General features: G+C 40.1%; 1 protein-coding gene across 3 annotated transcripts; it reads right to left on the reverse strand.

Moving 5' to 3' along the window:
- Positions 1 to 10,348: 10,348 nt before the first annotated feature.
- Positions 10,349 to 144,123, reverse strand: PCDH19 (protocadherin 19). Of its 3 annotated transcripts, XM_003588123.6 has the most exons (6): positions 140,318 to 143,133; positions 137,394 to 137,534; positions 136,388 to 136,715; positions 82,526 to 82,584; positions 72,177 to 72,349; positions 10,349 to 16,172 (listed from the first exon to the last, which is right to left on the reverse strand). In XM_003588123.6, exons 1-6 carry the CDS (start codon positions 142,462 to 142,464, stop codon positions 15,583 to 15,585), a joined length of 3,438 nt encoding a protein of 1,145 aa, XP_003588171.1. In that variant the 5' UTR covers positions 142,465 to 143,133; the 3' UTR covers positions 10,349 to 15,582. The 3 variants fall into 3 exon arrangements, with proteins under 3 accessions (XP_003588171.1, XP_010819940.1, XP_010819941.1); XM_010821638.4 differs by lacking the exon at positions 137,394 to 137,534 and having other exon boundaries at positions 140,318 to 144,123; XM_010821639.4 differs by lacking the exon at positions 137,394 to 137,534 and having other exon boundaries at positions 72,177 to 72,346.
- Positions 144,124 to 287,713: the final 143,590 nt, after the last annotated feature.

The following is a 287,713-nucleotide window of genomic DNA, read 5'->3' on the forward strand; positions in this document are numbered from 1 at the left end:
GAGCCTGAACTTTAAAAAGTCAATGTACTGTGAAAAGAAAAAACTGGTGAGTGAAAAATAACTATTGGCAAAGTAAATTACTTTTCCCATGGAGTTTTTATGCTGAAATATGACAGTGAGGTAATGTTTCATTGAAAGAAAAAGAGGAAACACCCTAAATATAATGAGTAAACTGAACTGCAAACTTTGAGGAGAAAAAAGTCAGTCATCAGATACCCACTTCATAACCTCTATACAGTTGCACTCCACCAGCAGCTCAGGGATTTCTACTTTTCCTTAGTAGACTTTTCTAAATTCTAGAAGTTAACATTTCCCTTCTCTCTACCTCTGGATGTTATTCAGTACACAAAACCAGAAGATGTCTCCTATTTCTGTACCAGACTATCCTTTGAGTCTTCTGACTGCAAGGGAATAGAATGTCACAATTCCAAAAGACAGGGTCTACCCACAGTTCCATTCCCCTTTATTCTCTAGGAAATATAAAGCCCAAGTGTATTAACAATTATTAAATTATTAAATACTATCCCCTCAACTACTATGTATTGATATATTGGAAATTTTTCATAATAAAATTCAAGGCCCCCAAAATTTCCAGGTACTTGTTACTCTGCTTCCAGCCTTCTACCAACAGGAAGGAATTCTAAGTTGTCTAGATGGTCCTGAACCTCAGGAGTGGCATCATACATTTGATGATTGTAGAGCAGACCAGAGGGGATTTTGCCTGTAGCCCATTCATACAGGGAATACTGCTCAAGTAAAAAAAGAAAAAAAAGGATCGTGTTATTCTGATCCATTAATTACTTTTCCCAGGGCCTATTAGGGTTTCCTTTTACTCATAGGGCTTCCCTGGTGGCTCAGACGGTAAAGAACCTGCCTGCAATTTTGGAAACCTGGATTTGATCCCTGCGTTGGAAAGATCCTCTGGGGGAGGAAACGGCTACCCACTCCAGTATTCTGGCCTGAAGAATTCTATGGACAGAGGAGCCTGGCAGGCTACAGTCCATGGGGTCGCAAAGAGTTGGACACAACTGAGCGACTTTCACTTCACTTCACTTCACTTTACTTCACTTTTACTCATTTAACTTAGAGAAGAACAAGTATATATAAGAACTTGTATATATATATGCAGGATACTTGCATATATACATATATGTGTGTATATATATATACACACATATATGTGTGTGTGTGTGTGTGTGTGTGTGTGCATGCACAGGTGTGTTCGTGTGCTTAGTTGCTCAGTCATGTCTGACTCTGCGACCCCATGGACTCCTCTGTCCATGGGATTCTCCAGGCCAGAATACTGGAGTGGGTTGCCATATCCTCCTCCAGGGGATATTCCCAACCCAGGGATGGAACTCAGGTGTCTGTCCCATGTTGCAGGTGGATTCCTTACCATCTGAGCCACTAGGGAAGCCTATCTTTCAAAATGCTGCAAATCACACTTCTTTGCAAGGTGATAGACACTGCTAAAGGGATGGTTACTGTGCACTGTATATAATCAGAAACACCTGATATTGAAAAAATGATTTCAAACACATTCTAGTTGCCTGCTTTTTTTTCTCCCACATGGCCCTATCTTTTATTTCTCACAATTATTTCCTCCCCTCCCCATTACCTATTCTGTTGCACCTAACAGAACCTTATACCTCCCCAGCATCTTGCAACTATTCTTGCCTGTCTCCAGTCTTTATTATTTATTGATACTGATATCATAATTTTGGGCTTCAAAGAGACAATGGAGAATGTATCCAGATTGGATCACTTCTCACCTTCTCAATGGCCATCACCCTGATTCAGGCTACCATTTTCTCTGGCCTGAATTATTGTAATAGCCTTCTAATTGGTCCCTCTGCCTCTGCCTTTGACCCTCTGCAGGCCATCAGTCAGAGTGATACTATTAAATTCTGAGTCAGATTACCACTCTGCTCAAACCTGAAGATGTCTCATATCTCTGGACCAGATACAAATGTGGCTACTAATTCACTTTTCTTAGGTCTTTATTCAAAAATTACCTTCTCCGTGAGATCTTCTCTGGCTGTCCTAACAAAGTTTCAGAAACACCTAAGGCTATCTTATTTCCCTGAATGAGTATTTTCCTCTCCTTGGCATTTATCACAATCTGACATAACATATTGTACTATCTATCTTATTTATTGTCTGTATTTTTCACAGAATGTAAACTTCATGAGGGTACAGATTTTTGTGTATGTTGTTCATTAGTATATTCCTAGCACCTAACCAGGAGATGGTGAGGGACAGGGAAGCCTGGCATGCTGCAGTCCATGGGGTCACAAAGAGTCTGATACGACTGGGTGACTGAACAACAGCAACCAGCACCTAACAGACTACCTATCATGTAGTAAGTGCTCAATTAGTATTTGTTGGATAAATGAATGAATCAGAAACCACAATAGCTACATGTGTATGTCTTTGTGGGTGTGTGTTGGTGGTGGTAGAGCTGTTGGTTGAAGAATAAGGTAGGAAATAGTATTATATGATCATATTCCCCTAATCAGACCATTATAAATTCTCCCATTTGCCAATTCTTTTTGCTCATTTTTGCCCTTTAACCCTCAATCAAATAATAAAATTTGTCAAGTTTTCTTTTTAGTATCACTGCCACTGTCCTAATTCAAGTCCTGAAACCTCATGCCTAAATTATAGCAAATCTTCCACTTATTTCCTCAATGTTCCTGGCACTGTCAAGCCATTCTTCAGAGGAATCTGGAACTCAGCAAGCACTCAGAAGTGATACTTTCTGAAACTGCTCAAAGCTTAGGCTATGTGCAATGGGCCAGGGTCATAAAGGTAGAAATATCGTATATGAGGCTCAGAAAGAAGGAGGGTAGACACAGCTAGATTTCATGTCATGTTCAGAGATGGGCTACTCCTTGAAGAAGGAAGAAAGACAGAAACAGGCTGAAGAGGAAAGTAACTAGCTCAATTTCTCAGACACAATAGTAAGCACAAAAATGAGAAGAATTGAGAAAAAGAAAGTAGAAAAAAAAAAAAAAAGAACTGTACAGCTAACTCTAAGATTTAAGCTTCAGCATTCTCCTCAAAATGTGCAAGGTGTATAGGTGACATCATCTAGCAATTCGAGCTAAAGTGCTATGAAACAAGGGTACCTCTTTCTTCCTCTGAGTTGTGTTCTTTGAAAAGATTCATTTTGTAAAGTTGGGTTGGAGATTGAATTTATGTAAAATTGTGCTTTACTTGTCACATACAGGTATGTACTTATTTGTACACATACATGTGACATACACATTGATAAAGGAAAGAGAGAAAGAATTTGTTCTGTGACTTTTTTTCTCTCTCTGGTGATTGTGAAAAGTATTTTCTAGCTCATTGCATGCTAATCAAGGTTAGATAAATATTTCAGTTGTATTAATACTTCAAGGGGAAGAAATATAGAAAATAAGGAGTATGACATATAAAGGGGACACTGATGTGGAGCTTCTCAAGATCTGGGCCTATGAGTAAGACACTGTATGATGCTGAAATGTCTCTAGTTACAGTGCTTACTACTCAGGATTGGGGGTGAGTTGCTCTGCATGTGAAAACTGGGGGAGTCTTTGTGTGGGGAATGTACAAACTCCTGGGAATTGTAAACAAAAGTATCTGTATACACACTGCAACAGTACAGTTAAGGAGTGGCAACAGAGATCATCCAGCCTATGCATGCATGCTGAGTCCACTTCAGTCATGCCCGACTCTGTGCAACTCCATGGACTGTAGCCCGCCAGGTTCCTCTGTCCATGGGATTCTCTAGGCAAGAAGATGGGAGTGGGTTGCTATGCCCTTCTCCAGGTAATCTTCCTGAAACAGGGATCAAACCCACATCTCTTACATTTCCTACATTGGAAGGTGGGTTCTTTACCACTCATGCCACCTGGGAAGCCCATCATCCAACCTACAAAGCCTAAAATACATACTATGTGTTCCTATACAGAAAAAGTTTGCTGATCATTGGCACGCAGAGTTGAATGGAAAATCTCAGAGTACATTGCAGGTAACAAAGATTAAGTGTTTGTGAAATGTTTGTTTCAGTTATGTGTGTGTGTGTGTGTGTGTGTGTGTGTGTGTGTGATACTAAGTTATCATGCAAAATGCATTTCTTACTTTGGGGAGCAATCCCCCAAAATTGAAAAGTACTCTTGTAGTCCATGGTAAGGAGTTTGAACTTCACCTTAAGAGAAACCATTGAGAGATTTTAAGCAGAGTTGTGATTTAACCAGCATTGTGTTTTAACAAGATCTTTCTGGCTACAATGTGAAAAATGTTAAAAATAGAGGCAAGGTGGATGAGAGGAGGAAAATTAGGGGACTATTTCAGTCATACAAATGAGGGATGCTGTGGCCTGGATCACAGTGGTGGCAGAGTAAAGCTTATCAGATATTTGCGGGAAAGCCCTTCTCTATTAATTTGGGAATATAAAATGCCTCTGTCTTGGTCTATGACATGCCATATTTTTCTGCTAAAAGAAAAAAAAAAATGCTAGAATAGAGTTGGCAAAACACCTCAGTGCTTACTTAGCATTGCCTGTAACTCAATTCTGACATCCAAAACCCTAAAGAATTGTATCCCAGACTGAGAAAGTTCTGGACCACTGAGGCAAACTGGACAATATCTTTTCAATAAAAGGAATTTTAAAATGGGTTGGTCTGTAAATTCTTTACCTCAAGGCTTCCTTTAGGGGAACCTGGTATATTTATCACCAAAAACTTCATGCATGTAATTGGGAACATTCCTCTCCAAACTTACAATTCTTCTTTGAACACACTTCCTAGTTTAGCTCTGTGATAGGGCCTTTGCTGACTTTGAAGGGCCAGATAAAGGGCCTTTGAGGGCCTATCAACACCTCTTTGTGACCCCACTTGAACAATGAAGCAGGCATGGTAAGCAATTCCTAGGCCTCTGGTGGCGAAGTCCTCACAACTGACTCAGCCACTTTTCTCAGCTAGTTTTTTTGACTCCTTGATATCTTTCCTTGCAATAATCTAGGTTTCAATTTCTCTTTCACGTACGTCTCCCCTCCGCACCCCCACAACCACCCTGCTTTAGCCTTCAACCTCTCACCCTCAACCAACTTTTTGGATCTAAAAATCTCACCAAGGCCTGTTGTGGACATATTTTGGTATTAATTCCAGCTGTGCTGACCTGTAACACACATGAACACATCCTTGACAGATTGTTTGAAACCTAGAGGGACAGATGAATATAGGGTTCAGTTCAGTTCAGTTCAGTTCACTCGCTCAGTCGTGTCCGACTCTTTGAGACCCCATGAATCACAGCACACCAGGCCTCCCTGTCCATCACCAACTCCCGGAGTTCACTCAAACTCATGTCCATCGAGTTGGTGATGCCATCCAGCCATCTCATCCTCTGTCATCCCCTTCTCCTCCTGCCCCTAATCCCTCCCAGCATCAGGGTCTTTTCCAATGAGTCAACTCTTCGCATAAGGTGGCCAAAGTATTGGAGTTTCAGCTTCAGCATCAGTCCCTCCAATGAACACCCAGGACTGATCTCCTTTAGGATGGACTGGTTGGATTTCCTTGCAGTTCCAAGGGACTCTCAAGAGTCTTCTCCAACACCACAGTTCAAAAGCATCAATTCTTCAGCACTCAGCTTTCTTCACAGTCCAACTCTCACATCCATACATGACCAATGGAAAAACCATAGCCTTGACTAGACAGATCTTTGTTGGTAAAGTAATATCTCTGCTTTTCAATATTCTATCTAAGTTGATCATAACTTTCCTTCCAAGGAATAAGCGTCTTTTAATTTCATGGCTGCAGTCACCATCTGCAGTGATTTTGGAGCCCAAAAAAATAAAGTCTGACACTGTTTCCACTGTTTCCCCATATATTTCCCATGAAGTGATGGGACCAGATGCCATGATCTTAGTTTTCTGAATGTTGAGCTTTAAGCCAACTTTTTCACTCTCCTCTTTCACTTTCATCAAGAGGCTTTTTAGTTCCTCTTTACTTTCTGCCATAAGGCTGGTGTCATCTGCATATCTGAAGTTATTGATATTTCTCCTGGAAAACTTGATTCCAGCTTGTGCTTCTTCCAGCCCAGTGTTTCTCATGATATACTCTGCATATAAGTTAAATAAGTAGGGTGACAATATACAGCCTTGACGTATTCCTTTTCCTATTTGGAACCAGTCTGTTTTCCATTTACCAGACTTTTATTTCAAGGACTGTTGACTAGCTAGAGTGCACAGACTCTAAAAGGAGCCATAGTTCTGTTGTGTATGAGTGATGCAACTTGAAAGGCAGGCCCTGGGTATAGAAGGAGTAGGGGGTTGCCTGTGAGGCTAATCAAAAGCCCCCTGGCTTGAAAATCCCACTGCTGCTATCACTTCTTTGGACCATGACACTGAGCTCACAAAGACCTCAGTTTAAATGTATGTTTTTTAGATGGATAAATGCCTTAAGACATTAGCATCAATTGTTAATATTCTAGTAAGGAAGAACTTGCCAGGTTAATTTCATGTTCCTTAAGAGTAGTTGAGAAGAATAATAATGTCTAAGTAGATAGATGTGGTTTTGAATCGCAGCTCTGCTACTTAATAGGACCTGGGGCAAGTCTCCTAACCCTCTAAGCCTCAATTTACTTATGTATAAAATGGAGATAGCATCATCTACCACACAAAGCTAATGTGAGGATAAAATGAGGTAATGTTTTCAAAAATGCCTGGCACATGGTAGGTTTCAATAAAAGTGTGACTCCCTTAAACCCTAGCAGAGAAAAACCCTAGAAGAGATGAGATTCAGATAAGTTTTAGAGATAAAGTGGAATGGGAAGTAGGAAGGCCCTTACAAGAGAAAAACGAGTTCTGGCTGGGAATAGGGGACAACTGGAAAGCCCAGACAGCTAAAAGAAATTAAGGCTCTGGGCATCTGTGCAAAGTCAAGACACAAAATTACAAGGAAAAGGAGAGTAGAGAAGTATTGGCATCCTACTAGCCAACAGCTTCCTTCCTAGCCCAGCTCCCTCCTCACTTCCAGGCAGAAACAGCAGGGTTTCCTAATAGGGCCCAGTAGACTTCCTGAAGTGCACTGATTCTTGAGAGTAGGGTGGGGTTACAGCCAGTGATCCAGGAATTGCATGTAATGGAGGGAACCTTGTGTCAAGTCCTGCCTATCCTCCTTCTCCACATAAAAAAGGTACATAGAGCAGTGTCAGACATGTGCAACTAGGTCATTTGTCAACATGAAGGAAGGTTAAGGACCGAAAACTCTAAGAGAACACCTCTCTGCTCCCATCCTGGAGAATTTTGTTTTGGGGGTTAAGGGTCCAATCCCTTTACAAGCATTGGCAATGTATCCAAGATGCTCCTCTCTCAGGCATATCTCTACCCCAAAACCAAAATAATCAAAATGGTTAGTCCTATATTTGTTCCTGGAGCAGCTGTCACCTCCTATCAGAAACTGTCCTCTTAGGCATCAATTCCCAACATGGTTTCTTGACAGCCATACACAGCAAATCAGTGACATATTTGATGTAAGTCACGAGCACTTTGTTAACCAAAATGAAGGGGATTATTTTAATAATTTGTTTTGTTGTGCTGTATAAATTTCAATAGCCTTGAGGTTATGCCTCTAACTTGGTCACTCTCCAACATTAGGTAGTGATCCATGACTTTGGATATACGTATGTTGCATATGTGAATGCCCTTCATCACATGAGCATTTATTTTCTCTTGCTCACTCTTCTTTTATTTATTTTTTTAATTTTATTTTATTTTTAAACTTTACATAATTGTATTAGTTTTGCCAAATATCAAAATGAATCCGCCACAGGTATACATGTGTTCCCCATCCTGAACCCTCCTCCCTCCTCCCTCCCCATACCATCCCTCTGGGTCGTCCCAGTGCACTAGCCCCAAGCATCCAGTATCGTGCATCGAACCTGGACTGGCATCTCGTTTCATACATGATATTTTACATGTTTCAATGCCATTGTCCCAAATCTTCCCACCCTCTCCCTCTCCCATAGAGTCCATAAGACTGTTCTATACATCAGTGTCTCTTTTGCTGTCTCGTACACAGGGTTATTGTTACCATCTTTCTAAATTCCATATATATGCATTATTATACTGTATTGGTGTTTTTCTTTCTGGCTTACTTCACTCTGTATAATAGGCTCCAGTTTCATCCACCTCATTAGAACTGATTCAAATGTTTTCTTTTTAATGGCTGAGTAATACTCCATTGTGTATATGTACCACAGCTTTCTTATCCATTCATCTACTGATGGACATCTAGGTTGCTTCCATGTCCTGGCTATTATAAACCATGCTGCGATGAACATTGGGGTACATGTGTCTCTTTCCCTTCTGGTTTCCTCAGTGTGTATGCCCAGCAGTGGGATTGCTGGATCATAAGGCAGTTCTATTTCCAGTTTTTTAAGGAATCTCCACACTGTTCTCCATAGTGGCTGTACTAGTTTGCATTCCCACCAACAGTGTAAGAGGGTTCCCTTTTCTGCACACCCTCTCCAGCATTTCTTCTTTTAAAGCAAGGAGCTTCCATTTCTTGTTCAGTGTTAGTCACTCAGTCATGGACTGGAGTAGATAGCCATTCCATTCTGTTCTCCAGGGGATCTTCCTGACCCAGGGATTGAACCCTGGTCTTCTGCATTGTAGGTAGATTCTTTACCATCTGAGCCACCAGGGAAACCCCCCCAAAACAAAAGGTAGGTGGAAGAGGTTTGAAAAACTTTTCTTTGCTCTCTTGCTATGGACCAACCCAGAAGCACTCACGCGTGCATACATCCCAAGCCGTTTCACTCATATATGACTCTTTGCATCCCCATGGACTGTAACCCACTAGGCTTCTCTGTCCATGGGGTTCTCCAAGCAAGAATACTGGAGTGGGTTGTCATGCCCTCCTCCAGGGGATCTTCCGGACCCAGGGATCAAGCTCACGTCTCTGGCATCTCCTGCATTTGCAGATGGGTTCTTTACCACTAGCACCACCTGGGAAACACTCATAATGGCCTGAAAGTGAAAGAAGGTGAAAGTGAAAGTCACTCAGTCGTGTCTGATTCTTTGCGACCCCAGGACTATACAGTCCATGGAATTCTCCAGGCCAGAATACTGGAGTGGGTAGCCTTTCCCATCTCCAGGGGATCTTCCCAACCCAGGGATCAAACCCAGGTCTCTCACATTACAGGCGGATTCTTTACCAGCTAAGCCACCAAGGAAGCCCAAGAATACTGGAGTGGGTAGCCTATCCCTTCTCCAGTGGATCTTCCCGACCCAGGAATTGAACCAGGGTCTCCTGCATTGCAGGCGGATTCTTTACCAACTGAGCTACTAGGGAAGGCCTACTAAGACTTAATGGACTCCGAGCAAGTGACAATACACTTTTGTGAGCATCTGTGAGTCTGTGTGAACATCTGCACATTTATCAATCAATCCATGTGACTTGTGTGTCCCCGCACGTCCGTATTTGCATTCTGAGGTAACATCTGCTAAACTACAGCACCAAATATCTGGCTATTGCTGCAGCTTTAGGGCTAACGTGGTGGGGAATAAGATGCAATCTCCATTTAATACAGGTTAGTAGAGATAACAGGAAGATGGAGATCCAAGGAATCAGTGGATTTCCTGGAGGTCAATTTTTTTAATTGTCAAGATGGTAGGTCATGCTAAAGCAATTTAGCCTTTAACCACTAAAGGCACTACTTGGAAATTGGTCTGCCATGCTCCTTTTTTTCCCTCTTGCTCTTGATTTTTTTTTTTTTTCCTGCCAGTTGCAGCTAGAATGAATACTTACAGCCCAAATGCTGATTCTCAGAGAATAATAGTTTGGATAAAGAAAGCTTGTTAGGGCTTTCACTGCAGCCTTGTTATGTGCAAAGTCAGAGTCTCTCCTGTTTCTTTGCTTTCAAACCGGAAGGCATCAAAGGGGCAGCTAGATCATCTTTGTTTTAAACTCTCTTTTCCCCTGCTGTCAGCCTCTACTATTTCTCACCTTTTTTAAAATTAATTCTTCAGAGAAGTCCCACTGTGAAGTTGGCCTGAAATGGTTTATTCTAAAGAATGGTTTTAGTGCTCTTGTATAAGGTACCACCCAGGAAAGTTCCTCTCTGGATGTGAGTGGGTCTCCTTCCTCAGAAAAAGGTATTGACTAGGATGGGAAGGACAGGAGGTACTGAGGAAATGAGTGGAGCCTGACTGATGGCAGAATCCCCTCTTAGTTGGAGAGCTGGTGATTGTGTGGAATGAAAAAGGCAAGAGAAATCCTTTGGGTCCTCATGGACCCACAGTCACTCCCAACACCACCCCCACCCCGAGCCAACCAACACCCTCCGAGACACAATTCACCAATCATTTTTCCATAATAGCCTTTAATACTAAAATGCATTATATTTTTGAAGCAGAGAAAACACATTTAAGGGGAAAACAGAGAACCACCAGATAAAAGGAAACAATGTGGCAGATAACACCATTTAAAACATAACTGTAATAATTTAATAAAGCTGCTTTATCATCTTCATAAAATAGAGTGGTGATTCTTTTTTGTCTTTTTTCTTTTTACAATGATTCAATCACTGTGAAAATGTACATAACATACAGATCAGCATATACAACAATTTCACCTTCATATAGTCAGCAACAGAGACTGCTTAATGAGACATACTGTACTTGCATCCCTCTAAATTTCCACCCTGGTTTGACAGGTAAACAGTAATAGTGTCATCAGGCTCATTCCCCTCACTAGAGGAGCGAAGGCGTAAGCCTTTTGCAACTAATACCTTAGCATTCAAATAGCACAAGAAGGTATTTGTTGCTGAATTTCTAGCTCAAGCTAGTCTGGCTCTTGGTCATTAAAGTCTGCGTTCTAGCCTTCCTCAGCTGAACGCCAGCCAGTGCCAGTAAAAATCTACTTAACCAGTGCTGTAATGGTGTTAGCTGGTTTGTTTGCTAAGGTTGACAGCAACTTTCAGTTAGTAACAAGGTCATTTTTAATTGCCAATACAGCTGGAGCAACAATCAGCATCATCAGTTTTCCCTAATGACCTACAATGCTTTCCAATCAAGATCAGGTTTTCGTGGGTTGTTCTTTACCAAGAGCACCTTACAATATATATTTCAGACAAGGTGGTTGATTTTCTTTGTTTTTACAAAAAGCAATATGAGTTCTATTGGAAATTAATTCACTTTTACACAACATGTGACCCACAGGCCAATTCCAGCTTCACAAGAAAATAAAGAGAGCTGCAACAACTTCATTAGGACAATGTGTTTTGCTCTGGAATATTTCATTATCAATATAAAGCCACCCAGTCCCAGCCCCACCCCCACACATCCCCTTTGAATATTACTTTGTTACATACTTAAACTAAAGAACAACATCTCAATACACTTTAGTGTCAGCAGATACAATTTGACTCATGAAATGACATCCTTAAATGTAATTTTACTGAGAAGGCAAACACTAGGACTGTATACAATGGACTTCTTAAGCTCATTTATGCCAGTTTTTCAAAGTCAGTTAGGGTCTTATTACCCTGGATAAAGAGCCAAGTGGACCAGACTTGTCAGGATGCTCTGGGGACCATTCAACATCAAAATGATCCTCATAGAGTGAATTGGAATTCCAGCCAGAACTTCTATTATGTACAGTAATGATCCTTTTCCCACACTGGATGCCCAGTCAAGCTATTCTTACATACTTGTGTCTCCCAAAACTGCCCTTTGTCCTTGATGCTTCAAGTGGACCACTTTCGTTTTGCTTGTTAATATAATAGAGCAATATGAAAAGTTCAACTGAATTCCCTTCAATCCGGTGTATGTTGAAGTAACACTATTGGGATGACACTGGATGGCTCCAGTTTTCAGAGTTCTAAGTTGTATTCCTCTAATATTTTTGAGTAGTGATCAATGGGTCACCAACTTATCAGTCTAAATGGACACCTTAGGTGCAATTAGCTCTACTAGGCAAGTTTACACTGGAGCAGTGATACTCAAAATGTGATCCCTGGACCAGATGCATCAGCATCACTTGGGAATTTTTAAATCAGCAAAGACTCAGGCCTCACTCCAGACCTACTGAGCCAGAGACTCTAAGTGCAGGGCCCATCAACCTGTGCTTTACCAAGTCCTCAATCTTTAGTGGGCATTTGATCCACATAAATTGCTAGGTCTCACCCCCAGAGGTTCTGCTTCAGTTGGTCTTTGTGAGGACAGAGAATTACCATTCCTAACAAGTTCCCAAGTGATGTTAGTACTGCTGGTCCAAGGACTACACCTTGAAACCACTGCCTTTCAGGAAGTGCAGGGTCCCTTGGCCCATTACCTATTTGGGCAATAAAGTGGGCCATAATTTACTCTACTGGCTTTAAGAGAATCCAAGGGATGGTAAGTTTCCTTCTGAACGGGTTCATAGATTAGTCAGTATAGAGAAAAGAAAAAAGAGACTCCACACAGCACGGCTCCCTTCTTCCTATTTCTTATATGTATATAGCATGTTCCCATATTTGGGGAGAAGCAATCAATCAATGCAAACTAACCTGTTTATATTGCATGAAACCATTCACAGGCTCAGGGACATGCCCAAAGCAGTTAGTAGTAAAGCATGTCATACCTCAATATGCCACACCTAAACACACCTAAAACGTCAATTCCTCCCCAAAAGGGACATCAGAATAAGTGGAATAGAACTCCTTAAGATTTAGGAACTGAAATTGATCCCTCATATTTAAGTGTGTAACATATTTAGAGAGGAAAAAAAGGGAGAATGTTTGGCCCTCTGGCCTTTGTGGCTTTTCATCAGACATATTGGAAAGGAGAGAAAAACATGAACCAAAAGGGAAAGTTAGGATCCTTGCACAAAATTTCTTTTTGCAGGCACAGCCTGACTATAAAACCAGCATACAAAGCCCTCCTAGGATGCACTTGTGCTTCTGGGAGGATGTATACATCAGACAACTGTAGAGGGGGAAAAAAGATATTTTCTTAATGAGGGAAATTCTCTGAACATACTCAGTAAAGGATTTGGAAGCCAAAAAATATCTGACTGCCCATTGCGAACAAAGTATTTTAAGAAGGAAAAAGGATTGGTCTATTGCTTGAAACTGAATTCTGGAAAGAAAAAAAAAAAAAAAAAAACAGGGTGGGGGGCGGGGGTGAACACAAGAGAGAAGCAGAATCAATGTCACTTCTACATTAACCATTTTAAATTTGGCTGGTAAGAGACATGGCAGCCAGTGGCCACATAACATTGAATGCTCCCACTTGCCACAATCTTTTCAGCTCCCTCATCCCCACTGAGCACATAAGAAATACACCTGTACAAAAGCTGTCAAATCTGACTTGAAAGTGAGGTGGTAGCTAACAGTATAGCTAATATCTGGATGGATCAGCAGAGGAACAGTCTAAATTCTATGGGCAGCCATCATAAATTAAATGGAAAAAAAAGTTAATTTTAACATGCTAAATAAACTATTCACTTGCAAACAGAAATAAATACTTAATTCAAAATCTACTACTAAAATAAAATGAGTTAAAGGGGAAAAAGCGAGAGAATTAAATGAGCCAAAATGAAGATGCTATGATAATTGATTTCTAATTGTGTCAGTTTCAGGGGGAAATTTGCAGTCACACCAATATTCTGCATGAGGTAGTATTCAGCACTGAATAAGAAATAAGAATGAATTTGTAGCTTCATTTATAACTTCTTTTTCAGAAATATTCTCCCCTACTAACCCCATTCCCACTTCCTTACCCAGCCCCCTCCCTCAAACCCTCCTTCCCACAAAAGAAAATGTCCCCAGTTAATGTATAAAGCAGGAACTCAGGCAAAAATAACTAAAACATTTAAAAGAGTGGACTTATCTACCTAACTTAAGAAAATAAATCATCTTTTGCATTCTTAATGCTCTAAGCCTTTTTCTCTGCATATTCTTGAATTTCAAAAAATGAAACAAATGAGAACATAACCACAAAACTTGTTTCTCTAGAAACAACTCTTTTAAGACCAAGACAGAGCAAAGGTGACATATTTGTTTTTAAATTATGAACTCTTAGGCTGCAAGAATACTATGTTGGCTAGTGAATATTAATAGACAGTTAATAAACAGGGGAGTTTGAGGAATGTTAAACAAACAGAAAAAGAATGTGTGTAACAAACTTGTTAATAAAAATGGTGTATTCCTAGCCTACAGCAAAGAGTTGGCTAAATCTAAAGGATTTTTATTTTAATAGTTTCCTGTTCACATTTTTAATTTAAAAAATGTATCACTCATAAATACGAGTTCAAATGTCCAAGTGTCTCCATTCAGAAGGCACGATAATTGGATTAGGGATGCTGTTACCTGTTACCTGTCTTTTCCTAAACATACACTTTGTACTGCTTACTCTGTTCCTATTTATACTCCTATGATACAGAGCCACATGGAGTTCTCAATTCCAGTCCATGACGTGCTTTGCAGTCTAATTTCTAATCATGTTTGGGAAGCACTGAATCAGGAAGTATGTGTCTGAAAAAATGCTAATTTAAAATTCAAAATAGATTCAGTCTTTTTGAGTTTTAGATGATTGGAGATAGGGAATTTCTAAGCCTGGAAACTGATAACTTCAGGAGCAACTTTCCTGTTCAGGGCCTGAAAGTCAGAAAAATTGATCTCATAAAATTTTCAGCACAATATTTCTGACAACTGCAAATTAGATAGCAGAATATCCAAAAATGACTTTCTGTAATGATCTATCATGGATCTAGGCAAAAGCCTGAAAGTCAGGAAAAATACTCTGCAACGTGGTGAGCAACCATTCTGTGGGTATCCTATGTGAATGAGTACCCTCCAAGTACTCAGCCTATACATATGGCATTACTCATTCACTTGCCATCTCAGTTGTTTGCACTTTGTTTTTGTCTGTAGTTTTTTTTTTTTTTTTAAGAAAAAAACACCAATTTCTATAAGCCTTTTGCCACCACCACACATGTAGCAATTTGCAATATCAAATACGACAATAGCACAGCTAGCAAAAGTGTTCTTTAAAGCAGGGGTGTCCACAGCAAAGTAGCGGCATTGGAAAGTACTCGAGCTTCAGAAACAACCATTTGAGGACTCAATTTCACATCACTGAATCAATGAATAGCACACAATAAATGACCGTTAACTTGTCTATACTACAAACAGTGGCAAACTTATTCAAGGTGTCCAGAGCCTTTTTTTTTTTTTTTTTTTTTTTTGCTTTTTTTAAGTGTAATCCTCCACAAACAATGGTAATTTTTATTATAATTTTGACATAGAAAAATATATAAATTCAAACACTTAATACATAATACTTTTCCCAACTGAATTTGTCTCTGTTTCCCCAACATCAAGGCCCCATGAACGACTCAAGCCAAAGCTAATTTGCTCCAATGGAACACCCCTGCTGCCTGTTGAAACGAGAGGGATTGTCACAGATTGATAGTCATTTATAAACAATACATTTAGGGAAAGCTCTGAAATACAGCCACTCAAGAACCAACCATTGGTGAACAATTAAATGATCAGCTACTGCTTCTTAGCTAGCCAGCATGGTTTCTCTCTTTCTTCTTCCCCAAGACTGATTTAGAGAATGATATCCTTCAGACGCTTCACGCCAGGAGACTCTTTGTCTCGACCTTCCTTCAGAATGGGGTTGACCTCATGCACGACTTTCTCACCATCAGCTCCACGGGGTTCAGCTTCAGAGGGACGAGAAGGACCATTGTTGACATACTGCTCCAGATCACGGGCAGGGGGTGCCAGGGCAACAGTGTAAGACACAGAAGGCTTGGTAGGCAGAGGGCTCTTGAGGTGCAGAGGGGAAGTGACAGGGCTAATAGCCTCACAGCCATTGCCCGCCTCCCGGATAGCGCTGTTGACCTTGGGGCTGCAGGTGGTCACATCAACAGTCCTTCTCCCTTTCAGGGTGGGCCTCTCCTCAGCTGGGTGGTCGCTGACATCCTTTCCAAAGGTTGCAAAAGTCCGCTTGGTGGGGCCGCAGTCATCATAAGCTTCAACATCAGCAGCAGTAGCTTCAATGGACAGTGTGATGATGTTCCTCACATGCTCAGGGGACTTGGAGCAGGTGGGCATGGGGTTCCGGGGCATCCAGCACCTGTCAGAGTGGCCAAGAATACGGCATTCTTCCCTGCAATGAAATCCTTCATTCTGATCTGTTTGGAGAAAATTAAAAATATCAATTTCATCAGCTTTTCCCAGGAATCATCATTACTTCCCAGTGCTCAAGTTTCTTAGGTACCCAGAGGGGAATGACACTTTTAGATAGTCTTTTATTGCCTTTTGGGACAAGTGTGAAGAATTGGATTTTTAAAAAGCTGTAGATCTCCCCGCTAAACACTCTCCTCTCCCTTTTTATGATTATTTTTGTTGCTGCTTCCACTGCTGACAAAACTGAAAACCTAAAGGGAAACACACTATGATGAAAAATTTTATTTTTTAAAAAGTTTATCTGATGGTAAAGGTGCTGAGACTCAGCATTTTATCAACAATTCCTGCTAAAAATCAACTGTGTTTGAAACAGGTTCTAGCAGATATACTGAGAAGTCTTAGCCATGTTTTTGAGTAATAGCACTGTCAACCATGTTTCTACCCTGCTGCTGCTGCTGCTAAATCGCTTAAGTAGTGTCCAACTCTGTGCGACCCTATAGACAGCAGCCCACCAGGCTCCCCCGTCCCTGGGATTCTCCAGGCAAGAACACTGGAGTGGGTTGCCATTTCCTTCTCCAGTGCATGAAAGTGAAAAGTGAAAGTGAAGTCGCTCAATCGTGTCCGACTCTTCATGACCCCATGGACTGCAGCCCACCAGGCCTCTCCATCCATGGGATTTTCCAGGCAAGAGTACTGGAGTGGGGTGCCATTGCTTTCTCTGGTTTCTACCCTAGTCAATGATATTCAATGCTTAATTTTAGATTAGTAACATACTCTTTGAAAACCCAATCACATCACTTCTTTTTGGCCACCAATCTCACCAGCCAATCTCCTTACTAAACCCTTTACATGACTTCTCATGATTTCCCATGAGGAGGAATATACTGAGATCTCTTCCTTCCATCTGATCCAGAAGCTATACCTGGCCTTGTGCACACATCCCTCATGGGTTGAACATCATTTAATTATACTCAGCTAGCCATTCCTTATCTTTCTTATCTGCAATTTCATTTGAGTCATAGTTCTTAACATAATTTCTTCATGGATTACTTTAACCCTATCATAGATGATCTCAGCAGACAGAATTCATAATTATTGGCAAGACATGTTTTTCTCATTTTATCCCAGGTTCATTTGGAGTTAAGGTTTTAATTTGGCTCTCAGAAAAGCTTTCTATATGGGCTTCACTAAAGTATGGACTCAGGGTTAACTTCTACCTGTCCATTGGAAAACTGTTAATGTCTGGTTTAGACCTCTAGTTTTCCAGATCAATTTATATTTATGTTACATTCTTGCATGAGGATGACCTAGTGAAATTTTTCATATCACATTGCACAATGCATCAAAATATGAGCAGCTTAACATTTATAGATGTCCTTGGGGTAGGACTGGAGGAGGTAGGGAGACAAGAAGAGATTGCAAAGACAAAAAAAAAGTTGGAAATATGTGCTATGAGTGCTTTTTTTGCAGGAAGAAGTCTGCAATTCAGGGACTTGCCTGATATTAGTCTACATATAACACACCTTCCTTATACAATTGTATTTCTATTTTTTAGTATTTTTCTTGAGTTTTTAGAGTAAATGATACAGCAAAGAGATAATTCTCTGCCTCATTTACCAAAAGTTATTTTGGTAAAGGGGTACTTGGGAGGACGTTCAAGAAATAATGATTGAAATGAGTGCATATTTCATCATTTGGAGAAAAAGTGTTAGAAGCAGCTAAATGTCAAGGCTTAATCCAGGCTGAGTTCACATTTCAACATGACTCTGGAAATGGCTTTTGACCTAAATTACAGAAAAAAACAGCCAAAGATAAGACCTCCTTCAATATACCTGGACACAATTTACTGACTTATCTTTAAGATGGCCAGTTTAAGCCCCCTTTCAATGATGGAGAATGAAACTCTCAGAATTTTGCAGTTGGAACCAAATAACAAATGAGCATCATCACGAAGAAGATAAGTGCCTTCTTCATACATAGGACAAAGCTCCCGCAAACTGCAGGACACTTCTACATCAGGAATGCCTGGCCACCTCTGAGAAACGAGGGTTTGTCAAAGCCCTTTCTCTGCCTCTTCCCTGTAAACTTTCATTGCTGCCACCTGATGACTTGTGCGCACCAGGACCCAGAGACCCCACAGAGACTGAGACAGAACTGTGTCTGAGTGTCTCCTGTGGAGGTATGGGTCAGCAGTGGACTCCTGCAGGGGCAGGGGGTCTGGGTGCAGCAGACCTGGGTATGGCATAAGCCCTCTTGGAGGACGTCACCATTAACCCCACCACCTAGCTACCAGAACTCTCCATCAGAGGGCAGACAGACTGAAAACAACAATCACAGAAAACTAACCAATCTGATCACACAGACCACAGCCATGTCTAACTCAATGAAACTATGAGCCATGCCGTGCAGGGCCACCCAAGATGGGTGGGTCATAGAGGAGAGTTCTGACAAAACATGATCCACTGGAGAAGGGAATGGCAAACCACTTCAGTATTCTTGCCTTGAGAACCCCATGAACAGTATGAAAAGGCAAAATGATAGGATACTGAAAGAGGAACTCCCCAGGTCAGTAGGTGCCCAATATGCTACTGGAGATCAGTGGAGAAATAACTCCAGAAAGAATGAAGAGACGGAGCCAAAGCAAAAACAACACAGAGTTGTGGATGTGACTGGCGATGGAAGTAAAGTCTGATGCTGTAAAGAGCAATACTGGATAGGAACCTGGAATGTTAGGTCCATGAATCAAGGCAAATTGGAGGTGTCAAACAGGAGATGGCAAGAGTGAACACTGACATTTTAGGAATCAGGAAACTGAAATGGACTGGAATGGGTGAATTTAACTCAGATGATGAATATGTCTACTACTGTGGGCAAGAAGCCCTTAGAAGAAATGGCATAGCCATCATAGTCAACAAAAGTTGGAAATGTAGTACTTGGATACAATCTCAAAAGTGAAAGAATGAACTCTGTCTATTTCCAAGGCATACCATTCAATATCATGCTCATCGAAGTCTATGCCCCAACCAGTAATGCTGAAGAAGCTGAAATTGAACAGTTCTATGAAGACTTACAAGACCTTCTAGAACTAACACCCCAAAAGATGTCCTTTTCATTATAGGAGACTGGAATGCAAAAGTAGGAAGTTAAGAAATACCTAGAGTAACAGGCAAATTTGGCCTTGGAGTACAGAATGAAGCAGGGCAAAGGTTAACAGAGTTTTGCCAAGAGAATGCACTGATCATAGCAAATACCTTCTTCCAATAACACAAGAGAAGATTCTACACATCGACATCACCAGATGGTCAATACCAAAATCAGATTGATTATATTCTCTGCAGCCAAAGATGGAGAAATTCTATACAGTCAGCAAAAACAAGACCGGGAGCTGACTATGGCACAGACCATGAACTCCTTATTGCCAAATTCATACTTACATTGAAGAAAGTACAGAAACCCACTAGAACATTCAGGCATGCCCAAAATCAAATCCCTTATGATCACAGAGTGGAAGTGAGAAAGAGATTCAAGGGATTAGATCTTATAGACAGAGTGCCTGAAGAACTATGGATGGAGGTTCCTGACATTGTACAGGAGGCAAGGATCAAGATCATACCCAAGGAACAGAAATGCAAAAAGGCAAAATGGTTGTCTGATGAGGCCTTACAAATAGCTGTGAGTAGAAGAGAACTGAAAGGCAAAGGAAAAAAAGGAAAGATACATTCATTTGAATGCAGAGTTCCAAAGAATAGCAAGGAGAGATAAGAAAGCCTTCCTCAGTGATCAATGCAAAGAAATAGAGGAAAACAATAGAATGGGAAAGACTAGAGATCTCTTCAAGAGAATTAGAGATACCAAGGGAATATTTCATGCAAAGATTGGCACAATAAAGGACAGAAATGGTATGGACCTAAGAGAAGCAGAAGATATTAAGAGGTGGCAAGGATACACAGAAGAACTGTACAAAAAAGATCTTCACCCTCCAGATAATCACAATGGTGTGATCACTCACCTAGAGTCAGACATCCTGGAATGTGAAGTCAAGTGGGCCTTAGGAAGTATCACTATGAACAAAGCTAGTGGAGGTGATGGATTCCAGTTGAGCTATTTTGAATCCTAAAAGATGATGCTGTCAAAGTGCTGCACTCAATATGCCAGCAAATGTGGAAAACTCAGCAGTGGCCACTGGACTGGAAAAGGTCAGTTTTCATTCCAATCACAAAGATAGACCATGCCAAAGAATGCTCAAACTACCACACAATTGGACTCATTCACACGCTAGTAAAGTAATGCTCAAAATTCTCCAAGCCAGGCTTCAACAGTACATGAACCATGAACTCCCAGATGTTGAAGCTGGATTTAGAAAAGGCAGAGGAACCAGACATCAAACTGCCAACATCTGTTGGATCACAGAAAAAGCAAGAGAGTTCCAGAAAAACATTTCTGCTTTATTGACTATGCCAAAGCCTTTGACTATGTGGACCACAACAAACTCTGGAAAATTCTTAAATAGGTGGGAAAACCAGACCACCTGACCTGCCTCTTGAGAAATCTGTATGCAGGTCAGGAAGCAACAGTTAGAACTGGACATGGAACAACAGACTGGTTCCAAATAGGAAAAGGAGTACGTCAAGGATGTATACTGCCACCCTGATTATTTAACTTATATGCAGAGTACACCATGAGAAACACTGGGCTGAATGAAGCACAACCTGGAAATACCAATTACCTCAGATACACATATGACACCACCCTTATGGCAGAAAGCAAAGAAGAACTAAAGAACCTCTTGAGGAAAGTGAAAGAGGAGAGTGAAAAAGTTGGCTTAAAGTTCAACATTCAGAAAACTAAGATCATGGCATCTGGTTCCATCACTTCATGGCAAATAGATGGAGAAACTGTAGAAACAGTGACAAACTTTATTTTGGGGGGCTCCAAAATAACTGCAGATGGTGACTACAGCCATGAAATTAAAAGATGCTTACTCCTGGGAAGAAAAGTTATGATCAACCTAGACAGCATATTAAAAATCAGGGACATTACTTTGCCAACAAAGGTCCATATAGTCAAAACTATGGTTTTTCCAGTAGTCATGTATGGATGTGAGAGTTGGACCATAAAGAAAGCTGAGCACTAAAGAACTGATGCTTTTGACCTGTGGTGTTGGAGAAGACTCTTGAGAGTCCCTTGGACTGCAAGGAGATCCAACCAGTCAATCCTAAAGGAAATCAACCCTGAATATTCATTGGAAGGACTGATGCTGAAGCTGATACTCCAGTACTTAGGCCACCTGATGAAAAGAACTGACTCATTGGAAAAGACCCTGATGCTCGGAAAGATTGAACGCAGGAGGAGAAGGGGACCACAGAGGACGGGATGGTTGGATGGCATCACTGACTCAAAGGACATGAGTTTGAGTAAACTCTGGGAGTTGGTGATGGACAGGGAGTCCTGGCATGCTTTATTCCAAGGTGCTGCAAAGAGTCAGACCCAACTGAGTGACTGAACTGAACTGAACTGAACTGATCACTTATCATCATTCAAAACACATATGTTCCTGGGAGGCTGAAAATATGGGAAACATGTTGGGATATACATGGGAAACACTTAGTGTAGACCCAAACATTATGAGTGAAAGAGTCTATAGCTGATCCACCCACATTTTTTCATTCAAATCTAGTGCTTTCTCCAGAAGACCCCAGGATCACTACAGTAGGACAGAATTCACACCTCAGAGTTTTCCCAAATATGTTTCTTCTTCAACATTTCCTCTGAGGCCTATTTTATAACTCTTCAAGTAATAGCTGTAAAGAATTAGTGTGACTATTTGTTTGGAGGTGGAGAATAAAGAGGTGCAACTGGGGGACCAGTCCAATAACTAACTTCCCCATCTACAAATCTGAGTAAGAGTTCCCTAGAAGTCTGGAGAGGCAGGTAGGGAGGAAGGGAGAGAGAGAGAAGAAGGAAGAAAAGAAAAAAAAAATGTTCAGAAGGTTATGGGATCCCTGGCCATTTTGTCCACAATTAAGGCAAGGAGGCATAGAGCTCTTAGCCTTTGAACCCTGAAACTGCAGCCATATGACCAGCTATGAAGAGGAAATCCCAGGTGAACTTCAGACTAATATTGCTCATACTCCCAGGGCAGAGCAGTGATGAACTACAATCTAGTAGAATATTCCCAATAGGTTCAAAATAAAGCTCTTTTAAGTCTCAAGTTTTGAGTTTCAAGTGGTTGTCTTAAAATGTGAAGATGCAGCTCTTTTTTCAACACAGTTCAGTAAGAGAACGCCATCCATGTGTCATCCCCAATCCATGTACAGTTCTCTTTCCCTATGCTGAGTGAGTGATAGTCACTCAGTCATGTCCGACTCTTTGTGACCCCACAGACTGTAGCCTGAAAGGCTCCTCTGTCCTGTCCTCTGGAATTTTTCAGACAAGAATCTTGGAATGGGTTGCCATTTCCTTCTCCATTCCCTATGGTAGGCTGCTTCAAATGAATGTGAGGAGAACTTGATCGCCAGCATACACAGAGGGCAAAGACTCCAGAGTCAGACATCTGTGAGATCTTATGAACTGAGGAAGACCAGAGCAGGGAACTTAGTCATGTGAGAAGTTTCTCTGCAAAGACAGTACTTGCTTTCAGCTGACCCACTGCCTAAGTGAATAGATCACTCTCAGGGAAGAGGAAAAGGTAAACTTACTCAGGGACCCCAGGAATGCAATTAGTTTAAGCCTACATACCAATTTCACTAAGCCCACTTCAGTCCTATAGAGTGAGAATAATATGCAATTTTCTTGGATTAATTACATGTACATATTAGGTATACTGCTCTTACCCCATGCAAGTGAAGACTTGAATCTAAAAGATTTATTTACTCACAGTGTCTCACTCTTAGCTTAGATCTAATCTCTTTATTTCCTTAAATCCTTACCAAGGGCAGAGACAAGACTTGCTATTTATCATTTTAGTATCAAACAACACTCAGTGACATTTGTGTCAATACTATTGAAACAAAATCTAACCTAGCTTTAGTGTTTATGGACATACGAAATATGAAAGAAAACATAGAGAATATAAGTGGACAGAAAGAAAGTGTCTTCCCAACCCAAAGCAACCTACATTCACAAATGTAATGTAGATGAATTGTTGTGTGTTTAGTTGCTGAGTCATGTCCGACTGATTTGTGACCCTATGGACTGTAGCCTCTGAGGCTCCTCTGTCCATGCAATTCTTGAGGTAAGAATGCTGGAGTGGGTTGCCATTTCCTTCTCCAGGGGATCCTCCCAACTCAGGGATCGAACCCAGATCTCCTGCATTGGCAGGTGGATTATTTACCACTGAGCCACCAAGGAAGCCCCTAATGCAGATGAATTACCTTTTGAAAATAAAAACTTCAGTTTAGTAAGGAAATTAAGTGTGTATTAAAAGTGAGAAAGTCATGGCACAAAGTCCCTTTAAGAATAGCAGTGATGACAAACCAGATGAAAAAGGCAAAGAGGCTACTTCTGGAATTGCCTAGGCCTGATACAGATCATATGCCTGCCATCATGTAACACTGTGGCTAGGGATGGAGCTATGAGACTAGAGAGAAACCATTTTGTATCATCACAAGTTAATTGTCAAGATGCTGGCTCCAGGTGAAATAGAGGTAAGCTAACAATTCACCAGTTCCTGGCTAAGATTTCTCACATGAGCCTATTTGTGACTCTATACCTTGTTATAGATTGCCGGGAGAAATATCAATAACCTCAGATATGCAGATGACACCACCCTCATGGCAGAAAGTGAAGAAGAACTAAAGAGCCTCTTGAGGAAAGTGAAAGAGGAGAGTGAAAAAGTTGGCTTAAAGCTCAACATTCAAAAAACAAAGATCATGGCATCCGGTCCCATCACTTCATGGCAAATAGATGGAGAAACAGTGGAAACAGTGAAAGACTTTATTTTGGGGGGCTCCAAAATCACTGCAGATGGTGACTGCAGCCATGAAATTAAAAGACGCTTACTCCTTGGAAGAAAAGTTATGACCAACCTAGACAGCATATTAAAAAGCAGAGACACTACGTTGCCAAGAAAGGTCCATCTACTCAAAGCTATGGTTTTTCCATTTGTCATGTATGGATGTGAGAGTTTGACTATAAAGAAAGCTGAGTCCCAAAGAATTGATGCTTTTGAACTGTGGTGTTGGAGAAGACTCTTGAGAGTCCCTTGGACTGCGAGGAGATCCAACCAGTCAATCCTAAAGGAAATCAACCCTGAATGTTCATTGGAAGGACTGATGTTGAAGCTGAAATTCCAACACTTTGGCCATCTGATGTGAAGAGCTGAGTCATTTGAAAAGACCCTGATGCTGCTGGGAAATATTGAAGGCAGGAGGAGAAAGGGATGACAGAGGATGAGATGGTTGGATGGCATCACCGACTCAGTGGGCATGAGTTTGAGTAAACTCCAGGAGTTGGTGATGGACAGGGAGGCCTAGAATGCTGCAGTCTGTGGGGTTGCAAAGAGGCGGACATGACTGAGTGACTGAACTTACTTACCTTGCTATATCTTTCTGTGAAAGTATTAACCTGTGTGCGTGCTAAGTCGCTTCAGTCATGTCCAACTCTTTGTGACACTATGGAATGTAGCCTACCAGGTTCCTCTGTTCTTAGAGTTCTCAAGGCAACAATACTGTAGTGGGTTTCCATTCCTTTCTCCATGGGATCTTCCCAACCCAGGGATCAAGCCCACATCTCCTCCAGCTCCTGCATTGCTGGCGTATTCCTTACCACTGAGCTACCAGGGGAAGCCCAAAAGTATTAACCTAAGCCCAAAAGTATTAACCTAAGTTTTAACCTAAGCCTAGGCAAAGCAAAATATGACTCTAGAAACCATACATAGTTGTAGAAATTTAAACATATGAACATGTACAGATGAATGAAAGCAGCTGTCTTTATTTCAAATACAGACATGATTAGGGGTGAACCATGAATTTGCACATTGGTCTTCCCTGCTTCTGAATTTGTCCCTAGGATCTGCAAATAAATAAATGAAGAGAATGCATAAGTTTGGAAGAGAACACGAATCTTAAGGCCACAGAACTCCTTTCTAGACAATTTTTTTTTAAATATAGAGAAAAGATAAAGCTTCTTCAATCTAGGTAATAATAAATAAATTTTCGGTCACAACTTTTCATTAGGGAGTTTGGTGAGAGGCTCCCAAAACTTCTGGCCAAAAAAAAAAAAAAAAAAAAATTTAAATCTTAAAACATGAGTCTTATGAGACACAGGAGGCCTAAGAGGCAGCAATGTCTAAGTCACAATGGATAAGGAAGTAATTCAAATAGAAAACGAATAGAATATGTTATTTTGTGTAGATAATAGCAAAACTTTTTGCAGCAATTACTCTCTTCCTCAGGACACGAAACTGCTGTCTCTTCAGATGTGGGCAAACAATATGCTTCCATGCTGTAGAAGGAGCCTACCAAAGGTCCCAACCAAAGTAAAAAAGAAAAAAAAGAAAATGATGAAAACATCACCTCAGGCTTTGTTAAAACTTTCAAAGTCCTAGTGGAATAGAACAGCTGAGAGGCTCGGGTTTGTATAGATGTCCAGTTACAATGGATGTGTTCAATAATGCTGGCACTCTGTATTGTGATTCAGAGTTTGCTGTATTAATTCAAAGGTCCCGATGATCAGAGACAAAACTCCAGCACTAAAATAGCTAAAGGTAAGAGTTACAAGAGCAATGTGTTACCTCCTCAAAAGTGATCTGCAATCAGTGAGGCAGAAAGGGAAAGTTAAAGTGAGTTCCAGTTCCTGAGAGCTCAAGTAGTTAGCTATTTCTGCTGCTGCTAAGTTGCTTCAGTCGTGTCCGACTCTGTGCGACCCCATAGACGGCAGCCCACCAGGCTCCCCCGTCCCTGAGATTCTCCAGGCAAGAACACTGGAGTGGGTTGCCATTTCCTTCTCCAATGCATGAAAGTGAAAAGTGAAAGTGAAGTCGCTCAGTCGTGTCTGACTCTTAGCAACCCCATGGACTGCAGCCCACCAGGCTCCTCCGCCCATGGGATTTTCCAGGCAAGAGTACTGGAGTGGGTTGCAATTGGCTTCTCCATAGCTATTTCTAAGTAACAGCAATAACATAACCTCGAAACAGGTGATGTATAAATCAGAAAAGCTTCCTGCATTGTATTCATATATATTCACTTAGCTTACCCTTCATAACCCCATAAGCAAAATAATCTATGACCAAAGTGGGCCATTTTTGTGAAAAACAATGAAAGGGATTGTGGCAATGATTATGAAGTGGTTAAATGCTATTAAAATTGATCACATGAACCTAATCAAGAAAACATAGCTATTGAGAAGTGTCCCCTCTTGGCCTACCTAATTCCCATACATCTGAAGCAGACATAACAAACTGCCTACCAAACATTCATATCTATTTTTTATACTTAGAAATGGGGCTTCCCTCATAGCTCAGTCAGTAAAGAACCTGTCTGCAATGCAGGAGACCCTGGTTTGATTCCTGGGTTGGAAGATCCCTGGGAGAAGGGAATGGAGTATTCTTGCCTGGAGAATCCCCTGGGCAGAAGAGCCTGGCAGGCTGCAGTCCATGGGGTCACAGAGTCAGACACAACTTAGCAACTAAACCACCACCATACTTGGAAACAGAACCCCTCTCCTGTTAAGACTGGCAATGTGCCAGCTAAAAATCTACATTTTCCAGTATTCTTTGTAGACAGGGGTGGCTATGTAACTAAGAGTGAGTCAATGTTATGCAGGTAGGATATCAAAAAAACTCCTTAAAAGAGGGGAACTGACTTAGCTGGGGGACCTTTCTCCTTATTTCTCCCTGCTTTGTCCTCTCTGAAATGGAGACATAATAGGTAGAGCTATAGCATCCATCTTACTACCATGGGGCAACTCTGAGGATGAAGTCACGTGCCTATGAATAGCAGAGTAAAAAGATATAAGGACTATGGGATATTGGAGATACTTTAGACCCATCTCACTAGACCAGAACTTCTTTTAAATAAGAGAAAAAGCCTCTCTCTTATTTAATTCAGGGGCTTCCATGGTGATAAGGAATAGAGATAAGGAATCTGCCTACAGTGCAGGAGATCTGAGTTCAATCCCAGGGTTGAGAAGGTTCCCTGAATAAGGAAATGGCAACCCACTCCAGTTTTTTGCCTGGAGAATCTCCTGGACAGAGGAGCCTGGTGGGCTACAGTCCATGGGGTCACAAAAAAGTCAGATACAACTTAGCAATTGAGCACGCATGCTTATTTAATTCATAATTTATTTTCCTTAGTTGAGAAAAAAGGATCTTTATTACAAGCAATCAAACACTAGTCATATCTGATCCATTATCCCTTAAGTCTCAACTTGAATGTTACTTTCTCAGGGAATCTTTCGCGGATTCCTTAGATTAAGGTAGGCCCCATCAGTTGGGTTCAGTCGCTCAGTCATGTCTGATTTTTTGTGACCCCATGGACTGCAGCATGCCAGACTTCCCTGTCCATCACCAACTCCTGGAGCTTGCTCGAACTCATGTCCATTGAGTCGGTGATGCCATCCAACCATCTCATCCTCTGTCGTCCCCTTCTCCTCCTGCCTTCAACCTTTCCCAGCATTAGGGTCTTTTCCAATGAGTCATTTCTTCGTATCAGGTGGCCAAAGTATTGGAGTTTCAGCTTCAACATCAATCCTTCCAATGAATATTCAGGACTGATTTCTTTTAGGATTGACTGGTTGCATCTCCTTACAGTCCAAGGGACTCTCAAGAGTCTTCTCCAACATCACAGTTCAAAAGCATCAGTTCTTCGGCACTCAGCTTTCTTTATAGTCCAACTCTCACATCCATACATGACAAATGGAAAAGCCATAGTTTTGACTAGATGGACCTTTGTTGGCAAAGTAATGTCTTGCTTTTTAATATGCTGTCTAGGTTGGTCATAGCTTTTCTTCCAAGGAACAAGCATCTTTTAATTTCATGGCTGTAGTCACCATCTGCAGTGATTTTAGAGCCCAAGAAAATAAAGTCTGTCACTGTTTACATTGTTGCACCATCTATTTGCCATGAAGTGATGGGACCAGATGCCATGATCTTAGTTTTCTGAATGTTAAGTTTTAAGCCAGCTTTTTCACTCCCCTCTTTCACTTTCATTTTGCTTTCTGCCATAAGGGTGGTGTCATTTGAATATGTGAGGTTACTGATATTTCTCCAAGCCGGGAGAAAGATAGGTCTCATACCATCTCCTTTTATAGAACTCATCATACTTGTAATTGTTTGTTTAATATATATATATATATATATATATATATATATATATATATATAATGCCAGCTTGTAAACTCTAAATGAGAAAAGATTATATATGTTTTGTTCCCTCTCAGGCCAACATAGCCTTCCAGTGGCACAGCACAAAACAGGTACTCACATAACACTTTAACTGAATGAAAAAAGTAATGAAAAAGTGATAGCAACAAAATGAGAATCTTGGTCAACACACCAGATACTGTACCACTAACACAATGCCTAAAAGTGGAAATAACTAGTATATTCTATCTAGTAGAAATGCTATGAAAACCTACAAAGAAAATTATGTAGCTTTGCTGAAGACTTTAAAGTAAATGAACACTTGAGAAACATAAAAGTCAAGTGTCATCTTGGCCTCTTAGTGGTTTCCTGCACACTACATACAGATCTTAAAGAGATCTGTTATGTTTTGATGTCCCGTTGAAAATAATATTTGTCATGTACCTTGGAGTTTTTAATTCTAACAATAGTTAATTGGGCCTGTACTCTGATAAGTTAACAACACAATAAGCAGAAACATCTATTTTATGAAATTAATCTATTGTTCAAATACCCACCGCAGATGCTGGCTCCTCCTGGCAAAACTAATTTAGATACCCAATGAAGAATTAATGCTTAAGTCAAATATGCTTGGGAATTACCAAATGAAAGAATTATCCTGTAAATAAGTCTTAAAGTATTTTAAGGCCTGCAAAGAGTCAGGAGATAAACATCCATCCTTTATTTCTAACTTAACAAGGTGAACAGAGTAGCAAGGGGCTCAGTGGAAAAGGAAAGGAGGGAAGGGAGAGGGAAAGAAAAGAGAGCAGGAAACACTATCTAGGCTTCAGATATTGCATCTTAGTTTTATCTGACTGACATTTTAAGGACTGAGCTTCTTTGGGTTATTTAGATACCATTTGAGCATCTAGTGAAAATTCAATAAGGGCTTACTTTGAAAAATCACAACTTCCCAAAATCCTACCTTTCCCCAGCTGTAATTCTGGGAGTTTATACTCATTTTCTAATGGACTCAAAGTTTCTTCAAGAAAAGATGGGGCTCCATCTGTAAACTATTCAAGGCTACATCAGAGACTTTTCTAGAGACTCATGAACCAATGACACCAAGCTATCCTGCAGCCGTTCCTGTGTGACAAGAAGTAAATCACAGATTACATACACTACAAACAGCTCCTTGTCTCTTTCTCACTGTCCTCATCTCTTTCTCTCAGCATCTTCTACCATTTTGGTGCCTCTCTAATGCTTTCTCTCTGTTCTCCTGTTCCCTAGCCTCCTGCTAGTCAGCAGCCCTACCTACAGCACTATGGCCTCACAGACAACAGGCAGAAGGGGTAGGATGCCAGAACTGTGATTGGCATTCAAAACACCTAAGTGGTATTATTTGACAGATGCCAAAGAAGTATACAATAAAACAGCACTTAGACCATGAAGAGGGATTCCCACATTTTTTATTTACTATGTACAGGCATTAAAGGTCCTTGTTAAAATAAGAGGATTCACTATCAAATTGAGATCATCAGATTATCTTTGGTCATATAACAAAGCCTTGGGTAAACAGTACCAGGAAAGGAGAGTTTGATAGGGTAAACAGGACTAGAAATGTCTGGAGGCAGAGATACCTCAGGAAAGGCAAGGTGGGGATAGGGTGTGGAACTTTGTTCCAAAGTTCCTGAGACAGACAGGGAGAAAAGTCAGCCCTGATCAGCATAAGTTGGCATTTTCAGGATGGCTAACAAGTTAAACAGCAGGAATTCTGTGAACTTTAATTTTAGTTTACAATAAAGAGGATGCTTGAAAAGACTGATGAACTCCAACTTTGTCCTAGACCATTTGACAGATCAGCATCAGTTAGCAAGTGCCACCCAATATTTGGTCTCTGTGACGCCAAATAGTATGTGGGCCTCTACTCTCATTCACAGTCTATGCACCTGTAATTCACTTACTGGTACAACATTAAAATAGATTAAAAAGATGCCCCTTCCAGAATGCAGAGCAATTGAATTATCTTCAATGGAATATTCAGTGCTGAGCTGGTCAGAGAGACAAAGTTAAAACATATTGAAGTATAAGTGGTTGAGAATTTAATATTTATGATAGATGAGAGTGTGGCATATACAGTCATACAATTGAAGTTGCAATTTTGGCAATCACAATAGTTCCTGGAGTTTTCATTTTTGTACTGGGGCTCAATTCAATTCAATCCATAAAGAAGAGATTTCAAGATGTGTATAAGTATAAATCATTTGTGCTGATGCATGGGGAGCAAGGAAATGAAGCAGAAGGCTGCCTAGAAAATTGAGACAGAGAAATAAGAGGTGCTGACAGTGACTGAGATAAGCAGAGATTGACTAGACTGGAATGTTTGTATTTTGGTTTCTATGGTGGAGCAAATTATTTGACTAAGTGCTGGACTTCATTGAGGTGCTTAGCAACCATTTGAAAAAGCTATACAAGTAAAATACGAGGTGTCACAGAAGACCACTGAACTATTCCCCCAAAGTAGGAACACTGAGATACTGCAACTCTGAGCAAAGAGGGACCATTTTCGAGAGTTTCATTCTACCATATCCACAGAATTAAGTCTCTTAGCCTATATCCATGGGACAGCTATCACACCTCATCACTTCTGCAAGAGTTCAAACCAATTTTGACTTTGTGTAGATAAAAAACACCATTTCACACATTATACAGGTGGTTATGTCACTGTGAAGACAGAACTTTTAGATGATACTTAGTAGCCCTAAATCTAATATTATTGCCAACTTGGTTTCGCTCTTTCATCCAAAATAAGGAAGTCACTGATACATCATTAGCATGAGAAAAAAGCCACTTTTATTCTGGTCTTAAGTTTCTAGGTATAGGTAACAATAGGTTGTGAAGATGGCAGAAATAAGGCTGGTACAGAAAGCAAGAGGGACAGGGCATGTTAGGTAAAAGAAAAATCTTCCCTTTTTGAGTGAAAATTTAATGTTGGTGGGAGAAAATGGAGCCAGCTGCTAGAGTTCTTAACAGGAACTGACACTTCTTTCAATCAAGTCCCAGGACATTTAGTTTTGTGGAACAGGCAATGCTATACATGAGTCAATGAAAAGTTTTGCAATTGTAACTCCTAAATTCTTTAAAGATTCTCAACTGCAAAAATGTCCCTGTTACTGGGTGGAGAAGCTAAGAAACAACATAAGTAATTCTCCAATCACTTCCTTCCTGTTTGAAAAATAAAGTGCTCAATAAACCAATCACTGTTTCTTGCAATGATTCAAAAAGATAGTGTGTGTCATATCATCAGCTAGGTAAGAATCACTAGAAATAGCCACTGGAAGCAAATAAGAGTGTCAGAGGGATTAATATCTATCTATTAACTACCTAGGTTGGATTATTCATTACCAACAAAAGGAAAAGTCTATCATTATCTTGATATTTCAGCATAACTTCAGCAACCATCTGGAATATTGTAATTGCAATGACACTGCTTCTGGGTAGCAAACAGCACAATCATTAATAAAAAAAAAAAAAATCATTTCAAATATCTTCCTGGAAGCTAATAAATTTTACAGCAGTTTCAACCTTTCCTCATTGCAACAAAGAAAAGCTTCATTCCAGACAAATTAAAAGTAAATTGATTGCTTAGGGGAATCGATTCAAATATCACTTTTCCATGTTAGAAATCTCTTTTCTTAAAACATTAGAGAGAGAGAGAGAGAATGAATGAATCTTAGATGGGGGAGAGAGATGGATGATGGAGATAGTGAGCGTGAAAGGGACAGAAGCCAGTATATGGGAAAAAAAAAAATATATATATATATATATAGCTGCAAGGGAGAGTGAGAGATAACCAAAACCATTAAATCCTTGTTTGCACAACCAGGTAGATGTCAACTTAAAATGAATGCAAATATGTCACTCATTGGGGTGCAGGCCTAACATTTGTGCTGGAATTTATTAATAATAACTATGAATAATGAATACCAGAATTGAAGGGATCAAATGCCATTTTCTGTGTTTACCCGTCATTATCCATCTTTCACAGACAATGCTCAATTTTATTCATTTGCTCTTTTCCTTAGAATTAGTTAGAATTATTCTTTTTCCAGTTGTCCACTTAATCATAAAGAAAGCTGAATGCCGAAGAATTGATGCTTTTGAAATGTGGTGTTGGAGAAGACTCTTGAGAGTCCCTTGGACTGCAAGGAGATCCAACCAGTCCATCCTAAAGGAGATCAGTCCTGGGTGTTCATTGGAAGGCCTGATGTTGAAGCTGAAACTCCAATACTTTGGCCACCTGATGCGAAGAGCTGACTCATTTGAAAAGACCCTGATGCTGGGAAAGATTGAGGGCAGGAGGAGAAGGGGATGACGGAGGATGAGATGGTTGGATGGCATCACCCATTCAATGGATATGAGTTTGGGTAAACTCTGGGGATTGGTGATGGACAGGGAGGCCTGGCGTGCTGTGGTTCATGGGGTCGCAAAGAGTCAGACATGACTGAGCAACTGAACTGAACTGAACTGAACTCAGTTATACTAGTAGGAGAAGCCAAGCTATATTTTTCAGGGTGTTGCCTCAAAAGCGATTAGACAAATTCAGAAGCAAGGCCAAGTAATAAAGTTTTTAAGGAAGCTTGATAATTTGAAGGCACCAGACACTAGTCTTGCTGCTCATTTTAGGAAGAAAAAACCCTTTACAATTTTAGCACATAGTGGTTCCAGTATAACCTCCTGACCTTCAACTTGTCCAACTGCACTTGGAAAGAAAGAATGGCTGGTCCATCTGAAGCATCAAGAAAGTCTTGGATTCTCTCTAGAGCACAGATGTGAGGGCTTTTTCTGAGTTGGTTTGAACTCTGAATACAGGAGTAGCAGAAGGTTTTTCGGTTGAGATAACCTGAGTTCAGACATTCTGACATGGCTCTAGAAAAAAATCTATGTAAGAGCTGATGCATAGTAATCCTGAATTATAGCCACAAAAATCTATCACAGATACACATGTGTGTACACACACACATTCACCGGCACCACTATTAGTCCTCATCATCCTGAATACTCATCTCCATTCACAAGTTAAAATAATGGAGCATTACACATCAATCATATCTTAGTAAAGCTGGAAAAAAATTAAATAGAACAAATCAAAAGATTACTAAAAACCAGTCTGGTAAATTTAAATGCTCTGTCTATTTAGTACAGATCATGTATCTTTACACCCTTGGAATAATCTGTTTTTCTAAAACATTGCATCTTCTGAACTCCAGTTTTACTGCATTTGCCCCTTGTTGGTTAAAATGCCGATCTTTCATGACTGGATCTGTGAAACATGAGGCTAATGAAGGAATGCCATGCTCTGGCTAAAGAAGCCCTGAGGAGTCTAGTTCTAGTACAGAAAACAAGAGAGCACTGGGAGTAGAGAATTTGACGCTTCATTCAAACCTACATGATTTCTATCATCTGAGATGCCAATTTGGCAATTACAGAGAGGGAGGGGGCAGACTTGTTTAATATAAGGTGTTGGACTATAGCATAAAAATATTCTAAGAGTAAATGGAAATTATTAATTAAAGAAAAAAGCCTTCTTTGGCCCCAGAGCTTTCTTATCGCCTTAATTCCACTTTGCAATCTCTTTTCCTTTACTTCTATCAGTTAGTGAACAGCAAATAATCTATCTTTTTATTAAAACTTCAGGTAAAATAGTCAGTTTTAGCAAAATGCAAATGGTGACTAGCTGAAGAGCTAAGGGTCATCATCTGCTCACATATTAAGACATGACACAACTCCTTTAACTATCCTAATGGTCCTGGATTGGGGACAGGGGGTAGAAAAGGGTTGGAAAGGAAAAAAGAATGGGGCAGATGCAAAATTATATTTTCAAACCTCCTGCTGGCATTCAACAAGCTTTTGCTGTTCTTAATCACACACATATACACATGCAACACAGAACTGTAATGCTGACATAGCTTCCTGGATGAGATACTTATAGGACAGTAACAAACAAAGACATTGACCCATGGTTTTATTCTCCTGGGGAATCTTTGTGCCCCCACTTCTTCCAGAGTTTATGCAAACTGAAAAGTTTATATGTTTAACACCCTGTTATCCATTCCAATATGGGAGGTCAGCGGTATTTCAACAAAGAAACCACTCATGAGTAATGATTTCATGGAGACAAGAGTTTTTATGGAGACAAGAGTAGGAAAACAAACTGTTTGAAATGAGTTTAATTCCTTGTGTGACGGCTAATAAAAAGAAACATCCGAACACAATGCTTGAGAAGCATTTTTGTACTGTTCAACAGACTGAAAATAATAGCTTTTTTTCTGGTCTGCATTACCATTAATAACAGCCTTCCCTTCTGGTCATCTGTGTTTACAGAGGGAATAAAGATTCATACAAGAGCTCGCCTTTCTTCTGTACCACCCAACTAGACACAGACTGTCCAGATGAATTTTTTAAACACAAACCAACTTCCATTTTCAAAAGTAAAACTAATTAGGGTACCTAAGTGTTTCAGAAATTATTTAGGAAGTGTGAGGAAGCAAGAGAATTGTCAAGATAGCTCTCAGAAAGGTTGTTTGTGGAGAGTACAAAAAAACGTTGACATCTCGCCTTTGTTTAAGAAAGTGCTTGAACGCTCCTGAGAGGAAATTTTTCATCTGTTCTATTTGCTTTCCTCTGACCACACCCCAAAAAATATCTAAGGCAGGGGAACAGTAGACTGATTATGTACCAGATAGAATATTCCACGAACTGCAGGTTTTCAGCTCCCCCAGTGTATTTAAGATGGAATTGTCTTCACAAAATTTCAACATATTCACAGGCATTGCATACCGGAAGGTTCCCCTGGAGTTCAATGGACCTTTTATTCACACCTGTAAATAATAAGTGCTCTCATGAATTAATTCTCATTTCTCTTTTCTCATCTCATTTCCCTTGTCTCCATTCCATAGTATTCAACTCATTTCTGCCCTCCCCAAAACATCCTCTTGTCTTACCATTCTGCTCAGACCTTGTTTCTCTTCATTTAGCTTTGTAGCCTTTCCTCATTGCATCAAATCTTTCTGCCTAGAAATTCACACCTCCAGGGAAGCTACAGGGAGGCAATCAAAAACAATAGCAATGGCCAAGTCTCTGACAGAAAATCCACCAATATGATAAAAGGCCTGTTCCCTTGGACATTTCTCACTTCCCACCAAGGAAACTTCAGAGTAAGCCTGATAGTTCTGTGGGAGCCCCTCTGAATATTCGAAACAGCTGTGTCTGGAATTTCCTTAGCCCAGTATGTCCACCAGCACCCCTTACAAGAAACACTTGAGGACAGGAATATTTGTACAACTACATAGTCTGCACACCGTATAATAGAGCCCACATTTTCCTATTAGGAGAGTTAATAGTTAACATTTATTATAAAATAAAATTTTAAGACTTATGATTTCCTCAAATTCTAAAAAAGTTGCCATGAATTTTATGTCTGCCAAAAAATATCAAAAGGGTATTCAGTAAAACACACAACTATTTGCTCACTGGAAACTCAGTCTAATTTAACACTGGCCCTCTCCTGTCCTTCATGTTAATATCACTGGGCCATCAGCCAAGGCCCAGAAAAGTAGTAAGCTTCATCTTGGTGAATTGGAATCTCTGTGTCAGATACAGTCAGCCTGACTAATGGGAACCACTGCTTGCCAAAATCTATAGCCTCACTGTTCCACCTATCAGATATGCTTAGAAGTCCCATGGCACAAGCCCAGCAGTCTACAGATCCCAATAAACTATCAATAGCTTAAGTGTAAGTGATTGTAGATGAAGTACAAGCCAAATGTGTTTCCTTTTTAGTTGCAGGAATTCCAGTGCTATTATGGCACCCATAATGCTCATACCTAATGATTCAGACAAGCATCCAGGAGCTAAGTGTTATGGGATGCTCTCCACATGCTACAATTACAGCATTCGGCATAGCACTAATAGGGATCCTAGGCTCGAGTTCCAAGGGCACCACACATGCACAGTATTGACAGGATTGCCCTCCCCCCCGGTTAAATATGATGGAAGATGTAAGGGTTCTCATATGCCCTGCTGCTAGTCTGGAGGCCTGTTTCTCCCTCTTCAGACTCCCACAGCTAGTGAACAAAGAAATGCATGTGTATACATTATAGGCTATAACTCTCCAGTGAGTCTAGGTTTCCTGACACCCCAATATTGCATCAAATGGTAATTTATTGAATTTTCCTCCCCTTTCTATTCTTGAACACTTCCCTTATGATTCAAACTCAGTGCTCTATTAAAATAGCTTTTCTTCTCAAACCAAAGGCTCCCATCCTACAAACAAATATTCTACCTCAGAAATATTATTTTGAAGTGAGCTGCTCAGGAAAATCATTTTTCAATAGCCAGTTGTGTCAGGAGTGAATCTGACTGAGTTATCTCTGAATGCAACAGCATCCCAGTGCGTTTCAAAGGTAGTACTTTATTTTCTTTCTTGATCAGGATCATATCCTGATATTCACATCCAGAGGAAAGCCAACTGCCATTGTGCTATCACTGGCCCTCCCCCAAGAATAATCAGGAGAATCCAAGGCATGGAAACCTGCTGTCTCTTCAGAAAGTCCATACATTGGGTTTCAGGAATATGCATGTCCGTGTGCCTCTTCAAAGGGACAGAATAATTACTAGATCCCAGACTCTACTGAACTGAATAGAGTCAACTTTGAACATAACTGTGGGTGGAGGGTGGAGATGGAAAAATTGGATAATCCATAATATTTGTATTTGTATCACTTCCCTTCACTGATCATATATTAAAAGTCTTTAGCATTATTGACCTAGCCATTATTTAAACAAATCTCAGTAATAAAGCAGTCCAGATATCACAACAAATCAGTCCCTTCCAAAGGCAATATTGCTCTGCTCTTGTTTCCAGTGAACATGGAGAGAATCAAACTGAATATAAATGTAGCTACAATTTCATCAGGCATTTTCTTTTCACTGTCATATTTAACCTTTCGGGGGTCCTTATTTTGTCCCCTGATTTCCATTCCTTTGTTTTCTAGCATCATAACTGGAGCATATTTGAGGATGTGGCTTTAGATTTTCCCAACTTTTGCCTAGTTTTCACCCCCTACTGATAAAAAGGCATGACAGTATAATTAACACCAGCTGTCCCATCTTCACTTCTGACTCTGCTGCTGCTGCTAAGTTGCTTCAGTTGTGTACGACTCTGTGCAACTCCAGAGACGGCAGCCCACCAGGCTCCACCGTCCCTGGGATTCTCCAGGCAAGAACACTGGAGTGGGTTGCCATTGTCTTCTCTGCTTCTGACTCTAGGAGTTAAGAAAGCCAATCTCATGGGGTGTGGACTAAAGTGGGTGGAAGAATGTCAGACTCCACCCCAGCCACAGTGGGCCTCTCCCAAATTGCAATCCTCCTCCATTAGACAATACCTAAGTTCTTCCATCATGTTTACACAGCTGGAACTGTGCAGACCCTGAAAATCATGCAAAGCACAGATCACTGAAGACTCTTCCTTGCTTCATTCTGGATTTAATCCTGTTTATCTAAGGAAGAATACATGAATGTATTAAATTCCTAGCACTGGGGTAAAGGCTACCAGGAAAGATAGCTCCCCTTTCCAGAAGCAGCCCACAGGTGTGAGGGTTTATGTCTGCTTGTAAGTAAGCAACAGCCAATACAAGTTTAGTCCAGAAGGAAAAGCAGTAATACAGGAAACACAACCATTAACGTCAGAAGATAATTTATTGTGTGACTGCTTTGAAAACTACCTCTAGTGAAGAGACTGGCACTGCCTTAGTGAGGCAGGGTTTCTAGCCATCAGCCCTTGAGCATATGGTTGAGCCTGCTCTCACCTTCACAGAGCCTCTGCCATGAGTTTGTCATGTTCCTGCTGGTCAACACCGAGGAAAACCCTCCATACAGCTCCATCAGCTCCAAAAGTAGAGAACTGATAGAGTGTATGTTTGGTCCTAGGAACTTGACAGCCATTCCTCCTGAGGACCTAAAGCCATAGGGACTTGTGAAGAAAAATTTTAGCACAGCTAATTTTGGCGATGCAGAAAAGCAAAAGTATACTGTTCTGATGCAGCACTATGTCCAAAGGCAAGCTTCTCTCCAGACAGAATGAGGTGTATGTACACTGCTATATTTAACCAACAAGGATAACCAACAAGGACCTACTGTATAGCACATGGAACTCTGCTCAATGTTATATGCCAGCCTGGATGGGAGGGGGGTTTGGGGTAGAATTGATACATGCATATGTATGATGGAGTCCCTTTGCTGTTCATCCGAAACTATCACAACATTGTTAACTGGCTATACTCCAGTACAAAATAATAAGTTTTTTGTTTTTAAAAGAATGAGGTTTATGTAAATCAGACCTACTGGAGTAATCTGCAATCTGCTCCTTGCCAAAAGGAAGCTTACCACCCTGCAGTGCATCTGAAACCAGCTTCTCTCAGTGAACTGTGTGTTTGAAAAAGGTACCATCTCTCTCTCCCAGAGGCAGTGTAGTATAGAGTGTACACTGTAGGCTCTGGAACAAGACTGCCTGGTTCAAGTCTCAGCTCCACTACTTAATAGCCTTATTGGGAAATTACTTAAAATTATTCTCTGTGTCTTGGCTTTTTCCTTCAATCTATAAGATAGGAATAATACCACTGGCCTCCTGGGCTTGTTGGGCTAGTTAAAAGTATGTATGTGCATGCTAGGTCACTTCAGTCATGTCTGACTCTTTGCAACCTCATGGACTGTAGCCTGCCAGGCTCCTCTGTCCAGGGGATTCTCCAGGCAAGAATACTAGAGTGGGTTGCCATGCCCTCCTCCAGGGAATCTTCCCAACCCAGGGGAACCCAAGTCTCTTAGGTCTCCTGCATTGGCAGGTGGGTTCTTTACTAGGGCTACCTAGGAAGCCCCAGTTAATAGTATAAATGCACGTAAACCAAGCTAAAGAGTACCTGGGACAAAGGAAGAACTCAATACATATTTAGCTAAGGATGCTCTAACTCTTTTGGGATATAAAGGAAGGGATGCTGGGAAAGATCTCATGCTAAAGACTCATCAGGCTACCTGAGTGGCCCAAATGCCACCATTAATTATTCCCTTATATTATCATCCCATCAAGATATCAAATGCTTGGAAAGAGAGATCAATGCGTTTAGCAGATATTTTTGAATAATTAGGACCTTGGGGAAATGGAACATGGAACAGATAAGTTTATATGTGAGAAGCAGGGAACAAAGAAAACCCGAGAATGCAGGACCCTGAGTAGTAGGGCTAACAGTGACAGAAATTAACAAAACCCAAGGGGAGTATTAGATGCCAGTGCTCCCAAATGGAGGGGAAGGGGCAGACAGATAGATATAGTCACAAAATAGACACAATTTTGCCAAAGGCTCACCCTTACACACTCCTTCTGAGAATGTGCGGAATGCTCTTTCCCTCTATGCTTTTTTTCTTTCTTTATTTCTAGGCACAAACTAATTCTGACTCTCTGCTGCAGTAGATTTCATCACTTAAGTGAGGGGGCAGAGGACACATGCAGAATGCATTCAAATTAAAAAAATAGATCTCAGAAAGGAAATATTGACAAGATGCTTAATATGCTAAGTCAATTCAGTTCAGTTCAGTCACTCAGTCGTGTGACTGAGTGACCCAATGGACTGCAGCATGCCAGGCCTCCCTGTCCATCACCAATTCCTGGAGTTTACTCAAACTCATGCCCATTAAGTCAGTGATGCCATCCAACCATCTCATCCTCTGTCATCCCTTGCTCCTCCTGCCTTCAATCTTTCCCAGCATCAGGGTCTTTTCAAATGACTCAGCTCTTCACATCAGGTGGCCAAAGTATTGGAGTTTCAGCTTCAACATCAGTCATTTCAATGAATATTCAGGACTGATGTCTTTAGGACTGACTGGTTGGATCTCCTTGCAGTCCAAGGGGCTCTCAAGAATCTTCTCCAACACCACAGCTCAAAAGCATCAATTCTTCGGCACTCAGCTTTCTTTATAGTCCAACTCTCACATCCATAAGTGACTACTGGAAAAACCATAGCCTTGACTAGATGGAACTTTGTTGACAAAGTAATGTCTCTGCTTTTTAATATGTTGTCTGGGTTGGTCATAACTTTTCTTCCCAGAAGTAAGCGTCTTTTAATTTCATGGCTGCAGGCACTATATGCAGTGATTTTGGATACCCCAAAAATAAAGTCTGTCACTGTTTCCACTGTTTCCCATTATTTGCCATGAAGTGATGGGACCAGATGCCATGATCTTTGTTTTCTGAATGTTGAGCTTTAAGCCAACTTTTTCACTCTCTTTCATTTTCATCAAGAGGCTCTTTAGTTCTTCTTCACTTGCTTCCATGAGGGTGGTGACATCTGCATATCTGAGGTTACTGATATTTCTCTCCACAATCTTGATTCCAGCTTGTGCTTCATCCAGCCCAGTGTTTCTCATGATGTACTCTGTATATAAGCTGAATAAGCACGGTAACAATATACAGCCTTGACATACTCTTTTCCTGATTTGGAACCAGTCTGTTGTTCCATGTCCAGTTCTAACTGTTGCTTCCTGACCTGCATACAGATTTCTCAGGAAGTAGGTCAGGTGGTCTGGTATTCTCATCTCTTGAAGAATTTTCCACAGTTTATTGTGATCCACACAGTCAAAGGCTTTGGCATAGTCAATAAAGCAAAAATAGATGTTTTTCTGGAATTCTCTTGCTTTTTCGATGATCCAGCGGATGTTGGCAATTTGATCTCTGGTTCCTCTGCCTTTTCAAAAACCATCTTGAACATCTGGAAGTTCACAGTTCATGTACTGATGAAACCTGGCTTGGAAAATTTTGAGCATTACTTTACTAGCGTGTGAGATGAGTGCCTTTGTGTGGTAGTCTGAGCATTCTTTGGCATTGCCTTTCTTTAGGATTGGAATGAACACTGACCTTTTCCAGTCCTGTGGCCACTGCTGAGTTTTCCACATTTGTTAGCATATTGAGTGCAGCACTTTCACAGCATCATCTTTTAGGATTTGAAATAGCTCAATTGGAATTCTATCACCTCCACTAGCTTTGTTCATAGCGATGCTTCCTAAGGCCCACTTGATTTTGCATTCCAGGATGTCTGGCTCTAGGTGAGTGATCACACGATCGTGATTATCTGGGTCGTGAAGATCTTTTTTGTACATTTCTTCTATGTATTCTTGCTACCTCTTCTTAGTATCTTCTGCTTCTGTTAGATCCATACCATTTCTGTCATTTATTGAGCTAATTATGAGGAATTAAATTGAAAGAGGCACTTGGGGCAGGGAAGCAAAAACAGGTTGCAGCACACACATTTGGAATGACAGTAATAAACTGATAACACAAAATGCTTTTGGTTGCTTAACAGGGAGCATAATGTGAGAGGGAAGATGGAGTGGAGTGGAGAAGCTGACTTGATATCTTATATATAAGGGCAAACTATGATAAGCGCAAAGCCCACCAATTAACAATGGAAGTCAGTCATCTGTTATAAAATTAGAGGCCGGTGGGGGCGAGGGGGGGCAGATAACATCAAAGCACCCAAAGAAAAAACAGGAATTGCTTTCTAAAATACAGGTACATAAAAGTAAAACAAAAATATCATGGGCAAGAAGATTTCTTAGGAACTGAAGTGGAGAATCTGTGAAACAGACAAAGGAGAGCCACTTAATTCAGTGAAAGTGTAAGTGTTAATCGCTCAATCGTGTCCAACTCTTTGCAATCCCATGTGCTGCAGCTCACCAGGCTCCTCTGTCCATGGAATTCTCCAAGCAAGAATACTGGAGTGGGTTGCTATTCCCTTCTCCACGGGATCTTCCCAACTCAAGGATTAAACCTGCATCTCCTTATTGCAGGCAGATTCTTTACCATCTGAGTGACCAGGTAATTCAGGGGCAAAGTATATTTAGGATCTTTCTTATCCTCTGTTTCTCCATCCAAACCACATCAGAGACATTGGCCTAGGTTCTTCTCACAGACTAATTAGCATCTCAAAAGGCTGAATAACAGAATCACTGGAGATTATTAAAAAATAATCTTAAAAATATTTTCCACATTGTTAAAAATGCCTCTCATAATGAGGCAAATGGAGCTTTGAAAGATTGATAAATCCTCCATTTTATGTGAATTAATTTCCCCCAAAGATTGAAAGGCACCAAAAGGCACAACTTTGGTCATCGGATTTGGGACTTGGATCACCAGGAGATGGGCTAGGAGTCCTGAACAAATGAATACCTAAGAAATTGAAAGAGCTAACCATTCCACTTGGGGAAAAGCAGAGGCAGCTGCTAAAGCAACAGAAAGGGAACATCTGTGTTCTTCACTTAGGGGAAAGACCTAATTAAGTTGAAAATTGCAAACTATTCAGAAATTGATGATTCGGTAAGGGAGAAGGAAGATGAGAACATGAATTGGTTGTAAAAGGAAAGGAGGACCATTTCCACAAAAATACACACACTTGAAAGCAGAGTTAAGCTAAACACATGTAAACAAAAGTCAAAGAGGAGGAAGAAACTCAGAATGTTTAATCCACGCTATCTTCACCAATGTTTCACCCTAATCTCATTTGCCACAACAGGAGGATTTTTACAACCCAAAGCCCCATGGATGAGTCACATTTCCTATCCTGTCTTGGTCTTTAGAAATACAAAGGAAAATCTAACTAACATGCCTTCGACTTCCCCTTCTACATCTACTTCATACTTTCATACTAATGAAAATTGAACATTCATAAAGAATCAGTAATAATAAGTCCCTATAAATCATTCCAGTCTGAACTTTTCATCTACAGATGAGGAAACTGGGGCCCAATATGATAAGGAAGTAAGTCATTTAAGATCACAAATGAAGCCAGTTATGGATCCAGGACTTGAATCCAGACGCCTGAATCAGGGCTTTTCCCCTCAAAAAACAAAAATCCCAATAAAAAGAAAAAACAACAGGAAACATTCCAATAAATATTAGGAAGTGAAGAGTAACATAGGGTGTTTTAACCATGTGGAAAATATTTTTTTAGATCATCTTTGAGAAATGACTATCACCAAAATGCCCATACAGTACCACAAAGAACAAACCAGTCTAGAATGACTGGGGCTCAGCAAACTTGCAGTCCCTTAAGTGAAAAAGAATGAAGCCATCTGATAAAACAAGACATTTATCTTAATGAAAACATTTGACCCCAAATAGTCCAGATCAGAGGAAATGATGAGGGGAACAGAAGCTAAAGATTTTAATTTCATCAGGCATTTTTGAAAGAAAAAGTTCTAAGCCCCAACATGGGCAAGAAATTATCAAGGTTAGAGGGAAGGAAACTTCAAGACTCAAGCTGTGATTCAATTGAAGTGTTGTGGTCAATGGAATTGCCAGTGACACAGATTACACAGCAGGCCAACTCAAAGAGTAAAATGTTAAGAAACAAAATAAAAAGTCAGTATCTATACAGATGCCAACACTGTAGACACACCCACGTACTATCAAACATGCCCCCTGGGCTAGTTAGGCATGCCATTTCTTTCCTTCCATCTTATAGTAATGCTTCTGCCTCCCTGATCTTTCTGGCTCCACTGTTATACTCAGCTGAAGTTTCCCTAAGCAACATGTCTTCTAAATTGGAGGACGTAGTCCTTTTGTAACAGGTATGAAAACTTCCTGCCAGCCCAGTAGCCTTTGAGATTTCAAATGGAAAAAGAACAATGCTCTTGAGTCACATAACAAATCCAGGAAATATAAACTGTCTTCTAATTCTCGCCCTGTCTTAATCATTTTACCTCCGGCATCTCTAGAATGGGGTGGATGAGAACTGTCCAGGAGATCAAACATTGGTGGCTGGCATCTGTTGTTTGGTAGTGTTTAAAGCAATAAACTGATCAACATTTGTCCACTAAGGGTCTTCTCTATTCATAGAAGTGTGTTATGAGCTGTGTGGAAGGAGTGGAAAAGTAATAAAGTCAGCTCTACCAAATGAAAAGAAGCCATAAAAATCTTCCATAAGGGAACACTGTAACCCAAGAAATTCTTATGTGATGTCATTAAAAATATCTCTATTTTTCATAAAAACATAATGATGATTGAGAAGTTACCCCTAGAAGAAAAGAGGACAGAATTAAGCTGAGCTTAAAAGAGGGAGATTTGGAGAAAGAACTAAAAAAACATCAAGGGGAAAAGTGGGGGAGGGGAGGGGGGGAGAGTCTATAGTAAAGTTAGCAGCTAACAACTGACCCCATAGAAGAAATGACAATAGATTTGGCTTAGTGTGTTAGATTTAAGAACAGGTTGACTGTGAGAGGTGTGACATGGTAGCCAAGGAGGACTCCTGAAGGATGTTTAAGGAAAATGGAGTCAGGTACCAACCAGGTATGGTCAACTTGCTTAGGGAAAGAAGACTGAACAGACAATCTAAATCCTCCGTGCCCTTGTTTGACCTCTAACACTAGGGTGAAAAGCCCCTTCTTGGTAGAACTTCACTGATCCTTAGTTTTTAACCATAATTTTTTTCTGAAATAGACAAGTGACCTGCTACTTCAGTTTAATTTTCACCCCATGCTTCATGACATTGCCATTGAGCAGTTTCCAAGAAAGGAACACCAAAGGGAGGACATTAAGATGAAAGAGCAATTAGCCCCCAAAGCAAACACACAATATCACCTGTTAACCTGAGCATGGCACTCATTACAGATCCATTGGCAAATGGCTGTGTGCTCTAAAAAGATGGTGCCCAGAACCCAAACTGTAGAATAAAAAGAGCTTGGAAGTTGAAAGGTCCTAATAATTATCAACCCCCTCATTTTACATTAAAAAAAGACAAAATGCAAATTACTTTGATATAAACTGTGTATATAGTTGTTGAAGAGGTGTCAAGTAAAGGAGATATCAGTCAAGCAAAGCTGTTTATAGTACTTAAACTTTCCCCAACTAAGAAAGAGATATAGATAATTGAAGAGGGAAAATAAGCCAACAAGGAGAATGACTTCATCAGCATCATCTTACCAGCATCATTCTTTGAATGTCTACTGTACAACAGGTTCTTTTCTAAGTGTTTTACATACATTATCTCATTTAATACTTACAATCACCTCATAAGGTAGGTACTACCAATAACCTCTGTTCTACAGATGAGAAACCCAAAGCCTGGACAGGACAAGTAACTTCCATACAGCTGCACAGCTATGAATTTGTGCAACATAATGAGAACCAAAAGCCCCTGACTCTCAGGTCAGTGATTATCTGCTAAACTAGATTGGGCTGAGAGTAAAGTGTTCAGGTCAAAAGGCAAGGAGAAGAATGGCAGAGAAAAAAATAGCTATCTGACTCACAATTATATTGTACCAAGAAAAGGTATTCTACACATATAAAAAGCACTTTGGTTATTGATCCTAGCAACATTATTGCAATATTGCTCATCAGCCCCTCTATAAACATATGAATTAAAATTTTGAGAGGTTAGTGACTTATCCAGGGCTCTGTGATAAATAAATAACAGAGCAAAAACTACACTTCTCTTCACCCTGGGCAAAAAGGCATTAAATCATTTTAGGACTATAATGATCTTTTTAGCATTTTGCATATTGCCTGTGACACAGATTACTGGATTCTGTATGGATTATGTGGATTGCAATTATTAGGAAGGCAAAAACTATGCCCTTCCATTTACATTGATCATCAGATTTTATGTTCAAGCTAAGAAAGTTTGTTTTTGATTTTCAGAATCTGCCTTTAAAAAAAAAACAAAAACACTGTGTGTTCCTGTGTTATAAGTCCTTTTTGCATCTCCCTAATGCCACTCTGAGCTTCCCTGGTGGCTCAGTGGTAAAGAATCTGCCTGCCAATCCAGGAGACGTGAATTCCATCCCTGAGTTGGAAAGATCTCCTGGAGGAGGAAATGGCAATGAACTCCAGTATTCTTGCCTGGGAACCCCATGGACAGAGGAACTTGGTGGGCTACAGTCCATGGGTCACAAAGAGTAAGACATGACTTAGTGATTCAGTTCAGTTCAGTTGCTCAGTCATGTCAGACTCTTTGTGACCCTATGAATTGCAGTATGCCAGGCCTACCTGTCCATCACCAAATCCCAGAGTTCACCCAAACTCATGTCCATCGAGTTGGTGATGCCATCCAGCCATCTCATCCTCTGTCGTCCCCTTCTCCTCCTGCCCCCAATCCCTCCCAGCATCAGGGTCTTTTCCAATGAGTCAACTCTTCCCATGAGGTGGCCAAAGTATTGGAGTTTCAGCTTCAGCATCAGTCCTTCAAATGAACACCCAGGACTGATCTCCTTGAGGATGGACTGGATGGATCTCCTTGCAGTCCAAGGGACTCTCAAGAGTCTTCTCCAACACCACAGTTCAAAAGCATCAATTCTTCAGCGCTCAGCTTTCTTCACAGTCCAACTCTCACATCCATACATGACCACTGGAAAAACCATAGCCTTGACTAGATGGACCTTTGTTGACAAAGTAATATCTCTGCTTTTCAATATGCTATCTAGATTGGTCATAACTTTCCTTCCAAGGAGTAAGCGTCTTTTAATTTCATGGCTGTAGTCACCATCTGAAGTGATTTTAGAGCCCAGAAAAATAAAGTTTGATCCTGTTTCCACTGTTTCCCCATGTATTTCCCATGAAGTGACGGGACCAGATGCCATGATCTTTGTTTTTTGAATGTTGAGCTTTCAGCCAACTTTTTCACTCTCCTCTTTCACTTTCATCAAGAGGCTTTTTAGTTCCTCTTCACTTTCTGCCATAAGGGTGGTGTCATCTGCATATCTGAGGTTATCGATACTTCTCCCGGCAATCTTGATTCCACCTTGTGCTTCTTCCAGCCCAGCGTTTCTCATGATGTACTCTGCACATAAGTTAAATAAGCAGGGTGACAATATACAGCCTTGACGTACTCCTTTACCTATTTAGAACCAGTCCGTTGTTCCATGTCCAGTTCTAACTGTTGCTTCCTGACCTGCATATAGGTTTCTCAAGAGGCAGGTCAGGTGGTCTGGTATTCCCATCTCTTTCAGAATTTTCCACAGTTTATTGTGATCCACACAGTCAGAGGCTTTAGCATAGTCAATAAAGCAAAAATAGATGTTTTTCTGGAACTCTCTTTCTTTTTCGATGATCCAGCAGATGCTGGCAATTTGATCTCTGGTTCCTCTGCCTTTTCTAAAACCAGCTGGAAATCTGGAAGTTCACGGTTCATGTATTGCTGAAGCCTGGCTTGGAGAATTTTAAGCATTACTTTACTAGTGTGTGAGATGAGTGTAATTGTGTGGTAGTTTGAGCATTCTTTGGCATTGCCTTTCTTTGGGATTGGAATGAAAACTGACCTTTTCCAGTCCTATGGCCACTGCTGAGTTTTCCAAATTTGCTGGCATATTGAGTGAAGCACTTTCACAGCATCATCTTTCAGGATTTGAAATAGCTCAACTGGAATTCCATCACCTCCACTAGCTGTATTCATAGTGATGCTTCCTAAGGCCCACTTGATTTTTCATTCCAGGATGTCTGGCTCTAGGCCAGTGATCATACCATTGTGATTATCTTGGTCATGAAGATCTTTTTTGTACAGTTCTTCTGTGTATTCTTGCCATCTCTTCTTAATATCTTCTGCTTCTGTTATGTCCATACCATGTCTGTCCTTTATTGAGCCCATCTTTGCATGAAATATTCCCTTGGTATCTCTACTTTTCTTGAAGAGATCTCTAGTGTTTCCCATTCTGTTGTTTTCCTCTATTTCTTTGCATTGATCGCTGAGGAAGGCTCTCTTTTCTCTCCTTCCTATTCTTTGGAACTCTGCATTCAGATGCTTATATCTTTCCTTTTTTCCTTTGCTTTTCACTGCTCTTTTCACAGCTATTTGTAAGGCCTCCTTGGACAGCCATTTTGCTTTTTTGCATTTCTTTTCCATGGGGATGGTCTTGATCCCTGTCTCCTATAAAATGTCACGAACCTCTGTCCATAGTTCATCAGGCACTCTGTCTATCAGATCTAGTCCCTTAAATCTATTTCTCACTTCCACTGTATAATCATAAGGGACTTGATTTAGGTCATACCTGAATTGTCTAGTGGTTTTCCCCACTTTCTTCAACAATTCCATGCTAGTCTTTATATGTGTCCTCAATCCCTCTCTCATTCTCTGTCCTTCTCTCTCGCCAACTCAATCTATTGGCAAACACAAACATGTCATAAGGTCCGTTATAAGCCAAAGCATTTTATGACACAAAACCACAGCCTGCCAACTAAATTCATTGCACTAAAACCAGTGAAGATGAGTCACCTGACTTACATTAATAAATGACAAACAGCTCTAAACAAGGCAAGAGTAAAAAGAAAGAAAGAAAATTCATTTATCAACTGAGTACCTGAGTGGCTCTCTCTTGGCATTTATATAGAGAGAATTTTATTAAGGGGCTTTGGTTGAGTTTTTTTTCTATCATTAACAAATTCATTTTTTCACTACAAAAGAGGCAGAAATCCAAAGACACATAAATTCCCATCATTGCTCAGATGACATTGTCCCCATGGACCTGCTGTGAGCTCATTCATATGACAAGGAGATATGACCTTTCAGGTACTAGCTGTATATTTTTCAATCCACTGGCAGAAAAAAAAGAATAGAAAGGGTTCTTTGCAGAGTCAGTTTTTAGAGAAAAACTATAAATGAAAAATATATCTCCTCATTTATTTTTTAATGAAAATCTGGGCATGAGGTAGAAATAACAACAAAAAAAGGAATCAAAATGATGTCCCATTAGCCATTTAAGAGCAGTGAGGCACGAGGAGAGCAGGGAAGGATAGAGCCCTTGGGAGTTGGGACATGCACATTTTTGCATAGGGAAAGCAAAGCAGAGTCAATGCCAACAGAAAAGAACTAGAACTTTGCTTGCCTTACCACAGGTGCTCAAGAATATGTGCATTTTGTACTGTAAATGAACATGGACCTCTCTTCCCAGTTCCACAGTGAAACCAAGGAGGATCCTGTGGGGCTCCTGGGCACAGAAGCCTTTCCATGTCTCCCATTTCTTGTTTGTAGGAAATAGACTCTAGCCTCTGTGACCTTCTCTGAGTTCCAAAGGGCAGATTTAAACAGTTGCTAATTAGGGAAGGGAGGGGAAGCAGAGACAGGTAAGGAGAGCAGTCAAGAAACAATAATGTAGCCTTGGAACAGGATCTTGATTTTGCTTAAGGGATACACATAAAAATATCTTTGAGCTCTTCTCCAGAACTAAGTTCAGTTCAGTTCAGTCCCTCAGTCTTGTTCCACTCTGTGCGACCCCATGAACCATAGCACACCAGGCCTCCCTGTCCATCACCAATTCCCAGAGTTTACCCAAATTCATGTCCATTGAATCAGTGATGCCATCCAATCATCTCATCCTCTATTGCCCCCTTCTCCTCCTGTCCTCAATCTTTCCCAGCATCAGGGTCTTTTCAAATGAGTCACCTCTTTGCATCAGGTGGCCAAAGTATTGGAGTTTCAGCTTCAACACCAGTCCTCCCAATGAACACCCAGGACTGATCTCCTTTAGGATGGACTGGTTGGATCTCCTTGCAGTCCAAGGGACTCTCAAAAGTCTTCTGCAACACCACAGTTCAAAAGCATCAATTCTTCTGCATTCAGCTTTCTTTATAGTCCAACTCTCACATCCATACATGACCACTGGAAAAACCATAGCCTTAACTAGACGGACCTTTGTTGGCAAAGTAATGTCTCTGCTTTTTAATATGCTATCCAGGTTGGTCAAAACTTTCCTTCCAAGGAGTAAGTGTATTTTAATTTCATGGCTGCAATCACCATCTGCAGTGATTTTGGAGCTCAGAAAAACAAAGTCAGCCACTGCTTCCATTGTTTCCCCATCTATTTGCCATGAAGTGATGGGACCAGTTGAAACGATCTTAGTTTTCTGAATGTTGAGCTTTAAGCCAACTTTTTCACTCTCCTCTTTCACTTTCATCAAGAGGCTCTTTAGTTCTTCTTCACTTTCTGCCATAAGGGTAGTGTCATCTGCATATCTGAAGTTATTAATATTTCTCCCAGCAATCTTGATTCCAGCTTGTGCTTCCTTCCATGTGCATTTCTCATGATATACTCTGCATATAAGTTAAATAAGTAGGGTGACAATATACAGCCTTGACGTACTCCTTTTCCTATTTGGAACCAGTCTGTTGTTCCATGTCCAGTTCTAACTGTTGCTTCCTGACCTGCATACAAATTTCTCAGAGGCAGGTCAGGTGGTCTGTTACTCTCATCTCTTGAAGAATTTTCACAGTTTATTGTGATCCACACAGTCAAAGGCTTTGGCATAGTCAATAAAGCAAAAATAGATGTTTTTCTGGAACTCTCTTGCTTTTTCAATGATCCAGCGGATTTTGGCAATTTGATCTGTGGTTCCTCTGCCTCTTCTAAAACCAGCTTGAACATCTGGAAGTTCACGGTTCACGTATTGCTGAAGCCTGGCTTGGAGAATTTTAAGCATTACTTTACTAGTGTGTGAGATGAGTACATTTATGTGGTAGTTTGAGCATTCTTTGGCATTGCCTTTCTTTGGAATTGTAATGAAAATTGACCTTTTCCAGTCCTGTGGCCACTGCTGAGTTTTCCAAATTTGCTGGCATATTGAGTGCAGCACTTTCACAGCATCATCTTTCTGGATTTGAAATAGCTCAACTGGAATTCCATCACCCCCACTAGCTTTGTTTGTAGTGATGCTTCCTATGGCCCACTTGACTGGGCATTCCAGGATGTCTGGCTCTAGGTAAGTGATTGAACTATCATGATTATCTGGGTCGTGAAGATCTTTTTTGTACAGTTCTGTGTATTCTTGCTACCTCTTCTTAATATCTTCTGCTTCTGTTAGGTCCCTACCATTTCTGTCCTTTACTGAGCCCATCTTTGCATGAAATGTTCCCTTGTTATCTCTAGTTTTCTTGAAGAGAACTCTAGTTTTTCCCATTCTATTGTTTTCCTCTATTTCTTTGCATTGATCACTGATGAAAGCTTTCTTCTTTTTCCATTTTATTGATTTATTCATTTATTTTTATTTGACTTTTTTTCCCAATTTTTAAGTTACTTTTTTTTTTTTTTTTTTTTACTTTACAATATTGTATTGGTTTTGCCATACATCAACATGAATCCGCCATGGGTGTACACGTGTTCCCCATCCTGAACCCTCCTCCCTCCTCCCTCCCCGTACCATCCCCCTGGGTCATCCCAGTGCACCAGCCCCAAGCATCCTGTATCCTGCATCGAACCTGGACTGGCAATTCATTTCTTATATGATATTACACATGTTTCAATGCCATTCTCCCAAATCATCCCACCCTCTCCCTCTCCCACAGAGTCCAAAAGAGTGTTCTATACATCTGTGTCTCTTTTGCTGTCTCCCATACAGGGTTATCATTACCAACTTTCTAAATTCCATACATATGCATTAGTATACTGTATTGGTGTTTTTCTTTCTGGCTTACTTCACTCTGTATAATAGGCTCCAGTACTCTTGCCTGGAAAATCCCATGGACAGAGGAGCCTTGCAGGCTGCAGTCCATGGGGTCAAGAAGAGTTGGACACGACTGAGCAACTTCACTTTCACTTTTCACTTTCTTGCATTGGAGAAGGAAATGGCAACCCACTCCAGTGTTCTTGCCTGGAGAATCCCAGAGATGGGGGAGCCTGGTGGGCTGCCGTCTACGGGGTCGCACAGAGTCAGACATGACTGAAGTGACTTAGCAGCAGCAGCTTTTATAGGTTGAGGTATGTTCCTTCTATTCCTGCTTTGTGGAGAGTTTTTATCATAAATGGATGTTGAATTTTGTCAAAGGCTTTCTCTGCATCTATTGAGATAATCATATGGCTTTTATTTTTCAGTTTATTAATGTAGTGTATTACATTGATTGATTTGTGGATATTGAAGAATCGTTTAATCCCTGGGATAAAGCCCACTTGTTCATGATGTATGATCTTTTTAATGTGTTGTTGGATTCTGATTGTTAGAATTTTGTTAAGGATTTTTGCATGTATGTTCATCAGTGATATTGGCCTGTAGTTTTCTTTTTTTGTGGCATCTTTGTCAGGTTTTGGTATTAGGGTGATGGTGGCCTCATAGAATGAGGTTGGAAGTTTACCTTCCTCTGCAATTTTCTGGAAGAGTTTGAGTAGGATAGGTGTTCGTTCTTCCCTAAATTTTTGGTAGAATTCAGCTGTGAAGCCATCTGGTCCTGGGCTTTTGTTTGCTGGAAGATTTCTGATTACAGTTTCAATTTCTGTGCTTGTGATGGATCTTCTAAGGTTTCTATTTCTTCCTGGTTTCGTTTTGGAAAGTTGTACTTTTCTAAGAATTTGTCCATTTCTTCCACATTGTCCATTTTATTGGCATATAATTGCTGATAGTAGTCTCTTATGATCCTTTGTATTTCTGTGTTGTCTGTTGTGATCTCTCCATTTTCATTTCTAATTTTATTGATTTGATTTTTCTCCCTTTGTTTCATGATGAGTCTGGCTAATGGTTTGTCGATTTTATTTATCGTTTCAAAGAACCAGCTTTTGGCTTTGTTGATTTTTGCTGTGGTCTCTTTTGTTTCTTTTGCATTTATTTCTGCCCTAATTTTTAAGATTTCTTTCCTTCTACTAACGCTGGGGTTCTTCATTTCTTCTTTTTCTAGTTGTTTTAGGTGTAGAGTTAGGTTATTTATTTGACTTTTTTCTTGTTTCTTGAGGTATGCCTGTATTGTTATGAACTTTCCCCTTAGCACTGCTTTTACAGTGTCCCACAGATTTGGGGTTGTTGTGTTTTCATTTTCATTCGTTTCTATGCATATTTGGATTTCTTTTTTGATTTCTTCTGTGATTTGTTGGTTATTCAGCAGCATGTTGTTCAGCCTCCATATGTTGGAATTTTTAATAGTTTTTCTCCTGTAATTGAGATCTAATCTTACTGCATTGTGGTCAAAAAGATGATTGGAATGATTTCAATTTTTAACAATTTACCAAGGCTAGATTTATGGCCCAGGATGTGATCTATCCTGGAGAAGGTTCTGTGTGCGCTTGAGAAAAAGGTGAAATTCATTGTTTTGGGGGTGAAATGTCCTATAGATATCAATTAGGTCTAACTAGTCTATTGTATCATTTAAAGTTTGTGTTTCCTTGTTAATTTTCTGTTTAGTTGATCTATCCATAGGTGTGAGTGGGGTATTAAAGTCTCCCACTATTATTGTGTTATTGTTAATTTCCCCTTTCATACTTGTTAGCATTTGTCTTACATATTGCGGTGCTCCTATGTTGGGTGCATATATATTCATAATTGTTATATCTTCTTCTTGGATTGATCCTTTGATCATTATGTAGTGACCTTCTTTGTCTCTTTTCACAGCCTTTGTTTTAAAGTCTATTTTATCTGATATGAATATTGCTACTCCTGCTTTCTTTTGGTCTCTATTTGCATGGAATATCTTTTTCTAGCCCTTCACTTTCAGTCTGTATGTGTCCCCTGTTTTGAGGTGGGTCTCTTGTAGACAACATATGTAGGGGTCTTGTTTTTGTATCCATTCAGCCAGTCTTTGTCTTTTGGTTGGGGCATTCAACCCATTTACGTTTAAGGTAATTATTGATAAGTATGATTACGTTGCCATTTACTTTATTGTTTCAGGTTCGAGTTTATACACCTTTTTTGTGTTTCCTGTCTAGAGAAGATCATTCAGCATTTGTTGGAGAGCTGGTTTGGTGATGCTGAATTCTCTCAGCTTTTGCTTGTCTGTAAAGCTTTTCATTTCTCCTTCATATTTGAATGAGATCCTTGCTGGGTACAGTAATCTGGGTTGTAGGTTCTTTTCTTTCATCACTTTAAGTATGTCTTGCCATTCCCTCCTGGCCTGAAGAGTTTCTATTGAAAGGCCAGCTGTTATCCTTATGGGAATTCCCTTGTGTGTTATTTGTTGTTTTTCCCTTGCTGCTTTTAATATTTGTTCTTTGTGTTTGATCTTTGTTAATGTGATTAATATGTGTCTTGGGGTGTTTCTCCTTGGGTTTATCCTGTTTGGGACTCTCTGGGTTTCTTGGACTTGGGTAATTATTTCCTTCCCCATTTTAAGGAAGTTTTCAACTATTATCTCCTCAAGAATTTTCTCATGGCGTTTCTTTTTGTCTTATTCTTCTGGGACTCCTATGATTTGAATGCTGGGGCATTTAATATTATCCTGGAGGTCTCTGAGATTGTTCTCATTTCTTTTAATTTGTTTTTCTTTTTTCCTCTCTAATTCATTTATTTCTACCATTCTACCTTCTACTTCACTAATGCTATCTTCTGCTTCCGTTATTCTACTGTTTGTTGTCTCCAGATTGTTTTTGATCTCATTTTTTGCGTTATTCATTATATATTGACTCTTTTATTTCTCCTAGGTCCTTGTTAAACCTTTCTTGCATCTTCTCAATCCTTGTCTCCAGGCTATTTATCTGTGATTCCATTTTGATTTCAAGATTTTGGATCATTTTCACTATCATTATTCCAAATTCTTTATCAGGTAGATTCCTTATCTCTTCCTCTTTTGTTTGGTTTGGTGGGCATTTATCCTGTTCCTTTACCTGCTGGGTATTCCTCTGTCTTTTCATCTTGTTTATATTGCTGAGTTTGGGGTGTCCTTTCTGTATTCTGGCAGTTTGTGGAGTTCTCTTTATTGTGGAGTTTCCTCACTGTGGGTGGGGTTGTACAGGTGGCTTGTCAAGGTTTCTTTGTTAGGGAAGCTTGTATTGGTGTTCTGGTGGGTGGAGCTGGATTTCTTTTCTCTGGAGTGCAATGAAGTGTCCAGTAATGAGTTATGAGATGTCAGTGGGTTTGGAGTAACTTTGGGCAGCCTGTATATTGAAGCTCAGGGCTGTGTTCCTGTGTTGCTGGAGAATTTGTGTGGTATGTCTTGCTCTGGAACTTGTTGTCCCTTGGGTGGTGCTTGGTTTCAGTGTAAGTATGGAGGCATTTGATGAGCTCCTGTCGATTAATGTTCCCTAGGGTCAGGAGTTCTCTGGTGTTCTCAGGATTTGGACTTAAGCTTCCTGCTTCTGGTTTTCAATCTTATTTTTACAGTAGTCTCAAGACTTCTCCTTCTCTGTGAACTGGTGCGAACCCACATGCCACTGGTTCAGGCCCTCAGCCCCCTGCTCCATTTGAACTTGGGATGGGTTGCACACTGACACTGCACTAGGGTCCACCCACACCCGAGCAGAGCTATGACTTGCAACGTGTTGCAGGTCTGGTACTCTACCACAGCTTTCTTATCCATTCATCTGCTTATGGACATCTAGGTTGCTTCCACGTCCTGGCTATTATAAACAGTGCTCCAATGAATATTGGGGTACATGTGTCTCTTTCGATTCTGGTTTCCTCAGTGTGTATGCCCAGTAGTGGGATTGATGGATCATATGGCAGTTCTAGAAAGCCCAGTGATAAATCCAAGCACCTATTGATACCTTATCTTTGACAAAGGAGGCAAGAATATACAATGGAGAAAAGACAATCTCTTTAACAAATGGTGCTGGGAAAACTGGTCAATCACTTGTAAAAGAATGAAACTAGAACACTTGCTAACACCATACACTAAAATAAACTCAAAATGGATTAAAGATCTAAATGTAAGACTAGAAACTATTAAACTCCTAGAGGAAAACATAGGCAAAACACTCTCTGACATAAACCACAGCAGGATCCTCTATGACCCACCTCCTGGAATATTGGGAAAAAAGCAAAAATAAACAAATGGGACCTAATTAAAATTAAAAGCTTCTGCACAACAAAGTAAACTATAAGCAAAGTGAAAAGACAGCCTTCAGAATGGGAGAAAATAATAGCAAATGAAGCAACAGACAAAGAATTAATCTCAAAAATATACAAGCAACTCCTGCAGTTCAATTCCAGAAAAATAAAAGACCCAATCAAAAAGTGGGCCAAAGAACTAAGCAGACCTTTCTCCAAAGAAGACATACAGATGGCTAACAAACACATGAAAAGATGCTCAACATCACTCATTATTAGAGAAATGCAAATCAAAACCACAATGAGGTACCATTTCACGCCAGTCAGAATGGCTGCTATCCAAAAGTCTACAAGCAATAAGTGCTGGAGAGGGTGTGGAGAAAAGGGAACCCTCTTACACTGTTGGTGGCAATGCAAACTAGTACAGCCACTATGGAGAACAATGTGGAGATTCCTTAAAAAACTGAAAATAGAACTGAGGAAGGCTTTCTTATCTCTCCTTGCTATTCTTTGGAACTTCCCCAACAAATGGAAGATGTTACCGTCCTTCATTCCAGAGAAGATCACAGTTTGATAACATCAAGAGAGAAACTCATCAGGAGACTACCTGAGGCCAGTTTAAAGGAACCAGAGAAGTTCATCAGAAGACCATCTGAGGCCAGATTAAAGAAGTGAAGACCCTACACACACCCTGATCCTTAGTAACCCCACTTTTGAACCCTTGCTATAAAACTCACCAAATCCTCCTGAGTTGGGACAGATTTTGAGGCATTACCCTGCTGTATCCCCTTTGCCTGGCAAAGCAATAAAGCTCTTCTTTATACTTCAGCCAAAACTCTGTCTCCAAAATGCTATTGGTCACTGGTGCACAGAGGCCACATTTTCAGCATCAGTAAGAACCTTTAGCAGACACTCTTTAATATCTCAAATCAAAGACTGGGCTAATTCAGAAACATGATTTGATAGTGAAGGCAGCTTTTCAGCATTCAGATATTTCACAGTGAGTAATTCAAATAATTATTCAGCATTCATTTGGACATTGATTGCTCTGGTCAAACTCATGAGATTGTCATCTTTGACACCCCTTTTCAGTGCTTCTCCCCAACTGCTGAGACTCTTATAGTCTTCAATGTTCTAGAAACTATTCCTCCCCCCCACTCACCCCAAATCCCAAAGTTAGAAACAATCTAATAGCATTCATTTACAATTTAGTGTGAAACAGAATAAATGCATTCCCTCTTCCCAAAGGCTACTTGAAATTTGAACTATAATTATAAAATGAAATGCTTGACCCTCTGTTAAAGGTATTATAGACAGCAGCAAGCAGATGAGAGGCTCTGAAATCATGCAAAGTAGATATTTTGAAAATTGAAATCTCCATAGTAATAATAGCATTTTCTATTTTTGAACACTCACTATGTGTCAGGAAGTAACACTAAGTGCTTTACCTAGATTATCTAACCACCCTGATAAGTAATTTCTGTGTTTACTCCTATTTTATAGATGATAATATTTAGGGCTCAAAAAATAAGTAATTTCAGTAAGGTGAATAGCTATTAAGAAGTAAAGATAAGCACGGCACTTTCTCTTATTCAAAAATCTGTATTCTTAGTCACTATGATGCTATGCTTGTCTTCAGATTTACAGGCACACTAGTGATATTGATCTTATAGAAAAGGAATAGGGTAGAAGCTGTTTTTCTGGCTCATTGGGACTTGCTTATATTAGTTGGAGCCTGAATTGATGGGACAGTGTCTAGAAGATTCTAACGACAATTAGAATTCTCGGGTTTACCTGTGAGGATTAGGTATGACACCAACCTTATGGCAGAAAGCAAAAAACTAAAGAGACTCTTAATGAAAGTCAAAGAGGAGAGTGAAAAAGTTGCCTTAAAGCTCAACATTTAGAAAACAAAAATCATGGCATCCAGTCCCATCACTTCATGGCAAATAGATGGGGAAACAATGGAAACAGTGACAGACTTTATTTTTGGGGGGCTCCATAATCACTGCAGATGGTGACTTCAGCCATGAAATTAAAAGACGCTTGCTTCTTGGAAGAAAAACTATGACCAACCTAGACAGCATGATAAAAAGTAGAGACATTACTTTGCCAACAAAAGTCCATCTAGTGAAAGCTATGGGTTTTCTAGTAGTCATGCATGGATGTGAGAGTTGGACTATAAAGAAAGCTGAGTGCCTAAGAATTGATATGTTCGAACTGTAGTATTGGAGAAGACTCTTGAGAGTCCCTTGGACTACAAAGAAACCAAGCCAGTCAATCCTAAAGGAAATCAGTCCTGAACATTCATTGGAAGGACTGATGCTGAAGCTGAAACTCCAATACTTTGGCCCCCTGATGCAAAGAACTAACTCATTGGAAAAGACCCTGATGCTGGGAAAGATTGAAGGTGGGAGGAGAAGGGGATGACAGAGGATGAGATGGTTGGATAGCATCACAGACTCGACGGACATGAGTTTGAGCAAGCTCCAGGAGTTGGTGATGGACAGGGAAGCCTAGCGTGCTGCAGTCCACGGGGTCACAAAGAGTTCATGAGGGGAAACATCATACTTACGGAAGCCTTAAAGTAGACTGTGTTTCTTGGAAAACTGGATTTTAAACCAAAGATCCAAAGCAGATAGTTTTATGAGCCCCTAATTAGCATCACAAAGGAAATAACAAAAGGTTAATGAGAGATGGTTAGTTTGGAAAGGTGGTTTCCTGGTGCCAGCTCCAGCAGCTCAGTCTGTTTGCAGACTCATTAGATGCTTAGATTGATCATCAGCTGAATTCAGGAAGTGCTCACTTGCTGTGTTAGCAGAAGGCTAGCGTGATTCACGGAGAAGGCGATGGCACCCCACTCCAGTACTCTTGCCTGGAAAATCCCATGGATGGAGGAGCCTGGTGGGCTGCAGTCCATGGGGTCGCTAAGAGTCGGACACGACTCAGAGACTTCACTTTCACTTTTCACTTTCATGCATTGGAGAAGGAAATGGCAACCCACTCCAGTGTTCTTGCCTCGATAATCCCAGGGACAGGGGAGCCTGGTGGGCTGCCGTCTATGGGGTCACACAGAGTCGGACATGACTGAAGTAACTTAGTGGCGGCAGTGTGATTCAAGACATCTACCCTATAGATAACTAACTAGGACCCAACAGTAAGGTAATGTTTTCTGCAGTCAAATAAGGCAGGTTTTCTTTGCCTTCAACTTCAATTGACATCAATTATAAATCTGAAAGTGTTTGGTGAAACTCCGAGATAATGAAACTTTCTAAGTTGACAGTTGGTACAAAGGTCTGGCTCCAGGTCCTTAAGATCCAATTTGTGCATTAAAACCATATTTCTGAATTCACATTTTGCACTAAGCAGAATCATCCAGTGAAAGAAAATCCAAACTTAATAGGGTACTCACAGATAATCACTCAACTTCTAAAATGTACAGCTTGATGGACAGTGAGTCAACAAAAAGAATTTGCACTTTGGGCTTTACTCTGGACTTTGCCACTGATTTGTGTTCTGACATGAATAAAGTCTTCAAATTCTTAGTGTATCAGTTTTTCTTCCAGAAAAAAATATATGGAACAGATAATTATATGAAGCATATCTCTGAAATAAAATGGTTCCTTGAATTAAAAGAACTAAATTTTCTAGCTAGTGATAATAGTTCTCTAAATAATAGTTCCCTAAATTTAAATAATAATAATAAATAAGTATAGTTATCAAATAATAATAGTTATTATATTAAATAATAGTTCCCTAAATTTAATAGGATTCACATTTGCATATGAATGATGGTTCAGCTTCTGCATTGGACTTGCTTCAGTTTATCAACAGTTTACATGACTCTCACAAGCTGGAGGCATTTTTTTTCCCAATAAGCTGATTTTTAAATTAAATTAAAATCAAAACCATTCTTTTAGTTTACTTCCCATATTAAAACAACTGACAATCTCATTAGTGATTTAAAACAGCAGGTGGTGATGTCTTAGAACAGTCTGACCAGTCTATCTTGGAACCTATATCACTCCTCTTCCCCCTTTTTCCATGTATTAAAAAGGGAATATTCTATTGTTCACTCAGGTTGGAAACTCCATGGGATGAAAGAGGAGGGAAGAAAGCAAGTAATCAAATATCTATTATTATCCAAACTAAGAAGAGAAAAGAGAGACTATATGAGCTTACAAGTGGTGAAAGAAGCCATATATTGGAAAAAGTATTTCTGGATTTGAATTTACAAACTCATGGCTGGGAAGCTGCCTTGCTGTAATCAACTAAAATTACAAAGTTTCTCCAGGTGATTACAGTAGTGTTTGTTTACAGATATCTATTAAAAGGGAAGCAAAATAATGAGTTGCACTTTTATTTTAAAGCGGATTACAGTTGCACTCCTGCATGATTTAGCATAGGTATTAAACCACAAATTAGAAAGAACTTAAGATCAAGATTTCCAGAAGAAATATCAATAACCTCAGATATGCAGATGATGCAAGCCTTATGGCAAAAAGTGAAGAAGAACTAAAGAGCCTCTTGAGGAATGTGAAAGAGGAGAGTGAAAAAGTTGGCTTAAAGCTCAACATTCAGAAGACAAAGATCATGGCATCCAGTCCCATCACTTCACGGCAAATAGATGGGGAAACAGTGGAAACAGTGACAGATTTTTTTTTTTGGAGGGGGGGCTCCATAATCATTGCAGATGGTGACTGCAGCCATGAAATTAAAAGACACTTGCTCCTAGGAAGGAAAACTTTGACCAACCTAGACAGCATATTAAAAATCAGAGACATTACTTTGCCAACAAAGGTCCGTCTAGTCAAGGCTATAGTTTTTCCAGTAGTCATGTATGGATGTGAGAGTTGGACTATAAAGAAAGCTGAGTGCTGAAAAATTGATGCTTTTGAACTGTGGTGTTGGAGAAGACTTTTGAGAGTCCCTTGGACTGCAAGGAGATCCAACCAGTTCATCCTAAAGGAAATCAGTCCTGAGTGTTCATTGGAAGGATGAATGTTGAAGCTGAAACCAATACTTTGGCCACCTGATGTGAAGAACTGATTCATTGGAAAAGACCCTGATGCTGGGAAAGGTTGAAGGCAGGAGGAGAAAGAGACAACAGAGGATGAGATGGTTGGATGGCATCACCGACTCAATGGACATGAGTTTGGGTAAACTCCAGAAGTTGGTGATGGACAGGGAGGCCTGGTCCATGCAGTCCATGGGGTCACAAAGAGTCAGACACAACTGAACAACTGAACTGAACTGAACTGAACTGAAGACTTAGCTAACTGGAGCAGGGGGAGATGAAGGTGTTTTTAAGGTTTTAACTTCTGCCAAAAATCTTCCTGTTCAAATAAGACAGAAACCTAAAGAGTCTCATTTGCCATGAAAGTCAAAATTATGAAGATTTGAAAGAACTAAAGATATGATGTTGCCTATTGTTTCATATTTAATAGCTTACAAGTTTGTTGACTATGCTGTTGTGAAGAATAATGGAATACAATGATTGTTTCTGATAGCCAGAAACCCTCAAAAGACAAAATGTCTCTCTCTCATGAGGCCACCTCAATGAAACAGAACTCTGAATGAATTCACCAAGAATTCATTTTCTGATAACCTCCTTTGGCCCCTTCTGAATTTAGTACCTTTCAAATCACCTCTGGTACCTATCTATCTCACCTATTCCTCCAACTACAACAGTAGATCTTTGGGGTGCACATTTTGGGGTGATAACCTGTATTTACCATATCCAGTATTTTACCATAATACCTAAAATGCCACAATATTCTTCTGACTTTTCACCTTCACACAAATGCTTAGTAGTGAAGGATTTGCTCTAAAATGACTCTAGATACTGATAGCCCACTGATAATCTCTTTAGGCCACCATGGATAACTGCCTTATAGTCTCTCTGCATGGCAAAATAACTGGTTTAAGGGCTCCATTCTTCCTAATTGCAAAAGCATCTGTTTTGTCTACCCACTTTAGGCTGTGCATAAGTTTCTAAAAAACAACTCTTCTGATGGCTCTAAAGGTCAGTTCAAACCTTTTCTAATTTGGTCCTTGGTGATTTTTCCATGGCTAAAGTTTTATTGGGGGTAAGCCTTGTAGGAAGAGAAATTGAAAAGACTTCCTTGGCAAGCCACACTTCCAAAGTGATGTGTCAAATTAGCTTTCATTGGCCCAAAATAAACAGATAATGAGCCATCTGGTAAGGACAGAGATCAAATATACCTGGGGCAAAGACCTGATCCTGGATGATAAAAAAGCATCTACAGTAAGAGACGAAAGCCATCTCACAGATATTTTGCCTATACAATAAGGAAGTAATACAGGATTTTGGTATTCTTGAAATTGCTTTTTAAATCAGGACTCAATTCTTCATATTTATTTCATAAGAAGAGGGTTAAAGGGAAGATGAACAGAAAAAAATATTTCATAAATATTTAAATGGAAAGTTCAGTTTGTTTTCCCATCCTGATGGAGTTTATTTATGGTGCTTAACCACCTTAATGATGGAATAGAAATGACGTTAAATAGATTGAAAAACCCAAAGAAGATAATGATCTTGATATTTCAATGGACTGTTTTAGTATGTGAATCAATCATATGATTTATCCCTATAAAACAATTTTATTTGCTTCTCATCTGTTGTCCTATTGCCAGCATCCCTACTTATCATGGCCTACAGAACTTGCTTTATCATAAAGCAATTGGAAAAACTTCACCTAGCAAATCACCCAAATAGAGCTTAATTTTATCTCACATGCTATCTCAGGGCGTGATCCACTTGGAACTTTTAGTTGTCTCAAAGTCATTGTCTATTTTAAGTTTTATTATTAATAATTACCTATAGTAAAGGATTCATTATTCATCAGGAGAATAAATACCAAGGTCTTTCCTGACTGGTTGACACTGAGAATTTCTATATTTCTGAGCACTTGGAAAGAATTGGAGGATGGAGGCTATATAAAGGGAGCACACTGAACAGTTAAGAATTTCATTCTCTAGGAGTTTATGGCCAAATAGCACAAATGGTCCAGTATGGAATAGATTGCATCGGATCAGTGAAGAAATTAATTAAGACAACTTCAGCTGGAAAGCAAAATCCTTTTCAAAAGACACTTCTGTGTAATGGGATTCCTTTGGAGGAATACTGGAAACCACGCCCTGAGAGAGCATGTGAGATAAAATTAAGCTCTATTTGGGTGATTTGCTAGGTGAAGTTTTTCCAATTGCTTCATGATAAAGCAAGTTCTGCAGGCCATGATAAGTAGGGATGCTGGCAATAGGACAACAGATGAGAAGCAAATAAAATTGTTTTATAGGGATAAATCATATGATTGATTCACATACTAAAACAGTCCATTGAAATATCAAGATCATTATCTTCTTTGGGTTTTTCAATCTATTTAACATCATTTCTGTTCCATCATTAAGGTGGCATTGAAACATGTAAAATATCATGTATGAAATGAGTTGCCAGTCCAGGTTTGATGCACGATACTGGATGCTTGGGGCTAGTGCACTGGGACGACCCAGAGGGATGGTATGGGGAGGGAGGAGGGAGGAGGGTTCAGGATGGGGAACACATGTATACCTGTGGCGGATTCATTTTGATATTTGGCAAAACTAATACAATTATGTAAAGTTTAAAAATAAAATAAAATTTAAAAAAAAGAAAACATTATTATATAAAAAAGAGGAAGAATGCTTTTATCTCAAAGTAGATAAACTTGAGCTGTCCTAAAAGAATTCTCTGACCAAAAAGCCCAAGCCAAAATAACGCTAGCAAACAACCACTAAGAGCATGGATGTTTCCATTAGTTCGGCTGTGCTGTGCTTGTCGTTCAGTCATGTACGATTCTTTGTGACCCCATAAACTATAGCCCACCAGGCTCCTCTGTCCATGAAGGTTCTCCAAGCAAGAATACTGGAGTGGATTGCCATGCCCTCCTCCACAGGATCTTCCCAACCCAGGGATTGAACCCAGGTCTCCCACATTGCACGCGGATTCTTTACCATCTGAGCCACCAGGGAAGGCCAAGATTACTGGAGTGGGTAGTCTATCCCTTCTCCAGCAGATCTTCCTGAAGCAGGAATTAAACCGGGGTCTCCTTCCATGCAGGTAGATTCTTTACCAGCTGAGCTACCCAGGAAAAACCTTCCATTAGTTAAGGACAACATTTTATTCTAGTGGCCACCTTATCAATAAAATGTAAATAATGCTTTGGAAGGAATCCATTTATCTGGTGCAACAATGTAGTTGAAATAAACAAAAGCATCCACCTGTTATCTCTCTTCCCACCTACCCAGCCATTGCTGAGACTGAGAATGGATAAAGGTCCTGGACCTCAAAAGGAAAGAGAAACTGGGTATTGAGTATCACTGAGTACTTCCTAACCAGAAAGGTAAACAGGCATGTCAGAGATTAAACCTACCATTTTACAATGACATTAACTAAAATTAAGCAGGAAGTTCAATCTCAGAGCAGAAGAATTTAAAAAGAAAATCCTTAACATTGTGACTGTTCAAATTAGAACATCAAGGAAGACTCTTTCATGATACTCTTATTAAAAATATGACCTTGACTGTAACCATCTTCTTTTATAGTTTCTTCTGCTTTATTGGCACAATATTAATAAGATTCATATTAGTCCCAGGCTCTATTCTTAGAAATATTTCTAAAATAAGAGTTATTCATTTCATCATTGAGCTGACCTTGTTCACCCCAGTAAAACTCAGATAAGCAAATCTAAAAAGGTGATAATTTTCACAGTCAATAACAAAAGTAGCTGACACTTTCCCAGAGCTGGACCTATTGCTGAATGAATGAACAACAATATCTACGTATGGATTGCTCCTACCTGGTATTAGAATGCTGTATACCTGAGGCAAGATGAGAAAACCTGAAAGCCATATATATAGAAACTCTGTATACATATACTTTACTGTGTTCAAGTAATTAAACATTTTACCTGGTATGTTTTCAAGAGGCTAAAGACATCTTTAAACAATTCTATATGAGCAAAACCAGGGGAGAAATAACCACATGAATTGCAAAACAGTATATCTAGCCTCAAAGATGCTAATTTGACTCCAGGGGGAGCTAATCAACCTCTTTGTTGAACTAAAGATAAACCTTTTTGACAGCAAATACTATCTGATAAAATGGAATTTTCAATTACTCTATGAACATCTGGTTCATGCTACCATTTCTGGAGCCCAGCAGCACACTGCCTTGCAATGTCACAAAATATTCTCCGTTGAGAACTCCCTATTTTGCTAAGAGACTAATTGAAATGAATGGCAATTTAGTGAGGTGAGAGGTGAGTCAGGGGATAGGTAAGAGGATAAGGAAGGGACATTCAGTCATGGAATCATAATTTCATTAAAAGGCTATAGGAAATGAAATTACATACTGTTGATAGAGTGTTGAAAGTGTAAACATCCTAATACACCTGTGCTTGAAACTAGAATATGCATAGTGTGCAGCCTCCAGATAATTTTCATGGCTAATTTGCAACAGCGGTTGCATTAGGCACAGCTCAAGTTCTTTAAATCCATGTTTTACACAACAAACATGTTAAATGATATACAGGTGATGAAAATAGCAAATGAATAAGTTTAGGAAAATGCGAAGAACCTACACTTTCAGAAATAAAGCAATTATTATATTGCATTTGGGTGCTTTTGGATGTGAAAATCAGATAGATGTTCTCACAAATTTCTGTACATTGCTTCCATTTGGTATCAATTAGCATGGGAGGGAAACCAATTCAGTGTTGTAGTGAGTTCCAAATTAGGTGCATATTATAGCAATTAAATTCAATTTTTCAGCTGATGAATTTATAATCAATAATTAAATCATAAGGTAAGAGAGACCGAGTGTGATTTGAAACAAATTAGTTGGGCTTGGGACGAGTATGTACAGTTCTAAGACATGAACCCATAAACTCTAATTTCATCAGAACTACACATTTGAGAATTCATAATGGGATATACAAGTCATCACAAATGAGCATGCAAAGAAGCAAGGAGACAAAAGCCTATTAAACCCAGCACTATTCAACCCAGAAATAACCTTGACAGGAAGGGCTTGCAGTCCTATGAGACTCCCAAATGTGCAACAAACCCATGAGCCTCTGGCACCTCTGAGCACTCTACTTTTTGCTTACTCTTCTTAGAGATTGTCTGCAGAAATTGCACAGGGCAAAATTTTTATCCCTGCAAGAAGGTGTAATTTTACCAAATAACTCAAATTCAGGGAGGGAAAACATTGGTTAAAAGATTTGAGTGTGACTCCCCAACTCAGCACCAAATCAGGTGGTAAAATATGCTGAGTGACAATACTGACTTGTTTTCAACGTACTCTGAGAGCTACAGAGACATAGCATTGCAAAAAGTGCCATATGCCAGTAGAAAGTATAGGATAAAGAACGCTCCATCAGCTGCTTTTCTGGGAAGCCATGACAAGAGCTACAGTACTGGGGGAGAGCTGAGACATATTAATTCAAAGGCACTATAGATGATAAATGTAATTCAGACACCTGGCAACTAGGAAATTTGGCTCAGTCAGTTCATCAACCCACTGATCAGGTTTTAGGCATGTTGCAAGTGATACTAGGATTGGTAATAATTCAGAAAGCAGAGATTCTTATTATTTCATCTTATCTCCACCCTGACACAGCTCACAGATATGTCTGGTTGGGGCAATCAAAAAAAACCAAAACCAACACAATTCTGTAAAGTAATTATCCTTCAATTAAAAATAAATAAATTTAAAATTTTTTTAAATTGTAATTATCCTCCAATTAAAAATTTTTAAAAGATAAAAAAAAAAAAAAAACAGCAAGCTGATGGTACAAAGGAATGCTGCTGCTAAGTCACTTCAGTCATGTCTGACTCTGTACGACCCCAGAGACGGCAGTCCACCAGGCTCCCCCATCCCTGGGATTCTCCAGGCAAGAGTACTGGAGCAGGTTGCCATTTCCTTCTCCGATGCATGAAAGTGAAAAGTGAAAATGAAGTCGCTCAGTCGTGTCCAACTCCTAGCGACCGCATGGACTGCAGCCTACCAGGCTCCTCCATCCATGGGATTTTCCAGGCAAGAGTACTGGAGTGGGTTGCCATTGCCTTCTCTGACAAAGGAATGGGGTCTGTGGAAATTCCATCTGGGTGATGGGTAACCCAAGGTATCCAGGTGGCAGTAGCAGGAACACCCAGAGTCCATGGTGTCAATAGTGTAAGCTGGGGATTCTGTATACAGCAACAGCAGTGGTGACCTCACCACACAACTTCTGTTATCATTTGGAGCACTGTTTCTGGCTCTGCATCTCTTGGGCAACTCAATATCATTTGAATGAATTCTTTATCTACTCAAATTAATAAAATGTAGAACATATTGACTGTAACCAGTATGTTTCCAATAAAATTAAAAGTAAAACAAACAAACAAAAAAACCCACAATCTGAAGTCAAGGGTCTAAATCCAGACTCTTGCCCTTTGAGTACAAAATTCTTCCAGCTATTCTCCTTTGGTTAAATATAGTGATCCTGCATTCCCTTGTCTAGGAATGTTCTCAGAGAAAAGTAACTGAAAATTAAGGGATCTGAGAATCTCAAAGCACCCTTGGCATTCACATTGAGCATTCTTTAGCTACAGTAGGGTTAAAAGAATAAACTCCAAAGAAAGTTTTGGCAGTGTGAAGAAGTATAGGGCCCTGGTTAAGAAAATGAGAAGCAAATACTGTTTGTACATTTTCCTCAAACACTAGCAACACAATATGAGTTCATTGAACAACTTGCTCCTGTTCAAGGAAAAAAATTAACAGTTGAATAAAATTATCCTTATTTGGAAAATCCTGAGATTCTTCATCATTCATATGTCTATATATATGCAAAGAAAAATTCTGCACTAATATCCAAATTGGAAACATCACAGAGAGATCTACAGACATGAAATCCAAGGTGAGATAAATTCCCCCAAACAAAGGCATAAGGTGAAATGTATTGGGTATATTTGGTCCAACTTTGGAGTAATTCTGATAGGACTAGAAAAAATAATTATCAGGATCAGAGTTAGTCTGACAGTATCATTATAACCCTTGCTCTTCTCCAGAGACATCCATTCAAATCTCAAAAACTGTTCAGCTCTGGCAACTTTTGGATTTTGGGGTACTTTGGTTTGAGATGCCTAACACAGTATCAGTGAACCAAAGAGAACTGGGACCTTTTTTCCTCAAGATATCTTTGAGACTTTCAGCACTGTCTGAGTCCAGAGGAGATTCCATTTTCCCTTCTCACCTTTCTAGATCAGTAGTCCTCAGGATCAACAATACCATGTTGCCCTGGAATGAATAACTAGAACCACACTAATTATGATTACTATTTATGTAATTATGTAATTAGAATGGTTACCAGATCAGGCAGGCATGCATGATAAATTTGTTCATATTTGTCTTTCAACTACTTGTGTGAAGTCAAGTGGGCCTTAGGAAGCATCACTATGAACAAAGCTAGTGGAGGTGATGGAATCCCAGTTGAGATAGTTCAAATCCTGAAAGATGATGCTGAGAAAGTGCTGCATTCAATATGGCATCAAATGTGGAAAACTCAGCAGTGGCCACAGGACTGGAAAAGGTCAGTTTTCATTCCAATCCCAAAGAAAGGCAATGCCAAAGAATGCTCAAACTACCGCACAATTGCACTCATCTCACACCTAGTAAAAAGTAATGCTTAAAATCCTCCAAGCCAGGCTTCAGCAATACATGAACCGTGAACTTCCAGATGTTCAAGCTGGTTTTAGAAAAGGCAGAGGAACCAGAGATTAAATTGCCAACATCTGCTGGATCATTGAAAAAGCAAGACAGTTCCAGAAAAACATCTATTTTTGCTTTATTGACTATACCAAAGCCTTCGACTGTGTGGATCACAATAAACTGTGGAAAATTTTGAAAGAGATGGGCATACCAGACCACCTGACCTGCCTCTTGAGAAATTTGTATGCAGGTCAGGAAGCAACAGTTACAACTGGACATGGAACAACAGACTGGTTCCAAATAGGAAAAGGAGTACGTCAAGGCTGTATATTGTCAGCCTACTTATTTAACTTATATGCAGAGAAAGCATATAAGAAATGCTGGGCTGGAGGAAGCACGAGCTGGAATCAAGATTGCTGGGAGAAATATCAATAACCAGATATTCAGATGACACCACCCTTATGGCAGAAAGTGAAAAGAATTAAAGAGCCTCTTGATGATAGTGAAAGAGGAGAGTGAAAAAGTTGGCTTAAAGCTCAACATTCAGAAAACTAAGATTATGGCATGTGGTCCCATCACTTCATGGCAAATAGATGGGGAAACAGTGGCTGACTTTAGTTTTCTGGGCTCCAAAATCACTGCAGATGGTGACTGCAGCCATGAAATTAAAAGACACTTACTGCTTGGAAGGAAAGTTATGACCAACCTAAACAGCATATTAAAAAGCAGAGGCATTACTTTGCCAACAAAGGTCCATCTAGTCAAGGCTATGGTTTTGCCAGTGGTCATGTATGGATGTGAGAGTTGGCTATAAAGAAAGCTGAGCACAGAAGAATTGATGCTTTTGAACTGTGGTGTTGTAGAAGACCCTTGAGAGTCCCTTTGTCTGCGAGGAGATCCAACCAGTCCATGCTAAAGGAGATCAGTCCTGGGTGTTCATTGGAAGGACTGATGTTGAAGCTGAAACTCCAATACTTTGGCCACCTGATGCGAAGAGCTGACTCACTTGAAAAGCCCCTGATGCTGGGAAAGATTGAGGGCAAGAGGAGAAGGGGACGATAGAGGATGGGATGGTTGGATGGTATTACCAACTCGATGGACATGGGTTTGGGTGGACTCCAGGAGTTGGTGATGGACAGGGAGGCCTGGCGTGCTGCAGTTCATGGGGTCACAAAGAGTTGGATATATCTGAGAGACTAACATTTTCACTTATAGGAAGCTCAGTTGTACTGGGATATCATAAGGTAGAGCCAGAGATGTAAGCAAGACCTGAATTCCCTTTGTACCTAAACATTAATGACTCAACCAAATTGTAAAGAACAAACACAAGGGATGGTTCAAGGTTTAGGCACTGCTAGAACAATGGAAAAATGAAGATACATGTACGAGAACTGAATATTGAGAAACAAAATGTAGAAGTGTGCCAAAACAGAACAGCAAAAATGTGTGTATGTGATCCCCACCTTAAATGTAGGAGAGTCTTGGGATAATGCCATATATTTGCTTTAGAATCTCATTATTACACTATCTATAGGATATACATACAATACATCCCTTTTGTAAGAAACATCCCCTCAGATAAACTAGCTCCAGTCCACTGGTACTGTTTTCCTAGAGATACGGGACAAAAAAAAAAAAGACACAAAAAAACAGATATTGTTCTAGACAAGCACAAAGTGAGAATCAATTCTGACTATTTCTTTTCCTAGAGTTATTTCATTTTAGAGAACATCTAACTAAAACCCTTTCTGATATAAATGAAAAAGCATTTCTTTGAGACACAAGACTAGAAAATGATACACATCAGTCTGTATTCTGTGACATGCTGCTAATCCTCTGAGAATTAAATAACCTCTGTTTCAGTTATATAAATGTTTAATTTTTTCATCTTTAGTCTTAGGTTGCTTGGAAAGTATATTATCTCTGAGGATGTCACCAGTCACCAATTAGGGAAGGCAGCTCACAGTTGGTAGTGACTTACATATATTATAGACTTTGACACTTGGATCTGCTGGGAAAGGGATGGATTAAACAATCTAATAGAATCTACAGTGAGAAACTTTTTCTCAACAGAAAACATTTTGTTTTGTGGATCATGCATTTTTTTTCCTTTGGTTTCATTTATAAGACCAAAACAAAGCCATTTAATGATGTATACAGTGAAATGAAACAGTTGAAGACCAGCACATAATCACCATATTTTGTTTTCTCATCTTTAAGTCTTTTAGCAGCAGGGCTTCCAGCTGAGCTTGCGTCTAGCTACTCTCAAGACATAGCCAAGCATTCTGAAGCTTCACTGAGCCTAAACACCAAGCTGAATTCATAGTTCTTAATTGAAAAAGACAGGCTGTTTGCCTAGCATGTTTGCATCAGTAAAACATTGAAAATGACATTTGTGCCCAAGTCCATCTGAACATTCTGCCTTAGCTGAACTCTGCTAATGTTTTTATACCCTGGTTTATGCTTGGAACAGTTTTAAATAGCTCCTCTTGCTAAAGCATGTGTGCTAGATTCCCCAAAATAGACTCTTCTTCATACATGAGGATGTCGTTCCTGACACGTGCTTTGAGGCATTTTTGACATGCACAGAATGTTACATTAAGTTTTCTTACTCTGGTGTCTCCTATGACCAGTGGCTTGCATTTGCCTGGTAGCTAGAGGGATTTGGCGGCATCACCATCTCATAGACAAAGTGGGAAGTTTTGCACTCTGTCTCCTCAGTAAAGAGTATGCAATATGTGGTCAGAGAAGAGTCTCCTTCTGGGAAAAGCTAACTAGCCTGATATGGAAATAAAACTCACCCCTTTGGTGTCATAAGTGCTGTGTTCTCTGCAACTCAACTGGTCAGTTGAATTCATGTACTAAATCAAAAAGAGGCATTTTTCCTGGTGAGAAGGCATCTGTTGATTTCCTATGTTTGTGATGCAGTTATGATTGACAAGTGTGTATGCAATATGCATAGGTAGTCAGCTTTTTAAGTGCTTAAACGTTTATATGATCATAGTGAATCCACTCATAGAGGGCAAAGAAGAGTCTGGACAGGCGTCAAGACATCTCGAAACCCTTTAGGTGCTACTGAGGCATGAGCATAATACACACCTTCAACATATACTCATTACAGTAAAGAACAGTACAGGAGTACAGTGAGCCTCTAAACATCCTGAGTTCTTTGGAATCTATGGTTGCAACTTATAGCCAATCAGTCCTTACCATGGTCAGGCATCTGAGATCCCATGGAGGTCACACTGGTGTTCAGCACATCATTGACAGCAGTGTCACAATACAGGCTCCGCTGGATATCATGTTCACTGTCAGTCTGGTCGCTCTCCTCATGGCCGCTATCCTTTAGGCTGTTGCCCTCTAAGTCCTTGAAGGTGGAGCTGCTGGGTTGAAGAAAGAATGATAATTTATAACTGTGACAGATCTGATTTTTAAAAATCTTTCAGAGCCAGGATGATGTCAGCTCTGTGATGAGGCCAACAGTGACTGGATGGTCCATCAGGGCAGGAGAAAGAAAACTTTCTGTTTAAAGATCATGGAACTTAACACTGTAGAGAGGTTCTCACTATTGAATGCTGATGAAGCTAATCACTTTCATTCACTTATCTTCAGGGCATCACTACAGGCAAGGCAGAAGGAACTACAATTCTGAAACAACCACCTGCAAAAAATATCGTTATTTCAGAAGGTTTTTTTCCTCTTATGCAATCAAAGTAAAATAATAACAGCTAAAGTTTACTGAGGGATTACTGTGCATGAGGCACTGTTCTAAGTGCTTGATATGAGTTCACTTTTTAAAATAATCACAACTCTATAAAATAAAGGTGCTATTAATATTCACATTTCATGAAAAAAAGAGGCACACATAAGTTGAATAACTTGTCCAAGGTCACACAGCTGGTTAAAATGTAGCAGATTTAAGACCAAACCCAGGCGGTCTGACTCCAGAGCCTGGCCCCTTAACCCCTATTTATACTGCCTCTCCAAAGATGTCTACTAAGCAACTGTGAAAATGAAAGTGGGAGAAATTGACGTAATGCAATTTAAATAGAAAGGGTTATCAGGATCAGAGAACTTGGGTCAGATTTAACTGAGAGAGGCTGAGGGACAGAGTCAAAGAAAAAAAAGGAGAGGTAGGAGCTGAGAAGAGAGCCTTGGTACATGGAAAGTAAGACGAAAGTGAGAACCAGAGGAAACAGTGCGTGCAGTTATGCTAAGAACATGGCAACCTGCAGCTCAAGACTTTGTGGGTAAATTTTCCTTGCACTTAGTAAATCAATCCACCATTCCATGCACTAACCATATTACCCAAGAACCCCACTGCAGCTGCTGCTGCTAAGTCGCTTCAGTCATGTCCATCTCTGTGCAACCCCATGGACTGCAGCCTACCAGGCTTCTCCGTCCATGAGATTTTCCAGGCAAGAGTACTGGAGTGGGTTGCCATTGCCTTCTCTGCAAGAACCCCACACCATTTCTCAAAAGATAAGAGACTAATACATCAGGTACATCCATAGAGGCCTCATCTTCTCTAATACTTTGTATGGCCTGACAGAATGTGCAGCTGTGATGCACCATGGACTATAAATTAGGCATAAAAAATACCTAGTGAATGGTGAATCCATTCCCTAGTCAGTAAGGAAGCAGCGAAGGCATACTCAAGAAAATGTGTTGTCTCAACAAGGGAGAGCAGCATGCTTGTGAATTAGGACAAGTCCCAACAGACCTACTGTACTTCTGAAAAGGGAGCCCTGTGGAGATGACACTGCAAACTCACTCAATCTGCTCAACCTTGAACATCCACAGGCCTGACTCTCTGAGGCTTTGATAAGAACACTAAGTACATATGATGAAGAGCTATGCCATGGACACAATGCCTACATTGTCATTCTCCACACTGGTCAAAGGGAATGACAGCAGATTTTTAACATATGACCAACCTAGATGTAGAATGTTTGCTGCCCTGAATATGAAAAGGAAAAGATCAAAAGGGCAGTAACGGGAAAGCCATAATTATCAGAAAATGAAGGGCAAAAGGGGGTGAAGCACTGACCTATTTGCTAATTATTTTCAGAAAGAATAAATGAACATCAACTGTATTAAAACTAAAATCACTCAATAGGCCAACTCACTCAGCTCCTTCAAATTTTGTCATGTAGCTACTCAGCCCTGTGGACCCACCAGGATGCAGTTCTATTCAAAAACCAATCATCCTATGAGTTTTTATGGTCATTAACACCAATTGCAAACACATACTTTAAAATGTGTCACTATCTCTAGCTTCATGGCACAGATTTGGAGGCTTCCTATAAGTACTAATTCCACAGAATGAACAGATTCAAAGTTCGTTTTTTAGAAAAAAACTCTGGTCCTGTCCACATGCACCCCTGCACCTCAGGAGAAAGGAAATGACCTGCCTGGATGGTCTTACTGGCTCCTACATTTTTACAACAAATAATTTTTGACCTACATTCATTCCTGCTATCTGAAGAATGTGAAAATTTCTTTAGTTCACAATGCACGATTGTTACCTTAAACCACAGAATTCAACTCTGACTTCACTGCATTTCAGCAGTTGCTAAAACTTGCTTGAGACAGATGATGGTGAGGGGTATAAAATAAGGACAATGTAATTAACCATTCTTTTAGAGCAAGGTTCCCAACCTTGGCACTACTGACACTGTGTAAGTCTGTTGGTGGGGGGAGGCAGGTGTTCTGTCCATTATAAGACGTTTAGCAGCAACTCTGGCCTCTATGTACTAGATGCCAGTCATGCCTCTCCCAGAAGGCACAACCAGAAATGTCTCCAGACATTGCCAAATAACTCCCAGTTGAGAACCACTGCTCTAGGTTCTTTAAACTCTATTCCTGTAACATGTTATATTTCCTGACTGTAGTGCAAAGAGCATTGAACTTGGAGTCATCAGAACAAGTGATAATCCTTAGTCTGCCACTTCATCTATGGGAACCTGGGCCTGATAGCTAATGTCTCTGTGCCTTGATTTCCTTGTCTGTAAAATGCACCTGCTGGGAATTCCTTGGTGGTCCAGTGGTTAGGACTCCTTGCTTTTACTTCCAAGGGCCTGGGTTCAATCCCTTCTCAGGGAACTAAGCACATGATTATTAATCAACTATACTCCAATTTTCAACAAAAAAAAAATAATGAAAAATTAAACCCTAGAAAAATACATTTGCTAAAACCTCCTTTACAAAGCCATTTTGAAGACTTCATCAAATACTTCACATGAAGTACCAGTTATACACAAATGCTCAATAAATGGTTATTGCTTAATATGATCATTACTCCCATATATGATAATGATTTCATTGACTTACAACTAAATATTATGTACATAGTTTTTTTTTAATTGGAGGCTAATTACTTTACAATATTGTAGTGGTTTTGCCATGCATTGACATGAATCAGCCATGGGTGTACATGTGTTCCTCATCCTGAACCCTCTTGCCACCTCCCTCCCCATCCCATCCTTCTGGGTCATCCCAGTGCACCAGCTCCAAGCATCCTGTCTCATGCATCAAACCTGGACTGGCGATGTGTTTCACATATGATAATATACATGTTCCAATGCTATTCTCTCATATCATCCCACCCTCACCTTCTCCCACAGAGTCCAAAAGACTGTTCTATACATCTGTGTCTCTTTTGCTATCTCGCATATAGGGTTATCGTTACCATCTTTCTAAATTCCATATATATGCATTAGTATACTGTATTGGTGTTTTTCTTTCTGACTTACTTCACTCTGTATAATAAGCTCCAGTTTCATCCACCTCATTAGAACTGATTCAAATGCATTGTTTTTCATGGCTGAGTAATATTCCATTGTGTATATGTACCACAGCTTTCTTATCCATTCATCTGCTGAGGGACATCTAGGTTGCTTCTATGTCCTGGCTATTATAAACAGTGCTGCGATGAACAATGGGGTACATGTGTCTCTTTCAATTCTGGTTTCTTCAGTGTGTATGCCCAGCAGTGGGATTGCTGGGTCATATGGCAGTTCTATTTCCAGTTTTTTAAGGAATCTCTACACTGTTCTCCATAGTGGCTGTTCTAATTTGCATTCCCACCAACAGTGTAAGAGGGTTGCCTTTTCTCCACACCCTCTCCAGCATTTATTGTTTGTAGACTTTTGGATAGCAGCCATTCTGACCGGCATGAGATGGTACCTCATTGTGGTTTTGATTTGCATTTCTCTGATAATGAGTGATGTTGAACATCTTTTCATGTGTTTGTTAGCCATCTGTATGTCTTCATTGGAGAAATGTACATAGTCTTTGTATAGGATTGATATAGGAAATGCATACATAAAGAATGCTGCTATATCTTCTATAAACTATAGTCAGACATTGTCCACTACATCAATTTCTTCTAAAATTAAGGGACAGGAAAAGAAATTCTATCCAATTGGTATCCTTCCTTTATTGAAAAATGAGAATGACATGCTCTGGTATACTTACTCTGTCTTGGCTTCTCAAAAGCTTCAAGGAAAATATAATGTTTAATTGCAGTGACTTAGATGCCAGGGATCTCTATTTTGCTTTTCCTAATTGGTTTTGGCTCTATCTTTTAAAATTTTGATAATCATTTAGAGATCTCTTCAAGAAAATTAGAGATACCAAGGGAACATTTCATGCAAAGATGGGCTCGATAAAGGACAGAAATGGTATGGACCTAACAGAACCAGAAGATATGAAGAAGAGGTGGCAAGAATACACAGAAGAACTGTACAAAAAAGATCTTCACAACCCAGATAATCACGATGGTGGGATCACTCATCCAGAGCCAGACATCCTGGAATGTGAAGTCAAGTGGGCCTTAGAAAGCATCACTATGAACAAAGCTAGTGGAGGTGATGGAATTCCAGTTGAGCTATTTCAAATCCTGAAAGATGATGCTGTGAAAGTGCTGCACTCAATATGCCAGCAAATTTGGAAAACTCAGCAGTGGCCACAGGACTGGAAAAGGTCAGTGTTCATTCTAATCCCAACGAAAGGCAATGCCAAAGAATGCTCAAACTACCACACACAATTGCACACATCTCACACACTAGTAAAGTAATGCTCAAAATTCTCCAAGCTAGGCTTCAGCAATACGTGAACCATGAACTTCCTGATGTTCAAGCTGGTTTTAGAAGAGGCAGAGGAACCACAGATCAAATTGCCAACATCCACTGGATCATGGAAAAAGCAAGAGAGTTCCAGAAAAACATCTATTTTTGCTTTATTGACTATGCCAAAGCCTTTGACTGTGTGGATCACAATAAACTGTGGAAAATTCTGAAAGAGATGGGCATACCAGACCACCTGACCTGCCTCTTGAGAAATCTGTATGCAGGTCAGGAAGCAACAGTTACAACTGGACATGGAACAACAGACTGGTTCCAAATAGGAAAAGGAGTACGTCAAGGCTGTATATTGTCACCCTGCTTATTTAACTTATATGCAGAGTACATCATGAGAAACGCTGGACTGGAAGAAACACAAGCTGGAATCAAGATTGCCAGGAGAAATATCAATAAACTCAGATATTCAGATGACACCACCCTTATGGCAGAAAGTGAAGAGGAACTAAAAAGCCTCTTGATGAAAGTGAAAGAGGAGAGTAAAAAAGTTGGCTTAAAGCTCAACATTCAGAAAACAAAGATCATGGCATCTGGTCCCATCACTTCATTGGAAATAGATGGGGAAACAGTGGAAACAATGTCAGACTTTATTTTTGGGGGCTCCAAAATCACTGCAGATGGTGACTGCAGCCATGAAATTAAAAGACTCTTACTCCTTGGAAGGAAAGTTATGACCAAACTAGATAGCATATTCAAAAGCAGAGACATTACTTTGCCAACAAAGGTCCGTCTAGTCAAGGCTATGGTTTTTCCTGTGGTCATGTATGGATGTGAGAGTTGGACTGTGAAGAAGGCTGAGCACTGAAGAATTGATGCTTTTGAACTGTGGTGTTGGAGAAGACTCTTGAGAGTCCCTTGGACTGCAAGGAGATCCAACCAGTCCATTCTGAAGGAGATCAGCCCTGGGATTTCTTTGGAAGGAATGATGCTAAAGCTGAAATTCCAGTACTTTGGCCACCTCATGTGAAGAGTTGACTCACTGGAAAAGACTCTGATGCTGGGAGGGATTTGGGGCAGGAGGAGAAGGGGACAACAGAGGATGAGATGGCTGGATGGCATCACTGACTCGATGGACGTGAGTCTGAGTGAACTCGGAGTTGGTGATGGACAGGGAGGCCTGGCATGCTGCGATTCACGGGGTCGCAATGAGGCGGACACAACTGAGCGACTGAACTGAACTGAACTGAAGTATTATAAACCACATTGGAGCTTTTGGCTTTTTATAGGAAGAAGAGAAATAACAAAATAGTGAAGAATTGGCTGCTTGGACTGGTAATTTGAGAATGAGAAGTCATATGTTCTCTAAAGAAAAAGCAAAGTGTATTAACCCCCTCCCCCAAACCTTAAAATAGTTAACTTGTATAAAGAACAGTTTGTCCATCTGACAAACTAAGTGCCACTTACTCTCATCCTGTAAGGACATTTAGTGGCTTAATGAATGGATTTGTGTAAGGCAGTTTAAGATGCAGTAAGTAAGATGCTGCAAATTGTAAAACAGCCTGGTAAATGGCCACTCACCCAAAACAATTTATGCCAGGCATAAAAAAATACTGATTTCACTTGCTTTACTACCTGTGTACCTCTTGGGAGATGAAAGACTTATAAAGCAACTTTTGTGGGACAATAAATTAGGGTCCTTTTTGCAATGGTATTGTAAATACAGATGTTTCTATTACTTGTTCTGGTGAGTAACAGAGGAACAAGCTTGAAAAAATTTGGAATAAGATTCTGTACATAAGACTCAGAGAATACTTGATGAATGAACATTACTAACATTCTGACCCATATTTACACTTCAAAATATTAGAAATCTTTCCAAAGAACAGAAAAATCTGAAAGGAGAGAATATCTTTCTAGTAGGTAACACCACATACCCAGGAAATAGCTTCTGAGAATAAGAATGGACTAAAAGTCAAAAGAGTAGGGTAACTATATTAAGAAACATAAGATCCTAGAGTGGTTCTTTGGAGAAGGCAATGGCACCCCACTCCAGTACTCTTGCCTGGAAAATCCCATGGATGGAGGAGCCTGGAAGGCTGCAGTCCATGGGGTCGCTAAGAGTCGGAGACGACTGAGCGACTTCACTTTCACTTTTCACTTTCATGCATTGGAGAAGGAAATGGCAACCCACTCCAGTGTTCTTGCCTGGAGAATCCCAGGGATGGGGAAGCCTGGTGGGCTGCCATCTATGGGGTCGCACAGAGTCAGACACGATTGAAGCGACTTAGCAGCAGCAGCAGCAGCAGCATAGTGGTTCTTGGATCACCTGTATCACAATCACCTTGGGAACCTGTGAAAACTGGAGATTCTCTAGGGATGGCACTAGAGCCTGCATTTAACAAGCCTCCCAGGTGATTCTAATGCACAAAAAAGGCCAGAAATTGCCGGTATAAAGGAATGTTTAATGCTAGTTTTCAATGGGAAAATGCTGAGTTTTTTTTAAACTTTTTTCATCCATTCCTTCAATAGACATGTACCAGCATTTGTTATAGACAAGGCACCATACCAGGTGCTGCAAAACCCCAGGACAATTCAGGTGGAAAAGGAAAGCACTCTGTATGGTTTAGGAGCCAATGCTCATTTTCTTTCCCACTCTGCTTCAGAGCCATGTTCATTTCCTGCTTTATTTTCTTTGAGCTACAGCCCCATGCCCTGCTTGATATTGCTCAAAAGCACTGCAGGAATGGGTATCAGACAGCAGTACAGAAAACTGGCATGAGGAAAGACAGTGTTGCAGCAAGGGCAATGTCCCACTGCTGGCTTTCCTTGCTCTGAGATGATAGCAAGACAACAAACATAGCAGGAAGGAAATTCATCCAGAAAAAATTCTGAACTGTCTTGGCTTGTTAATCTGGGACTCTGACATAAACCTTGGGTATACCTACAGGTTACAGATGACGTTCGGGAAAAAAAAAAAATACTACAGAAATAAATCACTAGATTACTCAGTGCAGAAGATTATGGGGCAATATGCTATATATCTTCCGTTACACTTCCTGATCTACTCCTCACCCTTCTGAACCTTAATTTGTGCTAGGAGAAACCCCGTTGCCTTCTGGCTTTCTTTTGGTTTACCTCAGGTAGACAGATGAGAGAGAGAAAAGGAAGCCGGCACGTAAGCCCTGGAGAATGCCAAAAAGCAGGCTCTAAGAAGAATCCCCGGGTGGGTAGAAAGTGAACAGAAGAAGAAAAAAAAAGGATGGGAAAAGAAATTCTCAAAGTTGGCCTGAAATTGGATTGGCATTTAAAGAAACGAGAACTTGATAATAAAATTAAGACTGATAATCAGATTCAGAATTTTCTGGCCAGGATATTTCCCATGCATGTAAGTGGATCCTCAAGAAACCACATACAGTGAAACACCTTTCAAACATCACTGTGAGCTATGTGAACACAGTTTGTGTGGTTTTATCATCTGATGTTAATTACTACTCTCTTAACACTTTCCATACATTTTACATTTAAAATAGTTAGCCCCCCTCAAAAAGCATAGCACACAAGATTCCCTGTGTCTTTCCAGGTATTGTGCTTTGTCTAAATTCAACTGATCCCATAAATTCCAAGACCTTTGTAGTTTTCCAAAGCTCTCAGGATTCCAAAAACAGAACCTGGCAAAAATGCTTGTGTCCCTGAGCTTTCCTCTTTAACCAAGGTGATCCCTGATTGAAAGAAAAAAAAAAAAGCACTATCTTTGATCTCAGGGAACATCAGGAGATTTTTCCACTGAGGGCCTATTAATTCCACATTGTACCTTTTGTGTGTGCATGTGTGTAAATAAAAACATATAATTAATCAAAATCAGAAGTTCTAGTGAGTCCAAAAGCTGCTAAAGAAATACATGTGTCCCAAAAGCTAAATGTTTGAACATAAGTTTTCATCTCATCAGTTTGCCTTGTGCATTGGATATTCACGTCTGACCTAAGATGGTGAGGGTTCCCAAGAGTCTTAGCCTTCCGCCATGCTATGAAAATCAGGTTCATGCTACAAGTTTAACCCGGTCGTAGAATTTCCAGGTACCCAGAGCTAGCCCAAGGGGCCTGTGAGGATAGGTAACTCACTGTTTTTATCAGAAGTCTGAAAAAAGGGGTTTGTAATAACAGTTCTAAAGCAGAAAAGAAAGCAAATTTCTGCTGCAGTTACTCTAATCAGTGTACAAAAAGAGGGCTTTTATCCTTCCTAATAAATCAGTTGAATAATTTTGATTTCCTCACCTTTTGATTTATTCTGTGAGCCAAGAAAATATTCAAAATGGGTCCTTCCCAATCCCTCAAAAAATTCCAAACAATGCTATGACTGTTAATACTGGGCTCTCCATTTTCACATAATTAACAATTATCACTTAAGGTCACAAGTGGTTCCAGACCAATACAGATAAGCCTAGCATGTTAGCAGGCATTACTGCAGCATCGTGAATTAAATTAGATCTGAATTAAAGTTGTTTCTACAACAAACTAGTTTATTCCTCAAATCCTACCCTTCTGGTGATATAAATTTATGGGATTAGAGCCAGCAAAATAATATAATTTTCAGATCTTGTCTACTGCAGCTCTAACATACCCTGCTTGTTTCTCTCTTTCATTTCTATTAACAATCACACACAGAGTTCAATTTTAGCTACAGAATAACCTCTGGACCATTTAAGAGGACAATTGCATCAAACAGTAATAAAGGCATCATCTGAATGGTCAGTACCAGTTTTTCTGCACAAATTCTCTGCTTAGAGGACTCCCTAAACCCCTTATCTTGCCTGCCTGGGGCACCTTGGTGACCACTGCACCAGATGGAATCTTCATTCTTGAAATCTTCCTGCCCTGGAATCTTCCAGGCAGTATTCAGTTCTGTATCCACATACATTGTGTCTCTGTGAATAACTGGTTATGAGCAACCATTCACACAAATCTCAACTTTGAATGCTTCACTTGAAATACCTATTTTAAGATTTATTGTATTAGCAAGTATATTATCTTTCCCTCTCTCATCTATAAAGTTTTTTAAAGATAAGAAATTAGTTTATCTGTCATTAAAATAGCCTTAAAATGATTTCAAAGTTGCCAAAATAACAGCCATCAACCATCTTAAAATTCAATAGAAGATACACAGGAGAAAATTTTAATATTAGATTTCTAAATCATCAAATCAATTTTATTTTAATATGACCACAATTTAAATTTAATTATTTCTGTATACAGTTACATAAACATGATAAAATGCCAACAGTGATTTTGGGTGGCGGAATTACCAGTGATTTTTATTTAGTTTTTTTTTTTAATGCTTTTCTGAATTTTCCTAATTTCCTACAATAAGCAGATAAGCATTTTCACTTTAAAATCTGAAAAGGCATCATTTAAAAATATTTTCATGCTTTTTGTATTAAATTGAGCTCAATTGTAGAAATAGGCAAGCAAACCAACATACCTTTTGATTAAATGGGCTCGGCTGTTCACGTAGTTGGAGTCAAAGGAATAATTTTCAGTCTGCAATGGGGAAAGAAAAGATTAAAAATGTTATGGAGGTGATTCATGGAGAGTCAAACTGTCCTACTTAGGAGGAATTTTTCTACTGAGCAAGAGGCAATGAATGAATCAGAAACTATAGCCATAGTAGGGCAACACCCTGATGAAGACCTGCCTCCTCCCTGGGCCCCTGGGGGCTCTGTGGAGGCAGGCCCATGAACAGAGGAAGATGACACAAACATCCCCTAGAATACACCTGACTACTGACCATGCAACCACTTAGGGAAGATACAGCATGACCCAAAAATCTTTACAGAAACTAATTGCTTCCCATTCCCCAGTGGACACAATTCTGTGCCCATCAAATTGACTGGAAGTTCAAAGGTGTTTTTATTAGTAGGTAATTAACACATTAAAATATTTATTCCACAGATATATAAATGCAGGCAAGGTAATCCTCCACTGTGGATTTAAACTCTGCACTTCCCTTTGTTTTAAGACATTTTGCTCAGCACTGGTTATATAGGGAGGCCTTCATTTTATCACAGATATAGAGGCAAACAAGTATTACACCTAAAACAGGGTGAAAAGCAGTCCAGAGTGGGTGCCAAAGCCTTTCATGTGAAACATGAAGTTTGAAAGTAAACCCTTGTCTCAGCTCCCATCATTAAAACACCACTGTCTAATGTGGTTACAGTAGACTGCCTGAGCAACAGCTTTACAAAAGCAAATGCAGAATACCTGCCAGATAAAAGAGTTGGGAAAACAGCTGATAAGCATCCAGAGGTTGGGGGCAGATTGCAGGGGGGTCAGCCTTAGGAGGGTGAAACACAGGGAAAAGTCAACACTGAAGTAACTGGAGGTCCTAAAAAAGTGGATCTTATGTCCAAAACTAAAGTACTACTCTGAAAAGTGCCCATCTCCTCTGCCCCCCTGCCAGTCTACCAGAAATTCTCACCATTCTCACCATTCCTTAGGGCCTTCCGAAATCACTTCAACTGAAAGTGCCTGTGAAAGGAAACACAATAGCTGTCGAGCTAACAACAGCAGATTCCTTTCAGATGACTACATGTCACACATGAACTATGCTAGGCTCTTAAACACAGCTTTAGGTTTCAGGGAGCTCAGACTCCTTGAAAACAGGAAAACAGGACAGGTGATAGCAGTTCTACCACATGAGTACCAAATAGCCAACAGTCTGGATAGGGACCCTAAGTATCTAGAGTAGGTGGGGATGGGGGTGGCAAGTAGGTGAGAGAAAGAGAATGTAAAGAGAAGAAAACTAAATCCCCATCACTCTCCTGTACTTACTGGTGCATGCCCATGTTCTCCCCATGCCCCTTATTTGAAAATGAGCTGTGTAATTATATCTGGTAAAGAACTTGCCTGCCAATGTAGGAAACAGAAGAGACACAGGTTCAATCCCTGGGTTGGGAAGATTCTCCCAGAGGAGGGCATGGCAACCCACTACAGTATTCTTGCCTGGAGAATCCCATGGGCAGAGGACCCTGGCAGGTTACAGTCCATGGGGTTGGAAGAGTCAGACATGACTGAAGCGACTGAGCATGCACACATGCAAGCACACCAGCTTTTTCTAAAGGATAAAATCCCCTTTAATGAAAATCACAAGTAAGTTTTGGTGTTGTTGGAAGGAATGGATTGGGAGAGTTAAAATCAAAAAGGTTAGTTCATTTCTAATTGTTTCATAAGAAAATGGAGGCTGAAATTGTTGCAAACATAACTACAAGAGGAGGAAGCAAACTTGAAGCTGCATTGGGAATACAGTGCTGGAAGAGCTTATCCATCAGTGAGTCAACCAACAAGCACTTCTTGAATTAATTTCTACACCAATATAAAAGGCAAAAATAGTGTTGGGTAAATGTGTTCTTCTATGATATTCAGTACAATATATAATTTAATAAGTGGAAGTCTGCTAAGTGCTTCCCAGGTAGTGCTGGTGGTAAAGAATCTGACTGCCAATGCAGGTAGACGTAAGAGATGCAAGTTCGATCCCTGGGTTGGGAAGATCCCCTGAAGGCGGGCATGACAACCCATTCCAGTATTCTTGCCTGGAGAACCCCATGGACAGAGGAGCCTGGTGGGCTACAGTCCATAGGGTTGCAGAGTTAGACTCAACTAAAGCGATTTAGTACACGAAGCATGCTAACTGCCCCCGACACACCCACACAAAAGGATTCTGCCCAAATAAAACAGGGAAATGATTAAGCACTGAGTTTAATTATTAGTTTGTGCAACCTAGGGCAAATTACTTAATTTCTCACTTTCCTCCTCCATAAAATAGCCATGAATTCATGTGTGCTAATTTGCTTCAGTCATGTCCAACTCTTTGTGACCCTATGGACTGTAGCCTGCCAGGCTCCTCTGTCCAGGGAATTCTCCAGGTAAGAATACTAGAGTGGGTTGCCATGCCCTCCCCCAGGGGATATTCCCGATCCAGGGATCGAACCCATGTCTTATGTCTCCTGCATCAACAGGCGGGTTCTTTACCACTAGCACCACCTGGGGAGCCCTAAAATAGGCATAACAGAAAACAAATCCTAAGAGGAATTTCAAGTGCATTTGTCATAACTCATGGTAGGAATGGTGGAAATCCTTATCCTCTGCTTTCTACAGAATATGGATTCCCAAGTAGGATCTGGGATTTGCCCCATTTGGGCAATAAAAGAGTACCATGCAGCACACATTCCATCGCAGCCTCCAAACTTCCTAAATCAGTTTTTCCAAGGAAGTTAACAGAGACACAGGTGTAAAAGAAAGGAAGATACTAGCTTTGCACAGAAAGCATGAGCAACATTCCAAGATATTGCCACATTAAGTCAGTTTTCAGGTAGAATAGTTTATACCGCTTTGCATATATGTGTGCACTGTGCATCAAATTCAGAGCCCTGTGGAGATATGACAGAACTCTGGGCAAATAAGCTAAATCATACAAATTTATCCCTCGTGACTGTATTACTTCTTGGTCCTAATGGAGTACTATATCTCACCTTGAGGATTCCCACTCACAGGCACTGAGTTATAGGAGAACACAGGTCTAGAAGATTTACTTATGGAAACTTAGCAATTCTCTTTCCCTTGCTGTGGTATACAAGTGGGTTAACCTGGACAGATATGCCAGGCATGATCTGCCACTGTAGGGTAGGAAAGTGTCATTGAAGCTTATCACCTTGCTCTCTTTCTCTTTTTACTCTAAAAGGGTAAACTCCCCACCCCCGCCACCCATTTTCGTCTGTCCTGACCTTCAAATGTAAATATTGTATTCCCCAAACCAGCACAAACCATAATAGACAGATGGCCCATGCTACATCCTCATGCAATTAGCAGCACTAGTCATGAGACAGGTTCCTAGAACCAATTTTCCCATAGCGGATGGAGCTATGCTGAGTCATCCATTGCCTTTTGCCTCTGTAATCAGTCTCAGGTCTTTTTGTGAGGCAGCTTGGTGAGAACTATGGAAACAACCTATGCAACAGAATTATTCTATTAATAATTGGAGAGGATATACTATTCTGGCCTCATTAGGACTACAGTCCAAACAACTGAGCCAACTGGCCATAGATGGCCTATGATGAGTCAGGGTAAACTAACATCAAGTATTCTTGCTTGTACTGATTCAAAGTGTGTGTTCAAATCCAAATGCACTGAAAGAGTACATTTTTTTTCCACACTTCAGGTAGAGCAAAGAATGAGACTCAGACCACCCTGAAGAAGGAAATAATTTCTCTTAATGAATAGTTTGCAAGTCTTAAGCCAGTGGTTCTTAGCCCTAACTGCACATTAGAGTCAACTAGGGAATTTTTTTTTAATACTGTTGAGAAGATCCCACTCCAAGAGATTCTGAGGTAATTGGTCTGGAGTGGGGCCCAGGCATTAGTACTTTTTTAAAAGCTTCCTAGGTAATTCTAACAGACATCCAGAGTGGAGAACTGTCTTGGGCGAAAGACCAGACACTGGCTTTGACCCGATGTGCTGTGTTTTCTAAGGCAAGCCTAGAAGATGGCATATCTTTTGCCAGATTATCTACCAAGGTCATCTCAACAAAGACTAAAAAATGACAAAAGAAATACACGTTTTAGGAAATAATAAAACAGCTTTTCTTTTTTGCATGAATGTATTGGCTCCCAGTTAGCCTTATTTAATCAAAATTTGCTTGACATTATTCCAATCCCCTCTCTAAGTATTCTAAATGGGAAATAACATGAAACATTTGAGAGGGGAAATTTTATCTAAATGTCACATTAATTTCACTAGGAAATGTCCGCATCTCCAATGAGACAGCCAAGTTAACACAGGAACACAGCAAAGAGAGAAGAACATTTGTTTCTGAAAAATTTAAATTTTGACATCAAAAAAATGGGTCTAGAGCAAACTTTTATTATATAGTATTTTTATGATAATAATTATATTCCCAGTCTCAACAGTAAGTGTCACTTTCCTATCATGTAACATATTCCTCCCAAACCCTTTCTCTAATTAGAATTCTTTATCCTAGGATTCACTGAGAACAGACTTCTCACTTTGTTTAGGTTTAATCAAATCTGAATTTTCTGAAAACAAAGAATTAATACTTGTGGATAGTAGAGTTTTTTGCATAGCTTAGAGCTTTCTTCTCTAAGGACTAAAACTTTGGTTTAAAATCCTACACATCATGCCTTGTTTGTTTTTTTATTGGAGGGTAATTGCTTTATAATATTGTGCTGGTTTCTGGCATACATCAACACGAATCAGCCACAGGTATACATATGTCCCCTGTCTCTTGAACCTCCCTCCCGTCTCCCACCATATCCCACCCCCCACCAGGTTGTCACAGAGCACTAGATTAAGCTCCCTGTGTCACACAGCAAATTCCCACTATCTGTTTTACATATGGTAATGTATATGTTTCCTCACTTCTCTCTCAATTCATCCCACCCTCTCCTTCCTCCACCATGTTCACAAGTCTGATCTCTATGTCTGCATCTCTATTGCTGCCCTGCAAATAGGTTCATCAGTACCGTCTTTCTAGATTCCATACACATGCATTAATATACAATATTTGTCTTTCTCTCTCTGACTTACTTCACTCTGTACAATAGGCTCTAGGTTCATCTATCTCATTAGGACTGACTCAAATGTGTCTCATTAGGACTGACTCAAATGTGTTCTTTTTAACAGCTGAGTAATATTCCATCATATATATGTACCACAATTTCTGTATCAATTCATCTGTCAATGGACATCTAGGCTGCTTCCATGTTCTAGCTATTTAAAAAATGTTGCAACAAATTGCCTTGTTTTTGAACATTATTACAGTTTCTTAATGGTTCCTCTGAAGTGCCTTTCTAAACATAAATCACTGTACCATGCAGGTTTGCCTGTACACTCACTGACTTCAAAAAACACCGTGTCTTTTGAGTTCTTACCTTTAATTTTTAACATATGTCTCCCACCAACTTGCCATAAAACACTCAATATTGTTACTACTCAGTGCTATTAGTACACCAAAGCAGCTCCTCTTCCATTTCAAGTTTGATAATTCTCTCCTGTGTTCTTGGAAACTATATATTTATTAGAATAGTCTAGAAAAAGAGACTTAAGTTCTGGATAGAGAGATGAGATGTTTTTTTAAGAGGGAAATGGCATGATCTTTACTGCAAGGACTTTTCTATGTTTTAGGGTTTGCTGTTGTTTAGGTTTTTTTTTTTTTTTTTTTCCCTGCACAGGAGCCTTCTTTGCTAACTATTTTCAATTCTCATCTTCTTTCTGGATGTGGGAGTTTTCTAGAGAGACTTTGGGGTGGGTGGTATGTTATTATGTTAATGAGTCTGGCATATCACAAGTCAAATACTTCCACTTTGTCAGGCCCCCAAGGTACCAGAATGCCCTACTTTCATTGTCATTTTGCATTACTTTCACAGTTCACTGAGTTGTGCCCTAGTCTCTGGAAAAGTGACTGTGACTCTCAGTCACCAGTCTTTATCATCAGTACAGACTTCAACCCTAAGGAGAAAGAAGCCCAATAAATGCAGATATCCAGGACTAGAATCTTTGCCCAGAGGCACAAATCCTCAGGTCACACTATAACGTTAAAAAAGGTTACAGATGCTGAGATGAAAACCTTAAGGTTTTCATTTGAAAATGAACAGCCATTTTAAATTATACTTTAAAAGTCCCATCAAACTGAAAAACATTATAGCTGCAATTTGCTAACTAATTTCTTTTTAATTTTTCACTCAGTCATTTTATCAATACAAACAGGAAAACTAGAATCCCAAATCAGATGCACAGCAAAATGATTTTTAAATGCTGGTTCTTTTTTTAACTGCTGATGTCTAATAATGATAATTGTACCTATTGATCATATGATAAGACTCATAACCTTTTTCTGAAAGTAACTGCTGCTTTAGATGTTCAAATGGCATCTTTTCACAAAGGCATTTTTTTAAGGAAATGAATTGACAAATGGCCTTTCCCTCCTTACTATCTTCAGCACATAAAAATGAAAATGTAAATTCTATATAAAAATAAAGCTAACATGCCTGCAGCTAAAATGTATATTCAAAGACTCATTCATCCAGACAGCAGAAGCTGAATGAGAAAGTAGTGAAGACAGAATAAAAGGCACCATCCACAGAGCTGCCATCACCAGAATTATCCTGAACTGGAAAACAAGCTAAGTAACCTTCCACTAGCCATGCCTATGTGCACATTAGTGCTAATTCTCATGTACAGACACACACAGTCTGACTACAGTAAGCAATGCGATGTAGGGGAGGGGGTGAACTGAACTCTCTCCTCGTGTCTGTCACTGACTCATTGGTGGCCTTGAATAAAGCACTCAATCCCTCTGGAAGTGTTAATTTATCTATCTAGGAAATAAAGAGAACAACCCAAATGATGCCAATGTTCCCTTCAAGCCCCGGCTCTTGTTCAGTCATTCGTTTTTTCATTCATTCCTACATGCAATAAACATGCACCAAACCCTGAGAACGAAAAAAAAAAAATATATATATACGCTAGACCAGCAAGGAGATAACAAAATGATCAACTCTGTGCTAGGGGTGGTTATACTTGTGCACAGGCTATGGAGTGGACCTTTGAGAACTGTACCACAACTCAGTGTAACTAAAGTCTGTCGCTAAGTGGTGTCCAACTCTTTTGCGACCCCATGGACTGCAGCTCACAAGGTCCATAGGATTTCCCAGGCAAGAATACTGGATTGGGTTGCCATTTCCTTCTCCACTATGGAATTAATTAGCACACTAATGGCTTGATGATAGTAGGTGATACACATAGGAGAATTTGGCCTTTATATTTGCTACACATACAAACCCATGTCACAAATACAGGGAACCTCCCTCTCCTATCAAATGAGTTATAAGACTTATAAAATTCTTACAAATAGCATGCCCCTTTGGCTTCACTTCCACAGCCTTCATCAACTTGTGCCACTACTTCATCTCCATCTGCCTTTTGCCCATTCTGCAAATGCTATGTGCATAACCTTTCTTGCCCACTATTTTCATCACAACATTTCTCTTTTCAAGGCTTCAAAGAAACCTTTCAATGGTTCCCTGTTGCACGTAGCATTGGTGATTTAGTTGCTAAGTCGTGTCCAACTCTCGTGACCCCATGGACTGTAGCCTGCCAGGCTCCTCTGTCCGTGGGATTTTCCATGCAAGAATACTGGAGTGTATTGCCATTTCCCTTCTCCAGGGGATCTTCCCAACCTAGGAATCAAACCCAGGTCTCCTGCATTGCAGGCAGATTCTTTACCAACTGAGCTAACTTGAAATTAAATCTTTAGCTGAGCAGTCATCCAATACCAAGTCCTCTACTTCCCTTATATCTCAACCCTCATTTCTAATATGCCTACATCTCTGATCATCCCACACAGCTTAACATGTTCTCAGCACTTAGTGTACAGACTATGTGATGTACTTATGCTTTTCCTCAGGTTCTATGATTATTTCATGTGTAGTATGTCAGTATATCCTCCAACTAGACTGGAAGCTTTCTTTTGAAGTCTCAGTGCCACAATGCTGGACACTTAGCAAGTGCTCATGTAATGAATCCATCAATGAAAGACCAGAGAAGGGGTGGAAGGGGTTAAGAATAAAGCTTCTTATTACTGTTAAAGCAGATGACCAAATCTGTAAGGCCAAGGTGGTCTGTTTCTTCAGAAAGCATCCCTTCTGCCCACTGTCTTCTGTAGTTACAGTTTGTTCTCTGTCCTTATTCCCAACAATGACCTTATAAATACACAGTAGTCTAGATATAACTGCCAAGGATAAGATGCTACGGTTAGGTGATTCCTGCCCATCATCCATCAGTCCTGCCGTATCTCTGGGAATGGCAGTAATGACACATGATAGTGTTTCCAAAACAGGGTAGATAAAATTTCTGTGAAAAGATAAAGCTTTGCCTTATCTGTAGAACTCTGAGCCACAGACTGACAGTGTGACAGCTACTTTTCATCATGTTAAAGAAGACTCTAGGATTCCAATGGCTTGCAGACAGGGCTATCAGTAGGAAACATAGGCCATTTAGTTAACATCCAAGTCAAGTTGAAAGAGTTCCCCTCTTGGTGGCCTTTTATCATCACTGTTAAAATTTCACTGGCACCATCGATATAGACAGACTACCTAGAGGTGACAAAGGCAGCTTAGAGAAAGCCCTTTTCTCTACCCTCATCTTTTATTGGGTCAAAGTTGTGACTTTAGAAGAGCAACCCAGTACATATTTTACTACAAAGGCCTCCTTGAGAAACCTAGGAACTTTCTGTAGGAATCCATGCAATTCAGAGGCAAAGAGCCTACTGAATGACCAGACTAAACACCATCCCATTATACAGATAAGAACAGTTTTCTGTTCTTCTCCGGGACCCTTTTCTAAGTCCTTTGTGGGGTACAGTGCCCTTGAAAATAATATCTGCTTACAAAAAGCTCTGAGGAACCAGTTAATGCTTATTCTACACAGGAATGCAAAAACAACAAGACTTTGGTGTGGATACAAGTAGTTTAAGACTAAATAAAATGACTAACCCAATCACATGAGTCATATCATCTCATCCCACATAAACAAAATTCAACCTGAGAAGTAAATAGCTATCAACCACATTCACCAGTAGAACAAAACCTGGAGGGTAATCATCAACCCCAAATATGTAAATACCACACATTAAAGCTATTTTGTAGGCTCAGAGTGCCTTTCATCCCCAAATATTACAGTATTTTACAAGCAGGTGCCAACTGTTACTCCCCTACTTAAACAGCCAAGAAAACAAACACACAGGTTAAATGCTACAGCCACGTTAAATACTGACTCAGCTAGCTGCTGCTGCTGCTGGTGCTAAGTCACTTCAGTCGTGTCTGACTCTGTGTGACCCCATAAATGGCAGCCCACCAGGCTCCCTCATCCCTGGGATTCTCCAGGCAAGAACACTGGGGTGGGTTGCATTTCTTTCTCCAATGCATGAAAGTGAAAAGTGAAAGTGAAGTCACTCAGTTGTGTCTGACTCTTCGCGATCCCATGTACTACAGCCTACCAGGCTCCTCCGTCCATGGGATTTTCCAGGCAAGAGTACTGGAGTGGGTTGCCATTTCCTTCTCCAGACTCAGCTAGAACAAGTCACAAAAACAAGAACAACAAGAAAAAACCCCAGGAACACTGTTCTTGGCATGACCTACTACTGAGATGGAAAGCAAACACAAGCTGGTAACAACAGAGAAGTGATTAGCCTGCTTTCTACCTATTTTTCTCTGAATGACTTTCTTTGCTACTTTTTGTGAATGGGTCAGGAGAGTATAGCATAGCAGAGAGACAAAAGAAAAACTTGGCACACACTACTGCAGGTAGTTCTCCAGATGGAGATGGCTCCAGGAACGAGCTACTTTCTTCCCTGCAACCTTGGTGACCATTTCAATTGTCCTTTAGAGATATTGACAACCATCTTTACAAGGTGACATAAGATGACTAGTGATGACTTTATGGGGTAGCTTCAATTTCAGAAGCTATGATTTGATAAAGTTGATCCAACTGACAATAAGAAACCAATTTAAGACCTTCCACAGCAATGGCCCAGGGAGCCACAGTAAGAGCTCTCCTGAATCCAGCCTATCTTTGAGTCCTTCTGGAAACCCACTCCAGTATTCTTGCCAGGATAATTCCATGGACAGTAAAGCCTGGCGGGCTATAGTCCATGCAATTGCAAAGAGTCAGACATGACTGAGCAACTGAGCATGCACAGCTTAGAGAAGGTTCAGCACTCTGGTCCATTTCTGCTGAATTCTATTTAATTGGCCTCAATTCTCTACTACTTAGCAGCTACGGAGTCCTGACTGCCTGCAGAGTGCAATTTCTATTGAGCAAACCTTGTCAGCTGAAAAACTTTCAAAATATTTGGAGGGAGCGCTGCAGGTGACTCTGCCTGTGGGCCCAAACAACACCCCCAAATCCAGTTCCAGACCCAATCTCATTATTTATATTATACATCACTTAAAGCCCGGTTGCCTCCACAAGCTTATTTAAGAGTGAAGGAAAAACAGCCTTTGGCATATCATTCTAAATTCATTTCCCTTGTACCGGCTTGTTGCTCAAGCCTGTAACATGTGATCATGCCGACAAAAAACAACCAAGTTCTACACCATCTTGAAAATAGTGAATGTGTTAGCTTCTGATATTGATGTTTTCTAATTAGATGAAACACAATAGATCATTTGCTTGTTTGTGGTCAATGAAATTTTCCATAGTTCTCTTTTGGTGTAGTTATTCTGATGACCATGGCAAACACAGTATATGGGAGGCATATAGGCAAGAATGTGCACACACGGCATCCATTTATATTTACTGTCACTAAAATGACAACAGATTATTTCCGATCTTTTTAAGTACTAATTTCAAATTTAATGAGGCACAATAAACATTTCTCAAAATCAGACTCCATGGTTGCTTACCATTGGCAACCCTCTAATTATGACCAGAGTTTAAATAAAGGGTGTTCAGTTCTGTTGAAATTATTAGTCACTGAAGGAAATCCATGGTAGCCTCCAGTTTCTAGTGACTTACACAAGCACTGCAGAAAATCTGTGTTGGAAGCAAGACAGAACTTACACTTCAGCATCACTTCATGACACATAAATGAGAAGCAATAGAAAGAGGATTTGGAGAAGGAAATGGCAACCCACTGCAGTATTCTTGCCTGGAGAATCCTGTGGACAGAGGAGCCTGGTGGGCTGCTGTCCATAGGGTCACACAGAGTTGGACACGACTGAAGCAACTTAGCATCCATGCATGCATTGCAGAAGGAAATGGCAACCCACCCCAGTGTTCTTGCCTGGAGAATCCCAGCGACAGAGGAGCCTGGTGGGCTGCCGTCTATGAAGTCGCCCAGGGTCAGACACGACTGAAGCGACTTAGCAGCAGCAGCAGCAGCAGCGAAAGAGGATTGATTCAAGGAAGTAATGGAAATGTTTACCTAGTCTTTCAAAACCCCTACCTATCCACCCAGATCCTAACAGACCTTCTCATTTTATGCTGGGAAGGGGGTGGTGAGGGCAGGCTGGAATTTGACCTGATTTTGTAAACAGATCCGACATAAGAGTGCCAGCAACCATGCACAGTAAAGCCATAACTACACCTTGAAAAGTGGCTAATATCAGCAGCTTGAAATTGTGAGAGTATTAGAATTCTGTAATGCGGTTATGCAGTGTAACAACAGAACAACAATTACTAGTATGCCTTTCATTTATACGAATCTTTCATCAAAAAGATTTCAGAATGTTTAAAAAGGGTTTCAGGAGAGAGCAAAAATGTACTCAACCTTAGAGCAACCATAAGACAGAGGAATATTCTTAGATGGCAAAAAAGACAGCCAAGGTGGAAACTGGGCCTGAAGGTGGTTACATTTTCTACAGAGCTTATGGTACAGAACTGAAGAATTTTGCTTTTCATCCATTCAGCGAAACTTCTAGGAGGTGCTTGATGAGTGCAATGGAGCAGGTGTCTCCTGTCAACATCATCCTGAAACAATTAGCTTTTGGAAATGGACACAATACAGAAGACTTTGCCCCATTTTTCTTTTTTTCCCCTCTTAACCAACATTAATTGGAGAAGGAAATGGCAACCCACTCCAGTGTTCTTGCCTGGAGAATCCCATGGACGGAGAAGCCTGGTAGGCTGCAGTCCATGGGGTTGCACAGAGTCGGACACGACTGAAGCGACTTAGCAGCAGCAGCAGCAACCAATATTAACTACTTAATCCCACTGCTACTATCATAAGCTAAATAGATATTATTAACCACATTAACAGCAGGACAAAACAGGTTAAAAGACTTGCCCTCTGCTAGAGAGGAGCAGTGTCACATCCAGAACTAGAATTCAAGATTTCTCATTGCAAGTCCCACACTCACAGGCCACACCTCATTAGGATTCTAGGAAAGGCAATGAAATAGAAGTAATTAGGACCAGATGACTGGCTGTACTATTTGGGAGAAAATATAAATACCCTAGCCTGCTTAAACATGACAGGTTCAAGGGTGGTGAACACAACTAGAGCAATTTCCTCTTGCAGGAAGATTAAGAAATAATTAGGGGGAACACCTCACCCTCCCTCTCCCATCAGACTCCCAGCAGCAAAAACCAGGAATAATTCCAAACTTAACTGTCAAAAAAAAATAAGAAGAAGAAAGTCAGAAACATAACATTACTGTACCTGGCAGTCCTACTCCTCAACCTATACAAGTAACTTCTACATTCCTTTCCCCATACAGTTTTTAGCATTCTCCCTCCCCAGCTTTATTCTTAGTTCTTTCTCCACTCACTTTTCTGTATACACACACCCTTCTCTCAAACAAACTAGCACCCTCACTCCTCATCCTAATCTGCCCAATACTTGTGTCTACTTGATAACAACAAAGATTTTGTTTGAGATTCAACCAGTACAAACAGGTGTGGGCAGTCATATCTCCATTCATAACATACACAGGGATACACACATATTACATATAATTTTTATGAGGGAAAAGTGTGTTTTTGCATCTCCATATTAAAAAATGCTTGTTCCTAGTAGACACAGATTCAGCTAGGGCCATAAGTCACCCTGATGACTGTTTCTTCAGATTGTTTTAAGCTTAGAAAAGATCACAGACTATTCAAAGAAAAGTCCTAGAAACCCTCCAAATACAGCCTTCAATGTAAATATAAAGTTCCTACTGGCTGTGTGATCTTGTAGAAATCACTGAACCTCTCTGACCATCAATTTCCTAATCTATAAAATAGAAATAGCACCTGTCCTGACTATCTTATAGAGTTGCTATTAAGATGAAATAAAATAATAAATGTGCAGATGCTTTCTAAAAGTGAACTGCTAGACAAAGGACAAGTCATCTGATTATCAGGTTATAAACTTGATTTCTCTTGAATTTTCATTTCTGTTTCCAACAAAATTTCCAATGTGTAGTTTTTTTCACGTATAGTTTTTTTTTATGAGGTTTCTTACAGGGTATTTTATCTCATTCTCCCCCTATCTGTACTATCATAAAAATAAATAATGCAGTGAACAGTCTTGCTTTGTGCATGCTCAGTCACTACAGTCCTGTCTGACTCTTTGCAACCCTATGGACTGTAGCCCTCCAGGCTCCTCTGTCCATGGAATTCTCCAGGCAAGAATACTAGAGTAAGTTGCCATGCCCTCCTCCAGAGGATCTTCCTAATCTAGGGATCGAACACCCATGTCTCTTACATCTCTTGCATTTGCTGGCAGGTTCTTTATCACTAGTGCCACTGGGAAGCCATATATATATAGAGACCCAACTTCTCTAATTGCTGATTCAACACCTTAACTGGAATGTATGTGTACCTCTGTGTGTGTGTGTGTGTGTGTGTGTGTAGGCAGAGAGAGAGAATATTCAGATAAAGAGAGTTGAAATGACCTCACACCATCTGAAATTATGTGAAAGGCAAGATTTGAGACACTTTAAAAGCCTTTATAAACTAGTTTTTCTTCGCCCCATTTGCTTTCTCTGTTATGATTGAACTGTCACAGAATCTCTTTTAAAAAAAAGAATGAAAGAAAACCTCATCTCAGGGTTAAGTAAAGCACATTAGCATGCATAATTCAGAACCTTCAGCTGGAAATGAGCCATTTCTAGTGTAGTGTATGGATAGAAAAACATGGTTAAAGGGCTACAGCAGCTTGACCAGGGCCTTCTAAGATCCAAAGTAATGAGAGAGTTCAACTCAGAAACACCCTGAGCCTGACTGTGGGCTCATTTTACCATTCCTCAGAGCCATGCTGCCCAGTGGCATAGATATTATAACCAATAACACAGACATAGGTAGGTAATTATTTAAATTTAGCAAACATTGAGTTAAATTTTTAGTTCCTCAATCACAATAGCCATCTTTCAAGTGCTCAGGAGGCAAATGTTGCTAGTGGCTAGTATATTAAACAGTACAGATATAGAATATTTCCATCATCCCATAAAATTCTATTGGACAGGGTTGCCTTAGGAAGACTGTTGACCTGTGACTCAGGACTCTCCAGTCCTGAAACGTGATGTCCTTGGTGACCTAAGGAAATACAAAGAGTAGACCTACTTCTATCACATCATTTAGCACATTGTATTACCTATGTGTCAGCCACACAAGGCTGGAAACTTAAGGGCTTCAGTGGCTGTCACCATTTCTGGCACAGAGCAGGTACTCTCCCACCGCTTGTTAGTTAGCATTAGCTAATGTTAGCTGATGGTAGACCCATCCATCAGATAAGAAGAGCTCATTTGCCTCTTTCATAGATGAAATGAAAGGATTCTTGCAAAGCTCTTTTAAGAAAGGCTATTGTGCTTCCTCTACTTGTATTTGTTTCAACATTTCTCAAGAATTTAGATTGTAGGGAGAACTGGCTTAAGTAAAAACTAGTCTTCTGTCTCCCCATCCCTGTAAACACATCTCTTTCATTTATCCAAAGAATCATTTGAGAACCTAAAATATTAGAATGCCATGTCTACTAATATGCCAGTATACACATACATCATATTGAACATGATATCATCTACACCTTTAAAAGGGGTTTTTAACCAGAATTGAAAGAGACACGTGCACCCCAATGTTCATCGCAGCACTGTTTATAACAGCCAGGACATGGAAGCAACCTAGATGTCCATCAGCAGATGAATGGATAAGAAAGCTGTGGTACATATACACAATGGAGTATTACTCAGCCATTAAAAAGAATACATTTGAATCAGTGCTAATGAGGTGGATGAAACTGGAGCCTATTATACAGAGTGAAGTAAGCCAGAAAGAAAAACACCAATACAGTATACTAATGCATATATATGGAATTTAGAAAGTTGGTAACGATAACCCTGTATGCGAGACAGCAAAAGAGGCACAGATGTATAGAACAGTCTTTTGCACTCTGTGGGAGAGGGAGAGGGTGGGATGAATGGCATTGAAACATGTATAATATCATATATGAAACAAATCGCCAGTCCAGGTTCGATGCAGGATACAGGATGCTTGGGGCTGGTGCCCTGGGATGACCCAGAGGAATGGTACAGGGAGGGAGGAGGGAGGGGGGTTCAGGATGGGGAACATGTGTACACCCGTGGCAGATTCATGTTGATGTATGGCAAAACCAATACAATATTGTAAAGTAATTAGCCTCCAATTAAAATAAATAATTTTTTAATTTTAATTTATTTATTTTAATTGGAGGCTAATTACTTTACAATATTGGTTTTGCCATACATCAACATGAATCTGCCACAGGTGTACATTTAAAAAAACAAATAAATAAAAAATAAAAAGGGTTTTTACAATCTAATACAGTGAGAAACATTTGTTGGCTGTATCTCTCAATGGTCCAATTTTTTAAATTATTTTCTTAAATGGCACCTTGTTTCAGTACGGCAACTGTTTTTTCATATAGCCTTGCCCTATGATCTTTTCCAATAACCAAAGCAGTTTTAAGAAGTACATAGGCAAGGTATTATTTTCCCTTTTTAACAGATGTAAAAACTGAGTCCCAGAGTGTTTTTTTAATTCAAGATCAATAGCCAATTATTGGCAGAGTCAGAGCAAAAGCCTAAGGCCCCTGCTTCCCAGACCAGGGTGCCTTCCACTCGGTCTAACTTTCTAGACAGTAGGAAATGGAAACCCAGTCGGCTGACACTGCTTTATTTTCAGTCTATGGTCTCCTCTAAGTTCTTTCATGAATTTAAAAAATCCAACCTTTTATGCAATATTAATTATTTCTTATATCATGACAGAGTCTTTAGTTGCTTTTCTGCCAAATGTGGTCATTTGCAAAGGTTCTTGAAGTCATTAGTGCAGTCTGACCATGCTATGCCCTAGGCTTTGAAAAATTTCCTTTTGGCCTCATGACCATCACAGAATCAATTACCCAGAGAGTATTAAAGCTCAAAAAGATCTTAGAGTATCTAATCTCTCTTTGTGTCCCTGTCTCTCTCTCTCTCTCTCTCTCTCTCTCTCTGTCACACACACACACACACACACACACACTCAATACTTTGAAGACAAGGAAATGGGCCCAGGGAACCTCACCACCACCCTCAAAGTATCACAGTTGGTTTTTAGAAACCCAGACATAAGTTTAGAACTCAGCTCTTCGGCCACCAGGACTCATCCCTCTCTACCTGCCCAACTTCTTCCTGTTATTTCTCCTAAGAAGTCCTCAAAGAGTAAAACCTAATGCTGTAAATTCTGTCAACAGAATTCCTCAAGGGAGGGAAAAGTAAAATTTAGTGCAAATGATGTTTGTAAATCATTTGTCAATATCCTATCATTAAGAAAAGTAATTGTTCCTCAGGATCCTGCAGAAAGAGGATGTATGATCCACCCAAGGAAACAGAGTAATCTGAAAAAGCTGAGTAATCTGGAAAAAAAAAGTGAAATGATAAAGCTCAGTGAAATACAGTCTCATTCTAGCAAATGACTTGTTTTGTTGCCACTTAAATTGCTCATCTGTAATTGCTAGAGATAAACTGCAATCAAAATACAGTATCTTCTATTAGTGCCCACTGGGGATTGTTTGATCATAGTGAAATTATCGAAAAGGTAAATTTGCTCATTTTTACTGCCTCAGTGGAAACTGGCACTAGACTACTGAGGGGGGCTAGACTGATGGCAAATGTTGCTTCCTGGTGAGGGAGCTTTTCTCCTCTCTAAATAAGACAGAGGCCCTGCCTCTGTGACTAAAAACTAAGCAGGAAAGGAGGAGTTTGCTCTGCCCACTTCCTCAAAGCATCATTCTCAGGCTTAGTTTCTTCTCCATGTTGTACTAATACCTTTGTAGTTCAGACGTCACTAATTCATATTTGGTGATCATTCTGATAGAGATAGGCTGCTGTATCTATTTTTAAAAAGGTTTACTGAGCAAATTATGGTGTAAACAAGATTACAAGGGAAGTGTTTAAACTACTTAAGAGAATAAATTGTTTTTAAGCACTGAAGAAGCAATTTACAAACAATAAATATGTTAATTGCACATCATTCTTATTTAGTCATTAAAGCAGATCCAAGGACGTCTACTTGGCAAAACTTCCTGGCAAGGGCTTTGTTAACTTACTTCTTATTACTCTATGAACTTGAAAGTAATAAAATTGCATTTTTTTTCTCTCTGCAATTCCAACTGGCCTTCCCCCAAGTTAGTCTCAATTAATCAAATTTGACTGTACTATATAAAGGCTGAGTAAAATGACAAAGCCATCAGCCCAGGGTTGAAAAACAGAAGTCACAGAAAATCCTATACTACTTTTAAGACCCTTCTTTGCACAAACTAAGAAACGAACAGTTAAATGGTCCATAAGAGTAATGGGGGAGGGGACAGAAGGAAAAGCAAAACGAGATCATTCAGAGCTGTCTTTGCCAGTTTAGAACAAATGGAAGTAATACATAACTCAGGCTCAAAATAATTTAATTTAACAAATACTATTAAAGCTATGTGCCAGGCTCCATAGAAAATTCTAAGAGTATGGAGATGAGACAGATTCTACTCCTGTCCTCGAGAAGTCCATATTTCTAGTATTGGGGACAGATAAGTGAAGAGAGAATTATAATGACATGTTGTTAGTGCTATAACAAGGGTATATAGAAAAGAGAGCAACATAGAAGGTTCTCCTAAGTGGCACTTGCCCTCAGAACTACTTTCAGATACATGTGATCCGAAGCAGGGGACGGAACTAGAGAAATTATTTGTTCGGGGGAAAGAGTTTGCTTCTCTCTAACTCTAATTCTTGATTTTGCAAGCTATGTATGAGTGTCAGGTGTGAGAAAGAACATAAGGCATGCTGAATAAATTCAAACAACTTCCCTACAGCCACAAATCCAACTGAATTTGGGTTGGCTCTTCTGTAAAGTTTGGAAGACAAATCACATTCAGTACATTGCTTAAAAAAATCAGTATCCAAAGGGGTAGCTAATTAAACCACAGAGACATTTTTGAGTTAGGACAAGTTTTCTCCAGTGGTCAGACGCTCATCACTTTAAAATTCTTCATGTAGCCTTTGCATAAAGATGAGTCCTGAGACAAGCTGACCCTAGTTTGGATACTCTCTTAAAAATTACCCTAGTCTACTTGCCAGAAGTAGGAAAGAAGATGGAAGTATTTCCTACAGCAGCCTGTAGGTGGACACCTTCACTTTCTTCACATGGCCAACCCATCTGCTCTCAGCTCTACAAGAGGGGCTTCCTCGGTGGCGCTACTGGTAAAGAACCCTGAAGGGACTGACACACAACACTAAACATACACAATAGAAGAGAGTGCCATAAAATTGCACATTTGATGGGAAACATAGTGAGCACTCTCTTTTCTTCTTTTATGGAATCTAAGGATGTGAATTTTATGCTTGCTCCCTTCCTCTTCTGATTGCCTGACGCTCTGCCTTTTTTCCAGAAGAAGCTGAAAGTGTTTGGGTCACCCTCTTGCCTTCTGGTACTGCTAGATCCCTAGTCCCTCCCAATTACCACCTAACCGACTGCCATCCCTGGAGGCCTGATCCCATCCAGTACTTCAAAATGAGGGAAGATCACAGGAAGAAACAAGGGAAATCTTGGCTTGTTCACAAACACTCTATCTCTGCTCTGAGAATGATGCTTCTGTGTCTTCCCTTCCTGGAAATCAGGGCCAGGATATGCTCTTAAGTCAGACTCTTTCTGTCTACTACTGGCCTTAAGCCAACAATGCACACATAGTATTTCTGTGCAAAAAAATCTCTTCGCTCAAAAATTTTTTCCCCTGTACTTTAAAAAATAAATGAAAAAGGCATGAGAAGGTAGACAATTAGTAAATAAAGGTATGAGCGACCCCTCCCTACATGATCTAAAAATAATGAGGATCCAATGGAGGTCAACCATTTCATAAAATTTGCCTTTTGAATATTTATTTTCACAAGTTAATATTTGTTCTGTCATTTGGGATAGTGGTGATGATGATGATTAGAAATGCCTTTTAGAAAGGCTGTAAACCAGAAAATCTCAAAATTTCCCACTACATGCTCACCTTCTCAATATTTCTAAGAGAAAAACAAGCCACATCTAAGGTTATGCCAAGATATTAACTCTTTCCTAACTCCACTAAAAAGCACACCACTACAAAGCCATAAAGGATGTCAAGAAGATGTAAAGATAGCATACTAGCCATCAGTCCAAACTTTGTAAGACCTTGCCTCTGGCAGTGGTGTTCTTCAATGATGAGAAGAGTAAATAAAGCACTCTAAAATGGGGAGGGAAATCCTCATGATCCCCCAATTATCCATCAGGTTTTGGCCTTATACCTGAGAACCAGTCTTCAGGCTGAATATGTAAAAGCTATTGTTCTGGTCAAACAATTAGCTAGTGCTGGGTTCACACAGTATACATTTTCAAAGCAACTAATTCAAAGTTCAAATGTTAGGAAGAAGAATGTTTTACACTTTTGTGACACTTTGGTTTCAGTACCTTCATTTCAATACATTTTTCCAGTGCAGACCAATGATAATGTTGACTTCACGCAACTGAGTTTTTGCCTCTATTATAATAATGCAATAGAAACGTTGTTCGACAAATGATGTGGTCTCCAGGCCTTTTATCAATTTCTTAACCTTTTCTTGAAACTTACTGTGGCCTGTCAGTGTCCTACTTAAAATAAGGTATGCAGAATTGAACATAATACTACAGATGTAATCTGAGCAGCAAAGAATTCAGAGGGGCTAATTCTTCCCATAATCAGGAAATTATTCTTCATTAATGAGGCCTAAGATCCTATTTGTTTTAGAAATCCACTTACCCTCAACTTGCTTCCCCCATAACATTTCTATCATTCCTGAAGACCCCTTCCGTTTTGGCATTACCAGTCCCACTCCAGATTGACATTGGGTTGGAACTTTCGAAAAAGACCACCAGATAGGCAAGCAGAACCACTGAAAGAAGAGTAGACCAAAAGGGAAAGTAACAGAACATTCAAACAAAATAAATTCTCCTCAGAAGGAAAGAGAACAGGCCAGCAATAGTATTACCAAAGTGCCCAGATAAAAAGGACAGTTGGAGACTTCCAGCGATGGTGGCATGGAGAAGGATATCATAGCTGTGCCTGTTGTACTCTTCACTTGTTAACAGCTAATTCCTCCTGCTCACCAAAGTAACACCATATCAACCTAGAGATTATCATACTAAGTGAAGTAAGCCAGACAGAGAAAGACAAATACCATTTAATATCCATTATATGCAGAATCTAAAATGTGATGCAAATCAATTTAGTTACAAAGCAGAAACGGACTCACAGACATAGAAAACAAACTTATGGTTACCAAAGAGGGAGGGGAGGGATAAATTAGACAGTTGAGATTAACATATACATCAGTTCAGTTCAATTCAGTTCAGTCACTCAGTCGTGTCCGACTCTTTGCAACCCCATGGACTGCAGCACCCCAGGCTTCCCTGTCCATCACCAACTCCTGGAACTTACTCAAACTCATGTCCATCAAGTCAGTGATGCCATCCAACCATCTCATCCTCTGACATCCCCTTCTCCTCCCGCCTTCAATCTTTCCCAGCATCAGGGTCTTTTCCAATGAGTCAGTTCTTCTCATCAGGTAGCCAAAGTACTAGAGTTTCAGCTTCACCATCAGTCCTTCCAATGACTATTCAGAACATATGCATACATGCTTTTGAACTGTGATGTTGGAGAAGACTCTTGAGAGTCCCTTGGACTGCAAGGAGATCCAACTAGTCCATCCTAAAGGAGTTCAGCCCTGGGTGTTCATTGGAAGGACTGATGCTAAAGCTGAAACTCCAATACTTTGGCCACCTCATGCAAAGAGTTGACTCATTGGAAAAGACTCTGATGCTGGGAGGGATTGGGGGCAAGAGGAGAAGGGGACAACAGAGGATGAGATGGCTGGATGACATCACCGACTCAATGGATATGAGTTTGAGTGAACTCCGGGAGTTGATGGACAAGGAGTCCTGGCATGCTGCGATTCATGGGGTCGCAAAGAGTCGGACATGACTGAGCGGCTGAACTGAACTGATATATAAAATAACCAAGGACCTACTGTATAGCACAGGGAACTATACTCACTATTTTGTAATAACTTATAAGGGAAAAGGACCGGGAAAAGTGTATATATATGTGTGTGTGTGTGTGTGTGTGTACACACACACACTGCTGCTGCTGCTGCTGCTGCTGCTGCTAAGTCTCTTCAGTTGTGTCCGACTCTGTGCGACCCCATAGACGGCAGCCCACCAGGCTCCCCCGCCCCTGGGATTCTCCAGGCAAGAACACTGGAGTGGGTTGCCATTTCCTTCTCCAATGCATGAAAGTGAAAAGTGAAAGTGAAGTTGCTCAGTCGTGTCCGACTCTTAGTGACCCCACGAACTGCAGCCCACCAGGCTCCTCCGTCCATGGGATTTTCCAGGCAAGAGTACTGGAGTGGGATGCCACTGCCTTCTCATACACACACACACACACATACATATATAAAAATAAATCAGCTTGCTGTACATGTGAAACTAACACAACACTGTAAATCAACAGTGCTTCAATTTTTAAAAAATTAATTGTGCCACAATGCAGGTAACATAAAAAAAAGTAACACCATAGCACATAAAGGCAGATATCAGCATAAATAATCTAACTGCTGTCTACTTGAAGACTAAATGGAACAAAAAAAAAGTTAGCTAAAGTGTATTCCACAGATGTCAATTCAAAAGTCATAACTTTATAAAAAGTCATGCTCTCCTGGACACACATTCATCTCACCTTTCCTTTTGCTCTTCTATTCCCCACCCACTAGCCTCTCTGCACTACTAAGGATTTGGTAAATATAATCAATTATTCTAAAAGTGCCCAAACTCTCATTTCAACTTGTTTCCTGGTTAGTGTACCATAGCAGAGAATGAATCGCTATTACAAGGAACTAAAAAATATTTCAGAGTCTGTAATTGGCTTGTCTTGCAGGACTTTTTAGGGAGCCAAAGTACTAGTTCTAGGCTATTAGCCTTTGGTCCGTAGGAGAAAAAAAATAATATATTTCCTCATTATGAGGAAATGGTTTAAACATAAAAAGGATGCATTTTATCCTACAATCTTTCATTTTAGGGGATTTTGAATCTTTGCAGGAACAATGAATGGAGAAGAAAATCAAATAGGCACTCTAAAAATCAGCCATCATTTCATTAATGCTTTCCCTCTGTTTAAGACAGTTTTCTAGCAGCCCCACAAATTCACCACATCAAACAGTCATTAATTTGTTTCCAGAAAAATATAGCCATATATATGTACATGAGTATTTAAAATCAAATACCAATAAATAGCTGGATTGGAGGCTGAAGGTATCTATATGCAATTATAGCAATCAGACATTTGAAATCACAAATTCATGGGTCCCTAGACACAATCAAAACCGAGTGAGACTTTCTGTTTTGTAATCATGTCATCATGGTCTTCCCTACTATAATCCAGTTACCAAATGTTCAGTGGTCTGTCTGTGGTCTTTAGCCTCATAGAGTTGGTATCCATGTCCTGGCCTTTATGTGTGGTACATGTTAGTACCCTCTACTGCTTTCCACCACACTTATGATTGTAAGTCATTATCTGTGTAACCATTTTTTACTATCTGTCTCCTGTGCTACATTTTGGGCTCCATAAGGCTAGGAGAAATATGTTTTGTTCTTAAATGCATACCCCATGTAAGGTACAAAGGCAGTTGGTAGAGTAGGTACTAATAAATGAATGAACTATCAGCCTAGCTGGAGAAGTGTGTGTGTGAAGTGAGAAGGAAAAAAAAAAGTAGGTTTCACTGAAGCTTTACCTAACTGCCCTATTTAATTTGCATAATTTCTCCAATATTCACAATCCATTGTTCTCCATAGCACCTATTTTCTAAACTACCATATATTTAGCTTACTTATTTTATTATCTCTTTCCCCCTACTAGAATATTAACCCCATGATGTTAGTAATTTTTGTCTGTTTTGTTCACCATTCTTCCTGGAATCCTGAAAACACTGTCAGGTGTGAAGTAGGTATTCTGTAGCTATTTGTTGAATGAATTAATGTTCTTTAGGGGCTAGGCAAATGCCTATGCATGACAAAACTTTTAATACTAAATGTGTGATACTCATTCTAAATTTTGTAAGGTAACACCAGAGAAATGGGCCTACATTAGCTCCCCTTTGTCAGTTTTCAGCTTCCTAAGATACCAGAATATGGTCCTGTTTTACTAGAGGACCACACCCACCTCCATTTCCCATGTGTCCTGTGTGGTCTCCAAGTATCATCAAGTCACTTCAGGCAACACATTGCCTTTCTTCCATATCAGGGCTGCTGCTGCTGCTGCTAAGTCGCTTCAATCATGTCCGACTCTGTGCGACCCCATAGACGGCAACCTACCAGGCTCCCCTGTCCCTGGGATTCTCCAGGCAAGAATACTGGAGTCGGTTGCCATTTCCTTCTCCAATGCAGGAAAGTGAAAAGTGGAAGTGAAGTCGCTTAGTCGTGTCTGACCCTCAGCCACCCCATGGACTACAGCCTTCCAGGCTCCTCCGTCTATGGGATTTTCCAGGCAAGAGTACTGGAGTGGGGTGCCATTGCCTTCTCTGCCATATCAGGGCAACTATATGTAAAACAGAGAAGGAAACTGCCTTTTTCTGATCATGAGATTCCAGTGTGACATGGGAAGCAAAAGCTGTGATCATTTCTAAAATATTAGCCTAATGCCCTCTACTAAAAGTTTTTCCTAGAATTGTCCCCAAACTCAAATTTTATGGGTCAGCCAGAATTCTGGCCTCTGATCTAGAAATCTCAATTGCCAAGGAGCCAGAGAAGCAAGAAAGTATGGCTATTTTGAGTCAAGGGGAGTTTGAATAGCACATCTGGAATTTGTACTAGAACTACTAAAAGCCTCTCACTTTTCTGGAAAACTCCACTACCTGGTGTGGAAAGGACTCTGGATCAGAGAGACTTGATCATACTTGATTATGTGTGACCTCAGGAAAATTAGTTAACTTTTAAATACTTTACTTTCTTCATCTATAGAAATAAGATAATACTGTTTCCTATCTCATGGGGCTGTTGTGACAAGTGTTACTTAATATAAGAAAGGATCAAGCCCAGGAAATGATACAGATTTGGTATCCAACTAATGTCCTCAGTCCCCTTCCCTCCTCGGATTCCTTTTCCTTGCTTTATGGAAGAAACGGGGAGAAATCAATTTACTATTCAAAAGCACTACAAAAAGTCTTGAATTCATTTTGTGAACAATGGTATCCTCTGAAAGGATAATCTCATTGGGGAAAACCGGTTTCATCTTTAACCTCTCCCTTTGTCTTTTCTTTACACTGTAATAAGGAAAACAACTCAATATGCTGAGATACACAGAGAAGAAACTTGGACTTTTCCTCTCTACTTTCTCAGGGGCGAGAAAGAGAAAGCTCTTCAGAGCTAGTCCCTTTTCCTTTCTTTGAAAAAAGAGCAAAACCACCACCAGGTAATGTTAGATAGTCCCCAAGGTATTAAATTTAAAAAAAGGTCTCCAACAAAATTAAAAGTTGGAAAACCTCTGAGGGGCAGAAACCTGGGTAAGGAAACTCACGACTTCCTTGTGAGGGAAAAATAAGAAAACCAATACAATGAACAGGCTGGAGAGCAAGGCAAGCAAGTCCTAGATGAGAGAAAAAACAAAGTGAGGCTCTGCCAAAAGTGGAAGCCAGAGGGACTGTCCCTTGGGGGCTCTCACGGGTGACTAAAAGGAAAGCAGCAACCTCAGGGAACTGACAACTTAGCTCCTCTTTTCAACTACATTTTCTTCAGGGTGGCTTGTGCTTGCTGGCTCTGAAATCTTCAAAAGCAGGAGAAGATTCCATAAAATAAGGGTTTCTCTAGCCACCTTTGGAAGCTGGGTGGTTTTCACTGACTTTAAAAGTAGTTTTCTTGGAAGAGGGAAACAAACTCTCCTTTTTTATTTAACTTTACCTCTCCCCTTTTGATAATGCATAGGCAATACCTTGGGAAAAGGGGGCCAAATAGCAGTTATTAATTACCCTAATTAACCCAATTCATAAGACATATTTGTAAGGCTGTCATGACAACTGCTTTGACTAACTTGCCAAGAATAGCTTAGCTGTCTATTCAAATAAATCCCTGATAATTACCAGTCTAGTTTACTGGGCTTCTGTGATAATAATAATTAGTGCCACTGTGCAAAAGGTCACACTAAACAGTTTATGAATGATGCGTTTTGCATTGTGATTATGAGTCACAGGCAATGCACAGAATGTGCACCATTATGCTATTAATGTGGAAGGGGGTGGCCAAATTTTGAGAAAGTGACTGACTATGGTCTTTATGGCTAAAAAGGAGCAACAGGGAGAAAGTGGTAACTGTACTATCAGTTAAGGCCTGTCCAAGGAATAGCAGGGTACATTGGAACCGACTGTTGCTCTGAAGCCATAATCCATAAGTGATGGTCACAGTCTTGGATTCAAAAGGGGATGAAATACAAAATAGTTGAGTTATAGAAGTACATACTCAAGTAGGAGTGTTTGAGAGGGTAGGAAGATGCTGTGTTACACACAGTAGAAGCTGAGTAAAGGCTCAAGAACAGAGCTCAGGATAACAGTCTGCGTTCAGATGTGCGTGCTAAGCTCTATGCTGTAAGGACAAACCTCAGAAAAGAAAACATCTTCTGACAAGTGGTGATGACCTTGATCAAGTAAGGGAGTAGGGCATTTCAGTTGAAAGATCAATATTTTATTATTCTAATGAAACACTGTTATGGTCCACATGTTTGAAGAGTAACACATCTTTGAAAAATGAGTTTTGAATGTCACTGTCACCTTTCCATACTAGTAAAACATCTTTACACTACACAATTAGAACAGGAAATACAGATATCATACTCTGGGGTTTAGATGTACTTTAAATTTGACTCGTTAGAAAAGACTGAGTCAATTGCAAAAACATTGGTCCTGCCACCTCTTTTCTACTTTGACTTACTTTTGGTTCCCTCTCTTCCAGGGAGTTTTTTAAATGGCACAATATCTTGGTGTCAAAGAAAAAAATTAGACTAAAGTTTTGGGTTTTATTTCATTCCTACATCAAATAATTGTATTTATTAGCTAAGTCTTTTTCTAAACTACACTTTTGAGATCATAATTTGTCATTTCAAGCTTCAGACTGTGCTATAAGTGCTGTTCACATCAAATTAGAAATTTGGCATTAATGAAGCACGCTGGTTGAGTTGGAAGAAAGAGATACAAAACATATCCTTTTGTTGCCAGTAAACTTGGATTTTTTTATTGACAGCAAATATGGAGAAAGTTCATTTGTTTGGTGAGCAATTACTAAGATGTTACAACGAAGCACCTGGAACTGTGCCTGACATGTGGTGAGTGTTCAAGGAATGAGGATATATACAAAGAAGGAATTAGGTAATACACTGATGTGGGACACAGACTGTGATTTTGCCACCAGGTCGAGACTCTTGAGCATTAAGAACACAATTGCTAACACCTGTCTCCTTGCTGCTCCTTGCAGGAAACCATGACTGACTCCATTTCCCATTACCATTGGTCTCCTCCCTTCCAGGAATGAATAAAATTGTGCATATTTTGGTGTCAAAAGAAAAAGACATAGACCCTAGTCTGTATGTAATGTCAAGGTCTATTAGAGAGTAGAATATATATGAATTTTTATTACTCCATGCCTGATGGCTACCTCTTAGAATCATATGAGTTCTAATATAATGCTAGGTACATACAAAAGCAGGACTGAGTATGTTAAGAGACCCCAGAATTCTTTTTTTGTAATTATGCCAATACCTGCAGTAGAACCCAATAAAATGTGCATTTTCACTCAATTATGCTTCCAAATGTTTTCTTTTTTCATTATAGAACAGAGTGCTGGCAAAAATGGCACTATAAGGAATGAGTTGCCTTCTAAGGTGCTTTAATTATGCCAAATAAAAACTGTTATTAGCAGAGTCGTAAAATCAATGCTTACCCTTCATGCATACACATGTTATGCACTGACCTGTCCTCTCCCTGACCACTAGACTGTAAACTCCTTGAAGGCAAAGATTATTCCCCACTCATGTTTATAAATTCTGCAGGCTCCTGACACACAGATGTTCAATAACCGCATAGCTGAACTGAACAAAACCTGTGAGCAGACAGGGCTGCCTGAGGCACTGATGTGTATGGTCAGAGCTCATGGAGAGCTATGCATTAGAGAATATGCAAGAGAAGTGAATCTGCAAGTGTGTAATTAACAACCCAGAGACTGCTGATGGGAAAGAGAATTCAATACTATGCAGCGCCAAACACAATTTAACAAGCAGCAACCCATGTAAGGGAATCTAATACTCTCCACATTGTGGAGAGGAAAATCCTGCTAGGCAGTGAGGTGTAAGGGAATCTAATCTGCTATCAATGGAAGACAGCCTAATAGGGTTTGATGTGATTGGAAATCCAATGTACTGGAGTAGAAGGAAACCCAATAAGGAATAGTAGGGAAGAGGGAATAAGCATTAGTGATTAACCAAACTGGTCACTGGAAGTTTCCTTTGTTCCAAAGACACAAAACCAAGCCCAATAAATATTCAGCCCAGGACTGCAAGTCTATTGAGAAAGGGCAGGAATGACCCTGACTATACAAATGCTTTTTTAAAGTTGGTTACTTATACCACACAAGCCTGGGCCCGACTCCCAACCTTGCTCCCATCATACAGAAGCCATCCAAGAGAGAGTAAGCTGGCAGCACCACTCACTCCATCAGAAACAGTTACTGTGTTAAATGTCCTTTGTGTTTAGAGTATTAGTGTTTTGCTGGCATAGAAAGAAAGAATACTTCTACTGGGCTCACAAGCTAACATGAAACTTGCCCACGTGGATCTTGTAGACAAGGGGGCAGCCCAGAGCCCCAAAGGGAAAAGCTGAAAGGCATTTTATTGGGAAATCATTCTGCTTTTTAAATAACCTGTTCAACACAGTTCTTTTCCAAACTCGCTCACAGTCAGGAAATTTACATGAAAAATGGCCTTTCGGAGCTATCACTATTATTTATGAGAAAGCTATAACTGTGCCTGATGCTTTAACAATAAGAAGAATATGCTAAACTAAATCTTATTCATTTCTCGTGTGGAGTTATTACAACACTAGTTAGTTATAAAGTGCCCTGCACTAGTATCAATGTGTTAGCCACTATAACTACTCCCCAGCCAAGCAATTCTTTGTGGCACCAGAAACCTTTGAGCAAAGCAGAACAAAAGTCAGGTTAAGACATCAGAAGGAGATTGGCACTAGGGGCGGAAGAATGTGAAGTGTGTGGGCTTTTGTCAGAAACCTGTATTAAGCTGCACACCTCACTCCCTGCAGCTGGACTCTGAATGTCTTCTCCTATTATGTCATTGACACAAACAAGTCTCCACCTTCATCAGCACAGCCACGCCAAGGCATCTTTGGAGGAGCTTAAACTAGCTCTCATCTGCCTCTCACACATCATGCACAGAACTGTCACAGACATATGTGGATCACTTTCTACAGCCAGTGATGTTGGAGGCAGACAGGCTCCAGCTGGATTCTCTGACCTTAGGCAGAGTGAACAGAGCACACAGTTAAGAGGAGACAATCCACTTTGGACTTCAGCAAGGAGCAAATTCAATGAAGAAGTCATATTGGGGAAGAAGATGAATCTCCCCCTGGCCCTATCATCCTCATTATTAGGACCTGTCAGCAAGCAGGGCAGCTGCTCTGAGGACAACAGCCCAGGGAAAGCAGAGCCCAGACTTTCTGCCTTGCTATTGGCAAAATGAGTCCTTTCCAAATGAGTCATACAGGGTACCAGCAACTCTGAGATCTGTCTCACACACACACACACACACACCACACACACACAATTTGTTCCCATATATCAGGGCCTTCCCTTGTAGCTCAGTCAGTAAAGGATCTGCCTGCAGTGCAAGAGACCCAGGTTCGATCCCTGGGTTGAGAAAAACCCCTGGAGAAGGAAATGGCAACCCACTCCAGTATCCTTGCCTAGAAAATCTCACGGACAGAGAAGCCTGGTGGGCTGCAGTCCATGGGGTCGCAAAGAATCGGACACGACTGAGTGACTCACACACACACATCAGGAATACAATCCTGTTCTCTCTTTCTCTTTTTATCTAGACAGTAATTTTTTCCCACCTTTCCAAAATCGGTGGGGAATATTTCCCTTGATGGAAATATTACAAAAAGAAAAGGCCAAGACGCATCCCTGTCTCTAAGGAATATAAAGATGAAGAGATAAAGACAATGAAATTACTGTGGCCAGAGGAAGAAAGACTGCATTTTAGTGCATTTGTGCGCCCTCTGCTGACTATCAAGCAGAACTTCAAAGGAAAAAAAAAAAAAGGAGCAGAAAGAAGAAAGAAGCCAAGACATAGGGAAAGAAAGAGTTCTTTCTTCTTTGGGGCCTGCTGTCTATTTATCCAGAGGGGAGATAAAAAGGAGAAATTCCTTGCCTTCTTCTCTATTAATAATGCCTTGACACTATCGATTCCACATCATAAATGTAGCTAAGCCTGGTGTGTGCCACAAACACCATGTCACAGAGTCCACTGGAACACTACTCACTAATATGTTTGGATGCAACAGGAATACAAAAGGTCATCAAGCAGAATGGGCTTGAACCACAAACCATCCATCTGAAGCTGCCTGCAGGCTGCTTCTTTCTTTACTTTAAAATCGATCCTTTCCATGACTGCTTTTCTGAGATGAATTTGTTTTCTGCAGAATTCACAGTAGTCTCTGTGTACTACTCTCCTGCCTCAGCCTGTTTCCACTGCTTGAACCAAAGGCTGTGTGTGGGATCCAAGACATCAACAAATTCAAACCACCTGGGGTAGAAGAACAGTCCACTGAAATTAAGCGGAGGGTTTCATTCCAGATCCACACCTCACCAGCCACAGCCTGTGATGTTTTCCCACTCACCCACCTGTTTAGTTTCTCCTGGCCCTCTCACTCTGGCTCCATCAAGCTCTTTCCCACCTCAGGGTCTTCACACATGCTACTCCTTTTTTCTGCTTTCAGCCATCACACCATCTCCACACCTTTTTGCATCACCAACTCTTGTTCACCTTTTAAGTGTCAACTCAAATATGACTTTACTAATCCCCCAGACTAGCTCAGGTTCTCTCATTTTCCTTCATGATGACATGATCTTTCTTTCATAGCACTATAATTTTATCTTGGGGTTTTTGTCTCCTCACTCCACAAAAGCAGAGACCATGTCAGTTTTGCTCACCACACTTTAACCAGTATCTACAATACTAAGAAAACACTGGAGGCAAAGTTTATGTATACACTTATTTTATAAAAGTATAAAATGAATATATCCATAGTAAAGCAAGCTAAACTATTCAAGAAAAGGATTTTCTAATATTGACATAAGGCTTGAAAAACATTTTGGAACATCTCTGTTCTTTGGTTCTTATTCCTCCCAAACACCCAGATATACTTAGTTACATCAAGAAATGCTGGCAGAAATCTTATGCCACAGACTGCTTTCTGCTTCAGTCACCTTTACTTCTGTTTTCAAATTTCAAATGAAAATCTTGTTCTCTGCTACAACTTACCACTCCAAGTGCTTATGCTATGTTTATTTAATTTTCAAACCAAGGAATCAATAAAACATTATATTGATAACATAATTTCATTGTATCCTGCAAACAGGCCATCAGCTGATGCTCACCCAATTAATATTGAACTCTATGTACTCTCATTTGATCTAATAGTCACATATGGTATTTACAAAGTCCATTATTCAGCAATAAAAAGGCCTAGAATCATTTGATTTCTGACCTTTAGGTTCTAAGAAATCTTTTTTTCCATTTTGAAATATTATCTATAAGGCCTTTTACCAAACTATACTGTCTACGTGGTACAAAAAGTTCATGGCCAAAAATAAATGTTATTATTTTAACCCCCCCAATAATAGATGAATAAACATAAACTATTACCTAACCTGCAAATGTTTAACATTGGTAAGAAAATACCAGAAGGTCTTAGCTTAGTGGAATGTCACCTACTTGACTTAAAAATGGGTTAATGCATCCACCAACAGAGACATTTTAAAGTTTTCTGTATTGGCATATATTTACTATCACAAAAGACAGCATAATCTGACAAACTGAAACCCTTAAACCAGTGAATGATTTGTATCCAAGCTTCTTGTGATCATTAAAAGTAGATTTTTTTTCCCTCCGCCACTCAGCAATAGGGAAATTAAATTTCATTTGGGATTAATTCTTACTTGATTTGATGTGGAGGGGATTTTTCTCCCCTTGGTTCTTTATTTGCACCAAGAGAAACTACATCTGATAGAATGTTTTAGATAGGCTGTCAAGGTTATGGTGCACAATGTATATGATACGCTTTGCTCTGCTACATTGTTATCAATCACTAAATTACCACTGGCCTGAACAAGAAAGCAAGAGCAAAGGGGGGAATCTGTTTTGTTCAGGGAACTACTTCTAAAATGACATTAAAAAGAACTATCCACCTGAAATGAATCGTTAGATAAGCTTTGTATTTTGCACATTTCACAATAGTTAGGATGATGTAATATGGGCAATTACACACAAGCAACTAGAAACTTGTCGTCCAAAATAGCTACAGCACAGCTGAGGTTTACTCTGGGTCTGTGGTTTACAGCAAAGCAACAACCTTCCTTATGCACAAAAGCCAGTAACAATTCGAAGGAAACCCTGAGCTGTATGTGGATATCATTTTAATTGTACACACATGGATTACAACTTTATAAGCTAGATAGGAAATTTTTAAAAAAGAAAAATCTATCAGCCTGTCTTAAATAAACAGAAAGTGTTTGTTATTCAACTGCTGACTCTAATAGGACAATATCTAGTCATTTCAAAAAGCAAACTAGTGTATCAGGGCTACGTACAACCTGATTAGGAAATCATGGCACCCAGCTATCTACTGTTTTGTTGGTGCCAATGGGTAAGTGAGATCATGTTTGCCAGGGTTCACAATTTCTATTCAGGTTAAATATATTCACTCGGAGTAAAGTCACACTTGCCAGGGTTCACACTTTTCATTCACATTAACTATTAAAATGGAGAATCAAATTTTGTTCTCCCTTCCCACCCCCTACCAACTGCCTGGCATTTCTCTAAAGCTCCCAAAAGTGTAAAATGGTCCCTGAGTGGCCAAAGTGGAACTGAAGCCCCTGTCCTGGACCTTATAGTCCTTCCTTAAAATTGAGAAAAGAGTATAAAATATCCCTCAATAAGAGATACAGGAACTGGTTTCCTGGGTGGAAGACAGGCATGTCTGACACAGAGCACAGTCCTGGGAACATGAACTCAAAAGTTCCTCACCATAAACTGGCTATTTAAAATTCATTTGTAAGTCACTTGTATGAAAGAGAGAAGAAAAAGCAGTGGCCCTGAAACAGAGCCCAGGTCTGGGAAAGCAGCAGGTCACAGGAGAAGAAAGGCTTGAGGCAGTATTTATTGAAGTGCAGGTTACAACCCCAAGCCAGTGGTCCATGAAACTGCCATCTCCAGAGCTTCCTAGCTAATGGAGATGCCCAGCACAGAGTCACACAGGAGAAAGGTTGAAAAATGCCAGAGTAAGGCCTAAATTGATATTTACTGACTCTGGAAAGAAAATACAAGGAGATAACATCAGAGAAGGGCTTTTTGCTCTCCTGCCAGCACATCTAGCTAACTCTGATTCATGTAGGACCTCCTCCAACTTTGCAGTTGAACTAGATATGAATATCATAGTAAAGAACAATGAGAAACCTTGAAGGAGCCGCTAATGAAAAAACTAAATATTGTCATGTAAAAGGGACTTTGTGTAACTAAAAGCAAAAACATATGATAGGGTGGAATTTATTTGTAATAATTAAACAGAGGCAAAGGGAAAATTTCCTTCATTTCAAAATTGGGTTGTGTTGCCCTCTACAGTACATGGTTAGGGGACATGAGAATCTTATTGCCTCCTCCCAGATGCTATGCTATGCTATGCTATGCTAAGTCACTTCAGTCGTGTCCGACTCTGTGCGACCCCATAGATGGCAGCCCACCAGGCTTCCCGGTCCCCGGGATTCTCCAGGCAAGAACACTGGAGTGGGTTGCCATTTCCTTCTCCAATGCATGAAAGTGAAAGTGAAGCCGCTCAGTCGTGTCCAACCCTCAGCGACCCCACGGACTACAGCCTTCCAGGCTCCTCCATCCATGGGATTTTCCAGGCAAGAGTACTGGAGTGGGGTGCCATTGCCTTCTCCCAGATGGAGAAGTACAAATTAGATGTCTTCTTAGGCATAAAGAGATGATAATAACAGCTAACTTAGTATTTGTGGAAGGCTTACTATGTGCCAGGTACTTGAATACTCACATTAAATGTTCATAAGAATCTATGAAGTAGGTTGTATTATTTTCATTTTCAAATAAGAAAGTTGAGGCTCAGAGAATATTAATAATTTCACTTAAAGTCACCTGCTAAAGACTAGCCTCAGAGAAGGCAATGGCAACCCACTCCAGTACTCTTGCATGGAAAATCCCATGGACGGAGGAGCCTGGTGGGCTGCAGTCCATGGGGTCGCTAAGAGTCAGACAGGACTGAGCGACTTCACTTTCACTTTTCATTTTCATGCATTGGAGAAGGAAATGGCAACCCACTCCAGTGTTCTTCCCTGGAGAATCCCAGGGACGGGGGAGCCTGGTGGGATGCCGTCTATGGGGTCGCACAGAGTCGGACATGACTGAAGCAACTTAGCAGCAGCAAAGACTAGCCTCATTAGAATTCTAGTAGTCTGCATCCAGAATCCAAGCACTTACCACTATCTTGACTATTCTATGCCTAGATGTGTAAGTCCAAGTCCTGTCTTTTTGTTTCTCAACCACCCAAGTGAAAACCATGTCTAAGAAAAAAAAATTGCTACATACAAAATATAGCTGCAAATGTCAAGACCTCTCTTACACACTCTACCAGAAAATGTAATGGGGTAAAAAAGCCCACTCAAAATAACAGCAAAATGATAAAATAGTTGAAAATAAGGTTAACAAGGAGAATTATATACATTTAATGATGATAACAGAATGAAAGAAGCATGACTAAATGGAAATATATTCTGTTCATTAAAAAGATACTAAAAAATATATGCATGTCAATTCTTCCTAAATGGATTTATCAATTGACATTTTCCAATCAAAATATCAACATAATTATTTTTACACTTAACAAGATTTCAAAGTGTATCTGAAAAAATACAGAAAAACAAAAATTTTATTTAAGAAGATAAATAAGGGGAAACAAATGCTATTATTTATTAAAATCACTATAAAGTATCTGATTAAATCAGTGTGATATTAGTAGAAAAGTAGACAAAGATCAATAGGAAAAAATGAACAACTCAGGAAAGTACTAGTATATGTAAAAACTTAATATATAATGTTTTTGAGAAGTACCAGAAAGCAGTGGCGAAGGAGGAGAAATAAACAATAAATGATACAAAGTCAACCAACTAACCATTTAGAAAAATGTTTACAGTCATCTCCAACCATATGCCACAATAAATTTCTAATGAATTTAAAATGTAAAGAAAAATGAATTCAGAAGACTACTGGGAAAATGTGATACATGCATGCAAACTCAACCAACCACAAATAAAAAATATTCAAAAAAATTCCAGAAAGTTCCAAAAAGCAAACTTTGAATTTGCCACATGTTGGCAACTATCTACATAGCATTTACTTGTATTAGGTATTTTAAGTAATCCAGAGGTGATTTACTATGTGTAGATGTATAGGTTATATGCAAATACTATGACATTTTATATAAGAGACTTGAGCATCCACAGAAACAATCTCCCACAGATACCAAGAGGTGACTGTATATATTAATACACACACACACACACACACACACACATATATATATATATAATATTTGTGTTGGGAGAAAGTTTCATAGCTTAAAGTAACAAATGATATCACAGAATAAAAGACTGATATACTATTATATATAATGATTCTAAAACACTGTAAATAAAAAAGCACAAATAGAATTAAAAGTCATACAATGCACTGAAAAAAAAAAACCTTTGCAATAAATGATATGATTTTTTTTTCAAAAAATCAAAGAAATACAAATTTAAACTAAAAATCGATGCTGAGTTTCATCTACAGAACTAATCATTTTCCCTCCCATTCTTGTGCCCTATCTTCTCATTTGCCATTTTTCCCAACAAGTACCCATTCTAATTAATTTTGTTTTTCATTTCATACAATTTGTGCATATATAAAACAATAAAATGTATATTTTCTTTCTTTCTCCTTTTTTACAAATGATAGTGTGCTTATACATCTTCCTGAACCTTCCTTTCATTTAATTAACAATATATGTTATATGTCTTTTCATAACGCTATATTAAACACTCATTTTTGAAAAGGTTATATTGCTCGACATATGTATTGTTTTAATTTTTGCTATATCAAATGAGATATTAATGAATAATCTTGTATTTACATAATTTTGCACATTGTCAAGTGTATCTATGGAATGAATACCCTAAAAACATAATTGCTGGGTCAAAATATATCCTTTGCAATTTTGAAGAAAGTTGTCAAATTGTCCTCCAAGGACTGGTAACAATTTATACACCCAACAACAATGTATGAGACTTCCTGTTTCCCCCTGGCTTCATCAAATTGGTGATGATATTTAATAACACTTTATGAGTACAGTGAAATGGGTTCTTATACACTGTTGGTGGGACTGTACATTGGCACTTTTCTAGGAGAAATATGTATATCAAAAATCTTAAAAAATATAAGCCTTCAGATAAAACAACCTTACTTTAGGGAATTTATTCTAAGGAAATAATCAGAGATTACAATGAGATTTATATATAAGGATTATATATAAGGATAGATATATATATATATCATAGTGTTCTTTATAATACAACAAAAATTCAAATAACTTAAAAGACTACATTAAAGGTTGTTAACTACTATTATCTAAAGAACAGAATACAATTCAACAACTAAAAAAGTATCTTGCTTATATTTTCTAATGACATAGAAAAAACTCTTATGATATAATGTAAAGATGTGAAAAGAAACAGAATGATCTCAACTAAAGTGATTCTAATCTTCAAATAGTAAAAATGCGAAAGTTTTTTCATTAATTCACTAACTTTTATTAAGCATTTATTTTGTATTGGACACTAAACAGAAAGTTAGTGGTGGCTGCTCCTGAGTAGTGGAATTATGGATGATATTCCAACTTCCTCAAATATTTCTGTTCTTCTCCATAGTCTTCACAATGAAAATGGATTAATTTTATAATGAGTAACCAATAAAAGGGAGAAGGCAATGGCACCCCACTCCAGTACTCTTGCCTGGCAAATCCCATGGATGGAGGAGCTTGGTAGGCTGCAGTCCATGGGGTCGCTAAGAGTCGGACACGACTGAGCGACTTCACTTTCACTTTTCACTTCCATGAATTGGAGAAGGAAATGGCAACCCACTCCAGTGTTCTTGCCTGGAAAATCCCAGGGGTGGGGGAGCCTGGTGGGCTGCCGTCTGTGGGGTCGCACAGAGTCCGACACGACTGAAACGACTTAGCAGCAGCAGCAGCAACCAATAAAAACAACAATAAAGAAGACACTAGGGGGAGTTCCCTGGTTGTCCAGTGGTTAGGACTCTGACCTTTCACTGCAGGGGACATGGGTTGGATCCTTGGTTGGGGAACTAAGATCCTGCAAGCCCTATGGTGCAGACAAAAAAAAAAAAAAAGACATTAGAACTCAGCCTACTTTTCCCCTGAGAGGAGTAGGTTTCTTAATAATTGTTAAGTGAAAGTCAGAGAGTATACTACATTCACTCAGAACAATTGCAGATGTGTCTTTAAAAGATACTAACACATTTGAGATTACCATTTATTGAAGGGGGCTTTTGTGTGTCTATAACTCCCTAGATGGCTCAGTCTCTCTCATAAAAGCACTGGTAAACAAGAACTTTTCAGCCACAAAGTCTAATCAATTTTGTTCTTGGGTCCTGGGCAAAAAACAGCTATGGAAAGTGGAGGGTAGGGAGAACTTCAAGGTCTTCAGAGCTAACCACGGCCTGTAGGTAAGATCAGAATCAGACCTTCACACACACTTGGCAGCAGCATGTGCTTAGCAGGGCCTTCTTTACATCTAGTACCAAACCCCCACTGATTGGCAAGTGCCTATAGGATAAGAATTCAGTAAATAAAATTCCTTGCTTTCAATCTTATCACCTTTTGGAGATTTATACTTACTTTAGTGGTGATATGAATTTACATAGTATTACATTTGATTTTTTCATCTAGAACACTCTTCTTTATCACATTAACTTCTTTCAAATTCTGGCTTAAAATTAATTAAATATTTTAATTTCTTGGGAAGTCTTTTCTGATCCAAACAATCTCATCTTTAAGGCATATGAAGGGAAATGTGGATCTTTTCATAATCAAGTTTCAAGCCTTCTCAGTATTTCTTTAGATGAGGACATTTTCATTAAAGATCTAAGAAAAGAGAGGGATCAGGAGGAAGGTAATGGTGTTTCCTTTAATTGTTCTTAATATTTAGTCCCTTCTTCCTGTGACCACACTCAAAAAAAAAAAAAAAAAAGAAAGCTATTTATTTCTATCAAATACTCCATATTATAACATGAAATTATAACATGTAATTTGAATCAAAACTCATGTAGTCAAATGACTGCCCATATAAGAAATACAGTCCTACTGAAGTCCATAGTCTCCATTTATCCAAGGGACAAACTATAGAATTAGGTCACAGATGTTTTCCCGTAAAAGGCAAACACTTCATCTACAATCAGGATGGCATTGTACAGATGACATTCTCATCTATTAGCTATGGTGGGGCGGGGAGAGGCAGACGTGAAACATCTGTTTGTTTGTTTGTTTGTAATGAGAAGTTCCTTTATGGTATCTAGTTCTGATATCTACTCAGGGCCACTGAATAGTCATTTTACATCTAAGACAGCACTCAGTATGTAAGAAGTTTACAAGTCATCATTTAAAAAGTGGATACTGGGTTTTGTTGTATTTATGCTGTTTAAAGTTAGGCTACTAGATGAAGAGGCAATCAAATAAATGTGTCTTTTTTTAAAAAAAGGATTGAACTTATTCCATTTGGGGAAAAAAAACAGTGCATTTAGTCAAGACTGAATTTTAAACTTTGAGTATCTGCATGACCTCCAACTCATTAACTCCCTCCTTTTTATTGTTCCAAATTGTAAAGGCTATCTTATGCCTCAGAGCCAAGAAGCCCAAAATGAAACCAAATACTGAGGAGTATAAAAATGTTCTCCCTCAAATTGGCTATTTGGTCCTGGAAAGGGCATTGGAAAAATATATTTTGCCAAAACTGCCCCTTAGAAAAGGCTTATATAATTTTTATAGTATTAAAAATCTGTACAGATTAAAGTTAAATGTTACTATTTCAAAACCTCTCATTCTAAAAATAAAATTTGTGAACCAGATGCCTACTTTTGAAAGAGTATACATATGGGCAAGAAGAATTAAGGAGGAAAAAATATTTTTCATAACATAATTTCTCACACTTAAAAGGTAAACTGTAAAGAAAAGGGTTATTTTTAAATGTAAACCTTTATACCTGTTATCATCTTAGAGAGATCTCACAAAAAGGAAAAAGAAATATTTAGAAGGTATGATCTGACTGAAAAATGAAAATGAAGAGTATAATTGATCTGTCCCTCCACATAACAACTTATAGTTCTGTTTACGCCACCTCTTTATTCTGTAATATTTACTGGGTTGTATACTGGTGATGGTGGTTACTCGCTAAGTCGCGTCTAACTCTTGTGACCCCATGGACTGTAGCCAGTCAGGCTCCTCTGTCCATGGAATTCTCCAGGCAAGAATACTGGAGTGGGTTACCATTTGCTTCTCCAGTGTAGTACAGTAATTAACTTATTAAAGTAATTCTTCTCTAATGTCAAAGGTAATACACATTCAATGTACAAAAATTGGGAAATTAGAAAAGTATTTTTAAAAAGTAATAAAAGTAAAAATCAACTGATTTCCTCCATCTTAGATAGCTATTAACACTTTAGCAATTTACCTTCCAGGGATTTTTTTCTCTGCAAACATCTCTTTAAACGATTGGAATCAATCTGTATATGCTGTTTTGCTTACTGATCTTTTTCAATTAATATATAAAATAAGCATTTTCCTGTATCACTAAATATTTCTCAAAATATTATTTTAAAGGCTTCATATTATTCTAGCAATATATGTACCATGATATATTTAGTCATTCACACGTTAATGATATTTGGGATATTTCCTATATTTTATTTCTGCAAACTGTGTTGAAATTAATAGCCTTGAACATAAATTTCTAAGTAAATCTAAAATTACTTCCTTAGGATAACTTCTAGAAGAAGAAACACTATATATTTGGTGGTGGTTTAGTTGTTAAGTCATGTCTGACTCTTGTGGCCCTGCCAGGCTCCTCTGCCCATGGGATTTCCCAGGCAAGAACACTGAGGTGGGCTACCGTTTCCTTCTCCAAGAAAGATTATATTAATTTTAATTCTATCAATTATACTCCATGTATGAAAACCACAAACTTGCCAATGCTGAATATCTTTTTTTAATATCTTTCCTAATTTGATAAGTAAAAAATGACATCTTGTGCATCAAATTATTGTCTATGGTTTCCCTGAGGTAATGGATTGGTGAGAAGAGAGTTGTGAAAACTTCAATTCTATTTTATACACTCTTGTATTGCTTGACTTTTTAATAATTATATATAGTGTTTATAATTAAAAGTTGATAATGGCATTTCATTGCAATTATTTGGTTATTAAGATTGAAATATCTTCATACCTACTGGAAATTTGTACAACTTCTTTATGAATAACCTATTTATGTTCTTTTTATAATTTTTACATTGTAGTATTTGTCTTATTGATTTGTAAGAGCTCTTTATATTTTAAGGGCATTGTTTAAATGTCCCCTTATCCAAGATGTCTTCCCTGACCTTCCTAGAGAACACTCGTTCCTGGTAGAACATGTGCACTTTACCCTTCCTTATTTTTTTCCATATCACAGCCTAACAGATTATATATTTATTTGTTTATTGTTTGTCTGTACCCATAAAAATATAAACTTAGTGGGGAAAGGGACTTTGTTTTGTTCACTGTTGTATCTCCAGCACTTTGAATAGTGACAAGCACACAGTAAGAACTTTATAAGTATTTGTTGGAGTAATAAATATAAGTTCTTTGGAATGTAAACTGAAAATGTTTTTCTGGTTTATGTTTTATTTTTTGTTTACCTTTTGATATTTGGGTGCATACAGATATTTTAAAATTTTATGTAGTCAGAGCTGCTGGTATTTTTCTTTGTGTTCATTTCCACTGCTTTTTTATGCTTCTGAAGTTCTTCACAATTTCAAGAGTAGGTGAATATTTATGTTTTTTTCTAATAATTTTATTATTTGAATTTTCATCTTTAAGTTTTGACTCTTTAATCCATGTGGAATTTGTCATATAGTGAGAAATAAAAACTTTTTAAATTGTTAATCAATTACATGGCATCACTTAGTGAATAATCTTTAGTTTCCCCATTAATTTTTTAAATGTGTTTAACTTCGCATTTTGTCTCTTCAATGACAATATAAGCTATAAGGGTAAGTACTGCTTATACTTCCTTTATCCCTCAGGGCTGAATACATGCTGGTCAATAAAGGATGATATACAAATATTTGGTGGATAGATAAATGGGTGAATATTTTTAAGCCAACATATTCTCTTGAAAAAAGTCTAACTAACTAAACAGTAAGTCCATTCACTAAAGTCTGGAAGCAATCCACACAGAGGGCCAAGCTTTACCTAGAATGAATACCCTTTAAGATCAGGGCACAATAACCACCATAGAAACTGTAGAAACTCATGAGTAACAAAACATAATAACACTTGACACTGTACAGAAGGAATTGCATAGAACTGGCCCTGCCTTCAAGAAGCCCTGAAAAATATTCTTCAGGGAGCTTAAAACTAAAACAGAGCTTTCCAATAGCTCCCCTACTGATCTCTCCTTCCCCTGAAATAGCAGTTTACTTTCTGAAAGAAATAGATTGCTTTGTTACAGATAGTGCCCCAAATCCTACTGAATGCAATCCACCAGCCTCCAACATGCATTGAGTTTAATAATTCTGGAATCAAATCTGCTTTAATCAAACCTCATTTTTGGCTCTCAAGCAAAACCTCAAGTGCCCCCATGTGTATTGATTCTATAGGGTTCAGTTATCTGCCTATGGCCTGAAATTAAAAATAACAACAACAAAAATACATGTTTTTATTGAATTTCAGCTCTTTGCTGATTATCTATATCAAACAGCAAAGTGAGCAAAGCCATGGTGAACTGCCTCTTGTGCCAACAAATTCCCCAAAAAGAATGACGATCAGGAAAATATATTGTTAAGCGTAAACAGTAGCTAAAAAATATTTATCTCTCTTGCAAGGTATTAAAATGAGAAAACTTTCAAAGGAGAAGCTTCAAGCAATTGCATTAGAAGTTGCATAATTCAGTTAGACTAACCTTAGAATGGAATAAAAAGCTGCTTATTTCCATAAGGTTGGCCTCTGACAGTATGAAAGGTTAGATAATTTATCATGATATACAAAACAGTTCTCAAGAATACCAAACTTAAAAAGGAGGTCTTGGTGACATACAGCTCTGTGAATTTTTTGGTAGTGTTATAATCAACATAATTTATACTTAAGTGAATTTGTGTTCTTCTCAAAGGTCTAGCTTGCCAGGCAAGAGAAATGTATCTTCTACTCATCCTTAGAACAAATACAGACCAACTGAAGCAAAGTAGTGTACTCACTGTTTCCTTTATGACAGAACTCACATTGAACAAGGAGATCCACCTGACTAGGGAGGCTACGAAGTTTTGATGTACATATGACTCACAATAGACACAGAATATCTTGCCCTCATGTAAAAGCTAAAAGGCCGTATGTATTGTGTCACCTGTCATAGTTAAGTCCCTCAGTCTCAATACCACCTACAGAGCAGCCATGGTCATCACAAGGACTCAAACCCTTAATGAAGCCCTTCAAACCAATGCTGCAAAATTCAAAATTATACTCAGAGCTACAAGAGAACTTGGAGTGCTCCTGACACAGTCCCCTCAGATATTTATTTCAGGATTGGTGTTATTGGCATCTGTTTGGATTTTTCAGAATTTTCAGTGTCTTGGAGTCCGATTTCTTTAGAAATAATAGATTTCAATAAACTAAAGCTCCTCTTTTATGAGGTTTTTAATTATTTCATCTATTTTGCTAGTGACCTCCTCCCCTATTACAGAATTGCAGATTTCTAGATTATCTTTGGGAAAACAGTGCCTAGGGGGTGACACACACATTACGGATAACTGTCCCAATAGAGTTTGCTAAGCTCAGAGGATGAGGAAAGCAAGGTATTGCATGTGTCACACACATTTTTTGGTGCCATGTCTCCAAATATGACACCACGCACAGTGACAAACCTTTGCAGTTCCGGATTTTTTTCTCCACCTTCCAAGATCACTTCTTGAGGGTGCTAGATGATCAGATGTGTATCAGTTTTATAAGATTTTGCTCTATCATGCCATTACACAACATAGAGTTTGTACAAAAGCAGTTTAACTATCTTTCCATTTGAGGCATTTCCTTATTGTATTTCTTGCTGCAACAAAACACACGCCTTTTTTCCATTTCTAAAGAATTACTAGTAAAGACAAAATTAGAAAGAGTGACCTAGAGGTGTAAGAACATGCATTCCATTAGCGGGCTCACAAACCACAAGAAAATTGGTGTTTCTTATATAGTATTTGAGATTTGTTTCTAAGGAGCCATAACTATCATCACTTGTTTTGCAATTAAAAAATTAGGCAAAATCTCCCTATAAAAAATTCATTATTTAATACTAAGGCCATCATGTTCTCTCCCCTAAGCTCTTAGGAACAAACGTTGCTATTAGCATACTCTATCACTCAAAAGTCTATACTTGAGAAAATGGAAATGTGCTAATTAAAGAAATGACCAGGATGGTGAGATCAGAGTCAATGCCAGTGTTCTGAGTACGGTGAACCTGTGTCCTCACTATGGCCTCTGTGCCTGGCAGCACAAAGAAGGGAATCAGTCTTCCAGCAAGTCATTCGACATTACCTATAGACAGATGCTTCTGTTTGTCCCTGCATTTCCAGAGCCTTACAACCCTAAAGCATGTCAAGTTTCAAACATGGATGCTAGATTACAGGCATTTGTGTGTGTGTGTGTGTGTGTGTGTGTGCATGTGTGTGTTAGTAGCTCAGTTGTGTCCAATTCTGCAACCCCATGAACTATAGCCAAGCTCCTTTGTTCATGGGATTTCCCAGACAAGAATTCTGGAGTGGGTTGCCATTTCCTTCTCCAGGGGATCTTCCTTACCCAGGGTTCGAACCCAAGTCTCCTACACTGCAGGAAGGTTATCTTTTTCACTGCCACCAATTTTTTTTTAAGTTGCTTAAAGGTAATGTCAACCACTAGGAATGTAGTCTGATCTACTCTCCCTATTCATATGTCTCACTTAGAAAAGATATGGTTTTGCAGCAAAGTACCTGTACACATAGCCAGCTCAGATTTTCCTGAGCCAAGTGAATTAAAGAGGAAGACTTTAAACAGAATTATGCCCAAAAAGACAAAAAGAAACTGAGCCTCAGAAAATAATTTCCAAAGAATTGAGATTCCCTATAGGGTTTTCTTAAACTTCACTGTATGCACAGCAATGATTATTTGGCTGCTTCCTACTCAGAGCTCTCAATTAAAAAGTGTCCAGGAGATCTGTCCCTGGGCTATATCAAATCTGGGTGCTCTGGTCTCACATTTGAGGGATCACACCCCAATGTGATGAGGCTTATAAGCATTTCCTCAGGGAGATAACCAGTAGAGTGTCAAAGATAGGGGAGGGGGCCTCTGAGAACCTAAGATCATAGACGTGTACAATCAGGCCAGCTCACAAAGGCTCTATCACCTCAGAGGAAGAATAAGTGGGTAAGACAGCAGATATGTTCCCTTGCTCTCTCTTTCTCAGTCACTCTCTCTCTCTCTCTCTCTCTCTCACACACACACACACACACACACACACACACACACACTCCCCTAAAGGAAGAGTCTGACCTTTTGATTGAACATATTTTCCCACCAGCTTACACAGGGAATCCATTTTGTTCAGAAGAGCAGACTACACAATCTGAGACGAAGTGCCCTTCATGCTCTGAAAATCAAATTTAGGAGCAAAAATAATCCAGAAAGCAGAGACTGCCAAGACCAGTGCTGGTGGCAGTGAGGGAAAGCAGCTTGCCACAGAACAGTGGCCAGATCGGGCCCGGTGGGAGAAGCTAAAAACTGGCCACCCTGGCACTTAGAGACTTAATGGAGCATCCAAAGACTATGCACATCACTGCAGTGCTTAAGCATCTGACATGAAGAAGCCCCGGTGCTAGTCCATGAACACTGAGCTCAAGGAGAATGCAGACTTCACACCAAACTTCTTGCTTGCTTCAATACCAAGTGGTCTGCTCAAAACTCAAGATAACTGCTTGTGACATCTGTCTGTCAATTTACTCTCTTTTTTTTTTTCCTTTTCAAAAAGTTATTTTATCCCTCCCCAAAGGCTGAATTTAAAGAAAGTTTAAGATCGCCTTTTCATTTTCTAAAGTAATTCCTAGGCTCTACTCAATCTAGGAAACCGATATTGACTTTGGAAGCTGTCAGGACCTGGAGCAAAAAAATGAGAGCCCTCCCTTTCAGAAGTGAGTTCAGGAAGCCAAGGAAAAAGAGCACCAAAAATATTCCTGGTGGGTTTCTCTTCTTCCATCTACAGAGTTACAAAGAATGAATGGAGGGAGAGGAATAGGATGGGAAGAGGATAGCTGTAAACTTTTATTTAATTTTTTAAAAAATCTGGAGCAAATATAAATGTTAACATTTGTTAAATCTGACCAATATTATCTGTCTTCTCTGGACACCATATATTTTAGATATTACTTAATTACATTTTTCAAAGACTTTGTAAATCTTACCAGTGTGAGGAATTGCACATTAAGCAAACAAGATGTGAAAAATCCAGACTTACAAAGGAAATCAGTAAGAAGTTGATTATTCACATTACTCAAGGGCTCTTTCCTTTATGAAAGACTCCCCCACAGGGTTTTGATAGGAATGCCACCACTATGGTTAACGTGGGGTCTAATTTACAAAACAAATACTTCGCTGCTGCACAACTTTTCAGGAATACAACTACCAGCCAAAGGTATAGCTGCAGGTCTTTCTGTGGAGTCCAATCAAGTTTTCGGTTATGTGACAGAAAGTACTTAGAAACTGCAACAGAGGAACCGCTATCAAGCAAAATGGAATCCAATTTGGCCCTAAATGATGTGTGTCTGGGTAAGTCATTCGCCTTCTCTGCAACTCCATTTTCACGATTATAGAGTAGAAACACTGGTCCCTTCTGACACCTCTTCCAGGAGTGCTGTGGAGCTGTGTGGTTCTAACCAATATCCTGAAGCAAAATCCTGAATGATGCTGAATAATAGCAAATAAGATTTCCTCATGGAAGCCCAAGTTCCTGGAGCTGGCAGAGCTGTTCTCCAGCTTCAGGTTGCAGTACTTTCCTCCTGGTTCCCTAGTAGGCTGGGGGTGGTGGGGGGCTGAACACAGGGAGGCACTGGCCACCAGTGTATACCCACTAGAAGCAGACTGATCCTCACCATGCAGCCCACTCAAAGACTACTCATAACTACACAACTGCCAAAGAGGAAATGTAACTTGAAGAGCATTTTCCTCTACAAACAACTGATCCTCTGGGACTTTCACTTCAAGTTTCCCAATTGTTCAAAGTAAATGAGGCTCACATTAAAGGCCAGCCAGTCACACATCAAGAAATCAAGCCTCCTCTCAGTGGGGGAAAATGGCCGCTCCAGAGTCAACCTCCTGCCCCTCATACACATGCCTCTTGTACAAATGGCTTCATTTACTCACATCTGAGACACTTAGTCAAGCCAAGCTTGACCTCTCCTAAGCCCTGGAAGCTGAGATACACATACAGAGGGGTAAACATCTCAAACTTCAAGCAGACACCTTAGATCCACTGCAGCACGATAATTGAAAGACTCCAGCTTTGCCAGGAGGTGACTTCATCTTCTTTCAGTCTTCCAATTCCTAATAAGCAATCTCCCCACCCCATAGCTTCAGCCTCGGAGCATGATATACTAAAGCCACCACAAAGACTAGGGCAAAGTTAAGGAGGGAGAGGTCTGCAGCTCCTCTCACCTTAGAAATCTGACTGAGAGAAAAACCCAGGTGGGGCTACTGGGACCCAAAACAAGTGGTCCTCTGATAAGAGGAATTCCAAAGTCTCAGAGCCCACTATGGAAAATGTCCTGCCTCCAGTCCCCTAGGGAGAGAAATCTCAGGATCATTAGCAAGTGCTCTGGCTGAGCTCAACTTTAGTGAAGGTGTATGGGGAGACAGGTGATCTCTAAGGTAACCAGTTAATTGCCAATAAGGAATGATAATAATAAATTAGCAAATACTAGTGTAAACTAACTCAGTTCTGTGGCAGTTGCATGGAGACGACAGAGGAACAGTTTATTCTGGGACACATCTTGCAAGCGGATCCCCTCTGGGAAATGCACTGCCTGGGCTAGATGTGAAACAGACCAATGAGATGCAATGTAGGCAACGGGTGGCCCTAGAGTGTCTCTCAGTTCAGAGTGGAGCCTTTGATTTTTTTTTTAAGAAAACTGGAGTGAGCTTTGAGAAGATGTGGGCTGCACTGTTTTCCATCGCTTCCTTCTGCAGCCTGTGGGGGTACTTTCAACTCTTAGGGATAAGACTCAGATAGTTCAAAACGAGGAAAGTACAATAAAATTGCTCACTGAAGGGTTTGTCGGTTTGTTTTCATTGGAGGTGGTGATTTGTGTCATTACCTTGTGATCCAAACCAGTCTCATCGTACCTATTAATTTTCTAGAGACTTCTGAATCTGACATCTGATAAGTTTGGGGCTGCTTTTCTAGCTCCTTAGCTCAGAGTTCCACTCAAAGCACTGTAGATCCCTAACTTTAAAACTCTTTTGAGGAACCAAAACATGCTGAGCTATTTCCTTTTTATTTTTCTTCAAAGCCTAACGGATGTTTTAGTTTCATTATTTGAGCTAAGTTACCATGTGCTGAGGCTTTCAGTAGGATAATTAGAACCATTCAATTTGGTCTGCTACATACATCCTTGTCCTGCAAACTCGTCCACTGCTCTTAATACTACACTACTACTTATGAAAATTCTCTGTGAGTGACCACAGCAGACCACACACACACCCTGAGAATGTATCACATCAAAGATGCTACAGTTAGCTAGTTAAAGGAGGAAAAATAAAAAGAGGGCTCAAGATTGAGTTAAACCAAAATCTGTATCTCTATATACTCTATGAGTAGAATTCTGGAAGCTCTTGCCCACTATCACTGGCTTAGAATTTTAAGCTCTGAAACATTCAATATTGAAAAAAAAATTTCAGGTTAAAAAATGTCTCACCAAAAAGACTGGATGTTTGGCTACTTCACCCTTCCTGAAGGCAGGGAAAGGTCAAACCATCAGAAGAAATGGGTTTCATTTTCATCCTCCAACAGTGACTATGGGCTGGGTGATGAAGAGTAATGCAGGAATGCAGATGTACAAAGCAGTAATACTTTGTAGCACACAGAGGTATCCGGGAGGCATGCCTCCATTCCATAAGACTGGAAGAAAAGTTATTTGCCATACTGAAGTGCCAAAAAATTGGAATAATTTTAGAAAAACCATAGCAATCTGAAAAAACTACCTTCTCTCTTCTCCATTCTCTATGTTTTCAACCTCCTTTCCCCTCTCTTTACTCTGCCCCAACTCCAAACACCCATACACATACACAAACTCTCTTATGTATACACTAAGTATGGACTAAATAAACCAAAATGCCAAAGAATGCAAATCTCACCTTCAATTTAAAATTTTCAAGAGATACTTGACATCACTAATTCTACAAAAGTCTTCTGTAAACAGCAAAAGTATCCTCCAAGTTCCCTCCTCAAATTTGCATACATAACCACAAAATCCACACAAGTGATTTCCTGACCAACATCAGAGGACAGGGAGATGACGATAGGCGAGATGGTCTCTGTAATTCTAAAGGCTGAGTTCCTATGAAACTCATTGCTTCTTCTGGTAATGCAGACTTGGATGAACTTTTTCCTGCCTTCTGGAGGGGTGAAATAGTCAAACATCCATTCTTTTGGGTGAGGCATTTTTAAACTTTGACTTTTTAATATTGAATGTTTTGATGCTCCATTCCCTTTGCCTTTACCTACCTAACATCATTTAAAGTCACATTCCCTTCAGTTTCTAGAGTCAACAATGTTCAGATGTGGCTAGGTCTGCACACTGATGCCAAAGTTACTCTCACATCAGCACCAACCCTTAAGAACTCAACAGTAAATCTAAATCTAAATGATGGCAGGGCTGCCAGGGAAGGAGGAGCAGGAGAGCACTAAGGAGGCTGGCAAAGTTTCTGCAGATTACAAACCCTTTCTGTTGCTTACAAGGAACTCATGTAGGTGATCTTAAATAGCTCCCCAATTAGACTATGACCTCTGAGGGCAGATGCTACGTCTTATATTTATTTAGGATCCCTATACCTATCACACAGCTGAGCACAAGGTAGACACTCAAACTATGCTTACTGATTTGGTCTATTCCATGATGATAAACTTCAAAGTATGATGGAGAGCTGTGAGAACAGCTGTTCTCACTCCTCTATAATGTCATTACCAGTAAGGTTTGCAAGTGACTCTGAAGCTAATGAGGTGAGTGAGTTTACAAAGTTGCTCAGCAAAGGAACCTAATGTGTAGTGACCTTTGGTTCCAATCTGGCAAGTAAGAATATAACATATGCTCAGGAAAGAGATGTTCTGAATTGAAACGAACTGTTTACTTGCCCGTCTCCCTGTAAGCTCCCTGGGGTCAAGGATCGAGTGTTTTTATTTTTGTATCCTTGGCAAGCTGTACAGGGTCTGACATGTTCTAAGTGTGCAATAAATGCTCCTGGGTTGTTAATAAACAAATAAAAAATGATTTAACAAAATAACATACAGAAAAATGGATATGACATAATAAGATTTAATACAGAAATTTCTAATGAATCTTTTAAATACCACAGCATAGCTCTCATCACTCTGTGCTATAATAGCTTAATAACTGTTGGTTTCTTGGGTGGATTAATTAATAATTAATTAACTAGGAAAATATAATGTAGGAACTATATTAGGATATTATTGTCCTAGTAATATCCCATTGTATCTGATAGTAGCTTTTATCACTCCATACCACAAGTGACCTATTTTCTCATCTCTTTCATTACAATGTTCATTCTTTGAGATCAGAGAACATCTTTTTCATTTCCCTAACACTGGATGCCTATAGCAGAACCTTACAAAGACTAGACAACAAATATTAGTTGACTGTATGAATCAGCCATCCTTGTCTTCTATAGATTTCACTGAACCTAAGTATTCTACTGAGTCCATGTTAACAGTCTCTGTTATGGGGAGAAAAGAAGTAGTGTCAATTTCCCCATGCAGGACTTTGTGACAGATAAAGGTTAAATGGCCTGATTCATGCTATGCTATGAGTGGGTCTCTCCACTTTCTGAATGGGTTTGTCAAATGAACTCTCCAGGACTACATGTTAGAAACACACACTTAACCTCGCTGTGCCTAATATGTGCTGTGTTGGCCCTGACTAGCCCTAGATAATAGATCTGTATGATTTTGTTAACTAAGAAAACATCTGGTTTTGTGAGTAAGAGATGGGATTAGAATTCAAATTTTCAATGGCTTTTCTAAACAACCGAAGCAATATTTGGTTTCATTTTACCCATAGGAGAATCTCAGAAAAAACACCAAGATCTTAGGTCAACCATTCAGACATAGTCAAATATCTCCTGCCCCCTTGAAGCATCCCAGGCTTATGTTACCCAGGCTTACACCTCTCTAGTACCCTGAATTGACTGCATAGTCACCAAGCCCTTAGGATTCAATTCTTTTGTCTATCTCCACAAGCAACATCAGTCAGCACCTGAGCCCATAACCTTGGCATCTTTTACCTCCTTTGTTTAAAAGTCCAATATGAATACTCTAACCACACCATATTGTTGGCCTTCTTTACACAGACACCAGCTTAAATTCCTCTTTGGTTGTAAAGTGTCTATGGAGTCACACTCAGGTGTACAAGCCATTACAGTAGTCACTCTTCAATTATCATCTGGTGAACAGATCTATGATTCAGGGGGCACCTCTGTCTCAGACCCCTTACATTATATAATGTGATATTATTCCTTGGATCAACCTTGCATGACAGATGTATCCATTTTGTAGATGAGGAAACAGAGACTCAGAGGTAGTCCATAGCAGGACATGTCTTTCAGATTCAAAATCATGGTCTATCTGATTCCGCTACATTGTACTACCTCTCCCTCTCTATTGCTGAACTCTTGGTGGTCCACAAGTAGTTTTTTACAAACGCTATGGTCTAGTCCCTAGTAAGTATTCACTGACATTCATAATTATAACTGAGCCTACCTAGCATAATCCTGGATTTTCAGTAAATCCTTATTTATAGATGTATGGACTGACAATCGGAGAAGGCAATGGCAACCCACTCCAGTACTCTCGCCTGGAAAATCCCATGGACCAAGGAGCCCAGTAGGCTGCAGTCCATGGGGTCGCTAAGAGTCGGACACGACTGAGTGACTTCACTTTCACTTTAATATTGGAGTTTCTATTGCTAGAAGAAGATCCGGTTTTCATTTTAAAAGCACTGCTTTTTGGCCTCATTACTGATAAGAAGTATTTTTCAGAAACTAGGAAAAACAGTCGATAAAAGTGGTCCTAAAACACTTTTCCCTATGAAATTGATATAAATACTGTGAGGCCATTTTATAGGCATTCCAGCCCAGGTATGTCAGGCTAAATTATTTTTGAGCCAGGAAAGTGTAGAAGGTGTCACTGAAATAGCACTGTACTCGCCAGAGTTATAGAGTCCTGAAATTTGGTCGTCTCTCTCTCTCTCTCTCTCTCTCTCTCTCTCAATATCTCTGCTCTGTGAGTCTCAACAAGTCCCTTATCATCTCTGGAGCTCCATTTCATCATCTACTGAAGGACAATCAAAATACCTGATTGTAAGAATCACAGAAGACGTTTGTGAAGTGCTCTCCAAGTATATAGTATTCCTTTCATTTGTGGCCTGGAAGAGGGCATATGCCTCCAAGTGCATCAAATTTCCAACCAAAGAGGGACTTAAGCAATTCAAAGAAAAATGAAATTAACTTCAAAACTGTTATTTATAGCTTTCCACCCAGCCACCAACTCACCCTCATCCATATTACTACCCTACTACCCTGAAATATTTCAAGAGCCAGCAAACATCAGACCACATACTGTGTAAAAAAATACTTCCATTTGAAAATATTCATTCCAGGTAAAGAGAAACAGAGCTAACACAGATGCTTAGTTAATTCCTGAAATTTTAATTATTTGTGAAAATTTCAACATCCTCATTTGTCAAATGTCACCATAAGAACTATTAAGCAATAACAAAGTGGCTTTTTTACTTTCTTTTTGTTTGCCTCCCTTTAACCAGCCCATCCATATCCACAGCTAAGCATGTATATGACCAAACAAAAAGCAAAAGTAGGCTTTAGGAGGCTGAATCACTCTCATACTAGGAAACTGACCCTCAAGCATTCTAGGGTTCATCTACCTTTAAGACTACTTGTTGATTATTACTCAGCCGCTTTAGCTGGCATACGGGTACCACAGACTGACAAACATGCTGTATTTGCAACAGGTGGTAGAATTTATATCTTGCTAGACTGCCACACAGGTATTCCAAAGGCTCAGACCTTAAACTCCCACTCCCAACATCTATCCCTACAAAGGACCAATATTTTAGGTTACCAATCAAAAAATGGGCCAAAGAACTAAACAGACATTTCTCCAAAGAAGACATACAGATGGCTAACAAACACATGAAAAGATGCTAAACATCACTCATTATCAGAGAACTGCAAATCAAAACCACAATGAGGTACCACCTCACACAGGTCAGAATGGCTGCTATCAAAAAGTCTACAAACAATAAATGCTGGAGAGGGTGTGGAGAAAAGGGAACCCTCTTACACTGCTGGTGGGAATCCAAACTAGTACAGCCACTATGGACAACAGTGTGGAGAGACCTTAAAACTCTGAGCCACCAGGGAAGCCCAGAACTACCATATGACCCAGCAATCCTGCTGCTGGGCATACACACAGAAGAACCCAGAATTGAAAGAGACACATGTACCCCAATGTTCATCACAGCACTGTTTACAATAGCCAGGACATGGAAACAACCTGGATGTCCATCGGCAGACAAATGGATAAGAAAGATGTGGTACATATACACAGTGGAATATTACTCAGCTATTAAAAAGAATACATTTGAATCAGTCTTAATGAGGTGGATGAAACTGGAGCCTATTATACAGAGTGAAGTAAGTCAGAAAGAAAAACACAAATACAGTATATTAAAGCATATATATGGAATTTAGAAAGATGGTAATGATGACCCTATATGCGAGACAGCAAAAGAGACACAGATGTAAATAACAGACTTTTGGACTCTGTGGGAGAAGGTGAGGGTGTGATGATTTGAGAGAATAGCATTGAAACATGTATATTATCATATGTGAAATAGATCACCAGTCCAGGTTCAATGCATGAGACAAGATGCTCAGGGCTGGTGCACTGGGATGACCCTGAGGGATGGGATGGGGAGGGAGGTGGGAGGGTGGTTCAGGATAGGGAACACATGTATACCCATGGCTGATTCATGTCAATGTATGGCAAAAAAAAAAAAAAACTACAGTATTGTAAAGTAATTAGCCTCCAATTAAAATAAGTAAAATTTTAAAAAAATTATATATATATATATATATATATATATATATATATATAGGGTTACACTTTGCCCTGAGAAGCACAGGTAGCAAACCTTGACTTCAGAAATGGACATAGGCAGAGAAGTTCTCCCCACCCTGCCAGGGAATGTGTCACCATAGAGGATAATGGAATCAGGGGAGCAGCAGGGGATAGAGGCCGGGGAGGATCTCACAGAGCCGCTTAGCTACACTCACCTCGGGCAGAGGCATGCCATTGATGATCAGGTCTGGTTGCTGGGGGCCCTGGCTGTTGAAAGAGTGATGGTAGATGTGGTTGGCGCTGGTATTGCGGGTATTCTGGTTCTCCACGTTCAGGAAAGTGCTCTCAGAGCGGCGGCAGCCCAGAGGAAGGGTCTGCTGGTGGTAGTCGAAATAGTTGAGAGAGGAGGTCAGGGAGGAGCAACTGACAACATTCATCTTGTCTGTCTCCTCCACATCCCGGGGTACCAGGCGGATGTCATTCTTACTGATTTTTTTCTTCTTGCTTGATTTCTTTTGATGACCATAGGAGTATTCAGCGATTCTATGTGATAGAAAAGGCAGCATGTATCGCTAACGCCCTCCCAAACCATGCATCAGTTAATAAACATCAAGCACCCCAGAGGGTTGCACCCCATCTCTGCTCCAGCTTCTTATTCTGGCACATCGCATCATCGGGTTTCTCCCTGTGCTTTTTACATGCGAAAACAAGCTGAGGGCCATAACGTTTTTATATTAAGCATAGTAACCTCTCGCTACCCCTTCCTCCTCAAAAGTTTGGATTTGGAATTTCTCCTTGTGACTGGCCACTTAACAAGGGTGTGGAGACAGGGGAAGTTGAGCCTATGGGAGAGAAAGCATGAAAATGCTCAAGTCTGGAGCTTCCCTGGAACCCAAAGGAACTCCTGGGTGAAATAAGCAGCAAGTCCTAATTTATCAGAAGATGACAGGAAGGAAATAAAACCTAATCCCCTTTCCAGTTCCTCCAGGCAACTGCCATGTGACAAACAACCTCAAGTCAGGTTCCTTGATAACTGACCTGATCAGTTTTCGACTGGAGCACGTCAGACCCTTTCCTTTGACAAATCCTCAGCTCCTCTCCTTCATACCCTCCTTCCCCCTGCCCTAGCCCTGCTCCCTTCAACTCCCCACCCCACCCCCGCATCTCCTCAAGAAATGTGATAGCCAAACCCATTTGAATGAGGGGGAAAAGCCTTTTTACCTCTTTCCCCTTAGGCTCACTTTCTCCTCAGCCTTTTTGTCTTGCTCCTCGCTAATGGGAGAAACCGAGATGCAATGCAGACACTTGCTGTTTTGTCCTTTTATAAAACAGCCGAGGAGACAAGTGATGGTTAAACAATTACTGCAAAGGAATTTAAAGGTTAGTGCATTCAGCATCCTTCTCGATTCAGGTGTACCTACAAGCAGCTGTGCTGCAACTGGAACATAAAGAGCTCAATTTAATTAACACTGACAGAGACCCAGCAATGTGCACCAAAGACACTAAGCATTAAGAGAGTTGTCCAAAAAAATACATTTAAATGTAGCCAGATTCTCAAAGTCATTTATTACTTTGCATATAATGATTCAGCTTATTGTCTGTAAATTCCATTTCTGAGCAATAATCAGGAAAACAATTGGGTTAATAAATAATACAGGTTTATCTTTACAAGGGAAAAGACTGTGCCTGTATTCTCGCTCGACAAAGCTAATTGTCTGAGTACAAAAAGGGAGCCCAATTCAAGCAGCAAGTGCAGATCATCTCGCAAGTCTCATAAATGAATTCATTTCAGGAAGAGGCTCTGCAGAGGCTGAGAACAAGAAATCTCTGCTTAATACCTGGAAAGATAAGCTCTTGAACTTTACGTTTCTAAAAAGTCTGAGCAGATGGGAAGATTGCATATCTCCAGAGGCCCATTCTTGCTCTGTCCCCAGGATCTTCCTACACCTGTGCAGTTGTGTCACCCTCACCCTTACACTCTGTGCTCAGGCAGACTTGCAGAGAGGGCAAGCTGATGCTACCAGGGCTTGGGAGCAGATAGAATCCCAAAGACCCCAGGACTGGGGTTGATTTTCTTTTCTAATCTGTTTAAAATCATTGGATAGTTCTAATCATTTCATTTACCCACGATGGGTAAGTTTGGCAATGCCCGGTCCAATTATTCAGCTGAAGCATTCATTGCGACCCCTTTCTGTATTGATCAATTATTTAATTAAACTGTACTTCATTAATCCCAAACCAGCACAGGAAACAGAGCTCTTTACAAAATACACATATGAGTGAAGTTGGAGAGTACTGAGATTTGCTTGCCACCGCCCCCAACCCCGCCAATTCAAACGCTCTCCTCCCTGTTTAATGATCTCCCTGGCAAGCTCTCAGAAAGAGCTCTCACTTCAAGTCATACATCACCAAGAGGTGGCACAGCCTTCAATATCTTTATTTCAAGCTGATTTCTTTTTCATCAAGAAAGGGTCTTATGCGTTTACTTTATGCTGAGGAAATGGCTTTAAAAGAGTCCCCTCTATCATTATCTCCATATAAATAAAATTTTGTAGACCCCCACATTTTTCTCCTATAAAAATTGTCACTGGCAGTCACAGGTTTCAAAGGTAAGAGCAATATTAATTTCCATTTCTCCCATCTGAAATGACTCGGAGCTGAAGGAAAGAAAAGTCATGGCCATTTCACTTGTAACAGGATTAAAGCATTTATGAGGCATTGCAGCTGCTCTTTTATGGTACCTGATTGATATTCATGTGTGGTTAGCATTTGTCTACTAACTTGTGTAATGCAGAGAATAGTAAAAGGGAAACAATAATTGCATGACTGTTACATATTCAGGGGGCTCTGATTCACAGAAGTGTGCATTTCAGTTGATGTCAAATACAAATCAGACCTACAGGAACATATTTTGACTGGTTAACATGCAAGCACAGATGGCACAAAAGACACACTGGATGTGTAGGTGTGTTGAAAGCACACAAACACACACCTTCATTGGAAATAGCAGCATCATTCATTATCAGCAAACTAAAGAAACAACTTTTTTTTTCAACCGTTTCGATGAGACACTGCTGGAAAAAATTCCATGTACTATCCTAAATTGGATATTGTAAGCGAGGGTCAGCAAGACCCTCCAAAGTGCTGATCAGGAAACTTTTTTTTTTTAAATTACTATGTGTTATTCCAGTTTCCAAATTTCTTCTCCCTCTGTCTTTACCTTCCCCTCCCCCATCCTCCTTCCCCCACCCCTCTCTCTCTCTCTTACTCATACCACACACGTACCCTGCACACATTGCAAGGGAAACTGTAACAAAATAGCCCATAGTGACATCCACTGGTAGGGACCAGCTCTTAGTACCACAACAGAGTTCCATATTAGAGGAAAGAACCATCAACTCCAGAAGATTGCTATTTTTAGTGAAACATCTGGATGCAAAAGTCCTGTCCTTCATTGGGATGTTTGGTGTCTACCCAACAACCAGATATTTGAAAACATATAGATGACTGGTAGAATTTCACTTCACATAGCAAGATGTTTGAGGACTGGATATAAAACAAGCCAAGAACACACTAAAAAACTCTTATCACCTGCTTCCCCACATACTCCTGTTCTCTCTTCCTCCCACTCTAAGGTTTTCTAAGATTCCACTCACAGGCTCGCTTCAGAGTTTCTCTCTACACAGGACAGGGCAGCTGCCAGCACTCTCTTTCCTTTCAGTACTTGTCCGAAAAACTCTACAGCCCCCAAATCAAGTTGTAGTACTTCAAGGTTTTGCCAAAAATCAACCTCTCTTTCTCTCAAGTCTCTCTCAAAATCTCTCTTTCTCATTAATTTTTTTCCTGCCATAACTTCATGGAGACAGCTGTGCAAATTTTAAAATGATAATTGCTTTTCTGCTCATCACCATTATGTGACAGAATCCATTGGAACACTAAATGGTTGTCTTCCAGCAAATTGTCAGATCAAAAGAATTGATCAGCTGGGGCTAACACAAATTCCCCCTCCCCACAAAAAGGAGCTGCTGTAAGTAGGATGCATGCATTTACATAGGAAACAAAAGCATTGGGATTTTCACACAGAGACACAGATACACCTTATTCTCCCAAGACAAAGAGGGAAAGAAAGAAAAAGTTGGCTCTACCTGCAGTTGTAGGTCCGGATCTCTTTGTTGTCTCTCTTGCACTTGATCGCCACGAAGATCATAGTGACAAAGAGGATGCCAGCAATGGAGCCCAGGGCGATAATGAAAATCAGGGACAAGTTCACCGAGCCCATCGACTCTTGGGCGTCGAGAGCAGGGGACAGGTAGATTAGAACTAGCGCAGAGGCGGAAAGAGACGTCTTGCCGTGGTCGTGGGCCACCACAATAAGCTCATAGGAAGCCTTGGAGCTCTCACTGAAGGTGCGAGTGGTTCTGACCTCGCCATTGATCTGGTCTATTTCAAAGAAACCACGGTCCCCCTCTGTCATGTCATAGGTGACCCGGCCGTTCTCGCCCTCGTCGTAGTCATCTGCTTTGACAACGGTCACCAGGTAGCCTATGCCTGAGTTGCGGGGGATGTAGACTTCCGCGGTGCCGTTGATCAGCGGTGGGGCGGTGATGACTGGGGTATTATCATTGACGTCGAGGATGATGACCCGAACAGTGGCATTGCTCTGCAGCGAGGGCAGGCCGCCGTCCTTGGCCAGCACCTTGAATTCAAATGCCTTGGTCTGCTCATGGTTGAAGGATCGCAGCGCATAGATATCACCCGAGTTGGGGTTGATGGAGACATAGGTGAAGACAGGCATGTCTCGCACCTGTGACGGCACGATCTGATAGGAAACACTGCCATTGAGACCCAAGTCGGGGTCTCGGGCCGACACCGAGAGCAGATAGGCACCGGGTGTGTTGTTTTCCTGCACAATGACCTGGTAGTAGGGCTTGGAGAAGTGCGGGTGGTTGTCGTTCTCGTCCGTGATGCGCACGGTAAAGGACTTGGCACTCTGCAGCATGGGCACGCCACCGTCGCGCGCCTGGATGGTGAGGTTGTACTGGTCATGCTGCTCGCGGTCCAGGCGTCCATCCACCAGGATAGTGGAGAAGCTCTCATACTCCTGCAGCCGAAAGGGCACGTTGCCCAGCAAACGGCACTGCACGCGCCCATTGAGGCCAGAGTCTCGATCAGACACCCGCACCAGTGCAATTACGTAGCCCGGGGGGGCGCTCTCGCTCACCTCCACCAGCTCGCTGTTTACCGACAGCAGGTTGATGACCGGCGGGTTGTCGTTGGTGTCCAGAACGCTGACGGTGACCTTGCAGTGTGCCGGGATGGAGTTGGGCCCCAGGTCCTTGGCCTGCACGTCCAGTTCATAAACATGGCCTTCTTCATAGTCTAGGGCACCGGTGACCGTGACCAGGCCGCTGTGCGGGTCGATCTGGAAGAGCTCTCTAGTGCGGTCATTGACATAGCCGTAAAATGAATAGACCACCTGGCCATTGGTGCCTTCGTCTGGGTCTGTAGCGTTGAGACGGATGACGGGAGTGTTGGGAGGTGAGTTCTCTGGCACGCTCACTGAATAGGTGGACTCGCCAAACACCGGGTTGTTGTCATTGGAGTCGGTCACTTTGATGCTGAGGCCAACAGTGCCCAGGTGCGGCGGGTCGCCGCCGTCGAGCGCAGTGATGCGAAAGCTGTAGTGCGACTGCGTCTCGCGATCTAGACTCTTCTCCACCACGAGTTCGGCGAAGCGTGAGCCGTCGCCGCGGGTCTTGATCTCCAGGCCAAATAGCTCGTTTGGAGTCAGCTCATAGGTCTGCACACCGAAACTGCCCGAGTCCGGATCATAAGCGCTGTCCAGCGGGATGCGCGTGCCCGGGCTGGCCGCCTCTGAGATCTCCAACTCAATCTGTGCCGCCGGGAAGCTGGGAGCGTTGTCATTAAGGTCCTTGATCTCCACCTTAATTACGCAAATCTCCATTGAGCTGGACATGACCTCGAGCGAGATGATGCACTTGGGGCTCTGGCGGCAGAGCAGGTCACGGTCAATCTTCTGCTTGGTGACCAACAAGCCCGAGCTGGGGTTGATGTCCACCAGGTGCGGAGCCGAGTTGGACACCACACGGAAGGCAGAGGCCTGCCGTGGGTCCAGTGCAAAGCCCGCCTCCCGCGCGTCCTTGGCCACGTTGGCGATCACCGTCCCGGCGCGCTGCTCCTCTTCTACCGAGTACTTGAGGTTAATGAGGGCGGCCGCCTGTGTCCATAGCACAGCCAACAGCAGCAGCACCGGCAGCAGGAGTGACTCCATGGCTGCGCGGGGCTCTGCCTGGCCTCGCCTCTCCACACCCCTCCGAGACCGACGCCGCCGGCGCTCCAGCTTCCCGCCGACTCGGGCCGCCTGTTGCGCCCGCCCCGGGGCCCCGGAGGCCGCGGGAGGAGTCCCGCCCAGGGCGGCCCGGCGGCGCGGGGGGGAAACCCGCACCGGCTCCAATGCTGAAGTTGCGGCGGACTCGGCGGGGGCTCTCGCGGGGCCCGGGGGCTCCGAGGGGCCGAGGGAGCGCCGTGCGGCCCCGAGCCCCCTCCCTCCAGCCCGGCTATTCAGTTTTCCCCCTTCAAAGTTAGCCCGGCGCGACTGGCAGAAGCGGCGCAGGGCTGCGGGTGGAACCGCGTCTGAGAAGCCGGATCGACGCGCTGCTGAGTCCGGACCGCACTGGAGGCGAAGGCGGGGAGTGCAGTGCGGGTACAGCCTCTCAGGCACTACCCGACCCGCCGCGGCGCACCGGCACTGGGGCTGGTGAGCACGCTGTCTGTGCACCTGGCATGCGCAAGGATCTACCCCGAGTTCCCCTGGCTCACCGCAGAGACAGGACCCGCCTGGAACGCGCCCTCCGGGATCCTGGGGGGCCACGCTGGCCTTTTCGAGGCCTGTTGGGGAGAAAGAGGGGTCGCAGGAGGGAGTTTGAGTTGCTGTCAAGCGCCGCAGCCGTCAGAGTATCCGGCTGAGCGGGAAGGCAGTCCTCCAGCCTGCAGAAGACGGGGGAGGGGATAGAGGCTGCCGAGACGAGAGCTTGCTCCCTTGCACTGTGGTTGGCTTCAGAAGGTTTGAGGGGCGCGTGTGTCCAGGATCGGAGGTGGACACGGAGTCACCCCCACTGAGCAGCTGGACTGCGGACTTCTGCGTCTCAGAAATTAAAGTTACCAATGCAGCCCGAGGCTCCACATCAAGTCTGTGAAAACCGGCCGATGGAAATTTGCTCAAGAAAATAAAGGTCCAGTCTTTCCAATGGCCGGGGGGCGGGGTGGGGGAGTGGGGAGGAGGGGAGGGAAAGCAAAAACAGTACCGGCCAGGAGAGGCGGGGCCGCCGCCGCTGGTACCAGGGGCTTCTCCTCCTCCCTCGGTCTGGATTGGGGTGTCGCTCCGAGGGCCGCCGCTGCCAGGGGAGGAAGCCCTCCTAGCTCAATCGCATGTCGCTGGGGTCCGCCTCAGCAGCTGCCACGGTCGACGGTTTTGTCGCCACCGAAGTTTACTTGCGGGAGCTTCTTGATTCCATCCTCCTGGAGAGGCGCTGGCCGCGCAGCGTTGAGCTCACACCCTCCCCGGCGCTCGCGGGCATGGGAGGTCTATCTCGCTTTCTCCTTCTGTCTTGGGCTGTGGGTGAATGTGTGAAAGAAAGGAATAGTGAGTGTATGGTGCGAGGTGTGTAAGTGGGGAGTGTGAGAGAGCAGGGGTGGGAGGTTTCGGATCTCGGATGAATCCGCTCAGCCGGAATGCCGCGGAGCGCAACGCGCCAAGGGTCTGCGCCGGGCTAGGGACGCGGGTGCCAATGCCCCCCAGGCAAGCAAGGGGTGGTGCGAGGGAGCCGTGCTGCCGTCTGCGCCCGCTCGTCAGTCTCCTCTCTGTGCCTGCCGCCGCCGCTACTGCTGCTGCTGCTCCTGCCGATGCCGCAAACTACTGGCCGTGGAGTCTGGAGAGAGCAGGAGAGAGCCGGAGCTGCTGAGACAGGCTACGCCAGGCACTGGCCAATCAGCGCTCAGCCCAGCTGGCCCCGGCCTTGGGGCGGGGCCAATGCGCGGGAGGGGGCGGGGCCAGCCGGAAACTTACACACTGGCGGGACCAAGCGGTACCCCAGCCCGCCGAGCCGAGGCAGCAGTCTGGGAGGCCAGTCAAGCCCAGCAGGGGTTAGAAGGCAGGGTGGAGCAAGTCGAGGGGTGTCCTGGAGCTGCAGCTGAGCCTCCCCAGGAACTGCGCGCCTCTCGTGTTTGTAGAGATTGCAGGAGAGATGAGGATTTGATTCTCTCGGTGTGTTTATCTCCCTCACATATCTTCATATTTTGAGTATAACATTCATATTCATATTCTTTCTCTCCCCTCCCCCCGCCCTCTTTTTCTCTTTGCCCTAGGTTTGTCTGTCAGTTTCTCTTTTCTTCTTCTCGGGTAGTGGAAGGAAGAAAGGGAAGGAGAAAGCGCCCCAGACGTGGTCATTCATCCGGCTCTTGGCCAGTGACTCTTCAGCTAAGAGCCGCGGCAGCCATCCTCCCGGACCGTCACCCCCATCCTCCTTCCCGAGCAGACCTGTGAGCCCCCACCCCCACCCCCGGCGCAAGCAGGGTCCCTGACCGGGTTCGGTTCGCTCTTGTCTGTTGTCTGTTAATCAAATGGGATCTGTGGCGCAGGGACTGAGCCACCCAGAGGGCTGGACACATTTCGTTGCCCCTCACCCAACACCATTGGAGAATTTAGCTCTCTATAAATAAACTGTACATTTGAGAAGAGCAGGTGGGCGGACGCCGCCGCACCGCGCCAAGCTAGGAGAGCTGCGAGCCCAGCGGGAGCTGCGGAGCTGGTGCGCAGTCTACGTTGGTCGCCGGCAGCTGGAGCCGGCGCGGATGTGCGGGGCTCCCCAGCTTTCCTGCAGTGCCTCAGTCCCAGGGGGCTGTCAGCTTCTCTGGCGGTGGTGGCGACGGTGGCTGGCGTGTGCCGGTGCCGAGAAGCGGGAGGCCGGCGTGGCCGGGGTTGATATCAAACTCGGCTTCCCTTCTGGACTGAAGGCGCCCTGGGGACAGAGGGGGACTCCTCCCTGCCCCGTCCTGATTCTCTTAATTAAGGTCACGGGCTGGAAGAATCAAAAGTAATTCTCTGAACTGTTGGGATGTTTTGTTTTTTTTCATCATAGATTGGGGGTGGAAGAGGGCTGGCTTCTGAATTCACAATTCTTGAAAGAGTGCATCACCCTTCTGAGTGAATCGTCTTGGATATTTGGGAGTCTTGGGTGAGCAAATTCATAATTAACCCAGAGACACTGGCCCGGCCTGTGTGCTTAAAATGAGACTCACTTTTGCCCTTTAAAAAACACTAAACAAGGGGAAAAGGCATTTGAACACATAATAGGTTTTCTCAAAACTGCCATGTTTTTGCAGAGAACAGCCTAGCTGCTTTTTAAAAATATTTCTTTTCCCAAGAGGAGCTAGTTTAGCGGCCTTTACTTTGGCAGGAGGAAGAAGAAGACAGCTTTCTCCCTCAGAAAGGAATTATTCTGGGATTGAGGTTGAGACCCCCCCTCCCCCGCCCCAACGTGCATCTGAGACCAAGGGGAGGGCGCAGAGAGCTTGATCCGCTTTCCGCGTGGGGGTCGTTTCACTCTCTAATATTAGGATGCAATTCAGCCCAGAACATCCAGGAGAAAATCGAAGCATCTGCAATGAATATCATTTAATTTGGTCATTTAGAGGTGCAGGTGAACAACAGAGTTGTGACTCGAGGGAACCGCGTGGCCCGCCTGCTTTTCTGCAGACCCTGCCTGCCGGAGGAGAGTGACAACATGGCAGGCAACGCGGATGCACCTCACAGGCTCCGCAAAGAAGGGCTCCATTTGATTTATCACAGTTATTTACCTTTGATGTCAGTGAGTGGGAATGAAGTGCATCTTGGTCTAATTAAAACGGCCTAAAAGGCATTTGAAATGGGTTGCTATCTGATCACGGGATATGAGTTCGGCGTTTGGCAGCGTTCTAAAATATTGCTTGGACTATTTAAACAGAACAATTAGCAGCATGCTAAAATATTTGCATGATATGCTTAGAAGCTTTAGCTGTAAACTTTAAGGTGATCTGTTCTCCTTTAAGTCAAAAAAGGATGATGCTGCTTCCTTGTGGCGAAGGCTGTCAGGAACCCACTGATCAATAAAAGTAAACTGGCGCCTCCACGGCTTGACTGAGCGGGAGCAAAGAGTCTGAGAAGTAGTCTCGGCCATTAACAATCCCCCAGGTAACAAGAAATGGAAGAATTACTCAGGTAAAATGATTATCATTGCTGTGGCATCTGGAAAGATGCACACAACAAGATAAGAGGGCTGAGGACCTCTTACCTTGGGGAATGCTAATAGAATGTCTATAGTCTGTTGTCTTTAAAAGATAAATAAGAGAATTCAATCCATGTACAATGTCATTACCTTTGTAATTGCAATCACATTGTAAAGACATGTTCTGCATTTGCAAAGACAAATGTGCTCGCTTCGCTACAGAGATCACACGGGGTTCCCTGGGTCCTGCTCGCTGTTCACACTCAATGCTCCCCGCCTTTCCAAGTACAGCACCCGAAGTACTCCCAGCTATACTAAACCGCTTTTATGAAAACCAGGTGCCAGGGAGGCTGGGCCGTGTGCCTCTGCTTTCCTTCCTTCTCATCACCCGCAAGCTCAAAGTGATAGTGACACCTCCCCTCCAAAAAATAGTTCTTCCATTCCCCTAGTCTACTTCTACAGATAGCCCTAATGCCGCCGCCGCCGCCGTTTGCTCTCAGAATGTATTTTTTGCTAATAGACGCTGGTTATCATTATACTCCAAAAATGTTTGCTAATATACACACTTGATCATCGCACTCCAACAATGCTACTGAGTAGCCGAAAACACCTTCACGATCAGGAATTTATTAATTGAATAAAAACAGTTCTGGGTGTAGATAATGAAAACAAAAAGAAAGTTCTCTCAGTCTTAGGTTCCCTTTACTTCAATCCTGAAGTGAGCCCCGCCTTTTCAGCCTCTTTAGAGACACAAGAGGGACATCTAGCGACCGTCCTCAGTATTTTTGATCCAACCTTTGCTAAAAAACACTAGGCTCCCCTGGGTATCAACTACATTGCTTTGCAGCCTCTCTGGGCCATTGCTATGCGGAGGAAGCCAGCTCTTTGGGCCATGGTAGCTCTTTGGATCACTGAGGCAAGAATCAAACTGGTAAGGAGATTTTTTATTAATCTTTAAGATTTCAGTCATGCTACTGAAATAATGCTGAGTGGCAATGGAAGAATAAAGTGAGGAAAGCCTTATATTTAAATTAATCTGATATATGAGGACAATTCTTGGTGTTCCAACATTGACAAGGATAAGGTAAAAAGGTTTAAAGGTTAAAATTGATGGTGGAAACTAAAATACTAGCATATGAGGACTGTAGCACTGACAAGTTTGAAGGATCTTTCTGAGATGTGTTTTTTAAATGTTTGCTTCAAGCTCCAAAGAGATCAGCCTTCAAATAATTTCATTCTCACTCTCTTCCCTCTAGCCCCCAATCCCCTGCTGCAGAAAACTGGATCCTCTTCTAGCTTGGCTTTTGTTGCATCTCATGGGCATTCCATTCTACTCAACCAATTTGACCCGATGAGGTTCTCTTAGAAAGAAAAACTTTATTTAAAAAAATTGCCAAAGTCAAACTTTTCCAGCCTGCACATATAATCTTCTTACTTAGGTTACAATGCCTAGAATAGAGAGAATGAGAGAATGAAAATGGAGATAACAGCACAAAACTGAAAAGTGTCCTTGATAAAGTCATTGTCTTATTTCATCTTTACAATAGCCCTGGGAGGTAAAACGACTTTGCAGATGTGGAAGTAGACTTGCAGAGCAGTTCAACGATTTTCTAAGATGACCTCATTACACAAAACTCAACCACTTCCCTTGTGAAATCAACTAGTGTTGGCTGTGTGCCCAGCATTGTGTTAGGGACTGAGAACTTTTTTTTTTTTTTAAGATGGTCTTGCCCTTGTGATGTTTTAAATTCAGTTGATTAATTTAAGAGCAGTGCATACAGCTAGCTACAGCTTCCTGAAATTCTGTCCCTTCTGCCCAAAGTGATTGCCAACTTCTAGTGAACCACCAGCCACCACACACACACACACACACACACACACACATACACACACACATGTAAACAGACACACACACTCCCAGGCATCATAAGGAAAGGCCTTAAGAGGAGCAGCAAGGGATGTATGCCTATTGGGCATGGGTGGGGTGCATTTCCACCATCCTGGATGCTGTTTATGACCTTTCTGAAATACCAGGAAGACAAGAGAATGGGGCCAAGAAAAGTCTTTGAATCCCTTGTACTTTTTCCTCTCTCTTCCTCCCAATCCCCCTTTTTTTGTGACAAAGGATAATAGTGACAGCCAGGGAGTTGTAGCAGGAAAAACAAAGAGCAGACAGAGAAAGTGTCCTTTAAGTGCTAAAATTGTTCATCATGACCCTGATGCTTGCCTTTTCCAAGAAACACAAGAGAGTTAGGGGATAGTAGTGAAAAAGAGACAGAAATCTATTAATCACTCCAAGTCTTCCCATTTTGATGAGGCCAGCATAACTGAACAGATTATGCCCAAGTCCCTTCCATGCTTATCCCCTCTCATTAGGAATGGCACTTCCTACAGGGCCAAACTCCTGCTGCTAGAAAACTCACAACTGGTCCCTACATAAACACACATCGTGGGGACCATTTAATTAGCAAAAGCTAAATCAGCAGATACATTTCAATAAATGACACTACTCTCTAACACCTTCTGTACTATCCTGCAGTGACTACCTGTAATGTTTTGACAGCACCATTTGGGCTCAACAGCATTATTGCCTGAACCTTTTCATGTGAATTCTCTCCAAGTGGGTCCCAAATGCTATTTTCCTAGGTGCAAACTCATACCAACTGTTATTGTTCCCCACCACTAGCACTTTTGAAAACAGAAAAGTCTCCCTTCAAAGGCATTCTGGTCAGATCATGCCCAGCCTTCTTCCCACCACTAATTCTCTCAACCCAAGGAGGAGGGTGAGAGTGATATTCCACACCCCCACTACCACCAGAGGAAGTGCTTTCTTGACAACTTGGGGAAAAAAAAAACATCACTAAGTAAGAGACCTCAAAAACCAACTGAAATATGAACTGAATACTAAAAAGAGGAGATAATCAAAAATGTACAGACTGGGGATGCTTTCTGTTAGGCCAAACCACTTTTTTTTCACTGCTACTCCCACATTTTAGTACTGCAACCCAGTAGATAGATCCTAGGAACCCCTATACAATGTGTAACTCCCTAGATTAAAGCTCCAGATGCAGGCTTGGCTTTTGACTCACAGCCTAGACTTCTCTCAAAAGCTCTTCTGCTATTTCTCGAGTGTGTCAAGTGGAGCATGAAAAGAAGCAGAAATATCACTGAAAAGAATGGTTGATGAGTGCTGAAGGACCCCTGACAAAACTATCAGCCTTACAGGAAGGTGTTGAAGACCAGCTTTCCAAAATAAAAAAAAATAAATAAAAATAATCTATCTGGTTGCCCGGTTTTATAGAAAGCTGGGTTCTTTTTGGCAATGTCCACAGGACTGGAAAAAAAGCAAATCAGATCTTGAAAACTTGGAGATAGATGGTGATGGAGCTGGGGTAGATGTGTGAACTCCGTGCTAGGAAAACCCTTTTGTCTTAAGTTCAAATAAATAGTAATAGCCAAAGAGCTGGTAAAAAGAGGAGTACAAAAAATCTGATGAGCCAGCTTCCTGGGTTTCTCTAGTTATCTTGGGCAAAAGATTATTTCAATGAAGACCCCTGACCTGCTGTACATTCTTTAGTCCTAGGTGACCAGGCTGAGCCTGGGGTTGTTCTTGGTTCTTCTAAAACTTCTCCCAGAAATCAGAAGAAGCCTTGTGTAACTCCCTGAGAGTTCCAGCTGCTCCACTGACTAATTTGTCACTGAACTAGGAAACTTACTAGTTGGTTTAATGTCAACTTAAGAAGGAAAGAAAGACAACTAATAAACGTGAAGAACTTCTGGTTTGACAATTGCAGTTACATTACCTGGGCTAGCAATGTAAGTACCAAAGGCATGTCACGTATTCCACTAACAGTGCAATGCACAATATCTGTTCAGGTTGACAAGCCCTAAGGGCAGTGGAGAGTAAACTGAAAGATGGAGATCCCGGTAGGAAGCAGAGAGAGCACCACAAAGGGGACAGATAGAGCAGAAGTGACAGAAAAATCATTTTAGCAACAGAGAAATTATTCACCTTTTTTGAATGAGAAGAAAACAATGGCTTACCAGCCTGGAAAGCATCCCCATATGGGGTCCAAGAGTTTGCATACTGGTGCACTGGACTTGGGGAGGGAACGCATATTAATTTGTGTCTATTGCCTGCAGCTGGGTCCAGGACGGTGAGAGAGAACCAATGACCTTTCTTCCAAAAGCTGGGAGGGGTAGAGAAAGATGGTGTCCTGTATCACAGAAGACATCAGCTGGGCTGAGCTGGGCTGGTCCCTTTCAGCATAGATCACAAAATGCAGTGACATCAGTACCAGGAAGTATCCACTCAGGGATAGCTGCCTAGGCAGCAGTGATCAAATTAAATCTTGCACCTAATGACAGGCTGGTAAGAAAACTAACAGTCTGGGAGCAGAGCTGGCCTAGCTTGAAGCCCAGGCAGCTCTGCGTGTTTTCTGCCCTAGCAAACAGTGGAACTTGAGAAAGCCTCGCTGTCTGGCCGTGCAGTTTCATTTGGGGAAAGAGGCAATCAGTTCTGGAAGGCTGACCGAAAAGAGTGGACAGGATGATAGCTTAAAATGAGATCTATCAATGACTTCGTTGCAACCCCAGCCAAACAATCAAAAGCAAATAGTGAGTTTTTAAAATCAATGCTTTGTAAGATGATGAGCCAACCAGTGGAGTTCAAGTTGGGGTGGGGTAACAAGGAGGTTGGGGAGAGAGGGTGGAAACATTCCCTCTCTCAAGTCACCCACCAAAGCAAACAGCTGCATTTCCTTGAAATAGCAGATTTTGGTCCCTAGCAAAACCAGGCATCATAAGGAACTGCAGTCTCCTAGCACAGCAAAACAAAAGAGCAGGGGGCAAAACACTTTTGAAAACAGGAAGGCGTTTTGGCAACAATCACAAGGGGGCTGGTAAGTCATTGTACTCCTGGGATCCATCTGCTGAGCTCCAGAACATCCTCCCCACACTCCACCCCCATACAGCTCTCAGATTCCATGCCCTGGGTCAAGAGCAGGGTCATTCAAAAAGAAACCTTAAAGTGAAAAAGATAGGCTCAGCCTGAAGATGACAAGTGAGAAAATCCAGGTCTGATTTCTTCCATCCATGGAGGTGTGGTGGGAGAGACAGGAATGCCTTTCTGATTCTTGGTGCCATTGCAGAAAAGCAAGAACAGGTTCAATTAAATTAATGGAAAATACATTTAAAATTAAAGTCGGCATGCAGCTTCTTATCAGCTTAGAATTTGCTGCTGCGAGAGACCATTGAGAGAAGCCTAGCAACTGCATCTTTAAAGACTTGAAAGTTTTATAGCTATTAATAATTTTGTTAGTTATGCAATGTAAGTGAACACTAGCAAGGTAATCAAATTCCATGCTCCATAGCAGAGATCAGGGTTATCTGGGGGAAGAAGATTTTAGATAGTCTCTCTTCAGTGTTAATGTACATGGAGACATCTTCCACAGACCTTTTCTCCTAATGTAAAGAGAATAGAATGTAAAAATAATTATATATAATGACATGACTTTACATATATATATATATATATATTTTAAATATGTGTGTATATATATATATATATGTATGTATTTTTTTAATGGAGTGACATACTTGATCTCATAGTTTTTGAAATCACCAGGTTAAAACCCCAGCAAAGGTAGTCACCTACCAAAGTCAGAAGAAAATGCCCAACTTTGAATTTCACATATTTTCTTATACATTAGAGAAGATTCACACATGGGCCTCTCTTCTTTTATAACTCATGGTTCTGAATATTACTTAGTGAACCATTAACCTGTTCCAATATAGCATTACATTTGTCTAGCCAAGGAGAGTAAAATAAAGATGCTTAATTTAGTTCCCTTTTCCCTGAGAAATAAATAGCTGTCACACATCCAGAACAGCAGGGTTCATGAACAGCTTTGGAACATGGAGATCAATGAAATCTGATCCTCTCTTGAGAAAAAGAGATCTACATAGAGTTTAACCAAAGATTTCCTACCATAGGCAGTCCCTGGTCATCAGGAAGTCTTTGAAGTCCCTCCCAGGTTTCCTGTTCAGGCTTGTTTGATCTGCTGTGAACATAATTATTTTAAAGCAGTTTTATAAATGTAAATTACTTCACAAATGCAAAAATACTTATGTCCAACCTAAGCAACTAATTTCTGATTTCTGGAAGTTGCCATAGATTGGTCTAAGATAGACATAAATTGGTCTAAGAAAGGCATAACAGGATAATTCAACCTCTGAAGCAGATTTACTTGTAAGGACAATGGTTATGATGATAACTATTTCTTCCCTGTCCCTTCACTTTCTCATCCTAGTAACTAATATTTGCACATGAAAGGACTTTAATGTCTTAATGCATCCTTATGTAATATAGATCTCTTGCCAACTATAATTAATCATGACCCTTACTTCAATTTGTTTTTTCATCCCCATTTAAGCTGTCACCAATAGGAAATATTACTTAGTTGATCTAAGTTCCTATACTTGATGCTTAAGGCTGAGAATACTTAACAGTGTAAGATGTGAATCCTCCCCTCCAAGGGCTTAGAGCCTAGCTATGAGTATCATAAAGTAGAACTACAAATAGAAGGAAGCATTTATCAGGTATCCAAACATAAGTACTCAGCATTGAAATAACCTAAGTCCCAAGGAGTAGCTAAAGACCTAGAAACTGTGGGGGAAGTCTTTCAGTTGAGGGAAAGGTGCTTGTAAAGGCACATATGGCACCCCACTCCAGTACTCTTGCCTGGAAAATCTCATGGACAGAGGAGCCTGGTGGGCTGCAGTCTGTGGGGTCGCTGAGAGTCAGACACGACTGAACGACTTCACTTTCACTTTTCACTTTCATGCATTGGAGAAGGAAATAGCAACCCACTCCAGTGTTCTCGCCTGGAGAATCCCAGGGACGGGGAAGCCTGGTGGGCTGCCGCCTATGGGGTAGCGCAGAGTCGGACACGACTAAAGTGACTTAGCAGCAGCAGCAAAGGCACATAAGCTGCAGTAAGTTTGTCGTGTTTGGCAAACAAGAGTATGAAAAGTAGTGAAAATGTTAGTTGCTGAGCCATATCCAACTCTTTGAGACCCTATGTGCCTGCCAGGCTCCTCTATCCATGGAATTCTCCAGGCAAGAATACTGAAGTGGGTTGCCATTCCCTTCTCCAGGGTATCTTCCCAACCCAGGGCTCAAACCTGGGTCTCCTGCATTAGCAGGCAGGTTCTTTAATGTCTGAGCCACCAGGGAAGCCCAAACAAGAGTATAGTTTGGCTCAACTATTTATTATACAGACACCATTGAACTAAAAAGGTGTAGTTATTAATGGCACAAGCTCTGGGGATAAACAGATCTGGATTCAAATCCTCATTATACAATTTCCCTAGCTGGATGACATTTGGCAAATTAGTGTAGTATCTATTTCATTAATTGGCAGGATTACATGAGATGATGCTTGTAAAGTGAGGTGACAGCTGTAAAATAGTTCATGTTTTACATGCATAGCCCAGAGTAAAGAACTCAATAATTTTTAGCTGTTATATCTACTGAGCACCACAATGTGCCAGATATAGAGTGCCAGGCTACTAGTAAAGAAGATAAAGCCTCTGCCCTCAAGGATCTCAAAATTTTATGTAGTGGAGTAATGGGAATTGAGGTTAGAAAGTTAGGTAGAGGCTACTGTGCAGGGCCTTGATTGCTAGCATGAAGAATTAGAAACCTTATAATGGAGGCCAGTGGAATCACCAAAGGCTTTTGAAAGAGGTAGCAACTAAGTATCATTTACATGATTCATGGTTCATGTGAAAATAAATCAGGTTGGCTTTGTCTTCCTTCCTCTAGTTTACCCACATTTGGGCTTCCCAGGTGGTGCTAGTGAGGAAGAATCAGTCTGCCAATGCAGGAGACACAAGAGACACGGGTTTGATCCTTGGGTCGGGAAGATCCCCTGGAGGAGGGCGTGGCAACTCAATCCGGTATTCCTGCCTGGAGAATCCCATGGACAAAGGAGCCTGGTGGGCTACAGTCCATAGGGTTGCAAAGAGTCTTGACACGATTGAACTGACTCAGCACACATGCACTCCATGATTCTTACACAAGCCAAATTCCAATACAACACATACCAAGGCAGTATAATTACAGTGAGTTCAGGATTCAGGCTGAGAATGGGTGGCAACACTGAGGCCAGAAGTATTGCAAGTCAGAGGAGGCTGGTATCAGCAATGGTAGAAACAATCCAAGGTATTGTTTCCAAGGAATTCATGAAGGCCCAAAATATTTCATGGAAGAAGAGGACAGGATACATCCAGCAGCAGATGATTCCAGGTAAAAAGCACAGGTGGAGTCTTTAGTTGGTTCCAAGAGATCTGACTGTGACACAGGGTACAGTGAGTAGGATCTATGACTTGGAGGCTACATAGTCATCTAGGGTACATTGCTAATACACATCATGCTAGGGTAAAGGAGTCTTTACAATTTTCACAGTACATTTAAATTATTTCATTGTGTGTACCTTCAAAATCCCCATATCCTCAATCACTTAGCCTTAGTTATAGTTCGGATGATTGACATAGGCTCTGGGTCTGGATCTAGAAATGGATCTCAGTAGTAGATCTAGTTGTTAATAGCTGGAAAAGGCAAAGGCAATAATAAAAAGAAAGAGATTGACAAAGAAGACTGGAACATGTTGCCCTGGCATTTTTGTTTGTAGCAAATGTTCCTTGAAATATAGTGTTCCATTGATTGAGATCTGGGAATCTTCTTATTACAGAGAGATTTTATGATAATAAGAGCTTGGAGGAAAGAGATACTTGAATTATTTAAAAATATTCCTTCAGTTCAGTTCAGTCACTCAGTCATGTCCGACTCTTTGCGACCCCATGAATCGCAGCACGCCAGGCATCCCTGTCCATCACCAACTCCCGGAGTTTACTCAATTATCATTAATTTACTAATCCAGTACTTATTAAGCTCCTACTTTGTGCTGGGCACTGAGAAAAGGAGAATGAAAAAGCAAATACAAATGTGGTTTCTGCCCTCATATAACTTTCAGAATAGTGGAAGAGAGAGACTAAAAAAAAGACTAACACCTACAACAATTTAAAGTTATAATAAGTGATATGAAAGACACACACGTGGACTGAAATTGTAGTGAGGATGATGATGATGATAGCCAGGCACTGTTCTAAGTGCTTTATGTACTATAACTAATCTTCACAACAACCCCATGAAGTATGTACTATTATTATGCCTATTTTACTAGAAAACTGAGATGCAGAGAAGCCAAGTAATTTGCCTTAGGTAACATAGCTAGTGGTAGACAGAGCCATGGAGCCAAGGAATGAATGCCTGACTCTAGAGAATGTTTTCTTATTGTACCAAACCGGAGGTTGAAGAAACTAATTTTAAAACAGAAGGTCAGGAAAGGCCTCTCTGTAAAAGTAACATTTAATATGAGATCTAAAAACCAACTAAGGCAGTCTACATTGATAAGAATTCACTAAATGCCAAGAGATGGCCTGTTGAGCAAACTTGATTTTCTTCAAGATATTTGCTAGCGATTAGACCAGGAAAGTTTCAGCAAAAGCAGTTAAGGACTTTGTCAAAAGGTTACACAGTCTAAGGAAAAGACCAGGAGCCAGAGGCTAATATAAGACCTACTGGTAGAAACGAAAATGATTGATTCTGGGAATCCTGACAGTATATCTGTAAAACCATGTATTGCTATGTTTTGCACACTCTTGGGGACAGAAGATCCTGGAACTCTCCTGTGTACTCCCATAATTTCCACCACTTTCAGATCTCATGACTGCACCAAAAGTATGGTGTGTTCTAAGCCTATGACATTTTTTTAAGCCCTTCCTGGACATAATGAAAATTAAATGTGTCTAAAAGCAGCCAGATGACCAATACAACCTCTTCCATGTGAACATAAAGCAAGTCTGACTTTGAGAGTGGATCCAGCAAATGATAGCTCACTTGCTACTACCCACACAATTGCTTCAGGCCTGACATGTGGACCACCTGCAAAGTTCAGAGGACTGAAAGGAGTCCTCTGAACTCCAAAGGAGTTCTATAAGACCTTTCTATAAGACCTCCACACCTTGCACTAGGTTTCACTTAACAATAATGAAGTAACCCCTCCTCTCTCCTTGACAACAAAGAATGTAGCAGATCAAGCACTTAAGTTCATCTTCTGCCAAGACCCACAACTGAAGCCTGTCATGAGGATGGACTATGGTGGCACCCAAATTGCAGTATAGATGGAACCAAGGAGATAAGTAACAGGGTTCTCAATAAAGGTTGATGATAAGATACCCAATCAACTTTCCATACTTCCCAGGTCTTGTAAAGCACTGACTGTGGGCTCCTCACGTAATTGACAAGGAGGTGCTCAGGCTATCTTGATACCTGTATGTTCTCAGAGAAGAGGTTAACAAAAAGAGTGGAAGTGCAATTGGGCCACAAAATTAATTATGCCCTAGCACTGGTCAGACCTAGGTTACTAATGTACTGTTTCATGAATCATAATGGATAGCTGTGGCTGGTGAAGAGTATAAGAAGCCTGTTTAAAGATTCATTACTTCCAACCTTGTAAATTGCATTCCGTAGTTTAGAAACAAAACCCCATTCCATAATCAAGCAACTCCTAAAGAATCAAGAAGCTTCCAGAGAAAAGGATTTTTTTCTCAGACAAGAAAGCAGATTGAACATTCTGTATGCAGTTGGCTCCTGGGAGTGAGCTAAGAATTACTGTTGAAATCCCCTTCAACTCCAGGTGGTGGCAGCACAGCTCTAGTTCCAGAAGCTGAGGCAAACCTTTTCATGCTAAGCCTTGGAGCATCTGGGCTGTTACAAATGACTAGGCTCAAAGGGGAAATGGAAGGTCACAACAGTGACAAAGTAACACTAAAACAGATTCATGGCTGTAACTGAGGTCCCTGCTCTCATCCAGACACAACTTTAACAGGGCCCTTGGATTCACCAATGGCCCTTGGCTAGCCACTTCACAATGATATCTGTACTCAGTAGACCTGAGAAAAGTTTTCATGTCACTCAGAAAAGCCAGATATGGATCTGGTCCATTCTTTTGGAATTATGCTTGAATAAATACTGCCCCCCCAAATAGATTAGAAAGCTAGGAAAGGAGAGACATGGGAGGAAGGGACAGAAATCATTCCCCTTCTCTTTAGCTGAACTCCACTCTTCCAACCCTAGTTCCCAGCCTAGAAAAAAAAAATTATGTAATAACTTTGACCTACTCAAAGAGGAAGGATGAAGTCAACCCCACAGTAGAGCTAGAATGCCATCTTCTTTTCTTCTCTGCCACCTAAAATTTTCATCTCACAAAGGATGCTATTCCAGGCATGACTAGAAAGTGGAGTAAGCTCATGCCAGGGGTAGATGTTATTTTATTGGAAATTGACCTGTTCCTTAGCATTGCAATATTGACACAAGTTTTTGTTTTGTTTTGTTTTAGTTAAAAGGTATACTGAAAGACCACAGGAAAAGTGAATGTAAGGAAGTATCCAGGACCGAATTTGATCCCTTGAGTATCACAGAGGAATAATAATGGCTGCCTTAGATACCTACAGAACTCTAGTTTTTTATAAAAGACTTTCACATATACTGCTGCACCTGAGGCTCCCCAAAACATTCTGAGATAAATTATAGAATAGATTTTACAGATGAGGAAACTGAAGTTAATAGTCAAGGGACTCGCCCAAGGTCACTCAGTCAGGAAGTAAACAGAAGCAAGACTCAAACCTAGGTCCACCTGACTCCAAATTGAGCTTTCTTTCTACTATAGCATGGTTCACAATCTTCTTTATGAATATAAGGATGCCTTCTCAGATCAAAATATTTCAGACTCCCCCAAAAGAGGATTGTTCTTTCATAGCAGTCACTGAATTAATAAAATGAATCATAACAAGAAGCCACTCTTAATTCAATAATGCTTTTAAATGAATGTACAGTATATCCAAGCAAAATCAATATTAACTTAAAATATTGGATAATTGCATTTTTAAGTCTACAGATAATGCTTGACACGTATACAGAGTCATAGACCTTGTACAATTGTTGGGAACCACTTCTCTAACCACCAAGGCAAGAGGACCTGATTCTCACTCTGACCTTTAAACAATATAACATGATGATTAAATGCATAGGGTCTGGACTCAGACTTTCTGGAGTCACACCATATATATGTAAATACTTGATTCTGATACTTACTAGCAGTACTGCCCTGGTCAAATTACTTAATCTTTCTGTGTCTTGGTTTTCTCTTCTTTAAAATTAGATAGTGCGTAAGATTATTATGTAAATTAAATGAGGTTGTGCACATAAAATAATTAGCACAATGCCTGACACATACAAAATACTCAAAAATGTTGGATATTATCTGCTACTAACTAAATATATTAACTTTATCAGATCACTGAAATTGTCTTCAATTATTTCATCTGTAAAATGGAAACAATGATAAGACCCTAAGCAAATGGCTCACCATGCTATCTTGTGGTCCTTTCCAACTCTATGTGGTTCTGAGACTATTACCAGCTGGTCCTCATAACAGGACTAATTTAGCTTCTAGCTCAAATGAGCCATAACAAGGAAATCTAGAAGTAATGAAGCCTATAAAACCCCAATAATTCAGAACAACCAAAGCAACACACCTAATCCAGTATGACTTCATCTAAACTTTATTACATCTGTAAACATTCTATTTCCAAATAAGGTCACATTCACAGGTTCCAGGTAGACATGAATTTGAAGGAAAGGGCACCTATTCAGCCCACTGCTCCTGGGAATGTCACTTAATATGTCCACTCCTCATTTTCTCATCAGTAAATTGGTGATCGGTAAGTTGGTGACAAAAGTGGGCTCTAAGTATTTGGATGATTATGGTGATTCCAAATTTTCCAGAATCTATCTTTTTTATGGTCTCCAAGCACACTGAGCTTATGGAGGTGGGGGGCGGGCAGTGGAGGCAGGCACTGAGACAGCAGAAGAATTCACAAAAGAAATTTGAAAGTGTGAAGGATTGTGGTCCATTGTCCAAGCAGATCAGCACAAAGCATTAACTGACCATAAAGTGCCAACTCCCATACTGTGCCAATACTATGACTGACAGTGGGGACCAGGTCTTTTATGAGTTTTGGACAAGTAAAACCTCACTCTGTGAGTGCTTAATAAGTGTTTATCATCATCATTATCATTATCGTATCACAGGCTACCAGCAGAGATTAGAAAGTGCTCATTACAGCTCTGTCTTGAGATAGTCTCAGTGGGGGAAACCAGAGAGGAGGAACATGTTCTCTACACGATGTGGATTACCCAATAGAGCAAGTTTTGCCTCTGGACAACATCTGTGGGATTTTTATACTGCTCTCCTCTTAAAATTCTAGTCTGTTACCTACCTCCCCATAATTACAACACCCTAAAACATAAAATGAGGGAAGATCCCCTGGAGGACGGCACAGCAACCCACTCCAGTATTCTTGCCTGGAGAATCCCATGGACAGAGGAGCCTGGTGGGCTACAGTCCATAGCGTCGCACAGAGTTGGACATGACTGAAGCGACTTAGCATGCAAAACATAAAATGCCATAAATCCCAAAGATAATGATTTCCATAACTTATTTTTACTGAAGATAGTGAGAGTAACTGGGAGAAGAGGCACTCATAGGGAGGCACTGAGGTTTCTAGAGTTCAGAAAAGCCTAACTGCATCCATGTACCTACTGTTCACTATCTGTGCAACCCTGGGTTGTTAAGCTTCCTAGGGATGCAGGCTTCCCTGATGACCCAGTGGGTAAAAACCCACCTGCCAATGCAGGGTTGGGAAGATCCCCCTGGAGGAGGGAATGGCAACCCACTCCAGTATTCTTGCCTTGGAAATCCCATGAACAGAGAAGCCTGGCAGGTTATACAGTTCATGGGGTCTTAAAAGAGTTGGACACGACTTAGGGGCTTCTCTCATAGCTCAGTTGGTAAGGAATCTGCCTGCCGTGCAAGAGACCCCAGTTCGATTCCTGGGTAGGGAAGATACGCTGGAGAAGGGATATTCTTGGGCTTCCCTGGTGGCTCAGCTGGTAAAGAATCTGCCTACAATGTGGGAGACCCGGGTTTGATCCCTGGGTTGGGAAGATCTCCTAGAGAAGGGAAAGGCTACCAACTCTAGTATTCTGGCCTGGAGAATTCCATGGACTGTATAGTCCATGGAGTTGCAAAGAGCTGGACACGACTGAGCGATCTTCACTTTCACTTTAGTGACTAAACAATGACAACAGTGATGCTGTTACAGATTACCACAGGCTGGGGCTTAAAACACCAGAAATTTATTCTCTCGCCGTTCAGGAGGCTAGAAGTTTGAGATCAAGGCGTCCATTGAGTCACACTCCCTCTGAATGGTCTATGAAAGAATCTATTCCATGATTCTTTTCTACCTCCTTGTGGTTATCGGCCATCCTTCCAGTTGTCTTATAGTTGCATCACTCCAATCTCTGCCTATGCCAGCTCATGGTCTTCTTCCCTTTGGTCTCTATGCCTCTGTGTCTCCAGACCTCCCTCTCCGTATAGGAATGTCAGCTAATGGATTTAGGAACCAGCTTATTCCTGTATGACTTTGTCTTGATTATATCAGAAAATAACCTATTTCCCGTAAGCTCACATTCATTGTTTCCAGGTGGAAATTAGTTGGAAAGGGGGCACTACACCTGGGACTTTCACTTAATCTTTCCATGCCCTCAGTAATTTAGTGACCATTTCTCCCATCATGTCTATCACACAATGACAAGAGATTCTTTTTAGGGAAGTAGTGTGCACTTGTGGAAGTATGTATCCACATTTGTGATTCCAGAACCAGTTTGGAAGATGGAGAAGTAATTTGTTTCCCCTTCCAAAATACAAATCAAATTCACTAATAATGTCTATGGTTGGATGCTTGCTGCAAGAGTGACAATAAGCATAAGATTGCATGCTACAAAACTACAGTTTGGGTTTCTATAAACCAATCTAACATATACGTTGCATTATTTAATATAAATAGTAGATATTTCAGAGATGATCACTTTTGAAAAATAAAATGTCTGTCCTTTAAATAGAAATAACCCTACTGAGCCATAATCAGTGAAATAGTTTGAAGTATTTTTCCAGAATAAGAATTCATCCAAACATTCCCCCTAGGTCCCCAGTGCATAAACATAAACCCAAGGCCAGGGTAATGAGATCAGTCTCTGGCTACTTCAAGTAGCTCCCTAGGTATTTAAAACAGTTTAGAAACTGAATACACAGTTCAGTGAGCCCTGTTCAGTTTCTCTGAATCCTACAGAGATGAAAGCATACCAGTAAGTTTATCACTATTTACAGCTAATCAACAATAAGCTTTAAGGTTAAGTTCAATAAATAGAATGCTCTTAGTTATAGCCTCCTTCTGCTGGAGGCTTTTATATCTCTCTACTCGGTTCAGTGAAGTCAGCTTTTGGTAGTCCATGTGCTCCCATGGGAAAAGGTGTACCTCCCATTAACAAAACTTTCTACCGCCACTAAAATGAAAAAAAAAAAAGGCAACACAGAAAACAAATCAAGGAATACCCCTTGGGCTAATCCTTTAGTAGGCTCCCTTGGGGCATCTTTGTATTTAATGATGGATTGTTCTGCCACACTACAGGACTGAGAAAAATCCATCCTTTCTTTCAGCCCAAACCACCTACACTTCAGTAATAGCTTTACACAAAGGAAATAGAGAATTTTTACATGAAAATTAAATATCCAAGTAAAAATTCTAGTAGAAGTTCCCCCAAACAACAGCTAGGTGTCAAGCCACACCTTCAAGGAAAGGTGTAAATTTGAAGATTTAAGAATGCCAGAATTCTCCTCATCTTTGGTTAATCAGATTCATTTTTCTAATCAAGCATTCAGAGAGAACCAGGTAGCTCAGATGACTCAGACTGGCCTATGCAGAAGAAATTTCCTTGGTACTTTCAGAAGAGAAACACAGCCAATTTGAGTGAGAGCATAGACTCACATGCAATGCAGGAATCTGCCTGAAATGCATGAGGGGTGTGTTCAATCCCTAGGTCAGAAAGAGCCCCTAGAGGAGAGCATGACAATCCACTCCAGTATTCTTGCCTGGAGAATCCCGTGGACAGAGGAGCCTGGCAGGCTGCAGTCCATGGGGTCACAAAAATTGGAGATGACTGAGTCTCCATGACTCCAGGACTGCCACCATAGGCTCGCCAGGATCTGTCTGCAGCACCTTGTAGGGAGATATTTGTTTGAAACAGTCTCTAAAATGAGCTGGGGAAGGAGGTTGTGAGGTTTGAAATATGGAATGTCTGCATGTAGCATTAGAGTGGTCTCTGCAGAAGCAGCGCCTCTCCTCTGAGTCTCTTAGAGTCATCCTGGGGCCAAGGCCAGATTATTTAAATTTACCACAAAAATTTTGAATAATATTATATTTGCTATTCAGAAAGCAAGGTGATCATTATGTCAAAATCAAAAGATTTTTGGACTTTCTACATTTACTTTACATAAATGTAAAGTTTATAAAATATAATATATTTTCACTTTTGAATTACATATGGAAAGAATCAAGATTTTTAGCACTTAGAGCCACTAAGTGTTAATCCGATCAGCATTGAAGCCATGGTAAAGAAATTGCTTACCATGTGAACAACAGAAGCATTGTTAAGATATTTGAGGAATAGGATATGAGCTCCAGAATCTGGGGGTTTGAAGTTGAATGATTCTTTCTACAAACAAAGGGCCTTACCCATACATAGGTTCTAGGAGAAGCCTCCTGTTTGTCTGCAGCAGGTTAGTGGGGGGCCTGAAAGGAGACTTTCAGAATAGTTTCCAGAGAGCAGATGCTAGCTAGTGAGCCCTGTTTACCAGGCCATAGCAGGTCTGCCAAGCAGAAAGACCCTGTGGAGAGGCTGTGGGTTGGAGACTCATGGCTGTAGTTGTTCTGAGATGGTCCAGAGCTCCAGAGATGCCAAGCAGGCACCTGCTTCCAGCATTGAGATTAGGAAAGAAATCAAGCAAACAAACAGCCCCATCAAACAGTATTTAACCTCCTGTTGCTGGGAGTTGAGATTTCTTGATTCACTGGGGATGATGGAAAAAAGAACTGGAGCAGTAAGGCATGAGTTTTATACAGGCTAGTGCCAAAGAGGTTAAAGTTCCCCTCGGAAACCAGCCATACAAAGCATACTCTGCCTCACAGTGTGATCAAGAGTCACAGTTCAGCTGCTCAGTCATGGAAATGAAGCTCCTTGAAATACCACATGCCTCTTTAAACAAAGAGAGGCTTCAGTCTTCATCCTGGGCTCTTGCCTGAGTCTATATTAGACAAGTATGGAAATCCAGTTCAGGATTTTACTTCCACTGTCATGGACTGAAGTATTAACTCAGAGACTTGGCCCAGCCAGACAGCTAGATATCTGCTTGAACCGGTGCATTCACTTGAAATAATTTAGTAGTGGGGGTTCTCATCTCAGGAAGCACGGGTAAATCCTAGACTAGTGGTGCTTCTCATTCCTAAATGGACTGCATATCTCCTGCTGCCGGGCCTTCATTAACAAACTCTGAATAAACTGAAGGGGAATAAACCTCTTGCCATGCACACATGTACTCACAACCTCTTCTGCTTTCATCTCTTGCCTCCTGGGATCCTCACCTCATGATGGGTTCTTTGAACAGTATTTCCCTTAGTGTCTTTTTACTCCAACAACACATTTCCTTCTTTCAGCTCTACTCTCTTCAATTCCTCTTTCTTTGCTTCCCAACTGTACAGTGTCATCAACTTCCACAGAGTTCTTTTTGTTTCCTCTGTCTACAATGACAACTCATGCTCAAAAATAGAGCTCTCCCATTCCCAACGTTTGTCTTCCCCTCCCAATATAAGCAACCATAAATAACAAACCATGCCATCATAGACAAGGAGATCAGGGCATGAGTGATTCACAATGCCATATCCAGACTCAAAGGACTAGACAGCTCCATTTCAAAAAGGACCATAAGAAGGAATAGACATGAGCAGTGGGCTAGAAGGAGGCCTGAGTTTGGTGCTTGTTGGATGACCTTGACAATTTCACGATAGTTCCCTACACCTTTGTCTTCCCATCTGGTAAAAAAAAATGTACAGACATAATAGAAATGTTAGTTACCTGTACATTTCATGGAAAACTCATAATTCAGTTGCACAAAAGAAAAATTTTACAAAAGGCTTAAAGAACTCCATAAATCCCTCTCTGGAAAAGCAGAAAGTGTATTGAACATTGGGGGATGAGGCTGCCAAATTGTGGCCCATGAATCTGTCTTTGACCCTTTTCTTTTCTCACTCCATTCTCTCATCATGAAATATGTCATAGCTAAAATATCTATCTATATGCTGATAATTTCCAAATCTGGATCTGTGAGACTGACCTCTCCACTGAACTCTGCACTTATGTATCCAATCACATACTTCCTGAAGATCTCTTACACACTTGGATGTCTAAATGACATTTCATATTTAATTTACTCTAAATCCCCCCTTCCCTTATTCCCTAATTCATAAAGAACCATTATCCATCCAATTATCATAGTCAAAACCATGAAGGTTAGCATCTCCCTCACTACCACATCCATCCATTCTACCTCTGTAACATAAGCATATGTCCCTTCCTCTCCATCCCCATTGCCATCACTGTAGCCTTGAACATCATTATTTCTCACTTGTATTACTGCCAAAGTCTCCTAACTGGCCATGAAAGCTCACCTTTGTTCACAGTCTTCTGTATACTGGTCACCATGCTTTCCTCTACCACTATTCCACTCCTGTTTCCCACTGCCACCAAATACCTACCAGTGTCAGCAACTAAGTCAGACCTCTATATGCATATTCCCATTTCATTCTGACAACAAGCCTTTTCCATATACATTATTATTGTCACCATTTTACGGAGGAGGAAATTAAGGCTCAGAGAAAGGTAACTTATTCAAGAACAAACAACAGCTCATTTAAATTCAGTTGCAGATCTGTCAGACTCCAAAGTCTATGTCTTTCCCACTGCACAACACTGTGTCCATTTTTTATTCATTACATCTAGGTTTTTTCATAAGACTCATTCAGTTCTCCTCTCCCTACCAAACTGTGTTTTAGCATCATGTCATTCTGGGTTGCTAAAATATATCTAGTACTAAGCAACATGTCTGGCATCTAGCAGGTGTTCAATATATAATCACTGAATAACAATAATGACTGGCTGAAATTCACTAAGAAATGTTCTCCAGCAATTCACACATCTCATTTTTTTTTTTCACTTCACATCCTCACTAGGGCACCACTTCACATATTGTGCCCACGTGAAGCCTGGTTTGGAGTTATAACCTGGGACAATGCATCAGACTAATTTCATTGATTCTTCCCCCACTTTCCTTATGATGGCCCAAGGTACTTTTCAACCTGTTGGGTTTTTATGCCTAGTAAAACCTTTTCTCATTCCTAGCATAGCCAAGAATGTGGCTGAGATGGCAGGAATGGGGTGGGGGACATGAAGGCTGACTTGCCTCTATGCTTTCCAGCTAAGAGGGCACATCCCTGTGCCCCTCAGAACTAGGCAGAGACAATCAGGCTAACCCAATATACATTTTTGACCAATAGAATTTGGCCAAGAGCCAGCCATTTTGTTTAATGATGCAGTACACGCTCTTGGCACTTGAACTCTAATAAGGACTGTAGGGGCACTTGGCATCACTCGTTCTATCAAAAGGTTTTGACAACTAGAAAGCAAACAAAAGGACAATTTAAATGTAACATCACATCCACTCAGGCTGTCACTCAAGTGCCTACCAGCGATCTGACACCAAATCAATAGAATTATGGTTCACTGAAGTCAGATCAATGGCTTCACAAAGTTTCAAGCAGCAGCAGCAGAATAACAAACTTCATGTCTCCTGTCTATTATTACAGAGGAGGTAATCACTGTCTGGCTTCTCTCAGTGCCAAAGCAAAGACTCTGGGACTCTAATTGAGATGACTGGGCACACCATGCCATTTTCTTCTTACCCACGACTAAAGCAACTTAGCATGCACGCAGACATGAGAAGCCACTACAAGAGTGTAAGTTCCTAGAGAAAAAAAGACTACTTTTGAAGCTTGCTCACTCCACTCCAGTATTCTTGCCTGGAGAATTCCATGGACAGAGGAGCCTGGCAGGTTAAGTCCATAGGGTCACAAAGAGTCGGACACGACTAAAGCAATTTAGCATGCACGCAGACACGAGGAGCCACTACAAGATTGTAAGTTCCTAGAAAAAAAAAAAAAGACTACTTTTGAAGCCTGCTCTATCTTGGAGGGTTTCAAATGCCTCCTGGTTAATTTACCCCCTGTACATTCGAGTTCATTTGACCATGAGAACCTGTGAGAGGCTTATCTTTTCAATTAGCAGAAGACCCTGCCTGAATTGCCACTTCCTGTCCTTTTCCACTTCTTCATAGCCCCAAAAGCTAACTTTGGGGAGTGTCAATTTTTCAGAAGTTTCTGCAGAGGAGTATAATTGTTTGACTAGCTTAATAGGGACTGTAAAAATATAAATCACCCAAAAAATTAAATGAGGAAAGAGCACAATCTCCATATGCCCCCAGTGAAAGGGAAACTTACCCGGAGTTCACATGCACGCATGCACCAGGGGCCTACTAAGGTTGAAAAGGCTCTGGTTACTGGGACAAGCAGCATTAGATGGGTGGGTCAGACAGGGGGTACATTGATTTCAGGGGTCAAATGAATGTTTCCCTCATGCCAGAGCACCTATTGTACTCACCAACCTAGCCAAAGGCTTGCTTATACATCAATGAGATGAGGATGAATTATTGAAAAGCTTCTGTATAAAATGCTGCACTCTGCCATTTCCTACAAATCAAATTATTGAGAGAGATATTTGATTGTAAACATATTTAGAAGATGATTTCATTGTTGTTAGGTTGGTTTTGCTTGCTCCTCCACCCCTGAAATTTCATTTGCATTAAAGTGCTACAAAGTTAAAAAGGTCGTATACATATATCCCCTCCCAACCAGGAGCTTGCACGCCAGCCACAGATGTAAATAAATTCAATCAGCAAAAAATGAAAACCTATTATAAGCAATAGAAAACCCTTTAAATCATGCCTAACATCCTTAAACAGAATTGCCTCCTCCTCACCCAGGCCAGTAACATATAGTTATCCTGCCAACAAATGGTTTTCTTTTTTTTTTTTTTTTCACTTGGAGGGACCCAAATTCTATTTATAGTTCTCAAGTCACAGACCTAATGGGGTTAACTAGGTTCCACTGTTAGCTAAAGGAAGATCTTAATTTCAATCACAGCTCACTTTCAGGGCCTGCTGTCTCTGGAAGTGGAAGTGGAGCCCCACCCTGCTGAATCTCTAGGGGGCTGCACCCACAGGCACAAAAGCCCACTTAGCCAAGGCTGAGAAGATTCTGTTTCTTGCTGCCTTGGGCAGAGAAGTCCTGGGAAAATGAAACATTGGAGGATCCACAGGCCAAATAGTTTTTGTTGAGGGACTTGCCTAATGGCATTCAACTAGGATGCCATTGCCCAAGGGAGCCTCCAAACAATGCCTTTGCTGTGAGCATTTGAAAAACAAAGAAATTAATATTGTGGACTTCTCTGCTAAGACATACAATAACAAAGAGAAGCATCTATTGGCAAGAGTGAAGGGTGCATTAATTTAGTTTTCATTTTTCCAACAATCCTGTTTTGAGGTCCTGCTATATGCCAGATATTAGATTTAAACCAGCAGCATGCAGTCCCATCTTTAAATTTCCAGAACCCTCAGACTCAGTTTCCCCCTAGAACAATGACAGTAATGCAGGTATGAGTCACTGAGGTACCATGGAAGTTGATCTATCAGAAATGAGCCTCTAGATAATGTGAACTGGTAATTTATTTAACATAAATTTATTGATTGTTGACTTTGCACAAAGAATTGAACTAAGCACAGTGACCAATGGGAATGTGGTGGGAGTAGGACACATAGGAAAAGGAAGGCGTGTTTTCTCCTCTCAGGTTGATTCAAATAACAGTGGGGATGCGAGAAAACAATGAGAAACAAAGTCCAGTATTAACTCATTTGGCTCTGTTTCAGCTGCAACTGAACAAGGCCACTTTGTGTTTTAAATTTATTTATACATTCACTCACTTGACATTATTTGAACACCTGTGCACTCAGCACAATGCTAGGCAACCAAGGAATGTAGAAATAATGGCTTATATAATAACAGCAAACGCTAATTAAAGAGCTACCAGACCCCATGATAAATTTACAGGTTCCTTTGCATCACAAGATCACCACAGTTCAAATGATCTGTTGTGTAATAATGTATAGAAGTTGTTTTATTTTTTTATTTTTTAATTGGAGGAAGATTATTTTACAATCTGTTGGTTTCTGTCATACACAGAGGTCGTTTTAGGTACAAGGAAGAATACCATTCGATAGTTAATAGTGCCATATATGTAGCATAAGTGAATAAATAGTCCTTGAGAAGTATGATCTTAAGAAACACTATTATTTTACCATTGTTTTGTTATAATTGTGTTATTATACTCATTGTAATGATAGCAACAGGTAGAACCATTCATTAATGTGCCAAATGCTCTACCAGTGTGTTTCTATGCATTATCGCTTTCATTGAGCACAACCAGCTCATGAAGTATTATTATCCCTATTTTACAAAGAAGGAAACTGAGGCACAAGGGGGAAAATAACTTGCCCAGGACTCCACAATAAGAGGCAGAGTCAGGATTGGAACTCTCATCTGGCTGCCTCCCAACTTCTTTCCATTATCTTCATTTCAAGTCCCTGAATAGTTCCCATTGTGTGGGGGGAAAATGAGACACACCCAATAAACAGTTAAATGTAGGATGGTGGTCAAGTCATCTGACCACTCAGTTTCCTCATAAAAGATGGAGATAATAATACTCAGCTTACCAAACTTGAAGGGTGATTGTGATAATGAAGTAAAATGTTTTGGAAATCTATTTGTATAACATTTTGCAATTTAGGTGTGTGTTTGTGTGCATGCTCAGTCATGTATGACTCTTTGCGACCCCATGGACTGTAGCCTGCCAGGTTTCTCTGTCCATGGGATTTCCCAGGCAAGAATACTGGAATAGGTTGACATTTCCTACTGTAGGAGATCTTCCTGACCCAGGGATCAAACCTGCATTTCTGGTGTCTCCTGCATTGGCAGGCAGATTCTTTACCACTAGTGCCACCTGAGATTTATAAAGTAAAACAAAAGAAGGAATGTGTATAGCAATCACTGTAAGGTCCAGCTATTCCAATAGCCTGCTGCCTTGGTGGCCTACTCTTTATGTTTTTATTTATAAACCCTTCAATAGTAAGACCCAATACTCTTAAGAAAAAAACAGGAGACTTGGGACCTTGACATTTGCTTTTCCTCTGCCTGAAATGCCCTTTCCCTAAAGCCTTCCATGCTTGCAATAATAACCAAAGAAACCCCTTCATTCACTGTTCTATTTTTCATGGTACTAATCACTACCTGAAATTATCTCACTTATTGCTTTGTTTATTATCTGCCACTCTCTACCCACTGAAATATATTCCCCTTGAGAGCAGCAGCTTGCCTATGTTCATTCCTACATCCTCAGTTCCTTAAACAGGAACATAGAAGATGCTCAATAAATATTGCATCATAAATGGAACAACAAATAAATAAATGGAACAACAATAAATGGCAATGAAAAAAAGAGGCACAAGAAGGCTTTATAAATGAGTAGGTATGAGCATATGAACTAGAAATTCAAAAGAGGGAGCAACTACTTTGAGCTGGAATGGACCAGTACAAGATCAAATGGACATGCACTTGAGTTGCTCCTTGAGGAATGGGGAGCATTTGAATGCACGAAGGGCAGCCAGGAGGGCAGGATGGATGGCATCAGGAAAGGGTGAATAAAGGAGTGAATATACCTTGTCCCAGGCTTCCAAGGTGGTGTTAGTGGTAAAGAACCTCCCTGCCAATGCTGGAGATGTAAGAGGTGTGGTGGGTTCAGTCTCTGGGTTGGGAAGATCCACTGGAGGAGGAAATGGCTACCCACTTCAGTATTCTTGCTTGGATATTCCATGGACAGAGGAGTCTGGCAGGCCACAGTCCATAGGGTCCCAGAGTCGGACACGACTCAAGTGACAGCATACATGCATACCTTGTACCAGGAGTAGTGGTGAGGTCTGTCTTCTGAAGTTTGGTGGAGTACAGAAATTAGAAATGTACATAGGTAAGTTGTGGGCAGATCATAGAGATCCTTCAGTGGCAGGTTAAGAAGCTTGGCATTTAAGGAGACTTTTCCTTGGAAAGGCAGTGAAAATGATAATGATATTAATAATAAAAAAGAAAGTGAAATGGGGATTAGAAGGGAAACACATTCTGGTTTTATTTTCTTCCTGGTTATTGTCACAGGCATGGGAGGCTGTATGAAAAGAGCACAAGAAAGAACAAATGTTAAGGCCTCAAGTCTCCTTTTCTTGGTTAGTATATGGTGTCCATTATGAAGTGTTTAAGAGGAAAAATTCTCAGATAAGGCTGGCCAGGTATCAGTGAAAGGACTACTATAAATCATAACACTTACATAGATGAGCATTTATAATGACAGCTACTTTTCTGTGGTGGACACAGAGGTTTGCCGACTGAATCCTGCTCCAAGGCCTTGCTGACCAGCTACAGCGGGTGTGGTCAAAGCAGGGTGACAAGACCCAACCATTTTGAACCAACAAGGGACTCTGGGGCCCTCCTATGGGCAACAGTCTTTCCTTATTTCCCTGAACAGTTGACCAAAGCTTTGTCTGCCCTGCTGTAATTTGACATCTCCAATTGCTGTAATTTCTGCCCTGCCTAATTCTGTTCCCTCTCCCTTCCTTTCACATTAAGGATTCACCTTAGGGATCCTTTCCTGTTTATACTTAATGAACAACTCTGTCTCCAGTTGCTTAACTGTATAACAGACTCCTTTATGTGCTTTCCTCAAAAATGACCTTACAAGATAAGGACATTTATCAGCTTCACTGCACAACAGAGGAAACTGAGGCTTGGGGAGGATAGCTAACTTAATCCCATTTACACACTTAGGAAAAGCCATGTCTAGAGAAAGCAATCCTTGGCAGAGAAACTGTTCCCCCATTTACCATTCCCAACCATAGCCTATCTTCATGCATTTGAGTACCAAAAACCATGTTGCCATCGGCCAAGACTTCTAACTCAAAGTTACCTCTGTAAGATTCACAAGAGACAGAGAATTGTTACCACTGTTCCTCTCTCAGAGTTACCAGTCAAACACATTCACCTTATGTAGTTTTCCCATTTTGATTTAGGCTGTCTACATGTGTGCATGTGTGCCTGCTAAGTCACTTCAGTCGTGTCCAACACTTTGCGACCCCGTGGACTGTAGCCTACCAGGCTCCTCTGTCCATGGAATTCTCCAGGTAAGAATACTGAAGTGGGTTGCCATGCCCTCTTCCAGGGGATCTTCCCAACTCAGGGATAGAACCCCCATATCCTGTGTCTCCTGCGTTGGCAGGCAGGTTCTTTACCACTAGCGCCACCTGGGAAGCCCCAGGCTGAATACTGCTACTGCTTCCGCTAAGTCACTTCAGTCATGTCCGATTCTGTGGGACCCCATAGACGGCAGCCCAACAGGCTCCCCCGTCCCTGGGATTCTCCAGGCAAGAACACTGGAGTGGGTTGCCATTTCCTTCTCCAATGCATGAAAATGAAGAGTGAAAGTGAAGTCGCTCAGTCGTGTCCGACTAGTAGCGACCCCATGGACTGCAGACTACCAGGCTCCTCCATCCATGGGATTTTCCAGGCAAGGGGTGCTACTGCCTTCTCCAATACATCCCCCAGCAAACCAAGTTCCTAGTACAATGATGAAATCCATCTTTAAGTTCCTTGAACTATGCTATTTAACAGACCCTGACCTGGAGGTACTGCATATGCAACTCCTCATAAGGCAGCTAATTAACATTACCAGCTGCAGAACATGGACTTCTCTACCAGCAGAAGCTGCAGCTGAGGAACCACTGCCAAATAAGGAAGGGACATTGCAGTCACTCCCAGTGGACAGTGTTTGTTTCTCTCAACATAATTAACTACCGGTGTCACCAGAAAATGTCTGGAGAGAGGCCTATAAATGGAAGTGATGTGAAGGTGTCAGAAATAATAAGAATCATCTTGGATACATATTTAGAAATGCTGAGGATGTTCAAGGCTGGTGAAAAACAGCATATGTGTTAATGTTTTTAGGGATTGATAGTCCTACAGCAGGGCTTCCCTGGTACCTCAGCTGGTAAAGACTTCACCTGCAATGCAGGAGACCCTGGTTCAATTCCTGGGTTGGGAAGTTCCCCTAGAGAAGGAATAGGCTACCCACTCCAGTATTCTTGGGCTTTCCTGGTGGCTCAGATGGTAAAGAATCCGCCTGCAATGTGGGAGATCTGGGTTCGATCCCTGGGTTGAAAAGATCCCCTGGAAGAGTGCATGGCAACCCACTCAAGTACTCTTGCCTGGAGAATCCCCATGGACAGAGGAGCCTGGAGTGCTACAGTCAATCCATGGGGTCACAAAGAATCGGACACGACTGAGAGACTAAGCACAGCACAGTCCTACAGTAAGAGCAGTGTGTGAAGCAAAGGAGGCTAGAAGATCACGAAAGTTGTCCTTGGTTGTGAATTACCTCTACCCGTGTGTTTGCTGTGGTTGTTTATAAAATGAAATTGATTTTAGGTATGGCTAGTAGAAGCATTAACATGGTTTGGGAGGAATAGTAGTTCTTGGCATAGGTTTACCTTACTCTTACTATTTTAAGGATGAGGGCCATTTTTTTTTTTCTGTCAAATGCATGTATTTCACTTTTTTGCTACAAGAGATCAATGGAACATAGGATTCCTTTTATAAAACTTTAAGAAAATCTTGCTGAAACAAATCTCTTCTAAGATGCTGGAGAATTCCAGGTCATATGAAAGGAAAACTAGAGGCACAGGAACACAGCCTGGAATTCTCTTGCCTACAGCATCACAGAACATGCTCAACTCCATATGGGACCATCCCCCAAGTGACTTCCACAATTTCCCTGAGATGAATTAGACAACTTAACTAGTGTTCCAGTTACAACTTAAGCCTTTAAATCCCAACAAAAACATATGAGCATTGTACATAAGAGATATGCATTAAAGTTAAAAAGGCAAACTTTAATAAATTAGTTACAAGGAGCCCCCAAATGAGTTTCCTTGGAACAGGAACCTATTCTTATTCATAACTGTATCTACCATAGAGATTAACATAGCTTCTGGCACATAGTAGGGACTTGAGTTTCTTAAAATTGAATTAAAAAGGGAATGTAAATCAAGGTGAACCGAACTAATGGAGACAATCCATTGTAAAGGTATTTAGCCAAGCTAGTTACATCCTGACTATATCTAGGGCACCAAGCTATTGATCTCACATGGCTCTCCTAACTTGAGAACTAAGATTTCCCATTTTTTTCCATTAATGGAAAGAGCAACTACTCTAAGCCTATCTTTTCTTTATCACAGGGACTGATATTAAAGGGCTGTTTTTTTAAATTGAAGGATAATTGCTTTATATATATTATTGTGTTGGTTTTTGCCATACATCAACATGAATCAGCCATAGGTATACATATATCAAAGGGCTCTTAATACAAGATTTTTTAGAAAGCAGAAATCTGTTTTCCATCAACAACTGACTCATTTTAAATGATCAAATTCTGTGTGTAGTCACATGGTTGAATACTGTTCAAGAAAGTTTTTCTAACCCAGAAATTGCTTCAGAAATTTCTGTCATACAACAAACTGTTCTGCCAAACTCTTTTTTAAGAAAATGCAATTTATCATGAATTGGTTACCAACAAATACCAACAATGCTGTCTCTCTAATGTTTTCTTACTTAAATCCTGAAGATTCTGCTTTTACTGAAATGTTTATAGGCCATAAATTTTACTTTGAAACATGTTTCATGATAACATAAATTTGTCCATCTGGATGCAATAGGGGAAACAAAGAAACAAAAGGAGTTAGCTCCTAAAAGGTGGCCCAGAACCCTATGAGAGTAAAGAATTATAATGTAGAGTAGGGTCTATGTAAAACCGGGTACTATTGAGACTACCAAAAATGCACTTTATTTCTGCCAAACTTGCATGAATAATGAAAATCAAAATCAAGCAGTCTAAACCGAAGAATTGATGCTTTTGAACTGTGGTGTTGGAAAAGACTCTTGAGAGTCCCTTGGACTGCAAGGAGATCCAACCCGTCCATTCTGAAGGAGATCAGCCCTGGGATTTCTTTGGAGGGAATGATACTGAAGCTGAAACTCCAGTACTCTGGCACCTCATGCGAAGAGCTGGCTCATTGGAAAAGACCCTGATGCTGGGAGGGATTGGGGGCAGGAGGAGAAGGGGATGACAGAGGATGAAATGGCTGGATGGCATCACTGACTCAATGGACATGAGTCTGAGTGAACTCCGGGAGTTTGTGATGGACAGGGAGGCCTGGCGTGCTGCCATTTATGGGGTTGCAAAGAGTCGGACACGACTGAGCGACTGAACTGAACTGAACTGAAACCAATGAAAAAGCTAAGCTTTACTAATGCAGGCTTCCTTAAAGGTTTTGTTATTGCAAAATAATGTACATTACTTAAAAATTTAATGTACACTATGCTTTAAATTAAAAAGTCAGTTCCATCCCCCCACCACATTTCAGATTACTATCAATATGTTTAACAATGTTAAACATGATTAACAATTTCCCAAGCATACTTCCAGAAATTTTATATGCATATACAAGTATATGTGTAATAATTGATTTTTATGCAAATAATACCATACACATTGACTTAGAACTTGCTTTTAATCTTCGTATGTCTTGGGTATTTCTCCCAGCAAGAACAGATAGAGTATCACATCTATTTTAGCAGCAGCATAATATTTCATAACTAAAATATACCATATTTATGTATATCTGGTTATTTTATAGATATCTGGTTGTTTCTTATTTTTACTATTACCCATTTTCTATTACCCATTTGAATGCAGAGTTCCAAAGAATAGCAAGGAGATATAAGAAAGCCTTCTTAAGTGAATAATGCAGCAAAATAGAGGAAAGCAATAGAATGGAAAAGACTAGAGATCTCTTCAAGAAAATTAGAGACACCAAGGAAACATTTCATGTAAAGATGAGCACAATAAAGGACAGAAATGTTATGGACCTAACAGAAGCAGAAGATGTTAAGAAGAGGTGGCAAGAATACACAGAAGAACTATACAAAAAAGATCTTCATGACCCAGATAACCACGATGTTGTGATCACTCACCTAGAGCCAGACATCCTGGAATGCAAAGTCAAGTGGGCTTTAGGAAGCATTATCACTACGAACAAAGCTGGAGGTGGAATTCCAGTTGAGCTATTTCAGATCCTAAAAGATGATGCTGTGAAAGTGCTGCACTCAATATGCCAGCAAATCTGGAAACTCAGCAGTGGCCACAGGACTGGAAAAGGTCAGTGTTCATTCCAGTCCCAAAGAAAGGCAATGCCAAAGAATTCCCAAACTACAGCACAATCGCACTCATCTCACACGTTAGTAAAGTAATACTCAAAATTCTCCAAGCCAGGCTTCAACAGTACATGAACCAAGAATTTCCAGATGTTCAAGCTGGTTTTAGAAAAGGCAGAGGAACCAGAGATCAAATTGCCAACATCTGCTGGATCATTGAAAAAGCAAGAGATTTCCAGAAAAACATCTACTTTTGCTTTATTGACCACGCCAAATCCTTTGACTGTGTGGATCACAACAAACTGTGGAAAAGTCTTAAAGATATGGGAATACCAGACCACCTGATGGTGACTACAGCCATGAAATTAAAAGACTCTTGCTCCTTTGGAAGAAAAGCTATGACCAACCAAGACAGTGTATTAAAAAGCAGAGACATTACTTTACCAACAAAGGTCTGTCTAGTCAAAGCTATGGTTTTTCCAATAGTCATATATGGATGTGAGAGTTGGATTATAAAGAAAGCTAAGTGGCAAAGAATTGATGCTTTTGAACTGTGGTGTTGGAGAAGACTCTTGGTGTTGGAGAAGAGTCCCTTGGACTGCAAGGAGATCCAACCAGTCCATCCTAAAGGAAATCGGTCCTGAATATTCATTGGAAGGACTGATCCTGAAGCTGAAACCTATATGGTCCACCTGATGAGAAGAACTGACTCATTGGAAAAGACCCTGATGCTGGGAAAGATTGAAGGTGGGAGGAGAAGGGGATGACAGAGGATGAGATGATTGGATGCCATCACCGACATGGTGGACATGAGTTTGAGTAGGCTCTGGGAGTTGGTGATGGACAGGGAAGCCTGGCATGCTGCAGTCCATGGGGTCGTAAAGAGTTGGACATGACTGAGTGACTGAACTGAACTGATGGTCATCTTTGTACATATTTCTTAGGGCACATGTAAGAATTGTTAGATGAAAGGTAACATATGGGAATATAAAATGGTGAAATTTCTTTGGAAAATAGTTTGGTCATTCCTCAAAATGTTAATCACATTGTCACCATAAGACTTAGCAATTCTACTCCCAGTTACATACCAAGGAGAAATGGAAACATACTTTTATGCAAAACTTTGTACTCAAGTATTCACAGTAGCATTATTGATAATAGCAAAAACCTGGAAACAACTCAAATGTCTATCAACTGATGACTGGATTAGCAAAATGTGGTATACCCATACAATTATGTTATTCAGTCATAACAAGAATAAAGTACTGATTCATGCTAAAACCTAGCTGAACCTTGGAAATATTAATACAATACTAAGTGAGAGCTCACAAAAGTTCATATCTTCTGTGATTTCACTTTTACAAAATTTCCACAATAGGCAAATCCATATAGATAGAAAGTAGATTACTGGCTACCAGATGGTGGGGAGAGGGAAGGATGGGGAGTGATTACGTCTTTTTAGAGTGATAAAAATATTTTGGAGTTAGATGGTGATGGCTACACAATCTTGTCAATATATTAAAAAAACATTGAATTGTACACTTTAAATAGTTGGAATTTATGGTATATTAATTATATCTTGATAAGGCAGTTTTAAAAGTAACATAAAGCCTTTCAAAGAAAGGTCAGTCTGGAATATATATACTCCAATGAAATACCTTTGTCTTGGGATATTTCTTTCATACCCCAGAAAAAAAAAAAACTGCCTTTATATATATTCTCTCACCAAACAGTTTAATATCTAATTTTAATATCTAATAGCTTCATATCTAATTATCTTATTTTAATATTATGATATGAACATTTTCTCATTTCAAAATCATGATTTTTAATGGCTGTATAACTTTCTATTCTATGCCTATACCATAATCTATTTTTTTAAATTTTCAACTATTTCTCCCATCAGACATTTTAATGTTTCTCATTTCCCAAAGGAAATGACTGTGTTTAAATTACAAGAGAAAAAATTAAATCAAAGATTAGCTTTCAGAGACCAGTTTAAATGTCTTTTTAAATACCATTTCTGTGCTGTTGTCTTTTTCTAATTATAAAAGTAGCACATATTCACTATATGAAATTTGGAAAAGTCATAAAAAAAGCCTAAAAAGAAGAAAGTAAAGAGTATCTGTCATCTCAATACCCAGAGGTAATTATTGTTAGCATTTAAGTGTATTTTATTCTAGTCTTTTAATATACTTTTGCTTATGAAGTTGGCATCACACTCTGCATACACAACTTCATATCTAATTTTCTTATTTTAATATTATGATATCATGAGCATTTTATCATTTGAAAATCATGATTTTTAATGGCTGAATAGCTTTCTATTCTATGCCTATACCATAATCTTTTTAACTAGTTTCCAATTTTTTCATATTTCATTGTTTCTGATTTTTGCTGCTACAGTTTTTGTAGCTAAACCTTTTTTTTTTTAACATTTGCAACGATTTCTTTATGATAAATATCGAACAGTGAAAATGCTAGGTCAAAAGATATGCACATATTAAAGTTTTGGGCACGTATTCTCAAACTGCCCTTCAGAAAGGTCAGACCAGTTTGTACCTCCACTAGCACTGTTTCTCCCTTAAGCTGTCTAACACTGGCTGAGACAATATCATTTTTAATATTTTGATTGTTATCAATGTGTTAGGTATTAATAGGGCATGTGAGTTCATTGCCCTTTATATAATGCCTATTGCCCATTTTTATTTCTTTTCTATTTTTGTGTGTATGCATGGTTGTACAAACGGTCTATTCATCTCATTTGTCTTTTTGTCTATTGTGATGTTTGCATTTTTCTTATTAACCTATAAGAGTGCCTTATATATTAATAACATCAAGTATTTGTCTATCATATACACTTATCCATTAAAGGGCATTTCCATACCTACAGTACTATTTTAATTCTTTAGAGTATGTCTTTATCAGGGCAATTTTCCAAAATCCAAAGATGAAAAAGGAGAGAAAATCTCTTTTCCTTTCTTTCCCCCAGAAACTAGAAGATGTTAGAAACTCACAAATGATCTTAAAAATAAATGGACCACGTCATTAGAGAAATAATTCAGTCTCCCTTACAGATTCATTAATGGCCCCTATAAACACCCTTTCTCCCAAGTCTCTCTGGGCACCTAATGCCTGTTCTAAATCAACAGTCCTAGAGACTGAGGGCCTGCCCAACCTTCTCTTTCCATCAGCAACTCAAACTGCAGCTTTCCTCATAGTCCCAGGCATTGTAACACTTTCTAGTACTTAAAGAGCAAAGTCTAGAGATTCTAATCACTAGGTCTAATTGCAAAGAAGGGAAAATTTTCACTTAAAAGTTAATAAAAGAAAACAATTACTAAACCAATTGGGATCCCATTCTCTTGACAGACTGATAATGTGGATTAGGCTGTATTTCCAAAATCTGACTCCTGAACCACATCTATGAGCAAGAGGGAAAATCTCTCCTTCTTACAATTCAAGAAAAAAGGGCTCTTGGGAGCCTCATAAAATACACTCTGTCTGAACCATATACAGGCTGGGGTAGGGAAGGACTTGACTTTCTGATAATTTGTTATCATTTGAAGGCCCTGAGGTTCAAATAATCATTTTGTGCCCACAAATTAATGTCTGAAATACCACCATGAGTTTAGACTAAACATCCAGTGCTGACTTCAAGAGTTTTACTAGGCAGAGACACCTCAGTGAAAGAGAGCTATCTGGCTCTCTCCAAGGCTCAAGTAAAGAAGGCCGAGGACCAAAGAATCGATGCTTTCAAACTGGTGCTGGAGAAGACTCTTGAGAGTCACTTGTACAGCAAGAGATCAAACCAGTCAATCCTAAAGGAAATCAGTCCTGAATATTCATTGAAAGGACTGATGATGAAGCTGAAGCTCCAATACTTTGGCCACCTGATAGGCCTTAGTGATTGAACAACAATAAGGCACAAGTATGAATGAGGCATTATGGGGAGGAAGATAGTATGATGTGCAGAGTGCCTAAGGAGGCAAACAAGAGTGGTCCATGAATCTGCACAAGGCCATAATTGACAAAGGACAGCTGCAAATACCATTGCTCCAATGGGTGCAAGTGAATGACAGTTCTTTTCTAGTACACAAGGGTTTTGCCCTTTCTAGTGCTTCCTTTGATTTAGATAAGACTCATTTTCACCCAAGGAAACAAGAAAGTATCTACATCTATGAGTGATCATGTGGCTTTTGTCTTTCGTTCCTGTGGTGTATCACATTGATTGATTTGAGTATGTTGAACCGTCCTTGTGACCCTGAGATGAATACAATCTGATTGTAGTTTGTGGGCCTTTTTAAGTGTTGCTGGATTTGCTAATAGTTTATTGAGGAGTTTTGCATCTATAATCATCAAAAATATTGGCCTGTAATTTTCTTTTTTGGTCATATCCCAAAGTTTCTAGATTTCTTTTATATCTTCATGACAGAGCTTTGTCACATAATTCTATCTATAGACTAGGGACAGTTCAAAATGTTTAATATGTATTATTTCATTTATATTTTGGAACCACATTATCAAGGTCACTGCTAATATTATCTTCATTTGACAGACAAGGAAACTGATAAAGAAGAAACAGAACTGAGATTTGACCCAAATTTTGGAGACACTGAAGTTTATATTTCAATCCATGTTTGGAAGCAATTTGTCCATTGCCAAAAAGATAGCATTCATGCCAAAAAGTATTGTCACTATTCCATTTAGGCTTTCACGTTATATTTTGGGTGCTCTTTAAGGAGTTATTTAAATAGGGGGAACTTTTTGAGAAGTTTACAATGAGTGGGAGCACAAACTTTAAAATTAGACAGACTTAGAATCATGTCTAAATTCTGCCACACCCTAGCATGGTGACTTTCAGCGTTAGTTAACATCGCTGAGTGTCAATTTCTTCATCGGTAACTGATTTGATAATTATAATGTCTACTTTCTAGAGTTGTTGTGAAGATCACGAGTTAATATTTGTAAAAAGCTTGCAGTAGTACCTAGAACCTAGCAAGTGCTCAACGAATTTAGCTTATACATATTATAAAGCTAGAGAAGAAGACTTTAGGGACACTCTAGAGTTTAGCCTCACGTTAAAATAATTATGAAGGGCAAGAAAAATACACAGGCACTAGCTCAAGCAAGGGCATCACCATTCCAGACAAAACCTTCTCTTGCTCAGTAATTCAGTCTTCTCAGTCACCCCTGAGTAGTCTTCCCTTCAACATCCAGGTACAAAGCTATCGTACAGTCTTCACCTCCAGTTTGTTTCTCTTATTCACCAGAAGTTTGTTTATCAAGCTTGGGAAACTCAAAATGCAAATCTGAGTTTCCTCATCTTCAGTGGATCAAAAGGAGATAACCAAAATCATGTTTATATTTTCAGGCTGAAAAAAATAAAATAAAATTTAATCATAAAGCCAAAAGACCATAGATTGTAACAGAATGCCCAAGGAAAATAGATACGAGCAGATCTGCATTTAAACATGACTCTGTCATAGGCTGTGTGACCTTAGGCAAGTAACTTACCTTTCTTGAGTCTTGTTTTCTATAAAATCAAGGACAGCAGTGGTTGCTACAACTGGTAAACGAAATGTTGGGCTTCAAAGTGCTTGCCAACACTAAGGACTAAACACTGTATAACTGGTGGGTATGATAATGTAGTCAAACGTGCAAAGAAAATTACTAAAAATCAAAATCACTGCAAAACTGGTTTAAAAACTCTAACAGAAAACACTATTACTGAATTATAAATCATATATTACTCATTTATTATTACTATTATTTTGACTGCCAAAATTTTAGCAAACATAGGCATAATTTGAAGCAAAAGGAGTAAATAGAGATCTGTGGGGAAATTCCAAAGAAAACATGTGGGCAAGTTTTAGGACTGCAGATGGCACTAGTTCTTCTGAATATCTCATTCTCAGTAAAATGTATGGCTTCCTTTCTTCTTGATTTGGGGTCAAGGGAAGGATAAAGGATTACCCAGAGTGAAGGGTTCTCCAAGACCCCACAGAAAAGAAAAGTGTATGAAGATACATTCTAAGCTATAAAGGACGAACACTGCAGCCGTACTGACCCTCTCCCCAACAAATTCCATTCTTAGGTCTCCGGATCCCTTTCCCCAGCTGAGCCCAGACTGTCAGGACTGCATTGCTGCCATGTGGCCACTAGGGCACTCTCTGTCCCTCCCCCACCCCTCCCCTCAACCCCTTCCCTCCCACACAATTTCCTAGAGATTAGTGTAATCAGAAATTTTTTATTGCTTCGCTATGTTGAGATAGAGTAAAATTTTTGAAGAGTGGCCTCACAGAGAAGCTAAAGGAAAACAATATAGAAATAGGAAAAGAAACAGTTCAGGACCAGAGAGACAATGAGTTCAGAGATCACTAATTTCTTATCTCTCCTTTTATAAACTCTAATTACATTCCTTGGAAGTTATCCACGACATTTTAAATGAGCTTATTTTCCAGCCAAACAATTCCACCTCCAATTCTCTATCCAGAGAAATTCTTGTAGATGAGCAGAAACAGGCATTTGCAAGGGTGCTCAGTACTGTTTGAAATGAAGAAAGAAAAAAGGAGGGGGGAGAAAGGGAGGAAGGAGAGGAGAGAAGGAGAGAGAAAGGAGAAAGAGAGAGAGGAAAGGGGAAAAGAGACACATGCATAGAGAATGAGGAAATAAAGAGAGAGTATTTACATCAGCTATAGTTTATATAGTCAGTATCATATTCCACACTGGGCAACCATTTAAAAGGAAATAGATGTGTCTATACTAACACAGAAACAGAGTTGTAACACCTGTTATTCAGTACAAAAAAGTAAGCTATAGAACAATGCATATAGCAACATACTCATGTGAAAAAAACACAAAACCAAATAATATATTTATATTTGCACATATATAGTCAAATTCATAGAAAAATTTCTAAGGATGCACATCACACTGATGGTCAAGGTAGGTCAAAGGGAATTTTTCCTTTGTCTTTGTTGTGTGCATTTTAAAAATGAGAATGTATCCCATATACTCATGTTTTTCCTTTTAATTAGAAAATATAATTGTAACCTCCAGCCACATGCCAGGACCTCCAAGTGGCTTCCTATGGGTACTGGAACAACCCAGGGCCATCCTCAATGCAGTGAGAGCAGGCTCAGATTGCTCGCTTCAGTCCTACTTCAGATTGGCTGCCTCCACAGTCTTCTTAGGTTCTTCCCTAATCTTTAGTTGGAATTTCTCTTTCTGCAGCTCTTAAAAGCATTTATTTATTCATCATTCATTCAAATTCATCAGTTCTTTTTGAGTGCCCACTCTCTGCTAAGGACTGAAAATAATATTTTAAGTGTAAAACAAAAAATGTTGCCCCATAAGTCAGTTCTACCTATAATACACCCTGAAAGGAATTCAGGGCAAAGATTAGAAATAAGAGACTCTGTCATCTGGAGAAACTGGTAGAATAAGGCTTTAATATAGTGAGATATTCTCAGGAAAAATTTTTGATGAACGTGCATTCTTGCATCTTCTCATACTTATAAAAGCATTAAAACCATTAGCTAAGATGTTCCTCGTGACTAGTTGCTCGCAACCTTCTGCCAAGATGTGTGCTTGGTTGCATTGTACCCCCTTTGCCCAAATCACATACATACTGATCTCCCCGCTTACCACTTGGGAGTAGTTCCCTAGGGCCATCTGAGAGGCTTTTTCCTGGGCTATAGTCCTCAGTAAGTCCCTGAATAAAACTGAAACTCACAGCTCTCAAATTGTGTGTGTATGTGTGTTTAAGTCAACATGCATCTGTGCTATGTCACTTCAGTCATGTCCAACTTTGTGACCCCATGGACTGTAACCCACCAGGCTCCTCTTTCCATGGGATTCTCCAGGCAAGAATACTGGAATAGGTTGCCATACCTTGCTCCAGGGAATCTTCCTGACCTATGGATTGAACCCATGTTTCTTATGTCTTCTTCATTGGTGGGCAGGTTCTTTACCACTAGCTCCACCTGGGAAGACTTTTAAGTCGACCTATTGTGTGAAAGTCGCTCAGTCATGTCTGACTCTTTGTGACCCTATGAACTATATAGTCCATGGAATTCTCCAGGCCAAAATACTGGAGTGAGTAGCCATTCCCTTCTCTGGGGGATCTTCCCAATCCAGGGATCGAACTCAGGTCTCCCGCATTGCTGAGCGACTTTAAGTTGACATAAGTATCAATTAAAAAACAGACAGCCCTTCCTTATGATCTACAGATTAAAGTCAGTACTGCTCGGATGAAGTACTGGGTTTCAGTTTCAGCTCTGCATGGCTTGGATGCAGTGTCCTCGTCTGTAACATGATATGTAATGTCACCTAATTCACAAAGTTGTCATGAAGATTCAATGAAGTAGTGCAAGTAACCCATGGAGCAGACCACCTGGAAGATAGCAACTGCTCAGAGAATGATAACCTATCTCCTTCCACATACTTTGTGCTTTCCTGCACTAAACTTTCCAAAATAATACTATCTATTTTAGTAAACACTTCTATTGCTTTTACTATATGCCAGGTGCTATTCTAAGTGTTTTACAACTATTGGTTCCTTCAATCTTGTAAACAACCCTATAAAACAGATACTATTGTTCCCATTTCCAGATGAGGAAGTTGATGCACAAGTTAAACAATTTGCCCAAAGTCATTAACTGCCCAGTTAGTAAGTGGCAGAGACAGGTTTTGAAGCCAGACAGTCTAATGCCAGAGTCTGTGTTCTTAACAACTATTCTTTTATTGCAAGTGTCTCTATGGTTACAGGCTCCTGTCCTTCTTCCCCCAAGACCCATTTCTCTTTTTCTTTAATCATTCAACAAATACTTATTGAAGGCCTACAATGTTCCAGGCACTGTTCTAGGCATAGTCCTATAGCAATGAATAAGATCAAGTTCCTGCCACCATCAAGTGTCTAGTAGGATACAGGAGGTAAGGAGTGGTGAGAGACAGCAAATAAACCTAAAGCATGTAATTGTATATATTTGAAGAAAATAACATAAAGATGAGTCATATTCACTTTGTCTGAACATAGTTCATCTCTATGAACTAGCCGCTATTTAAGATAATTTCTCCTCTTGGAGAAAGTCAGGTTTGCTGGCAGTTGTTCTGAGCTCATGGGAAGGCATGTGGCTTCTATGTCAGTTTCTTCCTTATCTCATGCCCCCTTGCTTGCTGAAATAGCAGAAAGCTGCAGCTTGTTCTCTTTCAGAAGCCCAAGGCCCCAAGGGGCCTGCCCACCTTGTTCCTGTTTCATAGGAGCCAAATCCTTCTCTGTGTATTTACAGAGCAAAGATTACAATATTTCCTGAGGCTGAGAATGCTCAGGTCTCTCACAGCTCAAGTTCTCAGCTCTTCCCACATCCCAAGAAGGTCTCTTCTGGGTCCTGATGATCTCACAATGTTGTAACCAAGCCAGTTTGACATGATCAAAGTAGTTCCAACATCCAGGAACCATCCGTTCTACATCCAACTTAAGAGAAGGCATGGGTGCGTGCTAAGTTTCTCCAGTCGTATCTGACTCTTTGTGACCCTATGGAGGACTGTAGCCTGACAGTCTCCTCTATCTATGGGATTCTCCAGGCAAGAATACTGGAGTGGATTGCCATGCTCTCCTCCAGGAGATCTTCTCGACTCCAGGATCAAAACCCTGTTTCCTGCATTGACAGGCAGGTTCTTTACCACAAGCACCACCTGGGAAGCCCACTCTGTACCTTTGAAGATCACTCTGCCATTAAAAATGGCCCATACGCATAAAAGCAAATCAAGATAATTCATGCAACAAACCCACTCTATCAAACAAACAAAAAAGCCCACATTGAGTATTAGCAACTATCTCTAGTGTGTGACCAGACGCTGACTCCCATAAGCCTATTCCAAATCCCTTTTTTGCTGTTGTTGTCAGAACTCCTTGATTCAGGGGGCCATTTTCAACCCTTATCTGATTCTGCCCCTAAAGACCTTCTTTCTCAGAAGGAGCTGCTGCAAGAGGCCCTGGGGTCCCTGCTTCTAGCCAGCAACTGGGTAGGTCTTAGCAATTAAGAGTGTAAGTTCTGGAGTCAGAGAATTTGGGTTAGATTCCCAACTCTGCCACTTACTGGCTTTGTAATTGTGATATTATGATTTGTAATAAAAAGTATAAATTTGGTGTTCATCCTGTTTATGGCACAGAACTCCTAAAACCCTTGGAATTTCCTAAGTGATAAGTGTGATACATGTGTCTTTTGTTATGTTAATAAGGTGACTTTTGGACCACACCTAAGGATGGGGGCTCTTTGCCAGGAGAACCAACTAAGTAATTAAAAAGTTGGAACTTTCAGTTCCAATCACCTGACCTCTGGGATGGCCTGGAAATTTAATCAATCACCAGTGGCTGATGATTTAATCAATCCTGCTTCTGTAATGAAGGCTCCAAGAAAAAAAAAAAAAGAACAAGATTCAAAGTGCTTCTATGTTGTTGACTATGTGGTAATTAGGGGACAGTGGTATGCTTGGAGAGGTCATGGAAGCTATATGCCCTTTCCCTATGAGACAACCTTCAAAAGAATGACATAGCTGTTGAGGATACAATATAAACTGGTTAGAACTAACTAGGTCCTAAATGGCAGATGAGTTGACTTCCACTAGACCCTGAGCCTCAGTATAAACTCACTGTAATACATCAGCAAGCTAAATGACACTTTCACAGGTGCCAAGACAGTTCTGAGGCTGACCATAAAAGGCCAAAAAGTGGGCAGTCACCCACTTCTTGGAAATCCCTGTCCCTTCCCCCAAATAGTTGGAATAATTCTCCCACTTAATAGCCTATGAGATTACCCATTCTTATAAAAACTGACAACTCCATACCCTGGCACTTCTCACCTTCTGAGATGACCCAGACTCTACAGTGTGCTTATCTCCCATAATAAACCTTCTTTCACCTTACTATGGCTGACTCTTGAGTTCTTTCCTGTGTGAGGCCAAGAACCCACATTTGGCAGCCCTCCCAGGGACTTGTTTGAGACATGGGATGTGACCATCCTCTCATGCTCCACTTTCTTTCCTGCAGCATTCATACCTTGCCCTATGCGTCTATCTTCCATCTAGCTGCTCCTGAGTTATATCTTTTTATAATAAACTAGTAATAATCTAGTATGGAAAATGTTCCTTTGAGTTCTGTGATCTGCTCTAGCAAATTAATTGAATCAGAAGAAGGGGCCATTGGAACCTCCAATCTACAGCCAGTAAGTCAGAAGCACAGGTGAAAACCTCACTTATGACTGGAGTCTGAATGGGAGAAGGACAATACTGTGGGACTGAGTCCTTAACCTGTGGGGTCTAACTTTCTCTCCAGGTAGATGTCAGAATTTAGTTGAATTGTAGAACACACAGCTTGTGTTGCAGAATTGACTAGTGGTGTAATTGATTAGTGGTGTGGAAAAACCCACACACATTAAATTGTGTTCAGAATATTAGTAACCATAAACCTTGGTTTGCTCTTGTGTAAAATGGGAATAGTTATACTTACTACCTCCTGAGGTTATTGTGAAGACTGAATGAGATAATACATGTAAAGTGCTTAGCACAGTAAATGCTCAGTTAATGAACTACCAAAAAAAGGTTGATGTCTTTCTTATTCTTCTTGGCTGTCTTCTTAGGCTTCCTGAGAAATTTTTATCTGCTTCATAGTTTCGAATACTGCAAACATATTGATGACTCCTAAATTTCACTCTGGGCTTCCCTCGTGGCTCAGTGGTAAAAAAAAAAAAAAAAAAATCTGCCTGCCAATGCAGGAGGCACAAGTTGATCCCTGGGTTGGAAAGATTCCCTGGAGAAGGAAATGGCAATCCACTCCAGTATTCTTGCCTGGACAATCCCATGAACAGTGGAGCCTGAAGGGCTACAGTCCATGGGGTCAAAAAGAGGTGGACAGGGGTTAGCTACTAAACAGGGCTCCCCTGTGGCTCAGAGGTTAAAGTGTCTGCCTCCAATGCGGGAGACCTGGGTTTGATCCCTGGGTCGGGAAGATCCCCTGGAGAAGGAAATGGTAACCCACTCTAGTATTCTTGCCTGGAGAATCCCATGGAGGGAGAAGCCTTGTAGGCTATAGTCCACGTGGTCGCAGAGTCAGACACAACTAAGCGACTTCACTTTCACTTTTCTTTAGCTACTAAACAGCAAATAGCACCAACAAATTTCACTCTAGCCCAAAGCGATCTCTAGAACTATTCAAAGTGTTGACCAGCTATGAGATAAGGAGTTTGGCCAAAATGATGCATATCAACATACCATCACTTCCTTCATTGAGAAGGTCTTTTTATCAAAAAATCAGCTGAACTAAACAGTAGGCACAGTGAAATAATCGATTTACAGTCTAGTAGCTCAGTTGGTTAAGAATCTCCCTGCAATGTGGGAGACCTAGGTTCAGTTCTAGGGTCGGGAAGATCCCCTGGAGAAGGAAATGACAACCCACTCCAGTATTCTTGCCTGGAGAATCCCATGGACAGAGAAGCCTGGCGGGCTAGAGTTTATGGGATCACAAGAGTCAGACATGACTTAGTACTTTCTTTCTTTCTTTCTTTCAATTTCTTTAACTTGTCACACACCAGCAACCAAGAGTTTGCAGACATACATGGAGTAGCAAAGACATTTCTAACTGGATGTTTTCCATACATATTTGACCTGCCCACCAATGAAGAAGAATCATCTAGCAGACAGCCTCTTTCTAGACAAGTATGACAGACATGCTCACCGCCAGCACTGCTACTACTATGCTTAACCACTTTTTCTGTTACGCATTATCATCACACAGGTCCCAAGTTCCTGTATCTGTGCACAGATCTCCATATCTGACTCCCAGCACTGTGTGACCCTCCAGATTACTCCCCTCCTAACTTTGGAAACTTGGCTTTCCTGTACAACTCTTAGCTCTGCTCTCATTTTTGCTTTGGTAACTCCACTCTTGCCCTGGTTCCATGGATCCCAATCTATACTTCATCAGACTCTCCATCAGAGATGAGAGAATCTTACTTAGAGCCCATAGTTTCTATGACCCCCAGTCAACCACCTAGAGTCAAGAACTCACAGATTTGTGTGTGAAGTTAAATATACAGCTGGGGATCTTCTCCACCTGGGAAACAGCTACAAGCCTATCCCCAATAAATACGTGGTTTCCTTTAAATGGTAGAATTGATTGGGCTTTGACCTACATCTCAATTCCCAATCATAGGAGAAAAAGATACTCTGAATTTTCTTGGAACTGTAGGTAAGAGGCTCTCACATTCAGCTAATACCTGGTCCAGCAAGTCCAATCACCAACCCAACCAAAACTAGTTTCCCAGCTAAGGGGCAGCCTGGAGACTGACTGAATATAAACTCCCACTGAGCTGCAGTTAAAAGCCATCACAAACTCCCAGTTTCTTCTCATTCTCAGCCTCTGTTCAGTGAAGATTCATGTTTTTACTTTTGTATGAAAAATTACATACACTCTGTACTTTATTTCCCACTGTGATCATCAGGATTGTCTATCACCTAGTTAAACACTTACTTGTCTTTCAATCATAGCTCAAATCTTCTGTGGCCTCTCAAATCTTCCCCCTAACCTATCAGAACATATTCACTCATAGTATTTACCAAGTTTATAATTTTTATATCTGCTTATAATTGAATACCCATACATTTGTGATGCAACCACGTGAATGGAAACTATACAAGGGCAGAGACCACGTCTAGTTTTCCTCACTCTATATCCACATCACTAGCACAGCAGTAATCATAAAGTAGGGACTCTGATAAATATTCACTGAGTGAATGACACGAGTGAATTACCATCATGGATCACTTCCTGCTAATTCCTGATCTCTGAAAACAACTCTGCAGCCCTATTGTGACTATTTAGTCACAAAATAAAACCGAAAGGGCTTACAACTGAGTCCAGTTCAAAGAGGGCTACAAAATGAAGATAGAATTCTTTTCAATCCAACCTCAGTATGATTACACAATCATATCTATCAGTTTATAAAATGCCCCTATTATGTTTTTGGTGATTATTGAATGGGATCTGTGCTAGTTTGTTCTCTCAACTTGGGTACACTGTGAACTACATTTCCCCAAATCCTCTTCTCTGAATGATGCTTGCTTAGAGTTGACCAAAAGTGAGGCTGTATGAGATTTCAATGACAAACGTCTGAACCAGTAGCCATTACATTCAGTCAGTACTAGTAACCAAATGTCACATTTGGTTAGAAGCAGTGTGCAACAAAGGAATTGAGTCATCAGCCACTGCAGTCCCTGACCTAAAATGAATTCAGGGTGGAAACCAATATTGAGGCACCCTGTGCTCTGGGAAAACTGACAGAAACGGCCCTCAGATAGATACTTTGAGGAGAAAATTTTATGAATCCAGATTCTTATATTCCCATACTTAGAAAAGCACAGGAATCATTGACTAAGATACCTATTCCTTGTGACTAACCGTAACCTTCTACCAAGATGTGTGCTTGGTTTATGTACTTCTTCTCCAAAACCACTTATATACTGATCTTCCCCCTTAACTCTTTGAAACAGTTACCCAGAGCTCTCTGATAGGCTATTTCCTAGGCTATGCTGCTGCTGCTAAGTCTCTTCAGTCATGTCCGACTCTGTGCAACCCCAGAGACGGCAGCCCACCAGGCTCCCCCGTCCGTGGGATTCTCCAGGCAAGAACACTGGAGTGGGTTGCCGTTTCCTTCTCCAATGCGTGAAAGTGAAAAGTGAAAGTGAAGTCACTCAGTCGTGTCTGACTCTTAGCGACCCCATGGACTGCAGCCTACCAGGCTCCTCCGCCCAGGGGATTTTCCAGGCAAGAGGACTGGAGTAGGGTGCCATTGCCTTCCTAGGCTATAGTCCTCAGTAAGTCCCCCAATAAACCTAAAACTCATAGCTCTCATGTTGTGTGTTCTTTTTTCAGTTGGCAAGTAAGAGACAGAGGTATTGTTAGGTTCCAGTTTGTCCTCACATTTTTCTGCTCCAGCTCCAGCTTTTCTTTCCTACACCAAGATCACCACTGCGACCTCACAGAGGCAATATTATAACTATACAAAGCCAGCAATCTTCTACAGTCATCTACATCATTCCCCTTCACAATCCAGCTCTGGAAGCCTGACATGCCTACCTTTCAGATTTCCCCACAACTTTCAACACTTGCAACCACTCCAGAGCCATTAGTGAACTTTCTGGTGATTTTTGAATTCTCATTTTCAAACTTTAATTTCCTTCCTGCAATATGTTTCTCTTATAGTTATAAGAAGTCTAATTCTTACCATAGACTGGTACAGGATCTTAAATAATCTTCTGACTTGAGGTATTATTGACTTTAAAACATATTTATGGTGCCAGAGTATTTAGAAATATCTCAATTTGCCTTACTCTGACTTCCTCTATTTCCTGTCTCATCCATCTGCACTTTCTCATCTCCCAATGGGAAGGAACAGGAAAAGCTTTCAAATCCATTCTTATCTTTACTCTTTTTATTTTTTAAAAAATTACTCAAGTAATACACAAATACATTCTCATCAGAAAGTATGAGAGTATACCGTAGTTAAAAAATTCAGAATGTCAAGCATACAGATGCATAATATATAAAGTAAACATGAAAGCCTCTCTTCATCATTCTCCATACTATACCACACTCCAGAAATAACCTCAATGCTAACAATTTTGTGTACAGATTTTTCCTATGCATGTGCAAACATAATCACAGAATTTGGTTTTTTTTCACCCACAAAATTGGATCATACTTCATATAATTTTATGCTACCTACTATTTTAATCTAAAAATATGTCTTGGAGATCTCTCTATGTCAGTATAGATAAGTCTATTTTATTTTGTTTACAGTTGCACAGTAGTATTTCATAGCAAGGAGGTACAATAATTTATTTAGTCTTTCCAATACAGATGGACCATTAGGTTGTTTACAATCTTTTAGAACTATAAACATCCTGTATAAGTCTCCTTGTGCAGATGTGCAAACATTGTTATAAGTGAATATGCTGCATCGAAGTATATTTGCATTTTAAATTTAGTATAATAATGCCAAATTACCCAACAGAATAGCCATATCGATTTACATTCCCACCAGTAGTGTGTGAGAATATGTTTCCCTCATCTTAATCAACATAATGTATTATCAATCCTTTATAATTTTTTTGCCAACAAAATGGGCAAAAAAAAATCTAACTATTGTTTCATTTTTTAATTCTCCTGATTTGTAGTGAGAAAGAGCATCTTTCCATGTGCTTATTGACCATTAGTATTTCCTCAATAAATTGCCTATTCACACCTTTGCTCATATTTCTTTTTTAAAAAACTTTTTATTTTATTTGTATTGGAGTATAGCCAATTAACAATGTTTTGATAGTTTCAGGCAGACAGCAAAGGGATTCAGCCATACACATATATGTATCCGTTCTCCCCCAAACACCCCTCCCAACCAGGCTGCCAAATGTTTTGCTCATATTGCTAATGGGTTGTCACTTTCTTAATGATTTGTAGAGCAGTTGGTATGTTATGGATGTTAATAATTTGTATTTATATATGTTGTAAATATTTTTTCCAGTCTCAAACTCTAACAGTAACAAGGTCTAGGAAGGTAATGTGATTGTGTAATGGTCACCAGGTGTAAGACACTAAGGAATATGGCAATAATGTCCAACTAAGGCTATTAACATTTTCCCCAAATACTTAAAGCTCCATGCAAGAAAAAGTATATTTGCATGTATGGTAAAATGGACCTATGACATCATTCTTTACATGAATAACTTCTTCATATCAAATTCTTTTTTTGAATAAGTCCCTGGTCCAAGTAGTTCTTTGGACCAGCCTTGAGCATTGTGGTTTCTGAGCCCAGAGGTGAAATACCCAAGTTATATTGTCCATCCAAGTGATCCCTGTGACATTAGAGAAGGGAACAGTTGTTCTGAACTAGAAGGATCTCGGGCTCCCCTCATAGCTCAGTCAATAAAGAATCTGCCTGCAATGCAGGAGACCTGGGTTTGATTCCTAGGTCGGGAAGATTCCCTGGAGAAGGAAACGGCAACCCAGTCCAGTATTCTTGTCTAGAGAATCCCATGAACAGAGGAGCCTGGCAGGCTACAGTCCATGGGGTCGCAAGAGTCGAACATGACTTAGCAACTAAACCACCACCACAGAAGGATCTCGGTAAATTATGCCCAGTTTTTCCTTCCAGGCTATTACAGTAGTCAATATCCTTAGGGGGAAAAAAGATGTATCTGGTTACCTACTGTTGCAGCAACATTCCAAATGTTAAAGACTTCAATTCCACTCCCACATGGCTTATCTTGACTCATCTCAGTCATTCAGCATTAATAACAGCAATTTTGAATGCTTAATATATGTCAGGTACTCCTTTATTCCTCAAAGCAAACCCCAGTTTTATAGATAAGAAAACTTAGAAGCAAAAAGATTGAATAACTTTCTCAAGATTATAGAACAAAGCCAAGTCATGGAAGCAACCTAAATGTCCATAGACAGAGGAATGGATAAAGAAGCTGTGGTATATATATACAATGTAACATTACTCAGCAATTAAAAAGAATGAAAAGTTCCATTTGCAACAATGTGGATGCACTTAGAGATTGTCATATTGAGCGAAGTAAGTCAGACCAAGAAGAAATATCACATGGCATCCCTTATATGGGGAATCTATAAAGAAATGGTACAAGCAAACATCATTTACAAAACAGAAACAGGCTCACAGACTTAGGGAATAAACTTACAGTTGCCAGGGCAGAAAGATCAGGGGAAGGGACAGTTAGGAAGTTTGGGATCGACATTTACATGCTGCTGTATTTAAAATGGTTAACCAACAAGGACCTACTGTGTAGCATAGGGAACTCTGCTCAATGTTGTATGGCAGCCAGGATAAGAGGGGAGTTTGGGGGAGAATAGACACATATATATGTATGACTGAGTCCTTTTGCTGTCCACTTGAAACTACCACAACATTGTTAATCAGCTATACTCTAATACAAAATAGAAAGTTAAAAAAATGATTATAGAGCTGCTGCTGCTGCTAAGTCTCGTCAGTCATGTCCAACTCTGTGCGACCCCATAGACGGAAGCCCATCAGGCTCCTCTGTCCCTGGGATTCTCCAGGCAAGAACACTGGAGTGGGTTGCCATTTCCTTCTCCAATGCATGAAAGTGAAAAGTGAAAGTGAAGTCACTCAGTCATGTCCGACTCTTAGCGACCCCATGGACTGTAGCCTACGAGGCTCCTCCATCCATGGGATTTCCCAGGCAAGAGTACTGGAGTGGGGTGCCATTGCCTTCTCTGGATTATAGAGCTAGTAGGTATCAAAGTCAGATTTTTAATTCCTATCAGTATGATTTAAAAGCTTCTGCTATTAACCAGTATACTTCCTTCCAACAGCATTAGAGCCATCCTGACCTAGTAATATCCACAACAGAGTTTACCTCCATTTGTGCAGCTTCTTCTCAAAGCTGGATCCAGCCAAATTCAACTATTTTTCCAGGGAATGGGAACTGCTATAGATTGAACCCAGCTTTCAGTGGAAGAAGTACTACATTGAGAAGATCAGCAACTCAATGATTGCTTTCCAGCTGTGGGACCTTGAGTGAATTACTTAAATTCCCTGGAAAACTAATTTCTCAATAAGAAATTTAAAAAATATAGTAGTGCCTAGTTCATTAGGACTTTGTGATCATTGCATAAGCCAATACATATAAGGAAGTTACCAAAATCCTTGGCTCTTAAGTGTTCAAAAATGTTCACAATAATATCCTCATACCAGATATCAAAGGGCCATTCTGCTACCATAGACTATCCAGCTTCCTGATCTCTGGCCACTGCCTCCAGTTCATGCTATACTTCTAAAAAGTACTCCTTAAAACTCTCCACATATGAATACACCTATCTAACTGTCCAACAAGCTGAACTAAAAACAAAAAATGGAAAAATCAGCTCTAAAAATGTTTGCTGCATTTGAAGGAAACTCACTTCAAATTTTACCAAAGCCTTGGCAAAGTTTTTTTTTTTTTATTTCAAGAAAAATGAAATCATATAAGTATCAAAGCGGGAAAAAAAGTTAAATGCTAGTATAAACCTATTTGGGGCTTCCCTATTTTTTTTATTTCAAGAAAAATGAAATCATATAAGTATCAAAGCGGGAAAAAAAGTTAAATGCTAGTATAAACCTATTTGTGGCTCAGCTATAGATAACCTGCCTGCCAATGCAGGAGACATAAGAGACAAAAGTTGGATTCCTGGGTTGAGAAGATCCCCTGGAGGAGGGCATGGCAACTCACTCTAGTATTCTTGCCTGGAAAATCCCATGGACAGAGGATCCTGGTGGGCTATAGTCCACAGAGTCGCACAGAGTCAGACACGACTGAAGCAACTAAGCAGCAGCAGCAGCAGCATAAATCCACTTTGCTTGTAAGTCTCTGGACCCATCTCCTGCCTTTCCTGCAGTGCCCTGAGAAGATGACCTATACAGACTGCATTGCCAAAGCTTACATGGTTTCTAGTTTCCAGTTGAGTTTGGAAAATGGGAAGAAATGGCAGGACATCTAAAAGTAGCAGGAGAGTGAAATCAGGGCACTCACTCCCCCACAAGTCTCTCCTCTCCCCAGCCAGTCTATCACTTTGGTAATATTTGTGCTTTTCTATCTATGATGACAGCACCTATTTGGCAGCCCCTCTTTCGTAGTTTTATGTCTTACCTCCTCCTAGTAACTCTCATGCATTCAGGCCTACCATTAGTAACAGCTGCCTGCTGTTGCTACACTTGGTCCTCTCTATCCTTCATGAGTTCCTTAACCCTGTCCATAATTCTGTAAATAGTCTCATCATTAAACTATCCTTAGTTAAACCTCTTGAGTATTCCATCTCTTTCCTGCTATGCCCCCTGATCATTACACTCATGGCAGGATCAGAGAAAAGAACAGAAATGGCTTCAGATTATTTTAATGAGAAAAGTGGAACTGGGGAAGACAGGCATCTTGGAAGGAGCTGCTGCGACCAGGGCATTTAGTGCGGGCGGCTGTGACTGGCGCACTTAGCACTGCCGAAAGGAGCTACCCCACGTCCGAGGTCAGGGGCAGAAGCTGGGAGGACCCCATGTCCGAGAGGAGGCGGCCAAGAGGAGTTACCCCACATCCAAGGTCAGGGGCAGCGGCCAAGAGTGCCAGGCTGCGACGGCGCAGGAATGGCTGAGAGGAGCTACCCCGCGTCGAGGCCAAGGGCAGCGGCCGGGAGTAGCTACGCTGTGTCCAAGGCCAGGGGTGGCAGCCAAGAGGAGCTACCCCACCTCCAAGGAAAGGTGGCTGCGCGGGCGCAGGTGGGCCTAGAGGAGCTATTCCACGTTGAAGGTCAAAAGGGCCGGCGGTGAGGAGATACCCCTCGTCCAAGGTCAGGAGCAGCAGCTGTGCTTTGCTGGAGCAGCTGTGAAGAGATACCCCACATCCAAGGTAAGAGAAGCCCAAGTAAGACCGTAGGTGTTGCAAGAGGGCATCAGAGGGCAGACACACTGAAACCATACTCACAGAAAACTAGTCAATCTAATCACACTAGTACCACAGCCTTGTCTAACTCAATAAAACTAAGCCATGCCCATGGGGCCACCCAAGATGGGCGGGTCATGGTGGAGAGGTCTGACAGAATGTGGTCCACTGGAGAAGGGAATGACAAACCCCTTCAGTATTCTTGCCTTGAGAACCCCATGAACAGTATGAAAAGGCAAAATGATAGGATACTGAAAGAGGAACTGCCCAGGACAGTAGATGCCCAACATGCTACTGGAGATCAGTGGAGAAATAACTCCGGAAAGAATGAAGGGATGGAGCCAAAGCAAAAACAATACCCGGTTGTGGATGTGACTGGTGACAGAAGCAAGGTCCAATGCTGTAAAGAGCAATATTGTATAGGAACCTGGAATGTCAGGTCCATGAATCAAGACAAATTGCAAGTGGTCAAACAAGAGATGGCAAGAGTGAACATCGACATTCTAGGAATCAGCGAACTAAAATGACTGGAATGGGTGAATTTAATTCAGATGACCATTATATCTACTACTGTGGGCAGGAATCCCTCAGAAGAAATGGAGTAGCCATCATGGTCAACAAAAGAGTCCAAAATGCAGTACTTGGATGCAATCTCAAAAACGACAGAATGATCTCTGTTCGTTTCCAAGGCAAACCATTCAATATCACAGTAATCCAAGTCTATGCCCCAACCAGTAACGCTGAAGAAGCTGAAGCTGAACGGTTCTATGAAGACCTACAAGACCTTTTAGAACTAACACCCAAAAAAGATGTCCTTTTCATTATAGGGGACTGGAATGCAAAAGTAGGAAGTCAAGAAACACCTGGAGTAACAGGCAAATTTGGCCTTAGAATACAGAATGAAGCAGAGCAAAGACTAATAGAGTTTGGCCAAGAAAATGCACTGGTCATCACAAACACCCTCTTCCAACAACACAAGAGAAGACTCTATACATGGACATCACCAGATGGTCAACACCGAAATCAGATTGATTATATTCTTTGCAGCCAAAGATGGAGAAGCTCTATACAGTCAGCAAAAAGAAGACCAGGAGCTGACTGTGGCTCAGACCATGAACTCCTTATTGCCAAATTCAGACTGAAATGGAAGAAAGTAGGGAAAACCACTAGACCATTCAGGTATTATCTAAATCAAATCCCTTATGATTATACAGTGGAAGTGAGAAATAGATTTAAGGGACTAGATCTGATTGATAGAGTGCCTGATGAACTATGGACTGAGGCTCATGACATTGTACAGGAGACAGGGATCAAGACCATCCCCATGGAAAAGAAATGCAAAAAAGCAAAATGGCTGTCTGGGGAAGCCATACAAATAGCTGTGAAAAGAAGAGAAGCGAAAAGCAAAGGAGAAAAGGAAAGATATAAGCATCTGAATGCAGAGTTCCAAAGAATAGCAAGGAGAGATAAGAAAGCCTTCCTCAGTGATCAATGCAAAGAAATAGAGGAAAACAACAGGGTGGGAAAGACTAGAGATCTATTCAAAAAAATTAGAGATACAAAGGGAACATTTCATGCAAAGATGGGCTCGATAAAGGACAGAAGTGGTATGGACCTAACAGAAGCTGAAGATAGGTATGGATCTAACAGAAGCTGAAGATATTAAGAAGAGGTGGCAAGAATACACAGAAGAACTGTACAAAAAAGATCTTCACGACCTAGATAATCATCATGGTGTGATCACCGACCTAGAGCCAGACATCCTGGAATGTGAAGTCAAGTGGGCCTTAGAAAGCATCACTACGAGCAAAGCTAGCGGAGGTGATGGAATTCCAGTTGAGCTATTTCAAATCCTGAAAGATGATGCTGTGAGAGTGCTGCACTCAATATGCCAACAAATTTGGAAAACTCAGCAGTGACCACAGGACTGGAAAAGGTCAGTTTTCATTCCAATTCCAAAGAAAGGCAATGCCAAAGAATGCTCAAACTATCACAAAATTGCACTCATCTCACATGCTAGTAAAGTAATGCTCAAAATTCTCCAAGACAGGCTTCAGCAATATGTGAACTGTGAACTTCCTGATGTTCAAGCTGGTTTTAGAAAAGGCAGAGGAACCAGAGATCAAATTGCCAACATCCGCTGGATCATGGAAAAAGCAAGAGAGTTCCAGAAAAACATCTATTTCTGCTTTATTGACTATGCCAAAGCCTTTGACTGTGTGGATCACAATAAACTGTGGAAAATTCTGAAAGAGATGGGAATACCAGACCACCTGACCTGACTCTTGAGAAACCTGTATGCAGGTCAGGAAGCAACAGTTAGAACTGGACATGGAACAACAGACTGGTTCCAAATAGGAAAAGGAGTTCGTCAAGGCTGTATATTTTCACCCTGTTTATTTACCTTATATGCAGGGTACATCATGAGAAACGCTGGACTGGAAGAAACACAAACTGGAATCAAGATTGCCGGGAGAAATATCAGTAACCTCAGATGTGCAGAAGACACCATCCTTATGGCAGAAAGTGAAGAGGAACTCAAAAGCCTCTTGATGAAAGTGAAAGTGGAGAGTGAAAAAGTTGGCTTAAAGCTCAACATTCAGAAAACTAAGATCATGGCATCCGGTCCCACCACTTCATGGGAAATAGATGGGGAAACAGTTGAAACAGTGTCAGACTTTATTTTTCTGGGCTCCAAAATCACTGCAGATGGTGACTGCAGTCATGAAATTAAAAGACGCTTACTCCTTGGAAGGAAAGTTATGACCAACCTAGACAGCATATTAAAAAGCAGAGACATTACTTTGTCAACCAAGGTCCGTCTAGTCCAGGCTATGGTTTTCCCAGTGGTCATGTATGGATGTGAGAGTTGGACTGTGAAAAAGGCTGAGCACCAAAGAATTGATGCTTTTGAACTGTGGTGTTGGAGAAGACTCTTGAGAGTCCCTTGGACTGCAAGGAGATCCAACCAGTCCATTCTGAAGGAGATCAGCCCTGGGATTTCTTTGGAAGGAATGATGCTAAAGCTGAGACTCCAGTACTTTGGCCACCTCATGCGAAGAGTTGACTCATTGGAAAAGACTCTGATGCTGGGAGGGATTGGGGGCAGGAGGAGAAGGGGACAACAGAGGATGAGATGCCTGGATGGCATCACTGACTCGATGGACATGAGTTTGAGTGGACTCTGAGTGTTGGTGATGGACAGGGAGGCCTGGCGTGCTGTGATTCATGGGGTCGCAAAGAGTCGGACAGGACTGAGTGACTGAACTGAACTGAACTGAAGGTTCTAGGTGTTAAACTGTGCTGATCATTTCACGGTATATACATATATCAAATCATTATGTTGTACATTCTAAACATATACAATGTTGTATGTCAATTATATATCAGTAAAACTGGAAAAATTTTAAAAATATTTTGAATGAATGCTGAAAACAATGGAAATATAGCTATGAAGTATTAAGGGGAATTTTTTATATCCCAAGAATTCTATACTTAGAGAAGTTACCTCTCATATGTAAAAGCATAAAAAATTCTCAGATATGCAGGGGGTCAGGAAATACATTATTCATGGATCCTTCTTGAAATAAACTAGGACATTCAGGTTGTCCAGGAGTTGCGTTAAAATAAGAGAGCAAGAGTGAAATAGGGTTTAAAAAGAATAGTATTCGGAGAAGGCAATGGCACCCCACTCCAGTACTCTTGCCTGGAAAATCCTATGAACGGAGGAACCTGGTAGGCTGCAGTCCATGGGGTCGCTAAGAGTCAGATACAACTGAGCGACTTCACTTTCACTTTTCACTTTTCATGCATTGGAGAAGGAAACGGCAACCCACTCCAGTGTTCTTGCCTGGAGAATCCCAGGGATGAGGGAGCCTGGTGGGCTGCCATCTATGGGGTTGCACAGAGTTGGACACAACTGAAGCGACTTAGCAGCAGCAGCAGCGTGTCAGGTGCAGCCATACAAAGACCCTGCAAGATCCTCCCAGTCCAAGAATCTCTGCATTGAGGGGTATGAGAATCTCTTCCAATGAGAATCCATTGCACAGAAAAGTCTGGCAAAACTGAAATTAAATTCATTACAGTGCAATTTACAAGTCAAACAAGTATTTCTGGACAATCTATTTGTATCTAATATTTAAAAAATTTACATAAATACAGTATACTAATGCATATATATGGAATTTAGAAAGATGGTAACAATAACCCGGTGTATGAGACAGCAAAAGAGACACTGATGTATAGAACAGTCTTATGGACTCTGTGGGAGAGGGAGAGGGCGGGAAGATTTGGGAGAATGGCAATGAAACATGTAAAATATCATGTAGGAAATGAGTTGCCAGTCCAGGTTCGATGCACGATGCTGGATGCTTGGGGCTGGTGCACTGGGACGGCCCAGAGGGATGGTATGGGGAGGGAGGAGGGAGGAGAGTTCGGGATGGGGAACACATGTATACCTGTGGCGGATTCATTTTGATATTTGGCAAAACTAATACAATTATGTAAAGTTTAAAAATAACATAAAATTAGAAAAAAAAATTTAATTGAAGGAAAAAAAAAAGAATAATATTTAGCCTCTCTAAGAATGTGTCTTAATGAAAAAATTCTGAAATGCAAATAAATATCTCTACACCAATATGTTTGTGGTAGACTGATGTCTCTCTGAATCTCTAAATCTTTCTTTTTCCTCCATAGTAATAGATGTGCCAGGTATATGACTGCCCAGCTATGCTTCATTTTCAAGCTTCACTTGATTGTGTGTGGTTGTACGACCAACAAACACAAGCAAATGTGTGTGCCAACATTCTTAAGAAGTAGGCATACCTCCTCTCTGCTCTATTTCCTCTTCCTGTGACTCTGAGGATGATGTTCAAGTGACAGTTAGTGAAAAAAAGAGAAGAAATCTGCATTTCTGAATGATAGCATTAAGTAGAGTCATGATCTGACTCAGAATTCATTCCATTATTTGAAATGAACTTCTCTGATTTGAGCCATTTCATGTTAGGCATTGTATTCATTACAGCAGTTGGCATTATCCTAATTAATACCCAACGCTCATTGTAGCTGCACTGATATTTAAGACTATCAAAATAATGTAATATGAGGAAACTTCCAAACAATGGAAAATGATGCAGTCCTCACAAAGTATGTTTGTAATAACTCATAAGACCTAGGGAAAAGCGTATTACATAACATTAATAAAACAAAGCAGTATACATACACATACACAGTATACTTCCAGTTATGCAAAGTACACTGACTGTAAAAAAAAACTAGAAGGAAATAGGCCAATATGTTTTTACCAATTGCCTTTTGATAGTGAAATTGTGGGTGCTCTTTTCCTGATGCATTTTTTGTTGTACTTTCCAAATTTTCTGCAGTCATCATGCAGCATTCTTTTTTTTAATATAAATTTATTTATTTTAATTAGAGGCTAATTACTTTTATAATCAAAAAAATTAAAATGAAAATTTGATAAAGACTAAAGATCAGGTGGAGATCATTGAAAATGTTTAAGACATGATGCTATGAGAAAAGAGCAGAACAGAGAATCTGTGTTCATTTCATTTATAACCATGTTAAAAAATGTGTCTGCAAGTTGCAGTTACAGAGGATGAATAAGTCTATTGATATCTAATGTGCAGCATGATGACTATGGTTAATAATACTGTATTGAATATTGGAAATTTGCTGAAAGAGTACAGTTCAGTTGTTCTCATCACAAAAAAAGTGATAACTATGTGAGGAGATGATATATTAAGTTTGACTGTAGTAATCATTTCACCATGTACATGTATTGTAAATCATCATGTTGTGCACCTTCAATATATATAATTTTTATTAAAAAATAAAATTAAAAAACAAAGATGTCTATGCATTTGGATGCAGACTAGAAAGGAAAATACAAAAGTGAAACGCTGTTAGAGGGCTTGTGGATGATTTGTTTAAAATTTTTCCTTCAATGTAATCATAACATCATTTCTTTCCAATAAAAACATGACATAATTTTAAACCTACTTCCTTAGCCCCAAATATTTATACTCCCTGCTGCTGCTAAGTCTCTTCAGTCGTGTCCGACTATGTGCGACCCCATAGATGGCAGCCCACCAGGCTCCCTCATCCCTGGGATTCTCCAGGCAAGGACACTGGAGTGGGTTGCCATTGCCTTCTCCATTGTGTGAAAGTGAAGTCGCTCAGTCGCATCCAACTCCTAGGGACCCCATGGACTGCAGCCTACCAGGCTCCTCCATCCATGGGATTTTCTAGGCAAGAGTACTGGAGTGGGGTGCCATTGCCTTCTCCTTACACTCCCTAGTGTGTATTAATATTTACACGCCCTAGTGTGTATTACACTCCCTAGTGTGTAGGGCTTCCCTGGTGGCTCAGAGGTTAAAGCGTCTGCCTCCAATGCTGGAGACCTGGGTTCGATCCCTGGGTCAGGAAGATCCCCTGGAGAAGGAAATGGTAAGGAAATAGCAACCCACTCCAGTATTCTTGCCTGGAGAATCCCATGGACGGAGAAGCCTGGAGGCTACAGTCCATGGGGTAGCAAAGAGTCGGACACGACTGAGCGACTTCACTTTCACTTTCTTTCAGTGTCTATTAAACTAATCGCTGTGATTTGAGCCTCAGCTGTGTGTGAGGTTTTTCTGGATCAGCTACCTCATTGGCTTCAATGTAGAATTTTTAAAGTTCATTCCTCAACTCGATTTATCCCTGAACCAATCATTCCACCAGATTAAATGAAGAGTTACTCAAAGGACAGGAAGAGCCATTGCTGGTGATGTGTGTGTATTTAACCTAATATTCTCCTGGCTATTTGCCTCCATGTCTTTTTCACATTTCTACTAGAGTATAGCTAACATTCAGGGCTGTTTACAAGTTAAGAAAAGAGATGACACTGGATTGTTAGATGTCCTCTGAGGGCTAGTGATGGGCTTTTGGCTTTGCCATACCTTCCTGCAATCCTGGTGGCTTAAAGCCTGTTAGTAGGATGCCCCGTAGACTGAGACTGTTTTACTTGGAAAGGAGTCTCACTCTTTCTTTTCTTGTTCTTCCACACAAGCACGCTATATAGTGTAAAAATGCTGCAAACACACACTGATTTCTTCTGCACCCATTTGAACTCTGACCAGCCATCTGCTGCTCCTTTGCCTCTGATTCCTCCTGGTCCATCCCAGCTCAGCTGAAATGAAAATCGACAAAACCTTTTTTATGTGAAGCAAGCTGGAAAGATAATAATGAAGGTGTCTGTGGTGTCTACTAGAACAAGGAGAAACTTCAGATATCTTTCTTGCTTGCATCTTCATTGTGTGACTTCTGTTCTGCTGCAGAGCAAGGGCACTACCCAGCTGTCACAATAAATCCTCTCTACTGAGGCAGAAGAGCCCAGATAAATGGCACCCAAAGAGTTCCAGCCTGCAGCTTGAGATCACTTGTTCTTTGTTGCAATCCTTTCTCCCTCAAAGAAAAAACAAAGGTGTCTGCTTAATTGGAAACTGTTTTTGTGTGTACATCCCTAAGAATGTCTCCACTCTGCACAAGAGAATTTACTCCCCCCCCCCAAGATTGTTTTCTTAGAATAATCTATGGATTATTTGAAGTGACCCAATAATTGGGGAAAAAAGGAATATCTGATTAAAGTAGACTGATGAGAAATTGATATTTCCAAAAGAAGAAAAATGTTCTAGGGTTCATCAAGCTTGCAGAGAAGGTCAAAAGAACTGCTAAGTCAGAAATACTCTAACTTGCAGCAAAATATCTGCAACACTTCTAGTCCTTTCCAAAGGCACAGTGTTGACATGGCAAATAACTGAGACCATTCACTGATTGAAGAAGAATCTTGTCATATCCTTGGGGTGAATTTTCTAAAGTTCCTACTTTGAAAAAGGCTAGTCATCCTTCACAAAACTGTAAAGTCAGTGATTTGGCTTTCAGATTTCCAATCTGTCTTTTCTTACCTTCTCAGTACCCACCACTCCTACTTTCAAGCAGGCAATATTCTTGTGCTCTATCCTTCATTTCCGCTAAGAAATTCCACTCTCAAAAAAGGATCTAACACCTCTGTGTAACTGTGACCAAGGCCCCTGTTAGGAAGATTGAAAGGGTCAAAGAGGATTATGAAATGCAAGGCTCTGTCACCTTTTAAAATAATTTAAGCCATCTGCCAGTAGGTGGGAGAAGTGATATATTTTTAGTAATACAACCCCTGAAATCCTACCCCTTGGGCTTCTACTCTTCTGTCTACAGCTAATTTTGAGGTTCAAGCTAATTCTTCAAGCACAAAACCCCTGGGGCCCAGATAAATTGTTCCAGCAGTATTTCATCTTCTACTTCCTTTTGGGTGAGGCTCAACTAACTGATGAAGTTCTGGAAATTTATGGTTGATTACCCCTTGTGTTCATCAGTCTGAAACTGTTACATTGGCTAATCTGTTGGTTATGAGTTGGGTCTAACTTTGGCCAATAAACTGTCCTTATTGTAAAGAATCTAACTCTAAACTTAAATTCCAGGCAGAGACCCATAAAAATTGATTGCTTGGCGTTAAAAGATACTCTCCTTGGAAACTCAAAAGAAGGTAAAGTCATCATTGGAAGGGTGGGACTTGGTAGAGGTGAAGAGCAGACCTGGAGACAGGTTTCACTGTGATCACAAATTTCCAGCAAGTCTGAAGTAGTTTACAAAAAAAAAAAAAAGGGATTATTCCATCCTCAATTCCCACATATTAATGAAACTTTTCATAGTCACGTTTCTCTCCTGGGACTGCAAGCTCTTCCAAGCATACCACACCCTTGCACTATGCAGGCCAATAAGAGTTAAATTGAGATTCCTCTAAGGTCCCATGAGGGTCTGATCTTGCCAAGTTTTTCAAGTGGAAAGTTTCAGATGTTTCTGTTTCTGATCTAATGGCAAGGCCCCTCTGCCTTACTTTCTGCTCCCTTAAAGAACTCCTTTGCTTTTACCTTGGGGTGGAATAAAAGTAGATCCATAGGAAGGATAGGAGTGGAGAGTGGTTATCTTGTTCTTATGTTCTTACTCATTTAACTCTTCATCATCTCAGGGGCTATATCTTGCCTCAAGTCTGTTCTTAGTGGGTATTGTGCCCCACATCTTTTCTTAACATTTTAATTTCCCTTTCTCTGATTGCCTTTGGGATCTCTCCCTCCTCAGCTTCTTTAGCCTCCCACCAGGTTGTGGATCAATGATACTATTCGAGGATCACATTCTCTCTTATAACTCATTCTTTTTCTCTAGTTTCTTTAACACCAGTGTTTACCCTTCCTCTATCTATGCTCTGTGGCTCCCACAATCCTGAAGGATTAAAGAAGTGCAAGGAAATTCAGGTAGTCAAAATACAAAGCAAATGAAATACCCCAATGTGTTGGGGTAGCTATTTAGCCTGAACCAATTCTATAGGAAGAAGACACTTTTGTGAGGAGAAGCCAAGGGCCTTGATTTCTTGACCTCTAAGAGCTCCAAATCCATGTGGAATGGCAGATGGAAGCCAAGGAATCAGCTCCGTGTATGCTCTCCTTTAAAGCAATGCCTTTATTGAGATCTCCAGGGAAGGCCAATATTGAAGTGTTTTGAGAAAGTTAATATGAAGTAGTGATAAGCATTTGTCAATCCCCTGCTGTGTTCCTGCCATCTGCTCGCCTGAGCTTAAGGGAAAAATCACAGGCTTATGACATCTTATCCAGGGCATTGCTTTTCCTCATCAGAGAGCAATGGGAAGCTCCCTCTCAACATGTTTAATCCTATGGAGACTGAGGTGTGGCATTGCTCACCCACCCCAGGCAGCACTGTTCAAGAAGACTCCATCTGGAACTCAGTTTCCTTTTGATGTACTTAAATGTGTTTGCACACTGGTAGAAATGAATCACAGCCTATCTAAGGACTGCTGTGCCCTAAATAAGGAATCTAGACTGAAGCTTGCTGAGAGGCTAATTAGAGGCACTAGTCATGTGACCTGTTCTTACTCTAAACCATCTAGCAGGAATCATTATCCTTGCTGGAGGGACATTCAGCCTTCAGATACTGGATTACTCAAATGCAGGAAGGGATTTCTGTACTTTAGAATCGCCTCCTGATGTAGCTCTTGAGTTTGCATTCAAAATAGCCAGTAATCTTGTCCCCTTTGCACTCTGAGCCAACCAGCTGAGCAAGTGGGAACGGAGGGCTAAAGAACGAGCATCTTATATACTTCTTTGATGACATAGGAAAATATCTCCAGAAGAAATAAAACAAACAAAAAAAAAATCAAGGAAACTAGACTGTGGCACCCAAAAATAAGACAGCAGGATAAAAGTCCAAATATAAAGTGCTACTCAGGATACATCCCACAGAAAATAAAGTGATCCAACTGCACATACCTACTGGCAAATGAAATTCAGGGCCAAAGCAACAATTGACAGTACTAAAGTGTACCATCTTTTTTGCCTTTTCATACTGTTCATGGGGTTCTCAAGGCAAGAATACTGAAGTGGTTTGGATCATGGCATCCAGTCCCATCACTTCATGGCAAATAGTTGTGGAAACAATGGAAACAGTGACAGACTTTATTTTCTTGGGCTCCAAAATCATTGCAGATGGTGACTGCAGCCATGAAATTAAAAGATGCTTGCTCCTTGGAAGGAAAGCTATGACCAACCTAAACAGCATACTAAAAAGCAGAGACATTACTTTGCCAATGAAGGTCCGTCTAGTCAAAGCTATGGTTTTTCCAGTGGTCATGTATGGACATGAGAGTTGGACCATAAAGAAGGCTGAGTGCCAAAGAATTGATGCTTTCAAACTGTGGTGTTGAAGAAGACTGTTGAGAGTCCCTTGAACTGCAAGGAGATCAAACCAGTCAATCCTAAAGGAAATCAATTCTGAATATTCACTAGAAGGACTGATGCTGAAACTGAAACTCTACTTTTTGGCCACCTGATGTGAAGAACTGATTCATTGGGAAAGACCCTGATGCTGGGAAAGACTGAAGGCAGGAGAAGAAGGGGATGACAGGGGATGAGATGGTTGGATTGGCATCACCAACTCAATGGACATGAGTTTGAGTGGGCTCTGGGAGTTGGTGATGAACAGGGAAGCCTGCAGTACTGCAGTCGATGGGATCACAGAGTCGGACATGACTGAGTGGCTGAAGTGAACTGAAAGGGTATTGTCAAGGTTGAGAAAAGAAGGCAGTGAGTGAAAAGTGGACTCTTTCAGGAAATGGTAAATATAAATACTATTAAGGAAGCAACTGCTCTTGCCACTGACTTCCATACCGATGAATGCAATGGAAAAGTCTCTATCCTCTTCTTAAGTGCTCAAAAATATTCAATATGGCTAAATGTTTCCTTCTTATTGATTGATCCTTACTCCTTTTGCTTCCATGACACCACACTCTTCTACTTACTCTGCATCAGTCTCCTTTTCTGGATCTTCCTCTTCCTACCAGCTAAATGTGAAAGAGCCCTGAGGGCTGAAATCTGACTCTATTCTCTTAAGAAGAAAAAAGAGCATCGCAGGTAAGAGAATGGACTCAGAAGCCAAACTTTCCAGTTTTGAATCTCATCTGCTACTAACTAACTCAGTGTGAAATTGGGCAATTTGCTTAGTCTATAAGTACCTCAGATTCTTCATCTGCAAAATAGGGATAATAACAGCACCTACAGTTTTGTTGTAGAGATTAAATGATTTAATATATATAAAGCACTTTGAACAGTACCCAGCATATAATAAACACTACCTACACATTTACTGTCATCATCATTGCCATTATTATTACCATTACTATTATCATTATTATTTCCTTTTCTAGCTATATACTTCTTCAGTAGTCTTATCCACTTTCATAAAATTAAATACGATCCATAGTCAAATGATTCATTAATTTATATCACCCAATTCTGACCTCTCCCATGACATCCAAAATCATAAACCTAATTGTTTGTTTGACATATTCTCTGACATCTAATTGGCATTTCAAATTTAATATCTTATTCGGGTCAGACTGCTATAGACACCCATAGACTGGGTGTCTTAAACAGCAGACATTTATTTCTCACAGTTTCAGAGAAATCCACAGGCTGGGAAATCCAACATCCGGGTGCCACCAGATTCAGCTATTGACAAGCACCGTCTTCCTAGTTTGTAGATGGCTGCCTTCTCACCGTGTTCTCACATGACAGAGAGAGAGAGAGAAAGAGAGATGGTGGGGTAGAAGGAGGGCTCTGTTCTCTCTTTCCCTTAGACCCCATTCTCATGACCTCAGCTAAATTAACCACATCCCAAAGGCCCCACCTTCAAAGACTATCGCACTAGATGTTAGGGTTTTAAGATACAAATATGATGGGTGGGGGTGGGGTAGATACAAACATTCAGTCCATAATAACATCTCTCAAATGTAACTTTTGTTTTTCTTCCCAAGCCTGCTCCTTCCCCAGACATCCCTGGGGATATGTTTATTTCAATAAACCTACCACTATCCACTTAGTTGTTCAAACCCAAAGCTAGGAATTATCCTTAATTCCTCCATTCTTGTCATCCCCAATATCTAATCCGTTCTTCAGTTATAATTGTCCTACCTCTAAAAGATATTTCAAATATGTCCATTTATCTCCATTTTCATTGTTTCCACTCTAGTTCCAGCTATTGAAACTTCTCACCTACACAATTTTCAATTAAATATAGTTATTGAATATAACTATTTCAATTGGCTGTTAATGGGTTTCCATTCTTCTTGCCACCACCCCTTAAAATCCACATATCACACAACAGCCAAAGTGAGCTGTTAAAAAATATTAATATAAATCACATTATGCCACTCCTTCACTTATAGCTTTTTATTGCATTTATATTAACCAAAAATCCTTAACAGGGACTGCAAGAACCCTAATGATCTGGTCTCTGCCTGTCTCTCCCAACTCATTTTCTACTCCTCTGCTCCTCACTTACTAGGTGCCAACCATCTTGGCCTCCTTTTCTTCTCTGAACACTTTTATCTCTTTCTAAACTCAAGGCTCTTGTATTGACTATTCCTTCTTCATGAAATGGTCAATCCCAGGCTCTTTATGTAGCTAGCCTCCTCATCCTCCAAGCCTCAATGTCAGTGTCAATACTAAGGGACCTTTCCTATCTTTTCTAAATAAAATAGCCCTCTGCTGTTGCTTCAGTCATGTCTGACTCTGTGCGACTCCATAGACGGCAGCCCACCAGGCTCCTCTGTCCCTGGGATTCTCCGGGCAAGACCACTGGAGTGGGTTGCCATTAAGTAGCCCTCTAGTTATTCTCTATTTGTTTAATTTATAAATGTTTTAAATTTATTTTTAACTTGCTTACTCATTCATTTTGTTCCCCTCCTCTACCAGAATATAACTCCACAAGATGGGAACTCTGTCCGCTGTGATTACCCCACAAATACTGTAGTGCCTGGCACAATCAGATGCTCAGTAATTATTTGAATTGAATTGAATTTGAATGAGTGAATTGATAGACTGATGAATGAATGAAAATATGTACTGAGTACCTCTACTGTTCTAGGTGCTTCATAAACAACAACTTATATAATTCTCAGAATAAGACTTGGAAAATATTTTTCATTGCCAAAAGAATAAACCAGTTCAAAAAATTGTACAATTTACCAGGATCACACAGTTAGGCAGAGTCAGCCTACAACTCCAAGTGTTCTGATTCTAAAAGTCTTATACTTTCTGCTTCAGCAAAATTCATTCATTCATTAAACAGTTACTGAACATCTACTTTGCACCTCTGTTCCAGGCCCTGGGGATAGAGAAATGAATGAAACACAACCTCTGCTCTGCACAGAGTTTTCAATCTAGTTGTGGATACAGATAAGCAACTGGATAATTACACTAGTGGCTATAAATACTACATTAGATATCCTAGGGGAGGCAGTAGAGTGTCTGAGTTCCTGGGTTTTGAATTCCAGCTTTGGCACTTCCTAACTTTGTAACTTTTGGCAAGTTGCTTAACCTATGCCTTAACCAATGCTTCAGTTTATTTATCTGTAAAATGGGAATTATAATGGATAGAGTGTCAATATTACAGAATGATTGTGAGGATACAATGAGTTAATACACATAAAGTGCCTGACACATAAGAAGTATGCAATAAAATGTTAGCTGTTGTTAGAGGTGCTTAAGAGTAGAGACAAGACCAGTAGAGAAGGGTCCATTGATAGCTTCCCAGAAGAAGTAAAGATGTCTGAGCTGAGCTTTGAAGGAATAGCAGAAACAGTGGTCAGTTAGGTTTAGAAGTTGACATTCTGGTACAGGAATGACATTCCAGGTAGAGGAAGACATTCCAAGGCTGTTTTCCTGCCAGCCTATTTCAGGTTCATCAGTCCAAGTTTTTCAGAAACCTGACACCGTGAACCCTGTTCTTTCTTTAAGCTAAAGTGGCTTTCACATATATCATGTGACTTTAGTGATGCTCCCAGGATCCCAAAGATGTATGAAATGAGACTGAAGAGAGCGGCAGAAGCAGCAGAAGCTCTGGATAAGCCGGACAGGCATGGATAAAGGCAGGACATGAAGCAGCATACTCTCTGCACATTGGTCTCTGTCCAGGTGCCTGGGAGCTGGGAAGGTGGCCAAGGAGGACAGGGAGACAGCCAGAGAGAAAACCAAGGTCTCAAGGGAGGGTACTGCTGCTCAATTAAAACCTTTGGGGCTGGTGAAGCAAAGAGAGGTGGAAGTGGAATAAATATAAAGAAAATTTAAAACTCCACGAAGGATTCACTCCCAATGAAACCAGTTTCCCAGGCAAAGTTCTAGCAATTATTTAAAGAGTTCCTTTCAATCACATTTGCCATCCAGGCAACCTGCTGAGGCGAGCAAGCTGCTGCTGCTGTGCTGTGGTTGTAACTTTTGTAGAGGCATTTCTGGAAGAGCCCCGTGGATAGACCAGATGCAAGACGGCTGGTGGGCCAAGGATCCTTGCCCTTGGCTTCAGCTCACATCAGAGATTTGAAGGGGAAAAAAAGGCGACCTGCCTGCAGCCCAGTTTGTAACTCTGAGGAAAGGCAAGCCTGATGTTTGTCATTCTAAGCTCATAAAGAGAATTTTTAATGTCTCCTGATGCCTCTTGCTTGACAACATCTGCAAGAATTGGCCAATGCAATGTGACATTCTGGCATCTAGAATCAGGACATAATTCCTTGCTGGAATCCTTGTTCTATTTCCCTAGGATGTGGCAGGGTTTGATGATGATGATCAGTGGTATTTGGAGCCTGCTTTGCTTTTTATGCATTCATGATTACAGTATGCAAACTTGATATTATTCCCTTGCTTTCTCACAGCAGCCAGAGGAGTTGCAGCCATAGTGGGGAGAAAGGAGGTATGCATACAAGCTTACCAAGTACTAAAGGCTTGGAAATTCAGAACAGGATCTTAGAAGACATCTCTTCTCTAGGGAAGAAAGTTACACCCAGATTGGGCATGTGAGTTCCCCAAATTAGACAGTGAGTGACAAAGCCCTGATCCAGTTTCAACAGGGAAGCATTGGCCCGAATGTAGTTTCTTTAATATAGCTAAGCACAGTTTTAAAAATAGAAGCTATGTGATTCATGTTAATTCTCTTGATTTTGCTGCAGTATGTTATTATTCTGTCAGGAGGGTCTGGAGAAAAGACTATAATTTCTATGCCAACAGGTTACTGACCTGTATGATTTCTGTGTGGCACAGACATTTTGAAGGCTGCTGAGAGTAAAACTCAAAAGATTTAAAGTAACCTCCTCAATTGCAAAACAAACCAGTCCTTTTCGTCATTGCCTTCATAAGTCTTTCAGTAGGAGAACACCAAAGGCCTTTGAGCAGTTCTCACACTACTCAACAAGTCAGCCAAACTGACTTGCTTCCTTTACCCTCTTTGTACCTAGTTCTTTTCCCCCCTTCTTTCCAACATTTCCCAAGATAACCACTGGCTCATTTCCCCTGCCTTCCTCCAAAGTGCTCTCCCTAACCAGTATCCCATGCCCCCAGTTTTTATTAAATACTTTCTGCATGCCAGGCACTGTGCTAGGTAATTTGCACATGCTATAACACTTAATCCCCGAACTTCCCTCTAGGCCTCCTGCCTTTATTTTCAGCATCCAGACAAAATTTTCCTATCCCATGTCCCATGCTGTCAAGGCCTTGCTTGAATTGCCAAGGTAACAGCTAGTTATCTGACAAATTAATCTGTGCTAAGATGTTAAATGACACCCTTCAAAGCACACTATGTAGACAACTGTAAACCCCTGTGTTGGCCTTATTGGAAGCCTATGGTTTGCCCAAGGGTCTAATTCAATACTCTTTATAATAATAACACTCTCTATTTCTACAGCTTATAAAAAGGCCTTTCACATAATTGCTGAATATTATCCTTTAGCTGTATTGAGGTGTTAATTAGGAAGTTATTCACTGCCTTACAGCACAAAGGCATGTTTAAGGTATTCCTTAACAGCTCCTAATTGCAGTCCTAACCTGCTGTTTCTTCCCAGATCTTGGCCTTGCTATGACAAATCCTGTCTCATGGACATAGGTGGTCAGAATGCCTGGTCCATCTAGGGGTTGTGGGGAGGAGCAGGGGCAGTAAGAAAAAGTCCAGGAAAGTCAGGACTGCTGAGAACATAATCTCCTGTGTCCCACAGTCTAATTCTGTAGGGGTCTGAGTCTCAGGCCACATTTCTAGCCCAGTTATTCCTGGCAACTGCAGCAGCTCACGCAAACTACCACTTCAGGCTAAGGAGTTCAGCTTTAATCTCTATCCCCTCATTTATCACCAGCACAGTCTGGGTTAGGGAGGCAGATCTAACTAAAATACTGTGATTGCCCCATCAGAAATGGCATACCTCAAGGAAGCTTTATGCAACCCATTCCCCATCACCACTGGCCTGACAGTGGGAGCTTCTTGAAGGTGAAGAAATGTCTTCTCTAGTGAGTGGACATCTGACAAAGAAGAAAGGGTAACAGGAAACATTGAGGTTAGAGGTCAGAATGGTAGAGCTAGAAGAAAATCTTAAAGCCATCTATTAGAGATTAGTGGGTCTTAAACTTTAGCAAAACAAGATTATCCAGAGAACTCATTAAAACACACATTTCTGGGCCCCACCCTCTAGTTTCTAATTCAGTATGCTGCTAAGTCACTTCAGTCGTGTCTGACTCTGTGCGACCCCATAGATGGCAGCCCACCAGGCTCCCCTGTCCCTGGGATTCTCCAGGCAAGAACACTGGAGTGGGTTGCCATTTCCTTCTCCAATGCATGAAAGTGAAAAGTGAAAGTGAAGTCGCTCAGTCCTGTCTGACCCTCAGTGACCCCATGGACTGCAGCCTTCCAGGCTCCTCCATCCATGGGATTTTCCAGGCAAGAGTACTGGAGTGGAGTGCCATTGCCTTCTCCGAATTCAGTATGATGATCACTTTAAACAAGTTCCCTGATGATGCTGAAGCTTCTGGTCCAGGGATCACACTTAAAGAACCACTGTGCTAATCTACTCTATATATTTCACAGATAAAGAAAAGGAGCCCCAGAGAAGGAAAATAACATCTCAATTTTACTGATGTGGAAACTAACCAGTGGTTTAGTAAGTTGCCCAAGACCACACAGCTAGTAAGTGGTGCGTGCATGCTAAGTCTTGGAGAAGGAAATGGCAACCCACTCCAGTGTTCTTGCCTGGAGAATCCCAGGGATGGGGGAGCCTGGTGGGCTGCTGTCTATGGGGTCGCACAGAGTCGGACACGACTGAAGCGATTTAGCAGCAACAGCAGCATGCTAAGTCACTTCAATCATGTCCAACTCTTTGCAACCCTATGGACTATAGCCCACCAGGCTACCCTGTCCATGAGATTCTCCAGGCAAGAATACTGGAGTGTGTTGCCATGCCCTCCTCCAGGGCATCTTCCTGACTCAAGGATCGAACTTGCATCTACCTGCATCTCTTGCATTGCAAGCAGATTCTTTACCCCCTGAGTCACCTGGGGAGCCCCTAGTAAGTGATACTGACTTTTAAATAAATCATGGAGCCCAGTACTAGAATCTCTACCCTTCACTTTGCTACTTCTCTCTCTAAGGGTATGGTTTTTGGAGTCCTGGTTCTGCCATTGCCCAGCTGTGTGATCTTGAGTAGGTTACTCCATCTATATAATGGAGGTAACAGTGATACCTATTTCCTGGGGTTATTGTGAGAACATAGAAAATATATGTAAAAACACATATGGTTAACCATTAGCCTTGTATCTCACCATCGTTATATGCTCAGTAAATGGCAGTTACTATCATCAGCATGACTGAGGTTGTTCCTATTTTTAGTTGAGGAAGCCTGAGGATACCCCTTCTCTTGGCTTCCTGTTCTCAAGTGGAGAAACATCCATTAGCGTAAGACTGTTGACTTTTCTTCAGCTTCACATTTCCTCCTCTCAAGAGAAGGAATTCCTATTGGTAGATTTGGGAGTCAGAACAGACCATGTATGGCTTATCCACTTTTAAGGGAAGGAGCTCTATTATATTCATTTTCATAAATTCTCTATTGTGAGCAAGACCTAGAGTTTTCTTGCATTTCTTGGGTCTTGATGGGTATCTCTGCCTAATTCTGAAGGTTGGAATTAAGAAATCCACTTGGCAAACACATCTAAGCCACCTTCTCTAGCACTTCCATTAGAAATAAAGTTCTATTGATCTCTACCTTCTTTATTTCTTTTGTCTTTCTCAATCAGTTCACAACAAGAGGATGAAGAGTAAGGATACCATTTATTTGGCCACATCAAACCTCCACATTCTGATTCCTTATTCATGTGAGTTAGTGAAATAGCTTTAATTGAAAGCTAAGTCTGCAAACTCTTTCTCCAGGGCTTATTAACTATTCTGGCTTTATTATATTGAAAATGCCTTCAGGGCTGCATTCATTTTCTTCATACTTTATAGCACTTAATTGAGGTATAACATATACATAGATGTACACAAATCATATTGCCAACAAAGGTCCATCCAGTCAAGGCTATGGTTTTTCCAGTGGTCATGTATGGATGTGAGAGTTGGACTGTGAAGAAAGCTGAGCGCCAAAGAATTGATGCTTTTGAACTGTGGTGTTGGAGAAGACTCTTGCGAGCCCCTTGGACTGCAAGGAGGTCCAACCAGTCCATCCTAAAGGAGACCAGTCCTGGGTGTTCATTGGAAGGACTGATGCTGAGGCTGAAACTCCAATACTTTGGCCACCTCATGCAAAGAGTTGACTTATTGGAAAATACCCTGATACTGGGAGGGATTGGGGGCAGGAGGAGAAGGGGATGACAGAGGATGAGATAAGTGGATGGCATCACCAACTCGATGCGCATGAATTTGGGTGAACTCTGGGAGTTGTGATGGACAGGGAGGCCTAGCCTGCTGCGATTCTTGGGGTCGCAAAGAGTCAGACACGACTGAGTGGCTGAACTGAACTGAACTGATACATACCATAAGTGTGCATCTTATTGAATTTTCACAAACTGAACACATCCATGTAACCAGCACCCAGGTCAATAACAAGCATATCAGAAGCCCTCTCATGCCTCCCTCCAGGCACTACCCCCTCTTATTTCCTTCTTTTTTTTAATAGAACGATGAAACCTTCCATCAGTGAGCAGATTATTTACATCCTGACCATCACATAGTCTTGGGTTGAATTAGGAAATCAAATCAGCCCTCTCAATGTTCATTTGAATAAACAATCTCCTCTTCATGCTATGCAATTCGAGCATCATGTAAATGTTTCCAGCATCATGTAAATACATCCTGGGCAATCATTGGAATTGCCAATAAGATTCAAAGTCCTGCAAACATCTTCCCTTCATTTTCATTGGAAGCTGCAGTTCATTCAAGAATGACTCCAGCAGGTGAACTAGGAAATAGCCTCAAGCACCAAGGAAAAGTGAATAATATTCCTGAACTTGGACAGCAGATAGTCTGAGGACTGTCACCCACCTCAACCTTTCAGATCTTGTAGTCATGCATATTATCCCTACATCCACACACAGTCACATCCACACACAGTCACATCCACACACATGCACACACACTCAGATGGGATAGCAGCTGCTGAACAGAACCTTCTGCCATGTACAAATTGGCATTTAATAAGTGCTTTTGTCAAGAAACATATTGAATATCAAAACTCTGCCCATCTCAGAGATAGCTGAGATTCACATTTGGGATCTTAAATTGTCAAGTTTATTCTCAGAAAACCCTTCCATTAAGATCTGGGTGGATAAAGTAGTTGAGGGCACGGGTGGATTGCCATCATACTTAGAATAAAAGTCAGACCCTTGGGACTTCCCTGGTGGTCCAGTGGTTAAGACTCCATGCTTACAACACAGGGGGCGTGGATTAGGTCCCTGGTCAGGGAGATAACATCACACATGTTGCGTGGCCAAAAAATAAATTTAAAAATACATTAAAAGTCAGACCTTTCATTGTGAGCTACAGGGATCTACATGATCTGTTCACTCTCTTATTCTCTCGCTCCATCCCCAGTTATTCTGACTTCCCTCCTTTTCCCTGCTGTACCTCTGTCTGAAATGCCCTTTATTCCTGATCTTTGCAGGCCAACTCCTAAGTCATTCTAGACTCAGGTTCAATGTCAGTATCTCAGAGAAATCACTTGTGACCACTTCCCAATCAATTTCTCCTTATTTTATTTTCTTCTTCTGTACCTGTTGATTGTCCCCTTCACTAGGAGATAAGCTGCTAGGAGGTATTAGCAGGGATTTCATCTGATTGGTTCACAAGTCACTTGATCTTAGTATGTAGAACATCATTTGGCACATGTTAGATACACAATACATATTTCTTGAATAAGTGCATGAATGAATTATTCTAAACTTTCTGCAAGTCCTGAAATCATCAGATGTAATTCATAACATTACTCCTTAGCAAGCTCTGGCAAGTGTAGACTTTGAAATCTATAATACAGGTATAGATGCTGAATTTTCCCATAACTACAAGGAGATCCAACCAGTCCATTCTGAAGGAGATCAGCCCTGGGATTTCTTTGGAAGGAATGATGCTAAAGCTGAAACTCCAGTACTTTGGCCACCTCATGCGAAGAGTTGACTCATTGGAAAAGACAGTGATGCTGGGAGGGATCGGGGGCAGGAGGAGAAGGGGACGACAGAGGATGAGATGGCTGGATGGCATCACTGACTCGACGGACGTGAGTCTGAGTGAACTCCAGGAGTTGGTGATGGACATGGAGGCCTGGCGTGCTGCGATTCATGGGGTCACAAAGAGTCGGACACGACTGAGCGACTGAACTGAACTGAACTGAACTGAATATAATCATAAAGCATATCTACTTCCACAGAAAGCTGCCTTTTAATAGATAATTCCTCTCTTGTCATCTCACTTCCTTTCATACCTTTCTCAGAGTACATATATAAAAGAAAGATGAATTCACAGAAGCAGACTTTAGAATGTCATTTGCAAGGGCTGGGGGGGGTGTGTGTGGGGAACAGTGAGATATTCACCAAGGATATGAAATTTCAGGTATAAGATGAGTAATTTCTAGGGATCTACTCTATAACATAGTGACTATATATATATATATATATATATATATATATATATATAATGATTAGTAATATTGTATTGTATAGTTGAAATTTCCTGGGAGTATATACTAAGTGTTCTCACCAAAAAGAAAAGGTAATTATGCGACGTGATGAATGCATTCATTAGCTTGCTTGTGGTAATCATTTTACAATGCATATAAATATCAAATCACATAGTACACCTTAAATATATACAATTTTATTAGTTAACTATACCTCAATAAAGCTGGAAAAATAATTTAAAAAGAAGACTTGGAAAAATTAATAAAAAGGGAGACACTGCTGAGTTAGAAAGGCAGATAAGGGGGACGGTCATAAGATGGCAGAGGAATAGGACAGGGAGACCAATTTCTCCCCCACAAATTCATCTAAAGATCATTTGAACACTGAGCAAATTCCACAAAACAACTTCTAAACGCTGGCAGAGGACACCAGGAACCCAGAAAGGCAGCCCATTGTCTTCAAAAGGAGGTAGGACAAAATATAAAAGATAAAAAGAGAGACAAAAGAGTTAGTGAGGGAGACCCATCCCAGGGAGGGAGTTGTAAAAGAGGAGAAGTTTCCAAACACCAGGAAACTCTCTCACCAGCGGGTCTGTGGGGAGTCTTGGAATCTCAGAGGGCAACATAACTGGGAGGAAATATAAATAAATAAATAAATAAAACTCACAGATTATGAGCTGATTAAAGCTGATGCTGAGGCTGAAACTCCAATATTTTGACCACCTCATGCAAAGAGTTGACTCATTGCAAAATACCCTGATACTGGGAGGGATTGGGTATGACCCCAGCCCTTGCAAATGACATTCTAAAGTCTGCTTCTGTGAATTCATCTTTCTTTTATATATGTACTCTGAGAAAGGTATGAAAGGAAGTGAGATGACAAGAGAGGAATTATCTATTAAAAGGCAGCTTTCTGTGGAAGTAGATATGCTTTATGATTATATTCAGTTCAGTTCAGTTCAGTTCAGTCGCTCAGTCGTGTCCGACTCTTTGTGACCCCATGAATCGCAGCACGCCAGGCCTCCATGTCCATCACCAACTCCCGGAGTTCACACAGACTCACGTCCATTGAGTCAGTGATGCCATCCAGCCATCTCATCCTCTGTCGTCCCCTTCTCCTCCTGCCCCCGATCCCTCCCAGCATCACTGTCTTTTCCAATGAGTCAACTCTTCATATGAGGTGGCCAAAGTACTGGAGTTTCAGCTTTAGCATCATTCCTTCCAAAGAAATCCCAGGGCTGATCTCCTTCAGAATGGACTGGTTGGATCTCCTTGCAGTCCAAGGGACTCGAGTCTTCTCCAACACCACAGTTCAAAAGCATCAATTCTTTGGCGCTCAGCTTTCTTCACAGTCCAACTCTCACATCCATGCATGACCACAAGAAAAACCACAGCCTTGACTAGACCGACCTTTGTTGGCAAAGTAATGTCTCTGCTTTTAAATATGCTATCTAGGTTGGTCATAACTTTTCTTCCAAGGAGTAAGTGTCTTTTAATTTCATGGCTTCAGTCACCATCTGCAGTGATTTTGGAGCCAAGAAAAATAAAGTCTGACACTGTTTCCACTGTTCCCCCATCTATTTCCCATGAAGTGATGGGACTAGATGCCATGATCCTCGTTTTCTAAATGTTGAGTTTTAAGCCAACTTTTTCACTCTCCTCTTTCATCTTCATCAACAGGCTTTTTAGTTCCTCTTCACTTTCTGCCATAAGGGTGGTGTCATCTGCATATCTGAGGTTATTGATATTTCTCCTGGCAATCTTGATTCCAGCTTGTGCTCCTTCCAGCCCAGAGTTTCTCATGATGTACTCTGCATATAAGTTAAATAAGCAGGATGACAATATACAGCCTTGACGTACTCCTTTTCCTATTTGGAACGAGTCTGTTGTTCCATATCCAGTTCTAATTGTTGCTTCCTGACCTGCATACAAATTTCTCAAGAGGCAGGTCAGGTGGTCTGGTATTCCCATCTCTTTCAGAATTTTCCACAGTTTATTGTGATCCACACAGTCAAAGGCTTTGGCATAGTCAATAAAGCAGAAATAGATGTTTTTCTGGAACTCTTGCTTTTTCCATGACCCATTGGATGTGGGCAGTTTGGTCTCTGGTTCCTCTGCCTTTTCTAAAACCAGCTTGAACATCTGGAAGTTCACAGTTCACGTATTGCTGAAGCCTTACTTGGAGAATTTTGAGCATTACTTTACTAGCGTGTGAGATGAGTGCAATTGTGTGGTAGTTTGAGCATTCTTTGGCATTGCCTTTCTTTGGGATTGGAATGAAAACTGACCTTTTCCAGTCCTGTGGTCACTGCTGAGTTTTCCAAATTTCCTGGCATATTGAGTGCATCACTTTCACAGCACCATCTTTCAGGATTTGAAAGAGCTCAGCTGGAATTCCATCACTTCCACTAGTTTTGTTCATAGTGATGACCACTTGACTTCACATTCCAGGATGTCTGGCTCTAGGTGAGTGATCACACCATCGTGATTATCTGGGTCGTGGTGATCTTTTTTGTACAGTTCTCCTGTGTATTCTTGCCACCTCTTCTTAATATCTTCTGCTTCTGTTAGGTCCATACCATTTCTGTCCTTTATTGATCCCATCTTTGCATGAAATGTTCCCTTGGTACTTCTAATTTTCCTGAAGAGATCTGTTGTTTTCTTCTATTTCTTTGCATTGATCGCTGAGGCTTTCTTATCTCTTTTTGCTATTCTTTGGAACTCTGCATTCATATGCTCATAAATCTAGCCTTGGTAAATTCAAAAAAATTGAAATCATTCCAAGCATCTTTTCTGATCACAATGTGGTAAGATTAGATGTCAACTACAGGAAAAAACTTAAAAATTCCAACATATGGAGGCTAAACAACATGCTTCTGAATAACCAACAAATCACAGAAGAAATCAAAAAAGAAATCAAAATATGCATAAAAATGAATGAAAATTAAAACACAACAACCCAAATCATATGGGACTCAGGAAAAGCAGTGCTAAGGGAAAGGTTAATAGCAATACAAGCTTACCTTAAGAAACAAGAAAAAAGTCATAAATAACCTAACTCTACACCTATAGCAACTAGAAAAGTAAGAAATGAAGAACCCCTGGGTTAGTAGAAGGAAAGAAATCTTAAAAATTAGGGCAGAAATAAATGCAAAAGAAACAAAAGAGACCATAGCAAAAATCAACAAAGCTAAAAGCTGGTTCTTTGAGAAGATAAAATAGACAAACCATTAGCCAGACTCATCTAGAAACAAAGGGAGAAGAATCAAATCAACAATATTAGAAATGAAAATGGAGAAATAACAAGAGGCAACACAGAAATACAAAGGATCATAAGAGACTACTATCAGGAACTATATGCCAATAAAATGGACAACTTAGAAGAAATGGACAAATTCTTAGAAAAGTATAACTTTCCAAAATTGAACCAGTTAGAAATATAAAATCTTAACAGACCCATTACAAACATGGAAATCGAAACTGTAATCAGGAATCTTCCAGCAAACAAAAGCCCAGGACCAGACGGCTTCACAGCTGAATTCTACCAAAAATTTAGAGAAGAGCTACCACCTATCCTACTCAAACTCTTCCAGAAAATTGCAGAGGAAGGTAAACTTCCAAACTCATCCTATGAGGCCACCATCACCCGAATACCAAAACCAGACAAAGATGCCACAAAAAAAAAAAAAAGAAAACTACAGGCCAATATCACTGATGAACATAGATGCAAAAAATCCTTAACAAAACTCTAGCAAACATAATCCAATAACATATTAAAAAGATCATACATCAAGACCAAGTGGGCTTTATCCAAGGATGCAAGGATTCTTTAATATCTACAAATCAATCAAAGTAATACACCACATTAACAATTTGAAAGATAAAAACCATATGATTATTTCAATAGAGGCAGAGAAAGCCTTCGACAGAATTCAACATCCATTTATGATAAAAACCCTCCAGAAAGCAGGAATAGAAGGAACATATCTCAACATAAGAGAAGCTATATATGACAAACCCACAGCAAACATTATCCTCAGTGGTGAAAAATAGAAAGCATTTCCCCTAAAGTCAGGAACAAGACAAGGCTGCCCATTCTCACCACTACTATTAAACATAATTTTGGAAGTTTTAGCCACAGCAATCAAAGAAGAAAAAGAAATAAAAGGAATCAAGATTGGAAAGGAAGAAGTAAAACTCTCACTGTTTGCAGATGACATGATACTCTACATATAAAACCCTAAAGACTCCACCAGAAACACACAGAAATCCCTTGCATTCCTATACACTAACAATGAGAAAACAGAAAGAGAAATTAAGGAAACAATTCCATTCACCATTGCAATGAAATGAATAAAATACCTAGGAATAAATCTACCTAAGGAAACAAAAGACCTATATATAGAAAACTAAAAAAAAAAAAACAAACTGATGAAAGAAATCAAAGATGACACAAATAGATGGAAAAATATACCATGTTCATGGATTGGAAGAACAATTATAGTAAAAATGAGTATACTACCCCAAGCTAACTATAGATTCAATGCAATCCCTATCAGGCTACCAACGGTATTTTTCATAGCGCTAGAACAAATAATTTCGCAATTTGTATGGAAATACAAAAAACCTTGAATAGCCAAAGCAGTCTTGAGAAAGAAGAATGGAACTGGAGGAATCAACCTGCCTGACTTCAGGCGATACCACGAAGCTACAGTCATCAAGACAGTATGGTACTGGCACAAAGACAGAAATACAGATCAATGGAACAAAATAGAGAGCCCAGAGATAAATCCATGCACCTATGGACACCTTATCTTTGACAAAGGAGGCAAGAATATACAATGGAGAAAAGGCAATCTCATTAACAAGTGGTGCTGGGAAAACTGGTCATCCACTTGTAAAAGAATGAAACTAGAACACTTGCTAACACCATACACAAAAATAAACTCAAAATGGATTAAAGATCTAAATGTAAGACCAGAAATTATAAAATTCCTAGAGGAAAACCTAAGCAAAACACTCTCTGACATAAATCACAGCAGGATCCTCTATGACCCACCTTCCAGAGTAATGAAAATAAAAGCAAAAATAAACAAATGGGACCTAATTAAACTTAAAAGCTTTTGCACAACGAAGGAAACTATAAGCAAGGTGAAAAGACGGCCTCAGAATGGGAGAAAATAATAACAAACGAAGCAACTGACAAAGAATTGATCTCAAAAATATACAAGCAACTCTTACAGCTCAATTCCAAAAAAATAAACAACTCAATCAAAAAATAGGTCAAAGAACTAAACAGACATTTCTCCAAAGAAGACACACAGATGGATAACAAACCCATGAAAACATGCTGAACATCACTCCTTATCAGAGAAATGCAAATCAGAACCACAATGAGGTACCATCTCACGCCAGTCAGAATGGCTGCTATCCAAAAGTCTACAAACAATAAATGCTGGAGAGGGTGTGGAGAAAATGGAATCTTCTTACACTGTTGGTGGGAATGCAAACAAGTACAGCCAATATGGAGAACAGTGTGGAGATTCCTTAAAAAACTGGAAATAGAACTGCCATATGACCCAGCAATCCCACTACTGGGCATACACACTGAGGAAACCAGAATTGAAAGAGACACGTGTACCCCAATATTCATCACAGCACTGTTTACAATAGCCAGGACATGGAAGCAACCTAGATGTCCATCAACAGATGAATGGCTAAGAAAGCTGTGGTACATATATACAATGGAAAATTACTCAGCCATTAAAAAGAATACATTTGAATTAGTTCTAATGAGGTGGATGAAACTGGAGCCTATTATACAGAGTGAAGTAAGCCAGAAAGAAAAAACACCAATACAGTATCAGATTAGATCAGATCAGTCACTTAGTCGTGTCCGACTCTTTGCGACCCCATGAACCCCAGCACGCCAGGCCTCCCTGTCCATCACCAACTCCCGAAGTTCACTCAGACTCACGTCCATCGAGTCAGTGATGCCATCCAGCCATCTCATCCTCTGTCGTCCCCTTCTCCTCTTGTCCCCAATCCCTCCCAGCTTCAGAGTCTTTTCCAATGAGTCAACTCTTCGCATGAGGTGGCCTAAGTACCAATACAGTATACTAACACATATATATAGAATTTAGAAAGATGGTAACGATGATCCCATATGTGAGACAGCAAAAGAGATACAGATGTATAGAACTGTCTTTTGGACTCTTTGGGAGAAGGCGAGGGTGGGATGATTGAGAGAATAGCGTTGAAACATGTATATTATCATATGTGAAACAGATCATCATTCCAGGTTTGATGCATGAGACCGGTGCTCAGGGCTGGTGCACTGGGATGACCCTGAGGGATGGATGGGGAGGGAGGTGGGTGGGGGCTTCAGGATAGGGAACAGATGTACACCCATGGCTGTTTCATGTCAATGTATGGCAAAAACCACTACAGTATTGTAAAGTAATTAGCCATCAATTAAAATAAATACATTAACAAAAGTTTAAGTTGATGTTACTTAAATAAATCTGAAAGTTTTATTAAAAAGAAAAAAAGAAAGGAAGATAATACTTGCCTTGGTCTATAAAGTATTGAGGGATGCATTTGTTAGAGGAAGCACAAATTTACACACTCTGATCCAGTTATAAAAAACAACTTCATTTTCTATATCTGATCTCATCCTGATCTAGTGCCTCAATTCCCCCAGTATCTTTCACGTAATATTCAGTCAATTAAAAGTTCATATTTCCTAGTAGGGCTCCCTCTATCTTCTCAAAATATCTTCTCTTCTCCTTTCCCAAGATGATATCAAAGTGCAGAGGGAGCTTATATAGCTTCATTGCACTTGAGAAATGGGCTTTCTGGTCAGCTCAAGGGTAAAGAATCTGCCTGCAATCCAGGAGATGCAGGTTCGATTCTTGGGTCAGGAAGATCCCCTGGAGGAGGGCACAGCAACCCACTCCAATATTCTTGCTTGGAGAATCCCATGAACAGAGGAGCCTGGTGGACTACAGTCCATAGCTTCACAAAGAGTCAGACATGACTGCAGTGACTTAGCACACACTTGAGAAGGTACTTCTGTGCTTCATGTTGGTGTCTGGCTTCTTTCTGATCCCTGCTGAGATGTTTGATCATCATGAGTCCTGCATAGGTATCTACTACACAGTGTCTCAGGGCCATCTGGCCTTTGGAGAATCCTACTTTGACCCCCTGCTAAGGACCATGAACCTTGACATTACTCTGATGGTAAGGCTCCTGCACTCAGCTTCCTCCTCTTCCTGACTCTAAGCCTCTTCTATTCCACCCATCCTTTCTTCACTCTTGCATCTCTCATCAGGTCATGTAAGAATTTAAGGTCACTTTATAGCCCTCTAGCACCAGTATGTCCCCAATACTATCTTTATCATGCCATGGTGTCATTTCTACTCAACTGTGGCTACTTTGTGATGATATGGGGCACCATGTGATCCCCTCTAAGAGTTATAAACAAGAAGGGCAATATAAGCTCTTTTTGTGTCCCAGACTTTGTGTCCAGCATCTTAAACACAAGCACATTCTTTCCCAAATATCTCCAAGTTCCTCTGAGCACCAAAACAGCTTTTGGTTTCCTGAGTGGCAGAAACTTTCCTTATATTGGTATCACTCATCCTCTCTACACAATGGCTGATGGTGAAGCACAATTTTTGCTCTTGGTATGTAAAGGGAAACTACCTTCATTAAAGCCTGGCTTTTGAAACTATTATCTCACAATGCATTTTAAAAAATTACAGTTTGAAACTCCAAGCTGAGCAATGATACATATATTCCAGATCATATCCGTCTTCCCCTGAAACAATAAGCTCAATGATTCATTGAGTAGGAGGAGTACAAGACAACAAGGAAACAGATTATCAGGAGCAATTGGCAACAAAACTAATTTAATATTTTTTTAAAAATATGCAGGGCACACATTCATTCTTCTATTTGGACAAAAAAATATTTTAAAGCACCTACCATGTTAAAGCCACCCACAGTTCTGGATGACTGTATATAGTGAATAACAGCAAGCACCCCAGATCAATTTCTAATACCACAAATTTACTCTAAAACAAAAATTGTTTCCAAACTATAGGCAATCATCTTGGGCTACTTCCAATACAATGACACATTGGCATGACCAATCCTTTCTTCATTGGGTTTGAGAATAGAATATTGTGGTTAATTGTTTTTTGTCTGTGTAACTGGGGGTTAACTTGAAACCCTATTATTATCTTTTAAAATTTATGGCTGGAAATCCTATAAGTCTAATTTCCTGCCTTAGTGAGTACAGTAGAGTAAGTTACATTAGTGAACAAAATTTAATATTTGAAGATTGAAGATATTGCTGGGTCTTGAAGTCATCTTTCGAACCATAGATGGTATCAGCTCAGACTAGTGATGTAGTTGTAAAAGGCTTAAGAGATTGTGTTTAACCCACAGTGAACCCACAATACATTGGAAATGCTGTATTTGTTTTTTAAATTGGAACATGGTTATCTTTTGACACACTTCTTTCTGCAAAAATACAACTCAGGAAAGGGTTTGGTTAATTAAGAGTCTTGATTTAAAAAAATTGTATTACTTGTTTGAAACTGAAATCAGATTTTGAGCTACATTAAATAACATTTTATTTCAATTAATGCTTCAAACTTGTTAGACATTCCAGTAAGCCTTCTTCTTATTGAAAGATCTTCAAGATTGTTCACCATGATCATTTTGCTTTACTAAGCCTAGAATGTAATGGATTTTATATTCCCAAATATGCCTTTAATAGAATGCTTACAAGCTTTTCACAGCAGAAAACTACTTATTAAGGCAGTGACATTATTCTTAAATTTTTCCTGATTTTATTGTCCTGGCCCCATATTGTTCAAAACAGTACAATTCTTGCTCTAATTTGAGAGAAGCTATCATTAGTTAAAGGGATTCTTTACACAGGTCATTGGGAATATTTTGCCCTTCCTCTCTAAGAGAATAATTGCATTTTCTACTTAATAAAAAGCTTGTGGTTAAAAAGCATCTCAAGTTATAGCCAGGCAAAAACATGAAAGGAAGAGCCACTTACATGAATATGTGAGATTTCATATCGCTTTTATTTTAATTGCTAAACAAATTTTGCAGACTTGAAAAAGGCTGGTTTTACAGCCCCGGAGCAAAAGCCTTTGTTTATTAACAGTTGTAGCCCTGCTGCTGCTGCTGCTGCTAAGTCACTTCAGTTGTGTCCGACTCTGTGCGACCTCATAGACGGCAGCTCACCAGGCTCCCCCTTCCCTGGGATTCTCCAGGCAAGAACACTGGAGTGGGTTGCCATTTCCTTCTCCAATGCAAGAAAGTGAAAAGTGAAAGTGAAGTCGATCAGTCGTGTCCAACTCTTAGCGACCCCGTGGACTACAGCCTACCAGGCTCCTCCGTCCATGGGATTTTCCAGGCAAGAGTACTGGAGTGGGGTGCCATTGCCTTCTCTGGTTGTAGCCCTAACCTATTGAAAAACAATATGAGGCCAAAAAAGAATAACTCTGGTGTTTCTTAGGAATGAGAGTATGAAAGATGGGGGGTAAAATGTTGCCTAGTGGTGAAGGCAATTACCTTTGTCAAGAGTAGAGCAAAGTACCCCTGTTTTCTTCCTGTTTCCTTCTTCAAAGCTGGTGGACATTGACCTTATATCAAACAAATAGGCATGGAAATTAAAGAAGTTTTCTCATCTGAGCTCAACCACCACTCCCTTGTCCTAGGATTTCTTGGGGAAAATGACTAAAATTGATTTATGTGCATAAAGGGTAGGCCACTCCTAGATGACAATGAAGGAAAGTTTGAGAATGTACTGGAGAATGTCAGAACAGTAGCAAGGACTTTTCTATCAGTAGTAGTAGCAGAAGCAAGGAGTACCAAGTGGTGTAAGGATGAATGCCAGTCAGTAGAAGCCAAGAGGCCCAGCATACTTGTCTGCTAATCACATTCAAACCTACACCTTGCCAGAAAGCCACATCCCAAACTCTCCAAATAATGCTTGCTTCAGGGGTCAATTTTTCCAAGGGCTTTCCGTGAAAAGATTTTAAATGGAAATTTAAGCTTCATGTGAGCAATAAGGGGAAAAAATGTAAATCTCTTCTCCACCTTGCACTCAGTTTTCCTGCTGTGTTTTAGGCAAAAGAAAAACTCATCAGAAATGACTCCAAAGCCCAGACTCTGACCTCCTTAGATCCTGCTCCCTCTAATCAGGCCACAGTTGACTGACAGTCAGGAAATAAACTCTTCTCTGAAGGTACAGCAGAGCAGATTTATAGCAAATGACTAATATGATCTAATCTTCCAGTGATTTCAACAATTTTCAATTCTGGAAGATTCATATATGTCTGTTTAACTTTCTGATTCTATCCTGTGACTGCTCATTGAATTATCCTTCAAGATTCAATCTTCTCAAACATTGTAACTTTTCTCATTATCAAACTCTAGTGTAATATCAGGATTCGCAATGTGACCAGCCCCCACAGTATCCATCTGGGAAACATTGAAAGCCAAAGAAAAAACCTAACAGCCAAAGCCTTATTGGTAGGAGGAGTAAATAAACCACTTAATCCAATTAGCAAATCCTCACTGAACTGCTACTAGATGTGCCAGCCACTGTGTTAAGTATTGCGGGTGATACAATCATTCTGTCAATTTCTAAGATGACTAAGATCAGCTTGGCCAAAAATTTAAATTCTCCAAAAGCTCAGTGATGCCTGAAATACATTTAATAAGGGACGCAGTCTTTAATTCCATAATTGGAGATAAAGCTTAGAAGGAGGCTGCCTGTGAGAGGGAAAGAAGCTGATTTAAATCCATACTGAGCCATAAGTGATTGATATTAGAGCAACTTCTCAGAGTATATTTTAATAAAAAGGAACAAAGAGAATTGGTGATACTGGAAGTCTGAAGGGAAGGGCCGGGAGCCGGGCCGGGAAACATTGGGGGTATGGCAGACAACACAAAGGGAAAAGGGAGCAGACTTCAGAAACTGGAGACTCCAGAAACCAACTTTGCCAGCTATACCAGCTTTCCAAAAAAAAAAAACAGACTGTAACTCAAGTAAGTAACCATGGGGTTTAAAAAGGATGATGCCAAATGCAGCTGGTGCCAGTCAGACTCTGAAAAAGTTTTACATTTTTCTGTTTTGATTCCAGTAATAAATTACATACTCAAAGGATCCTACTTCAAATGTAAGGCAGAATAAAATTCAAATCTTAAAATTGTAGAAGGAATTAACATGTAAATTAGCTATTCCAAAAGATTTTCAGGCTTACCCACATATGGTTCATTCTGTCTTCAACCATCTTTTACACTTAGAGCTCCAGTTTAGACTTCACTATCAGATAAGATTTTGTATTTGGTTTGTATGCAATTTTGATGTAGGGTATCCTGAAATTTCCTAACATACAGTGCAAACCCCATCCATCCCTTATTTCTTTTAATTTTCAGTGTGCTGTGCAAGGGCTGTGATCTTATAGCATGAAGGTTCTGTTGAAGTAGGAGTGTGTGTGTGTGTGTGTGTGTGTGTGTGTATGTTGGAGACAGGGTTTTCCAGATTCTCACAGAGTACATCTTTCGTTCAGTTCAGTTGCTCAGTCATGTCTGACTCTTTGCGACCCCATGGACTGCAGTACGCCAGGCCTCCCTGTCCATCACCAACTCACAGAGCCTACTCAAACACATGTCCATAGTGTCGGTGACGCCATCCAACCATCTCATCCTCTGTCATCCCCTTCTCCTCCAGCCTTCAATCTTCCCCAGCATCAGGGTCTTCTCCAATGAGTCGGTTCTTCTCATCAGGTGGCCAAAGTATTGGAGTTTCAGCTTCAGCATCAGTCCTTCCAATGAATATTCAGGACTGATTTCTTTCAGAATGGACTGGTTGGACTTCCTTGCAGTCCAAGTGACTCTCAGAGTCTTCTCCAACACCACAGTTCAAAAGCATCAGTTCTTCAGCACTCAGCTTTCTTTATAGTCCAACTCTCACATCCATACATGACTACTGGAAAAACCCTAACTTTGACTAGATGGACCTTTGTTGGTAAAGTAATATCTCTGCTTTTTAATATGATGTCTAGGTTGGTCATAGCTTTTCTTCCAAGGAGCAAGGGTCTTTTAATTTCATGGCTGCAGTCACCATCTGCAGTGATTTTTGAGCCCCCCTCCAATAAAGTATCTCACTATTTCCATTGTTTCCCCATCTATTTGCCATGAAGTGATGGGACCAGATGCCATGATCTTAGTTTTCTGAATGTTGAGTTTTAAGCCAGCTTTTTCACTTTCCTCTTTCACTTTCATCAAGAGGTTCTTCAGTTCTTCTTCGCTTTCTGACGTAAGGGTGGTGTCATCTGCATATCTGAGGTTATTGATATTTCTCCCAGAAATCTTGATTCCAGCTTGTGCTTCCTCCAGCCCAGCATTTCTCATGATGGACTCTGCATATAAGTTAAATAAGCAGGGTGACAATACACAGCCTTGACATACTCCTTTTCCTATTTGGAAACAGTCTGTTGTTCTATGTTCAGTTCTAACTGTTGCTTCTTGACCTGCATACAGATTTCTCAGAAGGCAGGTCAGGTGGCCTGGTATTCTCATCTCTTTAGATGGAGACAAAAATGAAAGTATAGTCACAAAGCAGGGAATCACGTTCCCATTGATAAAGCAGGTTCTCTGAAGCTCAACACTCCACCAAAGAGAAGACTAGTCATCCCATACATATTGCTGCATTCATGATTTGATTCCCCTCCAGTCAGAAAGATGTTGGGCCTTTAGCATTCAGCCAGTTTCTTAGAATTATTATGCTCTTTTTGTCCCTTCACTGGGGCTTTATGAACCTCAAGGTAGTAGGTAAAAAGAATGCTCATGTATAGCTGACAACATGAAGGGCCTTTATGAGCTCCGTGGGAAAGAGACACTTCATATTTAGAGAAGAAAAAATTAAAGAAGGGGTTTCTTCCTTTCTGTGTTTTCTCTGACAGACAGTAATGTGTCTCTGCTGGTAGCTTTCAGGACAAAAGATTTGTGTGAATTGTCATGAAATTCACTATCATACATTTATGCTCTAAAAATGCAATTGGAGCCACTCTTCATGTGTGCCACATTTACAATAATTATCCCAATAAAACCTTATTCACAATAAATGACTAACAAGAAATCCAATGGGGAAAAGATGTTTTTTTCATTATTGGATCATATCTCAGGACTGAGGACAATCACAGTACAAAAGCCAAATACGCAGATCACAGGCTTCTTATGGATTAACTTTTCACTTGAGAATGCCCACCCCCAGGCAAACAATCCTTGCAACAAGGATCCTTTTGACAAATCAGTACACAATCCTCTCAGCTCACCTAGGCTTTCACGTTTCTTCACTATTTTGAAAAAAAAAAAATGAGAAATAAGTGTGCTAGACACTTAGAGGTCTGGATTTGACTCTGTCAGTGATCAATGACATGATTTTAATCAGTCTCAACTTTCTCATCTATACACTGGGGCACACAGCACCACTTTAACACAACAACACAAAAGTTCAAATGTGGTAATGAATACCAAAGCAATTTGAAATGTATAAAATGTAATACAAATGAAAGATGGAATTATTCTTTCTAATTCCAGAGGAGAAAGGTGATCCAGTGTGGGAAAATCATGCCTAATATCCTGTCCTGGAAGACATGCACATGGCCTTTTATACTATGGTTGTAGAGGCTTTTGATTTCTACCAATTCGTTTCTTCTTCTGATTTTCCCCTCCTCCCAGACTTTTTTCCCTCTAAAACTCTCCTATTCATCTTCTCAAGGATACTGTATTTTCTTCTTGCATCTAACATTGCTATTGAGAAGTTTAAGATGAACCTAGTCCTTGTTCCTTTGTAGATATACTGTTTGCATTTTAAGGATGCTTTTAGACTTTTCTTTTCAATGCTCTTAATGTTCACGATAGTGTGTCTAGTATAGGTTTTCTTTCTCTCTCCTATTTGGCACTCTATGACTTTTTAACATGAAGTCTTTTATCATTTTTCAATTCTAGAAGATTAATTTCCACTGTCTCTCAAAGCAGTTGCTTCTCTCCATTTTTTATTTTCTCTATTTCTTGGGCTCCTTTTATTTGATGTTGGAACTTTTACTTCTGTTTTCCATATTCCTTAGCTTTTCTATTTTCTATCTCCTCATCCTTCCCTGTTGCCTTCTAGGAAACTTCCTCAATTTTATCTTTACCTTACTAATTTGTTTTTTAGCTCCATTTCTCCTGCTATTGATACCATCAATCATATTTTAAATTTCAACTATTACATTTTTATGGATAGAAGTTCCACTTCCATCCATGACAGAGTAATTTGCACTAGACTTGCCCTCCTACATTAAACAACTAGAAAAAACTGCACAAAATATAGGAAACAATTGCTTCCAGAGAGTAGAAAACAGGCAGTATAGGACTATGATCTTTAAAGAAATGGAAATAAATGAAACTATCTCTGTGACTGTCCCAGTTTGCTGCCTGGAGGCATTTTCTGGACCACAGTATAGCAAAGAAAAGCCCAAGCAGAATACAGTGTTCTTGCTGATTTGAAGAGAGAGAAATCAGAGTTCAGAGACTGAAGCAGCTGTAATTAGTGGAGCAGAGTACTGAGGAGAAGGGAGCTATGAAAAAAGAAACAAAAAACTCCAGAAATTGGCATAGAAATTCCCTTGAGTCTTTGAAACATATTGAACTATGCATGAACAGAGTGAGACTCTAGGGATGGGCTAAAAACCACTGGGAGCTGTAAGGTGAACAATACCCAGAACTTATCCAGGGCTAGGAAATGTTTGAGTTCCAACCATCTGGAGCAGAGAAATGTTACTGAGTTACCCAGGAGTTTTCCTTATTGCCAAATTCATACTTAAATTGAAGACAGTAAGGAAAACCACTAGACCATTCAGGTATGACCTAAATCAAATCCCTTATGATTATACAATGGAAGTGAGAAATCAATTTAAAGGACTAGATCTGATAGACAGAGTACCTGATGAACTAAGGATGGAGGTTCGTAACATTATACAGGAGACAGGGATCAAGATCATCCCCATGGAAAAAAAATACAAAAAAAATCAAAATGGCTGTCTGAGGAGGCCTTACAAATATCTGTGAAAAGAAGAGAAGTGAAAAGCAAAGGAGAAAAGGAAAGATATACCCATTTGAATGCAGAGTTCCACAGAATAGCAAGGAGACATAAGAAAGCTTTCCTCAGCAATCAATGCAAGGACATCGAGGAAAACAACAGAATGGGAAAGACTAGACATCTCTTCAAGAAAATTAGAGATACCAAGGAACATTTCATGCCAAGATGGGCTCAATAAAGGACAGAAGTGGTATGGACCTAACAGAAGCAGAAGATATTAAGAAGGGGTGGCAAGAATACACAGAAGAACTGTACAAAAAAGATCACAACGACCCAGATAATCACGATGGTGTGATCACTCACCTAGAGCCAGACATCCTGGAATGTGAAATCAAGTGGACCTTATAAAGCATCACTACAAACAAAGTTGCTGGAGGTTATGGATTTCCAGTTGAGCTATTTCAAATCCTGAAAGATGATGCTGTGAAAGTGCTGCACTCAATATGCCAGCACATTTGGAAAACACAGCAGTGGCCACAGGACTGGAAAAGGTCAGTTTTCATTTCAATCCCAAAGAAAGGCAATGCCAAAGAATGCTCAAACTACCACACAATTGCACTCATCTCACACCCTAGGAAAGTAATGCTCAAATTCTCCAAGCCAGGCTTCAGCAATACGTGAACCATGAACTTCCTGATGTTCAAGCTGGTTTTAGAAAAGGCAGAGGAACGAGAGATCAAATTGCAAACATCCACGGGATCATGGAAAAAGCAAGAGAGTTCCAGAAAAACATCTATTTCTGCTTTATTGACTATGCCAAAGCCTTTGACTGTGTGGATCACAATAAACTATGGAAGATACTGAAAGAGATGGGAATACCAGACCACTTGACCTGCCTCTTGAGAAACCTATATGCAGGTCAGGAAGCAACAGTTAGAGCTGGACATGGAACAACAGACTGGTTCTAAATAGGAAAAGGAGTTCGTCAAGGCTGTATATTGTCACCCTGCTTATTTAATTTATATGCAGAGTACATCACAAGAAATGCTGGGCTGGAAGAAGCACAAGCTGGAGTCAAGACTGCCAGGAGAAATATCAATAACCTCAGATATGCAGATCAGGTCCATGAATCAAGGCAAATTGGAAGTGGTCAAACAAGAGATGGCAAGAGTGAACATCGACATTCTAGGAATCAGTGAACTAAAATGGACTGGAATGGGTGAATTTAATTCAGATGACCATTATATCTACTACTGTGGGCAGGAATCCCTCAGAAGAAATGGAGTAGCCATCATGGTCAACAACAGAGTCTGAAATGCAGTACTTGGATGCAATCTCAAAAAAGACAGAATGATCTCTGTTCGTTTCCAAGGCAAACCATTCAATATCACAGTAATCCAAATCTATGCCCCAACCAGTAACGCTGAAGAAGCTGAAGTTGAACGGTTCTATGAAGACCTACAAGACCTTTTAGAACTAACACCCAAAAAAGATGTCCTTTTCATTATAGGGGACTGGAATGCAAAAGTAGAAAGTCAAGAAACACCTGGAGTAAGAGGCAAATTTGGCCTTGGAATATAGAATGAAGCAGGACAAAGACTAATAGAGTTTTGCCAAGAAAATGCACTGGTCATCACAAACACCCTCTTCCAACAACACAAGAGAAGACTCTATACATGGACATCACCAGATGGTCAACACCAAAATCAGGTTGATTATATTCTTTGCAGCCAAAGATGGAGAAGCTCTATACAGTCAGCAAAAAGAAGACCAGGAGCTGACTGTGGCTCAGACCATGAACTCCTTATCGCCAAATTCAGACTGAAATGGAAGAAAGTAGGGAAAACCACTAGACCATTCAGGTATGACCTAAATCAAATCCCTTATGATTATACAGTGGAAGTGAGAAATAGATTTAAGGGCCTAGATCTGACAGATGGAGTGCCTGATGAACAATGGAATGAGGTTCGTGACATTGTACAGGAGACAGGGATCAAGACCATCCCCATGGAAAAGAAATGCAAAAAAGCAAAATGGCTGTCTGGGGAGGCCTTACAAATAGCTGTGAAAAGAAGAGAAGCGAAAAGCAAAGGAGAAAAGGAAAGATATATCCATTTGAATGCAGAGTTCCAAAGAATAGCAAGAAGAGATAAGAAAGCCTTCTTCAGCAATCAATGCAAAGAAATAGAGGAAAACAACAGAATGGGAAAGACTAGAGATCTCTTCAAGAAAATTAGAGATACCAAAGGAACACTTCATGCCCAGATGGGCTCAATAAAGGACAGAAGTGGTATGGACCTAACAGAAGCAGAAGATATTAAGAAGAGGTGGCAAGAATACACAGAAGAACTGTACAAAAAAGATCTTCATGACCCAGATAATCACAATGGTGTGATAACTCACCTAGAGCCAGACATCCTGGAATGTGAAGTCAAATGGGCCTTAGAAAGCATCACTATGAACAAAGCTAATGGAGGTGATAGAATTTCAGTGGAGCTATTCCAAATCCTGAAAGATGATGCTGTGAAAGTGCTGCACTCAATATGCCAGCAAATTTGGAAAACTCAGCAGTGACCACAGAACTGGAAAAGGTCAGTGTTCATTCCAACCCCAAAGAAGTAATGCCAAAGAATGCTCAAACTACAGCACAATTGCACTCATCTCACACGCTAGTAAAGTAATGCTCAAAATTCTCCAAGCCAGGCTTCAGCAATATGTGAACCGTGAACTTCCTGACGTTCAAGCTGGTTTTAGAAAAGGCAGAGGAACCAGAGATCAAATTGCCAACATCCACGGGATCTTGGAAAAAGCAAGAGAGTTCCAGAAAAACATCTATTTCTGCTTTATTGACTATGCCAATGCCTTTGACTGTGTGGATCACAATAAACTGTGGAAAATTCTGAAAGAGATGGGAATACCATACCACCTGATCTGCCTCTTGAGAAATTTGTATGCAGGTCAGGAAGCAATAGTTAGAACTGGACATGGAACAACAGACTGGTTCCAAATAGGAAAAGGAGTATGTCAAGGCTGTATATTGTCACCCTGCTTATTTAACTTATATGCAGAGTACATCATGAGAAACGCTGGACTGGAAGAAACACAAGCTGGAATCAAGATTGCTGGGAGAAATATCAATAACCTCAGATATGCAGATGACACCACCCTTATGGCAGAAAGTGAAGAGGAACTAAAAAGCCTCTTGATGAAAGTGAAAGTGGAGAGTGAAAAAGTTGGCTTAAAGCTCAACATTCAGAAAACGAAGATCATGGCATCCAGTCCCATCACTTCATGGGAAATAGATGGGGAAACAGTGGAAACAGTGTCAGACTTTCTTTACCTGGGCTCCAAAATCACTGCAGATGGTGATTGCAGCCATGAAATTCAAAGACGCTTACTCCTTGGAAGGAAAGTTATGACCAGCCTAGATAGCATATTCAAAAGCAGAGACATTACTTTGCCAACAAAGGTTCATCTAGTCAGGGCTATGGTTTTTCCTGTGGTCATGTATGGATGTGAGAGTTGGACTGTGAAGGCTGAGTGCTGAAGAATTGATGCTTTTGAACTGTGGTTTGGAGAAGACTCTTGAGAGTCCCTTGGACTGCAAGGAGAGCCAACCAGTCCATTCTGAAGGAGATCAGCCCTGGGATTTCTTTAGAAGGACAGATGCTAAAGCTGAAACTCCAGTACTTTGGCCACCTCATATGAAGAGTTGACTCATTGGAAAAGACTCTGATGCTGGGAGGGTTGGGGGCAAGAGGAGAAGGGGACGACAGAGGATGAGATGGCTGGATGGCATCACTGACTCAATGGACGTGAGTCTCAGTGAACTCCGGGTTTGGTGATGGACAGGGAGGCTTCGTGCTGCAATTCATGGGGTCACAAAGAGTCAGACACGACTGAGCGACTCATCTGATCTATGGCAGAAAGTGAAGAAGAACTAAAGTGCCTCTTGATGAAAGTGTAAGAGGAGAGTGGAAAAGTTGGCTTAAAGCTCAACATTCGGAAAACTAAGATCATGGCATCTGGTCCTATCACTTTATGGCAAATGGATGGGTAAACAGTGGAAACAGTGTCAGACTTTATTTTTGGGGGCTCCAAAATCACTGCAGATTGTGATTGCAGTTTTTAATTTAAAGATGCTTACTCCTTGGAAGGAAAGTTATGATCAACCTAGATACCATTTTAAAAAGCAGAGAGATTACTTTGCCAACAAAGGTTCATGCTTTTGAACTGTGGTGCTGGAGAAGACTCTTGTGACTCCCTTGGACTGCAAGGATATCCAACCAGTCCATTCTAAAGGAGATCAGTCCTGGGTGTTCTTTGGAAGGACTGATGCTAAAGCTGAAACACCAATACTTTGGCCACCTCATGCGAAGAGTTGACTCATTGGAGAAGACCCTGATGCTGGGAGGCATTGTGGGCAGGAGGAGAAGGGGACAATGGAGGATGAGATGGATGGATGGCATCACCGACTCAATGCACATGAGTTTCGGTGAACTCCGGAATTTGGTGATGGACAGGGAGGCCTGGCATGCTGTGTTTCATGGGGTTGTAAAGAGGTGGACAGGACTGAGTGACTGAAGTGAACTGAACTGAACTGGCCCAGGAGTTTAAGATCCCAGAGTGATCACACCTTAATTGTAGAGATAACCTAGCCTTGGGTTTCCCTGGAGGCTAGGCAGTAAAGAATCTGCCTGCAATGCAGGAGATGCGGGTTCAGTCCCTGTGTCAAGAAGATCCCCTGGAGAAGGAAATGGCAACCCACTCAAGTATTCTTGCTTGGGAAATCCCATGGATAAAGGAGGCTGGCAGGCTACAATCCGTGGGATCACAAAAGAGTCAGTCTTGACTGAGAGACTAAACAATAACCACAAACCTAGCCCTACAGAAAAGGCAGTCTTACACCTACCATAACAAAGCTTATAAACAAAAATTGAATGTTCCAAGCTAATCTGCAAGTTACTTAACTGCCTGCCAAAGCAAAATTCAACATTCTTTAAAGTAAGAGAGCAAAATTCAAGCACTCAACAGCAAAACATTCACAATATCCAGCATCCTTTTAAAAAGCTACTAGACAATTGAAGAAGCAGGAAAATAAGATCCATAAGCAAAAGAAACATCAAACAGCAGAAAAAGACACAGAAATGACAGAGAGAATAGAATTAGCAGGTAAAAACTTTAGAATAGCTATTAAAATATGTTCATGGATTTAAGGGAAAACGTTGACATAATAAGGAAAGGAATAGAAGCTATAAGAAAGAACCAAATGAAAGTGCTAGAGCTGAAAAATATAATATTTCAAATGGAAATTACACTGGATGGTATTGACAGCAAATTAAATAGTGCAGAAAATGAGTAAATTTGAAGACATAGCAATGGAAGCTATCCAAATCAGAAACAAAATACATGAGCAGAGCCTCAGTGACATGTGAATTAGTACAAGTAGTCTCACCTATATGTAACTGGAGTCCTACGATGGAGGTTCAGAGAAAGTACTTGAAGAAACAAAGGCTAAAAGATTTTTAATTTGATAACTATGAATTCACAGATTCTAAATATCTACAAACCTCAAAGAAAACCACAATAGGAAGAAAAAGAATACCATAAATGTAAGGGAATAAAGATAAGGATAAATATTGACTTCTTGTCAGAAAGAACATAAGCTGGAAAAGAATTCTATATCCAAGAGGGGGAAAATTTTTCACAAGTAAGGACTAAATAAATGCTTTGTCAGGCTGAGAAATTTTGTCACCAACAAACTTACATAAAAAGAAATGTTATACCGAGTGCCCAGATCTTCGTCTCTAATATAACTGTACAATAAAAAGGAACAAAGGATTCTTGGGGAAATGACTTGCTCTCTAGGACTGGAGATAGGAAGGACTAGAGAAAAAGAAAAGATGGAGCCATGCCAAAGGGATACAACAAGGTCTCGATGGTCAAAGTTGGATTATAATCCAAAGTATAAAATAAGTATTCATAAGTCCATTCTGGTTCTTTTTATTGCAAAATTATATTAGAAACCAAGATCTGGGCACTTGGTATAACAAGTAAATTGAGGATAATATACAAATCTCTCATACAAAATAATTCCAAATAATTTATGTGGATAGTCTCCCCTCAAACAGGTGAAGCAATACTCCTCATTACTTACATAATAACTTTCGAAGAATACAACGTGTAAAAGGGTGAGAAAGATTAGCTTTATAGTGGAGAAACCTGACAAACACTACCTCATCCAGATGAGCAAGATTAACACAACAATGATAAATCATGCTGATAACATGTACCCGTGATATTATGTGATGAGAAATGCACTTTATCTCTGTGGTCGTCCTCTCAAGAACACATAAACCACTATCATCACGAGAAAAAAAATCACACAAACCCAACTGGGAGACAGTCTACGAACTAGTTGACCAGTAGTCCTCAAAACTCTCAAGGTTATCACAAACAGAAAATCTAAGAAACTACCACAATCAAGAAAAGCCTGAGGAAACATGACTACTAAATGAAAGGTGGTATCTTGGATAGATTTCCAGGAATGAAAAAAAGACATTAGATAAAACCTAAGGAAATCAAAATAAAGAATGAACTTTAGTTATTAATAATGTATCTGTATCAGTCCATTAGTTGTGACAAATCATACCAATGCAAGACATTAATGGTAGGGGAAACAGAGTGCAGGGTATATGGAAACTCTCTGTACTTTCTTTGCAATATGTGTAAATCTAAATCTATTCTAAAATAAAAATATATTTAAGAGGAAATGATGGGGACAAGATGTTGGAGGAGTAGGTGGACATAGAGGATATCCCTCTCCATGGATGCATCAGAAATACATCTTCAGATGCAGCAGTTCTCACAGAATACCAGTTGAGTACTGGCAGGAGTCCCTGACCACTGGAACTGAATATATAGATCCACGCACAACCGGGTAGCACAAAGAAAAGAAGGGAGAAGGAGGAGGATCAGATCTGTACCTGAGGGTGGAAGAGCTGAAGCAGGGGTGAGATCCTCACGTTTGGGACAATCAGTTGGGACAGAAGGGAAGCAAATGAGGCAGTCAGAGAATGGAGCAGCTGATCTGTGACAGTCTGAATGGAGTGAGAACCATGGACAATATGTGCCATGGTCCTACATACCCTGGACAGGGACACAGGTCCACCAGAACGCACGGCCGCTGGAAGCTGGAAGGTGGGAACTGGAGAGCAATCCCAGGATGAGAACTGCTGTTAGACTGCAGGGAGACACCTGAGGGGATTGCAGGGAGGAAATCTGTGGTGGGGAATGCCTTTGAAAGAAAGGTGGCCATGGAGACAGGGTGTTACTACTGAGTCATGCACAGGAGGTGGAGCCATCACTATAGCCTCTCTCTCCCCACACACCAGTGTCAGTAACTGATCAATACAGAAAGCCCAGCGAGGCTGGTCTTTTTAGCACCTGATGCATGCACCAAGCAGTAGAGAAAGCTCTCAGCTAGGCCTGCCCTTTGAGAACCTGCTGTGCCAAACAATAGAGAAGGACCAGCCTAGGAGGCCCTTTGAGCACCAGCTGCCAGAGGCTAGAAAAGAATCCTAATAGAGCCATATCTCCTGCACCCACGCCCCCAGTTTTCTTGCACACCTGTGCCTCCAGGGTCCATGCAATCCAAGAATCCATGCCACCTCTATGCCCAGTCCCTGGGCATCACTGTGGCAGACCCAAGTCCTCCAGGGCAGTCTTGGGAGCAAACTCTAGTGAATGACCCACAAGCAGTGGTGAGGATAAAACCACAATTGAGTTCTAGGGGTAGAGCAATTAAGGAAGAGGGTCAAAAACCTTTCCCCAGCTTTACAGGCTGCAGACTAAATCCACACAATCAACTAGGTAGACTCTATGTCTATGGAACATATAAAAGGACAATGAGTGCTCCCACACACAAAACAACACTCCAGCTCTGGCAGCTGTGGACATTGGAGGCAAACGTGTAGGAGTAGGGCCAGATTAGAGTCTGCTGTCCACACAGCAGGTCATAGAAACCAGCCCTCCCCAGCCCTGGAGGGCCTCCTAGAGAGGTGGAGGTGGGCTGCAGCTCACAGCAAGGAAAAGGACCCAGACAGCTGAGACCTCAGAAAACCATTTATTATTATTATTATGTTTTGATTTATTCTGTAATTGGTTATTTTGAAGGAGGAAACAGACTCCATCTTGGGCCAGACTGTGGACTTTGAGCTATATGCCCAGTATCTATGGAAACGACATACCAACTGGAAAACCAGACTCCCCGGGTGGAAGAGCCCAAGGGCTTGTACCTAGACTCTCCATCACCTAAAAGAATGCCCTAATTATCTGTGTAACTGAATAGAATCATACATTCTATTATGCTTATTGGGGTATGACCACAGACCTATTGATAATTGTCCACTGTTAACTACCTAGGCCTAAGGCATATGAATCACAGGTTAACTTTGGTTGTATCTTTGTTTTCCTTTGTTCAGACTAGTTTCAGGGAATTTGGGGAGGTGGGTTTGGGCACGTACACGTAAGAGTATATAAGGTTTTCACAAAAACTGGCCGGGGTCCTTGGCTAAGAGGAGACTCTGCCTTGGGCCCTCCAGTGTAATAAACTGCACTCCACTATCTGCATTGTCCTTCTGAGTGAGTTTGTTTCCCAGAATGCATGGCTACCACAATTTATCTTTTTTTCCCTCTCTTGTTGTGGTTGTTGTCTTATTATTATTACTATATCTATTTGGGCTTTTAGGAATTTTTTTAATCACATTTTTTATTTCTTTTAGATACTTCTACTTTGCCTTTTTTTAGTGCTGTGGTTTTTTGTTGTTGTTGTTGTTCTATTCTTGTTGTACTTTTATTTATATTATATCTTTTTATATATTTCTACTTAACTTTGCTTTTCTGTTTTTTCTTTCTTCTGCCATGTTTATTTGTTTTGTTTTGTTTGCTTTATTCCTCAGATGGCACTCTGATTTGGCCTTGTTTTCTGCTTTGTGTTTTAGTAAGATTTGTTTTTAATTCATTGATATCATTTTTGGGTTCCTTTGCTCACCAGTCCACTCTCTTGTATTTAATTTTATTAGGTCTGTTTTGGAGTCCTTTGTGTGTATGTGTGTTTGTCTATGTTCCTTTGTTTTTGTTTCTACTTATCTGATTTTGCTTTTACCATTTGTCTGTTTCTTTTTTTGCTTGTTTTTTTTTCTTTGTTTAATCCCCTTTACTGCCATGACACATGGCTTGTGAGATCTTGGTTCCCCAAGTCAGGCCCAAGTCTCTGGGATGGGAGTGCTGAGTCCAGGACACTAGACCACCAGAGAATGCCTGACTCCAGGGAGTATAAATCAGCAAAAACTCCCATGAAGGCCTCCACCTGAATCCAAGACCTGGCAGCACCCAGCTTCCTGTTGCGCCCATCATTGGATACCTCACCCAAACAACAAGCAAGACAGGAACAAAACCCAATCATCAGCAGAAAGGAGGTCCATAGGCACTCCAAAACACACCACTTCACATGGCCCTGCCCATCAAAGGGAGAAAAGAAACCTCACCTCCTCCCAGTAGAACACAAACACAATTCCTTCCAAACATGAAGCCTACATAAGCCACTAGACCAACCTCACCCACTGGGGGCAGAGACCAAAAGCAAGAACTATAAACCTATAGCCTGAGGAAAGGAAACTTCAAACACAGTAAGTTCAGCTCAGTTCAGTTCAGTCACTCAGTCATGTCCGACTCTTTGTGACCCCATGGACTGCAGAACACCAGCCTTCCCTGTCCATCACCAACTCCCGGAGCTTACTCAACTTCATGTCCATAGAGTTATTGATGCCGTCCAACCATCTCATCTTCTGTCCTCCCCTTCTCCTCCTGCCTTCAATCTTCCCCAGCATCAGGGTCTTTTCAAATGAGTCAGTTCTTTGCATCAGGTGGCCAAAGTATTGGAGTTTCAGCTTCAGCATCAGTCCTTCCAATGAATATTCAGGACTGATTTCCTTTAAAATGGATTGGTTGGATCTCCTTGTTGTCCAAGGGACTCTCAAGAGTCTTCTCCAATGCCACAGTTTAAAAGCATCAATTCTTCTGTGCTCAGCTTTCTTTATAGTCCAACTCACATCCATACATGACCACTGGCAAAACCATAGCCTTGACCAGATGGAACTTTGTTGGCAAAGTAATGTCTCTGCTTTTTAATATGCTGTCTAGGTTTGTCATAAATTTCCTTCCAAGGAGTAAGCGTGTCTTAATTTCATGGCTGCAGTCACCATCTGCAGTTATTTTGGAGCCCAAGAAAATAAATTCTGTCACTGATTCCCCATTTATTTGCCATAAAGCAATGGGACTGGATGTCATGATCTTAGTTTTTTGAATGTTGAATTTTAAGCCAACTTTTTCACTCTCCTCTTTCACCTTCATCAAGAGGCTCTTTAGTTCTTCTTCACTTTCTGCCATAAGGGTGGTGTCATCTGCATATCTGAGGTTATTGATATTTCTCCCAGAAATCTTGAATCCAGCTTGTGCTTCATCCAGCCCAGCATTTCCCATGATGTACTCTGCATATAAGTTAAATAAGTAGGGTGACAATATACAGCCTTGACGTACTCCTTTTCCTATTTGGAATGAGTCTGTTGTTCCATGTCCAGTTCTAGCTATTGCTTCCTGACCTGCATACATATTTATCAAGAGGCAGGTCAGGTGGTCTGGTATTCCCATCTCTTTCAGAATTTTCCACGGTTTATTGTGATCTGCACAGTCATTATAGGCATTAGCTCTTCTCTATATGTTTGATAGAATTCTCCTGTGAAGCCATCTGGTCCTGGGCTTTTGATTTTGGGGAGATTTTCGATCACAGTTTCAATTTCAATGCTTGTAACTGGGTTGTTCATAATTTCTATTTCTTCCTGGTTCAGTCTTGGAAGATTGACATTTTCTAAGAATCTGTCCATTTCTTTTAGGATATCCATTTTATTGCCATATAATTGTTCATAATAGTCTCTTATAATCCTTTGCATTTCTGCATTGTCTGTTGCAACCTCTATTTCATTTCTAATTTTGTTGATTTGATTCTTCTTTTTTTTTTTTCTTGATGAGTCTGGCAAAGGTTTGTCAATTTTTCTTATCTTCTCAAAGAACCAGCTTTTAGTTTTATTAGTCTTTAATATCTTTCATTACTTTTTCATTTATTTCTGCTGGAATCTATGATTTCTTTCCTTCTACTAATTGTTTGTGTTTTTTGTTCTTTTTCCAGTTGTTTTAGGTGTAAAGTTAGTCTATTCAATATTTTTCTTGTTTCTTGAGGTAGGATTGTATTGCTATAAACTTCCCTCTTAGAATTGCTTTTGCTGCATCCCATAGGTTTGAGTTGTCATGTTTTCATTGTCATTTTTTCCTAGAATTTTTTTTATTTCCCTTTTGATTTCTTCAGTAACTTGTTGGTTATTTAGAAAATGTTTAATATTAGTCACTCAATCGTGTCCAGCTCTGTGCGATCCCATGGACTGTAGCCTGCCAGATTCCTTTGTCCATGGAATTCTCCAGGCAAGACTACTGGAGTGGGTTGCCATTCCCTTCTCCAGGGGATCTTCCCAACCCGGGGACTGAACCCTGGTCTCTGTCATTGCAGGCAGATTCTTTACCATCCAAGCCACCTGGGAAGCCCACATGTTTGTGTTTCTTACAGTTTCTTTCTTGTAATTGATATATAGTCTCATAGCATTGTGGTTGGAGAAGATGCTTGATATGATTTCAATTTTCTTAAATTTACTGAGATTTGATTTGTGACCCAAGATGTGGTCTATCCTGGAGAATATTCCATGTGCACTTGAGAAGAAGGTGTATTCTTCTGCCTTCAGATGGAATGTCTTGAAGATATCAATGAGATCCATCTCATCTAACGTATCATTTAAAACTTGTGTTTCCTTATTAATTTTCTGTTTTGATGATCTGTCCATTGGTGTGAGCAGGGTGTTAAAGTCTCCTACTATTATTGTGTTACTGCCAATTTCTCCTTTTATGTCTGTTAGTGTTTGTCTTATATATTAAGGTGCTCCTATGTTGGGTGCATAATATTTACAATTGTTATGTCTTCCTCTTGGATTGATCCTTTGATCATTATGTAGTGTCCTTCCTTATCTCTTGTAACTTATTTTAAGGTCTATTTTGTCTGACATGAGGATTGCTACTCCAGGTTTCTTTTGCTTCCCATTTGCATGGAATATATTTTTCCATCCTCTCATTTTCAGACTATATGTGTCTTTAGCTCTGAAGTGGGTTTCTTGTGTGTGTGTGTGTGTGTGTGTGTGTGTGTGTGTGTGCGCACGCGTGTGTGTGTGTGTTGTTTTTGTATCCATTCATTCAGTCTGTGTGTTTTGGTTGGAGCCTTCAATCCATTTACATTTAAAATAATTATTGATGTATATGTCCCTATTGCCATTTTCTTAATTGTTTGGGGCTGATTTTGTAAATCTTTTTCTTCTTTTGTATTTCTTGACTATATAGGTCCCTTGGCCATTTGTTGTAAAGCTTGTTTGGTGGTACTGAATTTTCTTAACTTTCGCTTTTCTGAAAAGATTTTTATTTCTCCATCAATTTTGAATGGGATCCTTGCCAGGTAAAATAATCTTGGTTGTTAATTTTTCCCTTTCAGTGCTTTAAATATATCCTGCGATTCCCTTCAGGGCTGCAGAGTTTCTACTGAAAGATTAGCTGTTAAACATATGGGGTTTCCTTTGTATGTCACCTGTTGCTTTTCCCTTGCTGCTTTTAATGTTCTTTCTTTGTGTTTAGTCTTTGTTAGTTTGATTAGTATGTGTCTTGGCATGTTTCTCCTTGGGTTTATTGTATATGGGACTCTTTGTGCCTCTTGAACTTGATTGACTATTTCCTTTTCCATGTTGGGGAAATTTTCAACTATAATCTCTTCAAAATTTTTCTCATACCCTTTCTTTTTCTCTTCTTCTTCTGGGACCCCTATAATTAGAATGTTGGTACATTTGATATTGTCCCAGAGGTCTCTGAGACTATTCTCAGTTTTTTTCATTCTTTTTACTTTATTTTGCTTTTTAGAAGTAATTTCCACCATTTTATCTTCCAGATCACTGATTCATTCTTCTGCTTCAGATATTCTGCTATTGATTCCTTCTAGAGTATTTTTAATTTCAGTAATTGTGCTGTTTGTCTCTGTATTTTTATTCTTTAATTCTTCTGGGTCTTTTTAAATTGATTCTTGCATTTTCTCCATTCTATTTTCAAGGTTTTTGATCATCTTTATTACCATTATTCTGAATTCTTTTTCAGGTAGTTTGCCTATTTCCTCTTCATTTTTTGGACTTCTGTGTTTCTAGTTTGTTCCTTCATTTGTGTAGTATTTCTCTGCCTTTTCATTATTTTTTTTTTTTTTTACCTTATTGTGTTTGAGGTCTCCTTTCCCCAGGCTTCAAGTTTGAATTCTTTCTTCCTTTTGGTTTCTGTCCTCCTGGGTCCAGTGGTTTGTGTAAACTTTGTATAGGGTGAGACTTGTGCTGAGTCTGTTTGTTTGTTTTTCCTCTGATGGGCAAGCCTAAGGGAGGTGGTAATCCTGTCTGCTGATGATTTGGTTTGTAGTTTTGTTTTTGTTATTTAGATGAGACATCCTGCACTGGATGCTACTGGTGGTTGGGTGATGCCAGATCTTGTATTCAAGTGGTTGCCTTTGTGTGAGTTCTCACTATCTGATACTCCTTAGGGTTAGTTCTCTGGCAGTCTAGGGTCTTGGAGTCAGTGCTCCCACTACAAAGGCTCAGGGCTTGATTTCATTCTCATTTCCACCTACAGCCATCTGCTGTTCCCCATTGGACAAGCCTAGAAGAATTTCTTTTCTGTAGCTTGGGCATTTCCCTGGACTAGATCCAAGGTACTTGCAGGTCTGTGATTCATTCTGGTGACTCTTGGGGGGAAGACTTTTTAAGATTGGTAGAGCTCTCACCTCACATTACTCTGACCCACTCCAATATTCTTGGCTGGAGGATCCCCATGGACACAGGAGACTGGAGGGCTACAGTCCACAGGGTCACAAAGAGTCAGACATAACTGAGCAACTAATTACAGCACAGCACATAGTCGATTAACTGGAGAAGGGCATGGCAACCCATTCCAGTATCCTTGTCTGGAGAATCCCATGGACATAGGAGCTTGGTGGGCTACAGTCCATAGGGTCGCATAAAGTCAGACATGACTGAAGTGACTTAGCAAACATAGTCAATTAACAATGTTGTGGTAGTTTCAGGTGAATAGCAAAGGGACTCAGCTGTACATGTACATGGATCCATTCTCCCTCAAATACCACTTCCATCCAGGCTGGCACATAACATTGAGTAGAGTTCCATGTAATATACATTAGGCCCTTGTGAGTTATCCATTTTGAATATGGTGGTGTGTACATGGCCTTCCCAAACTCCCTCCTTAACTATCCCTTCACCTTGGCAAGCACAAGTTCATTTTCTTTGAGTCTCTGTTTTGTAAATAGGTTCCTTTGTATAATTTCATTTTAGATACCACATATAAGGGATATCATAAGATATTTCACCTTCTCTATCTGACTTACTTCACTCAGTATGACACTGTCAAGGTCCATCCATGTTGCTGCAAACGGCATTATTTGATTCTTTTTATGGCTGAGTAATATTCCACTGCATATTTGTACCACATCTTCTTTATCCATTTGATAGATGTTTAGGTTCTTTCCATGTCTTGGCTATTGTAAACAGTGCTACAATTAACACTGGGGTGCACATATCCTTTTGGGTCATGTTTTTCTCCAGATATATGCCCAGGATTGCAGAGTCATATGGTAGCTCTATTTTTATTTTTTAGGGAACTTCTGTACCATTCTCCATAGTGCCCATGCCAATTTACATTCCTATCAACAACTTTGCTTTCATTTTCACTGTGGAGACCTCACCTATCAATACAGACCTGAACAACCATATGACAATGATCACTTTCAGAATATCAGTAACAAGAATTATGGTCTTGTTTGAGCTATCAGCCTAAGAAACACATGCTTGTAATTATTGAGAAAGCAGGCATGGAATTTAGACAGAAGGGATGTTCATTCAATAGATAATTTTATATTTGGAAAGTTAAGCCTCACCTTTTTAAAAATAGGCTAGATTACATTCTGAGTCCCACCAGGTAGAATCATACTCATTTAACTAAAGAAAATTTAAAAAAAAAAAAAAGATGGCATAGATTGGATTCCATCAGTCCAAATGTACCTCATCAATTCTAGTGGCAGGATATTTTCATGAGGTACTTCAAATTTGAGCTTTTTCATCAGTTATACTAAGTGAAGAACCACTAGTTATGCTCAATCATTTAGAAGTCTAGAGTCTGTGAAGTTCAAGGAGTAGGAGATGGAGGAGCCTTTAAATCCTCACTATTCAATATTTGGTCCCTAGACTAACAAACAGGCATCATTGAGAGATTGTTAAAAATGCAGACTCACAGGTCCCATCCCAGTAGGTCATATGGAATCAGAATCTTCATGTTAACAAGATCCCCATGTGATTCATACTAAAGTCTGAGAAATGCTGCTCGGGATGTTAACTGGAACTTGCCTGATTTCAAGCACTTGCATCACATCTCTAGTAGCTAAATCCCAGCATCCACTCTCATTTCATCCACTCTGATGCCCAAACTCTAGGAGATGTAAGTGCACAGTGGTACTAGCTAGTGGTCTAATTGACCAAAACTTATTCAGGTCCTACTGTATACCCAGCCAAGTGTTAGGCCCTCAGAGGGAAGTAAAAGACAAGCCCACCCCACCCCCTTATTCTCCAGAGTGAACCTCTGCTTAAGGGAAGAGAGGAATACAGATGCCAATCTACCTTTCTCACTTTCTCTCTCACTCTTTCTCCTAGTGAATTTCATACGCTAGTCATATGGGAACAGATCCCTGTTTTCCAAACTGGCCCTGTGATTTTCTCATTTTGTTCTCAATGATCCCTCAGCCTGGAATTTTTGCAGTTCACCCCCCTCCCCTTTGATTGCTGAAATCCTACACACCCATCAAGAGTCAGCTCTTGCCTACCCTCAATTACTTTGTCTACCCTTCCCCAGGAGTGCATTCCCATATGTGCACCTCCACCATTATCCAGTAACAGACTAATGAAAAAGATTGATGAAGTTTTCTGAAGCAAAAAATAAACTTCAAGAGTAATTTCACCCTTCTCTCAGATAAGCACAATAACCCCCTTAATTCTTACACTTATGGTTGTCTTTGACCTCTTCTTCCCCTTCTAAATGTTCTCTTTCATTTCCAAAGCACTATTGATGTAAACATTGCCAAAATGGCTTTCCTAGTTTGAAATCAAATTTTAGAACTTTATGGAGATTCTAAATATTTCATCAAGGGATAAAAATATTGGTCCCCAAACACTGGGCTTCACCAAGAATATTGCTGACCCTCCTCTATGATTCGGAGAAGGCAATGGCACCACACTCCAGTACTCTTGCCTAGGAAATCCCATGGATGGAGGAGCCTGGTAGGCTGCAGGCCATGGGGTCACTAGGAGTCAGACACGACTGAGCGGCTTCACTTTCACTTTTCACTTTTCACTTTCATGCATTGGAGAAGGAAATGGCAAACCACACCAGTGTTCTTGCCTGGAGAATCCCAGGGACAGGGGAGCCTGGTGGGCTGCCGTCTATGGGGTTGCACAGAGTTGGACACGACTGAAGCGACCTTGCAGCAGCAGCCTCCATGGTTTACACAAACCAACAGACACACACAGAAACTCAAAGGCCTAAAACTAGTCTCTGAGCAAGTCTCCTGAATTGATGGTAAACAACGGGTGTAATTTTCAGTAGATACTCTAGATGGTAGCATTGTGTGTATTATTCTTTTACTTCCTTCTTTGGTTTTCTAATTCACCCTTTTATATATCAAGAAATCCAAATGTGTGGAGGGGTGATAGATGGTCAAATATTAACTCATTTTAATAGAAATCCATAATAATGCAAAAATTAATAATATAAAGTTTCCAAAATTCTATTGCTTTTCAAACCAGTTTCCCATCTCCTTTTTCCTCATTGTTCATATTCTCAGAGGGATTTCCTGGATGGCTCAGTGGTAAAGAATCCACCTGCAGTACAGGAAATGTAGAAGACATGAGTTTGATCCCTGGGTCATGAAGATCCCCTGGAGTAGGAAATAGCAACCTACTCCAATATTCCTGCCTGAAAAATCCCATGGACAGAGGTGCCTGGTGGACCATGGAGTCACAAAGAGTTGGACACAATTGAGTGACTGAGTACAAGCATATTCTCATAATTGAAGTTCAGACTATTGACTCGACTGCCTCACCTCCCACTCACTTGCCAACCCTTTGCATCTGACTTTGCCCCCCTGCTTCCACACCCCTTTTAAAAATAATTTTTTAAAGATTTCCAACGATCTTCTGTTCTATAGGGTTCATACCAATTCATTTCTCTGAAACATTTGCAACCTGATTACCCCATTCTTTTTTTTCCCACAATTTCCCCGACTTCTTTATCTTGAAAAATTTTGAGCCCACAAAAAGTTGAAAGAATACTACAATGAGCAGCCACATATCCTTCACTTAGCTTCACCAGTTAACATTTCACCACATTTCCTCCATCCCTTGGACCTCACCCTCTCTCCTCCCCTTTCTCCCTCCCTCCTCCTTTCTCTCTCCTCAGACTTCATGACATTCTAAATACTTTGGCATACATTTCTTAAGTTGCAGATACCATTACACTTGAAACCTAAGTTTTTCATCATGCATCTCTTAAGAATAAGAATATCCTCCTACAACACTCTTCTTAATACCTGAATGCACTTTGGTTCTTCTACCTCTGATCACACCTTTGTAGATGTGTAACACAGAGTGCAGGAGAGCACGAAGACTCTAGTCCTGGTTCTGCCACAAACTAACTAGCTCTTTGCTTTGAAAGAAAAAGAAATTTCAGGAATTCCCAGGCAGTTAAGTGGTTAGTTCTCTGTGCTCTTAGTACCAAGGGCCCAGGTTCAATCCCATAAGCCAAGTAGTGCAGCCAAAAAAATAAAATCCCTTAATTATAAAAGTAATATATGCTCATTGTAGAAAACAGGAAAAATACAAAGTTAAAAGAAACTTAAAATAGAAAAGATACAGTATTCTATTTTTTAATTTAAAATTGAAACTATTATAAAAATTTCATAAAATCTTTTTATTGGCTGCATATTATTCTACTGGGGCTTCCCTGGTGGCTCAAACAATAAAGAATCTGCCTGCAATGCAGGAGACCCGGATTAAATCTCTGAGTGGGGAAGATCCCCTGGATAAGGGAATGGCTACCCACTCCAATATTCTTGCCTGGAGAATTCCATGGACAGAAGAGTCTGGCAGGCTACAGACAATGGGGTTGCAAAGAGTTGGACACTACTGAGTGACTAACACACTTTGCACTGAATATATACAATACTTCACTGAGTATATTTGTTCTACTGGATATCTCTGGTAGCTCAGCTGGTAAAGAATCCTCTTGCAATGCAGGAGACCCCAGTTCTATTCTTGTAGGGAAGATCCCCTGGAGAAGGGTTTGGCTACCCACTCCAGTATTCTTAGGTTTTCTTGATGTCTCAGATGGTAAAGAATCTGCCTGCAATGTGGGAGACCTGAGTTCAATCCCTGAGTTGAGAAGATCCCTTGGAGGAGATCATGGCCACCCACTCCGGTATTCTTGTCTTGAGAATCCCCATGGACAGAAGAGCCTGGCAGACTAAAGTCTATGTGGTCGCAAAGAGTCGAACATTACTGAGTTACTAAGCAAGCGAGCAAATAGTCTTGAAGAAAAAGATAACACTTTCATTTTTAAATGACCAAAGGACTTAAAACAAGCAATTAATAAAGGAATGTAAACAGCCAAAGGTCCATGAAAATGTGTTCAACTTAATTAGTAATCAAAAATAATTTTAGATTAAAATAAGATACCATTTTCAGCTACAAAACTAGCAAAGGTGTTTTAAGAAAAAATAATAACCAGAGTTGGGAAAAGATAAGGGAGACTAGGTACTCCACAAATGCTGTTGATTAGAGTACAAATAAGCATTTATTTTTTTAATAAAATTTAGCAGTATATAACACTAAAACTAAAAAAATGTACATTCATTCACTTTAATGAGTAAATACATTTGTAAGAATTTATTCTAACAAGATATTTGGACAATTGCATCACTGTGTGCACAAAGATACTCATAGTAAGGGGATTATTAGAGATTGTTTCTAATTTAATACTAAATAGAAAATAATATGAAATTAACTCAGTAAATTATGATGGAGCCATACAGCAGATTACTAAGCAGCCATTAAATATATCATTGTAACTACTGTTAATAGAATTCTGAAGAAATAATAAGATTATGTGAACACTTTGATATTCTATATTAGACATTTCTATATTGTTTTTTTCAATGAATATCCATTACTTCTATAATTGATAGGAAATAAAGATTTTAAATATTGTAGAAATACATTAGCAAGAAATATATTAACAATAAATTTATAATTGAATAAAGTCACTATAGAAAGCATGTATTGTTTGATGCTATTTTAAAATTTTTATTTATTTCTTTTTGGTTGCATTGTCTTTGTTGCTGCACTTGTGCTTTCTCTAGTTGCAATGAGTGGGGGCTACTCTGGTTGCAGTGTCTGGGCTTCTGATTGTGGCACATGGGCTCCAGAACATGTGATCTTCAGTAATCATGGCGTTCAGGCTCAGTAGTTGCTCTGCATGGGTTCTAGAACACTGGCCCAGTAGTATCAGCACATGGGCTCAGTTGCCCAGCAGCATGTGGAATCGTCCTTAAGCAGGGATTGAACCCACATTCCCTGCACTGGCAGATGAACTTCCAACCACTAGACCACCAGGGAAGTCCATATGATAACATTTTTAGTAGCAGTAATGAGATATAATTTACATGCCATAAAATTCACCCATTTAAAGTATACAACTCCATGTTTTTATATATTTACAGAGTTGTGCAACCATCACCATAATCTAATTTTAGTATATTTTTCATCAGTAATTTATTCCCTTTATGACTAAATAATATTTCATTGCATGGATATACCACATTTTGTTTATTCATTCATCAGCTGATGGACATCTGCCTTCTTTCCATTTTCTAGATATTATAAATAATGCTACTATAAATAATCATGTGCAAATTTTTGTGTAGACATGTTTTCATTTCTCTTGAGTAGCTAAGTAGCAGTGGAATTGCTGGATCATGGGGTTAAATATGTTTAACTTTTTGAAACACTGTCAAACTGTTTTTCATAAAAGTTGTGCCATTTTACTTACATATCAATAATATATGAGATTTTTATGATTTATTTTCTTCTACTAACTTTGGGGGGTTGTTCTTTTTCTGGTTGCTCTAAGTGTAAGGTTAAATTGTTTATTAGATGTTTTTCTATTTTCTTGAGGTGTACTTGTATTGCTATAAGCTTCCCTCTTAGAACTGCTTTTGCTGCATCCCGTAGGTTTTGGGTCATGGTGTTTTCATTGTTATTTGTTTCTAGGTATTTTTTAATTTCCTTTTTGATGTCTTCAGTGACCTGTTGGTTATTTAGAAGAGTGTTGTTTAGCCTCCATGTGTGTGTTTTTCACGGCTTTTTTTTTTTTTTCCTGTAGGTGATATCTACTCTTAGAGCATTGTGGCCAGAAAAGATGCTTGATAAGATTTCAATTTTCTTGAATTTGCCAAGACTTGATTTGTGACCCACTGTACTAAAAAGTTACAGTACTCAAGGCTGTAAACTGGCACAAAAAGAGAAATATAGACCAATGGAACAAGATGGAAAGCCTAGAGATAAACCCACACACCTATGAGTACCTGATGTTTGAGAAAGGAGGCAAGAATATACAACAGAGCAAAGACAGCCTCTTCAGTAAGTGGTACTGGGAAAACTGGACAGCTACATGTAAAAGAATGAAACCAGAACACTTCTTAACACTGTAAAAAAAAATAGACTCAAAATGGATTAAAGACCTAAATGTAAGGCTGCATACTATAAAACTCTTAGAGAAAAAGAAGCAGAACACTCTTGAAAGCTACCATGCTGCTAAGTCACTTCAGTCGTGTCCAACTCTGTGCGACCCCATAGACGGCAGCCCACCAGGCCCCGCCATCCCTGGGATTCTCCAAGCCAGAACCATATGATGCAGCAATCCCAATACTGGGCATATGCCCTGAGAAAATCATAATTCAAAAAGACTCATGTATCCCAATGTTCATAGCAGCACTATTTATAATAGCTAGGACATAGAAGCAACCTACATGTCCATCAACAGATGAATGGATAAAGAAGTTGTGCTACATATATATAATGGAAAATTACCTATTCATAAAAAAGAACACATTTGAGTCAGTCCTAGTAAGGTGGATGAAACTAGAGCCTATTGCACAGTGTAAAGTAAGTCAGAAAGGGAAAAACAAATATATACTAACACATATATATGGAATATAGAAAGACGGTACTGATGAACCCAATTGCTGGGCAGCAATGGAGAGGAAGACATAGAGAACAGACTTGTGGACACAGTGAGGGAAAGAGAGGGTGGGATAAATTGAGAGAGTAACATGGAAACATATAAATTACCGTATGTAAAATAGCCAGTGGAAATTTGCTGTATGACACAAGAGGCTCACATCATGTGCTCTGTGACAATCTAAAGGGGTAGGATAGGGTGGGACATGGGAGGGAGGCTTCAGAGGGAGGGGACATATGTATACCTATGGCTGATTCATGTTGATGTATGGCAGACCAACACAATATTGTAACACAATTATCCACCAATTAAAATTTGAAAAAATAATGTATGAGAGTTCCAACTTCTCCACATCCTCACCAATACTTGTTGTTATCTATTTTTTTTATTATTATACCTAATAGCCATTCTACTGACTATGAAGTGACATCACTTTATAGTTTTGATTTGCATTATGCCTAATGATGTTGACCATCTTTTCATGTCTTTGTTAGCCATTCACAGATCTATTCTGGGAAAATGTTTATTCAAAATCTTTCCATATTTAAAAAAATTTTTTGGTTTTTTTTTTTAATCATTGCATTTTAAGAGTTCATGTTCTGGATACCACTTCCTTGTCTTATGCAGTTGATCATTGAACAACATGAATTTGAATTGCATGGGTCCTCTTATACGCAGATTTTTTTTCAATAGTAAATACTATAGTACTACACAATCTGCAGTTGGTCAAATCCATGGATGTGGAATCACAGATATTGAGGAACTGCATAAACAGAGAACCAACAATGTTATACATGGAATTTTGACTACATAGAGGATGGGTGCCCCTCAGTTCAGTTCAGTTCAGTTCAGTCCCTCAGTCATGTCTGACATTTGCCAACCCATGAATCACAGCATGCCATGCCTCCCTGTCCAGCACTAACTCCCGGAGTTTACCCAAACTCATGTCCATCGAGTCGGTGATGCCATCCAACCATGTCATCCTCTGCCGTCCCCTTCTCCTCCTGCCCCCAGTCCCTCCCAGCATCAGAGTCTTTTCCAATGAGTCAACTCTTCTCACGAGGTGGCCAAAGTATTGGAGTTTCAGCATTAGCATCAGTCCTTCCAATGAACACCCAGGATTGATCTCCTTTAGGATGGACAGGTTGGATCTCCTTGCAGTCCAAGGGACTCTCAAGAGTCTTCTCCAACACCACAGTTCAAAAGCATCAATTCTTTGGCGCTCAGCTTTCTTCACCGCCCAACTCTCACATCCATACATGACCACTGGAAAAACCATAGCCTTGACTAAATGGACTGTTGTTGGCAAAGTAATGTCTCTGCTTTTCAATATGTTATCTAGGTTGGTCATAACTTTCCTTCCAAGGAGTAAGTCTTTTAATTTCATGGCTGCAGTCACCATCTGCAGTGATTTTGGAGCCCAGAAAAATAAAGTCTGACACTGTTTCCCATTCTATTTCCCATGAAATGATGGGACCAGATGCCATGATCTTCGTTTTCTGAATGTTGAGTTTTAAGCCAACTTTTTCACTCTCCACTTTCACTTCATCAAGAGGCTTTTTAGTTCCTCTTCACTTTCTGCCATAAGGGTGGTGTCATCTGCATATCTGAGGTTATTAATATTACTCATGGCAATCTTGATTCCAGCTTGTGCTTCTTCCAGCCCAGCGTTTCTCATGATGTACTCTGCATATAAGTTAAATAAGCAGGATGACAATATACAGCCTTGACGTTCTCCTTTTCCTATTTGGAACCAGTCTGTTGTTCCATGTCCAGTTCTAACTGTTGCTTCCTGATCTGCATATAGGTTTCTCAAGAGGCAGGTCAGGTGATCTGGTATTCCCATCTCCTTCAGAAATTGGCTGCTTCCCTGGTGGCTCAGAGGTTAAAGCATCTGCCTGCAATGCAGGAGACCTGGGCTCGATCCTTGGGTCAGGAAGATCCCCTGGAGAAGAAAATGGCAACCCACTCCAGTATTCTTGCCTGGAGAATCCCATGGGTGGAGGAGCCTGGTGGGCTACAGTCCATAAGGTCGCAAAGAGTCGGATACGACTGAGCGACTTCACTTTCTTTCACTTTCAGAATTTTCCAGAGTTTATTGTGATCCACACAGTCAAAGGCTTTGGCATAGTCAATAAAGCAGAAAGAGATGTTTTTCTGGAACTCTCTTGCTTTTTCCATGATCCAGTGGATGTTGGCAATTTGATCTCTGGTTCCTCTGCCTTTTCTAAAACCAGCTTGAACATCTGGAAGTTCACGGTTCACGTATTGCTGAAGCCTGGCTTGGAGAATTTTGAACATTACTTCACTAGCGTGTGAGATGAGTGCAATTGTGTGGTAGTTTGAGCATTCTTTGGCATTGCCTTTCTTTGGGATTGGAATGAAAACTGACCTTTTCCAGTCCTCTACCCACTGCTGAGTTTGCTAAATTTGCTGGCTTATTGAGTGCAGCACTTTCACAGCATCATCTTTCAGCATTTGAAATAGCTCAACTGGAATTCCATCACCGCCACTAGCTTTGTTCATAGTGATGCTTTCTAAGGCCCACTTGACTTCACATTCCAGGATGTCTGGTTCTATGTGAGTGATCACACCATCGTGATTATCTGGTCGTGAAGATCTTTTTTGTACAGTTCTTCTGTGTATTCTTGCCACCTCTTCTTAATATCTTCAGCTTCTTTTAGGTCCATACCATTTCTATCCCTGATTGAGCCCATCTTTGCATGAAATGTTCCCTTGCTGCTGCTGCTGCTGCTGCTAAGTTGCTTCAGTCATGTCTGACTCTGTGCGACCCCATAGACGGCAGCCCACCAGGCTCCCCCGTCCCTGGGATTCTCCAGGCAAGAACACTGGAGTGGGTTGCCATTTCCTTCTCCAATGCATGAAAGTAAAAGTGAAAGTGAAGTCACTCAGTTGTGTCTGACTCTTAGCAACCCCATGGACTGCATCCTGCCAGGCTCTTCCATCCATGGGATTTTCCAGGCAAGAGTACTGGAGTGGGTTGCCATTGCTTTCTCCGAAATGTTCCCTTGGTATCTCTAATTCTCTTGAAGAGATCTCTAGTCTTTCCCATTCTGTTATTTTTCTCTATTTCTTTGCATTGGTTGCTGAGGAAGGCTTTCTTATCTCTTCTTGCTATTCTTTGGAACTCTGCATTCAAATGGGTATATCTTTTCTTTTCTTCTTTGCTTTTCACTTCTCTTCTTTTCACAGCTATTTGTAAGGCCTCCTCAGACAGGCATTTGCTTTTTTGCATTTCTTTTCCATGGAGATGGTCTTGATCCCTGTCTCCTATACAATGTCACGAACCTCCGTCCATAGTTCATCAGGCACTCTGTCTATCAGATCTAGTCCCTTAAATCTATTTCTCACTTCCACTGTATAATCATAAGGGATTTGATTTAGGTCATACCTGAATGGTCTAGTGGTTTTCCCTACTTTCTTCAATTTAAGTCTGAATTTGGCAATAAGGAGTTCATGATCTGAGCCACAGTCAGTTCCCCGTCTTGTTTTTGCTGACTGTATAGTTTCTCCATCTTTGGCTGCAAAGAATATAATCAATCTGATTTCGGTATTGACCATCTGGTGGGTGCCCCTAACCCTCACTTTATTCAAGGGTCAACTGCCTATGGCTTTGCAAGTGTTTTCTTGCAGTCTTTGCATTGTCTTTTTCTTTCACGGCTGGTGCTCTTGATATGATATCTAAGAAAAACGCTGACTAATCTGAGATCATGAAGATTTCTTCCTATGTCTTCTTGTAAGAGTTTTATATTCTTAGTCTTTATTACATTTAGGTCTATGATCCACTATGAGTTAATATTTTTATGGGAGATAATGTAAACAATCCTAATTCATTCTTTTGTGTGTGGATAGCCAGTTGTCTCAACACTATTTGTTGAAAAGACTGCTCTTTGAGTGGACCCAGTGAATTGTCACTGCTTCTTTTTCAAAGTCAATTAATTACAAATATTAGGGCATATTTTTGGACTCTCAATTTTATTTAATTGATATATGTATATATATATCCTATATCAGCACAACATTGAGTTATTATTTTTAACCATGTATACATATGAGGAGAAAAATAAGCAAAAAATAAATACATCAAATTATTTAAAATAAAATGTTCTATTGTATTGCTTACCATATGCATTTAAATATTTTCCTCTTGTTTGGCATTTTAAGCTGCTTCCACATTTCATTTATTATAATTAACACAAAATAATCTATTTCAAAGTATTCCTATCAGTGGACTTACTGAATCAAAAGTAAGAATATTTTTAAGATAGATGATAGATAGATATGAAAAAAGGAAGGAGGAAAGGAAGAAGGAAGGAAGGAAAAGAGGAAGGAAATATAGATTTTGAAATTACTTTACATAAAACTTGTATTGATTTACATTCCCAACAAGACTCATTATTTAGAGCAAGTCACTTATCTCATGTGTCAGGTTTCTTATTTGTCAAATAAGGTTAGCAAAGCAAGCCCTCCTCTGTTTATAAGGATACTGCAAGCATGAAATGAAATCCTTGATATAACAGAGCTTTAACAAGTTTTAAAAGTGCTACAGACATATAGCATAGTATTATTTCCATTTATTTTGTCCAATTATATTCAAAGAGAATTTACCTGCCTTCTATAGAGAACTATGAGAGACATACAAATAAAAGAAAAAGAAATTTTAAAAGTAAAGAAATATCTATTTTGGACTGTAAGCTGCTTGAAGGCAGAAACCGTATCAGGAAGAGGATATTAAAAAATTATAGTATAAGAGAATGTGATAGATGCTATAATAAATGTTATAAAAATCCTTTTAATTCACAGGAGATGAGGAGGTTAATTTTAGAAGGGGGAAATGGAAAAGACTTCTCAAAAGAGGTAGTATTTGAGCTAGGAATGGAAAGAGGATTATTACGCTGGGTTTTCCTGCCCCACTAAGAAGGCAACATTTCTGCAGAGAAGTCTATTCTACCTCTGACTCTGTTTATAATTTGTATAGTAAAAGTTGTTTATTACACTTGTTTTATTGTAATAAGGAAACAATTGTTGTTGTTCAGTCACTAAGTCGTGTCCGATTCTTTGCAACCACATGGACTACAGCATGCCCGGCTTCCCTGTCCTCCACTATCTGCTGGAAATTGCTCAAGTTCATGTCCACTGAATCAGTGATGCTATCTAATCATCTCATCCTCTGTTGCCCTTCTCTTCCTGCCTTCAGTCTTTCCCAGCTTCAAGGTCTTTTCCAATGAGTCAGCTATTCACATCAAGTGGCCAAAGTGTTGGAGCTTCAGCTGAAAGGAAACAATATAAAAAGGTAAAAGTAAAATTTTACAATTTTTTAAAGTTACTCTCAATATGATTTGTTTTTATTATTCTTTTTTTCCCTCATTATTTTATTCATCTAACTAGAAAGTTAGGCTTACCATATCAGACCTGGAGTTGTTAAACACGTGTTAGTGGTCAAGTAGAATACAGAAGTTTGGATATGCCTTCCCCCACAAATCTATTCTAGCCTTTAATACAATTTGAAAGGGTCCATTTATATGATTTGACTTCATCCATCATAAGAGGAACTGTCAAAATTATTGACTCTGATTGATCAGGTAAGTTCTCATTTTAACATATAGCTATCATAATCTTACAGAATTTTTACTACCATCATCAAAATACAGTTGTTCTGCAATACTATTGTCTTTGTACTGGAAGACAATTATGCATGAGTCTCTCACATTTCCACATGTCTTGCAAGCAGAGGCTCTTGCAAGAATGTTTATATAGCAAATACCCATGAAAGATAAAGATAGTATCCCCCTCTAGGGTAAAATTCAGATTTGTTTATTGTCCAGTATAATCACATCTTCCTAAAGAAGCCTGGGGACACCTCATCCTCTTGATACCACAAAGCTTGCCTCCCACAGCCCCTGGTTGTTAACTGTGTTCCTGTATGCAATCCCGTGTGCCCTGCAGAGCAGGTCATGTTCTCCTACCCTGAGCTGTGAATGTGTGTGACTAATAAAGCGCTATAGCTCTCCTCTGTGCAATGTTGGGTGTCTCATTTGCTGTTGTTGTTCAGTCGTTAAGTCGTGTCTGACTCTTTGCAACCCCATGGACTGCAGCACATGAGGCTTTCCTGTCCTTCGCCAATTCCCGGAGTTTACTCAAACTCATGTCCACTGAGTCAGTGATGCCATCCAACCATCTCATCCTCTGTTGCCCCTTCTCCTCCTGCCCTTAATCTTTCCCAGCATCAGGATCTTTTCAAATGACTCGGCTCTTCTCATCAGGTGGCCAAAAGTATTGGAGCTTCAGCTTCAGCATCAGTCCTTCCAATGAATATTCAGGACTGGTATCCTTTAAGATTGACTGGTTTGATCTCCTTGCAGTCCAAGGGACTCTCAAGAGTCTTCTCCAGCATCACAATTCAAAAGCACCAATTCTTTGGTGCTCAGCCTTCTTTATGGTCCAACTCTCACATCCATACATGACTTCTGGAAAAACCATACAACAAAGTGATATCTCTGCTTTTTAAAATGCTGTATAGGTTTTTCATAACTTTTATTCCAAGCAGTAAGTGTCTTTTAATTTCATAACTGTAGTCACCATCCACAGTAATTTTGGAGCCCAAGAAAATAAAATCTGTCACTGTTTCCACTTTTTCCTCATTTATTTGCCATGAAGTGATGGACCCAGATGTCATGATTTTAGTTTTTAAATGTTGAATTTTAAGCAAATTTTTTCACTCTCCTCTTTCATCCTCATCAAAGTGTTAGTCACTCAACTGTGTCTGACTCTTTGCGACCCCATGGACTGTAGCCCACCAGGCTCCTCTGTCCATGGAATTCTCCAGGCAGGAATACTGGAGTGGGTTGCCATTCGCTCACCCTCATCAAGAGGCTCTCTAATACCTCTTCACTGATATTATCTGCATATCTGAGATTGTTGATATTTCTCCCCAGTTCAGTTGCTCAGTCATGTCTGACTCTTTACAACCTTATGGACTGCAGCACACCAGGCTTCCCTGTCATCACTAACTCCCAGAGCTTACTCAAACTCATGTCCATAGAGTTAGTGATGCCATCCAACCATCTCATCCTCTGTCATCCCCTTCTCCTCCTGCCTTCAATCTTTCCCAGCATCAGGGTCTTTTCCAATGAGTCAGCTCTTCACATCAGGTGGCCAAAGTATTGGAGTTTCAGCTTTAGCATCAGTCCTTCTTGTGAATATTCAGGACTGATTTCCTTTAGAATGGACTGGTTGGATCTCCTTGCAGTCCAAGGGACTCTCAAGTGTCTTCTCCAACACCACAGTTCAAAAGCATCAGTTCTTCAGCACTCAGCTTTCTTTATAATCCAACTCTCACATCCATACATGACAAATGGAAAAACCATAGCTTTTACTAAATGGACCTTTGTTGGCAATGTCTCTGCTTTTTAATATGCTGTTTAGGTTGGTCATAACTTTTCTTCCAAGGAGCAAGTGTCTTTTAATTTCATGGCTGCCGTCACCATCTGCAGTGATTTTGGAGTTCCCCCAAAAATACCAAATGGATATTTCTCCTAAAAATCTTGATTTAAGCTTGTGAGTCATCCAGCCCGGCCTTTCACATGATGTGCTCTGCATACAAGTTAAATAAGCAGGGTGACAATACACAGCCTTGATGTACTCTTTTCCCAATTTTGAACCAGCCCATTGTTCCGTGTCTGGTTCTAACTGTTGTTTCTTGACCTGCCTACAAGTTTCTCAGGAGACAGGTAAGGTAATCTGGTATTCCCATCTCTGAGAATTTCCCACAGTTTGTTGTGATCCATATAGTCAAAGGCTTTAGCATAGTCAGTGAAGCAGAAGTAGATGTTTTTCTGAAGTTCCTTTGCTTTCTCTATGATCCAGCGTATGTTGGCCATTTGATCTCTGGTTCCTCTGCCTTTTCTAAATCCAGATTGTTTGGCCACATCCATAACTCTAGGGTGAACTCCCTCTCACCAACGGAGTGAAGAGGAGGTGATTAAAACTTCCAGGATAATAAACAATGTTTCCCTATAAAGTAAAAGTTGAACAGGTTAATGTGCAGCCAATTATGAATGACTCAATTTCCCTAAGCTCAGGGTTCCTTAGCTGTGATGCAAACCCACCATGTGCACAGCTTTCACTAAGCCCCCTCTTCATCATCTTGAGGGAAGAGGAGTAGGTGTGGCAAGGGTGCTTGATATGAACATAAAGCTCATGTTGATTGCTGTGCAATAAGTAATGAAGTCCTCTGTTTCTGACCCAGGGGTTTCATATCTTCTGCCAATATCCTTGAAACTGGCATGCAAATAAGTCTCAGGGCCTTCAGAATTCTTGACATTTGTAAAGCCTGATATACCTACCTTGCAGTGCTTTCTTGAGTGTCTTTTCTTTTCAATCAACCAATGTAAGCCCATTTTGCAACGTTTCTAGGTAGGACATAGTCTGGTTCATTTCAAGTTAAAGCATTTGATCAGTCTGGTTCATTGATATCAGAAGTTTTCTTTCTCATACATTATTAAGACCTACAACACTGACTTCTATTGGTTTAAAAATATTGCTACCACTAGTACACTGAATAATAAATCAGTTTTTAAATCATAGATTGATGCTTATGGTAAAATAATCCTAATTAAATAAAGATGGAATTTATTGGATGTTCAGAAAGGTTCTTATTATCCAAGTGTTCATTATTTGAGTCTACACAGTAATTTCCTGCAGGGAGCAAAATTTTCCATAACACAAAAAATTTTCATCAATGTGTTGGTGCTAAGTTGCTTCAGTTGTGTCTGACTCTTTGCAACCCTATGGACTGTAGCCCACCAGGCTCCTCTGTCCATGGGATTCCCCAGGAAAGAATACTGGAGTGGATTGCCATTTCCTTCTCCAGGGGATCTTCCTGACCCAGGGATGGAATCCATGTCTCTTCAGTTCAGTTCAGTCGCTCAATTGTGTCCAACTCTTTGCGACCCCATGGACTATACAGTCTGTGGAATTCTCTATGACAGAATACTGGAGTGGGTGGCCTTTCCCTTCTCCAGGGGATCTTCCCAACCCAGGGATTGAACCCAGGTCTCCCACATTGCAGGCAGATTCTTTACCAACTGCGCCACAAGGGAAGCCCAGGAATACTGGAATGGGTAGACTTTCCCTTCTCCAGCAGATCTTCCCAACCCAGGAATTGAACCAGGGTATCCTACATTGCAGGCGGATTCTTTACCACTGAGCCACAAGGGAAAATGATAGGTATATATGACAAAAGTTACAACTATGACACATAAAGGGACTCAGCTCAGATGATAAAGAATCTGCCTGAAATGCAGGAGACTCAGGTTCAGTCCTTGGGTTGGGAAGATCCCCTGGAGAAGGGAATGGCTACCCACTCCAGTATTCTTGCCTGGAGAATTCCTTGGACAGAGATTACAGTCCATGGTGTCACAAAGAGTCGGACATGATTGAGCGACTTTCACTTTTAACTTTCAAGGTATCAGACACAAGTGTCAGGCATCTTCAAAAGATGATATCCAATGGCCAAGGGTGTGTTGAACAACAGAGTCACATATTAGTGATTGGACAGGACTTTTCACATTGTAATCATTAAAACAAGAGCCAAGTATCCAGACACGTGTAAAACTTTCCTGAAACAATAGTTAAAAAAAAGTTAAGGACAGTTTTTTTTTTTTTTTTCCCATCTCTCTTCTCCCTTCTATGTATGTCACTGCATTTTTCTCTACTTTTAATCACCCTACACCCCCATCCCTCCACATTCTTACCCTTCTTAACTGAAGGCTTGACCCTATCACACTTTCTTACAGCTATTCAGTCTGGAGGTGCAGAGTACTTTAAAAGCTTCAGTACTGACCATCCCAAACATCAAGAAAGCAAAATGGCTCTCCCTCTAAGTGCAGACATGTTTGTGTTTGTGTGTGTGTGTGTGTGTGTGTGTGTATTGTGGGAGATAGTATGCAGGAAGTCATGGTCATGGGCTTCTATCTTTATTTTCAGTTCAAATGCTTTTTCTAATAAATTAGTTCTTACATCAATTGTTGCAGGAAAGGGAAGCTCTGATGAAAACTTCACTAAGGCTTTTGAAACATTAATCAAGAATGTAGGGGGAAAACTTGATTTTAAAGCTTTACAATATAGTGCTTTCAAGTTTTCCAAACTTCAGTCATCTATCAACTCTCAGTTTTTGCTATGTCCAATTATCTGTGCTATAATTCACTTAATATTTTTCTTTAAATCAAGTAAATTTTCTTACTTTGCTTCATTGAAGCACGATACTTGTGAAATTATAGTTTTTTGCCCTAGTTACATCTTCTATACAATTTAAAATATATAATATCCAACATTTACTGAATGAGTACCATGAGACAGATACTGTTCTAAGTGCTAATATGTGCTATGTTAAGTCGCTTCAGTTGTGTCCAACTTTGTGTGACCCAACTTTTTGCAACCCAACTTTTTGCAACCCTATGGACTGTAGCCCACCAGGCTCTGCTGTCTATGGGATTCTCCAGGCAAGAATCCTGGAGTGGGTCACCATTTCTTTCTCCAAGGGCTTTTCCCAACACAGGGTTGAACTCACATCTCTTAAGTCTCCTGCATTGGCAGACAGGAAGCCAAGTGCTTATATTAATTACTTCATATAATCTACACATCAAGCCTATGAATTAGATACTACCATTATTTTCATTTTACAGATGAGAAAACTAAGGCACAGAAGATTAAGTAACATGCTAAAGGCCACATAGCTGGAAGTCTGCAAGAACTAACAAATGAATTGCACGAAGTTACAAGAAAATCAACACAGAAAAAAATCAGTTGCTTTCCTATACACTAACAATGAATTATCTAAAAAGTAAGTCTACCCAAACCCATGTCCATAAAGTCAGTGATGCCATCCAACCATCTCATCCTCTGTCGTCCCCTTCTCCTCCTGCCCTCAATCTTTCCCAGTATCAGGGTCTTTTCAAATGAGTCAGCTCTTCACATCAGGTGGCCAAAGTACTGGAGTTTCAGCTTCAACATCAGTCCTTCCAATGACCACCCAGGACTGATCTCCTTTAGCATAGGCTGGTTGGATCTCCTTGTAGTCCAAGGGATGCTCAAGAGTCTTCTCCAACACCACAGTTCAAAAGCATCAATTCTTCAGCTTCCATTAAAAAAAAAGAGACTTTTTAAAAGCTTACATTAATATCCCTAGAAAATTAAGAAATTATCATATCCATAGTACAAGAGCAGAATTCTTTGGAAAAAGAATAAAAAATAAGAAGATACTTCTGGAATTAAAAAAAATCAATTTCATTAAGATGTTAGAAGATAAAGTAGAGCAAATCTTCTGTTTAAAAAGCAAAATAGCCAAAAGTTACACAGGAACAAACACTCTATTTGAATAGCCATATACATATTAAAGAAATGGAATCAATAATTAATAACCTTCCAAACCAGACAGTACTATGCCCAGAGGTCACTGTTGAATTCTGCCAAACATTAAAGGAAGAAATTGTACCAATTCTATATGATCTCTTCTAGAAGATAGAAGCAGAAGGAATACTTCTTAACTCATTCTGTGAGACCAACAACATCCTAATACAAATACCAGACAAAGACATTACAAGAAAAGAAAGCTACAGACCAATATCTCTCATGAACATCAATTCAACCAATACAATATTGTAAAGTAAAATAATAATAATAAAATTTAAAAAAAATCCTCAACAAAATAGCAGCAAATTGAATCCAATAGAGAATTGAAATCCAATATAGAAAGGATTTTACACAATGGCCAAGTGGGATTTATCTTAGGTATGTAACACTGGTTCAACATTTGAAAATCAATTAATGTAACCCACCAACAAGCTAAAAAAGGAAAAATCAAACAAAATCAATAGACGTAGGAGGAAACCAGAATTGAAAGAGACACGTTTACCCCAATGTTCATCACAGCACTGTTTACAGAAGCTAGGACATGGAAGCAACCTAGATGTCCATTGGCAGAAGAATGGATAAGAAAGCTGTGGTACATATACACAATGGAATATTACTCAACTATTAAAAAGAATGCATTTGAATCAGTTCTAATGAGGTGGATGAAACTGGAGCCTATTATACAGAATGAAGTAAGTCAGAAAGAAAAACACCAATACAGTATATTAATGCATATATATGGAATTTAGAAAGGTGGTAATGATGACCCTATATGTGAGACAGCAAAAGAGACACAGATATAAAGAACAGACTTTTGGACTCTGTGGGAGAAGGTGAGGGTGGGATGATTTGAGACAATAGCATTGGAACATATATATTACCATATATGAAATAGATCACCAGTCCAAGTTCAATGCATGAAACAGGGCACTAAAAGCTGGTGCACTGGGACAACCCTGAGGAATGGGATGGGGAGGGAGGTGGCCGGGGGTGTTCAGGATGGGGGCCATATGTACACCCATGGCTTGTTCATGTCAATGTATGGCAAAATCCACTACACTATTGTAAAGTAATTAACCTCCAATTAAAATTAATTAATTAATTTAAAAAATAGAGGTAGAAAAAGCATTTCACAAAATCCAAGAATCATTCATGATTAAAACTCTCAGCATAGTAGGACTAGAGGGTGACTCAATAAAGAACATCTATAAGAAACCTACAACTAACATCATATTTAATGGTAAGAAACTAGAATCTCTTCGGCTAAGATGAGGAACAAGACAAGGACATATGGTCATCACTTCTTTACAACATTGAACTGCAAATTCTATTGATCGTTAATGCGATAAGACAATAAAAGGATCTAAAAGGTAAACTTATAGAGAAAGAAGTAAAACTTTCATTGTTTGCAGATGAAATGACAGTCTATGAAGAAAATCCAAAAAAATTGACCTAAAATTCCTGGAATTAATAAGCAATGATAGGGAAAATATAGGATACAAGATTCACACAGAGAGGTCAGCCACTTTCCTATATACCATCAATGAACAAGTTAAATTTGATATTAAAAACACAATACCATTTTTTAAAATCTCTTATGTTTTATTTTATATTCCTCTGTTTTGATGATTTTCCCAACCCACCCACTGCTACTACTTCTTTTTTTAATTTATTTATTTTTAGTTGAAGGATAATTGCTTTACAGAATTTTGTTGTTTTCTGTCAAACCTCAACGTGAATCAGCTATAAGTATACATATATCCCTTCTCTTTTGAACCTCCCTCCTATCTCCCTCCCCATCTCACCCCACTAGGTTGATCAGAGTCCCTGTTTGAATTTCCTGAGCCATACAGCAAATTCCCATTGGCTATCTATTTTACATATGGTAATGTAAGTTTCCATATTACTCTCAACATACATCTCACCCTCTCCTCCCCTCTCCTCATGTCCATAAGTCTATTCTCTATGTCTGTTTCTCCATTGCTGCCCTGCAAATAAATTCTTCAGTACCATTTTTCTAGATTTTGTATATATGCATTAGAATATGATATTTATTTTTCTCTTTCTGACTTACTTCACTCTGTATAAAAGACTCTAGGTTCATCCACCTCATTAGAACTGACTCAAATGCATTCCTTTTTAAAAACACAATACCATTTACATTAAAACCAAAAAATGAAATACTTAGATGTAAATCTGACAAAATATGTACAAGATATATATGAAGAAAATTACAAATCTTTCTAATGAAAGAAATCAATCAAGGACTAAATAAATGGAGAAATATTCCATGTTTATGGATAGGAAGACTCAAAATAGCCAAAATATTGGTTATTCTCAGCTTGATCTATAGATTCAATGCAACCCCAATCAAAACACCAGGACTTTATTTAGTGAATATTGACAAACTTACCCTACTGTTTTTACAGAGGGGCAAAAGACTCAGAATGACCAGCAAAATATTGAAGTAGAAGAACAAAGTTGGATGACTGAACCTATCCAACTTCAAGACTTACTGTAATCACGACAGTGTGGCACTGGCAAAAGAATAGACAAACAGATCAATGGAACAAAATAAAGAGCCCATAAACTGACCTAGATAAATACAGTTAACTGATATTTCATAAAGGAGTAAAGACAGTACAAGGGAGCAAAAACAGTCACTCCAAGAAATGGTGCTAGAGTAATCAGACATCCACATCCAAAGTAACATCTAGACACAGATCTTCCACTCTTCATAAAAAGTACTGCAAAATGCATTATAAACTTCAATGTAAAACCACAGATTAAGATTAAATACTTGCAAAATACATTTGATAATGTTCTGTTATCTAAAATACACAGACTCTTAAGACACAACAATAAGAAAACAAACAAGATTTTAAAATGGGCCAACAACTTTAACAGACACTTCACCAAAGAAGATATACAGATGGGAAGTAAGTACATAAAAAGTTACTCACATCATATTTCACCAGGGAAATGAAAATTAAAACAACAATGAAATACCACTATACAACTATTAGAATGGCCAAAATCCAGAGCACCAACACCACCAAATGCTGACCAGGATGTATAGCAACAGGAGCTCTCATTTATTGCTGGTGGGAATACAACATGGCACAGCCACTTTGTAAGACAGATTGGTAGTTTCTCACAAAACTGAACATGCTCTTACCATACAATCCAGCACTCCTCATTATTTACTCAAAGGAGTTAAAAACTTATGTCCACACAGAAACCTGCATACAAATGTTTATAGCAGCTTTATTCAAGATTGTCAAAACTTGGAAGCAAGTAAGATATCCTTCAGTAGGTGAATGTACAAATAAACTGTGGTAGATTCAAACATTGAAATATTACTCACCACTAAATATAAATGAGCCATGAAGCCATGAAAAGACATGGAGGAATAGTAAATGCATATTATTAAGTGAAATAAGCCAATCTAAAATGCTACATATTATATGATTCCAACCATGGGACATTCTTGATAAAGCAAAACTATACGGACAGTGAAAGGTGGCTTCTAGGAGTTAGTGAAGAGGGAGAGATGAATAGGTGGAGCAGAGAGAATTTTTAGGGAAGTGAACCTATTCTGTATGATACCATAGTGGTAGACACATGTCATTGGCATTTTTCAAAACCCATAGTGTATACAACACCAAGCATGAACCCTAATGTAAAGTATGGACTTCAGGTGATTATGATGTGTCCATGTAAGTTCATCAACTGTCATAAGCGTACCATTCTGGTAGGGGATTTTGAGAGTGTGGGAGGCTATGCATGCATAAGGGCCAGGGGTACATGGGCAACCTCTGTACCTTCCATTCACTGATGCTCTTACCCTAAACTGCTCTAAAATATAAAGTGTATTTTTTTCAAAAAAGCAAAACCAGAAGATAAAGAGGTAAAAAGAAGAGAAAGATAATAAAATTTGAGGGCCAGAGAGTATAATACCCACCTAATAAAAGTTCGGAAAGAGTGAAAATGAAGGGCATGAAATTATCTAATAGTGCAAGAAAATTTTCCAAAATTGAGGGATACAAGTCCCTAGTATACTTGGTAAGTACCTGCTGAGCCCACCAAATGCCCAGCAACATCCATGAAAAGAGCTTGACCATTTGGAAGTGATTTGCCTATCATCAATTAAGCTTATGGAGGTTTCTTTTTTTGATTTATTTTTTAATTGGAGGAAAATTGCTTGCCAATGTTGTGTTAGTTTCTTCCATACAACAATGCAAATCAGCCATAATTATACATATATCCCCGTCCTCTTGAGCTTCCCTCCCCTCCCCCATCCTACCCCTCTAGGTCATCACAGATCTTGTGTTATAAAAGATAATTGTTCTTTTTCAGTAGCTCCCACGTGGTACAGCGGTAAAGAATCTGCCTGCCAGTACAGGAGACACAAGAGACACAAGTTCAGTCCCTGGGTCAGGAAGATCCCCTGGAGCAGAGCATGGCAACCCACTCCAGTACTCTTGCCTCAAGAATCCCATGGACAGAGGAGCCTGGTGGGTTACAGTTCATAGGGTTGCACAGAGTAGGACACGACTGAGTGACTGAGCACACACACACACATAATATAAGGCTTTTGAATACATTACAGCCACTTCAGTGGAGTTTTCATTAGAATCAGTTAGCTGGATCAAAGTGCTGATGAGGCCCCAGTCATCGGCTAAAACCCTGGGTGGGCCATTCAATTAATTCTGTTCCATGCCCAGCCTCTTAACATTGAACACGAGGGAGGCAGTGTTAGTACAGATGGGTCAGTTCAAAACCCACCCCCAGTAAAGCATTCCAACTACCTGTCCTAGTGGAAGTTCTGTATCTTCATGTATAAAAGGCAGACCCCTAATTTTGGATAATCAAAATTTACTAATTATTTTATATAGTCAACTACTATCCATATACTGGGTTGGATCTGGGTCTTGAAATATTCTCTGGAGAAGGAAATAGTTGGATTCTCTGTATTTTTTGGTGGTTTCCTAGTTTTCTTTATTCATGTAAAAATTCAAGCAAGAGCCCAAAAGTTATTTTTCATGCTAGTATTTCCAAGCACACGAATTTTATATGCCAGTCAGATTTATTGTAATAGAAATAGAATGAATTAAGTCAGCTGCTTCTAGATGTTTGTGATTGATTTTCCAGAGCACCTTGGAGACTGCCCATTTATCTCCTACTGTTCTTAATTTAAAAAAAAAAAAAATACATCTTTGGTAAGGCCTATGCTATTTTCCATCTATCCTCCTTGGCACCTACTACTACATAGCACCACATGTTCTTTTCATGCGAGTTGCTTGATTTTACCACGTTTCTCTGAGGTTCTTTTTTTCTCCCTATGATCACTGTTTTTTTGTCAAATTCTCTTTGAATGATCGCTTTCTTTTCCTGTCTCTATTTCACGCTCACTTTTGAATGATACTTTTGGTAATATCCAAAAGGCTTATTTAGAAAGAAAAAGATCAGTAGGAAGAAAAACATTTTCTCTTACTCTAGGTTTTTCTCACATCTTAAAATATGATATTCTATTAATCTTGAAGATTTTTTAAGTTTTCAAAAGTGAATATTAGTCAAGCCACAGTATAAGGCAATGCAGAGTCCGTTTACCTTTCTATGGCTCAATTTTATTCTTTGTAAAAGGCAGTCACTAATTTGTCCAGAGGTGATTCTCCTGGAATATAAGTAACTTCTTTCTTTTTTTTGTTACTTCTTTCTCATTGGTCTCTGCCTAAGCACTCTGAGCAGAGTCTGTCCTGTAAGATGAAGAAACTGAGGGACAGAGACCCATTGTGATTTGATGAAGGTCACACGGCTTGTCTGTGGCCTTCAGAAATAGTTTGGTAAATTCAGGACACCAGTCTTCCCACTCAATTGTAAATCATTTAAACTCAGATTTAAGTATAATACCTTGCCTTGCTTACAGTGCCACAGCAGTCATTTTATTGTTACTGGCAGAGAAGGGGAGGGGGGGAATGAAAACTAATACAGTGGTTGAAAGTTAAATCTCTTTAACAGGCTAAGCTTAAAAACAAACTTACTGTTTTCCTTCAGTTCTTCGTTTTGCACCCTAGATTTGGTCTTTCTTGAAGAACATATGAAAAATTATTCCTTTGTCTTCTCTAGGGACAACTATCCCTGCTATAGTGAGAAGAGCCCTGTAAAAGCCCTGATTCTAGATGGATCATTAGCTATGTTACTTTGGGTAAGTTGTTTCATGACTGGCCTTCAGTTTTCTTGCCTTTAAAAATGAGGATTAGAGCAGAAAATTGCCAAGATCATTTTAGTCCCAACTTTTCTTCATGCTAAAATAAATAAAAGAAACCACACTCTGTGAGTGAGCACATGGAGTAAATAGAGAAGAAAGAAAAGAGACCAACCTTCGGTCAGGACTCTACACAAAGAAAAGTCCAAAGAGGTATGAAGCTGAGAAGTATGAGATGCTGTTAGCAACCTAGAAATGGATTTAGATATCATTTGGTATAGGTTCGTCATTTTACAGAGAACCTAAAGACTTGGATTAGATGGTCAAATTCCACCCCTAAGCTGTACTTTTTTGTTTATTGGTGTAGTTACCAATCAAAGGGAATATAGGATGAGCTGGAAGCAAGGACCTTAAGAAGTGAAGAGTATGGAAAGACAGAGTCTGACCATAATCTACAGAAAATGGACACCACTCTTTCAGCCAAACACTGATAACGTCATTCGTAACATAACAGAATGTTTGACACTTGGCAAACATTCTGTGAGGCTATGCACCCATGAACACAGAGGCAGACAAATAAACTCATATTTCTCAAATTTAGGAATGCATGAGAATGATCTGAGGAAACTTGTTAAAACACAGATTCCAGGGTATGGCTCCTGGGATTGTGATTCAGTAGGTCTGTAATTACACCCACCAATCTGTATCTTTAAAAAAGTATTGCTGGTGATTCTAATGCAAGTCAGAACATACTGTAAGAAACTCTGGAGTAGAGAGAATAGATCAGACTGCTTCTATCTGGCACCCGTTCGTATATGGCCCATTAGAACAAGGTCTTCCAAGAAAAGAGTGCTCTACAGTGAGTTTTCTTTCACATTAAAAAGTCAAAAGCAATACACAAAAGATTCAGGTATAATCCAAATCCAAGAATAGTATTTACTGACTGAAATAGATATAGGCTGCTAATTATCCCCTCTATCTTTAGCATCTTCATCATCACCTTTAATTATCTTTGCCCCTTGAGCATTTTAATCTACCATAGACATTATTTTACTAAACTTTACAGCAGCATTTGAAACATTTCGTATACTCTAAAGTAATGACCACCTCCACTTTTTTGAAATTCTTGCTTCACTTGACTTGCATGACATCAAGTTTTCAAGATTTAGCTCTTAATTTTCTGGCAGTGACTACTTAGTTTCCTTTGTGATACCTTCTTCCTATTCCCATTCCTGATAGGATGCTGATCTCCTCTGTTCTGGCCCTCTTCTCATTCTAAACATTCTTCTTGGGCAAGGTCATCTTTTCAAGGGGCTTCATTTAACATCTACTAAATTTTAATCTCTAGACCAGATCTCTCTCCTGACCTGAATAGTCAGTCATCTCCTTGACTTCTCCACTTGAATAATGCTCAAGCACCTCTAACTTGGCCTGTCCAAAACTGAGGATCTAGCCATGAAAATTAGGAAAGGAAAGAAATAAATGGCAGCAGAAATGGAAAGGAAGAAAGTGAAATAAAACTGACAAATAAAGCTATTTGTAGATGACATGACCATATAATGGAGAAAAATCTAAATAAGCCACTAAAAAAACTATTGGAACTAATAAACAAGTTCAGCAAGGTTTCAGGATATAAGATCAATATACAAAAGCTAGTTGTATTTCTATACACTAGCAATGAATGATATAAAATGAAATTAAGAAAATAATTCCATTTACAATAGTATCAAAAAGAATAAAATCTTAGGATGTAATTTAACCCAAAAATGCAAGACTTGTACACTGGAAACTAGATAACATAATTGAAAGACATTAAGGAAGACCTAGATAAATGAAAAGACATCATTCTATGTTCATGGATTGGAAGAGTTAATACTGTTAAGAAGGCAGTACTGCACATAGGTCTACAGAGTCAAAAATAACCCCCATCAAAGTTATAACATTCTCTTTTGCAGAGACTTAAAGGCTAATCTTAAATTTTATATTGAAATTCAAGGGACACATAACATCCAAAAACAATCTTGAAAAACAACAACAGAGATGAAGGAGTCACAATTTCTGATATAAAAACTTATTACAAAAGCTACAATAATCAAAACAATGTAAAACTGGCATAAGGATAGACCATTTAGATGACCATCCATCATATCCATGGATATGATATTCCATTTAGACCAATGGAATAGAATTACAATAAACCCAAACCTCTTTGGTAAGTTGATTTTTGACAAAGGTGCCAAGACCATTAAATGAGAAAAAACAATCTTTTCAGCAAATGGTGCTATATACACTGGATATCCACATGCAAAAGAATGAATTTAGATCTGTACCTCACACCACATGCAAAAACTAATTCAAAATGAGTCAAAGACTTAAATGAAATGGCTAAAACTGTAAAACTCCTAGGAAAAAATCATAGGGATAAATTTTCTCACCTTGGATTTGGCAAGGTACTCTTAGATATGACATCAAAAGCATAAGTAACAGAAGAAAAATATGTAAGTTGAAAATTAAAACCTTTGTGAATCAAAGGACATTATCAATAACTATTAAGGTCATCCATAGAATGGGAGAAAATATTTGCAAATTGTATGCTTAACAAAGGATTGGTATCTATAATAGATCATAAAATCTCTTCTAACTCAAAAATAAAAAGACAAATAACACCATTTAAAATGATCAATGGATTTGAATAGACATTTAAAGGATATACAAATGGCTAATAAGCACATAAGTCTCCTTAGTTAAAGTCGCTCAGTTGAGCCCAACTTTTTGTGACCCCATGGACTATATAGTCCATGGAATTCTCTAGGACAGAATACTGGAGTGGGTAGCCTTTCCCTTCTCCAGGGGATCTTCCCAACCCAGGAAACAAACCCAGGTCTCCCACATTACAGACAGATTCTTTACCAACTGAGCTATCAGAGAAGCCCTGACAGAAGCTTCTTCTTCTGACAGAAGCAGAAGATATTAAGAAGAGGTGGTGAGAATACACAGAAGAACTGTACAAAAAAGATCTTCATGACCCAGATAACCAAGATGGTGTGATCACTCACCTAGAGCCAGACATCCTGAAATGTGAAGTCAAGTGGGCCTTAGGAAGCATCACCACGAACAAGGCTAGTGGAGGTGATGGAATTCCAGTTGAGCTATTTCAAATCCTAAAAAATGATGCTGTGAAAGTGCTACACTCAATATGCCAACAAATTTGGAAAACTCAATAGTGGCCACAGGACTGGAAAAGGTCAGTTTTCATTCCAATCCCAAAGAAAGGCAATGCCAAAGAATGTTCAAACTACCACACAATTGCACTCATCTCACACGCTAGCAAAGTAATGCTCAAAATTCCCCAAGCCAGGCTTCAACAGTATGTTAACAGAGAAATTCCAGATGTACAAGCTGGATTTAGAAAAGACAGAGGAACCAGATATCAAATTGCCAACATCCGTTGCATCATCGAGAAAGCAAGAGCATTCCAGAAAAATATCTACCTCTGCTTTATTGACTAAATCAAAGCCTTTGACTATGTGGATCACAACAAACTATGGAAAATTCTTAAAGAGATGAGAATATCAGGCCACCTTACCTGCCTCCTGAGAAATCTGTATGCAGGTCAAGAAGTAACAGTTAGAACTGGACATGGAACAACAGACTGGTTCAAAATTGGAAAAAGAGTATGCCAAGGCTGTATGTTATCACCCTGCTTATTTAACTTATATGCAGAGTACATTATGAGAAATGCTGGGCTGTATGAAGCACAAGCTAGAATCAAGATTTCAGGGAGAAACATCAATAACCTCAGGTATGCAGATGACACCATCCTTATGGCAGAAAGCAAAGGCTCTATAAGAAGAGTCTCTTGATGAAAGTGAAAGAGGAGAGTGAAAAAGTTGGCTTAAAACGCAACGTTCAAAAAACTGAGATCATAGCATCTGGTCCCATCACTTTATGGCAAATAGTTGGGGAAACAATGGAAACAGTGACAGAATTTATTTTCTTGGGCTCCACTATCACTGCAGATGGTGATTGCAGTTATGAAATTAAAAGACACTTGCTCCTTGGAAGAAAAGCTATGACCAACCTAGACAGCATATTAAAACACAGAAATATTACTTTGCCAACAAAGGTCTGTTTAGTCAAAGCTATGGTTTTTCCAGTAGTCATGTATGGATGTGAGAGTTGGACTATAAAGAAAGCTGAGTGCAGAAGAATTGATGCTTTTGAACTGTGGTGTTGGAGAAGACTCTTGAGAGTCTGTTGGACTACAGGGAGATCCAACCAGTCTATCCTCAAGGAAATCAGTCCTGAATATTCATTGGAAGGATTGATGTTGAAAATGAAACTCCAATACTTTGGCCATCTGATGTGAAGAACAGACTCACTGGAGAAGACCCTGATGCTGGGAAAGATTGAAGGCAGGAAGAGAAGGGAATGACAGAGGATGAGATGGTTGGATGGCATCACCGACTTGATGGACATGAGTTTGGGCAAACTCATGTCACTGCCCAAAAATGTTAGATGGTCCCTCAGAAACTTAAACATAAAATTATGAAATGGTCCAGCAATTCTCCTCCTAAGGACATACTCAAGAGAATTTTAAAACATATGTTCACACAAAAACTTTTACATGAATGTTCATTCATAGCAACATTTGACTTCTTTTATTTAGGGTAATGTTTTCAAGATTCAGTCACGTTGTACCATGTAGAAGCATTTCATTCTTCTTTATTGCCTAACAATATTCCATTGCATGTCTATACTATATTTTACTTAATCATTCATCAGGTAGATGGAAATTTTTATTGCATTGTTTATGGAATGCTGTTCAATTGTCAATACGGTTCTTGTATTGAAAAGTAAGGATATCTGTGATATATTTTTAAATGGCAATTCACATAGAAGACAAATATGAATATTTTATAAGATGATATATTTTTCAGACTATTAATAAAGTATATATACACACATACATGTGTATGTGAGTGTGAATTTTCACTTGAAGAGTTCAGTTCAGTTCAGTCGCTCAGTTGTGTCCAACTCTTTGCAACCCCATGAATCGCAGCAAGCCAGGCCTCCCTGTCCATCACCAACTCCCAGAATTCACTCAAACTCACGTCCATCGAGTCGGTGATGCCATCCAGCCATCTCATCCTCTGTCGTCCCCTTCTCCTCCTCCCCCCAATCCCTCCCAGCATCAGAGTCTTTTCCAATGAGTCAACTCTTCACATGAGGTGGCCAAAGTACTGGAGTTTCAGCTTTAGCATCATTCCTTCCAAAGAACACCCAGGACTGATCTCCTTTAGGATGGACTGGTTGGATCTCCTTGCAGTCCAAGGGACTCTCAAGAGTCTTCTCCAACACCGCAGTTCAAAAGCATCAATTCTTCAGTGCTCAGCTTTCTTCACAGTCCAACTCTCACATTCATACATGACCACAGGAAAAACCATAGCCTTGACTAGACGGACCTTTGTTGGCAAAGTAATGTCTCTGTTTTTGAATATGCTATCTAGGTTAGTCATAACTTTCCTTCCAAGGAGTAAGGGTCTTTTAATTTCATGGCTGCGATCACCATCTGCAGTGATTTTGGAGCCCAAAAATATAAAGTCTGACACTGTTTCCCCGTCTATTCCCCATGAAGTGATGGGACCAGATGCCATGATCTTCGTTTTCTGAATGTTGAGCTTTAAGCCAACATTTTCACTCTCCTTTTCACTTTCATCAAGAGGCTTTTCAGTTCCTCTTCACTTTCTGCCATAAGGGTGGTGTCATCTGCATATCTGAGGTTATTGATATTTCCTCCCCGCAATCTTGATTCCAGCTTGTGCTTCTTCCAGCCCAGCATTTCTTGTGATGTACTCTGCATATAAGTTAAATAAGCAGGGTGACAATATACAGCCTTGACGTACTGAAGAGTAAAGGATATTAAAATAATACTCACTAAACTATTAATGGTTAATTTGTGGATTGTAGAGGTAAGGAATAAACTTTCATTTTTTTTTTTTACTTCTTACTTTTGATTGATTATTTCCCAGTGAAGATGTACTTCTTTTGTAACAGAAAAAATTTTAAACACTCCTTCCACCCTAAAATTCTTTCAGTTGCTCAAACGTTCCATTCTCTTTCACATTTTCAAGATTTTATCCATGATTTCCTTCTGCCTAAAACACTATTTCTCTTGATAGCTTTGCCTGCCTATTCATCTTGCAAGTTTTGATTCCTCCATCATTTTCTCCTGGAAGCCTGCCCTAAGTACCCTTCCCTTGAACTGAACTAAACCTCCCTGTAACCTTGCAGAGCAGGCTTTCCTCTGCATTCCAAAGCACCCCATACTGCCTTAAGATAGCACTTAGCACACACTGGGCTGTGATAGTTGCATTCCCTGTCTTCACCATTATACTGTTTTATATACTACAGCATTCTCAATAGATATTCAATATTTATTGAATTGATTTAGTGATTTTTGGACAGGACATTACTGAAAATCCCATTTTTTTTAATTCCAAAAAATAAAGAAATATAGAAGACATTGACCATCTGGTCAAAGCTATGGTTTTTCCAGGAGTCATGTATAGATGTGAGAGTTGGACCATAAAAAAGACTGAGCACCAAAGAATTGATGCTTTTGAACTGTGGTGTTGGAGAAGACTCTTGAGTGTCCCTTGGACCACAAGGAGATCAAACCAGTTAATCCTAAAGGAAATCAATCCCAAATAATCATAATTGGGACTGATGCTGAAGCTGAAGTTCCAATATTTTGGCCACCTGATGCAAAGAGCTAACTCATTGAAAAAGACCCTAATGCTGGGAAAGTGGAAAAGACTGAAGGCAGGAAGAGAAGGGAATGATAGCAGATGAGACAGTTGGATGGCATCACCGATTCAATGGACATGAGTTTGAGCAAGCTCCGGGAGATGGTGAAGGACAGGGATGCCTGGTGTGCTGCAGTCCATGGGGTTGCAATGAGTCGGACAAGACTGAGCAATGGAAAAACAACAAATGGAAAACAACAATGGAAAAACAACAAAAAAAGACACTAAAGAAGGGAGCAAGAGAAAGCTAACTCAGAGATATCTTTCTTTAATCCAGATGAAGAGCTAGGTGGACAGGCAGAAGGAAAAAAAAAAAAACAAAAAACAAAGCGGCCTGATAGAAAAAGAGATCTGGGCAACATGGTCTGTCATAACTTCATCTTTCCCCTGAAATCAATTTTCCACCCACAATGGACTACTCAGTACTCCCACAATCCAAACACATACTTATACACCTATAAAATTTTCATTTATTATTGCAGCCCCAAATGCTCTTCCACATTCTCTGTATCCACCCAAATCCTATTTTTGACAGGCTTTTGACCTTGTAGAGGCTTCTGACAGAATTCACTACTGCCATCTTTGTCAAACCTAACCTTCTCTTGGCTTTTGTGACACCTCAGTGTTTTCCTCCCTTTTTCTTGGCTACACTATTTCAATCTCATTTGACAGCTCCTCCTCCTCCATCATTTGACTCCTAATGCTGGAATTTCTGCAATGAAATCCATCCAGCCAATGGACGAATGGAAGAGGCCATGATGAAAAGACCAGTGTAGCCCACAGTGCCATAGACAGTGGAGTGATAATCAACAAACTCCCGAGGGAACCAAAGTGTGACCCAAGAATTTTCTATCCTATCAGTTTGCACTTCAACACACAGATATTCTCAAGCCTGCCAAAGTTCAAGAAATGCAACACTCATGAGGGCTGGTTTAAAAAAAATAACTAGCATCTTATAAAACCTAGACAACCAAGAGATACATGAAAACAAAGAACTCAGGAATAAAGAAGCTGTAATAAAAGGAGTAGTGTTAGGCACTGAATTCATTTAAACACAGAAGCAGGACCGAACAACTTAGAGAATTCTAGGTGGAGAACAGAATATAAATGTTATAAACTATGAGAAGGTAAAAATAATAATATAGCTAACAAAAATCATGAGATGGAAGGAAAAGTGTATTTCATCACATTATATAATGATAACTTATTTCCTCATATTTATAATAATAGTTCATTATGTACCAGGCACTGTGTCAAGTATTATGTATGTATTAACTCTTTTATTCTTTACAATCCAGTGAAGTAGGAAATTTTTTAACATTTTATTTTATATTGAAATATAGCCAAAATGTTGTGATAGTTTCAGATGGACAGCAAAGGGACTCAGCCATACATACACATGTTTCCATTCTCCCCCTTATGAAGTAGGCACTTTTTAGTCTTCGTTCTAAAAACGAGAAAACTGAGGCAAATAGAGATTAAATTATTTGCCTACCTTATAGCTAGTAAGTTGCAGAACTGAGCTTAACCCAAGCAGGCTGTCTTCAGAACCCATATCCTTAATCAACTAGCCAGGGAATCAGTCTAACACTCTCAAGAACTGAAACATGGAGATAAAAATATAGTAACTATAACTTCTTTGTATTTTCCAAATCTTTAATCTTAACTTTAAAAGTCTTTCAGAGACTACTATTTCTTGAGAGGGAAGAAACATTTATCTGAAATTTGTCAGTTTCTTTACTTTCACTTTAATCTATTAGTCTTTTGTTCAACTTCTGACTTTTTGAAAGAGCATGTATATTATTTCTATTAAAATTTTATATCTATCCATTCCTTAATCCTTTATAATAAAAGCGATGTCCAGAATAATGTTCATTAATCTTAGTAATTAATGTTTATGAACTATTTACTATTTGCCAGATAGCAAAGTAAGCACTTCAAATGGATTATCTTATTATCACAGCAATCTTATAGTTACTATTTTTATCCTCTTTTATTCAGATAAGCAAATTAAGGCACATACTGATTAGTTCTATTTCCTGCAGGTTTCTGGAGGTATTTTTTCCCTCCTTTTTGTACTTCTCTATATTGCTGGCTTATTTTATAACGAATACTGCATGCATTTTTTAATAAAATGCAAAAACCATTGTAAAAGCATATTTTTAAATAAATAACTCTTGAAGATTCCCAGTGGTCAGCCTTAAGCCTTTCTCTCCTGTTCTGTACTCATTTTCTAAACCATGTCATCAACTCCCATAGTTTTGAATACCATTCACAGGTAAATGGCTCCCAAATCTCTATTTCTACTTCAGGGCCCGTCTTTTGAATTCCAGACACATATGTTCAACTGCCAACAAGATATCCCCTTTTTATGCTTCATAAGCACCTCAAATTCAACATGTCCAAAATCATACTCATCACCCCAATCTGGTCCTCCATGTTTCATAATCTAATAGATGATAGCACTCTCCATCCAAATGCATAATCCACAAACACATGAATCATTTTTTATTCCTCTCCTTCTCTCACCCTGTGGATCCAATTTCTCACCAAAAGCATGCTACCTCTACTTCTCTCTACTGTCTACTTATCTCCATCTCTACTACCACTTCCTTTATCCAAGGCATCATAAGCTCTTGCAATTACCTTCTAACTGGTCAACCTTTAAACCACTCTTGCCCCCCTTACAATTCATCCTTCTCACAACAGCCAAACAGATGCTAATCAACATAAAAGGAACTGTGTATCTCCCCTGCTTAAAACCCTTCAATGAATTCCCACTGTTTTTAGAATAAACTAAGAAATTCCACACACTTTGTGGTAGCAACTGCAAATTGCCTACCTAATGTGTTTTCCCCTTTTCTAATAAAACCAGTAGATTTTTTTAGGAGTAGTAATAGACTAAATTGAAAATGAAACCTCCTCATACTCTATTGTAGCTAAAGGTGGCCATCCAACCCAGTTCTATCTAATAGATAAATGGGGCTTCCAGGAAAACTTACTTTCCTGATGGAATGAGACAGACTTAACTGTCATATGTTTGTTTTTTGTTTTTTTTTGTCCTTTGCATTCTTTCCTTTTGCTTCCTGGAAGTAGAACAGCAGGAAGCCTGAAGATAGAAGCCATGCTCACTGGATCATAGAACAAAAAGATAGATGCTTGAGTCCTGAAACTTATGAGTCCTGAACTGTTGACATTGAGGTTCCTTTATGTTAGAAAAGTAAAGTTTTTATTTTGTTAAACCACCATAACTTGGTTTCTGTTACATGCAGCCTAAGAGTCCTAATAGATACAATCTTGTATGATATAGTCCCTGCCTACCTCTTCAGACTTATCTCAAGCAACTCTCCTCCACATTCACTATATTACCACCACACTGACTTTCCTTTTATTTTTCAAACACAATCTCTTTTCTGCTTCAAGGTATTTGGATTTGCTGACCCCTCTGCCTGGAATAATCTCTTTCCCACTCTTCACAGGCTAATTTCCACTCATTATTTAGATCTGAGCTTAAGGGACTTCTCTTTAGTGTGGGCTTCCCTGACCACCCCCTCCCAATCTAAATTAGGTGTTTTCATAATATTCCTTGAACTTTTCCTTCTTAGCCTGTTTTGTTATTTATATATATTTTTTTTATTTGAAGGGTTTTCCCCCTTTAGTTTAACTTCTGTCTCCCTAAATAGCTTCTGAGCTCTATAATGTCAGGGACTGTGTTTGTCTTGTCCACTACTGAGTATGTATCTAGCCCCTACAACAGTGCTTGCCACATAGAGTGCTAGTAAGTGAACAACCTACTGAAATTTCAGGTGCTTTGTGTCATTTTCCCTGCTCTCCTGAATCAGAATTAATCATTCCTCTTTCTGTGCTTCTATGGCATATCAATTGGACCTTTATTTTATTTCATGTTTTAAAGGATCTCAAAGTCTACTCAGAAGAAAAACACAGAAACTACTTATAATACAGTGTAACAAGTGCAACATTTGAAGTATGAGCAAGATACAAAAATAGAACAAGGGAAAGGCCTATGAACTCAGTGAAGTTGTAGAGATGAGATCAGTGAAGTCTGTCAGGAACTGGTAACATCTAGGCAGTATTTTAAAGACTAAATGAGAATTTTCAGGTAGACAAGGGGAAGAAGGGAAACCCAAGCAAAGACTGTAGCCCAGCAACCACACTGCTGAGCATATACACAGAGGAAACCAGAATTGAAAGAGATGCGTGTACCCCAATGTTCATCACAGCACTGTTTCTAATAGCCAGGACGTGGAAGCAACCTAGATGTCCATCAGCAGATGAATGGATAAGAAAGCTGTGGTACATATACACAATGGAGTATTACTCAGCCATTAAAAAGAATACATTTGAATCAGTAATAATGAGGTGGATGAAACTGGAGCCTATTATACAGAGTGAAGTAAGCCAGAAAGGAAAACACCAATACAGTATACTAACGCATATATATGGAATTTAGAAAGATGGTAATGATAACCCTGTATGTGAGACAGCAAAAGAGACACAGATGTATAGAACAGTCCTTTGGACTCTGTGGGAGAGGGAGAGGGTGGGATGATTTGGGAGAATGGCATTGAAACATGTATAATATCATATGTGAAACGAATCACCAGTCCAGGTTCGATGCATGATACAGGATGCTCGGGGCTGGTGCACTGGGATGACCCAGAGGGATGGTATGGGGAGGGAGGTGGGAAGGGGGTTCAGGATGGGGAACACGTGTATACCCATGGCAGATTCATGTTGATGTATGGCAAAACCAATACAATATTGTAAAGTAAAAAAAAATAAAAAATAAATAAATGAAAAAAAAAAAAGAAAATGCATTGCAGGGTAAAAAAGCAAAGAGTGCTCAGAATCAATAAAGCACAAAGTGTAAGGAAGGTATTAGAAGCATAGTGTGAGTAACATTGTTGAGGGGGAAAAAAATCTAACACAATAAACATGGATTTCTTCATAAGACTGCTCTCATAGATTCATTTTGTTTTAAGTTTGGCCAAAGAATTGTAGAACAAATAGAACCATGATTGATATTTCATAACTTCCATAATCAATTCATGCGTGTTCATGTCTGCAACAAATTAGAAAAATATTTTCCTTTGAGACATTAGGATGTGGGTGAAGTCACACATATATATTCCATAGCTCTGCCCAGCTAAGACACCCAGTTGTCTCCATTTCTACAAAAGAAATTGTCCAAAAGCAAGGCTGGGGGTATTAGACACAGTCAAGACCTTGAAGTGCCTATGATGTCACCATAATGAGTTTTGATGTTTATAGACAATGAATAAACACAGAAAGGTTTTAATCATGGCAGAGATTATCCTCAAATCTGAGTCCTAGAAAAGACCATTGAAGGTAAGGGGACCAGTAAAGACTCTATTGCAACAATAAAAGTAACTATGAGAACCTCAACTAAGACAGTGGAACTTGAGGATGGAAAGAATAAAACTGGGAAGATAATTCAGAGGCAAAAATGACTGGATTTAATAATTCACTAGTTATGGAGGCCTAATTAGGCAAGAGAGGAAGAAATAAAGGATCATTTGGAGGTTTCCATTCTAGAAACTGATCATCATGCCATTTAGTGAGAGAGAGAATATAGAAAGAAAGGTATATTTGGAAGGAGAGATAATTAATTCAGTTTGAGACATGTGGGTCAGGAAGATCCCCTGGAGGAGGAAATGGCAACCTATTCCAGTATTCTTGACTGGGAAAAATCCCATGGATAGAGGAGTCTGGAGGGCTGCAGTCCATAGGGTTGCAACGAGTTGAAGATGACTGAGTGACTGAGCATGACACAGCAGAGGACATGTGGTATTTGAGGCATCTCTGAGATATCCAAGTGGGAATATCTAGCAGGTTAGATGGACCCATGAGTCTGGAGCTCTAAACAGACTGGATAAAAGATATGGATTTGAGATTTATCAGAGAAGAGGACAACCTAAACTAAGGCTTTAGAAGTCAATATAGGGAGAAAAGAATGGCCTTGATAGATTTACAAATTTAGAATAAGAAATACCTAGTCACTGATTGGATAAGGGAATGTGACAGAGAGGGAAGTCTAGGACAAACCATAGATTTTTGGTTTTAGAGCCTGAGTGAGTAATGGTTCCAGTGTTACAAACTAAATTGTGCCCCCGCCACAATCCAAATTCATATGTTAAAGCCCTAATATCCATTATTTTTTAATGTGATTGTATTTGAAGACAGGGCCTTTAAAGAAGTAATTAAGGAAAAATGAAGTTGGATGGCCTAATCCAATATGACTGGTGTCTTTATAAGAAGAGAAGATTAGGACATATATATGCATAGAAGGGGAGTACCACGTGAACATGAAGGCCATCTACAAGTCAAGGAGGAGGCTTCAGAAGAAGCCAACTATGCTGAGGCCCTGATCTTGGACTTCTAGCCTTCAGAGCTGTAGAAATATAAGTTTCTGTTGTCTAAGCCACACAGTCTGTGGTACTTTATTATGGCAGCTCTAGCAAACTAACGCAGCCACCAACTGAGATTAACATTGTGGGAAAAAAAGTAGGTTGGAAGAAAGTGGTGTTGAAAGGTTTTTTTTATTTAAATTTATTTTAATTGGAGGCTAATTACTTTACAATATTGTAGTGGTTTTGCCATACATCAACATGAATCCGCCATGGGTGTACACGTGTTCCCCATCTGAACCCCCCTCCCACCTCCCTCCCCATACCATCCCTCTGGGTCATCCCAGTGCACCAGCCCCAAGCTTCCTGTATCCTGCATCAAAACTGGACTGGCGATTCATTTCACATATGATATTATACATGTTTCAATGCCATTCTCCCAAATCATCCCACCCTCTCCCTCTCCCACAGAGTCCAAAAGACTGTTCTATACATCTGTGTCTCTTTTGCTGTCTCACATACAGGGTTATTGTTACCATCTTTCTAAATTCCATATATATGCGTTAGTATACTGTATTGGTGTTTTCCTTTCTGGCTTACTTCACTCTGTATAATAGGCTCCAGTTTCATCCACCTCATTATTACTGATTCAAATGTATTCTTTTTAATGGCTGAGTAGTACTCCATTGTGTATATGTACCACAGCTTTCTTATCCATTTATCTGCTGATGGACATCTAGGTTGCTTCCACGTCCTGGCTATTAGAAACAGTGCTGCGATGAACATTGGGGTACACACATCTCTTTCGATTCTGGTTTCCTCTGTGTGTATGCCCAGCAGTGGGATTGCTGGGTCATAAGGCAGTTCTATTTCCAGTTTTTAAAGGAATCTCCATACTGTTCTCCATAGTGGCTATACTAGTTTACATTCCCACCAACAGTGTAAGAGGGTTCCCTTTTCTCCACACCATCTCCAGCATTCATTGCTTGTAGACTTTTGGATCGCAACCATTCTGACTGGCTCGAAGACCAGAAACGATAAAACTCCTAGAGGAGAACATAGGCAAAACACTCTCCGACATAAATCACAGCAGGATCCTCTATAACCCACCTCCCAGAATATTGGAAATAAAAGCAAAATAAACAAATGGGACCTAATTAAAATTAAAAGCTTCTGCACAACAAAAGAAACTATAAGCAAGGTGAAAAGACAGCCTTCAGAATGGGAGAAAATAAAAGCAAATGAAGCAACTGACAAACAACTAATCTCAAAAATATGCAAGCAACTCCTGCAGCTCAATTCCAGAAAAATAAACGACCCAATCAAAAAATGGGCCAAAGAACTAAATAGACATTCCTCCAAAGAAGACATACAGATGGCCAACAAACACATGAAAAGATGCTCAACATCACTCATTATCAGAGAAATGAAAGAAGATTTTGATGTGGGACATGTTGCATTTTGAGATTCTTGAGATCCATCGAGGTAGAGATAGTCAAATGACTTTGAAATTCAAAAGACAGATTGGAGTTGTAAGTATAGATTTAGAAATCATTGGTATGTAAGTTATATTTTAAACTGTAGAAGTGGATGAGATCATCTAAGAAGGGTATGTATAGTGAGAGGATCATCAGTGATAGAATCATAAGGAATATCAACATTAAGGAACAGACTAAGGAAGACAGTGTAGGAAAAGAAAATAATCAGAGAGACAGAATGAAAAGAGAGAGAAAACTTGTAATTAACCATTTAAATCTTGTTTTTAATTATAATTTGTTGACTACATATTGATCTTAGTCCTCAAAGAGCTTTAATATAGAGAAGAAGGCACTATCTTATTCATTTCTGAATCTCCTATACTAAGCACAGTGCTTGACATTTAATATCCTTGCAGTAAATATTTGTTAGATCAAATGGAATTGAAATTAGGTCTCCATTCCTTTCTTTGTTTTGTTTGCTTATTTCTGGAGTATGCAGCATGCATTGCCACTGATATTTTAAGTTCATAGTGAAAAATCATTTCAAAGTGTCCTAGGCTTGGTCCCCTTCCAAACCAACCCCCAGGACAATAGTTTTCATTATAACCTTCTGTCTTTGCCATTCTGGATGGAATTCTGTGCACAGAAGTTATA

The sequence above is a fragment of the Bos taurus genome, chromosome X (genome assembly GCF_002263795.3).
Source record: "Bos taurus isolate L1 Dominette 01449 registration number 42190680 breed Hereford chromosome X, ARS-UCD2.0, whole genome shotgun sequence".
NCBI lineage: Eukaryota > Metazoa > Chordata > Mammalia > Artiodactyla > Bovidae > Bos > Bos taurus.

What these genes read in the sequence shown, in the direction of transcription:
- PCDH19 (XM_003588123.6), bottom strand. Translation starts at nt 142,464, where the DNA reads ATGGAGTCACTCCTGCTGCCGGTGCTGCTGCTGTTGGCTGTGCTATGG. An exon ending in CGAGCCCATTTAATCAAAAG is followed by an intron (nt 72,350 to 82,525) that starts GTATGTTGGTTT and finishes TCTTCAACCCAG; the next exon opens with CAGCTCCACCTTCAAGGACT. An exon ending in ATCTCAGATGCCTGACCATG is followed by an intron (nt 16,173 to 72,176) that starts GTAAGGACTGAT and finishes TTCTCCAAACAG; the next exon opens with ATCAGAATGAAGGATTTCAT.